The 286,670-nt window shown below is 43.7% G+C and overlaps 4 protein-coding genes across 5 annotated transcripts; all 4 read right to left on the bottom strand.

Moving 5' to 3' along the window:
• Nucleotides 1-12,844: 12,844 nt before the first annotated feature.
• On the bottom strand, nt 12,845-46,549 carry SMAD4 (SMAD family member 4). Of its 2 annotated transcripts, none has more exons than XM_034401554.3 (12): nt 46,070-46,549; nt 32,346-32,665; nt 31,954-32,128; nt 29,619-29,648; nt 27,735-27,950; nt 25,853-25,972; nt 25,620-25,733; nt 22,014-22,064; nt 21,174-21,357; nt 17,753-17,921; nt 15,944-16,082; nt 12,845-14,097 (listed from the first exon to the last, which is right to left on the bottom strand). In XM_034401554.3, the coding sequence occupies exons 2-12, from the start codon at nt 32,592-32,594 to the stop codon at nt 13,886-13,888; spliced, it is 1,659 nt and encodes a 552-aa protein (XP_034257445.1). In that variant the 5' UTR covers nt 32,595-32,665; nt 46,070-46,549; the 3' UTR covers nt 12,845-13,885. The 2 variants fall into 2 exon arrangements, with proteins under 2 accessions (XP_034257445.1, XP_060546732.1); XM_060690749.2 differs by having other exon boundaries at nt 45,722-46,134.
• Nucleotides 46,550-66,098: 19,549 nt separating this feature from the next.
• On the bottom strand, nt 66,099-75,561 carry ELAC1 (elaC ribonuclease Z 1). The gene is made up of 5 exons (XM_034401547.3): nt 75,466-75,561; nt 72,935-73,128; nt 72,249-72,428; nt 70,420-70,887; nt 66,099-66,958 (listed from the first exon to the last, which is right to left on the bottom strand). Exons 3-5 carry the CDS (start codon nt 72,403-72,405, stop codon nt 66,489-66,491), a joined length of 1,095 nt encoding a protein of 364 aa, XP_034257438.2. The 5' UTR covers nt 72,406-72,428; nt 72,935-73,128; nt 75,466-75,561; the 3' UTR covers nt 66,099-66,488.
• An 8,040-nt stretch (nt 75,562-83,601) lies between these two features.
• On the bottom strand, nt 83,602-135,451 carry ME2 (malic enzyme 2). Its single transcript, XM_060690750.2, has 16 exons — nt 135,277-135,451; nt 114,407-114,528; nt 112,466-112,599; nt 108,013-108,162; nt 105,966-106,041; nt 105,037-105,198; nt 103,306-103,409; nt 99,749-99,858; nt 99,072-99,169; nt 96,308-96,421; nt 96,073-96,187; nt 94,803-94,945; nt 92,794-92,896; nt 89,941-90,011; nt 89,327-89,425; nt 83,602-88,221 (listed from the first exon to the last, which is right to left on the bottom strand). The coding sequence occupies exons 2-16, from the start codon at nt 114,512-114,514 to the stop codon at nt 88,063-88,065; spliced, it is 1,746 nt and encodes a 581-aa protein (XP_060546733.2). The 5' UTR covers nt 114,515-114,528; nt 135,277-135,451; the 3' UTR covers nt 83,602-88,062.
• Nucleotides 135,452-148,817: 13,366 nt separating this feature from the next.
• MAPK4 (mitogen-activated protein kinase 4) lies at nt 148,818-265,877 on the bottom strand. Its single transcript, XM_060690752.2, has 9 exons — nt 265,608-265,877; nt 261,367-261,421; nt 201,611-201,652; nt 199,640-199,904; nt 197,418-197,989; nt 181,057-181,201; nt 156,953-157,114; nt 151,588-151,789; nt 148,818-149,530 (listed from the first exon to the last, which is right to left on the bottom strand). Exons 5-9 carry the CDS (start codon nt 197,961-197,963, stop codon nt 148,843-148,845), a joined length of 1,743 nt encoding a protein of 580 aa, XP_060546735.2. The 5' UTR covers nt 197,964-197,989; nt 199,640-199,904; nt 201,611-201,652; nt 261,367-261,421; nt 265,608-265,877; the 3' UTR covers nt 148,818-148,842.
• Between the last annotated feature and the right edge of the window lie 20,793 nt (nt 265,878-286,670).

Genomic DNA, 286,670 nt, shown 5'->3' with positions numbered 1-286,670 from the left:
AAATCTTAGAATGTGCTGAAATGGATAGGTTAACCAAAGAAATACAAGAAAGAGAAGAATCAGATTATTACAAAATATGGAATAATTGGTATAATTGGTTAAAAATGAGAAACAAACAAAAAATATAGGGGGAAATATTACCAATTTAAAAAAAATGTTATTAGATTAAGGAGAGGTAAAGAAATGTATTATAAGTAGAATTGAAGAATGTCACTTTGAAAAAATGCTTAAGAAAACAATCTTTTTGTGTATATGTTGTATAAATGTTTGTTGTGTATATGTTATGTCTTTTTTAATATTTATACTCAATAAAAATTTATTTTAAATTAAAATACTAAATTGTGCAATTTTAACAAACATTCCAAACCATACCACCATAGCTGTGGTGGGTTTCAATTTGTTTTACTACCAATTCTGTGGGTGTGGCTTGGTGGATGTGGCAGGGGAAGGATACTGTAAAATCTCCATTCCCACCCCAATCCAGGGGAAGGTTACTGCAAAATCCCCATTTCCTCCCAATCAGCTGGGACTTGGGAGGCAGAGAATAGATGGGGGAGAGGCCAGTCAGAAATTTTACTACCGGTTCTCTGAACTACTCAAAATTTCCGCTACCGGTTCTCCAGAACTGGTCAGAACCTGCTGAAACCCACCTCTGCACCCTGGCAGCCATCTCTCTCTCTCTCTCTCTCTCCTTGCAAATTTTCTACCTCCTCTTTGTGGGATGGGTGGCGAGATATCCTAATCCCAGCTTTGTCTTTCTTTCACCATAAATATATGTGCTCCTCTTTATCCTTATATCGAAAATCTTTAGAACAGCGGCATTTTAAGTGCCTTGCCCGTTGGGAATTTAAGCAGGGCTGGAAATGAAGCGGCCTAAGACACTGAGGAGATATTTTGCAGGGTGTGGCAACTGCTGATCCAGAAAGGTTTACGTGATGGACAAAGTCCTCCAAGCAACCCAGGGGAAATTTCAACCAATGACTCACCTGTACTGCAAATAAAAGGATCCACAAGTTAATGGTACATTGCAACATCCAAACATTTCTGTTGTTTTGATGGTTTGGTATACATGGGTGACTCCTGTTTATGAGTGGGCTGTCCATGGAAAGAGTGATCCCATAGACGCAGTTAGATACTGGAGAAAGCAAGAATCACCTCAGGAAAACTTCTAGAAACTTCTATCTCCTCTTCCTCAGCCATTAAAAGGAAAGTCCATTACAACAGGGGTCTTCAACCTTGGCAACTTTAAGACTTGTGGACTTCAACTTCCAGAATACCTCTTGGAGGTATGGAGACCCCGGCATTAAAACATTCCTCAGGAGATGGCCCTCCACCATCCGCTCGAACGTACATTTGAAGAAAGAGTGTCCAAAATACTTTGGGTAATTAATTCCAATATCAAACCTTCTTCTCCAATAGCCGCATTTTTCAGGGGGGCTGGAAATGACAGCTCAGCTTATTATCCATGGTTTAAAACATTCCTGTTTCAGCAGGCCAGCCTGGCCTAACTTTCCCTTTATATTGCTTTTTGATTTTATTTTAAACTGGGATGTCTTGAATTTTCTAGGACCAGAGTGTTTAGTATATTTTAATTGGTTTTTTATTAACGTTTGTATTACATGTATTTTTATCGTTTGCTGTTCACCGCCCTGAGTCCCTTAGGAATAGGGCGGTATATAAATTTAATAAATAAATAAATAAATAAATAAATAAAAACCTGTTTATCTGTTGACGGAATCGCCACTTGGAGCATTTCTCTTTCTGGGCTCCATGGGTCATATTCTGATAATTTTTTAGTGTGTAATCAGCTACAACTTCAAGGTCTATTCCCCCTGTGCTGTTGCCCCAGCTGCACATCAGCGATTCGATGCCTATGCATTTTTTTTTCTAACTGACCTTTGCAGTTACAGGGAGTCCTCGACCTACGTCCACAATTGAGCCCAAAATTTCTGTTGCTAAGTGAGACATGTGTTAAGTGAATTTCCCCCCTACACACACACACAATTTTTTTGAGCTTTCTTGCCACAGTTGTTAAATGAATCATTGCAGTTGTTAAGTTAGTAACATGGTGGTTAAGAGAATCTGGTTTCCTCATTGACTTTATTGATTTTTTTAAAAAAATTTGATTTATATGCCGCCCTTCTCCGGAGACTCAGGGCGGTTTACACTGCGTTAAGCAGTAGCCTTCATACTTTTGTATATTTATACAAAGTCAGCTTATTGCCCCCAAAAACTGGGTCCTCAATTTACCTACCTTAGAAAGGATGGAAGGCTGAGTCAACCTTGAGCCTGGGGAGATTCGATCTTACTTTAATTGCAGACAGCTGGTGTTAAATTACAGTGCTTCTGTCTGTTGAGCTATCCAGGCTCTTTTGATTGATTGATTGATTGATTGATTGATTGATTGAATTTATATTGCTGCCTATTCACCCATGGCGACTCAAGGCGGCTTACAGAATATAGAACCATATTTAAAACAATAAAAACTAACAAAAAGAATAAAATAAATTAATATAGCACAATATAACAAAATCACCCCCACCTCCCACCCCCACGATAGCAGATCACACGGGCCATTTAATCGGCTCCATCCCACTCTGGGTTCCCCAGGCCCACTGGCAGAACCAGGTCTTCCAGGAGAGTATTAGAGTGGGAGACATCCTAATCTCTGGTGGAATGATGTTCCAGAGAGAGGGAGCCACCACAGAGAAGGACCATCTTCTGTGTCCCACCAGGTGTATCTCCCTCGGGAATGGAACCCGCAACATTCCCTGCCTCCCCGCTCTGATTGGTCGGATAGATGTGACCAGCAAGAGACGGTCCCTCAGATAACCTGGAAAGAGCCTGTAGTAGAAAGACCCTGTAGGGAAAGAGCCTGTAGTACAGTGGACTAAAGCACTGTTATTAACATCTGCTGCTTGCAATTACTGCAAGTTCAAATCTCACCAGGCTCAAGGTTGACTCAGCCTTCCATCCTTTCTAAGGTGGGTAAAATGAGGACCCGGTTTGTGGGGGCAATAAGCTGACTTTGTATAAATATACAAAAGTATGAAGGCTATTGCTTAATTGTAAGCCGCCCTTACAGTCTCCGGAGAAGGGCGGCATATAAATTAAAGCAAAAAAAAAAAACCCTGGTCCCAAGTCATGAAGGACGTTAAAGGTCACAACCACCACCTTGAATTGCACTCGGAAGCAAATCGGCAACCAATGCAGCTCCCGCAGGAGAGGTGGATACATGTGCACAGCAGGGTCTGCACAAAACCATGCTGGCCACTGCATTTTGCACCCATTGGAGCTTCCGGATGCTCTTCAAGGGCAGCCCCATGTAGAGCCCCATGTAGAGCATGTTGCAATAGTCAAGATGAGAAGTGACTAGGGCATGAGTGACTGTTGCTCCAGGAAAGGGCGTAACTGGTGCACAACCCGCAATTGAGTATAGGACCTCCTGGCCACGACCGCCACCTGCTCTTCGAGCAGGAATTGTGGGTCCAGGAAAACCCCTTGATTGCGCACAGGGTCTGTTTGGGGCAGTGCCACCCCATCCAAGACCAAAGGTGGCAATTTGTTCTATCCCTGTCCCACATATGCACCCCCACAGACGGCCCGGAGTTAATAAGCCACACGACAAAATCTTTGAAGATAAAGCTGGCAGCAACCCAGTGGCTAGCTGCCAATTCAGACTTTACTCACACAAAACAAAGATTAGACTGCAAGCATTCTGATAAAGCAGGCAAAGTTTCCGCAATACAAGGATTAGTCCAAATGCAGTCCGACAAGGCAGGCAGAAGTCCAGTAACGCAGAGACCATGAATGATTTCTAGTTTTTGCTCGTCACAAACTGAACCGGCCACCACACCCACATTTATACCCTGTGGGGTGTGGTCCAGTGACTCAGCTAATCTCTGGCACGCCTTCCCCTCTGCTGCGTACGCTTCTCCCTGCGTCTCTGCCCAGGGTCCAGGCAGCACTTATCTCCTTCATCGCTGTCCACCTGTGGCTGCGGGGATGTGCTTGGCTCTGGGCCTATCTTTTGGCCTTCGGTGTCCTCCGGAGGCATTGCCAGAGAGAAGGATCCTGGAGAGGGAGGCCTTGCCAACTCCTCTCCCTCACTCTCAGAGTCTGCATCTGTCGATAGCCCAGGCTCAGGCAACGGAGCCACAACACAATTGTCCCTGAGCCAACGAACCTCAAACCCAGAGGCACTCAGTCTTGCAAGGGTTTAGTTTCAACCCATTGCTCCCCATCCAGCCCCTAACAGCCTTTAGGACATGGCATCACTTAACTCACCATGGGCCAAGACATACAGCTGAGTATCATCAGCATATTGGTGAAACCTCAGTCCATGGTGACGGATGATCTCACCCAGCGGCTTCATATAAATGTGGAACAGGAGCGGAGAGAGTACCAAGCCCTGCGGCACCCCACATAGCAGTGGGCAAGGGCTGGATCTCTCCCCTCCTATCAACACTGACTGAGAGTGGCTGCAGAGGAAGGAAGTGCACCAAGATAGCACAAGACCACCCGGAGAATACCATGGTCGATGGTATCGAAAGCTGCCGAGAGGTCAAGTAGAGCAAGGATGGATGCACCAAATATTGGTCACATGACCATGAGGATGCTACAATGGTCGTAGGTGTGAAAAGGGGCCATAAATGGTCACCTTTTTCAGTGACACTGTAACTTCAAATGGTCACTAAATGAACTGTTGTAAGTCGAGGGCTACCTGTATTTCTGTACATTAGTTATCTTTTCTGCCCATTTGTCCAAACTCTCCAAATCATTTTAAATCCTGCATGTTTCTAAGTATTAGGGCATTACAAAGCAGTTAAAAAACAATGTATACGAATGCACGCCAAGAATATATATATATATATATATATATATATATATATATATATATATATATATATATATATATATATATATATATATATATATATATATATATATATTTGTCGAAGCTGCCCCACTGTTTGCAAGAAGTGTGCAGCTGTTTCAGAAGCTGTTTCTGATTGCCTCCAGGTGCTTGCATACGCACAACCACACCTCTTCACAAAGGCAGCCAGGAACAGCTTTGAATCTGTTAGGAAATGATTTTACCTAACTTGTGTTGGCAATATATAAACCCTCGATATAGCTTTAAGACTGCTGTATTGCATCATACTGTGTCCTGATTGGTTAGCTCTGTAGCCAATGTCCTTAAGAGGGAGCTAGAAACCCGGTTTGTTTCTCTTTGATGCTCTTTGCTGTGTGCTATTTACTGCTTTTTGCTGTGTTTGCTACTGTTTGCAACTGTTACTGTGTATGACTACAACGACTGGTAAGAAGACTTTGTTTTTGGATTATCCCTGAACTATTGTTTAACTATCTACTGCTTTATATGTGAATGACCTGGACTGTTTATTGGACTGTGCCTTATTACTATTTCCTGAAAGTAAACACAGCTCAGTGTATCTCTGTATTGACTGTGTTATTCCTAACTACTCTCAATCGCTTTCATGTGCACACCCTTGCTACTCAAGGGTTGCTCTGCGAATTCCTTAACAGAATCAGCTCTGCAACATATGTAAATGACGTGGCTTCTTCAGTCCTCAAGTTACAAGAACTTGCATAATGACTGCCACTATAAAAGAGTGATTCGCACTTGTAGCCATCTGCAACATCCCCATTTTCATATGATTAGAATTTGGGTGCTTGACAACCAGCATCTGCTTATGACTGCAGCATCCTAGGGTCATATGATCCCCATTTGTGACCTTCCCAGCCAGCTTCCGATAAGCAAAATTATTGGGGGAAGTCAAGATTCCCTTAAACGGCTGCATGATGCCCTTGACAACTGCAGTGATTTGCTGAGCAATTGTGGCCAAAAAAAAAAGTTGTAAAATCAGGTGCGGCTCAATTAATAGCTACCTTGCTTAGCAGAGGAAATTCTGATCGCAGTTCTGGCCCTACTTGAGAACTACCCGTAAAAAGAAAGAGTTATCCTATATCAGTGATGGCTAACCTTTTTGCCATTGCGTGCCAGGACAGGGGGGGAGGCAGGGGAGGGTCACGTACAAGTGCCCACACCGATAATTCTATGCGCCCTGCCCTGCGCATGCAACACCCCCCCCCCCCGCTCCTGGCACACGATGGCCTGATAGGCCCGTTTTTTTTTCTTACCTGGCTCCAGATCCTCTCTATTTATCTGGGAAGGGCGAAAACAGCCTTCCTCACTCTCTCGGAGCCCCTCCAAAGGCCTGAAACGGCCCATTTCCCAACTCCCGGTGGGACAGGAAGTGACTTTTTTGCTGTCCCCAGCCTCCAGAAACTCCTAGAGAGGCTCCTAGAGACTCCTAGAGGGACTCCTAGAGACTCCTAGAGAGGCTCTGGAGGCTGGGGACAGCAAAAAACATCACTTCCTGTCCCACTGGGACAAATAGAGAGGATCTGGAGCCAGGTAAGAAAGAAAAACAGGCCTCCCTTCCCGCAGGCCCTCCGGAGGCAGGAAACAGCTTGTTTCCCTACTTCTGAAGGGAAAGGCCCGAAAATCAGCTGGCCGGAAAATCAGCTGGCCGGTGCGCACATGCACACCAGAGCTGAACTGGCGTGCCCACTGATATGGCTACACGTGTCACCTGTGGCACGCGTGCCATAGGTTCGCCATCACGGCCCTATATGTTGCAAAGGCTTGGTCCGTTTATGAAGTTGTTAAGTGGCTTATTAAGCTGTGACAAGTGGTTAAGTGGCTCATTATTTAAGTAAAATGCAAAAAAATACCAAGATGAGGACCCCGTCTTGTGGCACCTCCTGATGCTGCATTCCAACTTCTGAGGAAGCATCAATGAGCATTTGGTGAGTAGCATCCAAGGAGCAATGGGTCTACTAACATACAGCAGTGGCCAAAATTGTGGAAACCTTTTGGGAAAAGTGTATTTTCTAAATTTGTTTCTTCTTGGAGCAAGCAGCAAGAAGAAACAGCTCATTTCAGCTTCAGCACAGCCTAATTAGTTGATTGGATTGGCAGGCCTCTGCTGCTTGCTGCAAGGAGGTAAATTGCTGGGAGCAGATTTTTTTTTCCTTGTGCTAATCAAGCTATGCTGAAAATGAAAATGAAAGTAAAGCAGTCTGTTTGCTGCAACGAGGCAAAATTGCTGGGAGGCAGAGGCAGATTTCTTTTTCTTGTTTTTCTCACCAAAAAAGGTAGGTGTGTCTTATAGCATGTAAGCCCCATCCTCCAAATCGGGAGTAGCATGAAATGGTACCATCCAAAGAACGCTTGATGGATTACCCTGATTGCATAAATACCATCTGTGGGCTGCCACTAAGCCAGCATGTGAAACTCCAGCAAAAAAACATTCAGTCCAACTTGCAATGTTAATTTTGAAATGGCTATGCTTTTAACTTCTGGTTAGATTTTGAAATTACCTTTAATGTATAATTTTTTTAAAAAAATACAGTTGAACTTGGCGATGCAAGTTTGCCTAGCTGTGGCAGGTTGTGAGAAGCAATAATCTGGATGGACAAATGCCCAAGTTCACAGTTCATTAATGTTTTCGGACCAGGCAAATGGATTATTGTCGAATTAAAGCAGAGGATGAATCAGGCATATTTTATGAGATGTTTTCTCCCATAGATAGAACAGTGAGGACATCTAGTGGCTGCGGCCCTAAAGTTGCCTGGGTTTCCAAAGGCTAAGTGAGATTTCAAACTTGATTTTTTAAAATTTAATTTTATTTCAGTGATCTTACAGGCTGCTCCAATCACAAGCATACATCCCAACATCCATAAATTGGATTCCAAATAATACAAAAAGAAACAAAGCAATATTGTCCAACCTATAGTAGAAGGATGAGCCGTTCTCTATATCAAGAATACAAACCCCCCCCAACCCCTTCCGCTACTAGAAGGGACAAAATCACAGCATTCTAGTCCTCATGACCCAATGAAATAACTATCTTTTGTTGGACTTCTTAAAAACTAGGAGGAAGGGGGGGGTCCCTCATCTGAAAAGACTCACTTTTCTGGTTCCTGAGGCACTCCTAGACATCCAATGTGGGGACTTGATGAACAGAACTGATTTTGTTCTAGGAGAGGGGTATCAAACTCAAGGCCTGGGGGCCGGATCCAGCCTGTGGGGTGCTTAGATGTGGCCTATGGGGCTGCCCTGGAAACAGCAAAGGACTGGCCCGCAGTGCCTCTGCCAGTGAAAATGGAGCTTGGGAGGGCTGCGTGCTCCGCCATTTTCATTGGCGGAGGGTTGCAGGAGGCTGTCGCAGCCGAAAAGGAGCTCGGAAGCCTGTTTTCGCTGGTAGAGCGCCCGGGCTATCACAGGCACTCCCAACATGATTGATGTCGAGCTGGCCACACCCACCCTGGCCATACCCACCCCAGCCCCCCAAGGTCAAACACAACCTGGATGCAGCCCTCAATGAAATCAAGTTTGACACCCCTGTTCTAGGAGAACAGAAGGGTAAAGGCACTGTTCAGAAACACTAAAATTTTGTGCGCAAAAAGTTTTAGTTTAGTTTTTAGTTTTTATTGAATTTGTATACCGCCCTACTCCCGAAGGACTCAGGGCGGTGAACAGCCATAGAATAAAACATATAAATACAAAATTTAAAATAAACTAAAACGAGTTAAATAATTTGGCTGAACAAATTTAAAACCCCAATAATTTAAAACCAAATTTAAAATTTCTATTTAAAAAGGGGAAAGACTTAGGTCAGGCCAGCTTGATGAAATAAGAAAGTCTTGAGCGCGCGACGGAAGGTATGCAGATCCGGGATCCTCCGTATCTCGGGGGGGAGCTCGTTCCAGATAGTAGGTGCCCCCCCAGAGAAGGCTCTCCCCCTGGGGGCCGCCAGTCGACATTGTTTGGCCGACAGCACCCGGAGGAGCCCCTCTCTATGGGAGTGTACTGGTCGGTGGGAGGTTATTGGTGGTAGCAGGCGGTCCCGTAAATAACCAGGTTAGCTACAAGCTACAAGGATGCAGTGTGTTTGTCACAATATTTGTCAAGTTATTATTTTAAAACAATTTTCTTCTTCAAAACAGAGCCACCATCCCAAGTACACCCACCCATCCTTCCATGGAGAGAGAAAGGTCCTCAGCAAGATTTTCAAAATGCAATATGCCTTGAACACGTTATGCAAAATAGGCCAAAAATGCAGGTCCTATGTCATTTCCTTAATTTATAACCTAAGAATGGGTAACTGTTTGAACTTTACCTGTTTTGGGGACCTTCAAATTAAGGCAATGATGCAAAAAAAAAGAAAAGAAAAGAAAGGAAAGATGGAGCTAGTTTCTTCTGCATCTTCTCGGGGCTATACAACAATATTCATCTGTATTACATTACAAACTGGGAGATTTTGCAATTGTCCAATTTTCAGCAATACGGATAGTCCTTGACTTATGACCCTAATGGAGCCTGCTGTAAGTCAATGAGGCTTAAGAATCACCCGTTTGACTGACCTAATTTTACCACCTTTTTTTGCGGTGGTCATTCTCGATTGGTAAAGCCACCGCTTAGGCTGTTTGCTAAGGGCCACTTTTGCTGAAAAGCAGAAGCAAATGACAGGTTTTGGGGGAAACCGTCATAAAATGTAGTATGTGACTGCAGGACACTGTGAACTCTGTAAATGTGGGCTGGCTACTAAGTGTCTGACATGCAGTCATGTGACTATGGGGGAGAGCAGCCATCGGAACTGGGTCGTAAGTACCTCGGAGAGATCTGACACAACTTCAACCAGTCGCTAAGTGACTCATCGTAACTCAAGGACTACCTGTAGTTGTCAAAGGAGCTTCCGAAACACTGGAGACTCAGCTGTAAGTATTCTACTCTTTTTGTAGAGGATACACAAGGAGTGTCCAGCCTTTTTTTATTTTTTTTTATTATTTTTTAAAATAAAAAATAAGAAAAAAAAGAAAAAAAAGAAAAAAGAAAAAAAAGGAGTGTCCAGCCTTGGCATTTTTTAGACATGGCTGGCTGGGGAATTCTGGAAGTTGAAGTCCATAGATCTTAAAGATGCTAACTTGGGACACCTCTGGCATACACTATTTTCCAAAGCAATTAATTCTGTGTCCTTCTAAGCAGGGATTCTTGAATAAAAGAAGAAATTGTTTAAAATACAAATGCTCAAAGTTGCAAACAAAAAACGCACCCCTGGAATGCTGAGTACCTGAAAACGCTACTAGCTAGAAATAATTTAATATCCACATGTGTATTTAAATACCCTCTGCCCATACGTCCAGGTTTTGCAATGGGGGAGGAAGAAAAGGCTATTCACCCATTGCAACCTCTGTAACCTCTGATGCTGACACCCCCGTTCCACCCTCAAGAAAATCACAGCTAACACCAAGTAGGGCTTGGAACTATTATGTGAGTTCTGGAAAGGCTGCAGAGCAGATCAAATGCCATGTCCAGTGGGGTGATTCATATCTAGTGTGAATTCCGAAGGTGTTCTGCCCCAGCTACGGACCCCAAAGAACGCAGCACACACAAAATCTATACAAAGCTTATTTTACTCAAATAACTCAGTCTTTCTCAACCAAAGGCTGTTAATAAACTTCCTTAAGAGCCTACAAGCATTCTAAGATAAAGTAATCAGTGTCTTACTAGGGTTGGCAGAAAGCCCAGAAGCAATTTTGCAGAGAATCCAGACACGAAGAATGAACTAAAGTTGTTCCCTACAGCTTGCTGCAATTGGCGTTCCTCCTTAAATAGGCTAAGGGAGTGGCCAATTAGCCCCAAGCCTTACTCTCAAGGAGACCTCCTCCTGAGGAGCCACTCCTGCCTTTTGGCAGCTCTGTGTGCCCATGCATTGAGAAGAGACTCCTCCTCTTCATCCTCTTCACTTAAAGGAGCTTCTGGAGGTTCTGAAGGCCTTGGCTGAATCCCGCCTCTGGCACCACATCTTCTCCAGCCTCCTCACTGTCCGACTCGAGCGCCAGCTGCACAGGCTGCTGGCGCATACCACACCAGCCTCCTCGCTGTCAGAATCAACTACAATCTGCACAGGCCGCTGACGGGCCACAACAGGTTTATCTGGGATTGTCTAATCATTTTGCACACTCTCTTTGAAAAAAGCACCGATGTGTTAAGACAAAGGCCTCCATAAGCAAAGCCACACTTCATGCTACGTGCGGTGGGGGCTAGGGACTACAGCACTTTAGAAATTACGAATGCGGGGGGGGGGTATGCTGTATTAATTAATTTCCATTAGGGCTGCCACCTAATTACACAAACCTTTTATTGATTAATTGTATGAGTGTTGATTGACTATTCAATCACAACTGCATACATTTGCATGTGAATGACAGTTCTGAAGAAAAACACTCTTTGGTTCTTGAATAACAAATATCTTTCATGCCACAGCTGGGGCTCTCTCAATATGGAAGCTGTCAAAAATTTTCCCATTTTTTTTTTAACATGAAAAAGAATTGGCTCCGCTATGGCTCCTTACCTGATTAAATGTTGCAATTTACAACAAGGTTCCGAATTGTTCAGGTTTCACAAAAAGGTAAAGCAAGACAGAGTCAGGTGAATGAAGGAGAGCCATACAGCAGGAAGGAGAATCCATGATCAATAATCAGGTAAGGCAGGAGATTATGACTCCTCTTTCGGATCATGTCCAATTCCCCCCCCCTTTACACCTGTTGACTGTGAGGCTGGAAAAAAGCCCCCTCAGCCACTACATGATGTTCTTCTCTTGCACCGATAGTCCTCAATTTATGACCAAATTGGGATCAGAATAATCAAGGCAGTGTTGTGGCCCGCCAGCAGCCTGCAGAGCTAGCAGTGGAATCAGACAGTGAGGAGACTGTGGAGGACCATGGGCCAGTCCTGGAGTCTGGGGAAGGCCCGGATGAGGGCTCTGCGTTGGAGGCAGAGATGGGGTCAGGGCCATCTGGGAGCGATGTGTGGACTCTGGAGCCTCCAGAGTCGGACAGCCGAGAGGCAGAGGAACAGAAGGAGCCTGTTCCTAGTGCACGCATGCGAAGAGCTGCCAGAAGGCAAGAGCAGCTAAAGCAAAAGGGACGACTCGGAATAAGGCCAGGAGATGATTGGCCCCTCCCATAAGGCTTAAAAGAGCAGCAAAGGCTCTTGGCCTCTTTGTAGGAAAGCAATGTTGTTAAATCTGTTTCCAGTCGGCGTCTCTTGTTTCTGAACTTCGTGGGGCTTTGCCAGGAAAGGCCTTTGGCAGGCTGCCAAAGAAGTTAAAGGTTTGTGATAAGCTCGAAGGACTTTTTCTGAAGGACTTGTTTTGGAATTAATTTGGACTAAGCTGGGAATGAAGTAATTCTCAGCTGTTATAATAAGATAGTTTTGTTTGGGACTAATTGTGTCTTGTAATAACTAAGTGAGCCTAGGTCGCAACAGGTAGTGAGTAAGTCACACCTAAATTTTACAAACTTTTTGCCACAGTTGTTAAAGCAAATCACTGCGGTCGATATGTGAATCGTGTGGGCGTGAAGTGAATCTTGCTTCCCCTGCTGGCTTTGTCAGAGGCTGACTGGGAAAGCCTCAAATGTCAATCACATGATTCCTGGACACTGCAACTGTCATAAATAGAAGCCAGTGCCAAGTGCCCAAATTTTGACCTTATGGATGCTGCAAAATCTGAGGGCTAATTGTAAATCATTTTTTCCCAGTGCTGTTGTAACTTCAAATGGTTGCTAAATGAATGGTTGTTGAGGGCTACATAGAGAAGACAATATGGCAGAAATGTGCAACATCCATAAATCCAACATCCAAAAATAGATGCTGCAAGAAAAACTCACTATGGCTGGTTTCAATTCCCGAAGGCAAACTGATCCAGAGCTCCAGATTCAAAAGGTCCAGTACACAGGTGAAGTAGATCACTTTTTATCAGTGCAGAGAGTTTTCTAATAGTTTTATTAACTAGAGAAGCATAATGCATCTGTCATACAGCCATTACATTTGCAACTTCTACTTGAAATTCTCTATACAAAGTCAATGCAAATAGATAAGATCGTTGATGAGATAAACAGCTTAAAATAACCGAGAAGTATAAAAACAAGTTTGCCAGCTTGCCCTGAGTAGAAATTTTGAAAAATATAAAATCTGGATTTTTCAGCGGTACAACCATAAACATGATTTAAGAAGTCTGAGATGGCACGCCAAGTTCAGTAAGCAGATTCACGCTATCCCAATTAATTGCTCAAGTGTATTTAAGAAGTTCCGTGCTGGTAAAAGTTAAAATCAGTTGGGAATGTAGAATAATGCAGACGTTTCGCTACTGAATTTAGCAGACAATTTTATTGGTGTGTTTCACGTTGCCTTTAAAATGGATACCAGCTCTGAAGCCCATCCCAGTTTTAGTGCATTTTTAAAATAATAGGCATACATAAAAATTTTACATAAAAAACTCCTGATGAGACATGCCCCAGTGCCCAGTTAGAGCAGAGCATCTGAATCCTCCCTTTAGAATAATCAACATGATTTTGCTCATTTGGGCTGGACTCATGCAAGGACAAGTTGGGTGACTGCATAAGTGAGGCCCTCCCACCTCCAGGCTCCCTGAAATGCATAGGATCGTTCAGCGTGAGCTCCCCGTTTAATTCTGAGAAGAAGCTCACACGAATCAATGAGATGTCCAAGAAACAGACGCAGCAGTGATCCCGCCCGATCACCATCTAAAAAATTTTCTGGCTGGTGACAGCTTTCCACAAGTAGCCCACCGAAGGTCTGAAGGTGTGAACTATCTGGAGTTACAAGTTCAGCTTCTTTCTGCTGAGAGCAAGGTGGCAAAGACATTTTCTCTTTAAAACCTGGTTAAGAGATTAAGCAGAATGGAAGTAAAATATATCTTCCCCGTAATAAACAAAATGGTATTTTACAATCCACCCTCCTCGCTTCGTCGTGGCTCACAGCTGTGCGGTCTCAGTCTAAGGGCTGGGGATCTGCAATCGGCATGGTGTGGAGAACTTCATCGAGCAGCTGAAGGGCGCGATGTAGATGAATTTCGATCCAGCATGGAGTCTCTTTGATGCTCTGGCGTGGGTAGTCAGGCCCCCATCCTTTCACAAAGCTCATCCTCAAGATGCACAAGCGTCGAAGGTCGTCCACACCAATTCCAGCAGCTGCCGACAAACCTAAGGCAGGGACAGGGACGTTAAACATTCCTCTTAGCAATATCTTTCTTCAAAGCCACGTGCTGGCATCAACCCAATTTGAGAAGGCGGCCGTTCTCCCCTCCATCAACTTTTGCTTTGTACAGACTCGTCACTTAAGAAACAGAAAGAAAACAGAGCCGATTGGAGTTTGGCAGCTAATAAATTCAAATAAAGAAATGGATGAAGAAACAAGACCTTGACATTTTCAAGTATTTTGTTTAAAAATTGTCTGTGTGTGCACACGCGTGCGTGTATTATATATATATATATATATATATATATATATATATATATACACACACATATACATATACATATACACATACACATACACATACACATACACATACACATACACATACACATATACATATCTATCTATCTATCTATCTATCTATCTATCTATCTATCTATCTATCTATCTATCTATCTATCATCTATCCCAGCATTAGAAAGAGAAGGGAAATAAATTCCATTGGAGTTGGGCAGGTAATACATTTAGATAAATAAAACCTTGAAATTGTCAAGCATCTTGTGAGAAAGAAAAAAGTGAACTACATATCCCAGTAAAAGATGCCGCCTCTCTTAAATAAAGCTCAATTCCTTGCGATTATGAGAATATCTCTCTCGTTTCTTTTAAAACTTTATGGGATTAGATTGTCACTCTTTCCAAAATGTATCTCAATTTCTTTGTCTAGTTAACTAACCTCTATTTCACTGAGCCTATAATTTGTGAAGCATTTAAAGAATAATTCATAGCACAGCTGCAGTTCAGAAGTCAAGATTCTTCAAACAAGGAAGTTCCTTATGATGCCCCTCACACTCTCCATTTATACAGGTTATTCTTTTAATAAAAAGAAAAGTTCTGACTAAAAATTTCATCAGGACAGAAAGAGTTGCTTCTTTGTTTCAGCTGCAACCCCTGATTTCTGCTTCAAAAAATTGAATCATTTCTTAAGAGTTGCAACACCCACTTGGTGCCAATGAGGGAGGGGGAAAAATCTGCAAATGCTTTCACAAAGCCAGAAATTCCACCAACTTCTCCTGGGCATGTGTTGCTGGAGAGAGACAAGGGCTCTCCAGTGAAAAAGAGGGGGAAAATTCCTCTCCAAAAAGCACAATTAGGGCTGATTAAATATTAGCATGGGGTCTGACTTGACAAAAGAAGTTTATGATTGGACATCGAAGGCTGCTTTGCAAATCACAGTTTGACTAATCATAATTATAATTGAGTGAAGTTATACAATAATCCTATAGTTAAGACTGTAATGGAGCTTGCCCGTTACAATTGTTAAGTTGTGACTGTTGTAAAGCGGTGTTGCTCATGTGACTGAGCCAATTTTGCAACCATTTTTGTTGTGGTTAAATAAACCACTTTCCTAAAAAATGGTTACGTGACCACAGGATGCTGCAAATAGCCATAAATGTGGTGCAGCTTGTGCAGTCTTGTGACTGTGCACAAGGGGGGATGTCGTGGGGGGCACAACCGTTAGACTCTGGGTCGTAAGTAGCCTCCAAGTAGATCCCTCAGAACTCCAAACACTCACTAAGCGACTGGTTCTAACTCGAGAACTATCTGTACCTAATTTATTACACCTGAAGATGTGTGTTGAGCAGACAGGAGAAAAAAGCACAGATAAGCAGGTTTAAATCCTAATTTATACATATACCTGGAAACTAAGGATGTGGATTGGATTCTAAACTATCAGAAATGCATGATTCTTGACTTTGGGAATGTTTGATGCACTTCTTTGAATTTTCTTTTTTCCAGTGACAGCATTTGAAAATATACGAAGGGATGAAAGATTTCACTGATTTCACTTACTGATCGCTGGAGCAATTCCTCCGACAGATCCTGGCCCAGGGATGTTCCCTGCCACCGCGGCAGCTTGAGCAGCAGCTGCGGCTTGCGCTGTGGCAGCCTGCTGTTGCATTTGGCGGTGACACTGGCGTAAATCGAATACCTTAAAAAGAAGCAGCGTTTATTGTAGAGGAGAAGCCATCTCGAAAACGAACAGCCCAACCGAACTAGGGGGGGAAACAGCCCCACTACCTAAAGTGTTTATCGTGGGGCAATTGCAGAACTCAGTGCATGGGCTGGGGATCTCAGAGCTTAAATTAAAAAATACTCATAAGTATCTTTTGCTTTCGTGCTTTCTAGTCCCCTTTAAGATTTGAGGTGTCTTTGGCTGCATGAATTCTGGGTACTCTGAGAAGGAACACAATGATTAAGAATCAAGCGGGAGCCATTCCAAAGCCAACAGGGTGGGGGTATCTGCTTGGAATGGCAGCTATTTCTATGCTTCTGCTACCTGTCAAGCCAAGAGTGACTTGGAGCCTATGAGTGGACAGCTAGGAACATGTCCACCTGTTTATGCTGCTAAGAGTGAGGTGCAAACCTGAGTCAATTGGCCAAGGGGAAATGGAAGTAGAGGTAATCCTTGGCTTACGACCAATATTGAGCCCAAAATTTCTGTTGCTAAGTGAAACATTTGTTAAGTGAATTTTGACCCATTTTATGAGCTTTCTTGCCACAGTTGTTAAGTGAATCACTGCAGTTGTTACATTAGTAACATGGTTGCAAAGTGCATTTGGCTTCTCTATGGACTTTGCTTGTCAGAAGGTCCCAAAAGGCAATCACACGACCCCGGGACACTGCAACCGTCATAAGTATGAGTCAGTTGCCAAGCATCCGAATTTTGATCATGTGACCACAGGGATGCTGCAATGGTTGTGAGTGAGAAAAATGGTCATAAATAAATCCCTTTTTTTCCAGTGCCATTGTAACTTTAAATGGTCACTAAATGAACTGTTGAACGTCAAGGACTATCTGTATGAATCTTAACTTAGAGCAAACATGCATAGGATTGTGATCTATGTAAAAATAAAAAATAAAAAACATGAAGACCACTAGCTACAGATGACTTCCCTCTCCTTGGCTATTTTAGTTGAAGAATAACTGCGTGGTTTTAAGGTCACCTTCCATTCTCTGCATCCATTCTTCAAACCCCATTTGCAAGCTGCAATGTTTGGCACCTGAAGAATCTGACTTTTTGTGATTTTGAAGATGTTTAAACTAACTCCCATCCAAGATCTTCTTGATTTATCCAAATTGTAAAAGTAAAGCTCTTTACAGCACTGCACAAGGCATTTTCTATTGTTTGCGCTGAGCACAAAGCACCTACGCTTCTGGCTTCAAAACAGCCTTGATTTGAAAGCCGCAAAGACACACTGACAGCTTAGGAACCAAATTACATAAAAACATTCCTGAGAAAATGGTAATGTAAGACTCTTTATCAATATAAGCAGGATGTGAAAACTGCTTTCCGTTCTTAACCCCAGTGTCTGAGGAGTATTGTCTGGGCTGCAGAACGGGAGGCCCTCACAGAGAAAGTCTTCTACAGACTGTTGCTCTTAACATTTATCTGCAATGCATTTTTTTTTCAACCTTTGGAGTACACAGCATGGATATGCTGCAGACCTGTAACTTTGAACTGATTAAAAAAGCAACATGGAGAAGAACAGAAGTTTGTGGAGAAGAGGTCAGGGATTGGCACTGCCAGTCCAGAACCAGACAAGTAAAATTATTTCTGTTATTACAACTTTAAAATGCAGGATTATTTTGTTAACAAACCTTAATATAGGCACTAGGATAAATTTTGTGAACCGCATCGCCCGGGGCCCGTCCTGCTTCTCGGTCTAAGTAGTAACTCTGAACGAACACCGCATGATCGCTGAGGCACCGAACCCAGACATCACCTTCCCCTTTACACTCCAATTGTACACCTTTACCTATGTGCAACCTGGTAGGGAGGGGAAAAAAATGACACAAAGATGCCAAGATTCAATAAAATGGGGAGAAAACTGAACCATTGACAAATCAGCTTTAGTTGGTTTCAACATCAGTCGCTCTTAAGCAAACTCTCGGAAGATTGAGTCTTAAGAAGCAAGGCCTGCCTTGCTTCTTAAGCAAGCAAGATGGCATAGATTTATCTAGTGATACCCCATTGGAATCAAGGCTTGAATGTATAAAACAATTTCAAAATCTGTGTGCCTGTTATAGCTATCCCTTGGTTGAGACTTTTGACAGTTGCAGTCCAATGCAGGGGGTGTCAAACTTGATTTCATTGAGGGCTGCATCAGGGTTGTGTTTGACCCCTGGGGGGCGTGGCCAGGAGGGGCATGGCCAGCTCATCGTGTCGGGGGTGCCTGTGGTGGCCCGAGCGCTCTGCCAGCGAAAATGGGCTCCCAGCAGGATCCGGCCCACGGGCCACGAGTTTGACACCCCTGGTCCAATGGATCTGCCACAAGTCAGTTTGGTGTAACCATTAGAAAAGCAGTCTAACATAAACAAAAAAGAAAAAAACGTCTATTTGCACTCCCAAGGAGTTGTGACCTAAGGCCCTGCTGGCAAGGCAGCTCATACCTATGACATTCCAACCAAGGAGTAAGCAAATACTCAAAAGACCTTGGACAGCCTTGGCTCTCAAGTGATTTGTTAAGAGCACCCAGGCTGAAGATAAGAGCGAGGCCACTTCAGCAGCGAGAGAAGTGGTGGAAGTGTGTTTTTAGTCTTTTTTTTTTTTTAAAGGAATGACGAAAGACTGAGTGAACTCAAAACACATTCAACTACATGAAGCCAGTTGTTAGTTTATGTTCAGGGCAAGAGGCCAGGATTAAACAAAGACAAATCAGAAACTTATTATCAAGTGTATCTTTCCTGATGGAGTTAGATGAAACGTCCATAGGCCTAGGCCTGGCCTCCCTGTTCTGCATTTAAAGATTGACTGCTACGTACGGGCACTAATTCCTTTGAAAGGACCTACAGGTAGTCCTCGATTTACAACAGTTCACTTAGTGACCATTCAAAGTTACAACGGCATGGAAAAAAGTGACTTATGACTGTTTTTCACCACTGCAGCATCCCTACGGTCATGTGATCAAAATTCAGATGCTTGGCAACTGACTCACATTTATGACGGTTGCAGGGTCCCGGGATCATGTGATCACCTTTTGCGACCTTCTGGCATGCAAAGTCAATGGGGAAGCCAGATTCACTTAACAACCAGATTACTAACTTATCAACTACAGTGACTCCCTTAACAGCAGTAGCAAAAAAGGACTCACAATGGGACCAAACTTAACAACTATCTCGCTTAGTAACAGAAAATTTGGGCTCAATTGTGGTCGTAAATCGAGGACTAACTGCCTGATGTTTTATTGTGTCTGATTTATTTCTAAGCAATAGATCACACTTGCAATAGACAACTCATACATGCAAGAGTTCCACTTCATGGTGAAGAGACCAAGGCTAACCATGCCTGTGCCAGGTAAGTCTGAGTAGAAAAACAGGACAATAATTTATTTTATAACAAGATTCCATAATGAAAGCCTTTCCACTTATTTTGATTTTCATGAATTTTGAGGTCACAGCTGAGCGTCATAAGGACTCACTTAACAGATATATCAAATGCATCCAACAGGATTTTAAATATACAGCGAAATTATTAAATTGTTGCAGAGAAAGGAATACAATGCAAAGAATGCTGATTAAGGATGAAAACAAATACATTTCATCCATTGCTATTCTGGCCTGTCACCAGAATTCAACATTTCTGCAATTTGTTAATTAAAAGCACCGCTTCAGGCAATTAGCCACTGGAAATTTTAATTACATAAAAAGGGATCTCTCAGAGTAGATATAATTCAACATGTAACATATGATATCCAGGCACAGATTCATATCCCCATAACTTATGACATGATGGCTATAGAATACAAATTAGAAATGTCTGTGTGAAACTTACACCATTTCTTAATCTAATTACTTCCTCGGCATGTTTCCTAGCACTTGGATCTGTGATTTTGAAGCACCAGATATCAATCTCTATTCTTTAAGAAATAGGGGGAGAGGTTTTGCTCAGAAGTTCCCTTAGTTCATGAGACACAGTACATAAGTGTGTAAAGCAGACCAATGATAGCATCAACACCCTGAAATAGTTACTCCTATTCCAGCAACATCATAATCACATTGGCAGATGAAGGTATTTCCATTCTTCATTTTTTTAAAAAAAAATATGACATGAGTTTAGTGTACTTTTATGCTGTTTGGACACATCATGCGAAGATCTACTCTTGGAGAAGTCTATAATGCTGGGAAAGGCAGAAGGAATGGAGAGAGGAGAAGAAGACAACCAACAGCAAAATGGACAGACTCAATTACAGAAGCAACAAGGGCATTGTGGGAAGATCTGGTGGACGAGTTGGGGACAGATCATCTTGAAGAAAATCTGTCTATGTGGTCATTAAGAATCAACACCAACTTGATCATTTTTGGACATTATTAATGGAAATTTATGGTTGATAAAACAGACAGAGTATGATAAGTAAACTTGAGGAAGAATATTTAGAGTCAATAGTGAAGAATATCTAAAGAAGTTACATATAGGTAGTCCTCACTTAATGACCCAAATTGGAACCAGAATTTCCATTGTTAAGCGATGTGCTCATTAGGCAGAACATCATATGACCAGACAGCAGAGTCCTGGCTGAGGTTGTTTGGCCGGGACCACAACATCATTAGGCAATGACCACCAATTTCTCCTACCCTCACCTCAGGTCCCCCCACTCATCTATCTCTGCTCCGCCCTTGCCCTTCTGGCCTGCCTGCACCACCGCTGGCCTTTGCCATCTTCTTCCTCCCACTGCTGACAAGGCATTGTGAAGGACCAGGCTTGGCAGAGCTCAGCAGGAGGAGGAAAACGACATTGGGCAAGAGGGGATGGCATAATGCAGGGCAGCAGAGTGGAGGGACAGAATGGTGGGGCAGCAGAGTCCAGGGGACCAAAAGGCACTGTAACAGCTGTAACTTCCTGGCCTAGGTGTAAATATCATTCATTTGGCACTGTCGTAACTTTAATCACTGAGCTAATGGTCATTAAGCAAGGACTACCTATACAGCTAAACAGGAGGACAAACTTTCAAAGCTTAACCCACAAGCACCCCAAAACGAAGGACAAATCAGATGCTTCCTTTTCCACACCCGCAAAACCTACCTGGCTCTCTCAATGGCTTCTGTTCTATGTACATTGGAAAGCTGACCAAGGCAAAAGCGATCCCCACCTGAAGGGTCCACATATCCATCAACAGTAACAACTGGACAGCTTGAAGGGACCTTGAATGTCTCCCCCACTTGAACATCCATCTCAAAATAGGCAATTGAACACCAGTATTCTGGAGCTGAAGGGGAAGGCGAGGCGAGGGTGGAGAAGAGAGGCTTCATTAAAAAGATCAGCACTACAAGAACTAGATGAGTTAATGAGCGCAGGAAAATGCTTTCTAGACCAGATTTCTTCACAGGTCTCAAAAATCTCTCAATTGGGTTTTTTTTTTAAAAAAAATATCTTCATCGGTCACAATGGTTTTTAAAAAGCCATGCTGCTAAACACGGATGGAAGGCCCTGGGGGGAGGTTCGGGGCTGTGTGAAGGAGCGTGCAAGTGAAGAAGCGTGCAAGGGTGGAGGAGTGCAAAATGTAGGGAATGGCCTGTTTGCCCTTTTCTTGCACCCCTTGAACACCTCTCCCACAGCATTTTGGCTTTTTTAGCACTCCATTGGAACCTTTTTTAAAAAAGACCAGGTGCTGCACCCATGGGGGAAGGGGTGCAACTGAGACAAGAAACCACAGACCATGATTGGCTTGCAGACCAGGGGATCCCCACTCCTTAATATGTGAGTGTTATACAGGGGTAAGTATTATAAAATGGGTAAGAAGGGTTTAAAAGAGGGCACGAAGGGTTTAAAACCGTTTAATTCTGTAATATGAAATTTATTTATTTTATTTATTTATGCGATTTAAACATTTAACTGAATATTCATTAAAACAAATGCACCTACCAGGATGATTTGATATCGGAGGTTGGAATGCAAGCTCATTATGAACTGGCCCTTAAAAAAAAAAACAATTAAAAAGTCATACTTTTTACCCGTATTATCCCTTGCAGGTTTTTCCATCTCTAAAAAGACGATTTCCTATCCAAATCTAATAAATGTAAATAACAGAACTGGATACAAAACGGATATGTTTTGTTTTAAAAGCCAAAGCCACACACTGTTTTTCATGAGTTGCGCCCAAAAATAGATGGGGGCTCACTACAACCAAAATCTAGAACACTTGGGTTGTCCTGACTTGACATTAAACTAATCTAGAGCAAGGGTGGACTTCAACTCCCAGCAAGGCTGGCTGGGGAATTCTGGGAGTTTTATTTATTTATTTATTTATTAAATTTTTATACCGCCCCCTCTCCCGAAGGACTCAGGCCGGTGAACAGCCAAAATTAAAAAACATACAATATAAACATTAAAATACTATAAAACAAAATTAAATTTATCTTTGGCTTCCCCCAATTTAAAACCCCTTACCCATAAAATTCACCAATTAAAATTTTTTAACCCAGCCCGGCTTGCTGAAATAAAAAAGTCTTCAGAGCCCGGCGGAAGGTATGGAGGTCCGGGATCAGTCGTATCCCTGGGGGTAGCTCATTCCAGATGGCGGGTCCCCCACAGAGAAGGCTCTTCCCCGGGGTGTCGCCAGCCGATATTGCCTGACCGACGGCACCCTGAGGAGGCCCTCTCTGTGGGAGCGTATTGGCCGGTGGGAGGTTATCAGTGGCAGAAGGTGGTCTCGTAAATAACCGGGCCCTAAGCCATGGAGCGCTTTGAAGATGAGAACCAATACCTTGAAGCGCACCCGGAAGACCACTGGAAGTCAATGCAGCTCGCGCAGGAGAGGTGTTACATGAGAGCGCCATGTCGCCCCCATAAGTACGCGCGCGGCTGCATTCTGCACCAGTTGGAGCCTCCGAGTGCTCCTCAAGGGGAGCCCCATGTAGAGAGCGTTGCAGTAGTCCAGGCGGGAAGTGACGAGGGCATGAGTGACCGTGCATAAGGACTCCCGATCCAGAAAGGGGCGCAACTGGCATATCAGGCGAACCTGATAGAAAGCCCCCCTGGCCACGGCCGTCATATGCTCTTCTAAAGACAGCCGTGCATCCAGGAGGACACCCAAGTTACGCGCCCTCTCAGTGGGGGCCAATGTCTCACCCCCAATAGTCAGGGATGGCACCAGCTGACTATATCGGGATGCCGGCAACCACAGCCACTCAGTCTTGGAGGGGTTGATTCGGAGCCTGTTCCTCCCCATGCAGACCCGCACGGCCTCCAAGCACCGGGACATCACTACAAGGGCATCGTTGGGGTGGTCTGGGGTGGGGATGTACAGGTGAGTGTCATCAGCGTACAGATGGCACTGCACCCCAAAACCACGGATGATCTCGCCCAGCGGCTTCACATAAATGTTGAACAGGAGAGGCGAGAGGACCGACCCTTGTGGCATCCCACAAACCAGGTGCCTTGAGGTCGACCTCTGCCCCCCCAGCCAACACGGACTGTGACCGGTCGGAGAGATAGGAGAACCACCGTAAAACAGTGCCTCCCACTCCCAACCCTCCAGCTGGCGCAGCAAGATACCATGGTCGATGGTATCAAAAGCCGCTGAGAGGTTTAATAGGACCAGAACAGAGAAGCAACCCCTGTCCCGAGCCCTCCAGAGATCATCGATCAACGCTACCAATGCCGTTTCCGTGTTGTACCCGGGCCTGAAGCCGGACTGGAACAGATCCAGATAGACGGTTTCATCCAGGTACTGCGGGAGCTGTTGCGCCACCACACTCTCAACAACTTTCGCCAGAAAGCGAAGGTTGGAAACTGGACGATAGTTTGCCAAAACAGCTGGGTCCAGAGAGGGCTTCTTGAGGAGGGGCCTCATCACCGCCTCTTTCAAGGCGGGAGGCAAGAAACGGGAGTTGAAGTCCACAGGTCTTAAAGTTGCCATGGCTGAACAATCCTGATTTAGAGGGTCTTTTGGAGCAAGCAAGGAAACGCTGGGGCAACCTTCCCACCCACTCTTCTCCATGACTGGTGTGTTGGTTTACCTACAATCTCACCACCTTTCTTTGGTGACTTCCAGGTGCTATTTAGCTCCTGCCGAAGTCCCTGGCTTCAACTGGCTGCCTGACCTCCATCCTAACCTTCTCGGGATTCCTCTACCTATTACCTGTTAGTCACGAATATCCATCTTCGGCCCCACAATCTTCCCCGAAGCTCTTTTTTCTATTTTCTCCTAGCTATTCTCAAGATCTTTTTAAGCTCCATACATCCAATATGTCCACCAAGCCTCTTCCCACCTTTTTCAACACCTTTTTTTCCCTGTCTTTGGCTTTTCCCAGCTGTCAGCCCAAAACATTTCATCCAAAATGTTCTGATATACATTTGGACCAAACTTCCCCGATTTCTAGCCTGGATTGAGATGAAACTAACTCTTTTCTGCATAAAACATATTCATATGCATAGCAAATCAGCCACATAGCGGAAACTAGGATGAAGTCTGTGTGTTTATATCTGCAGTGCCTAATATTAAATACATACTTTAGAAATAAGCTCAAAATTTGATATGAAGGTTTCTCAACTACTGAAAGGAAAAAATTATTTACAGACCAGTACAAGTATTCTTTGATTTACAACAGTTCATTTAGTGACCGTTCAAAGTTACAATGGCACTGTAAAAAGTGACTTATGGCCATTTTTCACACTTATGACCGTTGTAGCATCCCTATGGTCACATGATTTACATTCAGATGCTTGACAACTGACTCACATTTATGACGGTTGCAGTGTCCTAGGGTCATGTGATCCCCTTTTGCGTCCTTCTGACAAGCAAAGTCAACGGGGAAACCAGTTTCACTTAATAGACATGTTACTAACATAACTGCAGTGATTCACTTAACAAATGTGGCCAAAAAGGTCGTAAAATGAGGCACAACTCGCTTTAGAAATTGCTCACTTAGCAACATAAATTTGGAGCTCAATTGTGGTCATAAGCTGAGGACTACGTATATTAATCAAAGAATTAGGCCATTTTATAAAAGTTCTATAAAAACTGTCTATATAAATTCTATTTATTCCCAAGCAGAACATGGGATTGAAGAGGTTGAATTCTGGGAGTTGAAGAATTCTAGAATGATAGGAAAGATGGTGACATTATCTTCTTCTTTTTTTAAAAAAAAAAAAAGTTCACATTTATATCCCAACTGACTTTGTCTAAAAGGTTCCAAGTGCCTTTTGCCAAGTGACTCTATTTGTACCGTTAATATAAAATGCAGTAGATGAATTCACATATGCCATGAATTAGCTATGCTTTTTTTTTTTGAGTAAGCCACAAATGGGCTAATTCAGAGTTAAGTCCTAACCCAAACCACATTGTGATTCAGCATGATACCATACATTACCCAGCCACTAACTCGCCTGAGATAAGTTACAAAGCTTCATAGATGACCAAATATTTCTTCATTTTTTCAGTTCAGCGCTACTTCTTGCTGTCTCTCGGGAAATCATGATTTCAATACACCAATTAAGCCATGCATACAATAACACGTGCATGCTTACAGTAATGTCCAGGGTGAGGCATAGGTGGATGATGTTGAAGGTGTCCATTTTGATGGTGTGGGATGGTAGGTGTGTAGGCTGCGGTACGGCTACCAGTCCAAGTTGTTGTACTATCTAAAAAAGATACAGCAAATACGTGTTTATTTCCCCATCTCTTTTCAAGGAAAAGAATGCAGACTAAACTAAACTAAACTAAACCTTGGAATGGAATGGAATGTAAACAGTTCACTTACTGTGGTGGTAAGTAGCTGGCTGAGCTGTAAAGCCGTTCTGCTGTGCCCCTGGCTGAGGCCCTGAAGGAATCTGTAAGAGTCCATCACTGTGGCTACCTGCCAACATACTGGTGGGTTGGCCTGGCAAAAATGTAAAACAGTTCACGATTGCTTTAAAAAAAATGAATGACTACTCTGTTAGAAGCCTGAGGTTTCTGCCGTTAATAGGATTACAGTAATAAAACCACCAATAAAACGCCTTTCCACATATTAATATAGCTGCTTAATTCTAAGTAATAAATGTGAATGAGATAATTTGATGCAAGGACAAAGAATACCACTCTACCAAAAAGGAAGGACAGAAGCCACCAGCACAATCCTCCTGTATTACTTAAGAGTGCTTATCTGGCATCCAAAGTAAGATCTTGATTGCTCCCTTTTTGTTTGGTCTACTTAGACCTGGGGCTAAAGGCATAAAAAGCAGTGCTTGGCACTGGGGTCCTTATTAAACTTGTAGAAGCATGGAGTTATATTCTTGATCTAAGGTAGGGGTGTCAAACTCGTGTCATCACAGTGGAATCCTGTGACGTACTGCAACTTTTTCCCCCTTCGCTTAAACCGGGCGTGGGCATGGTCAGCACATGACACATCTGGCCCGCAGGCTGCGAGTTTGACAGCCTGATCTAAGGAGTCTTTTATAATTATGCAAAGTAGGAGACACTGTAAAAATGTTTTTAAAAAAGATGGGGGGGAAAGCACTATTTATCTAACTACTATCCATCTCCCTAAACATTGCTCTATTCTCTCATTTTTCTTTCTTAACATAATGTACAGATTTCCAATTTTCCACAGTTCGCTTTCTGGCACTGAGAACCAAACATGCTTTCTAATCTGGAAGCTAAAATCTGGAGGTTAGAATTTGCACCCAATGAGTGATACAATATACATGTGTATGAATACCCATCCTCCTCTCTACCCCCATGCTATATTTTATATAATGAAGAACTATAAGCTGCCAAGACACAGAAGACTGAAATAGCACATAAATGAAATAAAGAAATTAAAAAGAAATAAAGAGAAGAAATAATGGGAAGGAAGGAAGGAAGGAAGGAAGGAAGGAAGGAAGGAAGGAAGGAAGGAAGGAAGGAAGGAAGGAAGGAAGGAAGGAAGGAATTAATTAATTAATTTGGATTACAGCTCTACCTCCATAAAAGGAATCAAGTAACAATCATTATTTTTACCATTAAGTTAATGGTAATTTATTTATTTATTTGTTAAATTTATTAGCTGCCTATCTCACTGTGGATGTTACTCTAGGCAGTTTACAATAATAGAAAGGAAGGAAAATGAAAAGGCATGTAAACAGAAGTAAAATAACAGAACAATAAAGTAAACAATGACAAAGGAACACAACGAGAATAAACACGTCAATCTAACCAAATTGCAATTATATTTAATCAATTATATATAATTATAAATTTATATGATTGTAATTATTATATACAATATAATTATCAAACAGGATTCCATGGTTTCTCGATTCATTTAGTAATCCATTTATATTAATGGCCTGAGTAATCACAGCCGGGTTTCTAAAATAGCACTTAGCAATAGCACCTAGACTTATATATCGTTTTATAGTGCTTTTACAGCCCTCTCTAAGCGGTTTACAAAGTCAGCCTATTGCCCCCAACAATCTGAGTCCTCATTTTACCCATTTCAGAAGGATGGAAGGCTGAGTCAACCTTGAGCCGGTGAGACCCAAACTGCCGGCAGCCTGTGATCAGCACAAGTAGCCTGCAGTACTGCACTCTAACCACTGCGCCACCACGGCTCCCACTAAAACAAAGTGGGACGGACAACATGCATTTTCAAATGGTGGTCGTCATCATCATCATCTTACTTGTGGAAGGAACAGGAATGTTGGGAAAGTTGGTAGTGCTGGCAGAACTAGGCTCAGAAGGCGCTAACATAGCTGGAGTACTATAAGATTCAGTGGGCGCTCTGTTACTCGGGGGATGCTGAATCGTCTGAACTGAATGGCCTTCAGCGGATGACAGTGACGGCTGCCCTTCAAATTCATGTACATACTCATCTTTTACTAACATGCTGGCAGGTGCTGTGATAAAAGACAAGTTTAAAAGATTAAGGAGAAAAATACACAAACGACTGCTGTAAAACACACAGAAGGAAGAAAAGCTATTTTCACTTTGACGCCACAGATAGAGAAGGATTACTTTAAATGACAAAGAAGCATAGGTGAAATAAATGGATTTGGGAAAGTTTTCTAATGAAAAGAATAATCATACATTTCAGATATTCAGAATAAAATGGAAGAATGCTGTCAGGATACACAATTAAGCTTAAGATACAAAAATTCCAAGTGATAATTATATCCTTTTTGAAATAAAAAAATCATTATTTCTTATTTATGAATATTAAATTCCACTATAATGAACCAAAATAATCCTTCTCTCATCCATGCTCTTGGATGGTTATGACAAGAATCTCTAGCATCTCCATGAAATTCTTGGATATTTAAATTATTCTGGACCCTACAGATTATACTTGACAAGTATTTATTTACAACTAACTTTATCTTGCCCAATTACAAAGGACTTTAGGCACAGCACTACATCAGTATAGAAAAACAATAATAATAATAATAATAATAATAATAATAATAATAATAATAATAATAATAATAATAATAATAATAATATGTAAATCAGAACAAGGTCAAAAAAATAATCACAAAAAACAAAGAACACCCATCCCCAACAAGAGAGGTGCCCATGATATCAAAATGATACAAACAAGTTACTCGGTTTCTGTAGGAAATGCAGACAATAAGCCAATCATTGGCAAGACGACAAAAGCAACCTGTGAAGGGCACAGATATATGTTGAAATTCTACACTCGAGCAGAAATGGACTCTCTCCTCTTCCTCCCCCATTCCCCCAAGGAGATTTTGAGGGTGCATGGGAGAAGCTGAAAGCTCTTATACATCAGCAAAAATCAATTCCATTAGCAGTCATATCCAACTGACTCTTATGCATATAAACTCAGAGCCAGCATCCTTCCCACACAAACCTATTATGGAAAAAAAAAAAGTCATTTAGCATACAGGGGACTTTTTTCAATGTCGTAATGGGAATGGATTTAATTCTAGTCTGAGGGCAAAATGAAACCCAGTTGGGATTTTATCCCAGTTTGGAAATATAATAAATACACAATCAATATGTGTACAAGAAACTGCACGTAGAAAGCAGCTAAGATCAATTAACTAGCCAAGTAAATCATGGTAGGATGGATCAGACTTATTCAATGGATTTATTCCAGGTTTAAGTGTATCTAATCCAATGCATTAGTGGACACCCAGAAATTAGAAATTTATGAGTTCAGATACATACAATATCTCATATTAGATTGCTAAACTACTTCTTTTAGTTCTTGGAAAAGAGTCTTTTTATTGACTAAATCCATCAGGTGGCAATGTTAATCATATAAAATGAGTAACCAGTTAAAGGTCTCAAACAATAATTGGCAATTTTTCTTTATTCCTTTAAGAACACAAACAAGAACAACAATCATAACATCATATTTTCTCTTTCTCTGCATTCATATAATGACAGAACACTTTGTTGTGACTCATGTAATTGCATAATATAAATAGAATTCGCTATTCTTTCTACTGCAGAAAAATGGAGTTTTCCCAATGTTTATGTAGCTTTAAATCTAAGATTCCATGTTGTTTATAATGCATAAAACGTTATGTATAGCTTACCAGAACTTTGCAGAGTCAATCCTGAAAGATCTTTAAAGAGAAAATACACAGTAGTTAGACCAGTTTTAAATAATAGTGAATAAATATTTTTCCATCCAAATGTTTAAACAAAAAATGAACAGAAATATGTAGATATGCATGACAGGATAGGCTGCCTGCAAAATGACCAGCACTGGGCTGTTGGTACCCTGTCCCTTTAAGATCTCTCCCTAGTCCCGTGATGGCGAACCTATGGCACACATGTCAGAGGTGGCACGCAGAGCCTTCTTTGTGGGCACGCGCGCCTTTGCCAGCTGCTCTTCTGGGTTCTGTTGTGCGCATGCGCATCCACACATGCTCCAGTTTTGGTACTCAGTAGTCAGCAACTGTAAAAGCTAAGCAGAGAGGCAGCTGGGTATGGTAATGTTGGAGTTGTGATGTTGGAGTGAGTGTGAAGGTGGTTTGTGTTTATTTGTGAAACTAAAGCAGCCTGAAGCAGCTTAAAGGCAAATAGAAGAGTTACTGTTCTCCAGAAGTATGGCTTGCAAAGAGAAGTAGTAGAGGAACAGGAGTTGTAGCAGAATCTGGGAAGAGAGGCATAGCAAATAGTGAGTCCTTTGGGTGTGTCTCCTATAGGCCAGGTTGGGAGTTTCTGTTCGCTCTCTAGGATTTTGGAGCCCACTAACCTGGATTTATGGTAAAAACAAAAAACAAAAACCCTGTGACAATATACCTTTACTGTGTATTACTACACTGTGACAATACCCTGAAGACCTGTTGTTTCATGAGGTGTTTTGGTCAGATTAGGTGAGTTCTGCTGCTAATTACGATGTGATTTTTGTGACTGAGGTTACTGCATTATCTTTGTGGGTGTTCTTTTTTTAAAAAATTTTTATTAGATTACATTATAATACAATACAAAAGGTATCGGTTTGACAGTGATAATATATATACAGGTTATATGCATTCTTTTATTATAGTGTCTCCTAATTTACCCACTTATTTTAATATTTACACTCTCTCTTATCCCTTCCTTATTCGATCTTCCATCCATTTATACCAAAGTCCCTTTGTGGGTGTTCTATGCTGTATTTCTTGTTTTGATCCCTATACATCACCTAGTCACTATTTTGAAATGGGTGGCCATTTAAATAAATATGCCTATAAAGTACTATTAAATTATGTTCTTAAATTCCCTACTTGACAACTTTTTATATCAAACTGGAAGCTGTCTTTCTATCCTATCATTTCTGGAATATAATTCCACGATAATATTTCAGAAATGCAATATTTCTGCCTTGTTCGATAACAATAATGCATTTAAAAAAAAAAAAACAGCTTTCAAAGCTGGGCAAGGGACCAATTAATTCTTCCTTTCCATCAAGGCAAACATTTGTCAGACTTTTTTCTAATCCATCTTTAAGGAATGATTAAAGATCCATCCACCACATTCAAAAAAGAGGCCATGAGACAATACAGTTTTCAAGAGTCTTCCACAAAGTACCATGAAATCTGTGAGAAAATCTGAGCTAATTGTAATTTTACCTTGAACTGAGCTCACTCCTGAAACTATATGGGCTGGTATGTGGCTTTCTTAGTATTAACACTAAACTATTTTGCCTCTGCTTTTTTCCCCAGAATAGCATTTCTTCTGGAAGAAATGTTCTCCTGGAGCTCCATAGAGACAGGCACACTTGAGTCCCTTCTGGCCTTGGATCCTCCAGTGATCTTGAATTCTTTGCTTACCCTTCCTTATCTTTGCCTTGCAGCATTCAAGAGACCTTTTGTTTCATAGTTGTGGGTTTTAATGTTGCATCCAACTTCTGTTAGTGGTCAAGGCAGGTTTTGTTACAATTGAGCCATGTTTTGCAGCCTTTAGGCTAAATAACCATGTTGATGTTGGAAAAGCTAGAAACACGGTTGGACCTGAAGAGTACTTGGATGGAAGAAATCCTTGTAGGCTACCCTGAGAAATCAAAACACATTCTCTCCAGCATATCTCCCAGGAGTTTTAAGTTTCTTTCTTTGAAAGAAAAAAAAAATAAACAAAGGCTGCTGGAATGACTAACATTGCACTTAAGCATTGCAACCTTGTTTCTGGTTGTCAGTGTTCCTGGTACATCTTCCCTACAACCAAAGAGAATGTGTGTGTGGGGGGGGGGGAAATACAGTGATGAAAGGTCCCTTGACCAACCTCAGGAATCTTTCCTAGCAGTCTGGAATCTACTGCCTTGAAAGGTAACCACAAATCAAAACAGATGACTCAGAAAATAGGGGAGTCAGGAATCTATTGTTAAAGCTAACCCAATTTCTAATTTAAATTCAACAATTCACACGGATTTATGAACAAACTTACCAATGCCAGGTGACACAACACGCTCATAATGATATGGATTCACGCAGACACTGTCACATTTCAAGTCAAATGCATACTGGCAATATTTGACATGTTTGAGTTCATTTTTGTGAAGATCAGGCCACCTCCATAACCGTGCATAAATTACATGTGGAAAGCCCTTTCGACCAGCCACCTAAAAAGATTGGAAATCATGGAAAAATTCACTGGAAAATCAGAGGAAAATATCTAAGGAATGAAGGAAATTTTTTATACTTTACTGAATGCTACAAAAACATTCATCTATAAACACCATTTCCACAGGGTTATAGGCAAGCATGGCGATTTTCCATTCTCTCTTTGTCACTACATAAAATAAAGAATGTAACGGCACCAGATATGCTTCTACTAACCTGAAGCCTTCCATCCAGTGTTCTCTGAATTGTAACACATTTGCTAGGATGAGCTCCATTTGTGGTTATGGCTGTAATCAAGGAATCCAGTTCATCTTTTTTCTCCTTGAGTTTTTTAACTAAGCTTTCAATAGCCCTCTTTGCAAATGTTTCACTCTCCCCTCCTTGTCGATGGCACATCAAACTGTGAACTATGCTCAGGCAAGCATCATTACTGGTTGGCGTGTTGGTAATAGACATACTGTCCATTGGTACAGTTCTCACTTCAAGACCAAAGATCTCTGCCAACCAGTGGGCCAGAGACTATGTCTAGGGAAAGCCTAAAAGAAAAGAAATGACCAAACATTACAAGAGCAGCCACTAAATGTTTTCTGTTGGTCCCAAGACCATATTTTTCTCTGTTACTGCTATAATATTTAAATTGAGTAAAATGAATTGGATGGAGAAGTAGTATAACTCAAACATACTTCTTTCCCAAAAGCATCAAGGTTGGAGGGTTGTTGTTGTTTTTATCAAATGTGGTCATACATTGAGGATTACCGGTACTTGTACAACAAGATTACAATAGAGGGAGGTGTGATGGCAAAACATTTAGGAAACCCTGATCTAGAAACAATTGCAATGCTTAGGAATATATGGGAGGACAAGATAGACAAGTCCAGATTTGCCCAGGTAAAACAACAGGGATTATTTATCAGTTTAAAATCCAAAGTCCGAAATGGGGAGGGGGGAGAGGAGAAAATTTGTCTGGACTTGCCCAACAGGTTCTCCTCAGTTCCACTTATTGTTAAAAAAACCCTTTTCTTAAAAGGAAGTAGATGTGAGACATCAAAGGGGAAGTGAGATCACCTGGAAAAAAGGAACATCTGGAAAAGGGAGAAAGGTTGCTAGAAAAATATAAGCAAAATGGAGATTGTAAACAGCCACCTGATGAGTTAGTTTCCAGTAGTAGTAGAGGGCTAAGCAAAACATAGGAGGAAGTGTGGTAGGAGTGAAGGTGAACTTCTCTGGGGCCAGAAGTGAGGGAGGACATGACTTGGAGTCAAAAAAATAGTCATTGAGCAAAAAAAGATGACTGGTGTGTGGAGAAGGCAGAGGCTCCAGGTGGACAGGGAATTTGGGAATAACAGAACTAATGCAAGAGAAGATGACATATTCTGAGCCCGAAATCTCCAGGAAGTCAACAGGAGCTAACAGGAAGTGCTCTTAAAAGTTTTGAACAAAAGTTGCAATTTATAGAAGCAATAATTAGTCAGGATCACCTGGCTGGAGAAGCAAAATTTATCAGACATAATGTAATAGATTATTCTATTTTCAAGTGTGTGGTTTTGCTCTATGGATTCTGGTATTTGGTAATTGTTCTCTGCTTCAAAGAATCTGTCACTGGCTTTCATTTTGGAAACCTTTTGGGGTTTTGGCCAACTGAATCCTTGCTTATTTGATACAATCTTAATCTACATGAGTCCAGACCCCAGTTACAAGATTTGGATCTACCGCTAGTCTCCCCACAATTCTATGGGAGACTGTTGGAGATGTTGCTTTTTAAAAAAAAAAAAATCAGTGCTAAAAGCTAGATTTACATTTTTCCTTCTTATCTGCATTTACATTCATTTTTAAATCATAACACGGAGGCTTCCATGTTCATCTCAAAAGGAGATAAGGCTCCTGTTCTCTGGTTTGCTACCTCAAAGCAACTACTGTAGAGCCAGAAAGTGAGGCTTCAGTTTGCTTTTCACTATTGTTACTATCATTATTATTATAATATGCAGTTTGCAACTAAGTTGCACGTGCTGTGAGAGCCCTAGCACTCTTCCAAATCAGTATTAAGGAGAAGAAGGCTTGTCAAAGTATTTCCATTCTCCAGAAAGGCGGTGACAGCAAAAGTGCACACTCAACTGTTTTTTCTTTTCTTCCTTCCTTTTTCCATTTTTCTTTCTTTCTCTTTCTTTTCTTCCAATTAATAAATCTGCCCATCTCAAAAATCATGACTCTGGCCAGCTACAACAAGTAAACACAGCATAGAAAACACAAAAAACAAAAAGGACAAGAACACACTTACAATCCACAAGCAAGGTAAAAACAATTACCCACAAGAACTCAACAGAAGCTGCATCATGCCTCAGGAAGGCAAAAAGCTGAGCCAAAGGGTGTAGTTAGAAGAGACAAGGACTCATCGTCATCATCCAGCAAAGCTGCACCTCTCTTTAGGTTATTCACTTTATGTGCCTCGCTTCTCATAAAGAATAGCCTTCCTAGAAGTATCACAAGAGATAGTTGCTACCATTCTCATCCTCATCTTTATATATTGCCTTCCAAAAATACAACAATACAGATCTCCATGACAAAATAAAGCACTCAAGGGACAGAATAAAAATGGAACTGAGATTCTGAAACAATTTAACTCAGATCCAACAACAGTTGTATAACAGAAATTCAGCAACATATTAGTTTGTTTAGTGGTCATTTGAATTACAACAGCACTGAAAAAAGTGACTTATGAAACATTTTTCACACTTATGACCATTGCAGCATCCCCATGGTCATGTGATTTACATTCGGATGCTTGACAACTGGTTCATATTTATGACGGTTGCAGTGTCCTGGGATCATGTGACCTTCTTTTGCGACCTTCTAACAAAGTCAACGGGAAAGCCAGATTCAGTTAACAATTGTGTTACCAATTTAACAACTGCAGTGATTCACTTAACAAATGTGGCAAGAAAAGTCATAAAATGGGACAAAACTCACTTAACAAATTTCATCCTTAGCGACATAAATTCTGGGCTCAGTTGTGGTCATAAGTAGAGGACTACCTGTACTAACTCTAGACAAGCCAAAATTCTGGAAAAATTGCTCAAAAAGATAAAACATATTTTACTAATTGATTTACCAGTCAACCAAGCGAAGAACATTCTATCACACATGAACATATCTTGGACCTCAGAGCACTGCTGTGCTAAAATAACAAATAAAACTGTGGAATTGAACTGCAGTATTTTATCTACTCTTCACCTGAATAATTAAGAACTGCTCTAGGAAAAATCCTATCGCTCTGAAAAGTCTCCTGTCTTTCCACAACCACTAAAGCAGTTCTCTGATGCTGCTGCTTTGCTCTCTTTAACAAGAGAGAGTACAACTTTTTTAGGTACCAAAGCTCTGGGAGGGGGTGCAAATGGACTGTTCCCTGTTCTGAATATATACAAACATACATAAAACAAATTCAAGTGCATTAAAATTTACTTCTTGATATTTAAACCTTGAAAAAACAAATCTGAGAAAAGGAGCAGGTCATATATTTTCCATCAATAATGAGTAGAAAGCAACAGTAGAAAGCAACAATTGAATGATAGATGCAACAATAGGAAAGCAGGGAAAGGCAGATATCAAACTAAGATAAAACTGGAAACACAGGGTTAAATTATTAAATATGACTTTAAATTCCAAACAAACAAACGAGGCAAAAATCTGTTTCCAAGCATGCAGTGAAAGTAGCACCTGTCTGCAACACTTGAAAATAGCCACACCTTTTTTTGGCATCATGCAGCTGTTGTGCAATCCTAAAAAAGGGAGTTATAGATAGGCACTATATTTGCAATCCCATATACTCTAAAGCCCATTCCTGCCTGCCAGTCTAAAGCACTGCATAATTTTATTTTTATTTTTTTCAAAACATATACATAAAACATGCTTATATAAAACTACGGTAGCAATTACACTAATAAAAAGGGCACAAAGGAGGAAAACCAACCTCCAGCACACCGAACCTCTTTTTGTAAACCTGTTTTACAGCGGTTTTGTTGTTATTTTTAGGCCAGGCTCTAGATGATAAAGGATGAAAGAAGCAGCTTACCCATTTCATTCAAGGCAAACTTGCACCATGAGTTGCTTAATGTTCTTTCATCTCAAAAGCATGAAAGAGAAAAGACTTATCTTGTCCAGGATCCCAATTTTCCCAGCATTCTAAAGACAGCCAGCAAACTTCCAAGAACCAAGTCAGTTAACTCTCTGGGCTTAAATGCTTACATTTACTGGCTTAGAAGAAGCCGGCAAGCCTTTTTCCATAGTCTATCTAACTATCCATGGCTCTGTTTCACCTTCCGTTAGCAGTCTCAAAGCGATCTTGTGATAGCAACTGTTATATTAATTCTTTCTTTTCAGGTAACTTGAATCTGCCTTGTTCAATTTTCTTGAATGGCACTAGATCCAAGTATTACAAAAGGGAAGCAAGCCCCTGTCATTGATTTTCTTCACACACCACTCATGTACTTCCTTCATTATTTCCATTTTCCTTCTTTGCAGTTTTAAAATGCTAATAATATGCGCCTCAGATCTTTCCACAGCTCCAGGTGACAGTCACAAATTGAACAATGGCACCTGCTGAGAGAAAATCTGCACGTCTAACACTCTAGGAGAGGAAGCTTAAAAGACAGCATTTCAGTCAAGTGTTATTAAGTGCACAGACTTTCTTCCAGCAAAAGTCCATGCTCAATGGAAAGATGATGTTGGAAATGGCTGGAGGAAGTCACACAATCTCCAAAGAATCTAAAGACTGTAATGAATCCAGTCTAATCCTTGCTTAGCCCCAAAAATAATCTCAATAATCTTTACAATAATCTTTATAATCTCGCTGGGCGAGATCATCCGTGGTTTCGGGGTGGAGTACCATCAGTACGCTGACGACACCCAGCTGTACATCTCCACCCTAGACCACCCCAACGATGCCCTTGAAGTAATGTCCCGGTGCCTGGAGGCCGTATGGATCTGGATGGGGAGAAACAGGCTCAGGCTCAACCCATCCAAGTCCGAGTGGCTGTGGTTTCTGACGTCCCGATATAGTCAGCTGGTGCCATCGCTGACTATTGGGGGCGAATCATTGGCCCCCACGGAAAGGGCTCGCAACTTGGGTGTCCTCCTGGATTCACGGCTGTCTTTAGAAGAGCACTTGACGGCCGTGACCGAGAGGATTTTTCATCAGGTTCACCTGATTCGCCAGTTGCGTCCCTTTCTAGATCGGGACTCCTTACACACGGTCACTCATGCCCTCGTCACCTCCCGTCTGGACTATTGTAACGCTCTCTACATGGGGCTCCCCTTGAGGAGCACTCGGAGGCTCCAACTGGCACAGAGTGCGGCCGCGCGGGTGGTGATGGGAGCGACGTGGCGCTCCCATGTAACACCTCTCCTGCGCGAGCTGCACTGGCTCCCGGTGGTCTTCCGAGTGCGCTTCAAGGTTTTGGTTATCACCTTTAGAGCGCTCCATGGCTTAGGACCTGGTTATTTACGGGGCTGCCTGCTACCACCAATAGCCTCCCACCGACTAGTACGCTCCCATAGAGAGGGGCTCCTCCGGGTGCCGTCGGCCAAACAATGTCTACTGGCGGCCCCCAGGGGGAGAGCCTTCTCTGTGGGGGCACCTACTATCTGGAACGAGCTCCCCCCGGAGATACGGAGGATCCCGGATCTGCGTACCTTCCGTCGCACGCTCAAGATTTTCCTATTTCATCAAGCCGGCCTGACCTAAGTCTTTCCCCTTTTAAATGCAAATTTTAAATCTGGTTTTAAATTATTGGGGTTTTAAATTTGTTCAGCAAAATTTTTTAATTCGTTTTAATCTATTTTAAATTTTGTATTTATATGTTTTATTCTATGGCTGTTCACCGCCCTGAATCCTTCGGGAGTAGGGTGGTATACAAATTCAATAAAATAAATAAATAAATAAAATAAAAATACATGTAGCTGTCTTCTCAAAAAACCTTTCAATAATAGCATTTCATGTTTAATAAATTCCTTGCTTTTAACATTGCAAACCTACTGAAGCTGACTTTTACATTCTGGAAAAGATATTGATTGGAAAAGATAAGTCAGTACTGCTAGGCAAGAGTTAAAATTAACACTCAACTTTCAAGATAACTGGGAAGCTCCAAAATCATTTCTGAGAAGGCAATACACATGTGTTGGTTGAATCACAGAGCCACCATTAGCTATGCCTTTTGCATATATGGCTTCAGTCTGCTCCATAAAATCCCAATCTATGCCATCGACCCAGTCATATTTTTAACAGAAGCAACAGAATTCAAGGAATGACAGCTTTTCCAATTAAGAGTGCTATGCTGATGCCCCCTTTCCGTTCCACAGAATATTTCAGCCCCAAAGGGATACTTGAAACAATTAAGAGACAGCATTGGGAAGCGTACTCCGCATGCTTTAAATATCATTACAGCCTTTGCATAGCTTGCCTAATGCCTCAGTAACAATCATTTACCAATGTTTAGCTCCATAAAAAGCAATAGAGGGCGGGACCTGTTAAAAACTCATAGGGAATTGTTAATGTGTGAATTAAAACTTCCTCTTTCCTTAGGTTCTTCTATTTCTACTTTGTTGCCAGCGGGACTTCTAAAGGGGGAAGGACTCAACTGCAGAGCTATTCTAGTTCATTCCTTTCTTTAGACACTGGACAATCCATTAAATTATGGAGAAGAGAATCCAATACCTAGCACTTTTTCTTCATAGAGAAGAATCTTTGTCAGTTACCATGATCAGTTCAGGGTGAAAAAAATACTTGTTTTGTCTAGAAGCATGTTTTTATACTTTTTAAAGTGTTCATGCATCAGGGAAGACAGTTGCATGATTGCTTTAGTTTCCCCTCATTAATCAGCAAGTTTGGAGAAGATCTACTTTCATTACTGCTATCTACCCCAGGTCATCAGGATTGGAGCAGCATATAAATTCTGAAAAATAAGTAAATAACTGTACATGACAGTTCGTACCTGAAGGGAAACTTTAATATAGGGAAATGATATATTTGATATGAGGAAACACAATCAGAAGCTAAAAACACTATTCTTAATAGAGACAGATAAAAGGATCTTCAGCACCTGATTCATGAGCCTTGCAACTCACAGTAATATTCTACTAATAAAGAATAACTGGAGGTTTCAAATGGCTCTTTTACACTAATCTAAATTTTCAGATGCAATTCAAGGTGCCAGTTGTCACCTTTAAGGCTTACATGACTCTAGACCAGGGCAGCACAATGGCTCAGCATTTAAAATGTTGAGGTCATCTGCTGGAAAGCCAACAACCCAAGTTCAAGACCCCAAGTGTCAAGCAAGTGGGCGAGTTCCCAGTACTTGCCCCAGCTCCTGCCAACCTAGCAATTCAAAAGCATGCAAGTAGATAAATAGGTACCACTTCGGTGGGGACTATTTCTCTCTAGCCATATGATGATAGAAGTGTCTGGATAACACATTCCTTCAACTGAGAATCAGAGATGAGCACTACTCCTCCCCAGTTGGTCATGAGTGGGCAGGGAAAACCTTTAAACCTTTTCATACTCTAGACCAGCTATCTGAAGGGCCACCTTCTTCTGTACCCCTCCAGATTCTGTAACTATGAGAATGCCATTTATTGGCCCTTCAAAACAGGTATTTTCAAAAACCACTCCTACATTTTGGAACTCCCCACAGAAATCTCATATTTACACACACACCCTTCTGAGTTTCAGGAGAGCAGTTAAGATCAGATTATTCCATCAAAGGAAAGCCAAACCTGAGATTTTCAACTCTGTAAAAGCTAACAAGATATGCTGAAAAATTAGACTGAAGACTAAATAAATATTAAGTGACAAAACAGAATCTTTAAAATCGATTTAATGGAACCAAGTGCTAATATTAATGCATTTTTCTTGCCAAGAGCACCGTACCATAACTACTAAGCAGAACATGTGGCATGTGTTCAGTAATCACCATCACTGACATTTGAAGTCTGATGGAGAATCATTTTGGAAGTATGCATGGTGACGATATGCTTAGGAAAACTGTACCACTGGACAAATGGAAGCTATTCAAATATTTCTCAATTAGAGGCTTTGAAAATAATTCCTTAGCCTTTGATAACAACATTAGCAACTTCTATTAGCTATCCTAGAAATAGAAAAAGGGGTTTAGTTCAAATTAATTCATTAAAGCCCTTTGGGAGTTAGAAAAACAGAAAAACGTGTTTATGATGTTTGGTTAAGGAAACTAATATTAAATCATCATTGAAAATGATTTTCATTACTTACAAACATTCCCTTTGAATTCATCTATAAATACCTAAATTTTCATAACAAATTAGGATTTATATGCTCCTTTCTTATAAATGTTGAGGTAACAGTAGAGTAAAAGCAGTTATGAAACATATTCAAAAATAGTAGCAAACAAAAGAAAGCAAACATAGAATACTTCCAAAGAAGAAATCATTAGAAATGCAAATAAAATAGAAATGCATTTAAATAATGCATTAGTGTATTGTCACTAGTGTCATATACATTTGAATAATAAATCAAAGTCAAATCAACCTAGGTTTGAAAATAGCTACTTGTCAGATTGTCTGTTGTCTCTAACTATCACAAGACAACACTTATAAAATCAAAATCATGTTTGTGTCTATGTTTCACTTAGTATGTTGACAGAAGAGCAATGAATCAATTCATTCAATTCTAAGAGTGCAGATTTTCAAACAGATACTACTAAATTTAATGACGTTTATTACCCAGGAGAATCATGCAAGATTATAATCATATGCATACTAGTAAAAGAAGCCAGAGAAAAGCACTTGTGTGTAGATATGGTGAACATTTCTCTAAAGGCAACATTTCCTTATGTAATGGTTGCTCACACCAATTTGTCAGACCCTATCATTTAAAAAAAAAAAAAAAAACAACCAGTGCAAAAACCATTTAATTTCTTTCCTAAAATCCATTTTTTGTCTTGTAAAGTTCTTTTTTTATTGGAAACAATAGAAAATTAACTGCTGCAGCACCTAGCCAGATTTGGCTAATCTTGGAAACTAAGCAAAATTAAGTCTATTTGGTAGTGGAATTCAGAGGCATCCAGGAATTCCAGATGTTAGCTACTAGTAGGTAGTTGGAGAAGTAAAAAAAGAAGGAAGGGAGGGAGGCAATGAAAAACTAGTTCCAGAATTCTGATGCCAAAACACTGTTTAGATGAATCGCAGGAAGTTGAGTTTTATTCAGGGATAGCTTTACCTTTTTGGTAAAGCTGGGTGGAATGATCTGCAGGAGTACATGGCAAAAAAAGGTAACAGTAAAGGTTTTCCTTGCCCAGTCTATCCAATCTAAGGGGTGGTGCTCATCTCCAGTTCTTACCTGGCTAATATATTGCAAAAGAAATGGGGAAGCCTCAACAGGCCAGATGGGTACATGGATGGGTAAGACTGACCATTTCCTACCCATATTCTATAAATTAAACTATGATAAACTTTATTTCTTCAAACATAAATTATACTTTAGTACCCTGTTTTCCCCAAAATGAGATGCTGAGCCAGTAAGCATTTCCTGCTGTAGTATGGAAGTTTTGAAGAATAATTTTACTAGTAGGAATAATGGCCCGCAAAGGCTTTATGGTTCTACAAAGAGGGAAAGGGGGATACGTTTCTTGAAATTAGTAGGGAGTGGTACGAACTCTATTTTCTGAAGTCTGATTCTATTGAAATAAATTTAAATCAGCAATCCTAATGATAATTTAAATCTTGTATATGTCTAGATGTAATGATGTGTTTTATTTCCTTTCCCTACAAAATAATCATATTTTTAACTACCGTGTTTCCCTGAAAATAAGACCGTGTCTTATACTTTTTTGAACCCTGAAATAAGCGCTTGGCTTTATTGCCATGCACTCAAAAGCCCGATTGGGCTTATTATCAGGGGATGTCTTAATCTGTCTGATTATGTCCCTTCTCTTTACAGTATAAAAATGTTCTTCTACACCAGACTTGGGCATTTTACAGTCCCTAGGCCAAATCCGGCTCTTTGGCTGTCCCTGTCCAGCCTCTGTGAGGCCAATCTGCAATTAAATATCAAATACAATTAACAGTATACCATGCACACAATAAAACTTCATTGCTTTTGTTTTGAGGCTGGCTGCTATTTTTTTTTCAATTTATGCATGTGTGCATGCCTATTCTACTTTCACAAACTTATTGCTTCAGCCCTTGAAAGAGTTCCAGTTTCTCATGTGGCCCCTTGAGAAAACTAATTGCCTACCCCTATTCTACAGTTTTTAAAAAATGAACTTTATTTAATTAGTATAGAAATTCTATCCTATTTTACACTTGGTAAGGCACCAAACAATTTACAAGAACTGTAATAAGAACGCCATTACAATAAGGAAAAACCTAGTTAACAAGCCAAAGGCCTGAAAAACATGTGCCATAACAAGGAAGAAACTAATTAAAAGATACTATATCAAAAGTCTTTATCTCTGTAGGCAGTAAAATAGTGTAAAGACTGCTCTGAACCTTGACACCCCCCCCCCATGTTGCTGAGGGACTCACAGGAATTGGGAGTCCATTAACATCCAAAAAGTCCACTAAAAAAGGGCACATGTTCTCACTAAATCATCTTAGATCAGGGGTGGTCTTAGATGTATAATATATTGTTATTTCCAATGGCAACTTCCTCTCTATCAAGGAGCAAGACTCTCAGAAAGAGAATGCATATATAGGCATGAATTAAAGGATTAAAAAGTAACATTTCAGACTATAAAACTGATCATTAGATGGAAGCCAAATCCAGCTGCAAGAAAATAAACCTGATGCATTTCTCTTTGCCTATTATGTGAATTTTTAATCAAGTATTTAATCAAAATATTGTCAAAAAGAAATTCAAGTTCAAAAGAAAAAACAAAACAAAAAATCATTTATAATAATCTGTGTGTGAAAATGCAAGAAAATTCAAGATTAGCATTAAAAAGGATAAAAAACACTGCATGTAAACAGAAAGACTAATGTTTCAAAAATGGTTTCAGAAGAATAGCATAAATATTATCAGTTATTACAGAACAACACATAAACTAGGACCTGAGAATCAGCACCATTAAATTCAATGAGACTTGCTTCTCAGTAAGGCTATTCACAAGATACATCAACCATAAAGCAGCGAGCACATGTGAACCAAATTTATTGTGCAATCTCAGCCAGTTAAGTGTGTTGTGCAAACTCAGAAAACTGGGTTAAGTTCACTATAAGCATGTACATTCTTATATGCTGACTAATCATAATGCTACAGAATTATAATATATAACATATACCTTAATGTGAGAAGCAAATGACAAATTATAAATGTTGTCAGGAAATAACTTGCAATGAGATCTCATTTTCTTAATTGTCACTTAATAGATTCTAAATAGAATGGAAACTGGATGGCTAATCTGAAGAACAGTAGGAGTGTATTTATAATGCACAACTGTTTACAAAAGAAACTGAATCTCAGAGATGTCGCTCAACTGAAGACATAAAAAGAGCCACATCTAAATATGAGGTGGTTATCGAGTTCAATAGTACTGAAATAACATGGGTGGAAGATTGATTGCAAGAAGTTTAAACAGGTTTTTTTGGGGGGAGGGGTTATTAACAGGAAGAATATTGCTGTAATTAGATAAAATCCTTACTAAATTAATTGAGATCTTACCTAAGCTTGCCCATATAGATTGTTGGAAATTCCTATCAAGCTCTACTACTCATAAACCAAGCTCTACCACTCATAAACAAATTTTGCAAATGCTCTTCTGAAATAGAGAGGAATTTAAAGTTTTCTAATTGTTGTTGGGCTTCATCTAGAAAAGCAATTTCCTCTAATAACAATGGATATTCCCCTTTTGTTTTTCCAGTTTTCCAGTACTGCAGGAACCCATCCAGAGAGTTCTCTAACCTTCTAGAGCAATACAGGAGGAAAAGGAAAAAGCCACATATATCCTATCATCAGAAGGCCAGCACTGGACAGCATGAGGGTATGCAAAACATTAAAATGATTTTAGATCAAAGAATCAATTTCAAGATTTGATTCTTTTCCCTTAAATCCAGATTAGTTTTTTTCTTGCCATAGGCACAAGGAAGTTTATGCTTGAGACACTTCTGGAGAGTCAGAATTATCTATTCTACAGTTTCTAATCTATTTTAAAGTTTCAATAATTTTAATGTCAAGGTGATCATCTACGTATTTCTCAACCCTCAAAGAAGACCAGGCATCCCCAGATACTGGGAAGATTTTTGAACTGCCTAATAGCTAATATCTAATATGCTAATTTGGTTTTCATATCCAATATCAAGTTTTCATTTCTACAGTATTTTTCAACAGAGGTTTCAGTTTGACTAATATTGAAAAACAAGTGGTATAGAAAGAACAGTGCCACAGAAACAAATCTACTACAATCAAGTTTCTTACTCTATATTATAACAATGCCAGTAACAAAGTAACCAATGCTACCAACAAAGATAAAAATCTTATATTTTCACATAATGTTTCTACCTATACAGGAAATACTATCCTCGAAAGCAGGGTTTTCCCCCCCCCTCCAAGCGGAACATGGAAACCGAGTATTTTTTACCCTTTCTATATTGGAAATATTATGCAACTATCCATCACAATCAACATTAGAATAGAATAGAATAGAATAAATAGAATAGAATAGAATAGAATAGAATAGAATAGAATAGAATAGAATAGAATTTTTATTGGCCAAGTGTGAATGGACACACAAGGAATTTGTCTTGGTGCATATGCTCTCACTGTACATAAAAGACAAGAGATATAAAAGCATATATTCAGCGACAACTTTCAATCCAGCGCCTATTAAAAGCCTTCGCCGCCACCAATTATTCCGATATTTTCCTCCCATCTGGAAAGAAACCAGATCCAAAGTTTGGCAACTCGATTCCGTGGGACTTTTGGTTTTTTTTTTTAAATTCCTCGCAGGACTTCATCTCGCGCGCATTTCCCCTTCCATCCCCCACCCTCCCCCCCAGAAACAAAAAGTCCTGCGAGGAATTTAAAAAACCAAAAAAAAAAAACCAAAGGCAGGTGGAAACCCGAATTCACCCAGGATTTCGCCTTCCCCCACCCCCACCCCTTCAAAAAAAAAAAAAAACCCTTTTTTTAAGACGGTCAGGAAAAGTGTCGTTGGCAAGAAACAAAGTAACCCAACAAGAGTAGAGAAAAAGAAAAGGAAAAAAAAACAACAATCCTCACAAAAAAGCAACGACGACAACCCAAAAGCTACCCCCGCCCGGCCCCGGCTCCATCAATCCTCATCCTTCTTTGTCGCGATACATTTATTTTTTCTTTTATTTATTTATTTATTTTATTTTTCTCCTGGTGATACCCCTCCCCCTCCCCGACTTTTGCTGCAAGCAGCAACCGAAGCGCAGCTGCAGCCCCGGGGAAAAAAAAAAACAAAAACAAAAAACGGCTCCAGCTCCATTTTAGAAAGCGGGCTCAAGGCAGGTAAGGCAGACATGGCGAGACGCCCCCCCGCCTCCCCTGGTCTCCGGGCACTTGTGGAGAGGCGAAGACGGGGCCTCCACTCCGGGCAACTTACTTCCCAAGCAAACATGCCCCGTTTGGAGAGTCTCCCCGGGGAAGGAGGAGGAGGAGGAGGAAGAAGGAGGCAAGCCAGGCTCTTTGTTCTTCTCGCTCGCCAACGCGGCTTGCCGCCTCAGCCTCCCCCTCAAGAGCTGTGGGGCCACGCTTTCCCTTCCCTCCCAGGAGGCTGGGGATGATGGGCGTTGCAGTCCCCGCCGCCCTGTGAGGAGGAGGAGGAGGCGGTCAAAATGGTCATAAGCTGCAGTTTCTCTGGCACTGAAGGCGACCGCGCTGCCCCGAGAAGCTGAAAGAGAGAGAGGGGGGGGGAACCCAAGCGGGGGCTCGAGGCGGGAAGGGGCGTTACCTGGGCCTCAGTCGGGACCCCGCCGCCGTCGCCGCGGCCGGCCTGCGAGGGGCCTCACCGCCCCCGCCTCCCCTCCTCTTCTTCCGCCGCCGCTCTTCTCCTCGCTCCGCCTTCCCCCAGAGAGAGAGAGAGAGAGAGAGAGAGAGAGAGAGGCAGAGGGGGGAGGGGCGGCGCGGCTCCCTCACGGCGCGCGCGCGCGCGCACCAACGGCCTCCAGGCGCGAGGGAAGGACGTTCCGAGCGACGGACGGCGACCGCCGCCGCCTGCGTCGTCGTCGTGTTGTTATTGCTGCCGCCGCTGCCGCAGACGCGTCCAAGTCAGGCCCCCGCTGCGCATGCGCCACATCCGGGTTTTTCCCCCCCCCCCTTTCTTCTTCCTCCCCTCTTTCCTTGGCTCCCGTGCTCTCGCTCTCTCTCTCTCTCCTCCCCAATGAGGCTCCGCAACCCGATCTCCCCAATCGGGGGCGAGCGCGCTGCGCATGCTCACAAGCCGTCCCGTGACGCGCTGGAAGATTTCCCCTGAGAACGACGCGGGAGGGCGCGGCCATGAACTTTTTTTTTTTTTTTTTGAGGGTGGTGGTGGCGGAGAGAGAGAGAGAGAGGGAGGACGGACGGACGGACGGGTGTGTTTTCTTAGTTTCGAAGTTGCCGCCCGTCCTCAAAAGAGAACGGGAAGGGTTCAGGCTAGACTTGGCTTGCTTTCTTGCGGTGGGGTTTTAACAGATTAACAGAGTTGGAAAGGACCTTCTAGTCCAACACACACACCCGCCCAAGCAAGAGACTCTACACCACTTCAGACAGATGGCTGTCCAGTCTCTTCTTGAAAGCTTCCAGTGATGAAGCTCCCACAACTTCCGAAGGCAACTTCTGTTCCATGGGTCGATTGTTCTCCCTGTCAGAAAAGTTCTCCTTATTTCTTGGTTGAATCTCTCCTTGATCAGTTTCCATCCATTATTCCTTGTCTGGCCTTCAAGTGCTTTGGAAAATAGGTTGACCCAGTGGTGAAATCCAATTCTTTTTACTAGCGGTTCTGTGGGTGTGACTTGGTGGGCCTGGCAGGAGAAGGATACTGCAAAATCCCCATTCCTTCCCCACTCTGGGGCCAGCCAGAGGTGGTATTTGCCGATTCTCTGAACTGCTCAAAATTTCCGCTACCGGTTCTCCAGAACCTGTCAGAACCTGCTGGATTTCACCCCTGGGTTGACCCCTTCCTCTCTGTGGTAGCCCCTCAGATATTGGAACACTGCTATCATGTCTTCCCTGGTCCGTCTCTTCCCTAGACCAGGGGTCAGCAACCTGCGGCTCTGCAGCTGCATGTGGCTCTTTCACCCCTCTGCTGTGGCTCCGTCACTCAAAATATGCTTCACAACCGCCAATGTGCGACACCCACTGGCACGCGATTTATTGAGCTTTTCAACCCCAGGTAGGTCAACCATGGATAAATCCAAGAAAATAAAAGTTTCAGAAGAAAACACAACATTTAATTCAAGTACATATGCTAGTTTTGTGGCCGCTCAAGAAATAGTCAGGCACAGGAAGGATTTTGTGACTCCCGGTGTTTTCTTTTCTGTGGGAAACTGGTCCAAATGGCTCTTTGAGTGTTTAAGGTTGCAGACCCCTGCACTAGACTAACCATGCCTAGTTCCTGCAACCGTTCTTCATATGTTTTAGCCTCCAGTGCCCTCATCATCCTGGTGGTTCTTTAATTCACCCACGCATGCACCTCTTCGTAGACACACTGTACACAAGCAATGCGTGTTGTATTTATCTGTCACCTCCAGCAAGTAAACGTGCTCGAAACAGCTGGGAAAAAGTGTTTCAACTCAAAACAGCCCCTTCACCCAGCTGAGAAGAATCAGAACATCTGGAACAAATTTTGGAGGGCGAATTGGTCCCCCCACCCCCCTCCCAACACCTGCCTGTGCCCCACCTCCCCTTCTGGCATCGTGTTTTTACTCCATTCCCACAAATGTTTTGCTGCCCACCAGGTCAGAAATGTGTTTCCTAGGGTCTTCTGCCTGCGCCCGCACTCGGAACCAATTGCTCGCACCCGAACCACTTCAGGCCTGGCATGTTTTTTAATCAACTTCCCAAGAACTGGAAATAAGGAGAAACTTTCTGACAACGAGAGCAATCAACCTGTTGTGGCCTCCAGTGGCCAGCAGAGTTGGCAGCAGATTCGGACAGTGAGGAGGTTGGGGAGGAACATGGGCCAGTCCTGGAGTCTGGGGAAGGCTCTGATGAGGGCTTTGCGTCAAAGGCAGAGAGGGGGCCAGGGCCGGATGCCAGTGATCAGCTGCCTTCGGAGTCAGACATCAGTGAGGCAGATGAACAGCTGGAGCCTGTTCCCAGTGTGCGCGTGTGCAGAGTTGCCAGACGAAGGGAACAGCTAAAGAACAAGGGTCGGCTTGGGAGTAAGGCAACAGGTAGACGATGAATGGCCCATCCCAGAGGGAATAAAAGAGCGAAAGGACGGTGGAGTTTGCAGGAGACAATTAGTTTGCCTAATTGGTTTGTTACTCTCGGAGACTCTGCCAAGTTTTGAAGATATCGGCCTGGCAGCTCTCCAAGCCAGACAAGGTCTGTGACTATAAATTCTCCCTTGAAAAACTTTGCTGAAGGTGAATGAGAGGAATTCACTGTTTGTTTAATAAAAGGGGTTTTGTCGGGACCAGGATTCTGCTTTGTGCTTTTTGCGGAAGCCTAGGTCAAAACACAACCAATGCCTTCAGAAGTTGTGGGTGCTTCATCACTGGAAGCTTTCAAGAAGAGACTGGACTGCCATCTGTCAGAAATGGTGTAGGGTCTCCTTCTTGGGCGGGGGGGTTGGACTAGATGACCTATAAGGTTCCTTTTCCAACTCAATCTGTTAAAATCTGTTAAACTGAGCTAAGCATTCTCACGGTCAAAATGAATGGCAGCTATGAGAAGCGTTTTCTTCCAATCCTCAAAGGAGAACCAGGTCATGTGTCAGTTGCCTCTCATTTCTGAATGAATGGTCAGCTCCTGAAAAGCAGATCTTTGATCGAATGTTACACGATAAAGAGCTTTCTATCTGTAAGTGCAAGTTGAGCATGGGGAACTCTGGGAGATATCTTTAAAAAGTTGCTAAAGATGAAAAAACACTGCTGTTGGTAAACCTTTGGGGTCTCAAGCAAAAAGCATCTTCCCATCCTTCAAGCTTTTTCGAACTGGAAGATACCCAGGAATAAGCAAAAATTATCTGTTCTCGTACAGTACAGATAGTCCTAAATTTACAATCACAATTGAGCCCAAAATTTACGTTGCTAAGAGAGAAATTCATTAAGTGAATTTTGTCCCATTTTATGACTTTTCTTGCCACATTTGTAAAGTGAATCATTGCAATTGTTAAATTAGTAACACCACTGTTAAGTGGTGCATGAGGATGCTGCAATGGTCATAAGTGTGAAAAATGGTCATAAGTCACTTTTTTTAGTGCTGTTGTAACTTTGAATGGTCACTAACTGAATTGTTGTAAGTTGAGGACTATCTGTAGTCGTTTTATTACAAGTGCACTCAGATTTCTCATCTGCTGCATTGCAGCTTTGCTATTTGTTTGTTTTTGTTTGCTCTCACTTAAGCAGAATAAGAAAATTAAAAGCAAAACATGAAAAGGACAAAAGCAATGTAATATGTATTTATTTATTAAATATTATTATTTATTTAAAATATATATTAAATATATGCTGCTTATTTTTCTTATTTATTTTTTCTTATTTTTCTCATTTTTTTCCTCATCCTTGTCAGGGTGCCTCCTGTAAGAAGACTGCAAATTCTTCAAGGGATGCAAAATCCCTCCAGCTTTTTCTCTTGCCCTGTTTCAACTGATTTCCAAGCCAGTTAAAAGGCAGATGAAAAATGCCTGTGACAATTTTTTTAAAATTTCAGAGTTCAGAATTCTAAGAGGACAATTGAAAAAGTGCTTCCCCAACATCAGTATCAAAATGGATGACTGTTTAGCTCGTACTGTTAAGGAGAAAAGATAGAACTCCTATGGTTATTACAAGAAATTTTATTTGGCTCCCAGAATGGAACAAGAGGAAAACTTTGATAAACTCAGTTCCTGCTACTTAAAAACGGGAGATGGGACATACAGGTAGCCCTCGACTTACGACAATTGAATGCAAAATTTCCATTGCTAAGCAAAACAGTTGCTAAGTGAGTTTTGCTCCATTTTACCACATTTCTCTAATTAAATGAATCACTGCAGTTCTTTAGTAAGTAAAACAGTTGTTACATGGCTTCCCCATTGATTTTGTCTGTCAGAAATTTGCAAAAGGTCATCGTGACTCCAAGACATGCAACCGTCATAAATGTGAGCCAGTTGCCAAGTGTCTGAATTTTGACCATGTGACTGTGGGGATGCTGAAATGGTTAGAAGTGTGAAAAATAGTCATGCCAGTGGTGGGATTCAGCCGGTTCGGGACAGTTCGGGTGAATCGGTTGTTACATTGTTGGCTGGCGCCACCCCTCCCCTCCCCACCCCTTCCAGGAATCCCCCCGTGGCCCGTTTTTGCTCCCAGGGGGGTGCAGGAGGCCAAGTGCTACCTGTCACACCCCTTAGCCACGCCCACCCAGCCGGTCATTAGGGCAGAGAACTGGTTGTTTAATTATTTCAATCCCACCACTGGTCATGTGTCAGTGCCATTGTTAACTTTGAATGGTCACTAAATGAGTGGTTTTAAGTCCAGGAGAATCCTCTTCCATCCAAACCACACTCTATTTATATGGGAACGATTCAACCTTTGTACCTCTTGTGTTTGCCAAATATAAAATCAGATCAAGGGTATTTGAGTGAAGGTGGGACCACAACAGTGTAGAGCCGGTTTTAACTTCTGGATGAGCTTGGATGGAAGAATTAAAAAAGGCAAGAACAGGTTATTCTAAAAGAGGATAAAGCACATTTCACAATGTGTCTCCAGATTCCTCAAAGCTCTTTTGCTGTGCCAGTAAATGAACTGCAATGCCTCAGGGAGTGAAAACATCCACCCTTAATGACTAATACTGCCCTTCTTGCCACACACACACATAAAAGGCACACCAAAACTGCTTACCAAAGCATTTCAAAACCACAACTGGTTTTCAGTAGTGTTTATTTCTGAAATTAACTAAGTTGCCACATCTGGATTGCATCAACTAACCCAAGTTAACTAATCTTTGAACAAATCCAGTCTCCTTGATGTTGGCCTCATCTATATTTGTCAAGTATTTGCAAGCCATTGGCACATGTGTCATATAGACACCAGTGGAGGCAGAGAGTGTCTCCACCCCTATGTGGAAAGGAGGGGCTTACCCTGAGTATAAAACCCCCTCCAACCTTTTCCACCATGCTCTCTCCATCTCTCTCTTTTCATGTTTGTTCCTCATGAGACTTGATCTCTGTTGTACATAGTTAATATGATTTATCATATGAATAAATACGTTTAAGATATTTATTTATGCATCTGCCTCTGAACTCTTCTATGCTCCTGGGTGTTTCTACGATCCCAATCCCACAATATTCTATATCTCTTTAAGTCCTCATTTTATCACCCGGATTTTGAGAAATTTACCCAAGTTTCAACGGAGTCTGCAGTCAGTTAGGTTCCAACTGAGCTTGCATTCAACAATCTCCCACTCAATATCTAAATCCACAGCCCTAAGATTAGCTAACTAGAATACAGTTTGATGTTTATTTATTAAAAGATAGCAGATATCAAAAACAGCAGGCAAAAAGCAAGAATTGACATTATTTCTATATTTATACAATTATATCCGAAGGTCCAATAACCCTGGAAACAAGACTGCAAATAATCAGCATAGACCAGCGTTTCTTAACCTCAGGAATTTGAAGTTATATGGGCTTCAATAAGCTCACAACAGCCAGCAGCTGCCTCATCCTGGCACACATCAGCAGCTACGAGGAAGAAGATTGTGAAGGTCACCTGGGGACCAGTAGGGGACAGCAGATAAAGTGGGCCGTGGTGGAGTGGCGAACAGCCAAAAGTGTGGAGATAGCCAGGTGCAGGGAGTTGAAGCATATAGATAGAATAGAATAGATTAACAGAGTTGGAAGGGACATAGCAGGTCATCGAGTCCAACCCCCTGCCCACATCTGCCTCTACCTAGGATCGAACTCACAAGCTCCTGATTGTGAGGCAAGAGCTCCACCTCTAGGCCACCGGGTATGTACAGGGAGGCCTGGCTGCTGAAGGTCCATACGGTCCATCTTATCTATTTATGGACTTCTCCAAGAACCAGTCAGAATCAGAATAGAGCTGGTAGGGACCTTGGAGGTCTTCTAGTCCAGCCCCCTGCTCTCAGTGTACATAAAAAGACAAGATACACTCATCAAGAATCACAAGGCACAACACCCAGTGACAGTCATGCGGTACAATAAGCAATCAAATCATACTAGGAAACAATATCAATATAAATCACAAGGATACAAACAAGCAACCAATTTACAGTCATGCAGTCACAGGTGGGAGGAGATGGGTGACAGGAATGATGAGAAGACCAATAGCAATAGTAATGCAGCCTAATGTGAATAGTTTGACAGTGTTGAGGGAATTGTGCTGCAGCTGTAAATGTGTGCAGGCTGCCAAGTGGCCAAATTTTGTTCATCTTGAACATGGGAGTGGTTCAACAGCAGTTAGCCATTAATACAATTTATTCCGCACCATTGCTCGGGTAGTTCTTGACTTACGACCACAATGGAGCCCAAAATTTCCACTGCTAAGCAAGACAGTTATTACGTGAGTTTTGCCCCATTTTACAACTTTCTCGTCAGAGTTGCTTAGTGAATGACTGCACTTGTTAATTTAGAAACATGGTTTTTAAGTGAATCTGGCTTCCCCCCTTGACTTTGCTTATAAGAAGGTCTCAAAAGGTGATTGCATGACCCTGGGACACTGCAACCGTCATAAATATGAGCCAGCTGCCAAGAGTCTGAATTTTGATCCCGTGACTATGGGAATGCTGCAATGGTTATAGGTGTGAAAATATGATAAATTGCTTTTTTCGGTGCTGTTGTAACTTCAATCACTAAATAAATGGTTGTAAGTCAAGGACTATCTGTAACTCCCAAAAGTTGCTGAACAAATGGTCATTAAGTGAGGATACCTATATTCACACTATTTATAGGGTATCCTGCCTAAGCAGGGGGTTGGACTAGAAGACCTCCAAGGTTCCTTCCAACTCCTATTCTATTCTATTCTATTCTATTCTATTCTATTCTATTCTATTCTATTCTATTCTATTCTATTCTATTCTATTCTATTCTATTCTATTCTATTCTAATTCTAATTCTAATTCTAATTCTAATTCTAATATGGACAACCTCCATATTTTGTCTTCAACCATGTGCCATTTCCATCCTCTCCTGAAAATTTTGTGAAATACACAAAACTCTGAAGCAACAAATAAGGAAACTTCAGAAGCACAAGATGGACATTTTGTTGCGTTATGACAACCCTAAGCTTCACACCTCACAAGCAGGGGTGGGTTCTACTTACCTTTACTACCGGTTTGCAACGGGACCGTGCGCGTGTTGCGTGCACGCTTCTGTGCATGCGCAGATTGTCATTTATTACGTCCGGGGAGGTGAGCGGAGCCTCTTGCCGCTTTTACTACTGGTTCTAAAAAACCAGACAGAACCAGGAGCAACCAACCACTGCTCACAAGCCATCTCAGAGCCAACATTGCTTAAAGCATTGTAAGCCGCCTGAGTCTCCGGAGAAGGGCGGCATATAAATCAAATTTAAAAAAAAAAAAAACTGAAAATATGGATCTCCTGATCTTACTCCTCTATTTGACACCATGTGACTTCCAACTTGTGCCAAAAATTGATAAGAGTAATTTTGTGGGAATTTGACTTAAACAGAGTTGAAAAGGACTGCCAGCATCTGGTTGGAAAAAAAACAAAGTATAGAGCTTTTTTGTGATTTAAGAAGTTTGTCAACTCTCTATTCTCCAATGCACTGATTGGAGAATACAAAGTGAGGGTTATTCAACAGTCTAGCAGTCAGCACTGAGTGTATATATATCTTTAAATTTCTTCAGACACACCCACTTGCTCTTCAGAGGCTCAGTTTTTATTCACTCAGTCAGCTAATCAGACTTTTTTTTCATCTCTGGTGTAGACTATTGAATAAAAAAATTCACTTTGGATTCTCTCACTTATTTTGACTTTTTGGACTGGAACTGACTTTGGATTGGATTTCATTTGATTGGAATTGGATTGGATCATGTTCAAGGGTGATATATTCTTCTTTCCCTTATTTCCATCTTAAAGGGTAAGTCCTCCTGGCTCCCCAGTGTGGCTGCCCATATTTAATATTGCCCTCTGTACCTCTGCCAAACACAGGGTATCTTCCTCTGGGTGTGATTTATTCGTGTTTCTTACTGTTGGCATAGGAGCGGCTGAGGAGTCCCTGCCCTGCTCCCAGTGGCACACTCGTGTTTTTTTTGGAAACTTAATTTGCCACTAGTGGAGTCCCTGCCCTGCTCTCAGTGGTACACTTCCTCCGAATCATTCCGTGTTGCGCTGGGGCTGCTTTTGAGTAGCTGCGTGCTTTTAATGACTGTGGGGGTTGCAGGACAGGCACGGCAGTCGTTTATTGCTTTTCGCGCCATTCGGATTGCTGGGGGAGCCGCCATTACCGCGTGGCGCAGTTTCATCGTTATCGGCCAAATTTCTGCCTGGCAACAGGCCTCTGTATGCTCAGTTGCCTGCCCAGCCCAATTAGACCTGCTGGAGAGGTCTGCCCATGCCCGGTTTTTGGCGCTAATCTGCCCGGCAACAGGCCGCGGCTGCGCAGTAAGCCCCACAGCCGATATCCCTGCCTGATAACAGCGCAGCAATGGCACGCTGAGGCTTTGCCCCTGTTAATGACCAGCTCAACAGCTAAGGCTGCAGGATCGAGTGTGTGGGCAATTGCTATCGTGGCCAGGGGAAGCAGCTTAGTAGAGAGCTGCTCTAGCGCCCTCTAGTGATGAGAAGGCTGTCAGCTGGACTGGTTGCAGGCCTTCTGTGATATCCTTTATTTCCCATCTGGTTGCAGCCCTATCTGGGGTCTGTCTGCCTGGAATTAATTACCATTGTTGCACAGGGCTTAATATATTAGCCTGTGCTCAAAAAAGGAGGGGGGGAGTGACTATTTAACAAGAACCCCTCTAATTCAAAATTAATTAATTAATTAATTTAAAAAAAAAAAACCTCCAAGGCTTGCAGTGTTGATAATTACATATATCCAATGGGGATACTTGCTTGTGATAGTTATGTTGTTGTTGCCTCTCTCCATTCTTACGTGCAAATACTTATGTGTTTCCTCGTATCTTCAGCATGACTCGAAATGTCTGACTGCGAGCTTTCTTTTCCTGACTCGATACGCCGCCAATCCTACTTCTGGGAGCTTGATTGATGATTGGGTGTACTGAGTGCCTATCAAAGTTTCTGCAGCCTTGGTACCGCCCCTTGTGACGTTAACCCTTCAGTCTTTTTCACTCAGTGGAAGGGATTACACCTGAGTGCCTTATTCTCTCCAGAGAATTTTTTTTCAGCTTTCTATTTGGATTTCTGTGTTCTAGCTACAGTCTAGTGAGGAGATTACTGGAAGCCCTCAGAAGCAGTGGTATTCGGCTCTACTGATAGATTGCCGATCCGCCATTTCATGTGCCCATTCTGACAGCCTGAGGCGCGAGCAGCGGTTTCGGTCAGAAATTAAACTGCCGAGCCAGCCCGCCTTGTCCGATCGCCAGAAACAGCAGAGAGGCGCTTTTTAAAGCAGCCCCACAGTTGGATTTCAAGTTTTGCCACTTCTGAAGTGTCTCGAAAAACAGTTTAACAAGGCTCAGGCTGCTTTACAGTCTGGAGAACCTTCTGTTCCACATAACGACGATACTCTGGCCCAGTCCTCTGGCCATCCTATGTCTGATACTTCTGAGACTATTTTGCCTGCTTGGCCACAATGCAACATTATCCTTGTGCCTCATGACCATGAACTGATTTGTGCACAGGGTGATCAGGTCCTACAACCATCCCCGGTGCAGTTGCCATCTGGGGCTCCAGATCCCGTCGCCGGGCCTTCCACATCTCAACCTAGACAGATGACTACCCCTGTGTCTGGTCAAGTTTTTGATTTTCAAGCTATGCTTTCTCAAGCATTTAGCAATTTTCTGCAAACCACGTTTCAGCATTCTTCCATGCAGCCTATAACTGTGGCTTCATCAGGACCAGTGCACTCTGCGTCTGCACCTCAACCTTCTACTTCTAAGTCCATGTCTGCTGCCCATGGCTTAGAAGGATCTGATTATGAGGAGGATTTTTTTGATGACTTTGAGATGTCTGAGGACGATGAGCCTTTATCTGACAGGCCTCCATTTCCGGGGCTCTTCAAGCCTGCTTTTTTTTCTTCATTGTTGCGTAAGGCCAAGGCGGCCACTAATATGGGCAAAGTCATTGACCCTCCTTCTTCACAGGACCAAACACCTGTGTCTGATGCCTTGTTTAAAATGCCTCAACCTGAGCACGATTTTATCCCCTTTCCGGATTTGTTTGCTCAGTTGATTCAGCGCCCTTGGGAACGTCCCGGATCCTTAGCTGGCCCGTCGGGCCATGACAAGCGGATGTATTGTGCCGCTCCAGACCTTGAGTCCTTGCTGCAGTTGCCGTCCATTGATGAACCTGTGGCTAGTCTCGTATCTTCTTCAGTTCTGGCTGGTGATGTCGGGGATGGACTGCAAATGGAGGACAGGTGGGCTGAACTATCATGTAGAAAAACGCATCAAGAGGCTGCATGGGCAATTCGAGCGGCTACTGCCGCTTCATTTTTTAATAGGGCATCTCTTATATGGCTTCGCCAATTACGAGACAGGGTGCCCCCCAGAGGAGGCCAGAATACAGCAAGATATCACCAAACTGCTGGCTGCTGCTGAATTTGCGGCAGACGCTTCCTTGGATGCAGCGAAGTTCGCTTCATGGGCCCTCACTTCATCTGTTGTTTCTCACCGCTTATTGTGGCTCAGACATTGGCGTGCTGATAATAAGTCCAAGTGGAGACTCACTACTGCTCCTTTCAAAGGCTCTTCGCTTTTTGGGTCGGCTTTGGACTCCATCCTTGTAGAGGGACGCGACAAAAGAAAGGTGCTTCCCACGTCTTTCAGGAGACTGGATCGAAGAGCTTCTCCGTACGGCCGGCAGTCCTTTCGGGCCGATTCCAGCTCTGGCAGATCCTATTACAACCGATCCTACAATCAGGGATCTTTCTCTTCGGCAGGTAGGCCTTCCTTTCATGACCGAGGAAGACGCCAGACCGCCTTCCATAGACCCTTCCGTGGTTCTGGGTCAAGAGCCTTTCGCCGAGGCAAATGACTTCCTGCCTCTCGTTCCGGTGGGGGGCCAACTTCAGGCATTTTACCATCAGTGGGAGTCCACTTCCACAGATGCCTGGATTCTCCACACTGTCACACATGGCCTCAAACTGGAGTTCCTCTCCTCCCCGCCGGATCGTTTCCTTCCATGTCCATCGTCAGAGAATCCCCTGAAACGTCAACTTATGCTACTCGAGATTCAACACTTGTTAGAAATAAAAGCCATAGAGCCGGTTCCCAACAACCAACTTCGGACCGGCTACTATTCAATTATGTTCCTAGTTCCCAAAAGTTCGGGGGGCTGGAGAGGTATTCTAAACCTGAAGGACCTGAATCTCTTCATTTTATATCGACGTTTCAAAATGCATTCGCTTCAAACAATTCTTGCATGCATTCGACGGGGAGACCTGATGCAATCTGTGGACATCAAGGAGGCGTATCTTCACATACCAATTCACCCAGACCACAGACGATACCTCAGTTTTCGCCTTCGAAGGATGCCATTTTCAATACAGGGCCATGCCGTTTGGGCTTTCGTCGGCACCCCGGACATTCACAAAAATACTGGCGGCTCTATCGGCGTCTGTCCGGGAACGCTCCATCCACATGGTCTGTTATCTGGACGATGTGTTGATCCTGTCATCATCCGAGCCTCAAGCAGACAATGACAGGCAGCTGGTCCTTCAGTCTCTACGGTGCCACGGTTTTGTTCTGAACCTTCCAAAGAGCCAGTTGATTCCAACATCTCGTATTCTTCATCTGGGATCTGTTATAGATTCCCTTCAAGGAATGGTCTTCCTATCCCCGGATCATCAAGCGAGTATCAGGGACCTAGTTCGACAAGTGATTCTCCAACCAAAAGTGACTGTTCTGCTACTTTCCCAATTGTTGGGAAAGTTCATCTCATGCATTCAGATTGTGCCGTGGGCTTGTCGTCATTTTCGTCTTCTTCAATGGTTCCTCCTGCTATTTCAAAGGATGGGACAGGCAGACTCTTTGCTCAAAGTCACAGTTCCGGGCACAGTCAAGACATCGCTACTCTGGTGGGAATCCACAGCTCTGCAATGCGGGACTGTTTTTCTGGAACCTCCTCATGTCACCGTAACGACGGATGCCAGCCTTCAGGGTTGGGGGGCCCATCTGGACTCACACATTGCACAGGGCACCTGGGGTCCGTCCGACCTACGGCACAGTATCAACTTCTTGGAGCTCTGTGCGGTTCGACTTGCTCTTCTAGCCTTCCAGCCTCATGTGTTCAACAAACACGTCCTGATTCTGACGGACAATGTGACTACGAAGGCGCATGTCAACAGACAGGGGGCACGCGCTCCAGAGTTCTAATGACGGAGACGGAACAACTGATGGCTTGGGCAGAAGCCAATGTTCTTTCTATAAAAGCAGAACACATCTCAGACACCAGCAACCTGCAGGCCGATTACCTCAGCAGGGAACACCTGGATCCCTCAGAGTGGCAACTACATCCCCGCCTGTTTCACAGCCTCACCCTCAGGTTCGGGACTCCAATTGTGGACCTCTTTGCGTCTCCTCGAAACGCCCAGCTTCCCAGATATTTCACCAGATTCCCGTCTCCATCCGCAGAAGGCCACGATGCTCTGCGCTGCCCATGGCCGAAAGGCCTAATGTATGCCTTTCCTCCAATTCCAATTCTGCCACGGCTCATCTGGAAGATACTATTGGAAAAGGCCGAGATTCTGCTGGTAGCGCCTTACTGGCCGAGGAGGCCGTGATTCGCCGATCTGAAGGGCCTGTCGATGAGTCCACCTTGGCAAATCCCCAAAGACCAGTTGATACTTCTGCAAGGCATCGTTCAACATCCAGATCCAGACTTGTTAAAGTTGACCGTCTGGCACTTGAACGTATCATCCTAAAGAAGGATGATATACCATCGAATATCATCTCAATGATTCAGGCAGCTAGACGTCCTTCAACTATTCGAATTTATAACGCCTCTTGGTCCTCTTTTGCCAGACGATGTTCTACCAAGCTTGTAGACCCTACTTCACCAACAATTTCGGAAATTTTACAGTTTCTTCAATCGGGTCTGGACAAAGGTTTGGCCCCTTCTACTCTGCGACGGCAGGTGACAGCCTTGGCCACTGTCTTACCTGGTGAAGGTCGTCAACCTCTCTCTCAAAATTCCAAGATTAAGGCCTTTTTAAGAGGAGCTGGCAATTTATCACCTCCGGTGATCCACCGTTTTCCGACTTGGAATTTGACGTTAGTTTTGCAAGCCCTCACATCCGATCCATTTGAGCCCTTGGAATCAGCCTCATTACGTTATTTGACCCTAAAAATGGCTTTTCTTCTGGCAATAACCTCGGCTAGGAGGGTTTCAGAGATTGCTGCTCTGTCTATTCGCCCAGATCTCTGTGTGTTTTTCCCTGATAGAGTAGTTCTCCGACTAGATCCGGCCTTCGTACCCAAAGTTAGACTGAAGGGTTAACGTCACAAGGGGCGGTACCAAGGCTGCAGAAACTTTGATAGGCACTCAGTACACCCAATCATCAATCAAGCTCCCAGAAGTAGGATTGGCGGCACATCGAGCATAAAAGGGATGTTCAGGTAGGGCAACGTCCATTCTGACTTGGAGAACAGTCCTGAGCGATCTGAGGCCCCTGCTTCCCCAGACCCTGCAAAGGAGACAACAAAGGAAAGGGCTAAGTGTGGATCTGCCTCCACATCTGTTCCCTCGACAAGATGTCACAAGCCCTCATCAGCTGCGTCCAAAGACGCTGACAGACACCACAGGGCGCTCAAATGCGGTTTTGATATGGCGCAGCGAAAAGCTCAGTTATCCGCCTCGCATGGGGTCGCACCAGATACTGAATCTACAGCCTTTCCTGCTTCTCATTCTGAAGGACGGCCACATAAGGGCCGGGGTTACCCCCTTGTGACCCACTCTTCTTCACCACCCAAAGCAGAGTTCTCTTCGGCTTCCACTGGTCTGCTTCCGCCGGTCTGCGGCTCGTCGTCCCCCCCCCCCCCCGGAGGCTACATACACCCCCACGGCTGAGTCTCATTTGCCGGACTGTCTCTAAAACTTTGGCTGCTAGCGCCCACAAGTCTTCATCACATAGGTCTGTGCCGATGCCGGCGGCCCCTCCTCCTCCGCCTCCACAGACTTCACGGATCTACCACTATGAGGATCGGTCGGAGCATCATTCTTCCCAGTTGGACTCAGCACATGCTGTTGATTCCTCGCTGGAAGACGAGGAGGCTCAAAGGGACGAGGAGTTCTCCAATGATGAGGACCTCCTTCCGGACAAACCTGCCTTTGCAGGCCTCTTTAGGCCGTCTCTCTTCAAGTCCTTGTTACACATGGCGAAGGCCACTACTCACTTGGCTGCCTCAGAAGGACTTTCTGAACCACCAGTGGTGCCTCAGCCTCATGATATCCTTTTCAATGTTCCTAAGACTGAACATGACTACATTCCGTGTCCTCAATTGTTTTCGGAGCTAGTCCAACGTCCTTCGGCCTTGCCGTCTTCCTTGCTGGCGCCTACTGCCCTTGAGAGGAAGTTGTATTGTTTGGCTCCGTCTCTTCAAGATGTTCTGGCGTTGCCTACTGTAGATACTCCGGTGGCGAATTTGACTTCTTCTTCATTGCTCCTCTCTCACGACATCGCTGATGGCCTCCGGACGGAGGACCGGAAGGCAGAGCTTACAGTGCGCAAGACACACAACGTGGCAGCCTGGGCGGTCAGAGCCACGACTTCAGCGTCGTTCTTCAATACAACTCTCATTTGGTTGCGCCAACTCCAGGAACGCTTGCCACCGGAGGACACTAGAGTCCACCAGGACATCAATAAGATCATTGCGGCTACGGAGTACTCGGCGGACACTTCCCTTACTGCGGCCAAGTTCGCATCCCGTGCCTTGGTCTCCTCGGTGACATCGAGACGTCTGCTCTGGCTGAGACATTGGAGAGCGGACATGAAATCGAAGTGGCGTCTTGCATCGGCCCCGTACAAAGGGACACATCTTTTCGGGGAGGCCTTGGATCCAATTCTTGTCGAAGACAAGGACAAGCGAAAGGTCATGCCCTCGTCATACCGGCGGACCGAGCATAGAGCCCCCTCCTACAGTCAGCGGCAGCCCTTTCGGACTGACTCAGGACCCAGTGGGTCCTTCTCCACAAGACAGTACTCCCAGGGTTTCGATCACCCCTACGACAGATCCTCCTTCCATGATCGTGGAAGACACTCAGCCCCACCCAAGCGTCCATACAGAGGCACGGGGACCCATGCTTTTAAGAGAGGAAAGTGACTATCTACGACATCTTCCCATTGGGGGCCGCCTCCAACACTTTGCGGCCCAGTGGGAATCAACGACGTCAGACGCCTGGGTCGTCCAGACCATTCGTCTGGGGTTAACCTTGGAGCTTCGCTCGTGTCCTCACAACAGGTTCATCCAATGCCCCGTGTCTTCCAACCCGGCAAAACGGCGACTGATGGAGATGGAGATACAACATCTCATCGACATCTGTGCCATAGAGCCGGTTCCCACAGAACACCGTGGGACCAGTTTCTATTCCATCTTTTTCCTCGTTCCAAAGAATTCCAGGGGGTGCCGGGGTATCCTGGATCTCAAAGAATTGAACAAGTACATCCTCTACCATCAATTCAAAATGCAGTCCCTGAAATCCATCTTGGGATGCGTTCGGGAAGGGGATTGGATGACATTGGTAGATCTTACTGAAGCATACTGTAATTTATTAAAATTAATAAAATAATACCTGCACATCCCGATGCGGCAGTCCCAACGTCGCTTCCTCCGTTTCGCCTACAACAACCGTCACTTCCAATATAGGGCTATGCCCTTTGGCCTCTTGTCTGCTCCCAGGACGTTCACAAAGCTTCTGTCTGCAGTAGCTGCCCGTCTCAGACAGATAACCCATCAGAGTGCTGTGTTATCTGGACGATGTTCTCATTATTTCGTCCTCAGAGGCTATGGCCAAGCGGGATCTGACCACGGCGTGTCACTGCCTTCAGCAGCATGGCTTCTCCCTAAACCTGCAGAAGAGCCATTTGCGTCCCACTACCAGCATCCTACACCTGGGTGCGGTCATAGATTCCATCAAGGGGCAAGTTTTTCTGTCTCCGGATCGCTGCATCAGCATCCGGTCACTGGTCTCTCAAGTACTTTCACTTCTGTCTGTCCCTCTAGTGCTTTTGTCTCGCCTGCTCGGGAAGATGATCTCCTGCATCTCGATTCCACGGTCGCAAGCTCCAGTGGTTCATGCTCCCGTACCAGTGCTCCCGCAGCAGCAACTCCAATGCCCAGGTGCGGCTTTCGGCGGAAGTTCGCAGGTCCCTCCGATGGTGGACTTCGTCGGCCCTGTCGAAGGGCTGCGTATTCCTGGAACCACCTCGCCTTACAGTGACAACAGATGCCAGCCTGCTGGGCTGGGGCGCTCACATGGATTCCCGGGTCGCCCAGGACAGCTGGTTGCAGACGGAAAGTCAGTACGAGATCAACTGGCTGGAACTCCGCGCGGTTGGCCTCGCTCTCCTTCACTTTCAGTCGACCGTGGAAGGCCAGCATGTACTTGTCCGGACGGACAATGTGACCACGATGGCGCATGTGAACCGCGAAGGGGGCACGCGCTCGAGACCACTGATGAACGAGGCATCTCTGCTGATGACTTGGGTGGAGTCCCACCTCCTCTCCCTCCGGGCCCAGCACATGTCCGGGATGACGAATGGGACCGCGGATTGGCTGAGCAGGACGCAGATCGACAAGTCAGAACGGCGTCTTCACCCGGACATCTTCCTCAAACTGTCTCGTCGCTTCGGGACTCCCGTCCTCAACTTGTTCGCGCGGCGGGACAATGCTCAGCTCCGATCCTTCGCTCGTTACCCGTGCTCACAGGCGGAAGGAATCGACACTCTCGCCATTCCCTGGCTGCTGGGATTACTATACGCCTTCCCTCTGACGCCGCTCCTACCGCGCCTGGTCTGCAAGATCCTGAGCGAGAAGGCGGAAGTAGTCCTCATCACCCCCCACTGGCCGAGGAGGACGTGGTACCCAGACCTCCGGAACCTTTCTGTCGCTCCTCCATGGCGCATTCCGGATGACAGGATCTCGCTCAGCCAGGGGGTCATACTGCATCCAGAGCCTCAATGGCTGCAATTGACCGCCTGGCGCTTGAGCGGATCCTCCTGAGGCGGGACGTCTCAGGGAGGGCCATCTCTACCATCCAGGTGTCCAGGCGTCCTTCCACATGCCGCATCTACAACGTCACCTGGTCCTCCTTCTGCGTTTGGTGCTCCAAGAGCAACGTGGACCCTACCTCCGCGTCGGTTTCCGAGGTGCTGGATTTTCTTCAGGACGGCCTGGACAAAGGACTTGCTCCGAACATGCTCCGCCGACAGGTGGCAGCCTTATCTACAGTTCTGTCGGCCTTCCGCTTTCCCAGGATGCCAAAATTCGGGGTTTCCTGCGAGGTGCGGTGAACCTGAGGCCGCCGGTGGTCCACCACTACCCGACCTGGGATCTGTCACTGGTCCTACAGGCGCTTACGCAACATCCCTTCGAAACATTGGGTTCCATCAGTCTGCGGTTTCTTACATTGAAGACGGTGTTCTTGGTTCGCGATCACCTCGGCACATCGCATCTCCGAGCTGGCCGCCCTCTCGGTTCGGGAGGATCTCTGTGTTTTCTTTCCCAACAGGGTGGTGCTTCGACTGGATCCGTCGTTCCTGCCCAAGGTTAACTCTCTCTACCACCGTGGACAAGAGTTGGTTCTTCCGGACTTCTGTCCGAACCCGAGGCGACTGCAGGAGGCCCAGTGGCACACTCTGGATGTCTGCAGGTCCTTACGCCGGTACATCCGTAGGACTCGACACTTCCGTAAGTCGGAGGCGCTGTTCATCTCCTTTTTGCCGGCAACAATGGATCGGAAGGTCTCTTCGTCCACCATTGGGAGATGGCTGAAAGCTTGTATTTCCAAAGCTTACATGCTGCAGCAGAAACCTGTTCCCAGCAAGATCCTTCCTCACTCTACGCAGAGTGCGGCCACCACGGAGGCCTGGGTGACTCAGGCTTCTGTTGAGGACATCTGTAAAGCGGCTACATGGTCTTCGCTGAACACCTTCATACACCATTACAAGGTCGATTCATACGCCTCTGCTGATGCTGCGTTCGGACGACGTGTTCTACAATCAGTATACACAACTTCAGACACGCGTGAGCAGCCTGCCACCCTCCCGGACTAGAACTTGTTTGGGCATATCCCTCACTTTGGATTCTCCAATCAGCGCGTTGGAGAATGGATGTTGCTTACCTGAACGTCCCTTCTCGACGCACTGATGGAGAATCCAACCCACCCGGTCAGGCTGCTCGGGCTTGGGTCTTCTTCGTCTTCATCTACTGCCTCTTCGTGAACAAAAACTGAGCCTCTGACGAGCAAGTGGGCGTGTCTGAAGAAATTTAAAGATATATACACTCAGTGCTGATTGCTAGACTGTTGAATAACCCTCACTTTGGATTCTCCATCAGCGCATCGAGAAGGGACGTTCAGGTAAGCCACGTCCATTTTATTCATTTTTTTTTTTTGTATTTCATATTTGAACAAAAATGTTCTGTATTTATCACACTTCCAGAAAATGCTGATTGTTCAAATTGTGTCATAGAGTTGATTTTTTTTTTTTTTAAATTGGATGGTCTCCAAACGCAAAACAGCATGGCTGGCTGGGGAATTCTGGGAGTTGATGTCCACAAGACTTAAAAGTTGCCAAGTTTGAAGACCCCTGTTCTAAATCAACCACATTCTTAGCACACTCTTATGCTCCTTGCATTAAGATGACAAACTCTCCCAACTCGAATAAAAGTTTGTGTTTCCTCAAAGCATGTTTTCCACCCCAACTTCAATTATTTCCATGTACAGGCAGCTCTCGGTTTACAACAGTACATTTAGTGACGTTTGAAATGACAACGGCATTGAAAAATGTGTCTTGTGACCATTTTTCACAGTTACGGCCTCTGCAGCATCCCCATAATCATATGATTAAAATTCAGATGGTTGGTTATAATGCGATAAAAATGTTAAAACCAGAAAAAAAACAACACTTATCCTTCCTCACTTCTCTTCCCCCTCTTCCTCCCCAGTTTTCCTATTTACTTTTGTATTTTGTATCTTATAATATTTTATAACTCAGTAAAAATGAGTTAAGCCAGAAAATTCAGATGGTTGGCAGTCGATTCATAGTTATGACCGTTGCTGTGTCCCGAGGGTCACGTTTGTTTGTTTTTTAAATTTGATTTATCTGCCACCCTTCTCCGGAGACTCAGGGCGGCTTACAATGCGTTAAGCAATAGCCTTCATTCTTTTGTATATTTTTATACAAAGTCAGCTTATTGCTCCCACAAACTGGGTCCTCAATTTACCTACCTTAGAAAGGATGGGAGGCTGAGTCAACCTTGAGCCTGGTGAGGTTCGAACTTACAGTAATTGTAGACAGCTGGTGTTAATCACAATGCTATCAGTCTGCTGAGCCACCAGGCCCTTTCTTATCCCCTTTTGCAACCTTCTGACAAAGTCAATGGGGAGGCCAGATTCTCTTAACAACCACGTTACTAATTTATCAACTGCAATTATTCACTTAACAACTATTGACAGGAAAGACAGTAAAATGAACAAATGTTTCACTTTAACAACAGAAATTTTAGGCTCAATTGCGGTCGTAAGTCGAGGACTACCTCTATTTCTAACTGTTTAAAAAAACCCTGCAGCCTTCATTCATGAGGTCCTCAATTCCAAGTAGCTAAAACACAAGAGAGTTTGCCTTACAAGGAAGGCAGAGAGAAGCCTAACACGCAAAGCACTTTTAATCTGTGTCAACATTACAAATGCATCAGAAATATTGGACGCAATAAAGAACAGATGTTCATACAAAGAGGCCCATCCTCCTAATTCAAACCTGACTTCCTTCGGTCCCTTCCATGATGAACACCTGAAAGACAAATCACAGCTGGAGAGTTTTTGCACACCCGCCAATTAATTTCCATTTTGTTGTCCAGGGGTCCTATTTTGGTTTTTTCACTGGGATACTAATTGTCATAAAATCTTCAGACAGCACCACTTCTTGTCCATTCAAAACTATCTCCGCTTGCTTTTTCAGCTCGGTAACGTCTGCGTCTCCTTCCCCTATCTGATTCGCGGGCTTATATCTTTGACTAAAATGAAATAGCACCAGCTTCCTCGCTTTGCACAGCTTAGCAAACTCGGCGGCCATTTTGGGCGTGCTGTGGCCACGTTCTTTGGCTTTGTCCATCTGGCTGTCATCCAGGGTGGCTTCATGTATCAAGATGTCGGCGTCAGAGCAAAGCGACGTCACCCCGTCCCCAACCACACCCGAACAATCTCCTAAAATACAAATTTTTCTTCCAGGACAAGGACTGTCTAAGACATCCGTAGGAGAAATGGTTGTCCCATTTTCCAGAGTAATCGGAACACCTTCTTTCAATTTCCCATATAAGGGGCCTGGCGGAATTCCTAGAAATTCAAGAACAGGAATAAAATTAACTTTTGTGCGGTTTATTTTTTGTTTTTTTAAAAAAGAGGCCTCTGGCACAATAACTCCACACCCCTAACTTTCAACAACCGTCCCTTTTTAAAGCGATCAAGTTTCTAGACCTTATGAATACTTGGGTTTAAAATGGTGCACATGAAATCTAAACCATTTTTTTCTCTCAGTTATTATTATCCGTCTAAGTATTGCACCGACTCTCGTGCTTTCACTTGCCATCTCACCGACAATCTTTTCCTTCTAGTATCCTTTTTGAACATTTGAGTATTTTTTGCGGTGTGGGGGGGAGGAAGAAATAATGAGTTCAAGTAGGAATTGTACATTTCATCTGCTTGGAAAGCTATTAATCACCAAGCTATGTGTCATAGTCACGCATGTGATATCACCAGAAGTGCTGCAGAATTTCAGTCTAGTTCAGCTGGTGATATAGAGACGGAACTGAAAATCTCTCTTTTCAGTTTTCCCAGAGTAGAATAATATGGGTAGTCCTCGTTTAGCGACTGCCTCATTTAGCAACTATTTGCAGTCACAACAGTGATGAAAAAGTAACTGGGACCAGTTCTCACATTTACACCTTTTGCAGGTCCGTAAAGCAAAAGAAAACTAAAATCAGATTGCAAGCACCGTCATGGTTTCACTTAGCAATGGTTTCACTTAACAACCAAATTGCCATTCCCAATCATGGTCGCTAAACGAGGACTCCTTGTATTGACCTCCTATGTGGGGTGGTTTTAATTGCAGGCATGTGGAGTACAGATAATATACTCCATGCCTCTGAAGATACAATGCACAAAAGCATATACATTGGTTAGTCTCTGTTGTTAGCACATAAAATCTTTTGTTGATCCTGCTGCAAATAACCTATATCAGGGGTGTCGAATTCTATTTCATTGAGGGCCGCATCAGGGTTGTGTTTGACCTCGGAGGACCGGAATGTGGGTGGGCGTGACATGGGACACCTGTGGTGGCCAAGTGCTAAGGCAGGACTTCCCTTAGACCTTGCTTCACTCTCATTATAATCTCCCTCCCTCCCTTCCTTTTCTTCCTCTTCTTTTTCCTTCCCTCTTCATTCTCCCCCTTCCTTCCCCTCTTTCCTTATTTTTCCTTCCTTGCTCTCTTCCCATCTTCCCTTCTTTTTCTTTTGTCTTTTCTCTTTCCCTTTCTCCTTTCCTGTCTCTTCTTGCATGCTGAAATGCAAAAGGGGAAACATTTCTCCTTTTTCATTTTTAATTAGCCTTTTGCCAGTGAAAATGTGCGGCAAAGTGTGCAGCCCCCCCGTGCCACATTTTCGGCCGCAACGGCCTCCTGCAGTCCCCTGCCAGCAAAAACGGAGTTCAGTGGGGCCATACGCGGCCCCCCGTGCCACATTTTTGGCCGTGACGGCCTCCTGCAACCCCCTGCCAGCAAAAACGGAGTTCAGTGAGGCCACACATGGCCCCCCCTTGCCCCATTTTCGGCCGCGACGGCCTCCTGCAGCCGGAGTGTGGTGGAGCCACTGGCAGAGGCACCACGGGCCAGTCCATTGCTGTTTCCAGATCTTGTGGTCATATCTAAGCATCCGTGGGCCGGATCCAGCCCGCGGGCCTTGAGTTTGACATACCTGACCTACATAGTAATTTTTCTAGTCATAGTTGTAAGAAAATAAGTGATTTAGCCACAGGGAACTGCAGGTATCTGTATCACACCAAATGCATGCTTTGTCTGATCACCAATAGTGTCTTTTTTTCTCCCTTTCCCTTCCATTACTCCTGAACTGAATTCTGATCCAGGCAACCATATTTCAGGCTGGTTGAAAATAACCTAAAAGCCAGTTTCTAAGACTACTTTTCTGGAAATATCGGCTTTTACAGGTAATCCTTAACTTATGACCTCAACTGAACCCAAACTTTCTGTTGCTAAGCGAGACCATTGTTAAGTGAGTTTGGTCTCATTTTACCACCTTTCTTGCCACAGTTGTTAAGCGAATCACTGCCGTTGTTAAGATAGTAACACAGTTGTAAAGCTCACAAAAGGTGATCACATGACCCCGGGACATCGCCACCGTCATAAATATGAAACAGTTGCCAAGGGTCCGAATTTTGTTCATGTGACCAAGGCATGCTGCAATGGTCGTTAAGTGTGAAAAACGGTCATACGTTAAGTGTGTTTCTGGAGAGAACGGTCTATCAGGGCAACCTGGTCTACCCAAGTATGGGACGGAGCATAATGCTCCCGCTTTCGCCTTTCAGCCCCAATCCAGGAACCTTCGCAGGCAGTCGCTTTCATGATAAACTATTTTTGTCTTCAATTTAAATTTACCTATATACTATGTGTGTGGGTGTGTGCATTATGTGTGTATGTATATATATATGTGTGTGTGTGTGTGTGTATGTTTGTATAGGGGACACAGTGACTCAGTGGCTAAGATGCTGAGCTTGTTGATCGAAAGGTCGGCAGTTCAGCGCTTGGAATCCCTAGTGCCGCGTAACGGGGTGAGCTTCTGTTACTTGTCCCAGCTTCTGCCAACCTAGCAGTTTGAAAGCACGTAAAAAAAAAATGCAAGTAGAAAAAGAGGGACCAACTTTGGTGGGCAGGTAACAGCGTTCCGTGTACCTTTGGCGTTGAGTCATGCCGGCCACATGACCACGGAGACGTCTTCGGACAGTGCCGGCTCTTCGGCTTTGAAACGGAGATGAATACTGCCCCCTAGGGTGGCTGTTGGTGTCATCGGGAATGACACCAACAGCCCCGCCCAGCAGGAGCCCGCTGCTGGCCTACTTCTTCTGCGGCTGCTTGCTGCCACTCGCACGCATCGCCCTGGCTTCCATTTTGTTTTTAGATGCCTGCCGGAAGACAACTGCAGCCGATAACAGAGCTCCGGATCGATCCAGAGCTCTGTTATCGGCTGCAGATAACAAATGGCGGCAGGTATCTAAAAGTGAAACAGAGGCCAGGGCAATGCGTGCGAGTGGTGGCAAGCGGCCAAAGAAGGCGAGGCAGGTGTCGGGGTGTGCGAGGCCTTTTAAGTAGGGCAGCTTCACCCCCCCATCCCCAGCCTAGCTTATTTTTTACCTGTGTGCCTCGCCCCAACCCCTGCACCCCATCTTAATTAGGGCTAATTTTGTAGGTGGGGCTTAATTTGAGCGCATGCGCTCAAAAACAGGATAGGGCTTCTTTTTAAGGTGGGTTGTCTTTTTGGAGAAACACTGTGTGTGAAATAGCTATACTAGTCTCCTTTTATTTCTTTGTCGGTAAATTTAAATTTAACACGGTCATACATTACTTTTGTCAGTGCCCCTGTAACTCTGAACAGTCACTAAACGAATAGTTGTAAGTCAAGGACTGACTGTATGTATATTATATACTATATAACATTATTATATTATATATATATAATATATATATTATTTATAGTATTAGTACTCAGCAGAGCTGGATGCCCTCCTACCTAATTCCTTCAATTTCTGAGCGTTGAGTTTGCCGGTCCGTGGCTTCTCTTCCACCAGAAACCCAAAGGAAGGTATACGGTGAAACAATCTGAACGCCTTTATCACGACCGGCCCACCATCCACCAAGAGGTACGAGTCGTCTGCAGGATTCAGACAAATAATGTCTCCTTGTGGCTCTGGACAGCTGTCCTCATTTCGCTTCCCGGAAAACTCTTCATCCCATTCTTCTTCAGGACACTGGTTGGGTGTGGGAACCAGTTCGTGGACCACGTAAGGGAAAACCAGCTGGGAACGGGAAAGCGCCATGGTTCTCTGGAGAAAATCCTTTATCCCAAGGGGTCCATAAATATCCACCGGCAGCTTGTTGCCGTCTGGACTACACTGCAGGCTGATTGTACACAACAGTCCAGGAAGGCCAAAGAAGTGGTCCCCGTGCAGATGAGTTATAAAAATCTTGGTGATCTTTCCTAACAACGTAAGATTGAAAATTGAAAACCAATAGGAGATAAAAGCAACAGAACAAAGACTGAGAAGGGAGGTCGAATGCTAATGCTAATGCTCACTCGGTTGTCTGCTTTATTTTTAGCATCGTACCTTAGCGCAAGGGTCCCCAATCCCTGGCCCATGGCTCGGTACTGGGCTGTGGCCCATTGGGAATCAGGCCATGCAAGTGGCGAGCAAGCACGCACACGAAGCTGCATTTGCACAAGTGGCACATGCACTTACAAAACCATCCCCTCTCCCACACACGTTGCTACCAGTCTGCAGAGCCCAAAAACTTGGAGACCACTGCCTTAGCACAGGGGTAGATCACCTTGTGAGATTAGGCCTAAACTGCCATATCTAAAGACGATGCACATAAGCAGGATGGATGGCCAGGAATCTTGTCTAAAACAGGGGTGTCAAACTCAAGGCCTAGGGGCTGGATCCGGCCCAAAGGGTGTTTAGATCTGGCCTGCGCGGCCACCCTGGAAACAACGAAGGACTGGCCTACAGTGGTCTCTGCCAGCAAAAATGGAGCTTGGGAGCCTGTTTTTGCTGGCAGAGCTCTTGGGCCACCACCCGTGACACGAGTGACATAGAGCTGGCCACGGCCCCCGCCAAGGTCAAACCAGGGGTGAAATCCAGCAGGTTCTGACAGGTTCTGGAGAACCGGTAGCAGAAATTTTGAATAGTTCGGAGAACCGGCAAATGCCACCTCTGGCTGGCCCGAGAGTGGGGCGGGAATGGAGATTTTATAGTATCCTTGCCCCAGGAATAGGGAGGGAATGGGGATTTTGCAGTATCCTTCCCCTGGAGTAGGGTGAAAATGAAGATTTTGCAGTATCCTTCCCCTGCCATACCCACCAAGCCACACCCACAGAACCGGTAGTAAAAAAATTTGAATTTCACCACTGGGTCAAACACAATGTAGCCCTCAATGAAATTGAGTTTGACACCCCTGGTCTAAAAGATCCCTTTAGGAGATAGATAAAAAGGAACTGAGTTATTAAGAAAACAAAAAAATGTATTACCTAAAACCAGACAAAAGAAGTTAGGCCTCAGCACATGGGAAACCCTTCCCCAAATCCCATCAAGAACTACCAGATGTGTAAATCAACAAGGCAAAAGTAGCTGTCAGTCTTATGAATCAACAAAGCAATGTCTTGGGGGGGGGGAGGGACAAAAGAGATCCCGAAACCTTGATTATAAGTCAAAAACTATCTTTCCATCATAGTGTTTCCCAGGATTTGCCTACCAAAAAAAAATCACTATCTCATTCTGCAAATGACCAGAATTGCAACTTCTCCTAGGAGCTGGGAAGTTATTTATAACCTCTGCAACTCACCTGCTTTCAGATTACTTTTCATAAACTGCGTCTGGGTTCCCTCGCCACAATCAAACAGCCAGCATTCTCCTTCAAAACGGATTACCGTAGCCGAGGCCCCTCTCATTGGAGATGGATATGCAGCCCCTGTCCCCAGAAATGTTACATCCATGGACATTTTTCTCAAAGGCACAAGGACAACTAAAAGAAAAGAAAGATACCTGGACAATCAGATCTGGATGTGGTCTCCTGGCTTGATTTTTTAAATAAAACTACTAGATGTCAAAAGTTTTAAATAAAAAATAAAGGTAAAGGTAAAGGTTCCCCTCGCACATATGTGCTAGTCGGTCCCGACTCTAGGGGACGGTGCTCATCTCCGTTTCAAAGCCAAAGAGCCAGCGCTGTCCGAAGCCGTCTCCGTGGTCATGTGGCCAGCATGACTAAACGCCAAAGGCGCACGGAACGCTGTTACCTTCCCACCAAAGTGGTTCCTATTTTTCTACTTGCATTTTTACATGCTTTCGAACTGCTAGGTTGGCATAAACTGGGACAAGTAACGGGAGCTCACCCCATTACGCGGCCCTAGGGATTTGAACTGCTGAACTGCCGACCTTTCGATCGATAAGCTCAGCGTCTAAGCCACTGAGCCACCACGTCCCTTCAAATAAAAAATACTAGATGTCAAAAGGAAAGAAAACAAGACTTACGGTACTTCCAAATGGCAATCCCAGTATTTAAGAACTGATGGTTTCCCACTTCATTCTTCTATCCTCTTCATCACTTAAAAAAAAAATCTCTGTGTTTTCTCACTGCAGCCTCCACCCGATTCCTTGGGGTTCATCTTTAGTTTTCAACCACTGTGGCTGAAGGTTGTGAATTATGAAAATTAAATCCAGAACAACTAAAAAACACAAGATTGGAAAAACCAGTTATTTAGATAGTAAGTCTGGATTACATTTCTATTTTATTATTATTCTACTTGATCTCGTGTAAGTCATTCCAGGAATATTTTCAGCTAGGAATAAAACACATACATCCAATCACCCACACATTGCATTCAGCAAAATGATATTCTTAAAAAATGTACTTTGCCATTTCAGTTGTAAGCCATTCCTTAATAAAGATTCAACGTCAACCACAATACAAGTATTCCTCACTTCACAACTGTTTGTTTAGTGACTGCTCAAAGTTACAACCGCACTAAAAAAAGTGACTTTATGACTGTTTTTCCACACTTAGGACCATTGAATCATTCCCATGATCAAAATTCAGACGCTTGGCAACTGACTCAATTGTGGTCGGAAGTCGAGGACTGCCTGCATTCCAGCTTTTATGCCCATTCTCTTTTTTTTCTCCTAAAGCAAAAACAGACTTAAATGCTAACCATTATTAACTCGTTGCAACCTGACTTGACTCTCTATGCAAGTCCAGTTTGGCTTCATACAAAATTGGTTTAGGTTTTCATGGCTTTTTACGGTAGTATCCGGGTGGATAAAAATCAATGATTTTTTTAAAAAAAATAAAAAAAAATCAGATTTTTTTAATTTAAATTGGATTTTTTTGATTTAAATCGGATTTTTTTGATTTTTATCGAATTTATTTTAATAAAAACCTTTTGGGGTAAAAATCTATCGTAAGATAGTTTTCTATTTAAGATACATAAATAATTTAGTTTATTCAGCATGAAATGGAGCTTAGTTGTGTAGCACAAAGCTGTATATTCTGCAACACTGGGACTATCGGTGAGTCAACAGTGGGTCAAAGGAGTAGCAGAGATGACAGTTGCTCTTTAAAAATTATGATTTAAATCGAGTTGATTTAAATCAAGCCTTTTTACTAGTGATTTAAATCATGATTTAAATTGTGATTTAAATCAACTCGATTTAAATCAAATCCACCCTAGGTAGTATTATTTTTCCTGTTCTAGCCCTCTTCTTCTAGTGCCATACATACATACATACATACATACATACATGCATAAATGTAAGTATGTAAGTAAGTAAATAATCCACTTGCTACAGACTAAGTAAGTAAGCAGGGGGTTGGACTAGATGACCTCCAAAGTCCCTTCCAACTCTGTTACTGTAAGTAAGTAAATAAATAAATAAATAAATAATCCACTCCCTACAGACTAAGTAAGTAAGTAAATAAATAAATAATCCACTCGCTACAGACTCTTTTCTACCCACCGGCTGCCCCCACACGCAGAGAGGTCTCCGTGGCTTGATCGCTCCACCACCCACTATGTCTAAACCAGAGGTCCCCAAACTTGGCAGCTTTAAGACTTGTGGACTTCAACTCCCAGAATTCTCCAGCCTCCCAGAATTCTCCAGCTATGCTGGCTGGAGAATTCTGGGAGTTGCAGTCCACAAGTCTTAAAGCTGCCAAGTTTGAAGACCTCTGGTCTAAACCGTATGTCGAAACGCAGCAAGAGGAAAAAATAATCCGTCGGACAAGAAACTCGGGACAGGCCGGGAAAACCGGCTCCACCGATCAATTCCGCCGCTTAATTAAAAAAAAAAAAACTGGGGGGCAACAATTCAGGTTCTGGGGCTGAAGCGTTGGCGAGATGGAAGGAAGGAAAGAGGAAGGAAGGAAAGAAGGCTTCTGTGCTTAGTTGCATGGAAGAGAAGAAACGATCGGAAGTTATTTTTTTTCCCCCTGCCCTGGCAGGATCCTGTCCCCTTAATATCAGTTAACAGTAACAAAGTTGAGACCTTGAAGGTCATCTAGTCCAACCCCCTGTTCACGCAGACGACCTACACTAGGGATTCGAACCGCCGACCTTTCTGATGGACAAGCTCAGCGTCTTAGCCACTGAGCCACCTAGCCAGGCTATATCCCACCACACCAGATCCAAAGGCAACATATAACTAACCAGCCCGCTTGGGGGAAGAAGAGGGGGTCGGGGGTCGGAATAAGAAGAGGGGGGGCGGTATATGCAGGGAGGGGGGAGATTGCCCCCTCTTATTCCTTCCAAGAAAGAAAGGGATGAAAAAGGCGCTGGGTTCCTTTAGTTCCTTTTTTCTCCCCCCCCCTCCACTCCCCAAAGTGGATGGGAATAGGGGAGCCTTGGGGTGGGGGGGTAGATGGGGGGGGCGGCGCCAGGGCAAGGAAGATCTGGATCGATAGGAGGAGGAATAAGCAATAAATCTTGCAAAATTCCCATTTTTTTGCCCCCTCCCTGGGAGAGCGCGTGGGAAAGCTGGCAGAACGTTGGCGACGGCTCCGTTCTTACCCCCGCCCTCTCCGTTCCCGGGCCGCGACTCAAAGCAGAGCTTTGCAAAGGCAGCCCCGGTGCGCCCGGATCCACGTGTTAAGAGGTGCAACACCAGCGGAAGTAGAAACGCAGCGCGCCCAGGCTCAACAGCTACGCCGCCAACTTCAGACAGGCACTGCAACACAAAATCGGATGCGCCCGCGTCTCCTTTACTCAGCCTTTGGTAAAATTCTTGTAAAATGTAAAATTATGAGCCTCTTCTGGCCGTGCCAAGTTGGAAAGAATTGCAGGAGCTCCAGCTTGTTTACGCTGGGCACGTTAGTTCAGAGGATCAAATAATAATAATAATAATAATAATAATAATAATAATAATAATAATAATAATAATAATAATAATAATAATAATAATGTCTTCTAGCAACTTTTCCATTTTTTTTAAATATATGCTTTATTGGTACATTTTTTTTCATTAAAAACATAAAAAAAATCCATGTCTATCTGAACAGAGTGTTGTCTGGGCATAATTAATTTTAAGTAAAGGTACAGCAATAACCATAATCATACTAGTAATCTTAATAAACATCAATATTAATCTTAAAATAATAAAGCAATTAGTTTGTCCAACTTGCAATATTTTCAAAACAAATTTTTATTATCTCTTTAAATCTTCATATGAAGAACAGTGGCAGGAACTGGGTATGTCTAGTTTAATGAAAAGAAGGACTAGGGGAGACATGATAGCAGGGTTCCAATATCTCAGTGGCTGCCACAAAGAAGAGGGAGTCAAGCTCTTCTCCAAAGCACCTGAAGGCAGGACAAGAAGCAATGGGTGGAAACTAATCAAGGAGAGAAGCAACTTAGAACTAAGGAGAAATTTCCTGACAGTGAGAACAATTAACCAGTGGAACAACTTGCCTCCAGAAGCTATGACTGCTCCAACACTGGAAGTTTTTAAGAAGAGACTGGATAGCCAATTGTCTGAAGTGGTGTAGGGTTTGCTGCCTAAGCAGGGGGTTGGACTAGAAGACCTCCAAGGTCCCTTCCAATTCTGTTATTCTATGCTATGCTATGCTATGCTAAATTCTTTTTAAATTCTAAACTGTTTTGTTAGTTAACCATTGGTAAAATATATCCCATGTTAAAAAGAATTCAGTTTCTTCCTTTTCTTTTAAGTGTTAATCTATCCATCTCAGCACATTTTAATATTTTTTATTACATTTTTACTGCATCTTTTCCAGTTTTACGACGAGGTGTAAGAATGAGTAAGATGCAGCTCCTTTCATCAGATGCTCAGAGTGGCCAGACTGATGTAGGATTTAAACTGGGGAGTGGGGTGGGGGGGGGAGGAAGATTGATTGGTTTGTACCATCAAGTCATTTTTGATGCCTAGTGACCACATAGACTGGTATACAGGTAATCCTCGACTTACGACCACAATGGAGCCCAACATTTCTGTTGCTAAGTGAGACAGTTGAGTTTTTTGCCCCATCCTATGACCTTTCTTTTCACAGTAGTTACGTGAATCACTGCAGGTGTTAAGATAGTAACACGGGTTGTTAAGTGAATCTGGCTTCCCCATTGACTTTGCTTGTGTAGCACCCACCCCTCTCCTAGGAAAATGAGAGATTTTAGGAAATATTAAAAGGGAAGAATATTTCCCCTAAAAGGGAGGCAGCTACTCAGCCTCTGTCAATGGGCCATTAAAGCCTGGGCCCGTCTATTCTACATAACAAAGATCTACTTCCTTCAGGCAGAGCATAGGAGGAATTGCCCAAAGCCCTTTCTTTACATCATCACCCAGCAAGAGTCAACCAAGCCTGGGACTCAAAAAACAACCTACAAAGTTACCCCTGCATGGCCCCATGGGAGTCTGACAACCAATCAGAACACGAGCTCAAATTCAAAGCCCAACAGAGCAGTGAAATCCACTTACCTTTGCTAGCAGTTCGGGAATGGGAGCACACGCCCCACTTCTGTGCCTGCGCAGAAGGTCAAAAATGGGACGTAATGACATCCCGGCGGGTGGGCGGAGGTTCCTGCTGCCGGCGCTACCTGTTCGCGCGAGCTGGATAGAACCAGCTGGATTTCACCGCTGCAAAATCGGGTATAAATCTATCTCTCTCACCCATGTGGTCCTGTCCACCATTAAAAACCATCTTTCCAATCAGTCTCCATGTTTCCAGTGTCTTGGAACTGAACCCAGATGGACATTTCTTCCAACACTTGTTTACAAAAAAATTTGTGACAGCTCCCCAAATATTGGAAGACTGCTATCATGTCACCCCTAGTCCTTTTTTTCATTAAACTAGACAAACCCAATTCCTGCAACCATTCTTTGTATGTTTTAGCCTTCAGCTCCCTAATCATCTTTTTTGCTCTTCTCTGCACATATTTTTTTTAAAAATTTATTTTTGTTAATGCCGTCCCAGCTCTTTCCTTTCACGGGGGTGGAGGAAGGGGCCATGAAAATGAAATGAGTTATGTAATCAGAAGGCTGTTTGGTTTCCAATAATAGTGGGGAATCTTAGAAAAATAAGTCCCTGTTTCCAATTTCAAAATGCAATTCGGGTGGGAATGAAAAAAAAAAAGATTTGAATTTCTGCTTTGGGCCGGGCATGAGACTTTAAATTTTTACCTGTGACTCTGAAGAAACAGCGGCTAATATTACATGCCATGTACCTTTTATTTAGGAGCTCAAATTATGAGGGAATGATTCATGTATTATTGTCTGAATCATCTTATTTACCATGGTTAGCTGTAAAGGCATAATAAAACTCTACCGCTGCTGCAATGAGGTAAATTGTTAAAATTGGTTTAAATCTCCTTGGCATTCTTGTTATTCCTGAGAGGGTTTTATAATCAGCAATATAACTTACATGTATTTCAGTTAATCCTCTTGAGCACTAGTCAGAGTGGGAAAAGGATATAAATTTAATGAAGGCACTATATTCTCACTAGTACCCATTTAGCTGTCTTTTCCTTAGGAATGGCAGCGCTTTAAGCCAGGGGTGAAATGTAAAATCTGTTACTACTGGTTCTGTGGGCGTGGCTTGGTGGGGGGGGTAATGTGACTGGATGGGCATGGCCAACTTTTAAAAAAAAAAAACTTTTCAAAGCATTTTTTCTAATGCTTTGAAAAGCCTCTCTGCCGATCAGGAACTCAGCTGGGATCGTCAGAGACTTTTCAAAGCATTTTTTTTTTACCACCTGTTTGGCCAAGAGGTTGCAGGAAAAAAATGCTTTGAAAAGCCTCTGATGATCCCAGCTGAGCCGCGCGATCATCGGAGACTTTTTTTAAAACTTTTAAAAGCATTTTTTCATCGGAAGAGGTTATAGAAAAAATGCTTTTAAAAGTAAAAAAAAAAAAGCCTCTGATGATCGTGTGGCTCAGCTGGGCATGGGCATGGGGGGGGTGCGCAGGAATTTTTGCGACCGGTTCTCTGAACCACCCACCGCCATCGTTACCGGATCGGGCAATCCGGTCTGAACTGGGCGGGTTTCACCCGTTTTAAGCTATAGTAGCATTTCCCAACCTTGGCAATTTTGAGACCTGTGGACTTCAACACCCAGAATGCTTAGCAACGGCCATGCTGGCTGGGGCATTCTGGAAGTTGAAGTCCACACTTCTTGAAAGTGGGTCAGGTTGGGAAACACAGCTACTGCTACCATATCTGGGCTGCAACAATTGGAACTACGAGTAGATGGCAGCAGAAATACGGGTATAGTACTCCTCAACTTGCAACCATTCATTTCAAAGTTATAGTGCCGTGATGGCGAACCTATGGCACACGTGCCAGAAGTAGCACACAGAGCCATCTCTCCGGGCATGCGAACTATCGCCCGTTGCTTTTCTGGGTTTCGGAGCGCCAGCCGGCTGGTCTTCACGCGTGCAGGAGCAGCAGAAACTGGAACAGCAGCTGCCTGATCCGCATGTGCACGCCAGGAAGATGATTTTCCAGTTTCCAGCACGCGCATGCGCAACTGCCAGATGTCCTTCACACACACATGCATGCCAGAAATCAGAAGACAGGATGGCCGATGCGCATGCACACGCCACAAACTGAAAGATCATCTTCCCGGCACGCGCATGCGCACCCGGTGGCTGCTCTTCCGATTTCTGGTGCGCGCCCCCATTTCGGCACTCGGGGTCAAAAAGGTTCGCCAACACTATTATAATGGCACTGAAAAAAAGTGATTTCTGCCTGGCCCTCACATGACTGTCACACAGTCCCCATGGTCATGTGGTCAAAATTTGGATGCTTGGCAACTGCCGTGTATTAAGAGGGTTGCAGCATCCCGGGGGTCATGGGATCACTATTTGAGACCTTCCCAGACGGTTTCCAACAAGCAAAGTCAATGGGGGAAGCTAAATTTAATTAATGGCTGCACAATTCATTTAATACCCGCAGTGATTAACGTAACAACTGTGACAAAAAGATCCTAAAATTGGGTGAGACACATTTAACAATCGCCTGGCTTAGCAATGGAAATTCTGGCCCCAATTCTGGCCCTAAATTTAGGACTATCTGTACAGGAAAGGCCCTTTGCCACCTTTTCATGGTCATTAGGAATTTTGCAGCCACTGAGAACACTGGGCATGTACAGATAGTTCTCGACTTACGGCCACAATTGATTCCCAAATTTCTGCTAAGTGAGACACTTGTTAAGTGAGTTTGCCTCCATTTTATGAGCTTCCTTGCCTCAGTTGTTAAGTGAATGACTGCAATTGTTAAGTGAGTAACTTGGTTGTTAAGTGAATCAGGCTTCCCCATTCACTTTGCTTATCAGAAGGTCAGGAAAAGTGATTACATGACCCCCCCGGGATGCTGCAACCGTCATAAATGTGAGTCAATTGCCAAGAGTGAATTTTGATCAGCATAAGGATACTGCAATGGCTGTGAGGATTGTGAGAGGGATTTTAACCTGCCATCCATCAGTGAGATGTCTGAGGCAGCTCAGGAGTTCATGGCTTCCATGATGGCTGTGGACCTGACCCAGTTAGTTCATGGCCCTACTCACACGGGGGGAAACATGCTGGACCTGGTTTTTGTCTCTGGTCAGTGGATGAGTGATCTTGAGATAGGGGATATAACGATTGAGCCCTTGTCATGGTCGGATCACTCCCTCCTTCGCTTTGACCTTTGAACCACCATACCCCGCCGCAGGGAGGCGGAACCGATGAGATGGTTCCGCCCCAGGTGCCTGATGGAACCTGATAGGTTCCAGACGGAGCTTGGGCCATTCCCTGAGGCTCTGGCTCACGCCTCGACTGAAGACCTAGTGGCCGCCTGGAATAGGGCGGCTGCTGGAGCTTTGGATCGGGTCATGCCTTTGCGGCCTCTGACCCGGCGCCGGTCTCACCTGGCTCCTTGGTTTACCAAGGAGCTGAGGGAGATGAAGGGCTGGAAGACGCCTGGAGAGCAGTTGGAGGGAAAGCCTTTCTGAAGCCGACCAAACACTGGTAAGGTCTCATATTAAGACTTACTTAGTGGCGATAAAAGCGGCAAAATGTAATTATTTTGCCACTCTTATTGTGTCGTCAGATAATCGCCATTTGCGATTATGCCAGTTGCATCCCTTTCTGGATCGGGACTCCTTTGCACGGTCACTCATGCCCTCGTCACTTCCCGCCTGGACTACTGTAATGCTCTCTACATGGGGCTCCCCTTGAGGAGCACCCGGAGGCTCCAGCTGGTTCAGAGTGCGGCCGCGCGGGTGGTTATGGGAGCGACATGGTGTTCCCATGTGACACCTCTCCTGTGCAAGCTGCACTGGCTCCGGGTGGTCTTCTGGGTGCACTTCAAGGTTTTGGTTACCACCTTTAGAGCGCTCCATGGCTTAGGACCAGGGTACTTACGGGACCACCTTCTGCCACCAATAGCCTCTCACCGGCCAGTACGTGCACATAGAGAGGGGCTCCTCAGGGTGCCGTCGGCCAAACAGTGTCTACTGGCGGCCCCCAGGGGGAGAGCCTCCTCTGTGGGGGCACCTGCTATCTGGAATGAGCTCCCCCCGGAGATACGGAGGACCCCGGATTTACACACATTCCGCCGTGCCCTCAAGACCTATTTATTTCAACAGGCTGGCCTGGCCTAACCTCCCTTTTAACTGTAACTTTTAAAGTTGGTTTTAAAACATTAGGGGTGTTTTAAATTCTTTTGGGCCAAATTATTTAATGGGTTTTTATATTGTCTTTTAAATTTTGTAGTTTGTGTGTTTTATCTTTCTGGCTGTTCACTGCCCTGGGTCCTTCAGGAGTAGGGCGATATATAAATCTAATAAAATGAAAATGAAATGAAATGAGGAAAACAGTCATAAGTCACTTCTTTCAGTGCCGTTTTAACTTTGAACAGTCACTAAATGAACTGTTATAAGTTGAGGACTATCTGCATATCTTTCCTGCCATATCCACTTAGGCTTCACTATCCTTTACTTTGTGCTGATCCAGGATGTGGCGATATCAGAAGCTGAACAGCTATCTAGAAATTCTACTAATGCAACTTCTTCCTAACTTTGGATTCTTCCAGAGCAGGGATGAAATGTTACTGGTTCGCACCGGTTCAGGTGAACCGGTAATAAAAAATGCTACCAGTTCGTCTGAACTGGTATTTCCAACAATCAGCTGTGCTGTGCAATTTATATTGGCTAGAAAGCAGGAAATCCTTCTTTCTAGTGAATCTGAATCGCACAGCACAGCTGTTTCCCCCCTCGCTGTTCTACTTACCTTGTTAAGCCTTTTTCTGCGCTGCATGGTAGCGCATGCGGTGCACATGTGCGCAAAGCATGAATGCGTACTATGCATGTGTGTGCACAGCATGCATTTGGCATGCACTGCATATGCACACAAAGCACGTGTTTGGTGTGCACTGTGCATGCGCGCAGTGTGTGTTTAGCGCGCACCGCACACAGCGAACTGGTGGCAAACCTCCGAGGATTTCACCACTGTTACAGAGCTGTTGGGAACTACATAACCCACCAACTCCGGCAGGAGTGTTTGCTGTAGTTGAAAAGAGGCTTGTGTGCAACTCAGCAAAAAACAACAACAACTGCACACATAACTGTAGGCAAAAAGGAAAAGCTTTTACTATGAAAATAGACAAAACCACAGCTCGTCTCTTGGTACAATTACAACATTATCAAAACATTTGCAGCTTAGAAACAAAGTGTGTGTAATTTCCAAGGCTTCCTTTGCAATAAACAATATTCTGGGGGCGGGATGGGGAATTTAAGATCCTGAGAGTTGGGAGAAATACCCCCCACCAAGGCATAATTTGCTTTAAATTCCCTTCCGAGAGGATTTAGACCAGCCTCCTGCATCCAGCAATCCTGCGTGAAGTCACATTCTCAAAATTACAGTCATCCGGTTGCAGCAGATAAAGAAGGAAAATGTTTTATGTGATAGAATAATCAATGGAATCTACACGTTACTTAATCAGCATTAACCAGGATGTCATTATTCCCTGTTCACGTTTTCAAGACTATAAGCAAGAGATCTGAAGCATTTGTCTTTATTCACCTATAACAGTGATTCTCAACCGTAGCCACTTGAAGGTATGTGGACTTCAACTCCCAGAATTCCCCAGCCAGCAGGGCTGGCTGGGGAATTCTGGGAGTTGAAGTCCATACAGGAACTTCTGGGAGTTGAAGTCCATACAGGAACTTCCGAAACATGGCCTTATTGGTTTCCAGCTTGCGTGAACAAGTTCTTCACTGAACTAGATATAATGATGCTAAAGGAGATTTTAAACCAAGTTTACTAGTCGGCTAAGTTCCTCTCCAACTCCACCCAGCTTCTTGGATTCAAAATTCCAAATTGTGACATTTACCAAAAAAAAAAAAAATTATCCCTTCCTTCGGATTGGCGTTCATTTTCCATCATACTCAGAGGTCTCAAGGGGGATCCTTCAACACAGCTGTTGAAAGTTAAAAGCAGCTCGCAGCATCAGTTGTCGTCATAAAAAAAAAATCAAAAGTGCTAAAAATAAAACCACGTTTGAGGCCCAAACAAAATAAAATCAACTGAATGGAATAGACAGGATGTCCATTTTTTTCAAATGAGAATACATTTGCAAGGGAACATGTTTTCAATTAAAAAACAACTTTTAAACAGCACAAAAGTTTTCCTAAAGTGTTTCCTAAGAAGAAGATAAAATGCAGAATTTGGCAGTTATTTATTCATCAAGTTCCCTCAAAGTGATATTATGTTATTTTCTAAATTACAGTACCTCTAAATTGGGGGTTGGAGAGAAAGATGGTATTTGTCCATAATTTTTTTTTTTATTTATCACATTTTTATACTGCCAATTTGGGTAGTTTACAATAAAAATGTATTATTACAAATTTGACTAAAAGAAGCTCATACAAGGTTAAGTGCCCCAAAAAGAATCTTGCGATTAAAAACTGAAAACTGTGATTAAAATGAAAAACTTCTAACATACATACACATGACATTTGTATGTCCTGAGCATTTAGCATTTGAAAACCCCTACTACTTAATAAATAATAATAATAATCTCCTATGGCATGTGGAACTGGAAGGAACATTTCGAAGCAGACTTCTCTTGCTGTAGGAATTCGTACGTCTTGAAACGTATCGGTCAACAAGAGATACGTCTGAACCTAATATTTAAAAATATTTAAATCATGTACTTTACTCAAATTCAGCCAACTACCTATGGTACATAATTTATACAAGCTGTCCTTCTCATCCTTGACTACTTTTTAAGACATATGGACTTCAACTCCCAGACTTCTGCATGGCTGGGGAATTCTGGGAATTGAAGTCCACATGACTTAGAAGTTGACAAGGCCGAGAAGCACCGTTTATAGACTGCTCACAGACTGTATGTTTAAAACCAATTATACCAATTAAAAACTGCAGATAGCTATCTTTTGCTAAAGTTATTTTGAGTATTGAGGCATTCAGGGCCTTTCTTAAACTTCAACCTCCTTTAGATGATTTGGGCTTTGACTCTTAAAATCCCAGGACCAACATTGTTGATGGCGCAGTCCAACCCGACTGAGAACTTTGTAGATATAGTATATGGGATAAAATATTATTTTGCTTGAATTTATACTGAATTGTACAGTCTAGCAAATACTGCCAGTGCTTTCTAGTATAAATTCCCACTCACAAGTAGAAAGTCATTATGAATTCATCTAAATCAGGGGTCTCCAAGCTTGGCAACTTTAAGACTTGTGGACTTCAACTCCCAGAGTTCCTCAGCAAAGCAAAGCTGGCTGAGGAACTCTGGGAGTTGAAGTCCACAAGTCTTAAAGTTGCCAAGGTTGGAGACCCCTGATCTAAATCATATGTACTATCTTGAGGGACATCATGAGCCCATATAGTTTACTCAGGCACTGGTCAACTACACAACCCATGTTCATTTCTTGGACCATTAGGACATCTTTTCATGAGAGCGTGCAAGTATCTTCCACAAGTACATGAGTGTAAAACCATGAAAGCAGAAAGAGAACCTCTTGAAGAAAAGACCTCTTGAAGCGGAATTCAACATTCTTTCCCAATTATTTCTGAGACAAAGCCTTTGAAGGATGTTAAAAGCTGAGTAACAAAGTACCCCATATTATTTCTTACGTTTTCTTACATTACAAATAGACACCATCCCTTTGGGCAGGTACAACTGATGTAAGGCAACTTTTGAAGCGCCCTAGATAAAAACGGTACAGTTTCGCCGGTATTTCTACATTATACAGAAAAGGAAAACGAACAAACAAACATTGCTAATAGCCCAGGACACTTTTCTGAAAAAACAAGACAGGCGTGTAACATCACTCAGTCCTTTCCCGATTAACCAAACTGGGGGAAAAAAAACCAACAACCTGCGATTCAGGTGAACGTCTATTACAAAATATTTTCGTCGGGCCCAATAAAACAAGGTTATAATGTTTCTCAATAGTTATCACACAAGAGTTGAATTGTGCAGTCTCACCTAGTCTTCCTCAAGCTGCTGGCCTAGGTGTGCCGAAACTACAATTCCAAATTTGAATCCAGACGCAATCTTAGTCAGCCGGTCTGAGAATGTTCCAGGTGCCAAAATAATATGAAAATTCATCCTGCTCTCTGAAAACTGGACCCGTTCTTAAGATCGCAGGATGAATTTACTTTAAGAGGCACAAGGTATGACTTCCAATTATGGTGAAAAGATGGCAGGAATATGTCAAGCACCCACATGGAAATCCTTTTGCTCAACCGAAGTTTCTCTCAGACAGCAAAGAGACCATTTTGAGACCATCTCCCTTCATTATCATTTCAAGTCAAAATGCTGCATTTCTCTTAGGGACGTTCACATCGGGCTTGCATTCCCCGATGAATAAAACAAAATAAAAGTCAAACCATCCACTTTTTCATGTTGTATCCAAGTAGCAGGCTTCCCTAGCAGACAAGCGCAGTCTGTAGAATTTAATTGGGAGGAAATGGAGATGCTATCACTGTCGACATTTTTTTTAAAAAAATTATTGGACAGGCAAATTGAGGATTTGACCTTATCCAAGAGGGCAGCTCTTATATCGTTAACAGATTCCCAGAAACAGGGTAAGGCAACCGGACAAATAAATAAATAAACAAATGGTAAAAAGATCCCAGATCTGACATATATAATATGTGTGTCACAAACCAAGTTACCTGGAGATCTGTAGAGATTCCCAGTCATCCAGGTCATGGTTGTCCCAAAGGTGCTTTTTCAGGAGGCAACTGGACTTTCTTATTTTTTCGCTTCTCATCCAAATTGCAGACCACAGGAACCAGGAGCACCACTCAGGTGACCCTGAAGACAAAGGTAAACCTCCAAGTTCTTCAACGACCCTCTAAAAGGATGCAGATGACCAGCTGTCTGCAAGGAATATTAATTCCTTCCGTTCCCCACTATCCTGTCAGAGCTGAAGCGGCTTCTTGGATGACAAGTGAAAAAGACAAAACAAGAAAATCTAGTTGCCACCTAAAAAAAGCACCTTTGGGTTACCTGGAGATAAAAAGAAATCATTTTTTTATTGGAGTGCCATCTGCTTTTTTTTAGGGCAATGTTTCTCAATCTTGCCTGTTTTAAGGCATGCTGGCTGGGGAATTCTGGGATAGAAATTCGCACATCTTAAAATGATTAAGATTGAGAAACTTTAGTTTAGGGCCATGATAGCGAACCTATGGCATGCATGCCAAAGTGGCACGCAGAGCCATATGTCGCCTGGGCATTCGCGGTGTCGCCCGTTCCTCTTCTGGGTTTCTGGTGTGCGTACGCGAACAATGATCAGCTGGACTTTTTGTCTGCTGCAGTACTGGAAACTGGAAGAGCTGATCTTCCGTTTTCCTGCGTGAGCGCCAGCCAGCTGATCATCACGCACTCATGCGTGCCAAAACCCCGGAACACTACCTGGCTGGCCCGCGTACATGTGGCAGAAACTGGAAGTTCATTTTTGGCCGCGTGCATGTACCCTGGGCAGCTCCTCTTCCGGGTTGCAGTCCAGACGATCGCACACGCGCACATTCCCTTTTCGACACTCAGTGCCAAAAAAGGTTCAGCATCACTGGTTTCGGGCATAGGATGGGGTGCAACAAGGCACACATTCCATCCCCCCCTAATTATTAGATCCATGGGACAGAGACCTGGGAGGAAAGCAGCCATCATTAAGTTCAGGAGTGTTACGGTTTAAGCATGAACAACAACAATAACAAAACCTTGAAAAAGACAAAGAGAAAGGGGGGGAAAATAGCCCATCTATATAACAAATGCCAGGGAAATGATATGCAGCAAGTTCCACTATCAAAGCTGAATTATTCAAGTGCAGAATGTGAGCACATAGACAGACACACACAGATCCAGGAGATGGCAGCATTGCGTGCTGACCATGATTGATTTTTCCCAGACAGGAAGAAAATGTAGAGCTAAGGAAGACAGAATTGTATGTTCGAATCCAGCCTGTAAGGAAGCAGGACAGCCTCTCCTTTCGGTAAATCTGGCTTTGTGTGATTCATGCTACAAAATTCAGCACGTAAGGGCAGTTACAGGAACCACCAAGGCTGCAGAAAGGCAGAACCAGTATAAAAATGGGATGGGAGTAATTTGGTCATCCATTTATGCTCCCAGCAGAATGAAGACTTAGGGGTGGGTTTTTTTTGTAGACTATAAAGGGAGGACAGCATTTCTGGATGCTTCTCCTGTGAAAAAGGAGAAGGAAGGGAGGGAGGGAGACTAGGCCAAATCTCTTTTCCTTGACTTACTAACATTCTCTTCTCAATTAATCTGTTTGGTGTAAATCCATGCAGTTTACAGTCATACACGAGACAGTACAGAAAAACCTTAATCACACCGCAGACCAGTAACAAAAGTTAAAAAAAAAAAAAAATAGAATTAAGGGTTTTCCCTTATTTGTTCAATTAGCTTCCCCCGGGAGAAATAGAAAATATATTAAATTTCATTTCTGTTGCAGACAACCCAACCGTCCATAGGAATGCACCTCAGAAGAGAGGAAGTCCAATCTAGGGAGTAAATCCAGTGTCGGTGAGGCGCCCAGCTCTGTAGTTTAGCACAAAAAGAAAAGTTTTAGGTCTTCGGCGGTTCTACTTCATATGTTGTTCTGGACAGGGGGGTTTCCAACAGAATTTCAAGCACGCCTTGTGTCCGATGAGACTGGCCAGTCATACAAATCTGGTAGAAAGGATTCATACTCAGAAGTCCAGATTCTCGATCGTATGTGCTGAGTTTTGTCTGCTGGCTCTGGGTAATAGAAGGCCATGTGATTGGCATATAAATATTCCATGACCTAAGGAAGAAAAAGGAAAGTTTAAATTGCAGGTAGCCCTCGGCGTACGACCACAATGGAGCCCAACGTTTCTGTTGCTAAGCGAGACAATCAGTGAGCTTGGCCCCATTTTACGACCGTTCTTGCCACATTTGTTAAGTGAATCACTGCAGTCGTTAAGTGGGTAACACAGTTGTTAAATGAACCTGGCTTCCCCATTGACCTCCTGCTTGTCAGAAGGTTGCAAGAGGGGATCATGTGACCCTGGGACACGGCAATAGGTCATCAATACGAGTCAGTTGCCGAGCGGCCGGATTTTGATCGCGTGATCATGGGGATGCTGCCACGCACTGACAAAAGTGTGAAAAACAGTCCTAAGTCACTTTTTTTCAGTGCAAGGAAAGTGAATGGGGAAGCCAGATTCACTTAACAACCGTTTTGCTAACTTAATAACTGCGGTGATTCGGTTAACAACTGTGGCAAGAAAGGTCGTAAAATGGGGCAAATCGCTTAGCAATGGTCCTGCTCAGCAACAGAAATCTAGGGCTCCATTGTGGTCGCATGTTGAGGACTATCTGTATTTCTTGGTTTGTTTGTTTGTTTTCTGAAATGGGTCCTTACCAGGGGTGAAATGCTCCCGGTTCGGACCGGATCGCCCGATCCGGTAGCGATGGAGGCGGGTAGTTTGGAGAACCGGTAGCAAAAATCCCTGTCCCCCCCCCCCCCCGCATGCCCAGCTGAGCCGCGCGATCATCAGAGGCTTTTTTTCTTTTAAATGCCTCTGACAATCCAAGCTGACTTGCCTGATCGTCAAGCTGAGTTTGACGATCCAAGCTGACGATCCAAGACGATGCCTGATGATCCAAGCTGAGTTGCCTGATCGGCAGAGGCATTTAAAAGAAAAAAAAGCCTCTGACGATCAGGCAACTCAGCTGGGATCGTCAGAGCCTTTTGAAAGCATTTTTTTTTTGCAGCCTCTTCGCTGAAGAGGTTGTAGAAAAAATGGTTTTAAAAGTTTTTTTAAAAAATTGGCCACGCTCACCCAGTCACATTACCCACCACCACCACCAAGCCACGCCCAGAGAACTGGTAGTAACCAATTTTAGATTTCACCACTGGTCCTTACCCTTATAGCTATATTAATAGACACCTCTCTGATGTTGGAAAGCGTGGGATAGAGTCTTCCCTCTGCCAGCTCTTCCTCACTCAGCTGCTGGGACAATGTCTTTTAAGACAAAAAAAGGAAGGAGGAGAAAAATAAGGCATTTTATCCAAGAGTAGACCTCCCATCCTGGCCCTGTAGCAATAGCACCAGCAATAGCACTAGTGCTTTCCAGCCCTCTCTAAGCAGTTTACAGAGTCGGCTTATTGCCCCCAACAATCTGGGTCCTCATTTTACCCACCTCGGAAGGATGGAAGGCTGAGTCAACCTTTGAGCCTGGTGAGATTCAAACTGTCAAATTGCAGGCAGCCGGCAGGCAACAGAGGTAGCCTGCAGTACTGTACTCTAACCACTGCGCCACCACAGCTCTTAACTATACAGTTGGGGCACCCAGAATTAGAGAAGAAAGCCTTCCTTTGATCAGGCAGTGAAATCAAAGGTGCTTTTATTAAGTTGAAGAAGCAACTTAACTTTTTAATACAGAGCTTTTGTTTGAATTTGGTTTCTATTGGTGATTGATTCTGCCTGATGTACGATCCACCAAAAACACTGCCATTGAAACAACCTTTTTCATTTACCTTTGCAGCTTCCAAAAAAACATTGTCACTGATGTGCCGGACGCTACTCAGAACAACAGCAAGAGCCACACCTGCGACATACAGAGAAGGATTCTAAATGATAACAATCATTTTTTTTGGTTCATGCAAAGCAATGGGTGGTATTCAGCCGGTTCTATCCGGCTTGGGAGAACCGGTAGTGGCGGCTGCAGGAGGCTCCGCCTACCCGCCTGGATATCATCACATCCCGTTTTTGACGCTCTGTGCATGCACGAAAGGCTCTGTGCATGCGCGGAGGTGGCGCCTGCTCACATTTGCAAACCAGTAGCAAAGGTAATGTCAGGTTTCGATGTCATCTCAAATAAATTGCACTCCCAAACAATTAATCTTTGCTGAAATATTCCATTTATTGAGTACGACAGATCTGGCCCCGACTTCGTCATAGCCGATACTAACCCTCTGACCCCCAAACCCTTCCCTTTCCGTTCCCCAATTCTCATCTTCTCATTGGCCATCTTCCAAGTCAGTCTCCCCAGCTTCTGACCTCACCCCACAGGAATGTTCCCCCCTCCCATCCATCTCCTAGGGGATATTATCTACAGAGAAAATAAGTAGGTGAAAAGTCAAGGTTCGTCTTTTTATGGCAGCATCAGAATGCTGACAGGTAAGTAAATACCACCCCTGATGCAAAGCATACATGGAGTAAAAACTTTTAGAAAACTGGGGCACAGCAAACAACAGGAGGAACATAACAACGATACCTAAAACTAAAGAGTTGGGCACACTGGTGTCAGGCAGAGAAGAGCTACCCTGCAGAATCATACCCAAAAGTTGCTATAATCCAGCACTATCTACCACAGGAATCAGTCTAATCCCTTGGGAGCCCACAAAGAAGGTCCCAGCACTTGCCTCCTCTGGCTTGCCAGTAAGTGGAATTTGGAGGCCTACAGACTCTGATTCTGCAGTAATCTTACCCTCACTAGATCCTTCCACCAATTGATTCAATCTGAGAACCAAATCTAGAACTTCCAGATGATCAAAAGCAGCAGTGTGCCCTCCCAATTCAAGCTCCCCCCCCCTTTTTCATGTGTCGCAACATATAGAGAAATAGGTAAGTAGCACTTGTATTGCGTGAATGTGTCAATGCATTTGTTATTTGCCCTACATGACACCGTGCTGAATTTTATTCTGAATTGAATCATACACTGTCAGATCAGCTGATCCATTGCAGATTTATTAAAACAGAAAGCAATTCGTCCTAGTACCTGCTATATGAAACATACAAACGGAATGGGATAACATTTGCAAACTACAGGTAACTAAAATTTTTATGGTGAGATTAAGCATATTTTCTACAATAAGCACGAGAGCTTTTGAACTGCATTCTTTTAAAATCTCATTTTTTTAAAAAAAGATGCCTGCAGTGCAGTTATTGTGGAATAGAATTCAATGAAAGATACAGGGATCTTTCTACTGATACAGCCATTTCTACTGAAAAGAAAGGAAGGAAGGAAGGAAGGAAGGAAGGAAGGAAGGAAGGAAGGAAGGAAGGAAGGAAGGAAGGAAGGAAGGGGAAGGAGGAAAGGAAGGAAGGAAGGAAAAAAGGAAGGAGAAGGAGGGAAAAGGGAGGGAGGGAGGAAGGAGAAGGGAGAGAGAGGGGAAAGAAGGAGGGAGGGAAGGAAGGAGGGAGGGAGAGAAGGAAGGAGAAGTAGGGAGAAGGGAGGAGAGGGGAAGAAAGGAGGGAGTGAGGGAAGGAAGGAAGGAAGGAAAGAAAGGAAGGAGAAGGAGAGAGAAGGGAAGGAGGGAAGGAAGGAAGGAGAAGTAGGGAGAAGGGAGGAGAGGGGAAGAAAGGGAGGGAGGGAAGGAAGGAAAGAAAGGAAGGAGAAGGAGAGAGAAGGGAAGGAGGGAAGGAAGGAAGGAGAAGTAGGGAGAAGGGAGGAGAGGGGAAGAAAGGGAGGGAGGGAAGGAAGGAAAGAAAGGAAGGAGAAGGAGAGAGAAGGGAAGGGAAGGAGGGAAGGAAGGAGAAGTAGGGAGAAGGGAGGAGAGGGGAAGAAAGGAGGGAGGGAGGGAGGGAAGGAAAGGAAGGAGAAGGAGAGAGAAGGGGGGAAGGAAGGAAGGAAGGAGATGGAAGGGAGGGGGGAAGGAAGGAGAAGGGGGAGAAGGGAGGAGAGGGGAAGAAAGGGAGGGAGGGAAGGAAGGAAAGAAAGGAAGGAGAAGGAGAGAGAAGGGAAGGAGGGAAGGAAGGAGAAGTAGGGAGAAGGGAGGAGAGGGGAAGAAAGGAGGGAGGGAGGGAGGGAGGGAAGGAAGGAAGGAAAGAAAGGAAGGAGAAGGAGAGAGAAGGGGGAAGGAAAGAAGGAAGGAAATGGAAGGGAGGGGGGAAGGAAGGAGAAGGGGGAGAAGGGAGAGGGAGGGAGGGAGGGAGGGAGGGAGGGAGGGAAGGAAGGAAGGAAGGAAGGAAGGAAGGAAGGAAGGAAGGAAGGAAGGAAGGAAGGAAGGAAGGAAGGAAGGATGGATGGATTTCCTAGAGCTGAACTCCCTGAACATTTCAGGCAGGCATCGCTATGGAAAGATAACATTGTGCTGTGCAAAGAGAATCTAATGGTATGTGGGAATGACCTTGGGAGACAGGCACGGTAACAGTCAGATCTGAGGCAGCTTAGCTGCCAGAAGGAACGTGGGAATGGCAAGCATCTCAGAAGGGACCCTCCCTAGCGTCTTGATCCGTAAAGCTTTGCTTTGGGACTTGCAGGTTTCCATTCGTGTAACCTTAACATCAGGTAGAGCTCGTTCTTCTGGGGGTGCTTCATATCTGCACTACTTTTAAGCAACTTGAAAAAAACCCAAATCAACGAGGCAGGAACTCCCAGGCTTTACCTGGAAAAATATAGGCGTTGTTTCCCTGGCCTGGGATGAAGGACCGGCCGTCACTCAGCTTCACAGGCCCAAATGGACTGCCGCTTGCAAATAGGCAACGGCCCTGTCAAACAGAAAGAGGAGTCAAGGTACTTCTGGAAACATGTCTTTACGGCAGTGGTGAAATCCTCCCCCGTTTGCCACCGGTTCGCTGCCCACGCAGGCGTGGTGCGCGCCAAACACACGCTGCATACGCATGTACATGCACAGGATTTCCTGCTTTCTAGCAATTTGAAATCGCGTGGCACAGCTGATCGTTGGAAATATCGGTTCACACCAACCAGCAGCTTTTTTTTTACTACCAGTTCTCCTGAACCGGTGTGAACCGGTAGCATTTCACCCCTGCTTTAGGGCAGCGGTGAAATCTAAAATTTGTTACTACCAGTTCTGTGGGGGTGGCTTGGTGGGGGGGGGGGAATGTGACTGGGTGAGTGTGGCCAATTTTTTTTTTTTTTTACTTTTAAAACCATTTTTTCCGCAACCTCTTCGGTGAAGAGGTTGTAAAAATGCTTTCAAAAGGCTCTGATGAGCCCAGCTGAGTTGCCTGATCGTCAGAGGCTTTTTTTTTCTTTTAAATACCTCCGCCGATCAGGCAACTCAGTTTGGATCGTCAGAGGCATTTAAAAGAAAAAAAGCCTGTGCCGATCAGGCAGTTCAGCTGGAATCATCAGAAGCTTTTAAAGCATTTTTTCTACAACCTCCGAAGAGGTTGTAGAAGAAATGCTTTAAAAGCCATTCCAGCTGAGCCACGCGATCATCAGAGGCTTATTTTTTTTACTTTTAAAAGCATTTTTTCGGCCAGAGGTAGAAAAAATGCTTTTAAAAGTTAAAAAAAAGCCTCTGATGATATGGGGGGGGGGCAGGGATTTTTGCTACCAGTTCTCCGAACCACCCGCCTCCATCGCTACCGGATCAGGCGATCCGGTCCAAACTGGGAGCATTTCACCCCTGCTTTAGAGTCTTATGAAAGTCTAGCAGGGTCGAGGCATCCTGCAGCCACATGACCAGATTTACGATTTATTTTTGTCAGAAACAGGAGTTTACTTCTAGTTTCCAACAAAAAAAAAAATGTCCACTGCGGGCAACAAATTCACTTAACAATTGTAAAAAAAATCATATTACCATCTCTGGTGGACATGTCCTAAGGCAAAGAAATATTGGGCTAAAATTAGAAGTTGGACAGAAGAGATAATTGGCCACAATGTGGACTTGAAACAGAAATGTTTTTACTAGGGATGTTAAACAGAACCTACAGTAAAGAAACCCAATATTTGATTTTGCATATAATTACAGCTGCAAGAAAAGTCTACGCACAGTCCTGGAAAAACGAAAATGTACCAACAGAGGAAGAAATAATTAAGAAAATTCTGGCCTGTGCGGAGATGGACAAATTAACGAAAGAAATAAAAGAAGAAAAGGAAGATACAGAATACTATCAAGTATGGAATAAGTGGTATGATTGGCTCGAGATTAGGGAAAGTAAATGTGAAGAAATGATAGAGAGGAGAATGTCACAAATGTATAAAATATTGTAAATGAATAAAATTAGATATAAAGGGACGATAATGATAATAAAGGATGGGAAAAATGGGGAATGTATAAAGTAGAAAGTAAGAGGAATGAAACTGATATGGAAAAAGAAACACATATGTGTTTGTGTTCTGAATGTTGTGTTGTAAAATCAATAAAAAACTTTTTAAAAAAATCATAAAGTCAAGCGCGGTCACATGACCCGTTTAATAGGCCACACAACTTACAAACCATAAATCTGCACTCAATTGTAGTCGTAGGTCGAGGACTATCCATATCATGAGCTCTCCCCAGATCAGCTGACCTCAGTGCATCGTAACGGGAGAGAGCAGCTCCGTCACAGAGAGGACTTCCTTGAGGCAGCTCCAACAAGTGAGCCAAGCTGCGAAACCCAGGAGAAGAAACATCACGGCCTAAAATTGTTCAGAATTTTCGCTTACGTCTGTTAGTGTATATGCCTCCTCGGCTGTACATTCTGCTTTTACGGTAGGGTTACTCAGTGCAAAGATGATGGGTCTCTGATTGATGTCGGCCATCGCTTTGATGATATCATGAGAAAACAGCCGCCCAGCCCCGGCAACTCCTGAAAGTGGAAATAAGACCATGGCTCAAAGAAAACATTCCTAATATTTCCAGGCAGGAGCTGTCCTAACAGTGCTGCAAGCTATAAATCTCCGGGGGGGGGGGGGAGAGGGGGGGGAGGGGGGGAAAGAGAGAGAGCCTGAAGTGTTGAGAAATTTGGACAGAGTGTGGCCACTGCAAGAACACACATTTCCTGAATTGTGTGCAAGCTCCTACTTGTACTACAAGTGGAAAAAGAAAGAATAAAGTGGAAAGAAGTCCATTTTTCTGCAGTCAGCAAGGCTCTAGAGCAGTGATAGTTAAACTTTTTAGTGCCGAGTGCTCAAAGCAAGCAAGCAAGCATGCGCACGAATGCACAAAATGCAACCCCCAAAATGCAATGCAAGCGCCCCCCTGCATGTGCACTGGCCCTGCGCATGTGCGCACATTTTCGGTGCATGTGCCCCCTCCCCCCCGTTTTGGCTCCCAAGTTGGTTCTCCTGCATTTCTGCTGCCTGAGCCTTCCCTGATCTCCGCAGTTTCTCCCCCCAGTGCATGCTAACATTGTCCTGCATTTCTGCCATGGAGAGGCACCTGCGGAGGATGGGACATGCGGAGATCGGGGAAGGCATGGGCGGCAAAAATGCAGGAGAAAGCTTGCGCGCTTGGGGGGGGGAGAAACTGTGAAGATCGGGGAAGGCTCCGTGCATGCACGGTAGACCCGAAGACCAGCTGGCCGGCGGGAGGTGCGCGTGCATGCACAGTGAAGCTCAGCTGGGCGACGGCTGGTGTGTCCAGAGAGACGGCTTTGCGTGCCACCTGTGACACACGTACCATAGGTTCGCCATCACAGCTCTAAAGTCTAGACCAGCGTTTTTCAAACTTGGGAAGATTACGATGGGTGGACTTCACTTCCCAGAATTCCCCAGCCAGGACTTCAATTGGACTTGTGTGGACTTCAACTCCCAGAATTCCCTAGTCAGCCATATCGGCTGGGGGATTCTGGAAGTTGAAGTCCAGATATCTTAAACTTGCCAAGTTTGAAAAACACCACTTTAGACATTTGGAAATTCCAACCTCAGAAATGTAGAAGTAGAAGCAGCAAAACTTTCAGATGAGTAAAACTTAGGAATTGCCTGAAACTCTCACCAATAATGGCAGAAGGCTGAAGAATCCTCACGGCGTCCAAGAAAGTTTTTGGTATGTTCCCTGGAGCTGGATGAGTAAAGGGCTCCTGGTTGACATCAATCTTTTCCGCTCGGCCCTAGAAGACGACAAAATAAAGAACAACTGCTTGGGAAACCTAAACCAAGATAGGCAACCAATGCCTATGTTGCAACATCCCACATTGTGTTGGGTCTTTCCAAACTCACAGGCACCGTACCTTTATCAATAAGCCGTCTTTATCAAACATCCAAATTTTCTTGTAAGCGTCTTCTGTAGAAAGACCATTTTCCACCATAGCCATGACGATGAGATTTGCAATACCAAGGGCAGCCTGATGGGGGAGACAAAGAGTAGGAAAAAAATATAGTTTGGCAGAGCTGTGTTGGCATCCATAAAGGAATTTGGAAATCAGTTTCCAAAGGACGCTGAAACAACCATTAAAGAAAACAAAAACAACATTTGGCATATCTCTCTAATGGTTTTTAGATGCTGACTGAATGGCTATTCAGTCTTGGTGGCACAGCAGACTAAAATGCTGTTAAGTAGCACTTAGCTGCCAGCTGCCTGAAATTACTGCGAGTTCAAATCTCACCAGGCTCAAGGTTGACTCAGCCTTCCATCCTTCCGAGGTAGGTAAAATGAGGACCTGGATTGTGGGGGCAATAAGCTGACTTTGTATAAAAAAGAACACCGCTTGAGGGGGCGAAAGCCCTACTAAGCAGGTATATACAAAAGTAGGAAGGCTATTGCTTAACGCATTGTAAGCCGCCCCGAGTCTCCGGAGAAGGGCGGCATATAAATCGAACCAATAAATAAATAAATAAATATTCCACTTTTCCACCAAAGAGAAAAAAGCATTTGAGGATACAATTTTTTAAAGAGACTTGCCATACAGAATTTTTTTAAAAAATAACTAAAATAATAGCAATGAGAGCCAGCTTGGTCTAATGCTTAAGGCACCAGGCTAGTAAGTTGGAAACTGTGAGTTCTACTCTCACCTTAGGCAGGAAAGCCAGCTGGGTGAGTTTGGACCAGTCGCTCTCTCTCAGCGCAACCCACCTCAATGGATTGTTGTGAGGAAAATAGGAGGAGGAAGATGTGTTACGTATGTCTATGGAGATTCTCAGTCATCCAGGTCATGGTTGTCCCAATGGTGCTTTTATCAAGAGGCAAATGGACTTTCTGGTTTTTCTTTGGAGACATTAATCCAAGAAGCTTCTTGGGTGAGAAGTGAAACGTCTTCAAAGAAAAAAAAAGAAAGTCCAGTTGCCTCGTGAAAAAAGCACATTTGGGATGTGTTGGGTATGTTCGCCGCCTTGAGTTGTTTGTAAAAGTAATAAAGCCAGGATACAAATAAAAAAATAAAAATAAAAGTACAGGCAGCCCTTGACTTACAACTGTAACGAAATCTAAAATGACAATCATACATCACAGTCATTAAGCAGGACTTTTTTGTAGCAGTGGTGAATGAACACTGCAGTTTTTTTAAAGACCAGTGCGGTCATTAAACAAACTCATTACACCAACCTGGGATTTTTGCCAAAATCTGAGGTAAACCCTGATGTCCAGCCCCCCCAAAAAAACTCTGGAAACCGTGGGTATGTGACTGCAGGACACAGCAAAATGGTTGTAAATGCACACCAGTTGCTAAACACCAAAAATACAGTCATGTGATTATGGGGGATGGGGGCAGCCATCCGAACTTTGAACAGTTATTACGCGACCGGTCATTGAGCAAGGACTACCTCTACTGTTAAAAAAGATGGGATATAATAATATGGCGATAAGTTATTTAAAAGGCAAGAATGAAAAACGGTGCATCTTTGAAATGCTTTTTGGAAAGCAACTGGCTAAATGCTAAATACTAAGGCTAATGCCACATTTTTCACGTCGGGGGGTGGGGGAATATTAATTCAACACCCTGCTGAATTCAACAATGTAATTGGGGGCAGGGAGCTGGCACCCACAAAAAGGGGTTTAACCTGTGGCTCTAGGTTGCCCAATGCCCAACCCTGCGATGCCATCTAAGGCAGTATTTTTTGAACTTAGCATCATTCATTCATTCATTCATTCATTATTATTTATTTAATTAATTAATTAATTTTTATACCACCCTTCTCCCGAAGGACTCAGGGCGGTGAACAGTTAAACTAACATACATATAAAATGTGTATATATGATGATTAAGCCAATTTGGTTCATCGGTTAAGAATCTTCAGCATAAAGATTTAGAACAATTAGAAGAGATTTATGCCAGCCCGGCTTGGTGAAATAGAAAGGTCTTAAGTGCACAAAAAAGGTTTTAAGATGTGTGGACTTCAACTCCCAGAATTCCCCAGCCAGCATGCTTTAAATGCTCTTCAAGGCAGGGGTGAAATGCTCCCGGTTTGGACCGGATCGCCCGATCTGGTAGCAATGGTGGCGGGTGGTTCGGAGAACCGGTAGCAAAAATCCCTGCATCCTCCCATCCCCAGCTGAGCCACGCGATCATCAGAGGCTGTTTTGTTTTTATTTTAAAAGCATTTTTTCTACAACCACTTTGGCTGAAAAAATGCTTTTAAAAGTAAAAAAAAAAAAAAGCCTCTGATGATCGCGCAGCTCAGCTGGGATTGTCAGAGGCTTTTAAAGGCATTTTTTTCCGAGCTGAGTTGCCTGATCGTCAGAAGCTTTCAAAAGCATTTTTTTCTGCAACCTCTTCGGCCGAAAAGAAAAAATGCTTTTAAAAGAAAAAAAAAAAGTTGGCCATGCCCACCCAGTCACATTACATGCCCACAGAACCGGTAGTAATAAATTTTACATTTCACCACTGCTTCAAGGGTAAGCCTTGCACAGAGGGCATTGTTGCAATCTAGCCCTAACCTACCTTCAGTATAGAATGCTCTGATTGGCTCAACGACTGTTCCTATTTGACAACTAAATGCAAACCACGAGGGCCCAAATTTATTGCAGCAGTCTTAATTACAAACAAGCGCACAACTCACTTCTCCTGCTCCAAGGAAGAGGATCCGGTGCTCGGTGAGGGGTTTTGCAATGACTTTCTGGGCTGCCAATAATCCAGCCAAAGCAACTGCCGCGGTCCCTAAAGGAAGGACACACAATTTTTCAGGGGCAAAAAGGATCCAGGTAGAAGCAAAAAAAAAACAAACCTCAAAACAGAGCCCAAAGTGGGGAATATCTTTTTTTTTTAATTTAAAACAAACTTTATTAAATTATCAAACAATTATAAAAACAATTAAAACAATAATAAGATATTCATATACATAGATCATATCATATATTTGACATTTCATTTCTATTCTTTTACATATCTATATATATTCTTCTCTACACATTATATATTTCTTAACCTAGTCCCATATTCATTTTCCTGACGATGAAGTCGTTGTTGGTATTTATATGAAGTAAGCATGGAAATACCCTCTCAGTTCTCAATTTAAAATTCACCATTAAAGAAAGGTAAAATTTAGTACTCATTAAGATTATCTATATGGTTTACTACGTATATCCTTATCCACTTTCTTTTCGCTTAATCCAATCGTACCACTTGTCCCATACCTTAAAATACTTTGAGCTTTCCTTATCCTTTCCTTATCCTTTAATTTCAGTTAATTTCAAACACATGGGGAATATCCTAATAGCACTGGGGCTGATCACTCACCCTGTATGTCATCATTGAAAGTGCAATATTTTTCTCGGTATTTCCTCAAAAAGCGGAAGGCATTATGGTTGCCGAAGTCTTCGAACTGAATGAGGGTGTTTTGGCCATACCTGGAAGGCACAGGTAGAAATATAAAATGAACAGCAAAGCATTCTAGTCATCCATGAAAAGATCCTGCACACCTCTCTAATTTAACTGCCCTAAGCCAGAATGACATCAAATCCCGGTACAGGTAGTCCTCGATTTACGACCACAATTGAGCCCCAAATTTCTGTTCTTAAGTGAAGTGTTTGCTAAGTGAGTTTTGCCCCATCTTACTACCTTTCTTGCCACAGTTATTAAGTGAATCATCACCGTGGATAAGTTAGGAACATGGTTGCGAAGTGAACCTGTCCTCCCCATTGATTTTGCTCGTCAAAAGGCTGCAAAAGGGGATCACCTAATCTTGGGACACAGTAACGGTCATAAGTATGAACCAGTTGCCAAGCATCTGAACACAGGGATGCTACAAAAGTTGTACGTTTGAAAAATGGTCGTAAGTCACTTTTTTCAGTGCCACTGTAACTTTGAATAGTCACTAAATGAATTGTGGTCAGATGAGGACTACCTGTATTTGTATGCAGGTAGTCCTCAATTTACAACCATTCGTCTAGTGACCATTCGAAGTTCCAATGGCACTGAAAAAAGTGACTTGTGACCAGGGGTGAAATGTAAAATTTGTTACTACCGGTTCTGTGGGCGTGGCTTGGTGGGAGGGGTAATGTAACTGGATGGGTGTGGCCAATTTTTTTTTTAAACTTTTCAAAGCATTTTTTCTAATCCTTTGAAAAGCCTCTGGCGATCAGGCAACTCAGCTGGGATCATCAGAGACTTTTCAAAGCATTTTTTTTTACCATCTCTTCGGCCAAGAGGTTGCAGAAAAAAATGCTTTGAAAAGCCTCTGATGATCCCAGCTGAGCCACGCGATCATCAGAGGCTTTTTTTTTTTTACCTTTAAAAGCATTTTTTCGTTGGAAGAGGTTGTAGAAAAAATGCTTTTAAATTTTTTTTTAAAAAAGGCTCTGATGATCATGAGGCTCAGCTGGGCGTGGTGTTGGGGGTGGGGGGGCGCAGGGATTTTTGCTACCAGTTCTCCGAACCACCTGCCGACATCGCTACCGGATCAGGTGATCCGGTCCAAACCGGGAGCATTTTACCCCTGCTTGTGACCATGCTTCATATTTTACGATGATTGTAGCATCCCTACAGTCACCCAATTGAAATTCAAATATTTGGCAACCGGCATGTCTTTACGAGGGTTGCGGTGTCCTGGGGGTCACGTGGTAATCTTTTTGTGACCTTTTGTGACAATGGGGAAGCCGGATTCACTTAAGAGAGCTGTGTTACTAACCTAACAAGTACAGTGATTCACGTAGCAACAGTGGCAAGAAAGGTCGTAAAACAGGGCGAAACTCACTTGACAACTGCTAAGGGGCAGAAGCAACAAGAAATGTTGGGCTCAGTTCTGGTCGTAAGTCGTGGACTACCTATACCAGTGATGGCTAACCTTTTTGCCATCATGTGCCAAAAGCTGGGGGAGTGCAGGATAGTTGCGCGCGCACATGCCCACACCCATAATTCTATGTGCCCTGCCCCCCCCGCGCATGCAAGTGCGACCCCCCCATGCTCCCCCCGCTTTTGGCATGTGATAGCATGGTGGGCACGGTAGGCCTGTTTTTTGCCCTGCCCAGGCTCCAGACACTTTCTAGGAGCCTGGGGAGGGCGAAAACAGCCTTCCCCACCCCACCGGAGGCCGTCTTGAGGCCGGAAACAGCCCATTTGCCGACTTCCGGTGGGCCCAGAAGGCCCAAAAATCAGCTGGCCAGCGTGCGCATGCACACTGGAGCTGAGCTAGGGCAACGCTCGGGTGCCCACCAATATGGCTCCGCGTGCCACCTGTGGCACGCGTGCCATAGGTTCGCCATCACGGACCTATACTATATATGCTGATGTATAACCAAGGACACATAATGGGAAAAGCCAGCTCTCTGGAAAAGACTCCAGAACTGGGAAAGGTGGAAGGAAGGAGAAGATGACAACCAGCAGCAAAGTGCACAAATACACCATATCTTTATTTCTAACCCTAACCCTAACCCTCTTACCGTAACCCTTACTCTAACCCTAATCCTTACTCTAACCCTAACCCTAACCCTTACTCTAACCTAACCCTTACTCTAACTCTAACCCAGGGGTGAAATGCTACCGGTTTGCTCCGGTTCAGGCAAACTGGTAGTGGTGGCGGCGGCGTGTGGCTTGGTGAATTAGTAGTGGCGGCAGCACGAGGCTCCGCCCACCCACCTGGATGTCGTTAACCAGGAAGAAACCTGTTTTTGACCCTCTGCGCATGCGCAGAAGGCTTTGGGTCCAAAATCAGATGTGACGATGGCTTGCACTTCTGAACCGGTAGGGAAGGTAAGTAGATTTCACCCCTGCTCTAACCTTAACCCCTACTCTAACCGCAACCTCAATCCCAACCCTAACCCTAACTCTAACCCTAATCCTTACTCTAACTCTAACCCTTTCCCTAACCCTAACCGTAACTCTTACTCTAACCCTAACTCTTACCCTAATCCTAACCCTAACCCTTACCCTAACCCCGTGATGGCGAACCTATGGCACGAGTGCCACAGGTGGCACACGGAGCCATATTGGTGGGCACATGAGCTTAGCTCCGGCGCCGGCCAGCTGATTTTCGGGCCTTCTGGGCCCACTGGAAGTTGGCAAACAGGCCGTTTCCGGCCTCCGGAGGGCCTCTGGGGGTGTGTGGGGAAGGCTGTTTTCACCCTCCCCAGGCTCCTAGAAAGGCTCTGGAGCCTGGGGAGGGCAAAAAAATGGGTCTACTGGGCCCACCGGGCCATCACGTGCCAAAAGCATGGGAAGCGTGGGGGGGGGGTCGTGCACACATTCATGGGGATGGGGCACATAGAATTATGGGTGTGGGCACACGTGCATGTGACCCCCCCCCATGCTTCCCACACTTTTGGCACACGATGGCAAAAAGGTTAGCCATCACTGCCCTAACCCATTCACTTAAATGAATGGGGTTTTTTTTGCCAGAAATCAGCAGAAAAACATAATGAATTGCAGTCATATGACTGCAGAATTTTTCCCATTTCAGAAAGGCAGCATGTCTTATGGCTCATTTTTAGGGAATTCCACTGATAAAATTCAACCGCGTGTTTAAAAAAAAAAGAAACACCCTTTAGCCCACAAAAGGGGAGTTTGTGCCCATATTCATCTGTTGGGATGAATGCCAGCCGTGAATCTCATCTTTGCTAAACAGAGCCTCTTTGGACCCATCGAAGTCTTCTTGGACAGACAGGAAAGGCTGTCTGTTGAACATGCACAAATTCTTTCCCTGCTTACAGGGGAATAAATCTCAGGATTTATACCAGTGACGGGTTGCTGCCAGTTCGGCAGGAGGCTCCGCCCACCCGCTCGGACATCATCAAATACCATCTGCGTATGCGCAAGCAAACCGATAGCAAAGGTAAGTGAAACCCACCCCTGATTTATACCTGCCTACAATGGCTTCCATGAATTCATCGATGAGTTCGTCATAAACCTGCGAGCGGTCTCGTTTCTGATACAATCCCATATAAAACGGATCTTCCAAAAGTGTCTGGGAAAATAGAAAAAAACAAACAAAACCAAAGCAAAGTCACCGATCCGATCTCTGACACTGAATTATATTCTGCCACTCCTAGGAAACATGGATATTTGCAGGACATACCGAAAAGCCTTTCCTTGCACAGAAAGTCCTTGACTTATGAGCACAATGGAGACTGGAATTGTGGTTCCTAAGCGAGACAGTCATGAAGCAAGTCATCGCCTGGTCAGACCCGGTTTTACGTTATTTTTACTGGGGTTGTTAAAAGAATCATTGAGGTTGTTAAGCGAGTCATGTGGCCATTAAGTAAATCATGCAGTCGTTAAGCAAATCTGATTCCCTGTTTTGGCCCGACTCCCAAAAACAACAAACCCTCTATACTTAAATAAATGTTCCCTTTATTAGGAGAGCCAGCAGCCCCGGCAAAAAGTCTCTCTCTCGCACACAGCACAAGTCTATCTAGCAGGAAGATGAATAGTTGTCTGCCACACCTATTCATCTCCCCCCCCCCGCCTTTTATCCCCAGAGCTAGGGTACAGCTTCACTAGCAGTGGTGGCTCTTCCTTCCCAAGGACCGGCCCATAGATTTCCACTGCTCTCCTCTCCTCAGCCCTCTGCACATCCACACATCAGGCACTGGACCCAGCTGTTCCTCCTCTTCCTCATCAGCCACCTCCAGACCTGGGGGTTGTTGACTCTCCATCTGAGGGCTGATGGACGGCCCAGGCTCCGCCTCTCTTTCTCTCTCTCTGCCAGCTCCATTCCCTCTTCCCCCTCAGAGCTCTCAGGTTTCCTTGATGCTGACCCTGATTCCCATGTCACTTCCTCATCTGATTTGGCTGCTGGAGGAGCCGGTGGCCAAGAGGCCACAACACTCCCAATTGATTTTGCTTCTTGGAAACTTGTTGGGAAAGTCACAATTGTGATCTTGTGATGTTGCAAGCACTTGAATTGTGATCATGTGACCAAGTGAATGATACAACATGGTAACTTCAAGGATGGGTCGTAAATCACTTTTTTCGAGGCCATCATACCTTTGAACGTCAAGGATTACTTGTAGTGGAACTTTAAAAACTTAGTAAATCTATCAAAAATACAGGTAGTCCTCGACTTACGACCACCATTGAGCCCAACATTTCTGTTGTTAAGTGAGTTTAACATTTGTTAGGTGAGTTTTGCCCCATTTTACGACCTTTCTGGCCACAGATGTGAAGTGAATCACTGCAATTGATACGAGTCAGTAACATGGCTGTTAAGTGAATCCGGCTTCCCCACTGACTTTGCTCATCAGAAGTTCGCAAATGGTGATCACATGACCCTGGGGCTCTGCAACCTTCATAAATATGAGTCAGTTGCCAAGCATCTGAATTCTGATCATGGGGCTTTGCATGGGGATCCTGCAAAGGTTGCAACTGTGAAAACTCGTCGTAAGTCACTGTTTTCAATGCTGTTGTAAGTTTCAATGGTCACTAAATGAATTGTTGTAAGTCGAGGACTACCTGTAGTAGCAAGAGTTGGAAGGAACCTTCAAGGTCATTTAGCCAAACCAAAATCCTACTCTGTGGCATCTCACCCCACCGATGAATACCACAGACAAGCAACAGGTATCTGATGGGCGTAGAACATGTTAACAACTTACCTCATTGTCAGTTCCAACATCAATACATACAGGAAGGCACTTGTCAGGTTTTATTCCAGCACAGGCGGTGTATAAACAGAGTTTGCCAACTGGGATTCCCATTCCATATACTCCCAGATCCCCAAGGCCCAAGATACGTTCTCCATCTGTGACGACAACAGCCTTGAAGGACAAAAGTGGATATAGAACTGCATCAGATCACACGAAGAAAGAAAGACAAGGTGAAGAAGAATTCATTGTTTAGCTTGCGAGCATACCCCCTATCTATTTGCACTCAAGGAGGTCTACTGGTACTTGTTCTGACCTAGGCTTCCTTAAAAAGCATGAAGCAGAGTCTTGGTCCCGGCAAAACCCCTTTTATTTACACGACTGTGAATTCCTTTCATTCACAGTCAGCAAGGCTTGGCAAACAGTCTTTCAGAGGAATATTTATCAACACAAACCTTATCTCGCTTGGAAAGCTGCTAGATAACTAGTTTCCAAATGCAGGGCAAGGCAAAACTTGGCACAGAGTCTCTTAGAGTCACGAACAGAACTTTCCACTCTTGAAACGACCGATCGAACAAATTGTTTCCTGCAAAAGCCCCCTCCCCGTTCGCTCCTCTTTTGTTTCCTATGGGAGGGGCCAATCACCTCCAAGGTGTGGCTTTACTCCCAAGTCGACTCTGCTTTCTTAGTTGTTCTTGTCTTCTGGCAGCTCTGTGCATGCGCACACTGGGAACAGGCTCCAGCTGTTCCTCTGCCTCACTGCTGTCTAGCTCCTTCTCTGCCTCCGATGCAGAGCCCTCGTCAGAACTTTCCCCAGCCTCCGGGACTGGCCCATGTTCCTCCCCAACCTCCTCACTGTCTGACTCTGCTGCCAGCTCTGTTGGTGGGCCACAACACATACTATAGAAAGTCCACATGAAAGAATAAAACACAGTCCGTACCTTCACATCGTTCTCTGGCCAGTTGTTTACAACAGATTGGATGTGGCCCTTATCTGTTATGGCAACGTACAATCCTCTGCAAAAAAATTAAGGTAGGAATGCAAGTGTCAACCTGGTATACCTTCTCCTTCTTATTTGTTTTAAAAAGTTGAATATGACATCTTTTAAAAAACTGGGTGAAACCAAGATAGCCCTTGAGATCTATGTCACTGTTAAAGGCTTATAAAGGTAAAGGTTCCCCTCGCACATATGTGCTAGTCATTCTTGACTCTAGGGGGCGGAGCTCATCTCCGTTTCAAAGCCAAAGAGCCAGCGCTGTCCGAAGATGTCTCTATGGTCATGTGGCCGGCATGACTAAACGCCAAAGGCGCACGGGACGCTGTTACCTTCCCACCAAAGGTGGTCCCTATTATTCTACTTTCATTTTTTACGTGCTTTCTAACTGCTAGGTTGGCAGAAGCTGGGACAAGTAACGGGAGCTCACCCCGTTACGCGGCACTAGGGATTCGAACCGCTGAACTGCCAACCTTTCGATCGACAAGCTCAGCGTCTTAGCCACTGAGCCACTTAAAAGCTTATAGAATTTGTAAAAGCAACATTTATCTGATTTTAACATTCACATCCACTTAATTTTGTGAAATGAAGCAGGAAAAAAAATGTCTCTGAACAAGCAATTATAATGAATAAGTACAATTCAGGAAGGGGAGGAAGATTCAAAATACTTAGCAGAAGATGGAAAGATTCAGCTCAGCCCCCTCATGGTCAGGGAAATTCACAGAGCATGCCAAGATGGACACACTGACTCTTTTGATTAAAAAAAGGACAATACAGGTAGTCCTCAACTTACGGACACAATTGAGCCCAAAACGTCTGTTCCTAAGTGAGATATTTGTTAAGTGAATTTTTTTGCTCCATTTTATAACTTTTCCTGCCACATTTGCTGTTAACAAATTGCAGTCGTTAAATTTGGTAACACGGTTTTTTTAAGTGAATCTGGCTTTCCCCATTGCTTGTCAGAAGGGGATCACATGACCCTGGGACACTGCAACCATCATAAATGTGAGTAATTTTATTGAGAAAGGTTTATAAAGCCCTTGCCGTGTTAACAACTCCCTGGAAGGTAGAAAATGGATTCAAAGTGGAAACAAAACATGTGGAAGAAGAAAAGAAGAACAATAAGACAAGAGGAAGCGAAATTTTTAATGTCACCACCATCAATTCTTTGAGTTTCTTCGCCTGCAGTCAGTAGAAATAGTGCTTTATTAAGGAATACCACCATAAGAAAGGCTGAGCACCAAAGAATTGAGGCCTTTGAACTCTGGCGCTGGAGAAGACTCCTGTGGAGTCCCTTGGACTGCAAGGCCATCAAACCGGTCAGTCCTAGAGGAGATCAACCCTGACTGCTCTTTAGAAGGCCAGATCCTGAAGAGGAAACTCAAATACTTTGGCCACCTAATGAGAAAGAAGGAAGAGCTCACTGGAGAAGAGCCTAATGCTGGGAACGATTGAGGGCAAAAGAAGAAAGGGATGGCAGAGAATGAGGTGGCTGGATGGAGTCACTGAAGCAGTAGGTGTGAGCCTAAATGGACTCCGGAGGATGGTAGAGGACAGGAAGGCCTGGAGGAACGTTGTCCATGGGGTCACGATGGGTCAGACATGACTTCGCAATTAACAACAACAACAAAGGAATACCAGCTTATATAAATACTAGCTTAAATAATTAACATAAAATTAAAAAGAATAGTGGTCTGCTATTTAGTTTCCAGAATAAATTGACTGTCACTTTATTGACATCCTTATGATTTATATTGACTGTTTCCTAGTATGATTTGATTGCTTATTTGTTCCCTATGACTATCATTAAGTGTTGTACCTTATGATTCTTGACGAACGTATCTTTTCTTTTATGTACACTGAGAGCATATGCACCAAGACAAATTCCTTGTATGTCCAATCACACTTGGCCAATAAAAAATTCTATTCTATTCTATGAAGGAGCAGAAACATTTGTGACCATTACGTAAAGAAATTATAAGGCTGTCCTTACTTCGGCCTTCTAAAGATATGCCCGTACTGGGAACACGCAAGGCCTACTGTTGGTGTATAGACAATCGGCATTAATCGTTCGATATCATCTTGTAGGATCCTGTAGAACAGCTTCTCATTTCTTTCCTGGACTCCCATCAAGTATATGTACCTGCGAGCAGAGAAGTGGAGAAACAATATGAAATGTGTGTGCGCTTGTATATTTACCTCTTTTGGGGGAGTAATCTCAACCCTCAGAGTACTTGCTCTCTGTCTCCAATCATTTTATTTTCTAAAGAAGATGACTGGGATATGCTTTGCTTGTCAGAAGATCGCAAAAGGTGGTGACGTAACCCTGGGACACTGCAACCGTCATAAATATGAACCAGTTGCCAAACAGCGGGATTTTGATCGCGTGACCATGGGGATGCTACAACGGTCATAAATGTGGAAACGGTCATGAGTGACTTTTTCCAGTGCCGTTGTAACTTCAAACGGTCACTAAACGAATGGTTGTAAATGGAGGATTACCCATATCAATTGCTAATCTCTTTTACCATTTTATATTTCAATTTGTAATTTAACTTTTCAGCTTTCTTAAAACATTGTTGCTAGCAATCCAGGGGTGGGCTTCAACAATTTTAGCAAGGGGTTCTCTGCCCGGTTGCTGGGTGGGTGTGGCCATGGTGGGCGTGGCCTAGTCAGCCTCCTGCACCACGGGGGGGGGTGTTTTTGCCCTCCCCAGGCTCCGGAGGCTTTCCTCCAGAGCCTGGGGAGGGCAAAAACGGCCTTCCCAGGTTCCAGAGGCCCTCTGGAGACCGGAAACTTCTGGTAGGCCTGTTTTTCGCCCTCCCCAACCCTCTGCACACGCCCTACACTTACCTGCATCCAAAATGGGCCACATGGGAACTCCTGGGAGGGGCGGGGTGGATGGGAGGGGCCAGCCAGGAGTGGGATTTGGTGGTTCTCCAAACTGCACAGAATCTTAGCTAGAGGTTCTCCTGAACCCTTGCAAACCCCCAGCAACCGACCCCTGTAACAATCTGGAATATTTGGCTAGAAAGATGGGGGTAGAAGCCAAGGAAGCAATCCCAAAAGTTGCTTTTTCAGAAGGCAACTGTACTTTCTTTGTTTCTTTCCTTAAAGATGTTTTGCTTCTAATCCAAGAAGATTTTTCAGTTTTGGTTGAATGAGAAGCGAAACATCTTTAACAAAACAACAACAACAACAAAAGAAGTCCAAAGATGCTTTTTTTTTTTTTTTGAAGAGGCAACCGGACTTCCTGTTTTACTTTGAAGACACTTCACTTCTCACCCAAGAAGCTTCTTGGATGAGAAGAGAAACATCTTCAAAGAAAAACAAGAAAGTCCAGTTATCTCTTGAAAAAAAAAAAAAAGCATGGGATAACTGTGACCTGGATGACTGAATCTCCATGGACAAGGAAGCAATCCATATGAAATGAACATGCACCAGAAAAAATATTGCATGTCTATAATGTAATACAGCCTGGTGTCATTTTTGGCTTTCTGGAGAGGAGACTTTAGAACAGGGGTCCCCAAACTTGGCAGCTTTAAGATTTGTGGACTTCAAGTCCCAGAATTCTCCAGCCAGCTATGCTGAAGACTTGTGGACTTTTGGGAGCTGAAGTCCCCAAGTCTTAAAGCTGCCAAGTTTGAAGACCTCTGCTCTTGAATCTGGGAGGACAAATATGAAGAAATGTGAAGAAGTAATCTTCCTTCTGGTTACACCACGAAGGGTGAAGATTCCAATTTGCTGGACTGAAAGATGAAGAAGACGACAGGCAAATGAAAGTCACCGCGGAAAACAAAGCAGATGACAAGAGCTATTTTTAATACAGAACGCACATTCTAATGGACACCAGTTTCAAATTCCATATTCCGCATTGCAGGCACACCAGCTGCAAACATTAGTTCTTGGGCATATAGTAAGGTGGTTGTGCAAATGACCTTGGACTATAGACAGAATGCTGTGCGTAGTTATTCAGAAATAAACTTCATGAATCTCAACTTACTCCCCATAAAAACAGGGCCTGGATTAGATTGCAGAAATCTTTGTATCGGGAGAAAAAAAAAACAAATGCAAGTCTGATTAGTCAACATTTGTACAATGGGGACAGCATTCTCTAAGTATGCAGTCCAGTCGCATGTAACTTCATGGTCAATTAACCAGCTTTTGGTTACTCCATCCAGTAAGATTATACATTAACACTCAAGTCATAAAATATGTTTCCAGTCAAGAAGGAAAAACAAATGTTTAAAGTGAAGACTGCAGTGACTTAAAAAGACACTATACAACTTAAGAGTTACACTGAGGTAAGATCAGGGGTGAAATGCTCCTGGTTCGGACCGGATTGCCCGATCCGGTAGCGATGATGGCGAGTGGTTCGGAGAACCGGTAGCAAAAATCCCTGTGCCCGCCTCCCAATGCCCAGCTGAGCTGCACGATCATCAGAGGCTTTTTTTTAAAAAACTTTTCGAAGCATTTTTTCTACAACCTCTTGTGACAAAAAAATGCTTTTAAAAGTAAAAAAAAAAGCCTCTGATGATCGCGCGGCTCAGCTGGGATCATCAGAGGCTTTTCAAAGCATTTTTTTCTGCAACCTCTTGGCCGAAGAAGTGGTAAAAAAAATGTTTTGAAAAGGCTCTGCCATCAGGCAACTCAGCTGGGATTGTCAGAGAGGCTTTTTAAAAAATACCTCTCTGCCGATCAGGCAACTCAGCTGGGATCGTTAGAGAGGTATTTTTTAAAAAGCCTCTCTGACGATCCCAGCTGAGTTGCCTGATTGGCAGAGGCTTTTCAAAGCATTAGAAAAAATGCTTTGAAAAGTTAAAAAAAAAAAAGTTGGCCACACCCACCCAGTCACATTACCCCCACCACCAAGCCACGCCCACAGAACTGGTAGTAACACATTTTACATTTCACCCCTGGGTAAAATGGGCAGACTATCAATTTTATAAACAAACACAGATGCATAATACACACACACACACACGATATATGTAAAAGTGTTACACCTTCCCTAGAGGTATGGGACCTAAATTTTCAGCCATATTGGGGGATAACTCTGGAAAAATAATTAGATTTTTTTTCCCAACTATTTTTAAAAATAACTCAAAATGACGAACATATTTAATATTCCTCCTCCTATCTTCCTCACAGCAATAACACCATGAGGTTGGTTGGGCTGAGAAAGAGTGACCCAAAGATACCGAGTTCGCTTATGTGCCTAAAATGGGACTAGAACTCATCATCTTCTGGTGATTGGTCCAAAATCACTCAGCTGTCAGCGTTCCAGAAAAAAACCCAACTCCAAGTAAAAACTCTGAAGCATGCATTTTCCAAAGTTCTATTTACTAGAATAGGTAAACTGGCACATCTGGGAAAACCCGAATCTGAGAGGTCCGGGTTTTCCCTCAGTAAATCAAAACCCCCCAAACCGTCCCCTCACTCCTCAGTCGATCACATGCTCCAATCAACATCCGTCCCATCTCGAGACATCACTCCGACCACTCCTTCTCCAGATGCAGGATCGGCCTGACCAACAGGAAGAATGCTATTATGTCTAAAGACAACCCCTCCACTAAATCCCCCCTCCTACTTTCCCACACATGAGAAGGTGGCAGCATGGAAGCTTCCGGCCTAATATGGCTTCCAAAGCTGACATCAGCTGGCTTTTGTGCCTGGAAGGATTAGAACCCATTGTCTCTCTATGATTGGCCCAAAATTACCTATTGGGTTTTCAATCCTACTGGGATTAGAACTCTCAGTCTTCTGATGACTGGCCCAAGGTCACTCACCCGGCTTTCATTTCTAAGGCAGGACTGGAATTCACAGTCTCCTAGTGATTAGCCCAAGATCACCCTGCTGATTTTCATGCCCAAGGCAGGACAATAACTGACAGTTTTCCTGTGATTGGCCCAAAAGCACCCAGCCAGCTTTCATGCCTAAAGCGGGACTAGAACTTCCAGCCCCCTAGTTTCTATCCTGGTACTTTAAAGACTCACCAAAATTTCAAGACCTCACTCAGAACTAAACCTACCCCAAGGTAAGCACACGGGGCTGAATTTATTTTAAAAATGATATTAAAATGAAATTGCCTTTGAATTTTGGTAAGGTGATCGTGGAAGACTCTGGAAAAGTTGCAAATACAGGATTGGGAGTGCTGAAGGTAACCCGTCAACCCAGTCCCCCTATTTATATTAAAATCAGGAACAAAATCCAAATCCTGTGAATATTTTGATAATGACAAAGAATAGAAGAGATGGCTTGCAAAAAAAAAAAGATATAGAGATAAGGGGTTTGAATGCATTTGGTCCCGCAACCAACATTCCCCCATCTCCAGTACGTCTGGGATATTTGCAACTGTGATTCTCCAAATCGTAATCGGAAACCAATGCCAACAAGGCATGGAGAATCAGCGCCCCAAAAGTAACTCTCCTCCAATGGGCTCTTACTTCTCTAAGGAATCCGTCATTTTGGCTACATTCTTGTGGAAACGTAAAGCTTGGATGTCCTGCGTCTCAATCTTCGGCGGTAAGAGTCCTTGAAGCCCCAACATCTGCCGTTCTTTTAAGGTAAAAGCCATACCCTAAATAGAGACAGCAAGAGGAAAAGATAAAATTAGCCTCAATTCCAGGTTTGGGGAAATCCTTTGGCCAAACGATTTTAGTGGGACCCTCCCAGCTGTTGATCAGGAATATGATTCCTTCCTTTGTCCTTAATCAAGACCAGAAGTGGGGAACCATAGTCCCTTTATGACTGGCAGGCTCAGGAATTCTGGGAGTTGAAGTCCACAAGTCACAAAAGGGTCATCGTTCCCCACCCCTGATCAAGACCAACACCCTCTCTTTGTTTTGTTCCTTTCATATTATTTAATGTAGCCCATTTTCTTCCTATTCCAAAGTTTAACTCAAGGACTACCTGCAAATCCCTTGCTATCCTTCTAACTATGGTTGCCATTCTTAGCCGTGATATTTACTCAGCATTTTTCATCCTCTAATGCAGGGGTGGGAACTACGGTCTTTCATTTCCTTTTTTGCTGGTATGCTGGCTCAGGAATTCTGGGAGTTGAAGTCCACAAATCATGAAGGGGTCATAATTCCCTCATGCTGGCTCAGGAATTCTGGGAGTTGAAGTCTACAAGTCATGAAGGGGTCATAATTCCCTCATGCTGGCGTGGGAATTCTGGGAGTTGAAGTCATGAAGCAGCCATAATGGGTCAGTTTCGGTAAAATAAATGCCCAATTGAGCCATCAAGCCAAGCGTGGATTTTAGGTACAAAGACATTTATTTTTCTCACCAAAAGAATCTCAGGGAATCAGTTGACCAAACAACTGTTCTGTCTTACCTTTGCCTAAAGAAACTCCAATTTCTCCCCATTTTATTCCCTTTCTCTTGCCACCAAAATGACCAAAACCCTGACTAGAATAGGCTGTGCTATTCTGTTGCACGATATTGCGTGAAACCAGCCAAACCGTAACTTATTCAGCAATCCATGGTTAAACAAACTTTCTATAACACGATATGACACAAGCTTGGTCAACTGCAGACTTGCTTACCTTCCACATCATACAGTAGGACCACAAAAAGTGACCCAATAATACAGCACAAAAGGGGATTACAATTGTCCACATTACAACTCTAGTTACTAACCGTCAACAGACTGTGGCCATTCTGGATCTGCTCAATGTTTTTATTTTTTTATTTTTATTTGATTTATATGCCGCCTTTCTCCGGAGACTCAGGGCGGCTTACAATGCATTAAGCAATAGCCTTCATACTTTTGTATATTTATACAAAGTCAGCTTATTGCCCCCACAACCGGGTCCTCAATTTACCTACCTTAGAACGGATGGAAGGCTGAGTCAACCTTGAGCCTGGCAAGATTCAAACTTACTAATTGCAGACAGCTGAATGTTAATAACAAGCTTTTAGTCTGTTGAGCTATCCAGGCTCAGCTTCTCCCTCTGTCACTCTTTTAATATCTGGCGCTGCCCAATGTCTACCGTGTTTTCCCTGAAAATAAGACATCCCCTGATAATAAGCCAAATCGGGCTTTTGAACGCATACTCAAAATAGCTCTCCCTGGAAATAAGCCCTCCCCAAAAATATTTAAGCGCATGCACAGCCTGACCCCGCTATTTCCTCTGATTAGGGTTAGGGAGACAGAGCTGGAAATCAGGTAAAACAGCAAGTGCACAGCAAGTCTTGCTCCATGCGCCCCAAAATAATAAGACCTCCCTGAAAATAAGGCCAAGCGCTTATTTTGGGGTTCAAAAAAATATAAGACAGGGTCTTATTTTTGGGAAAACACAGTAAACTCAAAAGCCCTTGCAACAGTCTTCCGCCTTACTTTAAGCTTCACAGCCCTAGTACAATACATCCATGATATTTACCTTGTTTGTCCTGGGGTTAAGCATCAAAGGCTTCCCTTTTTCCCTCCTATGCATGCTACGATGTGCCAACGTGCAGGGGGAAACGGCTATTCTTAACCGGGAAAACATTATGTATAGTTTGCCTAGGAGAGGGGAAAAAGAGAAAATGGAATAGTACTGTTTGTTTCAAAATGTAGATATACAAGCAGACGTATAAAAATAGCAGGATTTTTCAATTTTAGTTAAACAGGAAACGGCTGTTTGGAAAAAAAAAAGATTGTTTATAAATAAGACAAAAGATTTTTTTTTTAAAGGGATATAAATGATTCAAAGGAAGAAATCAATGTTAGAGTATTCTTTCCAGTAGAAGCCTTTCAGGTGGGTTTTATGGTATATTGTTACGCTATGAAAAAAACTCTTCGGCTCTTTTGTTCTGTGTTCTTTACAGCAGTGTTTCTCAGCCATGGAAAATTTAAGATACATGGACTTCAACTCCCAGAATTCCCCAGCCAGCATGGGGAATTCTGGGAGTTGACGTCCACAAGTCTTAAAGTTGCCAAGTTTAGAGACTCTTGCTCCAAGCCAATGTTTCATTCTGCAATTTGGCGTTTCTCAATCTAGGACGCCCTGCATGAGTTGTATTTGCAACATCTAGATTTCCCAAAAGTGTGTTGGGTGGGAATGCTGAGCTTTGCAAGGGCTGCAAACTTAAGAGGTTGCTTAGCAGCAATAGCAATAGCACTTAAGACTTACATACCGCTTCATAGTGCTTTTACAGCCCTCTCCAAGCAGTTTACAGAGTCAGCCTATTGCTCCCCAACAATCTGGGTCCTCATTTTACCCACCTCGGAAGGATGGAAGGCTGAGTCAACCTTGAGCAGGTGAGATTTGAACTGCCGAACTGCAGCTAAGCAGTCAGCTGAAGTAGCTATTTATACCATATTGCTGTGGTATAAATCTAATGGATAAATACTGTATAATGTGCTATGTTTGATGTTGCGTGAACGGCACTATATAAGGGCGTTCAGAGGTTGCTTTCTCCCTCTGTATCAATGGTCGTTAGGAGGCTCATGAGTCACTTTTCAGCATACTTTGGACCTTTCCAAGAATGTAGCCTTGGAGAGTGTTTGTACTGTACTTCCCAGGTAGAAATGGTGCCACCACTGACTGGGGCACAGAGACGTTGACAACTGTGGCCCAATTTATCTCAAAGGTGATCAGTTTGGGAAGGTTACTTTGTAAGCCAAGAAAAGGGAACTGTTCCTTTATCCCTTTGACAGAGGCAAATTCCAGTTTCAGTTCCTCGGAACATTTACTTCGCTAGGCACTGTTTTACAGTAATGGCTATAATTTACTTGAAATACTCTGCGTTGTTTTACTGCAAAGTGAAAGCAAAAGAAACAGCTGGAGAACACGAGATTGGTAGCCAACCCTGGATACACAGTTCACAGCTAGCAAGCTTTTTTAGTTCAATGGCTGAAGACGTAAAGAGGAGATCCCAAAACAGGATTCTCATACTTGGAATTAAACCAGGGGTGAAATGCTCCCGGTTCAAACCGGATCGTCTGATCCGGTAGCAATGGCGGCAGGTGGTTTGAAGAACCGGTAGCAAAAATCCCTGCGCCCCCACCCCCTCCACCATGCCCAGCTGAGCCGCAGGATCATCAGAGGCTTTTTTTTTTTACTTTTAAAAACATTTTTCTACAACCTCTTCCGACAAAAAAATGCTTTTAAAAGTAAAAAAAAAAAGCCTCTGATGATCGCGCGGCTCAGCTGGGATAGTCAGAGGCTTTTCAAAGCATTTTTTTCTGCAACCTCTTGGCCAAAGAGGTGGTTTAAAAAATGCTTTGAAAAGTCTCTGACGATCCCAGCTGAGTTGCCTGATCGTCAGAGAGGCTTTTCAAAGCATTAGAAAAAATGCTTTGAAAAGTTAAAAAAAAAAAGTTGGCCACGCCCACCCAGTCACATTACCCACCCCCACCAAGCCACGCCCACAGAACCGGTAGTAACAAATTTTACATTTCACCCCTGAATTAAACCCACACAAGAGATCCTTAAAGAAGGATCCACAGATGCAAGCAACATCAAGACTCAACCTCTGCTCATTGATGGCTAAACTGTGTTATTTAAACCATTGGCTGCCCTCTAACACCACTGGATGACATCCCCAGGTCTCGCTGCTTTAGCAAACTAAGAAAGATACTCAGAGATGATTCACACCCTGGTCAGTGTCTCTTCGCACTTCTACCATCGGACAGAAGACATCGAAGCATAGCCAGCTAAACAAATAGGTTTAAAAACAGTTTCTATCCTTGGGCTGTCAGACTCTTAAACACAACCACAATCACTCCACGGACACGTGGAAATGTATGACTAGTTTTTCTTTTTCTTTCTTTTTCTCTCCCCCCCCCCCCAATTACTTGCATAGGGATTATTCTTTATACTATTTATGTTGTTTGTATTTTTTGTCATGGATTGCACCAGTGAGACTAAAACCATTTTCATTGTATAGATGATGTACAATGACAATAAATGCTATACTGTACTGTACTGTACTATACTATACTGTATAACTATAACTATAACTAAACTATAACTATAACTATAACTATAACTATAACTATACTATACTATACTATACTATACTATACTATACTATAGATGGATGGCAAATATATTTGGGAGGGAGGGAGGGAGGGAGAAGGTGGGGTAAGGGAGGAAAGGAGGGAGGGAGGGGAAAGAAAGAAAGAAAGAAAGAAAGAAAGAAAGAAAGAAAGAAAGAAAGAAAGAAAGAAAGAAAGAAAGAAAGAAAGAAAGAAAGAGCCTAAATCTTTTGCAACCAGGCATCTCCTCCCACCCATGTTGCCCAATTGTGCTGCCAACAAAGTTCAGATCCTTCCAGTTGTTAAATTCAGGTGCTAATTGTGTCTTCACTCAAGTGGCTCTCTTGGGCTAGAATGAGGAACAGATCCCAACAAACCATCATCTTCAAAAAACGGCCGTCTTCAAATTCCTTCCTGACATCTAGCTGGGATATGACCTTCTCCTGCAACTCCCAGTCTTCAAGAGCTGTTGTATCCTCCTTGGCAGAGGCCAAGAGCGTCTCTACTGCCTTAGAACATCAATCATGTCTAGCCCAAAGTCATTGTCTGCAAAGGCCTTGGTGTTTTGTTAGACAATACCTATAAATAGCAGCTGGGCGCCAACAGCAGGCAACAATTGTCCTAGCCTAAGGTCACTGCTTGGAAAGAAGAGTTTTTTCCCGAACGCCATCACTCTGCTAAACAAATAATTCCCTCAACACTCTCAAACTCTTTACTAAGTTTGCACTACTATTAATCTTCCATCACCACCCATCTCCTTCCGCTTATGACTGTATGACTGTAACTTTGTTGCTTGTATCCTTACGATTTATATTGATGTTGTTTCCTGATTGCTTATTTGTACCCTACGACTATCATTAAGTGTTGTACCTTATGATTTTTGATGAACGTGTCTTTTCTTTGATGTACACCGAGAGCATATGCACCAAGACAAATTCCTTGTGGGTCCAATCACACTTGGCCAATAAAAATTCTATTCTAATCTTGTTTGGTGAGCTTGTCACCTGTTCTGAAACACCCACTTTCCAATGTCATCAGCAGATGTTCCCATTGCTTAATCCATGATATCTTACCATCCAGGTCCACCTTCCCACTGGGGCGAGTGCCCCATAGCTAACAGTATTAAAAAAAAAAAGTTATTTCTCTGCAATATCAATGGTTTATCCTTCCTTCCCAAATATTGTCCAGTTCCAGCACCATTGGTTAGTCCTAACGTTGTCTTGAACGAAGCCAAAGTGGAACTCAATGGAGGAACAGATCATTTCTGCAACCCTTCCACTGTTTCTTCCATGCGCAGAAGTGGTATTCAGCCAGTTCGCATCGATTCAGGTAAACTAGTATCGGCGATCACAGATGGGCCTGCCCGCCTGCCCAGGCTCCAAGTCATGCTATTTAAGGCACGTTTTCGAGGCTGGGCGCATGTGCGGAAGGTGTGCAAGCAAGCAAAGTGCATATGTGGAAGGCCAGGCGCATGCGTAGACAGTGTGCGCACGTGGCGAACCGGTGGTAAAGATAAGTGAAACTCACCCCTGCTCCTGCAGCAGGGAAACGTACCACCTTCCTTCATGAAAACACCCCAGACAGGAGGTAGTAAGTGAATGAATATAAAATAAGAGGTAGTTCTTGATTTAGGACCACAACTGAGCCCAACATTTCTGTTGCTAAGTGAGACAGTTAAGTGAGCTTTGCCCCATTTTACAACCTTTCTTGTCACAGTTGTTAAGTGAATCACTGCAGTCGTTATGTGAGCAACATGGTTGTTAAGTGAATCTGGCTTCCCTATTGACTTTGCTTGTCAGAAGGTCGTCAAAAGGTGATCACATGACCCCGGGACACTGCAACCGTCGTAAATATGAGTCAGTTGCCAAGCATCTGAATTTTGATTGCCGATTGTCAAGTGCCTGAATTTTGATTGTGCAACCAGAGAGATGCTGCAATGCTCATGACTGTGAAAAACAGTCACTTTTTGGGGTGGTGTTATAACTTTGGACAATCACTAAACAAATTGCTATTAAGTCGAGGACCACTGTAGTTGAATTTGTCAGCAAATATCAAAGGGGAATGGAATCTCCTTACATTTTAAGTAGCCTTTGCGGACAACGGCTTGTAGAGTGTACAATAAGGAAGGAGGCCTTAATTGTTCTATGCATTATTTAACACCTAGGAAGCAAGATAATACAGGTAGTCCTCAACTTACGAACACAATGGAGCTCAAATTTCTGCTGCTAAGTGAGACATTTGTTAAGTGAGTTTTGCCCCATTTTACAACTTTTCCTGCCACAGTTGTTAAGCGAATCACTGCAGCTGTTAAGTTAGTAACCCGGTGGTTAAGTGAATTTTGCATCCCCATTGACTTTGATTTTTCAGAAGGTTGCAGAGGCTGATTACGTGACCTCCGGGGCAGTCTGCAACCGTCATATATGTGCAACCGTCATATATGTCAAGCATCTGAATGCAAATGATGTGACCGTGGGGATGCTGAAACATTCCTAACTGTGAAAAACGGTTGTACGTTACTTTTTTCAGCGCTGTTGTAACTTCGAATGTTCACTAAGTGAACTTTTGTAAGTTGAGGACTACTTGGAAGTGTCCTCCTGGTTCACTAGGGTTAAAAGATGGAGGGGAAGCAAAACAACTTCCAAGTTTGTAAGGTTCTGTTATTATAGCCAGGGTCCAGGTCAGGGATGGGTTCTACTTACCTTTACTACCGGTTCACATCGTGCATACACAGATCGCCTATGACGACGTCCGGGTCAGTGGGCGGAGCCTCCTGCCGATTTTACTACCGGTTCTTGCGAACCAGTCCGAACCGGGGGCAACCCACCACTGGTCCAGGTTATCTGAGGCACTATCTCACCCCGACGGGAATGGCAATCCTGCTGATGACATTACCTAGTCTGGTAACGAAACGTTCAGAAACTAAATTGAAACAAATCTGGCTTTGTTTACTAGCCACAATGGACGCAGCCCATTCTGCAGGGATCAGGAGAAAATTCTCCTTCCACCCGGTTTACATACTGGTCTTTTTATCCGTTTTAATATTAATTTGAAATGAATGGTTTAACGTTTGATGTCCGAGGTTTAAATGTTTCCATTCTATAAATGCTTCGGGCTGCTATTTATGGTATTGTAAGCAGCCCAGAGTCACTTGATAGAGAGATGAGTGGCATATAGGTTTAGTAAATTAGGAGCCTGGATAGCTCAACAGACAGAGCACTGTAATTTAACACCAGCTGTCTGCAATTAAAGTAAGATCGAATCTCGCCAGGCTCAAGGTTGACTCAGCCTTCCATCCTTTCTAAGGTAGGTTAAATGAGGACCCAGTTTGTGGGGGCAATAAGCTGACTTTGTATAAATGTACAAAAGTATGAAGGCTATTGCTTAACGCATTGTAAGCCGCCCTGAGTCTCCGGAGAAGGGCGGCATATAAATAAATAAATAAATAAAAATTAATGAAATAAATAAATGACTTTTAATAAACTGTCGCTCTAGCCTTGTGGTGGAGTTGATTTTCTGCTCTGGTTGACTTGGTGAAGCTGACAAAGACGTTGGTATCCTATAATCAGGGATAGGGAACCATTGCCCTTATGACCTGTGGATTTCAACTCCCAGAATCCCTAAGCCAGCATGGTCATACGTTGAGGACTATCTGTACAGGGTCTCTCACCAATAGTTCCAATAGGAGTGGAAATTCAGCAACATCTGGAAAGCCATAAATTTCTTACTCAGATAGATTCAGATTAAGCTTAATTTTTTTTTTTTAATTTGATTTATATGCCGCCCTTCTCCGGAGACTCAGGGCGGCTTACAACGCGTTAAGCAATAGCCTTCATATTTTTGTATATTTATATAAAGTCAGCTTATTGCCCCCACAAACTGGGTCCTCAATTTACCTACCTTAGAAAGGATGGAAGGCTGAGTCAACCTTGAGCCTGGGGAGATTCGAACTAGCAGTAATTGCAGGCAGCTGGATGATAATAACAGGCTATTAGTCTGCTGCGCCACCAGGCTCTTGATATAATATAGTTTAAACTTTAAAACATAACGAGAAAACTCTTACCTATGCCAAACCAAACCTATAGGAACAACTTCAGCTGTTTAGCATCAGTGCCCTAAACCCCTGGAATCTCTCGTTCTCCCAAAACGTTAACTGTGGCCCCTTGATCATCAAAGGTAGTGTAGTATTTTGCTTCCAACAAAAATAATGTGATTTATCTTTTTTTCAACAAAATAATCAGAAAGTCACTCTGTATAAATGCAGTGGTGCATTTATTTCTAAGTTAAACTATTAAATTCTTACAAGTTGCTCCATGATATCACATTCCTCCAGGTTTCAGGTTACTAATTAACTTTACAAAGGCTAACATTCTAGATGCAATATCATGTTACTCAATTATGAATTGGTATGCTGGGCTAAAATTATGCACTCTGCCCTTGAAATCAGATTCTGTTCCACATTATATAAAGCAACGATATGCTCATAAATTATCTCATTTGTTGCCAGTAACTTAAAGGTCCTTTGGATATTTTTGACAAGAACAAAGGAAGCTAACATGCCTGGGTTTTTTTGTGTTTTTTTTAAAAATAATATTTTTGTAACCACAGTGCGTAGTTGCCCGCTTAAACTTGTGCGTGGGTGCAAAATCAATTTTGCCTCCTAAATTACAAATCGTATCTTTGAATTGTTGCCTAACTTGTTACTTTCGGTAGGAACCAGACTAGTTCAGAAGGCTAAGTTTATTTACTCACTGCTTAGCAACCAACCAGTTGGAAACTGGGTATTAGAAACAAAAGCAGCTTTGCGTAGAATGATAAGGCATCACGATGAACTAGGTGGATGCAGACCAAATCTTAGTGGCCTGCAGGAATTAATTGTTTTAGAGCAAATTAACAAGCAACACAGAGTAGACAGAAGGCCTGTAGAAGGAAACAGTAATAAATCCACTTTGCAAATTGAGATGTTGTAGGTCAGGGGTGTCAAACTCATGGCCCGCGGGCCAGATGCGTCATGTGCTGGCTCCGCCCCTGCCCAGTTTAGTGAAGCGGAAAAAAGTCCAGATACGTCACGTGATGATGCCATGACAATGCATGTTTGACATCCCTGCTGTAGGTGAATAAAGAGAATCATACGGGGTTTAAATTTTGTTCAAAACTTGTCAACACATTAGAGTTAGATTGTTGCAGTGCACTGAACCATGATCCATTTATCCATGGTTCCTTGAATGTGTTCTGGTTTATTTATAATTTGCTGAACAAACTTAACACTGGTTGATTCACAAACTACATTGCAATTTAAAGGGATGCATCAACCAGGCCTGAAATATATAAGGCAAATTCAATACAGCTAGTCCTTAATTTATGACCCCAATTCAAACCAGAATTTCCATGGGTAAGGAAAATAATTATTAAGTGGATCATTCCTGATTTTATGACCTTTTTTCCCCCATGGTTATTAAATGAACCACTGCAGTTAAATTAATCACACAGTCGTTAAGCAAATCCAGCTTCCCCACTGACTTCATCTGTTGGAATCCAGCTGGGAAGGTCACAAATGGTGATCACATGACCCCAGGATCCTGCAAATGTTGCAAATATATGCCATGCACTCAAAGTTTGATCACGTGACAATGGGGATGCTGTAATGATCATTACGTGCGAGGACCAGTCACAAGTCATTTTCTCCAGTGCCGTCGTAACTTTGAAGAGCTGCTAAACGAATGGTTGTAAGTCAAGGACTACTCTAGAACCCCTTTGCTCTAGAGCAGGAGTCTCCAACCTTGGCAACTTTAAGACTTGTGGACTTCAACTCCCAGAATTCCTCAGCAAAGCTGGCTGAGGAATTCTGGGAGTTGAAGTCCACAACTCTTAAAAGTTGCCAAGGTTGGAGACCCCTGCATTATAGTAGTAGCTTTCAAGGAAAGAGAAGGAGAGACACAAGGAAACAATCCAATCAGGGGCAGGAGTCCACAGTTGCTTAACACGCACAGAAGGAAACTGAGAAAGGACCTGCCCTAATAGATCAGGCAGTTAAAAGTGGCAGGCAGGAAGTGTGTATTTTCCAACTTGCAAAATTCTGTTAATGTAGTCTTGCAATAAAGTAGAATTTAGTTCATCCACTCTTTCACCTGGGAGGGCTGACATCTATCTAAATAGGTAGGTAGGCAGTACAGGTAAGTAAGCAGGCAGATAGGCAGGGAGGGAGGCAGACAAGTAGGCAGGCAGGCAGGCAGACAGGTAGATAGGCAGGTAGGGAAGTAGGTAGGCAGTCAGGCAGATAGACAAGTAGGTAGGCAGGTGTTCTGGCTCCGTTATCTGAGCCTGTGTCATTGGCAGGAGAGGACTCCGAGAGTGAAGGAGAGGAGTTGGCAAGGCCTCCCACTCCAGGACCCTCCTCTCTGGCAATGCCTTCGGTGTCCGCTGAAGGGCAAGAGATAGGGCCGGAGCCAAGCACGTCCACACAGCCACAGATGGACAGTGATGAGGGTAATGAGTCTTGGCTAGATCCACGCCAGCATTACAAAGATAAGCGCGCGCAACAGAAGAAAAGGCGTGCCCGAGATTAGGCTGAGTCACTGGACCACACCCCACAGGATATAAAAGGGAGCGTGGTGGCCAGTCAAACCTTGTGACGAACAAAGCTGAAAGCTTCCACGCCATTCTGCATTGCCGGACTTTTGGCTATAGACTTTGCTGGATTATCTCTGGACTTGATTGACTCCATAATTATTGAACTGTTTCTTTTAATGTATCAGAAGTGGGGAGAAGTTATCTCTCCTCTTTGTAAATAATAAACTCTTGGCAGGCAGCCACTAGGTTGTTGCCAAGTTCCGTTATCATAAGGAAAAGGATTTTGCTGGCTGGTTTGGTCTTTAACTCTTGAACGTCTGTTGGTGTGTGTGCGTGTGGTTGGGGACAGAACAGCAGGGAGACAGGCAGGCAGGCAGATAGGTAAGTAAGTAGATAGGCAGGCAGATAGGTAAGCAAGCAGGCAGGCAGGCAGATCGGTAAGTAGGTAGGTAGGAAGGCAGAAAAGCAGATAGGTTGGTAGGCAGGCAGACAGGTAAGCAGGCAGGCAGATAGATAGGTAGATAGGTAAGTAGGTAGGTAGGCAGGCAGGCAGGCAGATAGACAGGTAGTTACGATAGATAAGTAGGTAGGCAGGCAGATAGGTAAGCAAGCAGGTAGGTAGGTAGATAAAGAAGTAGGAAGGGAGGCAAGCAGGCAGATAGGAAAGCAGGCAGGCAGGCAGGCAGATAGGTAGCTAAGTAGATATGTAGGTAGGCAGGCAAGGTTGGCAGACAGAGAGACAGAATCGTCCACATTTAGGCTGGTGCAAGAAACAATAGTCCCAATTCTGCTTCAAAATAAGGGTTCCCCTTTCGAGAGAGAAGACATTGGCTGAGAGTGCAGGCTAAGGGAAGTGGTGTTGATGAGGAAGAAAAACTGTGAGGAAAAGAAGAAACAGCAGAGTTGGGGCCCAACCCAAAATGTTCAAAAGTGGGCGCAGGAAAGCCTAGCCTAAGTGAGCCTTTCTCCAACCTCCCAGCCAGTTGTAGTCCCAGCACAGCTGAGGAACATTGGGTTAAGGAAAGTTAGTCATTGAAAGCAGTCAGGCTCCATCCATTGCATAACAAATCAATATGTAGGGCAGTGGTGAAATCTAAAATTTGTTACTACCGGTTCTGTGGGCGTGGCTTGGTGGTGGAGGGTAATGTGACTGGGTGGACGTGGCCAATTTTTTTTTTTTTTTACTTTTAAAACCATTTTTTCTGCAACCTCTTCGGCGAAGAGGTTGTAGAAAAAATGCTTTCAAAAGGCTCCGACGATCCCAGCTGAGTTGCCTGATCGGCAGAAGCTTTTTTTTCTTTTAAAAGCCTCTGCTGATCAGGCAACTCAGCTTGGATCGTCAGAGGCATTTAAAAGAAAAAAAGCCTCTTTTTTTACTTTTAAAAGCATTTTTTCGGCCGAAGAGGTTGTAGAAAAAATGCTTTTAAAAATTAAAAGAAAAAGCCTCTGATGATTGTGCGGCTCAGCTGGGCATGGGGGGGTGGGGCAGGGATTTTTGCTACCGGTTCTCCGAACCACCCGCCTCCATCACTACCAGATCTGGCGATTCGGTCCGAACCGGGAGCATTTCACCCCTGATGTAGGGCTCTAATCTTATTTACGGTGGGAAGAAAAGAAGCAGGATGCTAGCTATAAGCACCAAGGACAGTGTCTCCTAACTGCTCAGGAGCGTGCCTCATGCAGAAATGTTTAGGATGGGTAGGATCTACAATGAGAACCAGGTTAGAGTTAATCGTAGGTGGCCAGGAATGAAGCAGAAAAATGACCTTCTTCCTGAGAATCAAAATACCACAGAGTTGGAAGTGTCTATGGAGACTCTCAATCATCCAGGTGCTTCTGTCCCAAAGGTGCTTCTTCAAAAGGCAATTGGACGGTCTTTGCTTTTGCTTGAAAATGTTTCGCTTCTCATCCAAGAAGCTGGAGAGGTTTCTTGGATGAGAGTGAAACGAAAAGAAGGACTGGGGGGTGGGGGGTGACATGATAGCAGCCTTCCAATATCTCAGGGGCTGCCACAAAGTAAGAGGGGGTAAATCTATTCTCCAAAGCCCCTGAGGACAAGACAAGAAGCAACGGATGGAAACTAATCAAGGAGAGAAGCATCCTAGAACTAAGGAGAAATTTTCCTGACAGTGAGAACAATTAATCAGTGGAATGACTTGTTTCCAGAAGTTGTGAATGCTCCAACACTGGAAGTTTTTAAGAAAAGATTGGACAACCACTTGTCTGAAAAGGTATAGTGTTTCCTGCCTAAGCAGGGGGTTGGACTTGAAGACTTCCAAGATCCCTTCCAACTCTATTATTCTATATTCTATAAAGTCTTCAAGCAAAAACAAAAAAAGCACCTTTGGGACGTAGGGTTGGAAGACGTAGGGTTCCTTCATGACTATCAACCAAATTAGAACATCCTCTTGCTAACCTTTACTTGTGAGGAGCTCCTACTTCTCAGAGCATATGTCAGGCCCAAGCAACCAAGAACAAGTTACTTCTGAGTAGTTTTTCTATTGTTGTTCACCTACAGACAGAATCTTGCCAGACTAAAACAACTATCTGCAATAATTACAGACATACTCTTGTGAACTGCTAAGGAAGGCCTGTCCTTGTTCTCTTCCAAACTCTGCTGCCTCTTTGCCCCCTGGGAAAAAGTACCTCTGTCCGGCAACTCTAGACCAAATTCCACCACACCATCTAGCTCCACAGTTTGAGCTGTTCCTTCTACAATGTGGGGTGATCAGGAAGAAACTTACGGCTCAATTTTGGAGGCTCGTTTTCGTTTTTAATAAATTCAGAGAAGACAACCTCAAATCATCTTGCACAATGATTTTTTTTTTTCTATTTGAACCATTCTGGAAGGTTTTAAAGATAAGAGGAGGAGTGTGAGATTTTGAAGAGACAGCTTGTTCTCGCTTTTAACCTAGCTCAAATCCCTCAAAATGACTTGAAAGCAATGTTTTGGGAGATACGTCTGTCTGTCTATCAGAATGGGGCAATATCTACAATGAAGGAATGGTTGGTGAATATGACAGGACTTGCTGAGAAGGCCAAACTGATCTGTTTGATTAGAGAAAAGATAGTAGCTATGTTTATTGCCGACTGAAAACCCTTATGGATTTTTCCATAAAACAGGAAAAACTGGAAAATAATTATAGATTAAATCTATAATTGTACTTATAACTGCTTAAAGAAAGTTGGAAGTTATTTCTTTATACCTTTTTGTCTTTTTTTCTATTACACCTTTTTCTTTTTTCTTTCATGTTTCCCCCATTTTTTTCTCTTCTTTTCTTTTATGCTCTGTTTTAGTTTGTATTCGTTTCTATTCTTGTTCTTAAAACTTTCAATAATTTTTTTTTTTAAAGAATGGGAATGGTTTGTCAGCTGAAGTCCTCTTGTTTCTATCTCTGTCTTGAAACCCTCTTAAGACAAAATCAAACATAAACTGTCTGGCGTGCACTTGTGGGTAAACTCAAATCCTCTCCCTATTTGGAGATGTTTTGAAGAGCCTTGCAGCCACTTCATTCTGCCATGTTCAGCTCCATCCTTTGTGGAGTTATCTTCAGTCCAGCATTTCTTCCTCCAAAAGTGTGAAGAAGAATATTAAAGAATTTACAGGTCAAAGTATGCAGAGGTAACACAAACTGAAGCCAAGCACAAATACCTGAAAATGAAATACAAGTTGTGGACTATAAAACAGAGATGAGAAATAAAGTGGGAATATAAATGACAAGCCAAGAGATAAAAATTGATCTAGGTAATGATTAGGGTAATGGGTTGTTGGATTTATGAAAGTGACCTATTAAAGCTATGAAGAAACTCCAAAAATGGGAGAAAGAAAAATTGGATGGAGATCAAATCTAAATGAAGCAAAGAGGAAGAATATTAGGAGCAAAGAATCAGGATTAAAACGAAAACCCTTCGTTTTAAAACCCTTTCATGAACCCTTTTTGCTGATAATGGACAGAAATGTTAGATGTTTTTTTTGAATTTGTGAACAAGACCATTGTTGTTATAAGAAGTGATTTCTGTAATTTAATATCAAAGATAGAGAATTAGTAAACTTGCTTGTTCAGGTAGTCCTTGACTTACAACAGTTCGTTTAGTGATAGTTCAAAGTTACAACGGCACTGAAAAAAGTGATTTATGACTGTTTTTTGGATGCTTGGCAACTAACTCATATTTACGACGGTTGCAGCATTCCAGGGTCATGTGATTCCCCTTCTTGTGACTTTCTGACGAGCAAAGTCAATGGAGAAGCCAGATTCACTTAACAGCCGTGTGACTAACTTAACAACTGCAAGGATTCACTTAACAATTGTGGCAAGAAAGGTCATAAAATGGGACCAAATTCACTTAACAAATGTCTCACTTAACATCATAAATTTTAGACTCTCTTGTGGTCGTAAGTCGAGGACAACCTGCGTTTCTTGTAAAGAAGGTCGGAAGTCATTTCTTTAAATATTCCTTTCCTCTTATTTCGTTTTTTTTCCCCTTTCTGAACTTTTTTTTTTTATTCTTTTCTTTCTCTTCGGTTTGTGTTATGTTTTAGTATTGTTAAATTCTTTAATAAAAAAAGTTATTTTAAAATAGGAACTGAATACTCTTGTAGGCTTTCTCACAGCTTCTGTTCTGCAGTGTTCTACATCAGACTTTCGTGATCATGGTCTAGATACCCTGTTTTCCCAAAAATAAGACATCCCCTGATAATAAGCCCAATCGGGCTTTTGAGTGCATGTGCTAAAATAAGCCTCCCCTTGAAAATAAGCCCTCCCCAAAAATATTTAAACGCACGCGCAGCTGGTCCCCGCCATTTCCTCTGGTTTCCTCCACGTGCCCCAAAATAATAAGACCTCCCCGAAAATAAGCACTTATTTTGGGGTTCTTATTTTCAGGGAAACACGGTAACAGATTTCCAAATATTGCACCAACAACTGCGGCTGACCTCTTCAAGTGCTGAGGGTCATTTGAAGAGCCCTGAAGCCCAAAACTGCCCAACAAAATTCCATATTGTTGTCTTCGTTGTCTTTTGAACTTTTCCCTTTGTTTTTTTAGTTTACAAACCAGGTTACGGTCCTGGGATGATGGTTTAACGAAATGCAACCCAGATTGGCTTTCCAAAATCAGCTGAAACTGGCTAGATCTGGCCATATAGCAAGCCCACAAAAAACTATTACGCTATGGGTAGTCCACAATTTACGGCCCCAATCAGGATTAAATTTCCATTTGTGAGCCATTACGTTGTAAATGGTGACACCCACATAAACAGATCGAATTTTATAACTTTTTTGGGGGGGGCAGCTGTTAAGCAAATCACTGTGGTTGTTAAGCATTGTGATCTTCATTGTGGATCCATTCTTTGGAATGAGAATATTTGCCCAGAAACCAACCAAAAAAAGTTGCAAATTGCGATCGTGTGATTGCAAGGATGTTGCAGAACTGGTCATAAGTCAAGATTCATGTCTTGATTTCGCACAGCCTATAACCGTGATGGCGAACCTATGGCATGCGTGCCACAGGTGGCACACAGAGCCATATCTGTGGGCACATGAGTGTTGCCCTAGCTCAGGTTCAGTGCGCATGCGTGCGCCGGCCAACTGATTTTCAGGCCTTCTGGTCCCACCAGAAATCGGAAAACAAGCTGTTCCCAGCCTCCGGAGGGCCTCCAGGGGGGTGGGAAAGGCCATTTTTGCTCTCCCCAGGCTCCTAGAAAGCCTCTAGAGCCTGGGTAAGGCGAAAAACAGGCCTTCTGGGCCCACCGGAAGTCAGGAAATGGGCCATTTCTGGCCTCCAGAGGGCCTCCGGGGGGGGAGGCCATTTTTGCCCTCCCCAGGCTCCTAGAAAGCCTCTGGAGCCTGGGGAGGGCGAAAAACAGTCCTACCGGGCCCACCGGGCCATCACATGCCAAAAGGGGGTTCGCGCACACATGCGTGTAGGGGCGGGGCGCATTGAATTATGGGTGTGGGCACATGTGTGCGTGACCCCCCCCCGCGCTTCCCCCCCTTTTAGCATGCAACGGCAAAAAAGTTAGCTATCACTGGCCTATACTTTTTGGTATGTAGAAGACATCTCTTTAAAACTGGCAGCAAGAATGATAGCTAGTTTCTGTGAGGGAAAAAAAAAATCCCTTATCAAGGAGGCAGCCAGCCAATTCAAACTCATCAGGAGCACTATAAAAGGACATTTATCTAGAAGCAAATATTTCCCTACAGTGGGATCCTTCCCACCTATAAGTTGCATCATGTAGCCGCATTTGAAATCACTAAAACTGTCAAAGCTTCTAAATCCATTCTTGTTCTTGCCTGCATAGAATTCAACATACAATTCTTGCAGCTCGTCAAATATGATGCCTTCCTCATTGATTTGTTGGTATTCTGCCTTTACAGGTAGGTAGTCCTCGACTTCCAACAGTTCATTGAGTGACCATTCAAAATTAACAACAGAACTGAAAAAAAAGTTAAGTTAAAAGGCTTATGTTCATTTTTCATACTTATGACTGTTGCAACGCCCCATAATCAAAATTCAGATGCTTGGCAATCGGTTCATACTTAAGACGGTTGCAGTGTCCTGGAATCATGCGATCAGCTTTTGCAATCTTCTCACAAGCAAAGTCAATGGGGAAGCCAGATTCACTTAACTGCTAAGTGAACTATTATTTAACAGCTGCAATGATTCACTTAACAACTCTGGCGAGAAAGGTCCTCAAATGGGACAAAATTTGCTTAACAACCATCTTGCTTAGTAATAGAAATTTTCTGCTCAATGTTGGTCATAAGTCGAAGACTACCTGTAAAACAAAACCCTTCACCTTTGAGAAGAGAATCCAACTGTCTCACTCTGAGCTTTGGTCTCCACCCACACAATCAAATGTTCCCTCTAGAAATAATTCCTCACAGAGAATCGTGAAAAATTTGACTCTTTCTCTGAGGAAACAGACCCATCAACCCTCCCTGCATGCAGAAAACTAGCCCCTCAGGGAAAAGGTAGATGGTTTTTCCAGACAGATTTCATTTCTATCCAAAGGGCTTTTTAGTTTTGGGGATATGGTCGTCGCACATGAGATAACACCACAGTTTAAAGCCTAAACTGAGGCAGAATTTTGTCTAATCGACAAGAGACCAGAAGCACTCAGGAGGAATGACTTCACATTTTTGGGAAGCAGCCTGAGGTGCAGAAAAAAGTGCCCTCTCTTTTTTATTATTAAAGTAACTGGACTTTCATAAACTGGAGAAAAAACAGACACCAGCTACTGTGGCTCACCACTCATGCAGAGAAAAAAAACAGGCTGTACTTTATTAAATGGGCAATTTCCAAGCAGGTATCTGTCAGCACTTTATGGCTCATTTCAAAAGATACCCAGATACACATAAATTATTTCTGGCTATTTAGATATGAACCAAACAGCAACTCCTTCCATAATTTACTTCTAAAAGAAAGCAGATGAGAGTGTTTAACGCAGGTACAGGAATCCACGACTAAGAATCCCTTCAGAAACATGTAATATATTGCAAACACGCAGCCAGAGTGGATTTGATTTAAATTGAGTTGATTTAAATCACAATTTAAATCATGATTTAAATCACTAGTAAAAAGGCTTGATTTAAATCAACTCGATTTAAATCATAATTTTTAAAGAGCAACTGTCATCTCTGCTACTCCTTTGACCCACTGTTGACTCACCGATAGTCCCAGTGTTGCAGAATATACAGCCTCATGCTACATAACTAAGCTCCATTTCATGCTGAATAAACTAAATTATTTATGTATCTTAAATAGAAAACTATCTTACGATAGATTTTTACCCCAAAAGTTTTTTATTAAAATAAATTTGATAAAAATCAAAAAAATCCGATTTAAATCAAAAAAATCTGATTTTTTTGATTTTTTTAAAAAAATCATTGATTTTTATCCACTCTGCACGCAGCTCCGTTTCAGGAGGCCTTCCTCTCCTACCTGTCATTTTCGATGGAACAGATGAACCAATCTGCAGACTGGTAATTTGCCTTTTTCAATTGCTATATTTCAAATTTAGTGGTTGTACACCTGCTTGTATTTGGATTAAGAAGGATCACGAAGCTACTAAAAGTAAATCCAACGTTTGCCCTTAGTTCTGGGCTTTTCAATAGCCTGAACTCCTGTAATGAGCAAAAGACATTATGGGTAACAAGGAAAAAAGAACTAGCATTGTTCCTTTTAAGGAGAAAAAAATACCTTTGCCTACTTTAAACCAAAATGTGTTATTAAATCATGAATCTTGGCTTGCTTTGACAACGTAATTCATAATTCCAGCTGGATAGCAATAGCACTTACTTAGCTACCACTTCTCAGTGCTTTACAGCCCTCTCTCTAAGCGGTTTACAGAGTGAGCCTATGGCCCCCAACAATCTGAGTCCTCATTTTACCAACCTTAGAAGGATGGAAGGCTGAGTCCACCTTGAGCCAGTCAGGATCGAACTCCTGGCAGTGGACAGAGTCAGCAAGCAATACTGCATTCTCTGCAAATTGTAGATGTGACTATACAACGAAGAGCAAGGTTTTCCTTTCAACCCCTTTCCTGCCACAATTGCTTTTCTACCAGTAAGAGAATCCTTTTCAAATGAGGGTTAAAAAAAAAACCACCCAAATATATTGAAAATAAAAATAGGAGACTGAATAACTCACACAATGCAGTCCTAATAACTACCTATGTTATATCGTATTTCTTTCCAATGACTACTGCACTGAGAGATGGATGATGAATCAATATAGCAGCTATGCAATAAGCTTGATTGTTTTCACCGCATGGAATTCTCCGTGCCAAAAATAAGCCAACCCACTTCCGTTGCTTTAAAGGATCTCCGTCCCTACCGGATTGCAAGAGGACCAGTCTGCAGATAGCTCAGGCAAACAAGCCAAGCAACAAAGTCGAAAGAAGAACCTGGACACCCTCAACCAAACTACAGAAATAGCAGCCTACCATTCTCGTATGGGAAGACGTTCCTTTGAGCTATAGAAAATAACTGCAATATAGAGAGCGAAAGCAAAAGCTTTATCTGCAGAAGATCAGGTTGAAAACAACATATCTCTACTAAAAAGATAAGACCACAGATGACCTGACAGATGTTGAACCAAAGATTCAGCGCCGCTCAGAATTGATAATACTGGGCTAAAGGAACCAATATGGAGCTACCCACAAAAGTCAGGAGTACGACCATACCAAGGCAGTATAGATAGTCCTCATCTTACAACTATCCATTTAGTGACTGTTCAAAGTTGCCACAATATTGGGAAAAAAGTGAGTTTCTTACAACTGTTACAAGCATCCCCATGGTCACCTGAACAAAATTCAGACACTTGATAACTGGAATGTATTTATGACATGTTAGTTTTTGCAATCCTCTGACAAGCAAAGTCAATGGGGAAGCCAGATTCATTTAACAACCATGTTATTAATTTAACAATTCCAATGATTCACTCAACAACTGTGGCAAGAAAGATCGTAAAATGGGGCAAATCTCACTTAACAACTGTCTTGCTTAGCGATGGAAATTTGGGGCACAATTGTGGTTGCAGTGAAGGACTACCTATATACTGTTTTAATGTTCAATAAACATTTAATTTATCCCAATGGTTCTCAACCTTGGGTGAGTTGAGTGGACTTCAATTCTCATGCTGGCTGGAGAATTCCAGGAGTTGAAGTCCACCCACGTTAAAATTGCCAAGGTGAAGAAACACTAATAATATTCTGTGGAGTATAATGGAGAATTGTATCCTAAAATGCTGCAAGCATTAAAAAAAATATTACCGTAAATGTTTTTAAAAGTTATTCTTATGCAGACGTCACACTTTTGTGGCATATTAAACAAATGTCATTCCCTATCATTTTCTTAAAAACTAAATTCCCTTTTCTTTCTTCTTTTACAAACATTCTTAAAATTACTGTAATCAGAAAGAAAATCTATGACAGTCTCTAGCACAGCATAATCACAGAAAGTGTTTCCGAGTTTGAAATCTGCATTTCCTGGCACTTAAAACGGAAATAAGGGTTCGTTTCGGGACAAAAGCTGGAACACAAAACTGCCAAACAGCCTGTGCTATCCAGCAAAAACAAGCAAAACCCTTCCTAGCAACAGCGTTTTTGTTTCAAGAATAACTGCCATCAACTTTAAATGGCATTTCAGATTATTTCTTAAACTAAATAAACTCCAAATAAAACTTATTTATAGGCAGGGAGACTTTCTCAAATGCACTCTCACTTGTCTGAATCAAATAGTGTTGTCTCTTTTTCCTAAACAAATATTTAATAGGGCTTGCCAAGAAGAGAAAGTGTATTGAATTATCAGTAAGTGCTCTGCAAGAATGCAATTTATCCGCCTAATGGAATTTTTCCTTGGTTTTTAAAGTAGAGTGCAAAATGCCATGCTGAACAAGTCTTCCCCAACAGAAAATGAGTTGGCATCTAATCTAATCTTAGCGGTACTTATAATTAGCACCAATTATTCTGTAGAAACTCTTATTTGAACTCAATTTGGCATTTCATGAACATCCATGTACTTTTTCTTGGCAACAATATACCAGTGGTTTTCTAGTCTGGATTTCCTGGTGGTCTCCTCTCCAGGATCTAAACAGGTCCAGCACAGCCAGTTTGATCTATTGTTTAAGGCTCCAGGCTAGAAACCAGGAGACGGTGAATTCTAGTCCCATTTTAGGCATAAAAGCCAGCTGGGTGGCTTTGGGCCAGTCATTTTCTCTCAGCCCAACTCACCTCACAGGATTGTTGTTGTGATTGTGGGGGAAAAACAGGAGGAGGAAGGAGCGTTATGTATCTTCACCACCTTGAGTTATTTATAAAGTAATAAAGGTGGGATAAAACCATGGGTGAAATCCAGCAGGCTCTGGAGAACCGGTAGCAGAAATTTTGAGTAGTTCGGAGAACCGGTAGCAGACATTTTGAGTAGTTCGGAGAATCGGCAAATGCCACCTCTGGCTGGCCCAGAGTGGGGTGGGAATGGAGATTTTGCAATATCCTTCCCCCAGGAGTGAGGAGAGAATGGGGATTTTGCAGTATCCTTCCCCTGCCACGCCCACCAAGCCACACCCACAGAACCGGTAGTAAAAAAAAAATTTGGATTTCACCACTGGATAAAACAATCAAATAAGCATAGATTTTTTTTTGAATGAGCTTCCTACAAACAGAATCCTAGGGAATATAAGCATTTTTGAGCACTGATGGTTATAGCCAATCTTAACACCTGCCAACTGTGTAGGACCACAACTCCCATCACTAGAGTCACCACAACCAAAGGCAGGCTTGGCTGAAATGATAGGAGTTGTAGTCCCATAAAAACAGACTTGGGGGACCCAACCTGCTTTTTTTTTTTTTTCTGAGCCAGGATTTAGAAAGAGAAACCAAGCTGCCACCAATCCAAAATGCCATTTTAAGCCTCCTGAAAGCCACCAAGGGACTGTTAGGAAAAAGTCTTTGCTAATTCCAGCCTGGGCGGGGGGGGGGGGTGTTGGATTTAATAAGGGCCTGCCCTCCAGCAGCCTAAAAATCAGAACGACCTTTTTAACGGACACCCTTTTCCCCCCCCCAAAACTGATGCTTAAAAGACGATAAACGACGGGGCCCTCCGGGGAAAAAAAGAAGTTCTGAAAGGGAAGTTAAATCAGGATGAAAATACGTGCCTAAACCCATTTCAAAGAAGCCATGGCAAGGTAAGAACGTTGATTTGTCACCCTACAAATAATTACCACGCAGTGGGTTAGCAGCCACCTCCTCATCCAGCTCTTTGTTCTAGCGATGGGCTTCTGCGAGGCTGTTTCCAATCTACAACCTGCTGACACCCTTCGGCCTCCACGCCCCAGCGCCAAATGAACCGCCCGAGGTCGGGGCAGGGAGGGACACCTCGAGAGGTGGGCCTCTCCTACCTGAGTGACAAGGAGGTTCAGCCAACGGGCGGCGTCAAGCGAGTCGTCGCTTTCCTCCAATCCCCACCGCTTCTTCGCCTCTCCCCCTCAATCCCAGAGATCTGAGAGGCAAGGGAGGCGAAAGGATTTGAATATGCTAATCGGGGTTGCCGAAATAGCCAATCCACGGGCTGTTACTCCTGGATTGGACCAGGCAAGGAAGCGGGCGGAAAGGAAAGGCGTCTGATTGGGGGATATATAGAGATGCCGTGCGCGCCGGGATGTAAAAATGAGAGCATGATGAATGGGGGGGTCCTCGAGATTGAAAGTGAAAGCAGTCTGGCACGTGCTCTACACCGTAGACTCCAGTTGCGTTCCAATCCATTTGCAGGGAGACTTTATTAAACCGTAAATGTCGCTTTATGGGTCGCAACGTGTCGCTTAAGAGTTCATGCAACACATGATGTTTTCGGCCGGGATGTTGCATCACTGCAATCACTTTACACTTGATCTGTGTGGGGCAAAGATAGTGCATTTTACCCCCAGGCAGGATATTTGGAATAGAATAGAATAGAATAGAATAGAATAGAATAGAATAGAATAGAATAGAATAGAATAGAATAGAATAGAATAGAATAGAAAAAGAGAAAAGAAAAGAAAAGAAAAGAAGAAAAGAAATAGAATAGAATTAGAATTATTAGAATAGAAAAGAAAAGAAATAGAATAGAAATAGAATAGAAAAGAAATAAATAGAATAAAAAAGAAATAGAAAAGAAATAGAAATAGAAAAGAAAAGAAATAGAATAGAATTAGAATTAGAATTATTAAAATAGAAAAGAAATAGTATAGAAATACTGTAGAATAGAAAAGAAATAGAATAGAATTAGAATTATTGGAACAGAATAGAAAAGAAATAGAAAAGAAATAAAATAGAATAGAAATAGAATAGAATTAGAATTATTGGAATAGAAAAGAAAGAAATAGAATAGAAATAGAAAAGAAATAGGAATAGAATAGAATTAGAATTATTAGAATAGAATAGAAATAGAAAAGAAATAGAAATAGAATAGAAAAGAAATAGAATAGACTAGAATTAGAATTATTGGAATAGAATAGAAAAGAAATAGAAATAGAATAGAATAGAATAGAATAGAATAGAATAGAATAGAATAGAATAGAATAGAATGAGTTGGAAGGGACCTTGGAGGTGTTCTAGTCTCTCCCCCTGTTCAAGCAGGAAAACCGATACCATTTCAGACTGGTGACTGTTCAGTCTCTTCTTAAAAACCTCCAGTGATGAAGCGCCCATGACTTCTGAAGGCAAAGCTGTTCCACTGGTTAATTGTCCTCACTGTTAGGAAGTTTCTCCTTAGTTCCAGGTTGCTTCTCTCCTTGATTAGTTTCCATCCACTGTTTCTTGTCCTGCCCTCTGGTGCTAGGCTCAGATGGACCATGAAAAACAAGTTACCTGGTTCACTGTACTCTTATTTAATGGTGCTCTTTTTAATCTAGTTTTAGTTGTGATCGGCAAGATAGCAAACAGGGTTGCCTTGCAACCTGTTTTGAGCATGAGTGTCAACATAGATAAAAGTGGTCCGTGCACCATCTTGCAAACCATTGGCTGCTAGAAAAATTGAAAAGAACAACCCCAGTTACTCACTTAACAACTGTGACAGAAAAGGTAGTAAAATGGAGCAAAACTCACTTAACAACATTTTTTTTTTTTGCTCAGTTGTGGTCGTAAGTATTCACTTCATCGGCACGGCTGGGTTCGGTATGTGTTCCCCCTGGTAAAGATCAACTTTGCTCCAGCCAAAGAAATACCTGCTTATGCAATCAATTTGAATAATGTAAAATCAGAAAGTAACGAGCTTTTAAAGTTTCTTCCCCTTTCCCCAATGAGGTATCTTGCTATATGAATTATGTTGCATGTTGACCAGCAGGAGGCGGTATGTAACCAGTTTTGTTCTGTAGGGAACTTAAACATAGATCATGAGGTGAGGTGGCACAGTGGTTACAGTGCAGTACTGCAGGCTACTTCTGCTGACTGGCAGTTCGAATCTCACCAGGCTCAAGGTTGACTCAGCCTTCCATCCTTCCAAGATGGGTAAAAGAGGACCCAAATTGTTGGGGGCAATAGGATGACTCTGTAAACCACTTAGAGAGGGCTGTAAAAGCACTGTGAAACGGTATAGAAGTCTATTGCTATACTATGAATTTCAAATGGAAATTCATCTCATAAAGCATGTACAATGCATTAGCTTTAGGAGCTAACTAGGTCCTAATTATAATACCGATAAATAAAACTGTTTTGGTTTGTAGATTTTGTGATTAGAACGATTTGGTCTCACTCCCTGATGATTTAATATTTTTATCTGTTTTAATATGTTTAGTTTTGTGCGTCACCCAGAATGCACTGGAGTTTCATGGCCAATAAATCTAAATGAATCAATAATGTTATCAAATGTGCTGTGCTGTAATATGAACTAAGTTATAAAACGACTAGCAAAAGGCAGTTCACAATCAGTTTTGTTCTATATGGAACTCCTTGCATGTACATCGCAGATGGTTATGTGTACAGAATTCAAACCTTCTACTGGAAATTAAACTCACAGACCCATCCATGTTAGATGACTGTATACAATGCATTATCTTTAACTCAGTGGTGAAATGTAAAATTTGTTACTACCAGTTCTGTGTGTGTGGGGGGGGGGTAATGTGACTGAGTAGGCGTGGTCAACTTTTTTTTTACTTTTAAAACCATTTTTTCTACAACCTGTTCAGCTGAAGAAGTTGTAAAAAAAAATGCTTTTAAAAGCCTCTGACGATCCTAGCTGAGCCATGCGATCACCAGAGGCTTTTTTTTTACTTTTAAAAGCATTTTTTTTGGCCAAAGAAGTTGTAGAAAAAATGCTTTTAAAAAAAAAAAGCTTTTGATGATCGCGCGGCTCAGTTGGGCATGGGGGGTGTGGAAGGGATTTTTGCTATGGTTCTCCGAACCACCCACCGCCATCGCTACCGGATCAGGTGATCTGGTCTGAACCGGGAGCATTTCACCCCTGCTTTAACTACTGCAAAATGCAATGTGTTGCAATCTATAATCTAACCACTAATGTGTTGCAATCTATAATCTAACCACTAAAACTCTGTTTATAACCTTCAATTGGGCAAAACAGTGCATTGTAGAGCAATCACTTTTGATTCAATATACCTCAAATGGCCTAACGTACATAATGCGTCCAAAATCTGGGAATGAAATTTGGCAAACGTGTGGTTGCTTCAGTGCTATCTCGTCATATCTAATGCTCCCTGCCAGCTTCCTGCAAGGAAAATCAATGGTTAAGCCAGCAGGAAGTCGGAAGTTGCTCATAGCTCCCACTATGAGCAACTTTATTTGCCTTCCTGTGGTCATTGTGTTTCTCTGCTCAGGTGAGGAAATAGCTCTGAAAAGATGACTCAGTGGATCACAGACTATCTGGTACAGGGGTGTCAAACTCAAGGCCCGGGGGCCAAATCTGGCCCGCAGGGTGCTTAGATCTGGCCTGCAGTGCCGCCCTGGAAACAGTAAAGGACTAGCCTGCAGTGCTTCTGCCAGTGAAAACAGCGGCCCACCCGAGCTCCGTTTTCACTGGCAGAGGGTTGCAGGAGCCGTTGCACAGAAAACGGAGCTCGGGAGCCTGTTTTCACTGGCAGAGCGCTCGTGCCACCACAGGCGCCCTGACACGTGTGTTCTTGAGCTGGCCACACCCATCCTGGCCCCCTGATGCGGCCCTTCATGAAATCGAGTTTGACACCCCTGATCTAGTATGAACTATACTGTAAGCAGGCAGAAACTTCTCTAAAGTGCTAACATATAACTGATTTCTCGTCTCAAGGATATTGTATTTTATGTTTTCTATGAAGAAGATTTAAATTGAACATGGAAAAGTTTCAAAGTCTTCCCAGAAAATACTACTTTCCATAATTTGGTTAGAAAGCAATATAAAACATTTAAGGTAGTGATGATGCTGATATGTATTTACAATAATATTTTAATTTAAGAACATATATATTTTGATTTGTACAAAGAACTTTCACTTATTCATTTTAAATGCCCACAACTTTATGCTAGCTTTATGTCTGATTTATTGTGGGAGTATTTTTCCAGGATTCAACTATGATTACAAAATGAAATAGAGAGGTACATAATACATCCAGGGGATTCAAGTGTTCACCATAAATACAAGTATCATCTGAATTGATCTTAGAAAAAAAAAAAATCCTGGACAAATTTTGTCTTTGGAGATGCTTTTGTCTCAAGTCTGTATTTTTCAGTACATAAACCAGAGAAGAGATGCATAGAGCAGTCTATGCATCTCAGCCATCTTCAAATTAGGCGACTAGTATATCAAGCTATTCATCATAACAAAATAAACTGAGAACACCTTTCTACAAACCCCTCCCTGAATTTTGTTTTTATTTCATTTTTTTTTTTACAAGAAACAGGGTACAGGTAGTCCTCGGCTTACGACCCCAATTGAGCCCAAAATTTCAGTTGTTAAGTGAATTTTGCCCCATTTTAAGTCGTTAAGTGAATCACCGCAGTTGTTAAGTTAGTAACACGGTTGTTAAGCGAGACTGGCTTCCCCCATTGACTTTGCTTGTCAGAAGGTCCCAAAAGTTGATCACATGACCCAGGCACAATGCAACTGTCATAAATATGAGTCAGTTGCCAAGCATCTGAATTTTGATAATGTGACCACGGGGATGGTGCAATGGACATAAGCGTGAAATATGGCCATAAGTCACTTTTCTCAGTGCCGTTTTAACATTGAATGGTCACTAAACAAACTGTTGTAAGTCGAGGACTACCTAAAGTTTGGTATAGTAATTACAATGATTAAAGTTAGCCCAAATAGATTTGGTTCAATTCTGGAATCTTATAGAAAACTTTAGACTTGCCAGAGAGTCTACAATTAAGGACCTTCTAGACGGGTTGGAATTACCACAATATAAGCAAAGTTAGATGTCACAGTAGTAACATATTAGAAGGTTGTCCAATGGAAGGGAGCCTCAAGATGCTTGTAAGATGACCAAGAGTCACCTCCTCCAGATTTGAGGTCCTTCACAACAATCCACGCATACAGGAAATTTGGTTAATTTGGTTAATATATTATTCAAGCTTAAACAAATTGTCGAACCAAAGGATATTATAAACTGATGGATACTGCGACTGTTTTATCAAACTTTGGAGTAGGTTCATGACAGGGTTTTTTTTTTTTTGTTTACATTTTTCTGTGATGATTGAGGTATATTAATACTTTCGAACGTTTATTCCAGATTTTTTTTTTTTCATTTTGCTCTTTTTAAAGATAAAGGTTCCCCTCGCACATATGTGCTAGTCATTCCTGACTCTAGGGGCCGGTGTTCATCTCCGGTTCAAAGCCGAAGAGCCAGCGCTTTCCAAAGATGCCTCTGTGGTCATGTGGCCGGCGTGACTAAACATCAAAGTCGCATGGAACGCTGTTACCTTCCCACCAAAGGTGATTCCTATTTTTCTACTTGCATTTTTTTAATGTGCTTTCGAACTGCTAGGTTGGCAGAAGCTGGGACAAGTAACGGGAGCTCACCCCATTACGCAGCACTAGGGATTCAAACTACTGAACTGCCGACCTTTCGATCGACAAACTCAGCGTCTTAGCCACTGAGCCACAGCACCCCTGCTCTTTTTAGACCATGTCTAAACACCTGAAAACGTTTTACATATTTTCCTCAACAGTTCCTCTGGGTCATCTCTACTTAAAGCTAGCAATGCAGATCAGAGGGAATGTCCTGACATCTGTAAATCTGTATCTTTTTCCAGCAATTTCATTATATATATTTATTTTTAATTTATATATATATATATGTATATATTCTGAACATGCAGTTCAGCTGCAAAGAATAATTGACCCGAAGGTCAAAAATCGAACTTAGAGGCAACTGAACTTTCTCTGTTTTTGCTTAAACACGTTTCGCTTCTCATCCAAGAAGCTTCTTCAGTGCTGACTGAATGGTGAAGGATGGAAGGATTTATATTCCTTGCAGTCATCTGGTTGTTAGCACTCTTCCTGAGAGTTGCTGAGGCCATTTGGAGGTTCATCTGTGCCTCAGGGTCACCTGAAGAGTGCAAATGGGTGTGGAACCTTCTGGAAACTGTAGAAAGGACTGTATTGTAGATTGGAGATAGATGATGCCATATCCCTCTCCCTCTGTTGACAGAGGGCTGTTCAATATTTATTTATTTATTTATTTATTTATTTATTTATTTATTTATTTATTTATTTATTTATTTATTTATTTTTATTTTATTTGTATACTGCCCTTCTCCAGCCCCACTCAGGGCGGTGAACAGCCACGGTAAAACACAACATATAAAATTTAAAAGCAGTTTAAAAGACATTAAATAATTTTGGCCATCAATTTAAAACAACCCAGTTAAAACCAATTACAAATTAAAACCGCAAGGATGGGATCAAGCCAGCCTGGCTAGATGAAATAGAAGTGTTTTCAGGGCCCGACGAAAAGTCCAGAGGTCTGGTATCGTGCGTATCTCTGGGGGTAGGTCGTTCCAGAGGGCAGCTGCCACCACAGAGAAGGCTCTCTCCCTGGGGCTCGCCAGCCGACATTGTCTGGCTGACGGTACCCTGAGGAGGCCCTCTCTGTGTGAGCGAACTGGCCGGTGGGAGGCAGAAGGCGGTCTCATAGATACCCCGGCCCTAAGCCATGGAGCGCTTTAAAGGTGGTCACCAACACCTTGAAGCGCACCCGGAAGACCACAGGAAGCCAGTGCAGCTCACGCAGGAGAGGTGTCACATGGGAGCGCCCCGTCGCTCCCATAATCCCCCGCGTGGCCGCATTCTGGACCAACTGGAGCCTCCGGGTGCACCCCAAGGGGAGCCCCATGTAGAGAGATTGACATAGATGGCATCTTTCACCCCTCTTTCAAACTAGTGGTCCTCTCTGTCCAGAATGAGGACTTTGCTATCTTCAAGCTTGCCTTCAGAAGTTGTGGGAGCTTCATCACTGGAAGCTTTGAACTGTCATCTGTCAGAAATTGTGTAGGGTCCCCAATTGGGCAGGAGGGGATTGGACTAGATGACTTACAAGTCTGTTAATCTGTTAAAAAAGAGTGACCTTGTCTAAGCAATGGCATTTACACTTATATACCGCTTCACGGTGCTTTACAACCCACTCTAAGCAGAGTCGGCCTATTGCCTCCAACAATCTGGGTCTTCATTTTACCGATCTTTGAAGAATGGAAGGCTGAGTCAACCTTGAGCAGGTCAGAATTGAACTCCCGGCTGTGAACAGTGAGTTAGCCTGCAATACTGCATTCTAACCAGTAGTGGGTTTCAAAACCCGTCGCTACCGGTTTACTCATGGATGCGTGCATACTCGTGAGTGCGCGCAACGCTTCTGAGCATGCACAGAAGCGTCCGGGCAGTGGGCGGAGTCTCCTGCCACCGCTGCCGGGTTCGCGCAATGCGGGGCGAACCAGTAGCAACCCACCATTGATTCTAACCATTGTGCCACCACCACTCTTCTGCTGCTGGACTGCTGAGTCCTTCCATTCTCCACCATTCAGTCAGAACCGAAGAAGCTTCTTGGATAAGAAGCGAAACTTTTTCAAGGAAAAAACCAAAATCCAGTTTCTTTTTTTGAAAAACCACCTTTGGGACAACCATGACCTGCATGACTGAGAATCTCCATAGACATGCAAAGAACAATGTTTTCATCCTGATCCAATAAATACTACATGCTTTTATAATCCAGGCCACAAAGCTAAAACTGTAACTATATTAGAGAAACATTAGAAACATTGGTTATTAATAGAAGACATTGTACCATTCTTTATTTTTAATTTTCCTTCATTTATACACATTCCTCCTTTCTCATCACAAAAAAAAAAAAAGATTTTTTTCCCCTCACTTTCTTTTAAAAAGAAATAATATTCTGGATAGCCATGTCTGTTCCACAATATAAAAAAATTCACAGTACAAGCAAAATATATTATTCTTTTCTGCTACTGCTCCAATGATGTTTGAAATCGTACCATATTTTGAACATTCCTGCTAAAAGATATTTCCTCAACTATGCATCCAGCAGAAGTAAATATCTGTGTGCTTTAAAAGCTAAATAATCAGCAAGCTACATTTTTTTTCCCATTTGAACAGGAGATATTAAATCAATTTTCAAAAAGATGCCAATAAACTTTTTTAAAAAAGCAAAGTACATACTATTTACAGGTTTTCAATATTTTCTAAAAAAAATTATCAAGTGGTTAATTCGAAGTAAATAACTTCTTCAATAGATGCATTAAACTCAACCAATTAATAAGGTGCGCAGAAATGTGAATGAAACAGATTCATTGTATGCTTATTTAAGTATGCAAGTTTCTTTGAAAATTTAATTGTACCTTGTAGTAACACCTCAGTGTAAAACAATTGTGGCAAAAGGACATAAGTTTGGTTTTGAATAATTCTGGGAAACTGTTATGAATGTACTTCTTAAAATGTGTGCCAGATAGATAGCTACCAGCCTCGGTGCCAAACATATTTCTATTTCAGAACTTTGATTTTCCAACCTGACCACTGTTTTTCAATCTTGGCGATTTTAAGATGGATGGACTTCAATTCCTAGAATCCCCCAGCTGGATGGGGAATTCTGGAAGTTGAAGTCCACCCATCTCAAAGTTGCCAAGGTTGATAAACAGTAGACCTAACTATCACTAATATTCAAACTCTTAGCCTAATTCTCATTTTATCAAAACACTTTTTGGGTGTATCAAAGCCAACTTCTAGACAAATTCAACATGCCATAACAACGGAGCATTTAAATTTAAAATTTTAATTTTAATTGCTATCTGTCTGCACTGATTCTCCAAAAAAGTTCGATGAACCTTTAGCCAGGATAATAATTACCGGTATTAACTTGCAATGTCCATTAGTTATCAAGTTGCCGGATGGCATTTTATACAAACGGGAAAACCGCAGCCTTCTATAGATGGCGGTTGCGTCTGGAATTTTGAGGAGACACCAGGGAGACTCAAAAACTTCACAAAATGGTTGGTGAATGGCAAAGAATGGCAAAGAAAATAAGCTAGAAAAGGAGGTTATAACATAGGAAAGGCAGGGGTGGGCTTCAAAAATTTTAGCAAGGCGTTCTCTGCCTGGTTGCTGAATGGGCATGGTCGGTGTGGCCTAGTCAGCCTCCTGTACCACGCGGGGGGGGGGGCTTTTTGCCCTTCCCGGGCTCCGGAGGCTTTCCTCGAGCCTCTGGGAGGACAAAAATAGCCTCCCCATGCTCTGGAGGCCAGAAACGGGCCCGTTTCCGGCCTTCCCGAACTTCCGATAGGCCCGTTTTTCGTCCTCCCCGAGCCTCTGCGCAAACACTGCACTTACCTGCATCCAAAATGGGACACGTGGGGACTCCTGGCAAGGGAGGGGTGGGCACGGCCAGCCAGGAGTGGGATTTGGAGGTTCTCTGAACTGCACAGAATCTTAGCTAGAGGTTCTCCCTAATTCCTACAAATCCCCCCTGAAGAAAAGATAGGTGGGCTTTTTCTTTTTCTTTTTTACAAAATATACCTCCAACAAAAAAAAAAAAAAAGCTGAGTCAATGAAAGATGGATGTGCACTCACCAAACCTGCAATTTCTCTCTCTCATACACATTCACCCTTCTCTCCCATATATATGCAGAGTCATTCTCTGTCTTCCCTCCTTATTGTTTCACCCATTATAGACTGGGGGAAACCTGGCTTAATAGCAGTGACTGTGAGAGGGATCTTGGAGTCTTAGTGGACAACCAGTTAAATATGAGCCAGGAGTGTGCAGCGGCAACCAAAAAAGCCAACACAGTCCTAAACTGCATTAACAGAGGGATACAATCAAGATCAAGTGAGGTACTAATACCACTCTATAAAGCCTTAGTAAGACCACACTTAGAGTACTGCATCCAGTTTTGGTCACCACACTATAAAAAAGATGTTGGGACTCTAGAAAAAGTGCAGAGAAGAGCAACAAAGATGATGAGGGGACTGGAGGTTAAACCATATGAAGAACGGTTACAGGAACTGGGCATGGCTAGTCTAGTGAAGAGAGGGACCCGGGGAGACATGATAGCAGTGTTCCAGTATTTGAGGGGCTGCCACAGAGAGGAAGGGATCAAGCTATTTTCCAAAGCACCTGAAGGCCAGACAAGGAATAATGGATGGAAACTGAACAAGGAGAGATTGAACCTGGAAATCAGAAGAAATTTTCTGACAGAACAATCAACCCATGGAACAGAAGTTGCCTTCGGAAGTTGCGGGAGCTTCATCACTGGCAGCTTTCAAGAAGAGATTGGACTGCCATCTATCAGAAATGGTGTAGGGTCTCCTGCTTGGGCGGGGGGTTGGACTAGATGACCTACATGGTCCCTTCCAAATCTGTTAATCTGATCTGTTTACTTATACAGGTACATATGTGGGATTTTGGGATTTTTTACTAGCAGGTCACAGCAGCACTAGTTGTTCTGGTACAGGTAGTCCTTGACTTACAACAGTTCATTTACTGACTATTCGAGGTTACAACGACACTAAAAAAAGTGACTTATGACCGTTTTTCAGATTTATGACCATTGCAGGATCCCCACGGTCACCTGATTTACACTTGGATGCTTGAGAACTGATTCATATTTATGACCCTTGCAGAGTCCTGGAGTCACGTGACTAACTTTTGCGACTAAAATAAACCTCTGGGTCATAGCCACACATCTTTATTTCTTATGGAGGTTTGCTAACCATAGATAATGCTAAAAGTTGGTGTTCTGCTTTGCAGCGTGCTAGCTTTCATTTAAACAGTTAAAAAAATATTTACTGGTCTAACCCACCTACCTTAATTAAGACAGGACAAGATTAACTATGTGGACACTGATATTTCTAGCAAATGAAGGTAGCAGATAACCCCCTGCATATAGCTCCTCGTTTAGGGGTGTTACAGACCGGGGGGGGGAGGGGAAGGTTGTGTGCAAGCCATAGGTGTGTGCGCAGATCCATTTACACAAGCGGTGGTTGCGTGCACACCTTTTTGCACGAGCACCTGTCACTTGAGCAAATGGAACTGCGTGTGCCCGTGTGCTTACTCGCTGCTTGCATGGCCCACTTCCAAATCAGCCGCGGCTCAGTACTGGGCTGTGGCCAATGGTGAAATCCAATTTTTTTTACTACTGGTCCTGTGGGCGTGGCTTGGTGGGCGTGGCAGGGAAAGGATACTACAAAATCTCCATTCCCACCCCACTCCAGGAGAAGGATATTGCAAAATCTCCATTCACACCTCACTCTGGGGCCAGCCAGAGGTGGTATTTGCTGGTTCTCTGAACTACTCAAAATTTCCGCTACCGGTTCTCCGAACTACTCAAAATTTCCGCTACCAGTTCTCCAGAATCTGTCAGAACCTGCTGGATTTCACCCCTGGTTGTGGCCCACACAGGTGGGTTCTACTTACCTTTACTACCGATTCGCAATGGGATCGCGCATGTGTGATCGCGTCACTTGCTCGCGCGCCTTCTGCACATGTGCAGATCGCTGATGACGACATCCGGGGTGGTGGGCGGGGCCTCCCACCGGTTTTACTACCAGTTTTGAGAACCGGGCCAAACCAGGGGCAACCCACCACTGGGCCCACAGGATGAGGATCCCTGTCCTAATCAATTAAGAGTCCCTCACTAACAAACTGGTATTGTGCCACAGCTATGAGCAGGAGCTATAGAGGTAGTTCTTGGCTTACAACCACAATTCAGCCCTAAATTTCTGCTCCTAAGTGAAATAGTTGTTAAAAGCAATAGCATTTACTTATATACCACCCCACAGTCCTTTATAGCATTATCTGGGTGCTTTACAATATCAGAGTTTCCCCCCCTCCAACAATCTGGGTCAGGGGTGAAATCTACTTACCTTCCTTACCAGTTTGGAAGCGCCCGCGCCGCGCCCGCACTAACTTCGTTCGAGCACATGCGGCACGTGCATGCACAGACCTTCTACGCATGTGCAAACCTTCTGTGCATGCACAGAAGGTAAAAAACACATTACTTCCTGGTTAAAAGGAACCAGAAAGTAATGACACCCGGGCGGGTGGGCGGAGCTTTGCTCCGTCATCGCTACCAGATCGCCGAACCACTGACCAAGATCGCTACTGGACCAGGCGATCCGGTCCAATCCGGGAGCATTTCATCCCTGATCTGGGTCCTCATTTTACTAACCTTTGAAGGATGGAAGGCTGAGTCCACCTGGAGCTCGTCAAGGATTGAACTGCAGGCAGTGGGCAGAGTTTGCCTGCAATACTACACTTTTTAACCACTGTGCCACTAGGGCTCAGTTAAGTTAATTCTGGCTTATTTTACAACCTTTCTTTCCAGTTGTTGTTAAACAAATCATTGGCTTTGCTAATCAGAAGGTTGCAAAAGGTGATCACATGATCCCGGGACACTGCAACGGTCATAAATATGAGCCAGTTGCCACGCATCCGAATACGTGACCATGGGGATGCTGCAAAGGTCCAATGTGAAAAACGGTCATAAGTCATATTTTTCAGTGCCCCTGTAACTTCATACTGTCACTAAATGAACTGTTGTAAGTCGAGGACTACCTATATGGCAAAATGTCTCATTGCGGCTCTCAGCTGAGCCGTCAACTAATTAATCAGTAAGGTCATGCCTCTAAGCCAATGTTTCATTCTGTAATTTGGCATTTCTCAATATAGGGCTGCATGAGTTATGGTTGCAATATCTAGATTTCCCAAAGATGCGTTCAGGTGGGAATTCTGAATTTTGCAAGGGGGTGAACTTGGAGGTTGCTTGGTTATGGATGGCTAATGGGTGGTATGGCTAATGGGTGGTAATTCTGTCCAGCCTTCTGTCCAGGATGACAGAAGCAAGAAATAATCTTTGGGCTTTCAGGAAAGGTGCCAGGCCAGTATGGATCATATACTTCCAAAACCAAAGTGCCTGGTTTTCGATAGGAAGGTCTCTAACACAACCTCATAACAGGAAAAAAAAAACGTACAATGAACAGAATAGCATCCTTTGGATTTCAGGATTTTTCTGCACTGAAAACTGACGTCCACAGGTAAAGGCAAGACTGTTAAGGCAGTATATTAAAAAAAAAATATCAGTATTTCATTCACACCCCCAGATTACTTTTTAGGTTGGCTTCCAAGGCATAGAAACACAAGACCTTGGATTTGTGCTTGCCTTTAAGTTGAAGGCCTTCCGACAATGATCAGATAAGGAGTTGTTCCATGGGCATTCAAATCTGGGTTACAATCCAATCACTATGTGGGTACCATGTTAAATCTGAATTTTAGAGGAGAATAACCATGGATACTGGTATAAGCCAACTTCTGTTCCTTTATTTACCACCTCTCTTTATGAAACCCTTCTGTCTGAACAATTTCCTTTGGGTGTTCTGCTAAACAAGCTCCGTTGATGTCTTTGAGTTTGTTATCGGGCAGATCCTCCGGCTTTGTGCAAAGTTTTAAGGCTCTGGAAATGAAGACATCCAAGTCAAACTGAGAGTCAGTTTTCTTGTCGACTTCCTTGGGTTCTTTGTGGAGACGCGGAGGAGAAGACGGCAAACTCCGCTCCTGAATCTCCGGAAGAGCGTTGGGACAGTCGAGCCCAGTCTGGGTGCTTGTGACCCACTGCGCGATCTCTAGGAAAAGGTTGGACGGTTCCTCCTCTAGAGTTATCTCTGGCTCGGGGGCGATAGACGCTCTTTTCCAATGGGACAAATCTAGGATGAGCTTGGGTTCGGAATAATGGTGGAGCTTGTTGTCTCTCCACAACAACTTGTCTAAGTAAGAAGGCGAGCCGACCTTATAATCACAGGAGTGCCCGGAGTCTCCTTCAAACGTTCGGTCCATGGAGGAATGCGATTGCTCCAAAAATCTCTCCGAGCTACTCTGCGAATATTTGCGGGGATCCACTTGGGCTTCCTCGACGGTAGATTCAGATCCCGCGCGGGGATCTCGTTGCACCTCGTCCAAATCGTGGCATTTTTCGTGTCGCCATTCCAAATCCGAGGATAAGCTTACTTGGTACCTGTTCATTTGAAATAACTACAGCGTTAGACACAAATGAAACATGGCACATATATTAGTTAAATAGTCCCATCACCGGCTGGAGGGCTTTTTCTTCCATTTTATTTTATTTTTTTCTGAAAAGATTTCAAAGCTTGGCACCTCTTTGGCTGATGTTCCTGTCCTAGACAATGACAGAAACTTGGAATAGTACCAATTTATGAGTCATCTTATTTAATGTGTATTTTCAAGGCTTATTTGCATTCTGTACTAAAATCAGTCAGAAATACAATTCCACAAGAAAGAAGTCGAAGTACAAAACAAAATAAGAGGTCCTTACTGTTCTCCGAACTTGGTTGTTTTCTTGTAGACCAGGGGTGTGAAACTCAATTTCATTGAGGGTTGTGTTTGACCTTGGGGGGCTGGAGTGGGCACGGCTGGAGTGGGCATGGCCAATTTGACATCACTCATGTTGGGTAGCCTGAGCACTCTGCCAGAGAAAACAGGCTCCCAAACAGAGGTGGGTTTCAGCAGGTTCTGACCAGTTCTGGAGAACCGGTAGCGGAAATTTTGAGTAGTTCGGAGTACCGGTAGTAAAAATTCTGACTGGCCCTGCCCCCATCTATTCTCTGCCTCCCGAGTCCCAGCTGATTGAGAGGAAATGGGGATTTTGCAGTATCCTTCCACTGCCATGCCCACCAAGCCACGCCCACCAAGCCACACCCACAGAACCGGTAGTAAAAAAAATTGAAACCCACCACTGCTCCCAAGGTCTGTTTTCGGCTGTGACAGCCTCCTGCAACCCTCTGCCAGCGAAAATGGAGTTCAGGAGGGCCACGTGCGGCCCTCCCGAGCTCCGTTTTCGCTGACAGAGGCACAGCAGCCCAGTCCTTCGCTGTTTCCAGGGCGACCCTGAAGGCCAGGTCTAAGCACCCCACAGGCTGGATACGGCCCCCAGGTCTTAAGTTTGACACCCCTGTTGTAGACGTTGGGTAATGAAATGTCTGCAAGAAAACAACCAAGCTTTGAGAGCACCAAGGGGCTCTCATTTCACCCCTGAGCTGCAAGTATTTTCCTTTATTGACAAAACAAAATTGTACAATGCTACAGGTTATCTTTGTTTTGCATCATTTACACTTTTTGCTGGCATTTTGATGGCTCATGGTAGGGGGAGAAGTAACCCAATTTTCAACCTCTTGAAATCTTATTTATTATCTAACTTTGCCATAGATTTGCAAAGGGTCCAATAACATGATTATCTTAATATATTTATTATCATATTGTATTATATATTATATATTGTCTGTATCTTATGATTTATGTTGATTGCTTTTATTTAGTGTCCTGTGACTATCGCTGAGTGTTGTATCTTATGATTTATGATGATTGTATCATAATTTATCACTTCTTGCTTTTATGTACACTGTGAGCTTATGCACCGAAGACAAATTCCTTGTGTGTCCAATCACACTTGGCCAATAAAGAATTCTATATTCTATGCTATTTTATGCTATGCTATGCTATGCCATGCCATTCCCACCTGTTCTACAACATCCTACCTACCTATTACCTACTTACCTGTTAATGACTACTTCAGCTTCAGCCGCAACAATACATGAGCACGCAATAGATACAAACATATGGTAAACCACTCCAAACTTGATTGCAGAAAATACGACTTCAGCAACAAGAGTGGTCAATGCCTGGAATGCACTACCTGACTCTGTAGTTATATCCCCTAACCCCCATAACTTTAACCTTAGACTGTCTACTGTTGACCTCACCCCATTCCTTAGAGGTCTGGGGCGTGCATAAGAGCACCAACGAGCCTACCGTCCCTGTCCTACTGTCCCCATTTATCCGTATCCTTATCCTGTATTCATAATAGTGTTTATTCCCTCCCATCCCATCCCCATCTATTCCATTCCTATTCCCATTCCCATTTTCATCTATTCCATTCCATTCCCATTCCAAAACTTTAAAAGCAAAAAAGAAAGCAAACTAAGTTTGGAATAGAATTATTTTCTCAGACATTCTGTGTTTCTGCATAATTTTCTTCAACCTAGGGAAGAAACGTACCTGTCCCAGTTGGACATCTGGCTGTGATTAGCTTCCATCAACAAAATGTCATCAATCTCATCCTCAATCCGGAAAGGGTGCTGAGAAACAGGTTCATCCTCAGGACAATAGTACGGCCTCATAAAAGGATGCTGAAGGCCCATCTCTGCTGTCAACCGGTCCATTGGATTGAATGTCAATATCTTTTCCAAAAAGTCAATAGCTGCAAGAGGCAGATATATAATCAAACCCAGAGTACATACCCAGGGGTGGGTTCTACTTACCTTTACTACCGGTTCGCAATGGGGCCCCGCGCACGCGCTCCCTTTGCTCGCTTGCACTTCTGCTTTCTGATGCCTTCTGATGATGTCGGGGTCGGTGGGTGGAGCCTCCCACAAGTTTTACTACCGCTTCTATAGAACCGGTCCGAACTGGGGGGCAACTCACCACTTTACATACCCCTGGCCCAGTTTTGTAAATTACAAGTCATCCTCAACTTAACAACCACTGTAGCACCCCTATGGTCACATGATCAAAATCCGGGCCCTTGGCAATTGGCACGTTATTTAGATGGTCGCAGTGGCCTGAGGTCATGTGATTGCCATTTGCAAAGTCATGTGATTGCCATTTGCAAAGTCAATGGGGAAGCCAAATTCACTTACCAACCATGTAATTTAATAACTGTGGTGATTCACTCACAACTGTGTTGTGGCCGTCAGTGGCCTGTGCAGCTGGTAGCTGATTCCGACAGCGAGGAGGCTGGTGTGGTGCTGCGCCAACAGCCTGTGCAGCTGGCACTCGAGTCAGACAATGAGGAGGCTGGAGAAGATGTGGTGCCAGAGGCGGGGATTCAGCCAGGGCCTTCAGAACCTCCAGAAGTTTCCATGGGTGAAAAGGAAGATGTACGGGTGCGCAGAATTGCCAAAAGGCAGGAATGGCTCCTCAGGAGGAAGTCTCCACAAGAGTAAGGCTTGGGGCTAATTGGCCACTCCCTTAGCCTATTTAAGAAAGGACGACGACTGAGGCAATTTGCAGGGAACAACTTAGTTCACTCTCCTTCGCATCCTGATCTTAGTTCTCTTATCAGTTTCCTGAAAATTGCTTCTGGGCTTTCTGCCAACCATAGTAAGATTACGATTATTTATTCTTTGGATTCTTGTAGGCTGTTAAGAAAGTTAATTAACAGCTTTTGTTTGAAAACGACTGATTTAATTTAGTAAACGAAGGTTTGTACAGACTTTGTGTGTGCTGCATACTTTGGGGTCCGTAGCTGGGACAGAACAAACTGGCAAGAAAGGTCACTGAATGGGATAAAACTCACTTATCTGTCTTGCTTAGCAACAGAAACTTTGGGCTCAATTAAGTCTATACATTATCTGCACAATAAACTGAATCCCTCCTGCAATCAGAGAACAGATTAAATTCGAAGCTCAATTGCTAGCACCACTAGGTGGACCAGACCAGGAAATCAACACCACTGGAAAGCTAAAACTACTTTTCTTGAGCTTGGTTATAATAATAAGTTTGAGGGAGCTCCTCCTCCTCCTGTATCTGTCTAGGGCAGGGCTGTCAAACACAAGGCCCGCGGGCTGAATCCAGCCTGAGATGTGGTCAGATCCAGCCCACGGGCCATCCTGGAAAACATAAGGGGTCGGCCCGCGCCGCTTCAGCCTGGTCTACCCAATGAGAAAAGGAAACATCGGGCCAGCGTGGCTTCGGCCTGGTCTACCTAGTGCAAAGAGGAAACATGCCAGCAGTTTGGGGAGTGGCGTCAAGCTGGCCACGCCCACCCTGTCGGCCATGCCCAGTAAGTAGCATCAAGCTATTTCAGCCGTGATGGCCTCCTGCAGCTCTATGCCAGCAAAAACAGAGCTCAGGGAGGCCGCGCACTGCCCGCCTGGGCTCCATTTTCAGCCATGACGGCCTTCTGCAGCCCTCTGCCATCAAAAACAGAGCTCAGGAGGGTTAGGCTGAGCTAAACTAACCCTCCTGAGCTTCCTTTTCGCTGGCGGAGGCTCTGTGGGCTGGTCCTTCACTGTTTCCAGGTCAGGCTCGTGGGCCAGATCTAAGCACCCCGTGGGCCAGATCTGGCCCCCAGTCCTTGAGTTTGGCACCCCTGGTCTATGCTGCTTCCAAATGTTATCTGGATGTTGTTGTGATCTAGGCTTCCTGAGTCATTAAAACACACGAGTAGTCCCAAAAACCTCTTTTATTGCAACAGCTGTGAATTACGTTCCTTTTCATAGCTGAGTCCCAATTCGTTGCAAAAAGTCCTTCGGGAGAAGTCCTTTGGGATAATCACCAACCTTTATCTCCCTTGACACGCTGCCAAAGACCTACTTGGCAAAGCCACACGGAGTCCAGAATCAAACAGAGATGCCGACTGGGAACAGAATTAACAACGTTGCTTTCCTGCAAAGGGCCTATGTGCCTTTGCTCTTTTAAGCCTTATGGGAGGGGCCAATCAACTCCAGGCCTTACTCCCGAGTCGTCCCTTTTGTTTTAACTGTTCTTGCCTTCTGGCAGCTCTGCACATGCGCGCACTAGGAACAGACTCCTCCTGTTCCTCTGCCTCTCTGACGTCCGACTCTGGAGGCTCTGGAGTCTGTGCATAACTCCCAGATGGCCCTGGCCCCATCTCTGCCTCCGACACAGAGCCCTCGTCCGAGCCTTCCCCAGACTCCAGGACTGGCCCATGTTCCTCCCCAGCCTCCTCACTGTCCAACTCCACTGCCAGCTCCGCAGGGTGGACCACAACAGATGTCCTCAACTTCAGCAAACGTATAACTCCTTGTTGCCTTGGCAATGGAATCTGAACATCTCCATCGAGATCCTTTTCCTTACTCTCTGAATCCATTAACTATGGAGTGTCCTTGTTCTTCATTCAAAAGCCAATCTCTAAGTTTAATAGAAAATTGACTTTTGGACAAGTGACGAATCCTATGTCCTTTTAAAATTTAGAGCTAAGGAAACAAGCATTTGGACACTATGACAGTGAGCTCTGTCCAAAACTTAATTTCCCCAAAAGTAAGTTTTATTGTGTTCAGTGAGGCTTTCTCTCCCATAAGTGTCTTTGGGTTGTTACTAATAGTGCAATTGGGGAGTAAATGGCTCTGAAATTGGAGCTTCATGGTCTCAAGAGAATCTCAGAAGTCCTTAGGCTTCTATTAATTGGCCTTTACTTTTGCATCAGCAGAACACAATTAAGTTAGCATAAATACTTTCAAAACATTAACTTGGAAATGCAGACAGGAGTAGAGTATAAAAGTTCAGATATTTACTGTGGACCTCTTTGTTATTGTTAAAGAACTGATCAAATATCAAAAATATTTTTGATATTTTTCTAATTATTACCATTTTTTAAGATCGCAGACAAAAATATGTATATTCCAGGTAGTTGTTGTTTTTTTTAAATGCTTTTTATAGAATATTGGCTTTCATTTTTTGCAAAATGGAAAAGTTGGCACATATTTAGAACAACTGAAGAATGTTTCATACATTATTTTTAAAATCTTGGTTGACATTCATTTCACAATGTTTGAGATAAAATCTTCTCAAGGTGGTTTATAAAATAACCTTCAAAGCAATTTTTTAAAAAAACCCTCCGAAACAAGAGTTTAAGCATCATTGATTAAGCTCAACTTGAAGAATGAAGTATGTGTTTGTGTGCATATACATACATTCAGGGGTGAAATCCAGCAGGTTCTGACAGGTTCTGGAGAACCGGTAGCGGAAATTTTGAGTAGTTCGGAGAACCGGCAAATACCACTTCTGGCTGGCCCCAGAGTTGGGCGGGAATGGAGATTTTGCAATATCCTTCCCCCAGGAGTCGGGAGGGAATGTGGATTTTGCAGTATCCTTCCCGTGGAGTGGGGTAGGAATGGAGATTTTGCAGTATCCTATCCCCTGGAGTAGGGTGGGAATGGAAATTTTGCAGTATCCTTCCCCTGCCACGCCCACCAAGCCACATCACGCCCACCAAGCCACGCCCACAGAACTGGTAGTAAACTAATTTGGATTTCACCACTGCATACATTCATAGGTAAATGTCTATGGAGATTCTCAGTCATTTATTGGTTCGATTTATATGCCACCCTTTTTCGGAGACTCAGGGCGGCTTATAATGCGTTAAGCAATAGCCTTCATACTTTTGTATATACCTGCTCAGTAGGGCTTTCGGGCCCCCCCTAAGCGGTGTTCTTTTTTTATACAAAGTCAGCTTATTGCCCCCACAAACCAGGTCCTCATTTTACCTACCTTCGAAAGGATGGAAGGCTGAGTCAACCTTGAGCCTGGTGAGATTTGAATTTGCAATAATTGCAGGCAGATGGTGTTACTTTAACAGTGCTTTAGTCTGCTGTGCCACCAAGGCTCCTTAAGAGAATCTCCATAGACATTTAGCGATGCAGACCTGAAGAAGCTTCTTGGATGAGAAGCGAAATGTCTTCAAAGAAAAACCAGAACGTCTAGTTGCCTCTTGAAAAAGGACCTTTGGAACATACATTCATAGGATTTTCCTTTAAAAGGTGGGTCATATACACTGCTCAAAAAAATAAAGGGAACACAAGCAGAAGACATCCGAGATCTGAATGAATGAAACAGCCTTATTAATTTTTTGTTCATTACATACAGTAGTTTTGTGTTCCCTTTAGTTGTTTGAGCAGTGTATAAACTACTGTATGTAAAGAACAAAGTATTTAATAAGGCTATTTCATTCATTCAGATCTCGGATGTCTTCTGCTTGTATTCCCTTTATTTTTTTGAGCAGTATATTTATGACAGTTGTAATGTCCCAAGGTCATATGATCACCATTTGCGACCTTTGGAGAAGCCAGATTCACTTAACAACCGTGGCAAAAAAAAGTCATAAATGGAGGAAAAACTCACTTAACAACTGCCTCCTTAGCAACAGAAATTTGAGGCTCAATTATGGTGGTAAATTGAGGACTACATGTACTAGCTCTCTATACCACATATATGGTCTGTTGTGTGGATGTTTGGGTGGTTTAGGAGTGGGGAATTTGTGGTGTGTGTGTGTGTGTTTGGGGATTGTTATGTGTGTTGGACCTGGTCTTTGGGTGTTAAGTGAATTTCGTTGTATGAGAATACTGTATATACACATACAATGACAATAAAGTTATTATTATATGTCTTCTTTTACGTCAATGTTTCCAATGATCTTTCTATCAGAGTTACAGTACGATCAAGTCTACAGCAGCAGTTTCATTTCACAGAATAGTTTTCAAAAAACGCTTTGGCCGATTGGTGAAATGAACGTAGATTGATGAAGTCTCACTCAGGGTCACATGATGTTTATGGACCCCCAAAAAAGGCTGTTTAATCACCCCATCCCAGTGACTCCCACCACATCCCAAGGCCACCTTACCTTTGCTGTTGACTTCAGGAAGAAGCTTCCGTAAGGGACGTTTCACTTCCCAGGTGCTATTGATGAAAGTTGGCATCACTTTGAGAAGTTCTTCCTTGTCCTCTTCATGGAAAACAGGGATTGTTTCTAAAATGAGCTGCATCTGCTCCAACTCATGGCTTCCTAAACAAGCAAGACCAAGAGGTAGTTGTCAACTTGCAAAGCTTTCAAGTTGCCATGAGCAGGAGGGAGGGAGAACTGAAGTGAATGCCATACATTCTTCCTGACCGCAATCAGAAGGAGGGTGTTAGGTTTCACAGCCAGCCAAAGTGGTTAATTGGAGAATGTGATTTATGACATGGCCAGAGAGGAGGGGAGAGACAGGGTCATAGGGGAACGTAAATCTACGTAGGATCAGTCCTAACTGCATCCGAGTATTGCCGGAATGTTGCTCCTAATAAATGACTGTATTTCCTTTGAAGTTTGGATCATGGCTCATAAATTAATTAGGGCATCTTTCGGAAACTTGACAGAAGTCCTTGGGATATTGCAAGTCTTGAGAACTCGCTCACCTAAACAACTCAACATTTGTTTTGTTATTATACCAAACTTATTTCATATTTGTTTTTGTCCTGGCTCAAATCACTTTTCTGTTCTAGCTCCCCCTTTTGGGGGGGCACCCAATGCAACCCATCCCCCTCCCAAAAGAGAGATGCCTCTCTGGTCTTCTTACAATAAAGGGTCCTTCCAGTGGTGGGTTGCCCCCGGTTCGCACCGGTTCTATAGAACCGGTAGTAAAACCGGTGGAAGGCTCCGCCCATTGACCCCGATGTCATCAGAACGCTTCTGCGCATACGCAGAAGAGCATGTGCGTGCACTCGCTTTACTCACGCATGCGCGCGGCCCCGTTGCAAACCGATAGTAAAGGTAAGTAGAACCCACTCCTGGGTCCTTCCCACATTATATTCTCCAAATGGAAGTGCATGGAATGGAAAATACATAGCCTTGCATGGGGTAATAATGCTGCAATCACATGTTGACAGAACAAAATAACAGAGTTGGAAGGGACCTTTAGGTCATCTAGTCCAACCCCCTGCTCAAGCAGGAGGCCCTATATCATTTTTGACAGATGGCAGTCCAGTCTCTTCTTGAAAGCTTCCAGGGATGAAGCTCCCACAACTTCCAAAGGCAACTTCTCTTCCACGGGTTGATTGTTCTCCCTGTCAGAAAATTTCTCCTTATTTCTAGGTTGAATCTCTCCTTGTTCAGTTTCCATCCATTATTCCTTGTCTGGTCTTCAGGTGCTTTGGAAAATAGGTTGATACCCCCCCCCTCTGTGGCAGCCCCTCAAATATTGGAGCACTGCTATCATGTAGCCGTTCTTCATAGGTTTTAGCCTCCAGTCCCCTAATCATCTTTGTTGCCCTTCTCTACATGTGTTTAGTCTGAAAGGTTTGAAAAACCACCTTTGGGACAAGTGATATTTCTGACTTAGTGCAGGGGTCTCCAAACTTGGCAATTTTAAGCAGGGGTGCTATTCAGCAGGTTCTTCAGAGAACTGGCAAGAATAGAATAGAATAGAATAGAATAGAATAGAATAGAATAGAATAGAATAGAATAGAATAGAATAGAATAGAATAGAATAGAATAGAATAGAATAGAATAGAATAGAACAGAACAGAATCGGGTGAAATGCTCCCGGTACGGACCAGATCACCCAATCCGGTAGCGATGGTGGCGGGTGGTTCAGAGAACCGGTAGCATAAATCCCTGCACCCCCCCTGCCCCCACCATGGTCAGTTGAGTCGCACAATCATCAGAGGCTTTTTTTTTTACTTTTAAAAGCATTCTTTCTACAACCTCTTCTGATGAAAAAATGCTTTTAAAAGTAAAAAAAAAAAGCCTCTGATGATCACGCGGCTCAGCTGGGATCATCACAGGCTTTTCAAAGCATTTTTTTCTGCAACCTCTTGGCCAAAGAGGTAGTTTTAAAAATGCTTTGAAAAGTCTCTGACGATCCCAGCTGAGTTGCCTGATCAGCAGAGGCTTTTCTTTTCTTTTCTTTTTTTTTTTTAATAATTTTTATTAATATATTCTATACACTAATACACAAATAAAATATACAATCCTGCCACCATGGTATAATATGATTACATTGTCCATAAGTATAAAATCATTCCTTTATACATACATATTTGCCACCTGATCGGCAGAGGCTTTTCAAAGCATTAGAAAAAATGCTTTGAAAAATTTAAAAAAAAAAAAAAGTTGGCCACGCCCACCAAGTCACATTACCCACCACCACCAAGCCACGCTCACAGAACCGGTAGTAACAAATTTTATATTTCACCCCTGCCCCAAAGATGCTTTTTCAAAAGGCAACTGGACTTTGTTTTTTGTTGAAGACGTTTTGCTCCTCATCCAAGAAGCTTCTTTGGTTCTGGAGGTTTGAAAAAGCTCTTTTGGGACAAGTGATATTTCTGACTTAGTGCAGGGGGTCTCCAAACTTGGCAACTTTAAGGCTTGCTTATACAGACATGCTGGCTGAGGAATTCTGGGAGTTGAAGTCTACGAGTCTTAAAATCAGTGGTGGAATTCAAACTTTTTTACTATCGTTCTGTGATCGTGGCTTGGTAGGCGTGGCAGGGGAAGGATACTGCAAAATCTCCATTCCCACCCCACAATCAAATAATATGATTTGATTGTTTATTTGTTCCCTATGACTATCTATGCGCCAACTCAGAAAGCTTAAACTGCCCAAGGAGCTGCTGATCCAGTTCTACAGAGGAATTATTGAGTCTGTCATCTGCACCTCTATAACTGTCTGGTTTGGCTCTGCAACCCAACAAGACAGACACAGACTTCAGAGGATCATTAGAACTGCAGAAAAAACAATGGCTACCAACCAGCCTCTGATGATTGTGCGGCTCAGCTGGGCATGGGGGGGGCCCGCAGGAATTTTTGCTACCGGTTTTCTGAACCACCCGCCGCCAAGGCTACCGGATCAGGTGATCCGGTCCGAACCAGGAGCATTTCACCCCTTCTTTGGGGCAAACCATGATTGTGAGTGATGACTGAGAATCTCCATTGACAAACCTCACTTGCCTATCTTCACCACTAGAGGGAGAAAGGTAACCACAGATTCTTATGTGCATGCTAAATAATCCCCTCCAAAAGGACAGAATTCTTTGAGTCAAACCGGATTCCAGGTAACCAGGGACATATCGGTGCAAAATTTTGGGGCAAAAGTACGAAAAGGATTTGCTATTGTCTTCTGAATTGTTTTTTTAAAAAAAACATGTATATGTATGATTAATTATGTATAAGAAAACGTACATTTTATGTTACGTGTATAAGAAATAAAACAAAAAACTTTTCAAAAACAAACAATGAATTGTTTTTAAAAATATCTTTGTTATATCATTTACAACCCCCAATGGGTCTTTGCAATTTCTGGGATTCTTTCAAACCTAGTTAGCAGCAGTGGTTTTCACATTAAGTTACTACCGGTTCGACGCACGAGCTCATACTTGCTTTTTGCACACGCGTGCCCAGTTTGCGCACATGCCTGCCTTCCATTCTTGTCCAGCCTTCTGCGCATGTGCTTTGCTTGCATATCCGCCTTCTGCACATTCGCCCGGCAGGCTCGCTTCGCATGTGCACGCAGACCTGCGCAAGCGCAGAAGGTAAAAAGCACATTACTTCCTGGTTAAAACCAGGAAATAATGACACCCGGGTGGGTGGCCTGAGCTTCGCTCCACCATCACTACCGAATCACTGAACCAATGGCCAAGATCGCTACTGGACCGGGCAATCCGGTCCGGTCCGATCCGGGAGCATTTCAGCCCTGGTGCCCGGCGTCAAAAACATGCCTAAATAGGACGGCATAGAGTCGGGACAGGCCCACCCGCAATTTCCACTACCGGTTCAGGCGAACTGGTCTGAACCAGATGAATACCGCCTCTGCTAGTTAGCCAGTTCACCTTCTAAGACAATAGATCTGCTCAATTCTTTTCTTGGTGTCCTCACTGACTAGGAATTTTGATAGATGAATCGCACTGAGATGATACAGTAAATAATTTACTTTTGGGGAAATTCCTGTAACAAACAACGAGAAGCACAATGGGCACGGCAATATTGAAACAACACAGCTTTGCCCAGCTGTGCAGCAAATCCTTGCCTTCACCCAACACTCTCCGTTCAGTTATTGTGTTAACTTCATTTCCTAAATTCAAACTATATACAGGCAGTTCTCCACTTGCAACAGTTCATTTAATGAGCATTCGAAGTTACGCCACTGAAAAAAGTGACTTATGACCATTTTTCACACATATGACCGTTGCAGCATCCCCACGGTCACGTGATTTTCATTTGGATGCTTGACAACTGGTTCATATTTATGACGGTGGCAGTGTCCCAGGGTTATGTGATCATCTTTTGCGACCTTCTGACGAGCAAATTCAACAGGGAAGCCAGAATCACTTAACAACCGTGTTACTAATTTAACAACTGCAGTGATTCGCTTAACAAATGTGGCAAGAGAAGTTGTAAAATGGGGCAAAACTCACTTAACAAATTTCTCACTTAGCAACATAAATTCTAGGCTCAATTTTGGTCGTAAATCAAGGACAACCTGTATCACAGCAACAATGAAATGAAAGGGATAGAGTATATGCATTTAGGGTGTCGTGCCCCAGCATATAACTCGATATACTGTAGTTGCTCTCTACCCCCATCTAGTGGCCTGAGGGACAAATATGCCCAAACATACGATCTTTATATACTGTTGTTGCTCTCTAGCCCCATCTAGTGGCCGGAGAGACAAATACCAAGTATATTGGTTGAAGCTGACCCAACCCATTTTATCCATCAACCCACATTCTCAAATCAAGTGCACGCTGAGAAGCCAGACTCCATTTCCTTTAGCATTTGGAGAAGGCAGAAGCACAAAGAAACAGCCTTAGTGGCGCAGCAGACTAAAGTGCTGTTAAGTAGCACCAGCTGCCTGCAATTACTGCAAGTTCAAATCTCACCAGGCTCAAGGTTGACTTAGCCTTCCATCCTTTCGAGGTAGGTAAAATGAGGACCCGGATTGTGGGGGGAATAAGATGACTTTGTATTAAAAAAAGAACACCGCTTAAGGGGGGCCGAAAGCCCTACTAAGCAGGTATATACAAAAGTATGAAGGCTATTGCTTAATGCATTGTAAGCTGCCCTGAGTCTCTGGAGAAGGGCGGCATATAAATCGAACCAATAAATAAAAGAAGAATCCATCTTAATCTGTGGCACATGGTCATCCAAGGACAAACCCACATGCCACACAGAACATCGCTGGTGAGATTTAAATTGCTTCTATTTATTAATTGTTATGTTCAGCAGTAACTCAATTCTGCCTGTCTTGTATTTGGTTCTTATTATATGTATTCCTATTTTCCCCAGTTTCACCATATCCTGTTCTTTCAATAAAGCATCCAGATCTACGCTTACGGTCTGTTTTATTGGCGGATAGGTGGGTTTAGCTGCATGTCAAGTTGCACACAGACAAAACATGCAGTGAGGACAGAACATAGGGCAAAGCAATCTAAAACAAAAAAAAGGGGGTTAAAATAAATTTTAACAAGCTATTTTTAACCTGGTTAAGCATGAAGTACGGACATATCCTGAAAGAAAGCATGGACTGAATCAGTTTCAACAACAAGTGAGATAGCAGGAGAGAAATGAAGAAATATACAAGAGGAAAGATTTACCTAAACAAATCTCTTGCATTTTTCTCTACTTCCAGAGCTTCAAGTTTTAAATAGGCTGTACACCGCCCTGAGTCCTTCGGGAGAAGGGCGGTATAGAAATAAAATTATTATTATTATTATTATTATTATTATTATTATTATTATTATTGTTGTTGTTGTTGTTGTTGTTGTTGTTGTTGTTGTTGTTGTTATTATTCAGAGGAGAAGGTTGTTAGCAACAGATTTCAGAGAAATCAACCATGTAAAGCAAGGGTGTCAAACTCGCAGCCCGTGCCCAGAGGCGTCACGCGCTGGCCACACCCATCCCTAGTTTAGCGAAGGGACGATAAGTTGCGATACGTCACAAAACGCCGTGACAATGCAAGTTTGACACCCCTGATATAAAGGAAGATTTTGCAGTTACAAACTTATACTTTTTTTTCTCTTGGCCAGGGTTTCCTGTTCTTGGCTGCTTTTAAGACATGTGGACTTCAACTCCCAGAATTCCCCATCCAGCTGCTGATTAGGGAATTCTGGGAGTCGAAGTCCACACATCTTAAAGTGCCCACGAATGAGAAAGCCTGATCTTGGCCATTCCCCACTTCTCTCTTTTTACACAGCTGGCACAGTAAAAAAAAACAAAAAACTGTGTTTCTCCGAAATTAAGACCCATTTTTTTTGAAACCTGAAATAAGCGCTTGGCCTTATTGCCATGCCCTCAAAAGCCCGATTGGGCTTATTATGAGGGGATGTCTTTATTTTAGGGAAAACAGGGTAGTAGCTGCAACCATGTGGATAAAATACCTCAGGGTTTTTTTATCGGGTAAAATAACTTGCAAACAAGGTTTCACAGTGAAATCTTGAAGGCAAAATTGCTGGGGTGGAAATAGTATGTGGCAGATAGAAAGTAATATTCTAATATTTGATGCTGGAGTTGGGAAATGAATATTTCTCCTAACAGAATTTGATACAAAAAATAGCTTTTCTTTCCAAACTTAGCTATTGGTGCTCAAGGACAAAATGAAGGCAGGAGAGTACCATAACTGCACGTATCAATTAAGGAGCATTTTCTAAAATAAGTAAATTGCCACAAGGGCTATTTGCGCTTCAAAAAGGATCGAAGGAATATTTTTAGCTACCACCAAGATGAGGGTACCATGGATAAGAGAGTTACATAAATATCTTCCCTTGCACAATTTCTGTGCAAACCACTTACAAAAAGGAGGGGAAAAAACCTAGTTGCTATTAGCTCTGGAAAGCAAGATTATATTCTGCTGTAAAGGGCTAAAAAAACGGGGGATTTATTAACAGAAAATAATTACAAGTCATGAGTAAGGACAAAACTATGTCCAGGAAGAAATTTAATTTCATTCCGCATTTCTTATTTCTGAAACCATTAGCTGAAGACATCCAAATTAAACTGGGAGCAAAGCACCCTTAAGAAGATTGTGTATTTGTTTTGTTGCTGTTGAAATCTCATTAGTGTAGTTTAAATTATTAACAATCGCAAATCAGCACAGACTTTCAGCAGCTGAATGAAGGATGCAGCCAGCGTGATCTTAAAATTAGTGTAGCTTCTCACTCCTAAAGGCTGAGTCAGACATTAATAAAAAGTTTTAATTGTGTCAGAGGTGATGATGGGTAGTCTAGTTCAACAAATCTCTCTTATTTCAGTGAAAATGATTTTCTCTGTCATCAAGAATCCGTTTTGTTTTGGTATTATTATGACTGGTCACATAGCCAGTTATTTAAACTAGATTTGGCATATTTTTATCCACCTATTGAGTTCTTCCTAAGGACCTCGGATAGGCAGATGGTTGATGGTGTGTTAAAAGGTATCGTCGCAGGATGTAAACTGCTCCAAATAGGTCTTTTGCAATTGACTGATGGGGATTTTGTCAATGCCACTAGTGTTCAAGTAGTGCTTCAGAAGCTTTAGAATTGCACTCAGGGCCTCTATTACTATTGGTACTATTGTTGCTTTCTTTTGCCATGGTCATTCTAAGACTATTTGCAGATCCTTATATTTTCTGATTTTCTGCAGGTTTTTTTCTCTTACCTTTTGCTGTCACTACGTCTTCTTCCTCTTCCTCTTCTTCTCCTCCTCTTCTCCTCCTCCTCCTGATTTTCTGCAGTTTTTTCTCTTACGCTTTGCTGTCTCTTGTTCTCCTCCTCCTCCTCCTCCTCCTCCTCCACCTCCTCCTGATTTTCTGCATTTTTTCTCTTAGGTTTCACTGTCTCTTCTTCTTCTCATCCTCCTCCTCCTGATTTTCTGCAGTTTTTTCTCTTACGTTTTGCTGTCTCTTCTTCTTCTTCTTCTCCTCCTCCTCCTCCCCCTCCTCCTCCTCCTCCTCCTCCTCCTCCTCCTGATTTTCTGCAGTTTTTTCTCTTACATTTTGCTGTCTCTTCTCCTCCTCCTCCTTCTCCCCCTGCTCCTCCTCCTCCCAATGTAAAAACACTGCTGTAGTTTTTTAGCTGGTGTTGGCCTTCACGCACATCAAGCTCTTCCTAAGAACCTAGGATGTGCTGAGCACAGACTGAGATAAGCAGATGGCTGTTGTTTCATGGTGTTAAATATTATTATGCTTTGTCACACAAAGCAATAACATGGCTTTGTCAGCCAGGTATTTAGACTGGATTTGGCATTGTTATCCAACCATTATTCTTATTAATTATTATTTAAACTTGCATACCACGCAACTCTTTGACATCTATGGGCCGCTCTCAACATTCAAACAAAGAAATTACAATACAATCAATATAACATAAAACGTAAAGATGATAAAGCATTGCAGGCATGATATACCGAATGAATCAATACTTAGTCTTGTTATTTTCTCATTCATTCCTCCCTGTTCACTCTGGGGGACTCGTGCTGTATCTGACTCAGTAACAATGCAAAGCTGTAGCTTTCTTTGGTGGAGAAACATTTATTTTAAACCAACACCCTCCCAGGACGGAAGGAGATGGTGGGAAAGATAGCGAAGAATGCTTGGATGCAATAGGCATGGTAGCCTTGGCCAAAATCCAAAAACTGAAATTGATTGAATAACTATTGTCTGTTTATCTCAAAACAAACCTCCACTAAAGCATCAGCCCAACTGTGAAGCAGCATTTTGATGTACCTGCACAGAGAGATCTCTACCTCTCCATCACCCCAGTTCATTTCCAAAGCAGCAGAAGGCAAGACAAGGAATAACGGATGGAAGCCAATTAAGGAGAGAAGCAACCTAGAACTAAGGAGAAATGTCCTAACGGTGAAACAATTAATCAGTTGGAACCAGTGGTGAAATCCAATTTTTTTTACTACCGGTTCTGTGGGCGTGGCTTGGTGGGCGTGGCAGGGGAAGGATATTGCAAAATCTCCATTCCCACCCCACTCCAGGGGAAGGATATTGCAAAATCTCCAGTCGCACCCCACTCTGGGGCCAGTCAGAGGTGGTACTCAAAATTTCTAGTACTGGTTCTCCGAACTTCTCAAAATTTCCACTACCGGTTCTCCAGAACCTGTTAGAACCTGCTGGATTTCACCCCTGGTTGGAACCGCTTGTCTCCAGAAGTTGTGAGTGCTCCAACACTGGAGGCTTTCAAGAAGAGATTGAGCAGGCATTTGTCTAAAATGGTATAGGGTAGGGGTCAGCAATCTGCAGCTCTGGAGCCGCATGTGGCTCTTTCACCCCTCTGCTGCGGCTCTCTGTCACTCAAAATATGCGTCACAATCGCCAATGTGCGACACCCGCCGGTACACAATTTATTGAGCTTTTCAAACCCCGGTAGGCCTACCATGGATAAATCCAAGAAAAGAAAAGTTTCAGAAGAAAACAGAATGTTTAATTCAACTACATAGGTATGCTAGTTTTGTGGCTGCTCAAGAAATAATCAGGCACGGGAAAGGTTTTGTGGCTCCCGGTGTTTTCTTTTCTGTGGGAAACGGGTCCAAATGGCTCTTCCACTGTTTAAGGTTGTAGACCCCTGGTATAGGATCTCCTGCTTGAACAGAGAGTTGGACTAGATGACTCCCAAGATCCCTTCCAACTCTGTTATTCTATGTATGTATCTGTGTATGGATACACCAGTCTACCCAGGGTATGTCTTAACTGTGCCCTATATGCAGTGGTGAAATGTAAAATTTGTTGCTACCAGTTCTGTGGGTGTGGCTTGGTGGGCGTGGCTTGGTTGAGGGGGGGTCATGTGATTGGGTGGGTGTGGCCAACTTTTTTTTTTACTTTTTTTAAAGCATTTTTACTACCTATTCGCCCGAACCACTAGTAAAAAAATGCTTTAAAAAAGTAAAAAAATAAAAAAAAAATTATTGGGTATAGTTAAGGGTTTTACATTGGGTGAAACAAAGCTGATATTATATATGGTGACAGCAGCGAGATTACTGATAGGCCAATATTGGAAAAATGAAGCCATGCCTACTATTGAAGAATGGACTTTGAAGATGGCCAATTTTGCAGAGATGGCGAAGATTTCAGCATATTTAAAAGACCGAACTCAAGAGACTTATGTATGGGAGAGGAAAAAGTGGATAGATTATGTGCAGAATAAATACCAAACTAGGAAATATCAGATAGCTTTTAACTGAATGTATTATATAGCGATAGAATAATTGAGTTTTATGAAGGTATAAACAGTATATAAGGGGTGGAGGGGTTCAAGTCTTATAAAATGTGATTTTGATTTGGATTATATTTTGTGGAAGTCATGGGGGGAGGGGAGGGTTAGGGAGGGGTAGGGGGGTTAGGGAGGGGTAGGGGGGGAAACTGGGGAGAAAATGTATTTGTAAAACTTTTTCAATAAAAAAAAAAAGTAAAAAAAAAAGGTTCCAATGATCACAGCTGTGCCGCATAATCATTTGAACCTTTTTTAAAAAACCTTTTTAAAGCATTCTTTACTACAGGTTCTGGCAAATAGGTAGTAAAAAAATGCTTTAAAAAAGTAAAAAAAAAAAAAGGTTCCAACGATCGTACGGCACAGCTGTGATCGTCGAACCTTTTTTTTACTTTTTAAAGCATTTTTTCACTACCGGTTCACTGAACTGGTAGTTTTTATCACTACCAGTTCTCCCGAACCGGTAGCATTTCACCCCTGCCTGTATGGGCTCTTCAAGTTCTTGTGGATTTGATTGGATGGGGTCCTTGGTCCTCTCTGAGCTTGGTGGTTTTCTTGCTGGCATTTCATAATCAAACTAAGTAACATCATCAATTGATGATGTTACCTACTTTGGTAATGAAATGTCTGAGCTACAAAAATTCTCATCTATAGGATTTGATTGTCTTCTTGCTTGTTTAATGGGTTATTGTTGCCTTGCCCAATCTGAGCCACCCTTACTGGCTATGAACTCCATCCTAAACACATCAAAAGGTTAGATTCAGAAAATATAGTATGCTTTATATGGTTTTTAATTCCAATACAGGTAATCCTCGATTTATTTAATTTAATTTAATTTAATTTCCAATTTATATACCGCCCTTCTCCCTGAGGACTCAGGGCGGTGTACAGCCAAGATAAAAAACATAGAATACAAATATTAAAACATTTAAAAATATATATAAATTTTGGCCCGAAAGTTAAGAATCACAGATTAATTAAAAGAATTTAAAAATTTTAAAAATTTCTTCTTAAGCCAACCCGGCTTGTTGAAAAAGATAGGTTTTCAGGGAACGACGGAAGGCATTGAGGTCCTGGATTCTTCTTATCTCCGGGGGCAACTGATTCCAGAGGGTGGGAGCCCCCACAGAGAAGGCCCTCCCCCTGGGGGCCACCAGCCTACATTGTTTGGCTGATGGCACCCTGAGGAGGCCCTCTCTGTGGGAGCGCACAGTTATGGCCACACCTGAGCCCAAGATTCCTGTTGTTAAACAAGGCAGTTGTGAAATGTGTTTTGCCCCATTTTACGACCTTTTTGCCACTGTTGTCAAGCTAATCACGGCAGTCGTTAAATGAATCATGTGGTCATTAAGCAAATCTGGCTTCCCGCATTGACTTTGCTTGTTAGAAGCCGGCTGAGATAGTTATAAATTATATTATATATATATATATAAATTATATATATATATAAATGGCTATTATATAAATATAAATTTATATATATATATAAATTATATATATATATAAATGGCTGTGTGTGTGTATGTGTGTGTATGTTTCAGCATAACTCTGGAATGCCTTGAGCAATTTCAACCAAACTTGATACGCAGATGATTTACTCTCTGGAAAGAAATATTGTGGGGGTAAGACCCTTTGGGGAGGGTGTTCTGTTAAGATACAGCCTGTTGTGCCTTAAAATGGCTTCTACTGGACTGCCTTAAAATGGCTTTTACTGTACAGCACAATGGAGTTGCCATGGTAACCACTTCACATCAGGGGAGAAATCTATTTACCTTCCTTACTGGTTCGGAAGTGCACACACCGCGCACGCATGAGCAAAGCGAGCGAGCTAGCGTGCACATCATGTGCGTATACAGACCTTCTGCATATGCGCAAAACAAAAGTAATGTAAAAAACACATTACTTCCTAGTTAAAACCAGGAAGTAATGACACCCGGGCAGGTGGGCAGAGCTTTGCTCTGGCATTGCTACCGAATCGCTGAATCAACAGCCGAAGATCGCTACCGGACCAGTCGATCCGGTCAGATTTGGGAGCATTTCAACCCTGCTTCACATTACTCCACAAGGGGGCTCCCTCTGATAAGGGGGAAAATCCAACATTAGAAATTACGTTAGGACCGGACATTTTCAACATTTGATTACAACAATTTGATTATTCTTGAGGACAAATGTATGGCCATGATCAATAAAACATTACTGCAACTCGGCCTGCCTGCACCACTACGAGATCAACATGACGTACTTCATGCAGATTACATACGAGAAAAGAACTACTACATCAAGCAGCTTAGTACATATATCACGGACAAGAAGCCACTTTTAAATCAAAATCAGAAAAAAGCATATCAAATGATCGTGGATCAGCTAGCAAAACAACAAGGTGGTATCATTTTATTTGACACTTCTGGGGCCACAGGGAAAACATTTTTAACTAATTTAATTCTCCCCGAAATCAGGGCTCAAGGTGAAGTTACTCTTCCTGTCTAATACAGGATTTGTTCTGTCCCCATCCCACACACGCACCCCCACAGACGGCCCGGAGTTAATAAGCCACACAACAAAGTCTTTGAAGATAAAGCTGGCAGCAACCCAGTGGCTAGCTGCCAATTCAGACTTTACTCACACAAAACAAAGATTAGACTGCAAGCATTCCGATAAAGCAGGCAAAGTTTCAGCAATACAAGGATTAGTTCAAATGCAGTCCGACAAGGCAGGCAGAAGTCCAGTAACGCAGAGATCATGGATTATTTCTAGTTTTTGCTCGTCACAAACTGAACCGGCCACCACACCCACATTTATACCCTGTGGGGTGTGGTTCAATGACTCAGCTAATCTCTGGCAAGCCTTCCCCTCTGCTGCACATGCTTCTCCCTGCGCCGCTGTCGAGGATCCAGCCAGCACTTATCTCCTTCATCGCTGTCCACCTGTGGCTGCGGGGACGTGCTTGGCTCTGGGTCTATCTCTTGGCCTTCGGTGTCCTCCGGAGGCATTGCCAGAGAGGAGGGTCCTGGAGAGGGAGGCCTTGCCAACTCCTCTCTCTCACTCTCAGAGTCTGCATCTGTCGATAGCCCAGGCTCAGGCAACGGAGCCACAACAGGATTGGGATAAATAAATACCCGGGCAACACTGGTTATCAGCTAGTCCATAATAAAGGACCCCTTAAACTGGACTATCTAACCTCCTTTGGAACATATCTTACAACACAAAGCCCATCAATTCTCTAGATTGGAGTTCCTCAACCTTTCCGGTTTGCAGACCAGTGGGAGGTGGGGGAAAGGAGATGGTTTCACCCAAGTGGCTGATATACGCACACTCAGGTCTATTTGTGTGAGCGGCAGGCACGCGCCCTGCCCCTCACACAAATGGAACACACTTCCCCACACTCACCTACTGCTTGCGGAAGCACGCACACTTTCACCCACCGCTTCCATGGCCTAGTTCCAAATCACTGATGGCTCAGTAGTGGGCCGCGCTGTGGCTTGGGGATCCCTTCCCTAAAACACTGGTTCTCAACCTTTTCTTCACCATGAACCCCTTTTGTGCAGAGGTGAAATGTAAAATTTGTTATTACCGGTTCTGTGGGCATGGCTTGGTGGGACGATAATGTGACTGGATGGGCGTGGCCAACTTTTTTTTTTTTAAACTTTTCAAAGCATTTTTTCTAATGCCTTGAAAAGCCTCTGCCAATCAGGCAACTCAGCTGGGATGGTCAGAGACTTTTCAGAGCATTTTTTACCACCTCTTCAGCCAAGAGGTTGCAGAAAAAAATGCTCTGAAAAGCCTCTGACGATCCCAGCTGAGCCGCGCAATCATCAGAGGCTTTTTTTTTTACTTTTAAAAGCATTTTTTCATTGGAAGAGGTTGTAGAGAAAATGCTTTTAAAAGTAAAAAAAAAAAAGCCTCTGATGATTGTGCGGCTCAGCTGGGCATGGTGGAGGGGAGGCGCAGGGATTTAGGTCCCAGTTCTCTGAACCACCCACCACCATCGCTACCGGATTGGGTGATCCAGTCCGAACCGGGAGCATTTCACCTCTGCTTTTGTGACCATGGAGATGGCCACGGACCCCCAAGACTTAACTGAAGATTTAAATCATAACATTTCTTCAAGTCTTTGTGGACCCCTGTGACGACATCGTGGGCCCTCCAGGCGTCCAGGTTGAGAACCACCGATCTAGATAATTGATAGGATTTTTTTTAAAAAACATTCCGTTGAAATAAACTCTATTTTAAATCCATTTTTGTCTATGCTGTGCTCCAGAATAGATAAACAATAAGTCTTGATCTTCTCCATAACATCCCTTTAAGTGTTTGAAGACTGTTATGAGGTCCCTGCTGTTTTCATTCTTAAAGCTATATATCTCCATCCTTCAAGCCCTTTCGCAGGATTTATTTTCTAGTCCCCTGATCATCTTTGCTGCCCTTCTCTGAATTAATTATCTGAAGACGCAATAAGACCAAGTAGCTTAGATGATTCATGGAAAAATAAGCCTACTGAAAATTAATTCCAACGACAAGTAGGCAGAACCCCTTATGCAGAGAACCAGAATAAATCTCTTTCCAAACTTTGAGTGTGGTTTCACTGTTTTTATATATAAATAGGGGTGGGCTGCTGGGGATTCATGGGGGTTTGGGAGAACCTCTAGCTAAGATTCTGTGCAGTATGGAAAACCCCCAAATCCCACTCATGGCTGGCTCCTCCCACCCCACCCTTCCCCTCCCCTCCCAGGAGTCCCCACATGGCGCGTTTTGGATGCGAGTGCAAGAGGCTCAGGGAAAGTAAAAAATGGGCCTACCGGAAGTTTGGAGTTCAGAGGGCCTCCAGAGCCTGGGGAGGCTGTTTTTCCCCTCCCGGAGGCTTGTGTTCTGTCCCCAACCACACGCGCACACACCAACAGACGTTGAAGAGTTAAAGACCAAACCAGCCGGCAAAATCCTTTTCCTTATGATAACGGAACTTGGCAACAACCTAGTGGCTGCCTGCCAAGAGTTTATTATTTACGAAGAGGAGAGATAACTTCTCCCCACTTCTGGTACATCAAAAGAAACAGCTCAATAATTACAGAGTCAATCAAGTCCAGAGATAATCCAGCAAAGTCTTATAGCAAAAGTCCGGCAATGCAGAATGGCGTGGAAGCTTTCAGCTTTGTTCGTCACAAGATTTGACTGGCCACCACACTCCCTTTTATATCCTGTGGGGTGTGGTCCAGTGACTCAGCCTAATCTCAGGCACGCCTTTTCTTCTGTTGCGCGCACTTATCATTACCCTCATCACTGTCCATCTGTGGCTGCGTGGACGTGCTTGGCCCCGGCCCTATCTCTTGCCCTTCGGCGGACACCGAAGGCATTGCCAGAGAGGAGGGTCCTGGAGAGGGAGGCCTTGCCAATTCCCCTTCTTCACTCTCGGAGTCCTCTCCTGCCGATGACACAGGCTCAGGTAACGGAGCCACAACAGCTTGAGGAAAGCCTCTGGCACCCAGGGAGGGCAAAAACGCCCTCACCGCCATGGTGCAGGAGGCTGACGAGGCCACGCCCACCATGACCACGCCCATCCAGCAACCGGGCAGAGAAGCCCTTGCTAAAATTTTTGAAGCCCATCCTGTATATAACCCTTACACAAACAAGCATTATCTATAAACTAAAGGCAACCGAAGATCCTAACAAGTGCCAAAAGTAAATAAGTAAGCAAACAAACAAAAACAAATACACAAATAAATAAATAACAGAACAAGATAGGGAAAAGAATGCAGAGCATGCTTTCTGGAATTCTTTCCAATGCTTTATAGCTGTGTTTCCGAACCTTAGCATCTTTAAGCTGCGTGGACTTCAACTCCCAGAATTCTGCTGTGCTGGCTGGGCAATTCTGGGAGTTGAAGTTCATGCAGCTTAAAGATGCTAAGGTTCAGAAACACCGCTTTATAGTACCGGCAGTGGCACTATAGGAAGCATTTGTAATTCAAGTAGTCCTCAACATATGAACACAATTGACCCCCAAATTTTTGTTGCTAAGTGAGACAGTTGTTAAGTGAATTTTGCCCCATTTTACGACCTTTTTGGGCACAGTTGTTAAGTGCAGTTAAGTGTGTTAATTGAATCAGTGCAGTTATTACACTGACCTTTGCACAGGTTCACCTGGTGCACCAATTGCGACCCTACTTGGATCAGGAGGCTCTCGTCACAGACACTCATGCCCTTGTCACCTCACAGTTAGATTATTGCAACACGCTCTACATGGGGCTACCCTTGAAGAGTGTTCAGAGACTACAGTTGGTCCAGAATGCAGCTGTGCGAGCTATCGTGGGTGTACCTAGATACACCCACATTACACCAATTCTCCGCGAGGTGCAGTGGCTCCCTATTGGTCTCCGGGCACAATTCAAGGTGTTGGCTATTACCTTTAAAGCCCTATATGGCTCAGGGCCAGGCTATCTTCGAGACTGCCTTCTACCGCATAGCTCCCAGCGACCGGTAAGATCCCATAGAGTTGGTCTCCTCCGGGTCCTGTCAGCTAAACAGTGCCGGCTGGCGGGCCCGTGGGGGAGGGCCTTCTCTGTGGCTGCCCCACCTCTCTGGAACCAGTTACCTCCTGAGGTCCAGACCATCCCCACCCTATTGGCCTTCCGGAAAGCGGTGAAGACCTGGCTTTTCCGGCAGGCCTGGGGCCGTTGATCTCGCTGGTCAATCTTGCGAAATCCGGCCATGAATGGTGTGGATGGGTTTTTAATGTTTTTAAAGTGCTTTTATAATGTTTTTTTTTTTAAAAATTATGTTCACTGTTTGTATTATTTCTGTTGTAAGCCGCCCAGAGTCCCTTGGGAGTTGGGCGGCATAGAAATATGATAAATTAAATTAAATTAAATTAAATTAAATAAATTAAATTAAATTAAATTAAATTAAATTAAATTAAATTAAATTAAATTAAATTAAATTAAATTAAATTAAATTAAATTATTAAATTAAATTAAATAATTAAATTAAATTAAATTAAATTAAATTAAATTAAATTAAATTAAATTAAATTAAATTAAATTAAATTAAATTAAATTAATTAAATTAAATTAAATTAGCAACATGGTGGTTAAGTGAATCTGGCTTCCCCACTGACTTTGCTTATCAGAAGGTCACAACCTTCTGATAAGCAACCGTCATAAATATGAGCCACTTGCCAAACGTCTGAATTTTAATCACGCGACTGCGAGGAATGCTGCAAAGATGCTGTAAGTGTGAAAAAAAGTCATAAGTCACTTTTTTCAGTGCCGTTGTAACTTTGAACAGTCACTAAACGGAAGGTTGTAAATCGAGGACTACCTGTATTCTTTCAGTTACTCCTCAAATAGATGCTAATTAAGAACTGCAGCCTGAATTTGTTACAGGCTGAAAAAAACTCTGCATCTCCCTATTCTGACCATGATTTGAGGATCATCAGACTCACCTCTCAATTATAGAAAGCGAACTATCCAACACTACCAGCTCTTCCTGGGTGAGATTATTTTAGAAGAACAGGACGTGAAATCCATTATTAATTAACCTTATTATTTATTTAAGGAAGCTGCGTGCAGCTGCTTCCAAAGGTGTTGAAATTTTGCAGGATTGCAAAATAAGCAACAGAGATTTTAGAATAATAATAAACACAGCAAAGAAGAACAAAAGTCACAGTTGGGCCAACCGCAAAATGAAGGTTTTTTATTATTATTATTTGTTAACTAACAGCAGGCAATGCACTCAAGTCCTGAATAAATATCTAGAGCTCCTTTCTCCAGCTGCTACCCAATATTTCTAGCAAGGGAGTAAACTTCTTTGTTTGAAAGTTTATAAAATAGCAATAGCACTTAGAGACTTATATAACACTCCATCACGCTTTACAGAGCTCTCTGGGCGGTTTACAGAGTGAGCATATTGGTCCCAACAATCTGGGTCCTCATTTTACTGACCTCAGAGGGATGGAAGCAGGGGTGAAATCCAGCAGGTTCTGACAGGTTCTGGAGAACCGGTAGTGGAAATTTTGAGCAGTTCGGAGAACCGGTAGCGGAAATTTTGAGTACCACCTCTGGCTGGCCACAGATTGGGGTGGGAATGGAGATTTTGCAGTATGCTTCCCCTGGAGTGGGGTGGGAATGGAGATTTTGCAGTATCCTTCCCCTGCCACGCCCACCAAGCCACACCCACCAAGCCCACCAAGCCACGCCCACAGAACCGATAGTAAAAAAAAATGGATTTCACCACTGGGTGGAAGGCTGAGTCAACCTTGAGTCGCTCAGAATCGAACTCCTGGCTGTGGGCAGAGTAAGCCTGCAATATTGCATTCTAACCACTGTACCACCATGGCTCTTAGAACGATCACTTTAGATTGAGAATAGAATAAAGTTGGAAGGGAACCTGGAGGACTTCTAGTTCAGGCCGCTGTGCTCAAGCAGGAGACCCTACACCCATGATGGCGAACCTATAGCACGCGTGCAGGAAGTGTCATGCAGAGCCATCTCTCCGGGCACAACAACTGTCGCTCATTGCTCTTCCGGGTTCCGGAGTTCACATGCGCGCCAGCCACCTGGTCTTCACGCGCACATGTGCACCAGAAACCGGAAGACCAGGTGACCAGTGTAAATGTGCATGCTGGAAACCAGAAGCTCATACGCGCGCCAGTTCTGGTTTCTGGTTTCCAGTGCTCCCATGTGTGCATGCAGTTTCTGGTGCTCCCCCATGCGCGCGTGCTCTGTTTCGGCACTCGGTGCCAAAAAGGTTCACTAATACTGCCCTATACCATTCCAGACAAGTGGCTGTCCAGTCTCTTCTTTAAAACCTCCAGTGATGAAGCCCCTACAACAGTGATGGCTAACCTTTTTGCGTGCCAAAAGCAGGGGGAGTGCGGGAGGTTTGCACACGTGTGTGCCCACACCCATAATTCAATGTGCCCCACACATGCACACGTGACCCTCCCCCCCGTGCTCCCCCTGCTTTTGGCACGTGATGGACTGGTGGGCCCGTTAGGCCCGCCTATCCCCCTTTCTGGCTTCCCCACCCCACCCCGAGGCCCTACGGAGGCCAGAAATGGCCCGTTTCCTGACTTCCGGTGGGCCCGGAAGGCCCGTTTTTTGCCCTCCCCAGGCTCCAGAGGCTTTCTAGGAGCCTGGGGAGGGTGAAAACTATCTTCCCCATCCCCTCTCCAGAGGCCTTCCGGAGGCCGGAAACAGCCCGTTTCCTGACTTCCGATGAGCCCGGAAGGGCCGAATATCAGGTGGCCAGCACATGTATGTGTGCTGGAGCTGAGCTAGGGCAACGCTCAGGTGCCCACTGATATGGCTCTGTGTGCCACCTGTGGCACGCGTACCATAGGTTCGCCATCACGGCCTGAAGGCAAGCTGTTCCACTGGTTAATTGTCCTCGCTGTTAGGAAGGTTCTCCTTAGTTCCAGGTTGCTTCTCTCCTTGATTAGTTTCCATTGTTTCTTGTCCTGCCCTCCAGTACTTTGGAAAATAGATTCACCCCTTCTTCTTTGGGGCAGCTCTTCAAATATTGGAATACTGCTATCATGCCACCCCCTAGATTATTTTGATCTATTTAGTTACAGTATTTAAGAACATTTTCACAGCCGCCCACTTTACATACGGATTCTGGGTGGCTAAAGCAGTGGTGGGATTCAACCAGTTCTGTCCCGATCGTGCGAACTGGTAGCGGCGACTGCGGGAGGCTCCGCCCACCCGCCAGGACGTAATATGCGACTACTACGCATGCGCAGAGGTGGGTGCTCACATTTGTGAACTGGTAGGAAAGGTAAGTGAATCCCACCTCTGGGCTAAAGACAATCAATAGAACAAAATATGTGAAACCGCCATAAACCAAGCATAATGCAAACTTGAACACACCATAATGAACACACCATAATGGAACAATCAAAGCCCTAACAATACACAACACAGGCCCTTCCTCTATTGCTCTCAACCAGTGGTGAAATCCAAATTTTTTTACTACCAGTTCTGTGGGTGTGGCTTGGTGGGCATGGTGGGCGTGGTGTGGCTTGGTGGGCTCAGGGGAAGGATACTGCAAAATCTCCATTCCTACCCCACTCCAGGGGAAGGATACTGCAAAATCCCTATTCCCTCCCCACTCTGGGGCCAGCCAGAGATGGTATTTGCTGGTTCTCCAAACTGCTCAAAATTTCCGCTACCGGTTCTCCAAAACTTATCAGAACATGCTGGATTTCACCCCTGGTCTCAACACCCTAACAAACTGTACCACGTTGCAGTCCAAGGGCGACTAAGTCAGGCCTGATGAGCCAATGCATCCTCCCCGTCCCGCTTGTCTTTAATCCCAGAGCTGGGAGAATGTGTTATTTAGAACTGCTATTCAAACAGCTGTTTGGAGAAGCTATCAGGGCAACAGTCCAAGGGTATGACACCAATTTGGAACGCTCCTCTTGGCTACCCAGCAGGAATAATGAGGCTTCCCAAAGTGGTGCTGAGCAGATGGAAAATGAAGGCATCATGATTAACAGAGTGGAAAACCAGGGAGGATGATGTCTTATTACCAGGACGTGTCCTTGACTTTCTGTGTTTTGGGTCTGGCTGACAGAGACACAGATATGAGTCTCTTGAAAAGCTCACGGAACGGAACGGAAAGGAACGGAACGGAACGGAACGGAACGGAACGGAACGGAACAGAACAGAACAGAACAGAACTGAACTGAACAGAACAGAACAGAACAGAACAGAGAAGTGGAGTGGAGTGGAGTGGAGTGGAGTGGAGTGGAGTGGAGTGGAGTGGAATGGAGTGGAACCGAACCGAACCGAACCGAACAGAACAGAACAAAGAATTGGAGTGGAGTGGAATGGAATGGAGTGGAGTGGAACCGAACTGAACCGAACCGAACCAAACCGAACAGAACAGAACAGAACAGAACAGAACAGAACAGAACAGAACAGAACAGAACAGAACAGAACAGAACAGAACAGAACAGAACAGAACAGAACAGAACAAAGAATTGGAGTGGAGTGGAGTGGAGTGGAGTGGAGTGGAGTGGAGTGGAGTGGAGTGGAGTGGAATGGAATGGAATGGAGTGGAACCGAACCGAACCGAACCGAACCGAACAGAACAGAACAGAACAGAACAGAACAGAACAGAACAGAATAAAGAATTGGAGTGGAGTGGAGTGGAGTGGAATGGAATGGAACCAAACCGAACAGAACCGAACAGAACAGAACAAAAACAGCTTTATTGGCCAGGTGTGACTGGACATAAAAGGAATTAATCCCCAGTGCATAAGCTCTCAGCATATATACAAACAAGAAAGTAACATAAAAATAAGATACCAACAGGAGAAGATAGTAGAAAAGACGATAAGGATAATACCCATACTACATGGGTAAACATCCTTGGACATAAGACAATATGGAAGAAATTAGGTGTTCAGCAGAGAGAAGGCATAAGGGAAAACCCACAGAGGGATCCAACCCAGGGACTATTTCAGAGGTGGGTTTCAGCAGGTTCTGACCAGTTCTGGAGAACCAGTAGCGGAAATTTTGAGTAGTTCGGAGAACCCGTAGTAAAAATTCTGACTGGCCCCGCCCCCATCTATTCTCTGCCTCCCAAGTCCCAGCTGATTAGGAGGAAATGAGGAAATGGAGTGGGGTGGGAATGGAGATTTTACAGTATCCTTCCCCTGCCACGCCCACTAAGCCACGCCCACCACACCATGCCACCCCCACCAAGCCACCCCCACAGAACCGGTAGTAAAAATATTTGAAACCCACCACTGGACTATTTCCTTCTAGATGTTGGATGATGTCAGATCAGAGTTGAGGGGGAAGAAATACAGTCCTCAACTTAACAAACTTTCATTTAGCAACCGTTCAAAGTTACAATGGCGCTGAGAACACCGTTTCAGCCCCGTTCCTCACTTACAACTTCCCCACAGTCACGCAATTGAAATTTGTGCGCTTGGCAATCGGCATGTATTTAGAATGGTTGCATTGTTTCGGGGTCACATGATCAACAATTGCAAGCTTGCCAGCTGGCTTCCAACCAGCAAAATCAATCACGGAACCTGGATTTGCATAAAGACCACACAATTAATTTAATACTTCTCTTTAGTATGGAGGTAAGATGGGTAGCCTATAGATTTTATAAATAAATAACTGCCGTAATTTGCTTGACGCTGGCAGAAAAGGTTGTAAAATTGAGTGTGACTCACATAAGAAAAGGGGTGCTATTCAGCAGGTTCTGACAGGTTCGGGAGAACCGGTAGCGGAAATTTTGAGTAGTTCGGACAACCGGCAAATATCACCTCTGGCTGGCCTCAGAGTAGGGTGGGAATGGAGATTTTGCAGTATCCTTCCCCCAGGAGTGGGGAGGGAATGGGGATTTTGCAGTATCCTTCCTCTGGAGTGGGGTGGGAATAGAGATTTTGCAGTACCCAGCCACGCCCACAGAACTGGTAGTAAAAAAAAATTGAATTCCACCACTGCATAAGAACCACCCTGCTTAGCAATGGAAATTCTGGTCCCAATTGTGGGTTATAAGTCGAAGACTATCTGTACAGGTAGCCCTATCTTACAACAGTTCAAAGTTACAATGGCACTGAAAAATATGACTTTTAACTGTTTTTCAGTTATGACCTTTGCAACATCCCCATGATCATGTGATCAAAATTCAGATACTTGGCAACTCATATTTATGATGGTTGCAGTCAGGGGTGGGTTCTAAAATTTTTTACTACCGGTTCTGGGGGCGTGGCTTATTTTGTGGGCGTGGTTTGATGGTCATGTGACAAGCAATTCTTTAGGATTTAGCAGAGGTACTTAGTCTACCAGGCTTTTAACTGCTTGCACAGCCGTACCGGTCTACCCATTTGTTTTTGGAGCGCACTGGTCTACCACCACACTGCCTTTTACGGCTGATCAGCTATAGGGCGGCCCTTTGAAGTGCCGCGGCAAGAGTTTAAACAGTTTTTTGCCGCTCTGCCACCACCGAAAGCATCGGAAACTGCTTTCAGGCAGCTTGGCCTCAATTGCCAATCTACCACCACCGAGCGGTTTACAAGGAGCGGATCGGTTCTAGCCGATCAGTTGGGAGGCTTCTTGGATTCTCAATTTAAAGCTAAGGTGTCTTGGGTTTTTTTCCTCTTCTTTGTCAAATGAACCCTGATTTTTTCCTTCTAGCCGATCAGCTGGGACTCGAGAGGCAGCGAATAGATTGGGAGCAGGGCCAGGCAGAGGTGGTATTTACCAGTTCTCCAAACTACTCAAAATTTCCACTACCGGTTCGCAAGAACCGGGGAGAACCGGTAGCAACCCACCACTGCTTGCAGTGTCCTGGGGTCATGTAAAACCTTTTGCAACTTTCTGGCAAGCAAAGTTGATGGGGAAGCCAGATTCACTTAACAACCGGTTTACTAACTTAACCGCTGCAGTGATTCACTTAACAACTGTGGCAAGAAAGGTCGTAAAATGGGGCAAAACTCCCTTATCAAATGTCTCAGTTAACAACAGAAATTTCAGGCTGAGTCGCGGTCGTAAGTTGAGGGCTACCTGAATTTCCCAGATAATGACCAGAAACTTATTTTTCCCCATAACACAAATTGGATGTCCAGATGTTTATTAGAATCTACAGTCCGCAGCCATTTTATAGATGTAAAGGAGGGGAGGGGAGAAGCAATCCATGCATTTGTTCCCTAGACGCGCCATTTTAAAAAAAAGCAACACAAAAAGAAAGCTGCGAGAGTTTTTAAAGGGGGAATTAAGCATATTGATAAAAAAAAGAATTACTTTTTTTTTAAAAAAAAAATTGGACACTTACCAGCAAAAAGCATCTTTCCCGTAAGCATCTCTGCCAGGATGCAGCCAGCTGCCCACATGTCAATAGCTTTGGTGTAGTTGTTGGGCGAAAGGAGCAAGCGGGGAGATCGATACCATTTGGTCACCAGGCCTTCGGACAGGTAACCCTGAAAGAGGGAAGAAAATCCCCGCATCAAGATAATGCACAGATATTGAGCTGTTCTGTGAGGATGCGGAGGATATAATTGGCTAATTATACAAGTAAGAGAGAGGGAGGCAATGGACATGATGAAGAGAGAGAGAGAACCTATCCATCTATAAATCTGTAGACATTCTCAGCAGAGGTGAAATCCAGCAGGTTCTGGAGAACCGGTAGCGGAAATTTTGAGTAGTTCAGAGAACCGGTAAATACCACCTCTGGCTGGCCCCAGAGTGGGGTGGGAATGGAGATTTTGCAATATCCTTCCCCTAGAGTGGGGTGTGAATGGAGATAAAGATAAAGTCACTTTTTTCAGTGCCGTTGTAACCTCGAACGGTCAAATGACCTGTTGTAAATCGAGGACTGCCTGAATTGACCTATGTGGCAGATTTGCTGAAGGATTTACAGAGATAAAGGCATTAAACCTCAAATGCACCATGTATTTTAATTAGCATTTAGCCAACTGTAGCAATATTGGATTTACAAGTCCAGTTAGGCCTCGTACAAGATTCTCTCCTGTTATTCCATAAAGTTGTAGGCGGGCATTGGCCAAGATAATACATCTGGTTTTTCCTCTGTCTTGCAGCTTTATACCAATAATTTCAATACACCCCATAGTTTATCATTATTAATTGATAAACAGCAGAGCAATCTGTTGCCTTCTACTGAAAAACTAATTTTGCTTAACAGCTGGCTGGAGACATTCTCTTTCACGCATCGGTGCTTTTAGAAAAGACCCAGGTTAAAAAAAAAAACACAGTTCAAATGAAGGGCATTTCTGTGCTGCCGTCCTACAAAACCAGTTTGAAAATGATCCACAATGATCTTCAGATTCACCAACCTTGCAACACTCGCTCAATAGAAAAGTCCACTTGATTCCATGCAAAGGACAAAAGATTCCCTGAATTGCATGCTATATGAACCCATATACAAACATGCTTACTTGAAGTTTCATGTGTTTATCTGATTATGTAGGGGGGGGGGCGGGGGAATCCCAACGAATGCTATGAGGAGTACAAAAATTTAGCAAGCCACCTTCTCTTTGAAAGCCCTAAAGCCCTAAAGTCCTGCAAATAAATGTAGAAATAAATCTAAAGCTGCATGGAAAGGAAGGAAGGAAGGAGGGAGGGAGGGAGGGAGGGAGGAAAGGAAGAAAGGAAGGAAGGAAGGAGGGAGGGAGGGAGGGAAGGAAAGAAGGAAACGAAAGAAAGAAAGAAAGAAAGAAAGAAAGAAAGAAAGAAAGAAAGAAAGAAAGAAAGGAGGGAGGGAGGGAAGGAGGGAGGGAGGGAAGGAAAGAAGAAAAGGAAAAGAAAGAAAGAAGAGAGGGAGGGAGGGAGGGAAGGAAAGAAAGAAAAAAGAAGGGAAAGAAAGAAAGAAGGGAGGGAGGGAGGGAGGAAAGAGGGAAGAAAGGAAGGAGGGAGGGAAGGCAAGAAGAAAAGAAGGGAAGGAAAGAAAGAAAGAAAGAAAGGAGGGAGGGAGGAAGAAAGAAAAAGGAAGGAAGAAAGAGGGAGGGAGGGAAGGAAGAAGGAGGGGAAGGAGGGGGAAGAAAGAAGGGAGGGAGAGAGGGTTTCCTGCAGTTTCAAATGCATTACACCCGAACATCAAAATAAAATCAGTTCAGCTCTTGAACACAGTTGATGTCAAGATATCACAAGCATCAGGGACTGGTTTCGAATTTTGGAAAAGCTTTTCTGCGGAAGCGATGTAGGATCAAACCCTTAAAACAAATGTTAATGAATCTGTTAAATGCAGAGACACCAAGTTTGGGAGAGCATGTCCTATAAAATGCTAAGCATCAGATTCATAATAGCCACTTGGCCAATTAAACAAAGCAGAAATTAGTTCTATGGTTAGTTACGCAATCAGCTTGTTGGCGCCATGGGAAAGATTTTCAAAAGTCTGAAAGCAACTCTTCCAAGACCACCATATGGCAACACAAGAGAGAAGTGAGAAAACTGGGAGTGATGTCTTTGTTTATAATAAAGTGAAGCTTTCAAAGATAACGTCTGTCTTGGTTTCTGGGCTTCATGGATTTATTCCTATAAATTTCTTGGCTTTCAGAAGAATCAAAGATTAAGGAGCTGGAAGCTAAAGCATATAATAAATGGTTGTAGGAACTTGGTATGTCTGGTCTAACAAAGAGAAGGACTAGGGGGTGACATGATAGGAGTCTTCCAATATTTGAAGGGTTCTCACGGACAGGAGGAAGTCAACCTATTCTCCAAAGCACCTGAAGGCAGGACAAGAAGCAACGGATGGAATCTAATCAAGCAAAGGAGCAACCTAGAACTAAGAAGAAATTTCTTGACAGCGAAAACAATGAAATTGTGAAATGGCTTGCCTTCAGAAGTTGTGGGTGCTCCATCCCTGGAGGTTTTAAAGAAGTGATTGGACAACCATTTGTCTGAAATGGTAGAGGGTCTCCACCTTGAGCAAGAAGACCTCCAAGGTCCCTTCCAACGTTGATATTTTGTTATTTTTTTTCCTGATCTGCAGAAAACTCATCACAAACATCCTTGAAGTGATGGGGCAGTTTCCAAGCTCCTTGCTTTATTTTATCTAACCTGCAGCTTACCCTTGATTTTAACAGTCTTGGGTTATATATCGCAAATATTTATTTGCTAGCTGCATTTTCCCCCCCTCCCCCCGATCTTCTCTCTTTCAAAACAAAAAACAGCACGATGGTCAAAAGCGAGTTTAGTCCAAGATCTTGAGGCACCGAAAACACTCACACAGCTTGCAAGCCCTGTCCACAGGTGGGTTTGTGCGAAGGTCGACCCGTGTTTGTGCGAGTTAAAGCGAGATCAAAAGCCCAGCTGCACCAAAGAAAGAATATATTGGAGAAAAGGACTTGGCGGGGGCCCCATAAACGGGACAGCAGGAACCAAACGTGACTCACAACAGCCAAGAGCGGGTGCCAAATTTGTTTCCCTTGCCAAAAATCACAACCACCCAAAAGCTGAGATTCACGATCGCCCCTTATGCTCTCCTAAAAGTGAATTAAAAAAAAAAGTCTTGCTTTATTGGCGTACGCTCAACTTTGGAAAAATCAAAATACCCCATCGGAGGAGGCAATTATAAAGAAGATTTTGGAATGTGCGGAAGCAGATAAATTGACTAAAAAACTAAAAGACAGAGACCAAACACAAACATGTTTATCTTGGGAAAAATTTTATATGTGGTTAGAGAAGAGGAAATTATAACCCAAACTAGATGAGGAATTGTATCTATTGAGAAACTTATACTATACAAGTAAAGTGAGGTCGGATAGACCTAATTGATGTGTAAAGGTATACAAGTTGTTCTGTCTTCTCCGGAATATAATATAGATATACAGTACCGAATATTAGGTTATTAAAGTACTACTTATAGGTATGCTTGGTTTTTGTTGTTGTTGTTGTGTTGTCTTGTTTGTTATTTATATGATGTGTTGTCTTTATTTTTTAATGGAAAATGTAAATAAAGATTATTAAAAAAAAAAAAAGTCTTGCTTTTAACTTGTGTGTCCCAACTATTATTATTTTTTTCTTGCGGTTCAACAGAGGGCAAGTGCAATCTCGGTGAGAGAAAAAAAAAAACAGAATCCCAACCATCCTTAATCATCCGTACAATTAAGGTAATTCGCACCACAACGTATTAAAAACAACAACCAAGGAATAAAGCACGACTTCTATTTTCCCTTTGTGTCTTTGCTCTCCTTTATGACCAATCACTGAGCCTTGCTTTTGAAAAAGCCACTTAATTTGATTTTTTTTCTCTCGCCGAGTCTGGCAAGTAATTGAGACTGCTTAGCCAAAGCTCTTTACAGGCAGCTTTGCAATGATTCCTCTCCCCCCACTTCCCGGTTCTAATTGCTAATGTTCCCTAAAACAAGAAGAATTCTAAAAAGCACCACCATATATGGGCCGATAATGCGTTTCCAGACACCATTCAGCGTCAAAAGAGTTTCAATGGATCCCTTCTTCTTTGCCAGGAACTCATTCATAAAACGAAACAAAGTCTTCTTTTGAGAGAAAGGCTGGGAATGCGCCCATGGATCGCACACACCCTTGGCACCTGCCAGGTTTGTTGTTTTTAAGGAAAGTTTCTTTTAATGAAATGAATGGGATGGTGGCATTGGTCACAAACAATCTCAGTTTGGATTCCATTCCAGGGGCGTTGCTCCAAATGGAGACCACAAGCATTCTTAGAAAAGAAAGGAGGTTTAACAGAGTGTATACAACTATCACGCCTGAATACCTAACCAGCAGCAAACTGGGTGGATTTAATTTCAGAGGTGATTGGAGCACAGTTAAGAAGCTCAAAGGACAATCTGAATTGTATGTCAACTCGCAAAGCATCCCTGGGCCTGCTCTCGAGTTGCCATAGGCAAGGGGGATGGGAAACCGATGAAGCAGCAAGGCAGCCAAAAATAGAAGAACATTCCAGATATATATCTCTCAAGGCTGTCTCCCAGGGTTACCCACAGCGGCCGGAGGGGAGTGATCTCTACAACCCGCAAAATTGCTCCATTGGCGAATGTGATTGATGACACACCCTGGGGGGAGGGGGAAAACAGGGTCATGATTGGGGCGTAAATTACGTGGGGTCAGAGTTGGCTTCACTTGGAACCTGCCGGCATGAAGCTCCTAATAAATAACTGGATTTGAAGCTTGGCTCGAGGCTCATGATTTAATTCGGGCATCCATTGGAACCCTGATATTTCCTCTCATTATTACCACATTTCAGACAGTTTGTCAGTGAAGATCTAAATATAATTACAGATAGTCCTTCATTTATAACCACAATTGATCCCAAAGTTTCTGTTGCTAAGTGAGAGAGTTGTTAAGTGAATTGTGCCCCATTTTACAACCTTTCTTGTCACGGTCGTTAAGTGAATGAGTGCACAGTATTAAGTTGGTAACACTGTTGTTAAGTGGCTCTGGCTTCCCCACTGGCTTTGTCAGAAGGTTGCAAAAGGGGATCACATGACCCCCAAGACACTGCAACGGTCATAAATATGAGTCAGTTGCCAAGCACCTAAATTTTGATCACGTAACCATGGGAATACTGCAACGGTCATAAGTGTGAAAAACGGTCGTAAGTAACTTTTTCACTGCCATTATCACTTCAGACAGTCACTAAATGAACTGTTGTAAATCAAGGACTACTGTTGTGGTTCGCTAGAAACCTCTGGAGCTGGCAGCGGAGATGGACAGCGATGAGGCTGAGGAAGAACATGGGCCAGTCCTGGAGGCTGGGGAAGGCCCGGATGAGACTCTGCGTTGGAGGCAGAGATGGGGCCAGGGCCATCAGGGAGTGATGTGTGGACTCCAGAGCCTCCAGAGGCTGACAGCAGAGAGGCAGAGGAACAGGAGGAGCCTGTTCCTAGTGCATGTATGAAAAGAGCTGCCAGAAGGCAAGAGCAGCTAAAGCAAAGAGGACGACTCAGGAGTAGGGCCAAGAGATGATTGGCCCCTCCCGTAAGGCTTAAAAGACCAGCAAAGGCTCTTGGCCTCTTTGTCGGAAAACAACGTTGATAGTATTGCTGCACTTATCTCTTGTCGGAGTCTTCTGCTTTTGAACTTTCGCCAAGAGAAGCCTTTGGCAGTTTGCCTAATTATACCAAGGTTGGTGATTAGACTGAAGAATTTGTGCTATGAAGAGTTTGTTTTAATTTAGTTTGGACTACGCTGAGAATGAGTTAATTCTCAGCTGTTCTAATAAGGCCTGTTTGTTTTGGAACCGTTTGCATCGATTACTACCTACTTGGGCCTGGGTCACAACAACTACCTGTACTGGCTGTGCAATCATCCTTGTGTGGTTTAATTAAGGCAACCTTGTTAATTAATCTGGGGGTGGCGGCTGATTGAAAAACGAAAGCTCACATTCACTTGCACCCAGGGGTGGGTTCTAAATTTTTTTACTACCGGTCCTGTGGGCATGGCTTATTTTGTGGGTGTGGCTTGGAGGTCATGTGACTAGGTGGGCATGGCTAGCTGGTCAGAGTCATTTCTGGAAGGTCCCCGCACTTACGACCAGTCCTCGCACTTACGACCAGTCCTCGCACTTACGTCCCGACTCATTTGTTTGCTTTTAACACTGATCAGCTATAGGACGGCTCTTTGAAGCCCCGCCGCAAGAGTTTAAACAGTTTTTTTCCCTCTAGTCATCAGCTGGGACTCAGGAGGCAGCAGTAGATTGGGGTGGGACCAAATAAAAGGTAAGAATAATGTGGGGGGGGGGAGAACCGGTTCAGTGATGTCATATCGTCACCGCTACCGGCTCGGCCGAACCAGGCCAAACCGGCAGGAACCCACCACTGCTTGCACCCTACAAAATTGGTCTATTCCTTGAAGTTGCATGGCTCCACGTTTTCCACAATGGCCTTTCAGATATTTGACAGATGGCAATCATTTTTCCCTCGGCTTCTTCTTCGAACTAAGCACAAGCATTCATTCCATTTCGGCTGTTTTTCCGGAGACATCCAATTGCCCCCATACTGAATGCTTGACTGGGTTTTGTCAAAATGTTTTTCTTGTGCCAAAGGTGAAATGATACCACATGGACCGAGGATCTGTCGGCTCAATTATTAAATGTCAGCAGAGACCGAACTCCTAAGCATCTTCTAAATGGCTCCCAATTTCAGCCAGACAGCTGAATCTAAGAGAAAAATCCACTTGAAACTAATATTTCCAATGAACAACTTTCTGCTGCCCTGGGTTGCAACTACAGTAGCGACCAAAATTGTGGAAATCTTTTGGGAAAAGTGTATTTTTGAGGTTTGATGGCTAATAACACCACTATTTTTTGGGAGTTTCAAGATAATCCTATTCCACTGCTGGAATGGCCTGGGAATAGTCCAGAACTTAACCCAGAGGTCTTCAAACTTGGCAGCTTTAAGACTTGTGGACTTCAACTCCCAGAGTTGAAGTCCACAAGTCTTAAAGCTGCCAAGTTTGAAGACCTCTGCTGTAACCCAATTGAAAATCTATGGAGCTGACTAAAGAAACTTGTTAATCAGAAGCAACCCAGCAATAAAATCCAGTTAATAGAAGCAATCTTGGTCTTACATTATAAAAGCTGCAGAACTAAAAGACTTGGTTCACTCCATGGGAAGACGTTGTAAGGCTGTAATTCCTGCTAAAGGTTACCCAACTATTAACTGACATGGTGATGATTTTTGTATATCTCGTTTTTTCTATGGTGATAATTTTGCATATCTCATTTTTTCTATGTGCTTCATTTTTCTTCTTTATACTGTAACTGCTATTCTAATAGCAAATCCTTCATAAAAGTTATTGCATTACATTCTTGATTAAATTATCCTTCTAAACTGATATGTAATTTTATGGTACTACTCCAAAAAAAAAAAAAAAGTGGTGGTATTAGTTAGTTTTAGAAAATACACTTTTCCCAAAAGGTTTCCACAATTTTAGCCACTACTGTATGATTCTTTACAGTATTATGTAGGTAGTCTGTGACTTACGGCCACAACTGAACCCAAAATTCATGTTGTTAAGCAAGACTTTTTTTTTAAGTGAGTCTTGCCCGATTTTAAACCTATCAATAAAACTATTGTCACAGTTTTAAGTTAATCAGAGCAGTTAAGTTAGTAACATAGTTCAGTGAATCTGGTTTTCCCATTGTCTTTGCTTGCCCGTAGGTCACATCACCCCAACACCAGAGGTGGGTTTCAGCAGGTTCTGACCAGTTCTGGAGAACCGGTAGCAGAAATTTTGAGTAGTTCGGAGAACCCATAGTAAAAATTCTGACTGGCCCCGCCCCCATCTATTCTCTGCCTCCCAAGTCCCAGCTGATCGGGAGGAAATGGGGATTTTATTTTATTTATTTATTTATTTATTTTATTTTATTAAATTTCTATACCGCTCTATTCCCGAAGGACTCAGGGCGGTGAACAGCCACAAAATAAAACACATAAATACAAAAATTTAAAATAAATAAAAATGAACTAAATAATTTGGCTGAATTTAAAATACCCCATAATTTAAAAACAAATTAAAATTTACATTTAAAAAGGGGAGAAGATTTAGGCCAGGCCAGCTTGATGAAATAAAAAAGTCTTAAGCGCGCGACGGAAGGTGCGCAGATCCGGGATCCTCCGTATCTCCGGCGGGAGCTCATTCCAGATCGTAGGTGTCCCCACAGAGAGGGCTCTCCCCCTAGGGGCCGCCAGTCGACATTGTTTGGCCGACAGCACCCGGAGGAGCCCCTCTCTATGGGAGCGTACTGGCCGGTGGGAGGCTATTTGGATTTTGCAGTAAACTTCCTCTGGGGTGGGGTGGGAATGGAGATTTTACAGTATCCTTCCCCTGCCACACCCACCAAGCCGCGCCCACCAAGCCATTCCACACCCACCAAGCCACACCCACAGAACCCGTAGTAAAAAATTTTGAAACCCACCACTGCCCAAGACACTGCAACCGTCATAAATATGAACCATTTCTCAAGAGTCCAAATTTTTGACCGCGTAACCGTGGGGCTGCTGCCACAGTGTGAAAAGTATGAAAAGTGTGAAGAAGGGCCATAAGTCACTTTTTTCAGTGCCATTGTAATTTCGAACGATCGCTAAATGAATAGCTGTAAATCAAAAACTACCCGTGTTCAAAAATTTTAGCAAGGGGTTAACTGCCCAGTTGCTGGGTGGGCGTGGTCATGGCGGGAGTGGCCTAGTTGGCCTCCTGCACCATAGGGGAGGGGCATTTTTGCCCTCCCCAGGCTCCGGAGCAGGGGTGAAATTCAAAATTTTTCCCTACCAGTTCTGTGGACGTGGCTTGGTGGGCGTGGCAGGGGAAGGATACTGCAAAATCTCCATTCCCTCCCCACTCCAGAGGAAGGATACTGCAAAATCTCCATTCCCACCCCACTCCAGGGGAAGGATATTAAAAAATCTCCATTCCCTCCCCACTCCAGAGGAAGGATACTGCAAAATCTCCATTCCCTCCCCACTCCTGGGGGAAGGATATTGCAAAATCTCCATTCCCTCCCCACTCTGGGCCCAGCCAGAGGTTGTATTTGCCGGTTCTCCAAACTAATCAAAATTTCCACTACTGGTTCTCCGGAACCTGTCAGAACCTGCTGAATTTCACCCCTGCTCCAATCAAGTGAAGATTAGAAATGGAATCTTCCATTTCTAACCTTCACTTGTCTTCCTTGTCTCTGTTGGTTTCTTCTCCTACTCATTCTCCTCTTTTTCCTTTGGCTCTTTTTCATAGCTATCACAATACCCTAATACCCATCCCCCCCCGCCCCAATCTCTGAGTGAGCAGTGGCATCTGAGTTTAGATGGTGCTGGTAGTCCTTGATTTATGACCGATCACTTAGTGACCATTCAAAGTTCTGCAAAAGTTGATGGAGTTAGCAGAGATGGCTAAATTGACTGCTTTGATAAAAGAAAAAGAAAAATCAGTACTTTTGTTTCTCCTTGGAAACCGCTTCTAGACTTTGTGCTTGAGGTGGGGAAAAAAATGAAGCTTTGATTTGGGGTTTTTACCGATTAGATAGATTGTGCTTTTGTGCATCTAGACAAAAGCACAATATCCATTAAGCAAGGCCAGCTGACCACAAAGTTAAGACATGAGTTGTGAGAGGGGGTGACTGTATCTGATGCATTCAAAAAGCCCCCAATTCTCTTCTTTGAACTCCCACCCGTAGGGGGTGAGGGGACCCAAGCAGGGGTGGGCTGCTGGGGGTTCGCAGGGGTTTGGGAGAACCTCTAGCTAAGATTATGTGCAATTCGGAGAACCCCCAAATCCCACTCCTGGCTGGCCCTGCCCAACCCTCCCCACCCAGGAGTCCCCAAGCGGCCCGTTTTGGATGCAGGTAAGTTCAGGGCATGCGCAGAGGCTCAGGGAGGGCAAAAAACGGGCCTACAGGAAGTTCGGGAAGGATGGAAACGGGCCCATTTCTGGCCTCCAGAACCTGGGGAGGCAGTTTTCGCCCCCCCAGAGGCTCGAGGAAAGCCTCGGGAACCTGGGGAGGGCAAAAATGTCCCCCCCACCATGGTGCAGGAGGCCAACTAGGCCACGCCCATCATGGCCACGCCCACCTAGCAACTGGGCAGAGAACCCCTTGCTAAAATTTTTGAAGCCCAGCCCTGGACCAGTGATGGGTTGCTCCTGGTTTGGTCTGGTTCTACAGAACCAGTGGTGGGTTCCTCCCAGTTCGGTCCGGTTCGGTCGAGCCGGTAGCGGTGACGATATGACGTCACCGAACCGGTTCTCCCCTCCCGCCCTCCCACCCCACCACCCACGTTATTCTTACCTTTTATTTGGTCCCACCCCCAATCTATTGCTGCCTCCTGAGTCCCAGCTGATGACTAGAGGGAAAAAAAACTGTTTAAACTCTTGCCGCGGGGCTTCAAAGGGCCGTCCTACAGCTGATCAGTGTTAAAAGCAAACAAATGAGTCGGGTCGTAAGTGCGAGGACTGGTCGTAAGTGCGAGGACCTTCCAGAAATGACTCTGACCAGCTAGCCACGCCCACCTAGTCACATGACCTCCAAGCCACACCCACAAAATAAGCCACGCCCACAGAACCGGTAGTAAAAAAATTTAGAACCCACCCCTGTACAGAACCGATAGTAAATCCGGCGGGAGGCTCCGCCCACCTGTCAGGATGTCATCATGGGTGATCTGCGCATGCGCGATCCCGCTGTGAACCAGTAATAAAGGTAAGTGGAACCGACCCCTGCCCTGGACCCAAGGTCTTTGCAAAACGCTTAAGTGTTTTGTTCCCGTTTTGTTTGGGGTTTCTGAAAACCGAAGCAAACTGAGTCAGAAGCGCACAGAACGCAAGGAAGCGTTCCCACTGGCAGTGACATGTTTTCTTAAATTAGGGAAGACAAAATGTAAATATGTAAAACTGGAACACCCTCCCGCTAGCTTGGTGCATCTGGTGGTGGGAGGAAGCAGCCGTGCTAAAAAACTGGAAATTCCCCTGCCATCTGGAAAAATTGAATTCTCCCTGCTCAAAGGTAGCTCATGGTTAAACTCCAGGCAGTAAATCTCCCCTTTTCAAGCCCTTTGCAAGGTCCCCTCATTCTCGATGACAGCAAAAAAATAATAATATGAATTTCACCTTTATTTAGACTCCCCCCCCCCTTTCTCCTCCCATACATACGGCGTGCTGGGGAAAAAAATAAAAACAATTTTCAAAACTGCCTGACAAAAGAAGGTAGGGCATTCTCATCACGTTGGCTGCGACTTCTCACAGGTGTGAGCTGACATCTCCATCACGGCCCTGTTATTAATCCCAAGGATGAGCTCCGAAAAAGGTAGTAATTTACTCACAGGAGCATGTAGCCGGTTTCCTATCATTATCTTTTATTCCCTGATGAGAAGATGCTACCCTGTTTAAAGGCATTACTTTCTTTAGCCACACACGGAAAGATGAGGTCCTTCTATGGCTGCTATTTTAAAAATCCCTAATGTGTTCTCTCTCTCTCTCTCTCTCTCCACTCTCTCTCTTCTCTCTTGCTCTCTCTCTCCTCTCTCTCTCCTCTCTCTGTCTCTCCTCTCTCTCCTCTCTCTCTGTCTTTCCTCTCTCTCTCCTCTTTCTCTCTGTCTTGCCTCTCTCTCCTCTCTCTCTCTCTCTGTCTTTCTCTCTCTCTCTCTCTCTCCTCTCTTGCTCTCTCTTTCTTGTCTCTCTCTCTGTCTCCCTCTGTCTTTCTCTCTCCTGTCTCTCCTCTTGCTCTCTCTCTCTCCTGTCTCTCCTCTCTGTCTCTCCTCTCTCTCCTTTCTCTCTGTCTTGCCTCTCTCTCTCCTCTCTTGCTCTCTCTCTCTCTTGTCTCTCTCCTCTCTCTTCCCCCTCTCTCTCCTCTCTATCTCTCTCTGTCTCTGTCTCTCTGTCTCCCTGTCTTTCTCTCTCTCTCTGTCTCTCCTGTGTGTGTGTGTCTCTCTCTCTCTGTGTCTCTTTCTGTCTCTCCTCTGTGTGTGTGTGTGTCTCTCTCTCTCTTTCTGTCTCTCTGTCTCCCTGTCTCTCTCTCTCCTCTCTCTCTCTCTCTCTCCTCTCTCTCTCTGTCTCCCTCTGTCTTTCTCCCTCCTCTGTCTCTCTCTCTCCTCTCTCTCTCTCTCCTCTCTCTGTGTGTGTTGTCTATTTCTCCTCTCTCTCTCCTCTCTCTCTCTCTCTGTGTCTCTCTCTCCTCTCTCTCTCTCAAAATAAAGGAAGCCTGCACAACTTGTGTTGTTTTGGTTTTTTTTGAAACCAGGAGACAGCATCGTTTCATAAGTGAACTCATTCTTCAACCTCAGCTGCAAAAGTCAGATGTTTGCAAGGGAGACATGGCAGCAGTTTGGGGACGCTTTTAAAAGAACAGATAGAGGTTTGACTTATTCTCTAAGGCAGGGGTGTCAAACTCAAGTGCCGGGGGCCAGATTAGGCCCGCGGGGTGTTTAGATCTGGCCCACGGGGCCACCCTAGAAACAGCAAAGGACTGGCCCACAGTCCTGCCAGTGAAAACAGAGCTCGGGAGAGCTGCATGTGGCCTTCCCAAGCTCCCTTTTCACTGATAAGAGGATTGCAGGAAGCTGTCGCAGCCAAAAACGGAGCTCGGGAGCCCAAAAACGGGCTCCCAACAAAAGTGACATTGAGCTGGCCACACCTACCTTGGCCACGGCCACCCCAGCCCCCGAGGTCAAATACAACCCTGATGCAGCCCTCAATGAAATTGAGTTTGACACCCCTGCTCTAAGGCATCAGAGGGCAGGACAAGAAGTACAGGTAGTCCACAACTTACAACGGTTCATTTAGTGACCATTCAAAGTTATAAAGGAACTGAAAAAAAGCGATTTATGACTGCTTTTTGGCACTTATGAAAGTTGCCGCATCCTCATGACCAACAGTCAGATGCTTGGCAACAGGTTCACACACTTATGACCGTTGCTGTGTCCAAAGTCACGTGATCCTCTTTGACGACCTTCTGACAAGCAAAGTCAACGGGGAAGCCAGATTCACTTAATAATTGTTGTTAGGAAATGATAACTACCTAACTAGTTGGTTTGGCAATATATAAATCCTCAATATAGCTTTAAGACTGTATTGCTGTATTGCATCATATTGTGTCCTGATTGGTTTGCTCTGTAGTCAATGTCCTTAAGAGGAAGCTTGAAACATGGTTTGTTTCTCTTTGCTGATCATTATTGCTCTTTGCTGAGCGTTACTGCTCTTTACTGCTCTTTGCTGTGTTTGCTACTGTTTGCAACTGTTTATTGTGTATGACTACGACGACTGGTAAGAAGACTTTGTTATTGGATTATCCCTGGACTATTGTTTTACTATCTACTGCTTTATCTGTGTATGACCTGGACTGTTTATTGGACTGTGCCTTATTACTATTTCCTAAAAGTAAACACAACTCAGTGTATCTGTGTGTTGGCTGTGTTTATTCGCAACTGCTCTCAATCGTTTTCATGTGCACACCCTTGGGTTGCTCTGCGAATTCCTTAACAATTGTGTTAGCTAACTTAACAACTGCAGTGATTCACTTAACCACTGTGGCAAGAAAGGTCGTAAATCAGGGCAAAACTCCCCTTAACACATGTCTCCCTTAGCCACAGGGCTCAGTTGTGATCATAAATTGTGGACTACCTAAAAGATAATAAAAAGATTTGAAAAGGAAAAAAGAAATAGAAATTGGAGATTCAAGGGCTATAAAATATTGAAGGGGGGAGGGGTAAAGAAAGGGAATGGAAGAGAAAAAGAGAAAGTGAAACCAGGAATGGCGGGTCCAGGATAAGGGATTGTTGGCATCTTTAATATGTTGCAACATTTTCTTGCAGAATCCCACTTTGCTAGCAAAAAATGAGATATAATTTTATGACGGAGAAGGAAAACCTGAGTTCTAGTCTTATGATCCCCTTTTGCAACCTTCTTACAAGCGAAGTCAGGGGGAAGCCAGATTCACTTAACCACCATGTTACTAACTGAACAACTGCAGTGGTTCATTTAACAACTGTGGCAAGAAAGGTCATAAAATGAGGCAAATCTCATTTAACAACTGTCTCGCCTAACAACAGAAACGTTGGGCTCAATTGTGATCGTCAGTCAAGGACCACCTATGGTCCTTTGGACATCAAGACAGAAGTCTCTGGAGATTCTTAGTCACCCAGGTCATGGTTGTCCCAAAGATGCTTTGGAGATGGGAAACTGACGAAGCAGCACAGCAGCCAAAAACAAGAGCACATTCCAGACATATCTCCCTCAAGGCTGTCTCCCAGGGTTACCCACAGTGGGCCGGAGGGGAGTGATCTCTACAACCTGTGAAATTGCTGTTGGCAAATGTGATTGATGACACACCCTGGGGGGGAGAGGGGAAACAGGGTCATGATTGGGGCCATAAATAACATGGGATTAGAGTTGGCTTCACCTGGAACATGAAGCACCTAATAAATAACTGGATTTTAATTAGGGCATCCATCGGAATCCTGACACTATGATCTTTTGATATGAATGCCCCAGCGGAAGAAATCTTGACACATACTACTTCAGCAACAAAGCTCTGATAGCTCAGCAGGATATATATGTCAGAGCAGGAATTTACTTAAACATTACTGGAGAAACAAGAAATTTCTAAGAGAGATGAGAAAGAAGAAAAGAAAATATTGGAAAGGACCCAGCTCCCACTGCAATTAATTAGCACAGTATGGCACCCCATCTTCGTTTAATCCCTGCAGCAAATGCCTCTTGTTTCTTTTGAGTCTGCAAAAGGTAAGAACATTTGCTAGGAAAGAGACAATAAGCATCTTTTCATGAGCCAAATGACAGATGTACGGAATGGTACACGGAGGCCCTTTTTTGTTTTAACAGCATGAGGTGTGATAATAGTTACAATACCAAATATTTACTAAAATGTCTGCCTTGTTTAAACTGGCACCTTTCTTTTAACAGTAGGAGGTGGAAGACGTTCATATCTTTCTCAAGTTTACACCCAATTGCAAGATGTATGTTTTTAAGCTCTCTTTTATCTGCCGTAATAATGCTGTACCATTTAACACAGTGTTCTGTAGAGTTAACACTATTATTTGAAGGAGACAGTTTAATTCCTGAGGTGTATCTGCTGAGGGACAAGGATTTGGGATTAAAGCAAGTCCAGCAGAACTTGTTTACCTGTTGAATTGTGATTTTATGCCAATACATATGAAAGCATCTTACTTGTAAAGACATTAAGGCGTGGACAAGGGAGCATGAGAGAGGAGAGGACTACCATCAGTGATCACGAATTGTGTATGTCTAGTTTAATGAAAAGAAGGAGTGATATGATACCCTGTTTCCCCGAAAATAAGACCCAACCAGAAAATAACCCCTAGCATGATTTTTCAGGATGCTCAGAATATAAATCCTACCCCAAAAATAAGCCCCAGTCAAGATCGTCAACCAGACGGAGGCATTTAGTACTGTATTTTCCCCAAAAATAACCGGAAAATAAGCCATAATGCGTCTTTTGGAGCAAAAATTAATACAAGACCCAGTCTTATTTTGGGGGAAAACACGGTAGCAGTCTAGCAATATCTAAGGGGTTCCACAAAAAAGAGGGAGTCAAGCTATTCTCCAAAGCACCTGAAGACCGCACAAGAAGCAATGGATGGAAACTAATCAAGAAGAGAACCAACCTGGAAATAAGGAGAAATTTCCTAACAGTGAGGACAATTAATCAGTGGAATGATTTGCCTGCAAAAGTTGTGGGTTTTTAAAAAGAGATTGGACAATTTATTTGAAATGTTAAGTTTTCCCGCTTGAGTAGGATGTTGGACTACAAGACCCCCAAGGTCCCTTCCAACGCTGTTAATTCATTACTCTGTTATTAGTCCGCCATGGTGGCACAGTGGTTAGAATGTAATTTTGCAGGCTAATTCTGTTGCCTGCCGACTGCCAGCAGTTCGGCAGTTCAAATCTGACCACCTCAAGGTTGACTCAGCCTTCCATCCTTCCGAGGTGGGTAAAATGAGGACCCAGATTGTTGGGGGCAATAGGCTGACTCTGTAAACCACTTAGAGGGGGCTGTAAAGCACTGTGAAGTGGTATATAAGTCTAAGAGCTATTGCTATTGTACAACACAGGAACGTCTAAATGTGTCACTTTTGTGAAACAAATCTCACAAGCCCGAGATTAATCTGGGATTGTAAATCTGATATCATTGTTTGCGAACAGCAATTGAACCATGTTAGGAAAACAAATGCAAGATCATACCTTGTGTGAGTAATGTTGGTCCACAACTCGGGCCAGTCCAAAGTCACCAATCTTCAACACCAGGTCATTTGTATTGATGAAAATGTTGGCTGGTTTTAAATCCCTATGTAAGACATTGGCGGAATGGATGTATTTCAGGCCCCTGAGCAGCTGGTACATGAAAAGTTTGGCGTGTTCTTCTGAAAGTGGTCCTTGCTCCAACAGACGGGCCAGATCCGTCTCCATGTATTCCTGGATGATGTACACCATGTTGAATTTGAACAGGTCTCCTTGGAGGTCCGCCCCTTTGGGCCCTAAGACATCGTAGACCTTCACAATGTTGTCGTGATCCAATCGGCGGATTATCTTGATCTCCCGGAAAGCATGCTTCAAGCTCTGCGCATCGTTGATGGCGATCTTCTTCACGGCGACTTTGCAGCAGCTCTTGCTGTCGACTGCAGACAGAACCAGCCCGTTCACACCAAAGCCCAACGGCCTGAAGTTGATGAATCGGCAACCCAGATCATAACCGTAGACGCTTGCAATGTAATCACACTTCTCTGCCATGGTGCAGGGTCTACTCCTGCTTTGCCCTGTAATAAAATTCCAGGAGGTGAAACAGTCTCCAGTTACCCAGGTGGTATGAACTAAAACAAATCTTCCATTCTTAACTATTACAATTTCCAATTTGTCATGCTAGAAGCCCATCGGATCAAAGAACCTTCGAGACCGACTTCTGCCATCAGTAGCCTCCCACCGGCCAGTCCGCTCCCACAGAGAGGGGCTCCTCAGCATACCATCGGCCAAGGTATGTCGGCTGGCGACACCCAGCGGGAGGGCCTTCTCTGTGGGAGCTCCTGCCCTGTGGAATGAATTGCCCCCGGAATTGCGCAAGATCTCCGACCTCCGTGTATTTCGCTGTGCCCTCAAGACCCTGCTGTTCCGCCAGGCCGGGCTATCAATGTAAATGATTTTAAATTGGGTGTTTTAAATTTTTGGGTTTTAATTTGGGCCGAAATTATTTAATAATTTTAATTATTTTTTAATTGATGTCTGTATATTTTTGTGTTTTTAATAGGCTGTACACCACCCTGAGTCCTTCGGGAGAAGGGCGGTATAGAAATAAAATTATTATTAGTATTAGTATTAGTATTAAAGAAGCAGCCACCAAATCAAAGGAGAAGACATTCATTTCAAAAGTATCGATTTTTAGATTGCATCTCCAAGTGTTTTTCCCAACTTTTGGGCACCAATTATAGAGAAGATGAGAGAAGGCCGGCTCCGCTGGTATGGACATGTCCAGAGAGCAGCACCTTCCACCATTGCCAAGACTGCCTACCAACTAGATGTCAATGGCCGGCGACCTCGCGGGCACCCAAAACAGAGATGGCAAGACACCATCAACAAAGATATGGTTTTGGTCACCACCTTTAGAGTGCTCCATGGCTTAGGACCTGGTTATTTACGGGACCGCCTACTACCACAAACAGCCTCCCCCCGGCCGGTACACTCTCATAGAGAGGGGCTCCTCTGGGTGCCATCAGCCAAACAATGTCGACTGGCAGCCCCCAGGGGGAGGGCCTCCCTGTGGGGGCACCCACTATCTGGAACGAGCTCCCCCCAGAGATACGGAGGATCCCGGATCTGCGCACTTTCCGCCATGCTCTTAAGACCCGCCTATTCTAGCAAGACGGCCTGGCCTAATTTTCTCCCCTGTTTTAAAATTCTTTAAATTTTAATCTGTTTTAAATTATTGGGATTTTTAATTGTTTCGGGCTAAATTATTTAATCTGGTTTTAATTATGTTTCTAACTTTTGTATCTATGTATTTTATTTTGTGCCTGTTCACCGAGTGCCTGAGTCCTTCGGGAGTAGGGCGGTATATAAATTTAATAAAAACAAAAACAAAAACAAAGATATGCAACCGCGGGCACTCTGCAGACACAACTGACTGTGCAAAGTGGTGTTCAATGATCTGAAAAGCGGACCCTGCACTTGTGGGAATATGCTAGGAAAAAGATAATCTCAAAGTGTTTATCTAAAGTAAACTTGCTAACTTAAAAGCATCAATTTATAGATGAGGGATTGGGTGGAAAAAAAACTAGTTTTAAATGACTCTCCTCATCTTTCAATTCCTGAAAATGCAACGTAATGAACTTTATATTCTAGAATATATTTAATATCCCACTGGTTTTGACAGATATTGACTTTCTGCTGCATATTTTGGAAAGCAACATTTATACCTGAAACTTCTTTTTTTCATGGGCTCCGTCAGCAGTTTTCTTGAGCGAGACCAGAATGAAGGTTGATATTCATTCCTTAATACAAGATTCATTTCCAGTCCCATCCTCACAAGAAGATAAATTTTGTTCTCTGTCAATTGAATGCAGGACCACAGATCTCTATCCTAGGCTTTTCCCCATTTTTCTGAATTGTTTTCTTGATGATGGATTCCTAATTTATTTTTCATTATGTCTCTCTCTTCCTCGCTCGTGGTCATTTTTCTTCCTGTAAGGGGAGGAAAAACCCCCCATAAAATTAACTTATTAATATAATTATTTTTTATTTAAATGCTATCTTCCTGAAATTCAACTTGCCTAAGGAAAACACAAATGAGATAGGCAAACGCTTTACATCATGTTGTAAATCTTCCAACTCCTTTGAAAGTTCATGAAATATCAATTTATATTAAAATATGTCCCTCTCGGTTGATCACACTGTTGAATAAGTAAGGGGGGGAAAAAAATCAAGCTCAGTGAACTGGTCATAACATTAAGCAGAATCAAGCAGCTTCCTTAGGCAGCTCATTTCGGATATCATGAAAAAGAAACAAGTTGTTAGGCCTTTTATTATATTACTTTTATTCTTTCAATTTTGGGAACAGATGCTTGGATTCTTGTTTTTTGTTTTGCCCCAAGTGCCAGAATAATTTGATTCACTTTCAGTAGCGATAACGAGAAGGTGTCCACTGGTCCAACCAGCAAAATGCCTCCAGGGCATATAAAATAAAGAGTCCAACCATCTGAGCCACGATGCCATTAAGGGCTTCAGCAAAGGTGAGATGCAGCCTTTTCTAGTCTCAGGTTGAAAACTTGTCCAATCTCATACAAGACTCTCAAAGCCATATACCCGTGATGGCGAACCTATGCCACAGGTGGCACGCGGAACCATATTGGTGGGCACATGAGCATTGCCCTAGCTCAGCTCCAGTGAGCATGCGCGCACTGGCCAGCTGATTTTCGGGCCTTCCGGGCCCACCGAAAGTCGGCAAACAGGCTGTTTCTGGCTTCCGGAGGGCCTCCGGGAGGGGGGAGGCCATTTTCACCCTCCCCAGGCTCCTAGAAAGCCTCTGGAGCCTGAGGAGGGCGAAAAACGGGCCTACTGAGCCCACTGTGCCATCGCGTGCCAAAAGCGTGGGGAGCATGGGGGGGTCATGCGTGCATGCACAGGGGAACTGGGGCACATTGAATTATGGATGTGGGCACACGTGTGCGCGTTCCCCCCAACACTCCCCCTGCTTTTGGCACGCAACGGCAAAAAGGTTAGCCATCACTGCCCTATACGATTTCTGCCTTCTCATTAAGAATACAATCTCACACGGTTCATAATTTCCATTTCCTTTCCCCTAAATCAGGGGTGTCAAACTCAAGGCCTGGGGGCCGGATCTGGCCCCCGGAGTGCATAGATCTGGCCCACAGGACTACCCTGGAAACAGTGAAGGACTGGCCCGCAGTGCCTCCGCTAGCAAAAATGGAGCTTGGGAGGGTTAGGTGCGGCCCTCCCGAGCTCCGTTTTCGCTGGCAGAGGGTTGCAGGAGGCCATCGCAGCCGAAAACAGAGCTCGCGAGGCCCACAGGCGGTACTTCCAACCTCCATTTTCACTGGCAGAGGGTTACAGGAGGCCATCACAGCCAAAACAGAGCTCGGGAGCTTGTTTTCGCTGGAAGAGCGCTCAGGCCACAGGCGCCCCTGACACGACTGACATTGAGCTGGCCACACCACCTGGCCACGCCCCCTGCCTCCCCAAGGTCAAACACAACCCTGATGCGTCCCTCAAAGAAATCGAGTTTGACACCCCTGCAAATCCTAATATAGAAGTGATGCTGTGCCAAGCTATAAGAGTAGGCGGAGGGGAGCAAATTCCACTTTAATGCCTTAAAATTATAAAGAGCAGTTGCAACCTATACCCCACCCCAAAATAATTTTGCTGCTTACCTACAAAGGCTCCTTGCCTCATGTAATGTATGTATGAATGACCTGGGGAGAAAAGAGGAAAAATCACAGATTAGCTAAAGGTAGGATTAGCCTGCAGCAGGAATATGGGCGGGGCCGGAAGAGACCCTCCCTAGTTTCCTGGTCTGTAAAGGTAAGGGTCGAGAGGTATACTCTCAGACTGCAAAATTCTGTTGATATAATCTTATAATAAAGTTACAGCTAGTAGCAATAGCAATAGTACTTAGACTTATATACCACTTCACTATGCTTTACAGCCCTCTCTAAGCTGTTTACAGACTCAGCCTATTGCCCCCAACAATCTGGGTCCATGATGGCGAACCTATGGCACGCGTGCCCAAAGTGGCACACGAAGCCATGTTGCCCGGCATGCGTGGCCTTGCTTGTTTCTCTTCTGGGTTTCTGACGCACATACACACGTGATGATCAGCTGTTCTTTGTGCATGCGGCAGTGCCGAAAACCGGACTGTGCATGCGTACCAGTCAGCTGATTGTCAGGTGGCGCATGCGTGCCAGAACCCGGAAGTTCAGCTTTTTCAGAGCGCAATCCCTTGGTGCATGCAGCAGTGCTGAAAACTGGCCTGCGCATGAGCGCCACCAGCTGATCGTCGGGCACGCATGCATGCTAGAACCTGGAAGTTCGGCTTTTCCAGAAAGTGGCACCAACGCGCACGCGCACACGTGCACAATGTTTCCGTGTGACTTTTTCAGCACTCGGTGCAGAAAAAGTTCGCCATCACTGATCTGGGTCCTCATTTTACCCACCTCGGAAGGATGGAAGGCTGAGTCAACCTTGAGCCCTGTCAGGATCGAACTCTAGGCTGTGGGCTGAGTTTGCCTGCAATACTACATTCCAACCACTGCACCACCCCGGCTCTTCTTGGTGTGCTTTTTGTCTGGACTACAAGATAGTCCTTGATTTACAACAGTTCATTTAGTGACTGCTCAGTTACAACGGCACTGAATAAAGTGGCTTATGACCATTTTTCACAGTTATGACTTTTGCAGCATCCCCGTGATCATGGAATCCAAATTCAGACGTTCAGCAACTGGTTCATACTTCTGACCGTCGTGTCCCAAGTTCATGCGATCATCTTTTGTGACCTTCTGACAAGCAAAATCAATGAGGGGAAACCGGATTCACTAAACAACCAGTTTGCTAACTTATCAACTTGCAGTGATTCACTTAGCGACTGAGACAAGGAAGGTGGTAAAATGGGGCAAAGCTCACTTCGCAAATGTCTCACTTAACAACAGAAATCTTGGTCGTAAGTCAAGGACTGCCTGGACTTTGCGGAGCTGACCCCTTTTCAGCCTATTTTAGATTGCAGGCATGGGAAATGACCCCTTTACATAATTAAAAGTGCGCGAAAGAAATTCAATTGGCTGTCATAAGAAGAAAAACTGTCTCTTCTTTCTTTCTTTCTTTTTTAGATCTCTGTTGCCCTTCCTATCTTTCTCTAATGCTGCTGCTTCTCACGGCAACAGCAGTTGTTCTCAGGGGTGGGTTCTAAATTTTTTTACTACTGGTTCTGTGGGCGTGGCTTATTTTGTGGGTGTGGTTTGGAGGTCATGTGATTAGGTAGGGGTGGCTAGCTGGTCAGAGTCATTTCTGGAAGGTCCTCGCACTTACGACCAGTCCTCGCACTTACAACCCAACTCATTTGTTTGCTTTTAACACTGATCAGCTGTAGGACGGCCCTTTGAAGCCCTGTGGCAAGAGTTTAAACAGTTTTTTTTCCCTCTAGTCATCAGCTGGGACTCAGGAGGCAGCAATAGATTGTGGGTGGGACCAAATAAAAGGTAAGAATAATGTGGGGGGGTGGGGGGGTGGGAGGGCAGGGGGGAAAACCGGTTCGGTGACGTCATATCGTCACCGCTACCGGCTCGACCGAACCAGACCAAACCGGGAGGAACCCACCACTGGTTGTTCTCCATCAAAAGTTCTTCTGCCCCACAAGATCACTGATTTCATACTGGGCTAGAATGCCACTCCCCATTTAATTTAATGAAGGAGAACTTATTTTAGCATTCCTTTCAAAACAGGAGAGAGACTCTCAACTAAATTCTCCTGGTACATCATGTTCTTGTATTCATGCAGTGATAAGTCGGCCAAGGGTGTGTGTGTGTGTGTGTGTGTGTGTGAACATCCTGTTTTTCATTGTACCAACATGCCTCTAAGGACAACAAGCTTGTTTATTTGTTAAAGCTGAATTTAGGAGGTGCAGGGCTTGGTACTACGGCTTTGTCCTATAATTGAAAGGAATGTCTCGAAAACAAGAAAAATACACAGAATCTACTACTGTACTGCCCCACTTTACGCACACAGCCACACAGATACACACACACATAGCAAGAGTCTATAGGTGTTTATTCAAACTCCCCAAAGAGGTCCTCGGAAAGCACCCCCGTTGCATAGGTCCAGATTCCGAGCTCAGCACAACAACAGTCACTGCACAACTGAGTCCAACACACAAAGTCCAGGAAGGCAGTCCAGCAATCCAAAGGGTCAGGATATTTATTTATTTTATTAGTCATATTTCTATGCCGCCCACTCTCCAAGGACTCTGGGCAGCTTACACCAAAGACAGTGTACTAAATAGCATATTGCCCCCAACAATCTGGGTCCTCATTTTACCCACCTCGGGAGGATGGAAGGCTGAGTCAACCTTGAACTGGTGAGATTTGATCCGCTGATCTACTGAACTAGCAGTCAGCTGAAGTAGTTGCAGTACTGCACTCTAACCACTGCGCCACCTCGGCTCATACACCGGCACAAGCACACAAAGCACAGAAGTGAACACGTTGCTTCAGCAACACTCAGATTCTCAGACCGGGATTAAGTAGGCAACACGATGCAGCCCTTCCTGAGAGGCGAGGTTGCCTCCTCATGAGTAGTTTAGCTGACCAACATTGTGCCTGTCTTCTCTATGTGTCTTTGGATGAGGAGGAGGTGTGGACTCCACCTTCCTCCTCATTGCTAACAGTCCTGGTCATTGCCTGGAGCCTCCTGACCAGTGGTGGGTTCCTCCCGGTTCGGTCCGATTCGGCCGAGCCGGTAGCGGTGACGATATGATATCACTGAACCGGTTCTCCCCCCCCGCCCCCCCACTCCCCCACGTTATTCTTACCTTTTATTTGGTCCCACCCCCAATCTATTGCTGCTTCCTGAGTCCCAGCTGATGACTAGAGGGAAAAAAAACCTGTTTAAACTCTTGCCGCAGGGCTTCAAAGGGCCGTCCTACAGCTGATCAGTGTTAAAAGCAAACAAATGAGTCGGGTCGTAAGTGCGAGGACTGGTTGTAAGTGCGAGGACCTTCCAGAAATGACTCTGACCAGCTAGCCACACCCACCTAGTCACATGACCTCCAAGCCACACCCACAAAATAAACCACGCCCACAGAACTGGTAGTAAAAAAATTTAGAACCCACCCCTGCTCCTGACCAACTTGCTACAGCTCAACTGGCTCAGTCTCAACCTGTTGCTGGTCCAATTGACCCAGCTGAGGTTGCTCCATCAAGCTAGCATTCTCCGAGCCCTGATCCTGACCAACACTCGACTCCATGCTTTCTTCTGTAGACTCAAATTCACCCTCTTCCTCTGAACTCACGTCCAGAGTGGGGTCCGGAGGTGGATCCATGACAACTAAACAATGCAGTATTTCTGGTCACAAATTCCTAGGATGTATCCATCTTTAAAAAAGCAGTTGGATACACTTAGGAAGAAGTATTAGGGACTATAAGCAGAGGTGGTATTTATTTTATTTATTTTATTTAAATTTGTATACCGCCCTTCCCCTAGTGGACTCAGGGCGGTGCACAGCCAAATAAAAAACATCCAATACAAAATTTAAAAATTTAAAAGAATTATACCCTTTGGCCAAAAATTTAAGAACCTTACGACTAAAACCCATTAAACAATTAAAAATCTAATATCTCAAAAACGGGGGGGAGGGGTTCACGCCAGCCCTGCTTGATGGAAAAGTTTTTAGGGCACGGCGAAAAGCCCGGAGATCTGATATCCTCCGTATCTCCGGGGGCAAATCGTTCCAGAGGGCAGGTGCTGCCACAGAGAAGGCCCTCCCCCTGGGGGTCGCCAGCCGACACTGCCTAGCTGATGGCACCCTGAGGAGTCCCTCTCTGTGGGAGCGTACTGGCCGGTGGGAGGCTATTGGCGGCAGAAGGCGGTCCCGCAAATACCCAGGTCCGATGCCATGGAGTGCTTTAAAGGTGGTAACCAGTACCTTGAAGCGCACCCGGAAGTCCACCGGGAGCCAATGCAGCTCACGCAGGAGAGGTGTCACATGGGAGTGCCCTCTCGCTCCCATAATCCCCCACGCAGCCGCATTCTGCACCAGTTGGAGCCTCCGGGTGCACCTCAAGGGGAGCCCCATGTAGAGAGTATTCAGCCAGTTTGGACTGATTTGGGTGAATTGGTAGCGGAAATCGCAGGTGGGCAGGCCCACCTGCCCCGGCTCTATGCCATTCTATTTAGGCATGTTTTTGAGGTCGGGTGCATGCACGAAAGGTGCACGAGCAAGCAAAGCGCATGCACAGAAGATTGGGCGCATGCACTGCACGCGCGGGGCAAAACAGTGGTAACAAAATGTGAAACCCACCGCTGGCTACAAGCACTAGCGGAAGAACATCTACCAATCAGTGGTGAAATCTAAAATTTGTTACTACCGGTTCTGTGGGCATGGCTTGGCGGGGGGGGGGGTAATGTGACTGGGTAGGCATGGCCAATTTTTTTTTTTTTTTAACTTTTAAAAGCATTTTTTCTACAACCTCTTCGGTGAAGAGGTTGTAAAAAAAATGCTTTCAAAAGGCTCTGACGATCCCAGCAGAGACTTTTTTTTCTTTTAAATGCCTCTGACGATCAGGCAACTCAGCTTAGATCGTCAGAGACATTTAAAAGGGTTTTTTTCTTTTAAAAGCCTTTGACGATCCCAGCTGAGCCACGCGATGATCAGAGGCTTTTTTTTTTTTAACTTTTAAAAGCATTTTTTCGGCCAAAGAAATAGAAAAAATGCTTTTAAAAGTAAAAAAGAAAAGGCCTCTGATGATTGTGCGGCTCAGCTGGGCACGGGGGGTGGGGAAGGGATTTTTGCTACCGGTTCTCAGAACCACCTGCCGCCATTGATACTGGATCGGGCGATCCAGTCCAAACCGGGAGCATTTCATCCCTGCTACCAATCCAGTAGCTAGAGAACATTAGACGGATGGTCCCTGCTTGCATTTTAATCAGCTTGGAGCCTTCTAAGGAGGCTTTTAAGAAGAATCTGTAACTATGACGAAGAAAGTAGATTTTGCTTGCTTCCATGCGGCTCCTCTGATGTCCTCCTTTTCCGGCTCCCAAGAGGAATGATCCAAGTTTTGAAATTATGAGGGTTGAGGAAAAAGACGAGAAATTGTCCCTGGCACCGATTATAAAAGGAAGCTGGTTTACTATCTCAGCAGATTCTGTTCGCGATGAGCAGCAAGTTAATAAAAAAAAAATGTACTTTGCAATTCTCCGAGCCCAATCTAGTTTCATTAACAGCTTTCATGAAGAAGGGGAAGCTCTGAGAGGGCAGCTCGGAAGATGCTGGACTGAACAGCTGCCAACGATTGCATACCCTAAATAATGGAAGATTAAGCAAATGGTTCTGCTCCCGAGGTGCTTTTCAAGAGCACTGCCACCAGATTGTTCCAGTGGGGATGTGAACAAGGTAACCGAGAATCAGCCTCTAATAATGACCTCACATTTTTGCAATGCTGGCTGATTACAGGTTATATTTAGCAACAATCCCTGTGCCAAATGAACAGAGGCCAGCAGAGAGATAACACACACAAAATGTAGCAACAGCTAGCAGGGCTTCGGTAATAGACATATGGGCACAATCTCCCGTGTTTAGATGGCATAGCAGCCATCCCACTAACACACACCACGTGTTCCATCATGTGAGAGAACTGGAGAGGATCTTAAAGAAGACAAAACACCTTAAACACCTTAAAGTTTGTCAATAATGCACACTCCTAAGAAATCAAAACTTCTATGCCTTTTTAAATGGTCCCTCTCCCTTTCTCCCTCTTTCTCTCTCTCCCTCTCTTTCTCTCTTCCTCTCCCTCTTTCTCTCTCTCTCTCCCTCTTTCTTTCTCTCTCCCTCTTTCTTTCTCTCTCCCTCTCTTTCTCTCTCTCTTTCTTTCTTTCTCTCCCTCCCTCTCCTTTCTCTTTCCCTCTCTCTCTATTTCTTTCTCTCCCTCTTTCTCTCTCCTGCTCCCTTTCTCCCTCCCTTTCTCTCTCTCTCCCTCTTTTTCTCTCTCCCTCTCCCTCTTTTGCTTTCCCTCCCTCTCCCTCCCTTTCTCTCCCTCTTTCTCTCTCCCTCTCCCTTTCTCTCCCTCCCTTTCTCTCTCTCTCCCTCCCTCTTTCTCTTTCCCCCCTCTCCCTCTTTCTCCTCTCTCTCTTTCTCTCTCTCTCCCTCTTCCTTTCCCCCTCTCTCCCTCTCCTTCTCTTTCTTCCTCTCCCTCTTTCTCTCCCCCTCTCCCGCTTTCTCTCTCCCTCTCCCTCTCCTTCTTTCTTTCCCTCTCTCTCCCCCCTCTCCCTCTCTTTCTCTCTCCCTCTCTCTCCCTCCCTCTCTCTTTCTCTTTCCCCCTCTCCCTCTTTCTCTCCCCCTCTCTCTCACTCTCTTTCTCTCTCTCTCTCTCTCTCTCACACACACACACAACTTTTAAGAAGATGGATATGCACCCATAAGTTAGCCACAGGAAATATGACCTTCATGTAATGACGATTCTGCAAACCTCTACAACAGCGTTTCTCAACTATGGTCATTTGAACTTCAACTCCCAGAACTCACCAGCCAGCAGTTGCTAAGGCTGAGAATCACTGCCCTATAAACAGAAGTCATGCAACTATGGTCATAAGTCGAGGACTACCTGTATTGAAACTCCAAAAAGTCCCAGGTGGGAGGAGGCAGCTTTAATCACTGCTTTCAGAAGCCCAGGCATGTTTTGCTTAATAAGTGCATTCTGGGTATTCCCATTCCACTCACCCACCGCTGTTTAAAAGGGTGTCTGAAGCCTGATAGATTGCAAGCATAATTGAGCAGAATTTCCAGGGAATTCAAGGTTCAGCAGTTCATCATCCGAAACGAGACACGGTTTCATTCTTGGCTGAGAGGCTGCCACTTCTGGCAGGGACGCCAAACATTACATCATGTAGATAAGCCATTTAAAGGACAGGTCGGATCTGCAGCAATGCTTACCCTGGAGATTAAAGGAAAATCCAAATGTGATTGCTAATGAGATCATAATTGATCACTTTGCAAGGCTGGGTTCTAAGAATGGAGTAGCTTTCGCTAAGCCAAAATCCCCAAAGCCTCTGCGCGATAATCTGTGACCTAGGTGAATTAAACAACTGCCCCCTAACCTACATAGATTTTTGCATTATTTACTAAGAAAGGTGAAATGCAAGAATTCTAAAGCTTGTTGCTGCATCCATTGTCATCAGTGTGGTTTTTGTATAGTTAGAATCAGGGGTGAAATGCTCCCGGTTCGGACTAAATTGCCCGATCCGGTAGCGATGGCGGCGGGTGGTTCAGAGAATCGGTAGCAAAAATCCCTGCGCGCCCCCCATGCTCAGCTGAGTCGCACGATCATCAGAGGCTTCTTTTTTTTTTTTTTACTTTTAAAAGCTTTTTTCTACAACCTCTTCCGACGAAAAAATGCTTTTAAAAGTTAAAAAAAAAAGCCTCTGATGATCGCACGGCTCAGCTGGGATCATCAGAGGCTTTTCAAAGCATTTTTTTCTGCAACCTCTTGGCCGAAGAGGTGGTTAAAAAAATGCTTTGAAAAGTCTCTGACGATCCCAGCTGAGTTGCCTGATTGCCAGAGGCTTTTCAAAGCATTAGAAAAAATGCTTTGAAAAGTTTTTTTTAAAAGTTGGCCACGCCCACCCAGTCATATTACCCCCCAAGCCACGCCCACAGAACGGTAGTAACACATTTTACATTTCACCCCTGGTTAGAATAGAATAGAATTTTTTTTATTGGCCAAGTGCGATTGGACACACAAGGAATTTGTCTTCGGTGTATAAGCTCTCGGTGTACATAAAAGTGATAAATCATGATCATAGTCATAAAAATACATTCATCGTAAATCATACGACACAACACTTAGTGATAGTCATAGGATACTAGTTAATTCCAGTTAATCTGGAGAGCCAGTTTGGTTTAGTAGTTAAAGATACGGGTAGTTCTCAACTTACAACAGTTACAATAAGCGCTGAAAAATGTGACTTATGACCATTTTTCACAGTTATGACCTCTGCAGCATCTCCATGGCCATATGATCAAAATTCAGACTCCTGGCAACTGGTTCATAGTTATGACTGTTGCTATGTCCTGGGGTCATGGGATCCTCCTTTGCAATCTTCTGACAAGCAAAGGCAAGTGGGGAAACCAGATTCACTTAACAACCGGCTTACTAATTTATCAACTGCAGTGATTCACTTAGCAACTGTGGCAAGAAAGGCTGTAAAATGGGGCAAAACGACTTAACTAATGTCTTGCTTAACAACTTAAATATTGGGCTTGATTGTGGTTGTAAGTGGAGGACTACCTGTACTGGGATAGAAATCAGGGAGGCTGTGAGTTCCAGTTCTGCCTTAGGCATAAAGCCAGTTGATGATTTTCAGCCAGTCATTCTCTCTCAGCCCTAGGAAGGAGGCAATGGCAAACCACTTCTGAAATCTTGTCAAGAAAACTGCAGGGACCATGTTCCAGGCAGTTGCCAGGAGACAAAAGTGACTTGAAGCCCCCCCCACTCTCTCTCCCTCCTCCCTCCCACCTTACCTCCCCCTCAACCCTCCTTCTCTCTCCCTCCTCCCTCCTCCTCCTCCTTCCCTCTCTCCCCCCTCTCTCCCTCCTTCCCTCCTCCTCCCTCTCTCCCCCCTCTCTCCTTCCCTCCCCCTCCTTCCTCCCTCTCTCTCCCCTCTCTCCCTCCTTCCCTCCCCCTCCTTCTCTCCCCTCTCCCTCCTCCCTCCCTCTCCCTCAACCCACCTTCTCTCTCCCTCCTCCTTCCCCTCCCCCCTCCCTTTCTCCCCCCTCCCCCTCCCTCCTTCCCTCCCTCTCCCTCTCTCTCACTCATTCCCTCCTCCTCCCTCCCTCTCTCCTTCCCTCCTCCTCCCTCCCTCTCCCTCCTTCCTGCCCCTCCTCCCTCCCTCTCTCCCTCCTTCCCTCCACTCCTTCCTCCCTCTCTCCCTCTCTCCTTCCCTCCCCCCTCCTCCCTCTCTCCTCTCTCCCTTTCCTCCCCTCCTCCCCTCTCTCCCCCCTCCCTCTCTCTCTCCCTCCTTCCCTTCCCCTCCTCCCTCCCCCTCCTCTCCTCCCTCCCTCTTTCTCTCTCTCTCTCTCTCACACACACACACACACACACACACTTTGCAGGAGATAATGCAGCTTACATTGATGTTCCTTTTAATTTAATTTTAAAATCACGACCATTTTCCAATTCACCATTCCTTGATACAGGTAGTCCCCCGACTCACAAATGGTTGCTTAGCAACCATTCAAAGTTATGACTGACTTCCTGGAGCTACTTCTGACCCGTTTTCGAAGTCCTGATGTCTGTCCCCCTCCCTCCCTCCCACCATGGTCACAAGACAATATTTTGGGTGCTAGGCAACCAGCTTGCATTTACGGCCATTTGCAACGTCCTGAAGTCACATGATGCAATTTTCATCATTTCGGATTTCATTTACTTTTGGTTTTGCTTTTAATGACCGCCACGTTCACTTCATGACCATTGTAAAGAGGTCGTAAAATCAGACACAATCACATGATTGCATCGCCATGATCAAAATTCAGATGCTTGGCAACTGACTCATATTTATGACGGTTGCAGTGTCCCGGGTCATGTGATCCCCTTTTGTGAACTTCTGACAAGCAAAGCCAACGAGGAAGTCAGGTTCACTTAACAACCTGAACAACTGCAGTGATTCACTTAACAACTGTGGCAAGAAAGGTCAGGGCAAAGCTCTTTTAAGAAATGTCTCACTTAGCAACATAAATGTTGGGCTCTATTGTGGTCGTAAATTGAGGACTATCTGTAAACTGGCCTGAATATCCATTTTTCCTAAGGACATTTCACAGCTCTGCATGATCAACACAATCAAAGGCCTTTCTGTAATCCATGAACTACACTTTGACTTTTTTCTGTCAATCTTTTGGTATCTCGATTATCCTGCATATATCAGTATTAGTGCCTCATGTTCCTCAGCTTTCTCTAAAACTATCCTAGACATCTGGCATTTCCCTTTCCATGTAAGGCTCTAATCTGCCTTGGATGATCCTAAGCATTACGTTGCTAGCGTCTGGAATGAAGGATAATGTACGATATCTGCACTCTCTATAAAATCTTCTTTCTATGACTTTTGTATATATAGCCACTGTATCAATCTCTAGAATTTGCTAATATGGTGTGGTTAGTGATTCTCTTTTGATTTTATTTATTTATTATTTATTAGTTCAATTTATATGCCGCCCTTCTCCGGAGACTCAGGGTGGCTTACAATGCATTTATAGCAAGAGCTTTCATTCTTTTGTATATACCTGCTTAGTAGGGCTTTTGGTCCCCCATAAGCGGTGTTTCTACAAAGTCAGCTTATTGCCCCCACAATCCGGATCCTCAATTTACCTACCTCGAAAGGATGGAAGGCTGAGTCAACCTTGTGCCTGGTGAGGTTGAACTCACACTAATTGCAGGCAGCTGGCAGCTAAGTGCTACTTAACAGCACTTAGTCCGCTGCACCACCAAGGCAAATACTCCCATCGGTTCCTGTAGTCCAGGGATCTACAATCTTGGCAACTTTAAGAATTGTGGACTTGAGTTCCCAAAATTCCCCAGCCAGCTAGAATATCGTCTAAGATATAATCTTTCCGTTTTTATTGGATCATCTTTGAATCCGTCACTATTTGTCCTGTCTTATTTTGCTTTTGTTTTTGACAAGTTTTATTGGTTTTCCTCACCCCAATACATACCCACATATTTTTTGAAATAGAGTGTTGACCATATCATATTATATATAATTCATCATATCCAAATATATTTTACTTAGTTACAGTTTCCGCCAAAGTGTTCTTTTCCCATATTTGTTAATAAAATCTTAATTTTTCTATTCTTATTATTCTAAACAGTATCTTCTTTCACCCTCAAATTCTATTTTTTCTATCCTTAATCATATACATTCTCCTTAATTTTATTTTTTTAATTAATTCAATCTTTATCTTAATATATTTAAATGTGTTCGGGAATGCCTTACTTCCATTTCATCTTTTTTGTTTTACAGCAATCTTTCTTCTCTTTCTCTTCCTCTCCCTCCCTTCTTTTGTCCTTCCAACTATTTGTCCTGTCTTGTCTTGGCATCCTTCAGCACAGAGATTTCCAACCATGGGAACTTTTAAGAATTGTGGACTTCAACTTCCGTAGCTGGCTGGGAAATTCTGGGAGCTGAAATCCACATTTCTTAAAGTGGCCATGGTTTTGGCTATCCCTGCTTTGGCGTATGAATTTGAGATTGAAAATTCTGAGTTCAGAGATCGTTTAGAAGACTTTGCTTGTTTTTCTGGCTCTGTTTCTATCTTTGATGCCTTTACAGATGTCATTGTAATACTGCTTCTTGTGTCTTCTGCATGGCAGATGGCCTCCTGCAGCCCTCTGCCAGCGACCCATCTGAACTCTGTTTTTTCTGGCAGAGCCACCAAGGCCTGGTCCTTCACTGTTTCCAGGGCGGCCCTGTGGGCCAGATCTAAGCACCCCGCAGGCCGGATCTGGCCGCAGGGCCTTGAGTTTAACACCGCTGGTGTAAGGTCTCCTGCCTTGAGCAGAGGGTTGGATTAAAGACCTTTGAAGTCCCTTTCAGTCCTATGATTCTATGTTCTAATTGTGTTTTAGTCAATAAAGGTAAGGTAAAGGTTCCCCTCGCACATATGTGCTAGTCGTTCCTGACTCTAGGGGGCGGTGCTCATCTCCGTTTCAAACCTGAAGAGCCAGCGCTGTCTGAAGACATCTCCGTGGACATGTGGCCGGCATGACTAAACGCCAAAGGCGTATGGAATGCTGTTACCTTCCCACCAAAGGTGGTCCCTATTTTTCTACTTGCATTTTTTACGTGCTTTCGAACTGCTAGGCTGGCAGAAACTGGGACAAGTAACGGGAGCTCACCCCGTTACGCGGCACTAGGGATTCGAACCGCTGAACTGCTGACCTTTCGATCGACAAGCTCAGCATCTTAGCCACTGAGCCACCGCATCAATAAATCATGGTTACGTGACCTATGGCTGAATCCAAGTAAATAACTAAAAGAAAAAAAAATCAATTAAAGCAGATTTTTACCAGCTTGGAAACATGGGTAAATGTAAGTAATCTTTTCTTAACTTAGCAAATTTATGGGTGAAAACTATTTAAATTAAAATGAATGTCTCAGGGGTAGACATAGCATCAGGCTGGAAATTAATGCTAGAAATAAGAAGATATTTGCCGACAGTGAGAACAATTAATCAGTGGAACGGCTTTCCTACAGAAATTGTGAGTGCTCCATCACTGGAAGTTTTTAAGAAGAGATTGGACAGATACTTGTCTGAAATGATATAGAGTCTCCTGCTTGAGCAAGGGGTTGGACTAGAAGACCTCCAAGGCAGGAGTGGATTCTAAAATTTTTCACTACCTGTTCTGTGGGCGTGGCTTATTTTGTGGGCATGGCTTGATGGTCATGTGACAATTATTTAGGATTTAGCAGAGGTACTGGTCTACCAGGCTTTTAACTGCTTGCAGAGCTGTACCAGTCTACCCATTTATTTTTTGCAGGCACTATTCTACTCATGTATTTTTGCAGGGACTAATGTACTCATGTATTTTTGCAGGCATTGATCTACTCATGTATTTTTACAGGCACTGGTCTACCCATTTATTTTTGCAGGCACTGATCTACTCATGCATTTTTGCAGGGACCGATCTACTCATGTATTTTTGCAGGCACTGATCTACCCATTTATTTTTGTAGGCACTGGTCTACTCATGTATTTTTGCAGGCACTGGTCTACCCATTTATTTTTGCAGGCACTGATCTACTCATGCATTTTTGCAGGGACTAATGTACTCATGTATTTTTGCAGGCATTGATCTACTCATGTATTTTTACAGGCACTGGTCTACCCATTTATTTTTGCAGGCACTGATCTACTCATGCATTTTTGCAGGGACCGATCTACTCATGTATTTTTGCAGGCACTGATCTACCCATTTATTTTTGTAGGCACTGGTCTACTCATGTATTTTTGCAGGCACTAGTCTACCCATTTATTTTTGCCAGCACTGATCTACTCATTTGTTTTATTTTAACACTGATCAGCTGTAGGACGGCCCTTTGAAGCCCCGCGGCAAGAGTTTAAACAGTTTTTTCCCCTCTAGCCATCAGCTGGGACTCAGGAGGCAGCAATAGATTGGGGGTGGGGCCAAATAAAAGCTAAGAATAACGCAGGGGGTGGGTGGGGCACGGGGGGGTGGGGGTGGGGCAGAACCAGTTCAGTGACATCATATCGTCACCGCTACAGCTCGGGAGAACCGGGCCACTGCTCCAAGGTCCCTTCCAACTCTGTTAGTGGGATTATCCTCCAAAATATCTGAAGGGGCAACAAGCTTGGGGGGGAAAACCCTTCTCTGAGATAAACTTTTTCTTGAAATAAATCTGCTAGACTACACTTGCTTTAGCACTGTGGATTTGGCTCTGTTACCGATTTGTGTTCATCACACCCACCCACCCAGAGAATGTGGCATATAAATTTATTTGGTAAAGAATGGCACTCAAGCAAAAACAGCAGAGGCTTTGCCGCAGAAATGTTCCTTATCAGTCTTACAAGAATTGCGGTGGAATATTTTCAAACTGCATTAGTTTAAGTCACCATAATGTAAATTAGGGTTTATCTAGTTCAGAGGTTATTCAACCTTGGCCACTTTAAGACCTATGGGACTTCAACTCCCAGAATTCTCCAGTTAGCTATGCTCACCGAGGGAATTCTGGGAGTTGAAGTCCACAGGTCTTAAAGTGGCCAAGGTTGGAGACCCCTGAACTAGATGGCTCATTAATTTAATCTATTGGTTGCTTATTATTATTATTATTATTATTATTATTATTATTATTATTATTATTATTATTATTATTATTATTATTATTATTATATTTATTTATTTATTTATTTATTTATTTATTTATTTATTTATTTATTTATTTATTTATTTATTGGTTCGATTTATATGCCGCCCTTCTCCAGAGGCCCCCCCAAGCAGTGTTCTTTTTTATACAAAGTCAGTTTATTGCCCTCACAATCCAGGTCCTTTATGACATAGCTTTTGATATAAATATATAAATTCCTTCCTTCCCCGCCCTTACTTTATTTTATAAAAGAAAAAAGGGTCTATAAATATATTTAGATTTCAGTTGAAATCCCAATAGTGACTGACATACAAACGGCAGTGATGAGTTTCAAAAATTTTTACAACTGGTTCTGTGGGTGTGGCTTGGTGGGCGTGGCATGGATTGGTGGGTGTGGCTTGGTGGGCGTGGCATGGATTGGTGGGCGTGGCTTGGTGGGCGTGGCAGGGGAAGGAGCCTGTAAAATCTCCATTCCCTCCCCAATCCAGGGGAAGGATCCTGCAAAATCCCCATTTCCTCCCAATCAGCTGGGGCTTGGGAGGCAGAGAACAGATGTGGGCAGGGTCAGTCAGAATTTTTACTACCGGTTCTCCGAATTACTCAAAATTTCCACTACCGGTTCTCCAGAACTGGTCAGAACCTTCTGAAACCCATCTCTGACAAACGGGAATAGAAACGTCCCTCTTCCTTTTGAGGAATTGATATAAAAGATAGATTTACATATCACACCAAACCCTGGTTTGTTTTAAGTACAGTTTGCTGATTATGTCACAATGGCTTGGTTTTCATATTTGCTAAAACAGAAATTTTCCTGGACAAGCCACTGTGGTTGGATTAAGGCATTATCTAAATCAAAAGCAAGCAAACGATGTTATGGATTTTAGGTAGTCCTCGGTTTAAAACCATTCATTGAGTGACTGTTTGAAGTTACAATGGGTCTGAAAAAAAGCGACTTATGACCAGTTTCCACACTTATGACCATTTCAGCAGCTCCCTGGTCACATGATCAAAAAAAAAATTTGAATTTTTTTTTTATTTTTAAACAAAACAAAACATAAAACAACCATCATCCATTACAATTACAGAAAGTGTGTTGATCGGTTATAATTCTTTTGTGCTTAATCCCATATCCAAAATTTACAGGTTATTTAATTTCTCTTATTTGACAATTTTATTATATCCCTTTATACTATTATTCTCATTTAACAATTATTTAACAATGGCTTGTCTCCCGTAAAAAACTGCTTCATATATTTTATTATTACATTTATTTCATATTTCATATTTCATTTCCATGCTTTATTATCTAGCCATTGATAAAATAAATCCCATATCATATAATATTGTTTATCTTCCTGTTCTCTAATTTCAAATGTCAAAAAAAAAACATGATCAAAATTTGAGTGCTTGGCAACGGGCATGTATTTCTGATAATTGCAATGTCGCAGGTTCATATAATCACCATTTATAACCTTCACAGCTGCCTTCTGACAAGCCAAATCAATCAAATCAGATTTGCTTAATGACTGCATGATACATTTAATAACTGCAGTGATTGACTTAACAACTGACAAAAACTGTGATCACCTTTTGCAACCTTCTGACAAGCAAAGTCGATGGGAAAGCCAGATTCACTTAACAGCTGTGTTACTGGATTAAAAACGGCAAGGAAGTTTGTAAAATTGGGCAAAACTAAATTAACAAATGTCTCACTTAGCAACACAAATTTTGGGCTCAGCCTCAGCTGTGGTCATAAACTGAGAACTACCTATAATGCAATTCATGAACCTTGCCACCAACTTCTTCTTTACAGAATCCTAGAATATTAAGAATAAGTTCAATTTTCCTATTTAGCGCAGGAATTCCAAATTAAAGCATTAAATGCAAATGAAAAGGAAGAAATAGTTTACCGTCTTAAATTATTAAAAAAGCTTTTTCTAACACCCATTCAGAATCTCCTTTCTATAATTTATATTGATTATTCCACATCCTCTACCCATATCCTGTAGCAATTTTATGCTATGATGCAGGTTTTTATATGTATCAACCTAAACAGTGTATCTTCACAAAAACAATTCCAAAAATTGTGGTTTCGTGAGCATCTCCACTGAAAAGCAGAATGGAATTACTGACACTGATACTCTAAAGAGGATGAAAAACTAACTTCTTTTCCATTAACACTCTTGAGTGAGTCCACATATTGAACCAAGCTATAAAAAAAGAATCACAAGTGCTTTTAAATAAATCACAGCCACTTAATTCACACACTAGAGTAAGCCATAATATATTTGTCTAGTTTAAGCTTAGCCTGACGCAGTGGAGATGTGCTGGAAGTGGTTAGAGAAGATCCAGAATTGTTACACAAAAGAAAAGAACCTACAATGGGCTTTTGTTTCTTTTCAGATTTTATTAGAGTTTATTGTAATATAAAATACAAATGGGAATGTTGGAAGAAATATCCATCTGGTTCAGTTCCAAGCGGGAGAAAAGCACTGGAAACATGGAGGCTGATTGGAAAGATGGTTTAATGGTGAAGCAGAACCATCAAGCATATGGTCCTGATGCAGCTGACCACCTGGAGTTGAGAGAGGGGGGCATTTGTACCCTCTTTTGGGCTTTGCACTTGAACTTCCTGTTCCTGTGCAAGAACATGCATTCTTATTGGCTGTTGTAAGAGGTCACAGCTAACTTTGTAGGTTGTCTGAGTACCAAGTTTGGTTGAAGTGTTCTGGGTGATGCAATGTCCCCAGTGATTGTGCCATGTGTTGAGCTCTGCTGCTAGATGGGTTAATCCTATTATGTCCTGGAGGGTCATGTCTTAATCCCATCACTCTGCAACTGGAGGTCTTTTGTCTTGTAGATAGGCTGGCCCAGTCTTTCTTAATGGACACTAAATATCTGCTGGGGGCAGGGAGCTGCTCTCTGTCTTTAAAACATATTCTTTTATCATCCAGGGAAATGTAATATTCTGCCTTTTTAATATTTCTCAAAATATTTCATTCTTCTAGGAGAGAGGTAGGTGCTAACTTTCTACAGGAACAAAGGAAAAGGGAAACATGGAGATAGGAAAACGAGTGCAAAGTTTAAAAAAGGAAGGGGAAATTATGACATCTGACTTTTTTCGATGCAGTAGAACACAAAATACAATTGCAAACTTTTCTGCTTTACGTATCTAGTAAATATATATTAGCCATTTCCACACATGTAGTTCTTGACTTATGCGCAACTACTGAAGCATCCCCACGATCACATGATCAAAATTTGGGCACTTGGCAACCAGGAAGTAGTTATGATAGTTGCAGTACCGTGTGATCATCATTTGCAACCTTCCCAGCTTCTGACAAGCAAAGTCAAGGACAAAAGCTGGATTCATTTAATGATTGCACAATTCATGTAACAACTCCCTTAACAAGCAAGGCAAAAAAGATAATAATATAGGACGTGACTCGCTTAACCAACAGCCTTGCTTAGCAACAGATACATTGGTCCCAGTTGTGATGATAAGTCGAGGACTATTTGTAACAACAAAGTTAATACTCAACTTACCATTCCAGTGGTGGGTTTCAAAAATGTTTACTACTGGTTCTGTGGGTGTGGCTTGGTGGGCGTGACATGACTTGGTGGGCGTGGCAGGGGAAAGATACTGTAAAATCTCCATTCCCACTCCACTCCAGGGAAAGGATACTGTAAAATCTCTATTCCCTCCCCAATCCAGGGGAAGGTTACTGCAAAATCCCCATTTCCTCCCAATTAGCTGGGACTTGGGAGGCAGAGAATAGATGGGGGTGGGGCCAGTCAGAATTTTTACTACCGGTTCTCAGAATTACTCAAAATTTCTGCTACCAGTTCTCCAGAACTGGTCAAAACCTGTTGAAACCCACCTCTGAACTATTCGTTTAGTGACCGTTCAAAGTCAAAAAAACACTGAAAACAGTGACTTATGACCATTTTTCACACTTAAGACCTTTGCAGCAACCCCATGCTCCTGTGATCTAACTTCAGATGCTTGGCAACTGGTTCATACTTATGACCATTGCTGTGTCCCAACGTCACATGATCCACTTTTGTGGCCTTCTGAAAAGCAAGTCAATGGGGAAAGCCAGATTCACTTAACAACCGTGTTACTAACTTAACAACTGCAGTGAATCACTTAACAACTGAGGCAAAAATCACCGTAAAAGGGGACAAAACTCACTTAACAAATGTCTCATTCAACAACAGAAATGTTGGGCTCCATTGTGGTTGTAAGTTGAGGACTACCTATATAATCATCAAAACCTAAAACCAACATTTAATTTTTCTTTTTTTTGACATTAAATTCCAAAAGGGATTTCCAGTTGGAAACAAAACTGGTTAAATCCTCTTGGACTAAGACAGTTAGCTTTCACATCTCTGCCAACTCCACCATTTTTTCCATCCATTCTTCCATTGTGGGAATTCAAACATTTTTCCATTTTTATATTGGATTCTGACCACAGTCAAGATACATCATCAAAATTTCCCAGGTTTCTTCCAAGTTCATTACAGGTAGTCCTCGACTTAAGACCACAATTGAGCCCCAAATTTATGTTGCCAAGTGAGACATTGTTAAGTGAGATTTGCCCCATATCACGAACTTTCTTGCCGCAGTTGTTAAGTAAATCAATGCAGTTTTTAAGTGAGTAACACCATTGTTAAGTGAATCTGGCTTTCCCCATTGACTTTGCTTGTCAGAAGGTCGCAAAAGGGGATCACATGATCCTGGGACACTGCAACCGTCATAAATATGAATCAGTTGCCAAGCATCCAAATTTTGATCACGTGACCATGGGGACGTGCAACGGTTGTGTGAAAAACATAATCAGTCACATTTTCCAGGGCTGTTGTAACTTTGAACGGTCACAAACAGTTGTAAGTCAAGGACTACCTTGTGATGCAGGGGTGGGTTCTACTTACCTTTACTACCGGTTCGCAATATATATATATATTTCTTTTAGCCAGGTTTCTCCTACGTAACCAAGATTTTTCTACAGCCCTAGCTCAGTAGAGTCACATCCACTCGATTCTGGGTTTTCTTCTGGCAGCCAGCAGGCCCTATGCTGCCCTATGCTGCCTAGTGAGAGACTTATATAGATCTATTTCTGGCTCGTTAGCCATCATCAGTAAGCCACACCCACATCTCATGTATCCTCCCTATAAGGATATATGTATATATCCCTGTACACGATCTATTTTCTTACTTTTCATAGTAAGTATATATGACTGATATATATATATATTCACTCAATCAGCCACACACACACACACACACATACATATATACATATATACATATATATATATATGTTTTCTGAGGTTTTCGCGGGTGTTTGTATGTAGGTCTTTGGTTATTCGGGTTTTCTCCCGCGTAAAATTGGAGGTTTCTTGGCGACGTTTCGACGAAGTCTCATTCGTCATCTTCAGGCTGGTGTTCTCGGCTTCGTGCTTCCAGGAGCAATGTGAGATCGCAGCTGTCTCTTCCTTTTAACTGCTAGTGGGGGTGTGAGCTGATTGGGTGGGATGTCACCACCACACATCCACGCAGAAAGCAGACTCAAACCCACACTGATAATGAGCCACGACCAAGGACCAGAAGCCAGACCGCAGCTGCATCATTAGCCACTTTAAACCCCTCCAATCCATACATGAAGCAGACTGACACCCACCATGAAGAGCTCGCACGGCCACAAACACGAAGCCAAACAACAACAACGCAGCTCACCAGCTCAAATCCCCCTGCAACTCAGACTAAGCTGAGCACAACCAAGCCCCCACCCAAACAGAACACACCCCCAGCCAATCAGAGCACAACCAACCCCCCAGCCAATCAGAGCACAGCCAAGCCCCTAACCAATCAGAACACACCTCCACCCAATCAGAACATAGCCAAGTTCCCACCCAATCAGCTCACACCCCCACTAGCAGTTAAAAGGAAGAGACAGCTGCGATCTCACATTGCTCCTGGAAGCACGAAGCCGAGAACACCAGCCTGAAGATGACGAATGAGACTTCGTCGAAACGTCGCCAAGAAACCTCCAATTTTACGCGGGAGAAAACCCGAATAACCAAAGACCTACATATATATATATATATATATATATATATATATATATATATATATATATATATATATATATATATATATATATATATATATATATATATATATATATATATATATATATATATTTATATATTTATATATTTATATATTTATATATTTATATATTTATATTTATATTGCTCCATACCGAAAGCCAAGCAAGCTATACCGAATGCAACCTTATTAGGCCGGGAAGAGAATATTGCAAATTTAGTATATCTGTGATGGGGTGTTCTTTAATAACAGTGCGGTACGGTTGCCATAGAAACATATTTCCGAACATTTGCCAGAGGGAAAAGTTGTGAGAATAAGTAAGCATGCTGCAGAGGAGGAGAGGGGAAATCTGCCAAAAACATAACGCTGAAGATGGATTTAGCACTTGAACCAGCTTGAAACTATAACTGATTGATTGAAAGGGCCATGGAGCCACAGATCTCTAATAAACAGGCAACCCCCTCATCTGGGTAATACGGCCACAATTAGATTTTACTAATTTGCTGTGAAAAAGTGCCTTAGTTACGTCCTTCCCTGGATACAGTACGCTTATTTACATTAAAAGAAGGTTCCTCCACATACAGGTAAAGGTAAAGGTTCCCCTCGCACATATGCGATAGTCGTTCCTGACTCTAGAGGGCCAGATCTAAGCACCCTGCAGGCCAGATCTGGCCCCAGGGCCTTGAGTTTGACATCCCTGGTATAAGGTCTCCTGCCTTGAGCAGGGGGTTGGACTTAAGAGCTCTGAAGTCCCTTTCAGTCCTATGATTCTATGTTCTAATTGTGTTTTAGTCAATAAAGGTAAAGGTTCCTCTCTCACATATGTGAGGGTGATTATGGGAGCGACGTGGCGCTCCGATGTAACACCTCTCCTGCACGAGCTGCATTGGCTCCCGGTGGTCTTCCGGGTGCGCTTTAAGGTATTGGTTCTCATCTTTAAAGCGCTCCATGGCTTAGGGCCAGGATATTTGCGAGACCGCCTGCTGCTACCGATAACCTCCCACCGGCCAATACGCTCTCACAGAGAGGGCCTCCTCAGGGTGCCGTCGGTCAGGCAATGTCAGCTGGCGGCCCCCAGGGGGAGAGCCTTCTCTGTGGGGGCACCCGCCCTGTGGAACGAGCTGCCTCCTGGAATACGTCTGATCCTGGACCTCCATACCTTCCGTAAGGCCCTGAAGACTTATTTATTCCACCAAGCCGGCCTAGCCTAAATGGTTCTTAATTGGGATTTTAAATTTTATAGACTTGGGGGTTTTAAATTGGGAAGCCAATGATTTAATTCTTTTTAATTATCTTAACTTTTGTATTGTATGTATTTTTAATTTTGGCTGTTCACCGCCCTGAGTCCCTTCTGGGAGAAGGGCGGTATACAAATTAAATTAATTAAAAAAATAAATAAATAAATAAATATGTGCTAGTCATTCCCAACTCTAGGGGGCAGTGCTCATCTCCATTTCAAAGCCGAAGAGCCAGCGCTGTCCGAAGACATCTCCGTGGTCATGTGGCCGGCATGACTCAAAGCCAAAGGCACACGGAACACTGTTACCTTCCCACCAAAGGTGGTCCCTATTTTTCTACTTGCATTTTTTATGTCCTTTTGAACTGCTAGGTCGGCAGAAGCTGGGACAAGTAACGGGAGCTCACCCCGTTATGCAGCACTAGGGATTCGAACCACTGAACTGCCGACCTTTCGATCGACAAGGTCAGTGTTTTAGCCACTGAGCCACCGAGTCCCCTCAGTAAACTTATTTACATTAACAGAAGGTTCCTCCACAAATAGAAACCAGCATATCAGGAGTAAAATGCAAGCTTGGCCGAAGCTCCTTCACATGCTGATTGTCTCTGGTTTTCCTCATGAAGTCACTCTGTCACGCAACGCCATACCACAAGACAGCCACACCAAGTAGTTTTATCTGCCCTAAGATCTCTCCTTATATACAAAAAAAATAAACAAAATTGTGTGGAATTCATGATCAAGATAGGAACAACCATGGAACAGACCCTTATCTGAGTTGGAGTTAAGTCAAGGGCTTGGCCTGCCTCCAGCTGCAGAACGAAAGGCCTGGTGGAGGTAATCTTAATTAACTTAAAAGCCTCCTTATCAATCAATAGAAGTCAGACATGAGCTGTTCACTTGCAGACAGAAACAGAGACCTAATCTCATGAGCTATTTGTGACCGGGTGTTCCTGCCCGTAAAAATAGATTACTGCGGGCAGAGTGGAGAGGTTTAAAAAAACAGAGTCTGGGGAATAGACTCTCCTGAGAAACCCAGCCCCAAAATCGATCCAATCAATGACAGCAGGTGCTTCCAAATTGCCCTTTGCAAAACTTTGGAAAGGGTAACTAAATGCTGACCTTTGAGTAAGAACTGGACCTGGATTTCTCAGTGGTTATAAGGTGGTTATAAAGGCCATATTTTTGGGAATAGCAAGTGGAGTGAGTTAATAAGAGTTAGTCAATGCTTCGTCCTCCCGTTTGGTGCCAATAAGAGAACATAGAATCATAGGGCTAAAAAGGACCTTGGAGGTTTTCTAGTCCAACCCTTTACTCAAGGAAGAGACCCTATACCCGTGATGGCGAACCTATAGCACGCCTGTCACAGGTGGCACGCATAGCCATATCAATGGGCACACCAGCTCAGCTCTGGCACACATGTGCGTGCTGGCCACCTGATTTTCAGGCCTTTTGGGACCACCAGAAGTAGGGAAACATGCTGTCTTCTGCCTCCGGAGGGCCTGGGGGTAGGTGGGAAAGGCTATTTTCGCCCTCCCCAGATGCATAGAGAGGATCTGGAGCCAGGTGACAAAGAAAAACGGGCCAGGAGCAAGGAGGGAGGGGAGGTTGGGCGCACATGCGCAGGGTGGGGTGCATAAAATTATGGGTGTGGGCACGTGCGTACGCAAACCTCCCCCGCCCGCCTCCTTCCTGGCACGCAATGGCAAAAAGGTTAAGCATCACTGCCCTATACCATTTCAGACAAATGCCTGTCCAATCTTTTCTTGAAAACCTCCAGAGATGAAGCCAGGGGTGGGCTGCTGGGAGTTCGCAAGTGTTCGGGAGAACCTCTGCCTAAGATTCTGTTGTTCAGTTCAGAGAACCCCCAAATCCTACTCCTGTCTGGCCCCGCCCTGCCCAACCCACCCCTCCCAGGAGTCCCCACATGGCCCGTTTTGGATGCAGGTAAATGCAGGGCTCAGGGAGTGTTAGGAAATGGCTATTGCCTAACTAGTTGGTCAGGCAATATATAAACTATCAATACATGTTTGTCAAAAGGTATTATATTGCTTTAAGACTGTATTGCATTATCCTGTATCCTGATTGGCTAAGCTCTGTAGCCAATGTACTTAAGGGGAAGCCTGAATCATGGCTTGTAAACACTACACCATTTTATCTGCTTATTTGCTGTTACTCTCTAACTGTTCTCTCTGTATGATCACTGTTTGATCATTGCTACTTGTTGCTATCTACTATTTATTGAATGTTTTAATACTGAACTTGTTCCTGTTTGAAACTCAAGAACAACTGTTTTATTGTGTAATGACAATAACTGGTAAGAAGACTTTGTACTTGGAATATCCCTGAATTGATATTTTAACTATCGCCTTATCTGTGTATGACTTGGATTGTTATTGGACTTTGCTTTACTTTTTTCTAAAAAGTAAAAGACTACCACAACTCAGTGTGTCAGTATATTAACTGTGGTTATTCACTCTCAGCCACTTTCATGTGCATACTCAAAGGGTACTCTGCTCAATAACCCATAACATCGGTTATGAGCCAAGAATATCCTTAACAGGGAGGGTGAAAAACGGGCCTACTGGAAGTTCAGGAAGGCCTCCGGAGCCTGGAGAGACCGTTTTTGCCCTCCCAGAGGCTCAAGAAAATCCTCTGGAGCCCGGGGAGGACAAATTCCTCCCCCCACTGTCGTGCAGGAGGCTGACTAGGCCACGCTCACCATGGCCACGCCCACCCAGCAACCGGGCAGAGAACCCCTTGCTAAAATTTTTGAAGCCCACTCCTGGATGAAGCACATTTCCAGGAGGGAAGCTATTCCATCAATTGTTCTGTCAGAAAGTTTCTCCTTACTATAGTATTTTTTAAAAAAAATACTATGTTACATAAAAGATTTTACCAATGTGAAAATCTGTTGTCCATCTATAAGTTGACCCATCATCTATTCAGTTAAAAAAAAACAGTTGAACCGGCTGTTGGGCATAATGGTTGTGTCTGGAATTACATTTTTAAATGTGTTTTTTAATTCTACGTACCATGTGCCTCCTTGGAATTGGGTGTCTTAACCAATTCAATAAATAAAATTAATTTTATGCAACTATTTTGACAGTTTCAGCATATCATTTAGAAAAGTGTTACATTATAATAAATAAAATACACCAGGACATACTTCCTATATAATTTAATCTGGCAGTTTCTATTTTTGCACAGGTAAGCAGAAAGAAGAAAATTGCCTTTGGCAATTTTAAAATCTTGAAATCTTCTCTTAATCGTAATAGATGATTTTTCTTGAAAATGTTCCTATTACAATCAAATTGTCATCTCTGTCATCCGTAAGCAGTTTCACTGAGGCACTGCAATGTGAATGTAAATTGATTAATTTTTTAAAAACAGCTATAGAATGAAAAAAAATTAAAATACTATTCAGGTAATCCTCAAACTGCCTCCCCCAAGCTCCGGAGGCCCATTTTCCCCCCTCTCTGAGTCTCCGTGAGGGCCCTGTACTTACCTCGCATCCAAAACGGGCCTTGTGGAGACTCCGGGGAGGGGAAGGATGGGGTGGGTGGAGCCAGCCAGGGGTGGGATTTGGAAGTTCTCTGAACCGGCCATAACATTAGCTACGGGTTCTCCCAAATCCTGACAAACCCGTAGCAGCCCATCCCTGCTCTTGGCCAATCCTAAATTTAACCAAGGATCTCTTCCCAAGTAATGATTGTTTTCTATATTATCAGTCTGACATCCAAAAAGTCTTTAAAATGATTTTTTCGGACCTATTCCACGGATGGTGCCAAAGAAAGATCCGTATCTTTAGAAGAAACCTCGTGCTGGGCTATCCAAAAATCTGGTAAATTGAAGTACAAAATATCGGGTTGTTCTGTTCATCAAATTGCATGGATTCCAAGTTTAGGTTGTTCAGCCACCAGCCTGAAGAGAGAACAAAATGTGTAATGCAGCACATAATTTGAACTTCCAGTAAAAAGGAAAGCCACTCTTGGCTATGATTCACATTGTCTGCATTACGTAATTTGCTCTATCCCTTGGCGTCTCTCACTTCCATACATTCTGCAGTGGAAACTCAGTGAGTGGCTTCTGTGTAGAAAAGCTAGGATATAAATCAAATAAACAAGGGGCTCCGGGCCAGTAAAGGCCGTAGTGATGGGAGATACAGGTAATCCTGTACGCCACGGAAAAAAGGAACTTATGGCCATTTTTCACACTTATGACCGTTGCAGCATCCCCATGGTCGCATGATTTATATTCGGATGCTTGGCAACTGATTCATATTTATGACGTTTGCAGTGTCCCGGTGTCATGTGATCCTCTTTTGCGACCTTCTGACAAATAAAGTCAATAGGGAAGCTAGATTTACTTAACAACCGTGTTACTAATTGAACAACTGCAGTGATTCACTGAACAAATGTGGCGAGAAAGGTCGTAAAATGTGGCAAGGCTCACTTAACAAATTTCTCAGGTAGCAACATAAATTCTGGGCTCAGTTGTGGTCATAAGTCGAAGACTACCTGAACTAATTTGAGAGCCACTTTGGCCTAGTTAAGGCACCAGGCAAAAAGCCAGGAATCTGTGAGTTCTAGTCCCAGCTTAGACATGAAAGACAGCCGGGTAGCTTTGGCCCAATCACCAAGTGATTGTGAGTTCTAGACCTGCCTTAGGCATGAGAGATGGCTGGATTCTTGAGCCAACCACCAGGGGATGGGCACCAGGCAAGAAGCCAGGAATCTGTGAGTTCTAGTTCCACCTTATGCATGAAAGATGGCTGGGTGTCTTTGGGCCAATCACCAGGAGACTGGGAGTTGCAGTCCTGCCTTAGGCATGAAAGCCATCTGGGTATCTTTGGGCCAGTCACTCTCTCTCAGCCCAATGCACCTCACTGAGTTGTTGTGGGGAAAATAGGAGGAGGAAGTTGCATTGTGTGTGTTTGCCACTTTAAGTTACTTACTAAAAAAAATAAATAAAGAGGAGGGAGGGAGGGAGGGAGGGAGGGAGGGAGGGAGGAAGGAAGGAAGGAAGGAAGGAAGGAAGGAAGGAAGGAAGGAAGGAAGGAAGGGAAGGGAAAGGAAAGGAAAGGAAAGGAAAGGAAAGGAAAGGAAAGGAAAGGAAAGGAAAGGAAAGGAAAGGAAGGGAGACTGTACAACCCTCCCTATTTTCAAAAGAGAACAAATTTCCTAGCTCAAACAATGAAGCCTCCCCATATGTAATATCTTCCTGGGGCTTCTGTAACTATATATAGAAGTGCACCAGTGGTGGGTTGCCCCCAGTTCAGACCAGTTTGCAAGAACCAGTAGTAAAACTGGCAGGAAGCTCCACCCACTGACCCGGACGTCATCAGGAAGCTTCTGCGCATGCCCCGTTGCAAACCGGTAGTAAAGGTAAGTAGAAACACACACACACACCCCATGAACTGCACATAACGAAACATAGAGATCCTAGCATAGGAATGGACTAAGCGTAGAAAACTGGTCTAAATCCACTTCAAACGAACAACAAGCCAGAAACACGAAAGAGCCTTGGTGATGCAGTGGACTAAGTGCTGTTAAATAGCACTTAGCTGCCAGCTGCCTGCAATTACTGCGAGTTCAAATCTCACCAGGCTCAAGGTTGACTCAGCCTTCCATCCTTCCGAGGTAGGTAAAATGAGGACCCGGATTGTGGGGGCAATAAGCTGACTTTATATAAAAAAGAACACCGCTTAGGGGGGGGCCAAAAGCCCTACTAAGCAGGTATATACAAAAGTCTGAAGGCTATTGCTTAACACATTGTAAGCCGCCCTGAGTCTCCGGAGAAGGGCGGCATATAAATCGAACCAATAAATAAATAAATCGAACCAATAAACACATGATACTAATATAATATAAACCCTAGCACTTCTTTTCAGAGCCAAAATCTAGCAGCTTTCATATCCATGAAAAAAAAAATAGTATCTCCAACAACATCAGGATCTCTTCCCATCCACTTTGAGTAGCCAATCAATATTCATTTCCTGGGATTAGAATATAAATTTTCAAATGAACCTTCCAAATAAGCTTCATAGATTAAGCCCAAAGGGAGGAACGGTGTCCATGAACGTGATCCCTGAGAACCTTAAATCCATTGGAAATAAAAACAATATAGTGTAAAAATAATTTTCCAACTTTGTTCTCTTTTGTCAGACAGGTAGATAGCATGCATTGTAGGAAATACTCCTTGATTGGAGATTAACATTTTAAAAGGGGAAAAAAAGACCCCTGAAATTGCATTCTAAATCAAACATTTAAAACAGCAAGCAGGAGAGCACAGACTGATTTCCTACAGTTCTCACTGAACCAAAAATTCAAAGATAATTAGTCTGAAATTTCTGGTGCAAACACCTACTGCACTATAATCATTAGTGGAGTAAAGCTCCTGGGATTAATAAATAAAATGAAACATTGCTAGAGGCAGTTGCATATCTCCACTGCATTTTTAAAAATTTGACACAGAGCAAGGGAAACTAATTATTATTCCTAGTGATAGAAATGCCCATTTTAATATATGGCTCTAGGTTGCTCATAAACAATTAAAAATAATGTAAATCCACCGCCTGTAGTTATGAAAGAAATAATTTTATCTATAATTTGCCCAAATAAACAGTAGCTGACACTCAAAGCTGGCTTTATTAGGGGTTTTTATCAGGGGCTGCCACAAAGAAGAGGGAGTCAAGCTATTCTCCAAAATACCTGAAGGCAGGACAAGAAGCGATGGATGGAAACTCATCAAGGAGAGAAGCAACCTAGAACTAAGGAGGAATTTCCTGACAGTGAGAACAATTAATCAGTGGAACAACTTGCCTCCAGAAGTTGTAAGTGCTCCAACACTGGAAGTTTTTAAGAAGAGATTGGACAACCATTTGTCTTAAGTGGTGTAGGGTTTCCTGCCTAAGCAGAGGGTTGGACTAGAAGATCTCCAAGGTCCCTTCCACCTCTGTTATTCTATTCTATTAAGTTTAGTTGGGACTTTTAATATATCATGTCTTGTTTCTACTTTGAAAGCAATAATCCATGATACCTCTACCTGCTCACGGCCTCAGGAAAGGCAACATTGGCTCACTTTTCTTGTAATCCACAAAAAAATAGTGTGTGGGGTTTTTTTGGCTTGTCCTGGCTCAAACAATGATATTTGATGTCCTGGCTCTGATTTAATTCCATCCCCCATGGCTAGGATAGACAGAATATTTCCCCGAGAAGGCACTGGACTGGTTTTTTTCTTTCCCTTGAGAAGGAATTTCATTTTTCATCCAAGAAACTTTATCAGTTGTAGTTTGGGGGGGTGGGGTGGAGGATAGGTACTGACCAATGATGGGTTTCAAAATTTTTTACTACTGGTTCTGTGGGTGTGGCTTGGTGGGTGTGGCTTAGTGGGCATGGCAGGGGAAGGATACTGTAAAATCTCCATTCCCACCCCAATCCAGGGGAAGGTTACTGCAAAATCCCCATTTCTTCCCTTATCAGCTGGGACTCGGGAGGCAGAGAATAGATGGGGGTGGGGCCAATCAGAATTTTTACTACCGGTTCTCCGAACTACTCAAAATGTCCGCTACCGGTTCTCCAGAACTGGTCAGAACCTGCTGAAACCCACCTCTGGTACTGACACTGGAAACTGGGTGCTTGGGGATGAAAATATAGGTTCTGACCGGATTGGGATAGGTGGGTGGAATAATAGTATTTATTTGTAGTCATCTGTGAGAGCTCTTGGGGCCATTTCATGGTTTATCTTTGCCCTTAAGGGCAAAGAAACAACAAAAAGATGAAACCATGGAGAAAACACCGAGATGTCGCATGGAAGGAATGACTGAGGTATTAAAAGTTTGTTTGTGTATAAAATAAAATAAAAATTATATAAAAAAAGGTGCAATTGTTTCTGGAATCTTCTTGGTACCACTGCAAGAGCTGTGTTGCATTTTTTTTTATTTATTTAGAAAATTTATATTGCCGACTAGCCCTTGGCGACTCAAGGCAGCTTACAGGACATAAAAACACAATATACTGTAAAAGAAATAAAAATAATAAATAATAACCTCACCACCCTCAACACACATTCATACCAGCCATTTAATGGGCTCCATCCCACTCTGGGTTCCTCAGGCCCGCTGGCAGAACCACGTCTTCAGGGACTTCCAAATGGGAGAGTGCGGGGGGGCAGTCTAATTTCAGAGGGAGGGAGCCACCATGGAGAAGGCCCTTCTTCTGGGCCCTACCAGATATATCTCCTTAGTAGACTGGAGTTAAGGGACCAAAAAGATTCCACAAAAAATTGTACCCTGAGGGCAGGGTAAAATGCTCTCAGTTCGGGCTGGATCACCTGATCCGGTAGCGATGGTGGCAGGTGGTTCGGAGAACTGGTAGCAAAAATACCTGCTTCCCCCCCATGCCAAGCTGAACCGCGTAATCATCAGAGGCTTTTTTTTTTATTTTTAAAAGCATTTTTTCTTCGGCCGAAAAAATGTTTTTAAAAGAAAAAAAAACCCTCTGCCGATCAGGCAACTCAGCTGGGATCATCAGAGGCTTTTAAAAGAAAAAAAGTCTCTGACGATCCCAGCTGAGTTGCCTGATCGGCAGATCCTTTTAAAAGCATTTTTTTACAACCTCTTCGGCCGAAGAGGTTGTAAAAAAATGGGAAGAGGTTGTAGAAAAAATGGTTTTAAAAGTTAAAAAAAAAGTTTGCCACGCCCACCCAGTCACATTACCCCCCCACCAAACCATGCCCACAGAACCAGTAGTAACAAATTTTACATTTCACCACTGCCTGAGGGCAGAGATTAACCACCAAGTGGCCTCAAGAGCTCTCATGGAGAGTGCTAATGGACCAGATGACTGCAAACGAATATAATCCTTCCACCCACTCACTCCCCAGTCGGGTCAGAACCTATCCTTCCATCCTCAAGCACCCAGTCTCCAGTGTCAGTACCTATCCTCCATCCCTCCTCGCCTTCCATCACAACTGATGAAGTTTCTTGGATGAGAAACGAAACGTTTTGTTCTTCTTCCTCAAGGGAAAAAAAACAGTCCAGTTGCCTTTTGAAGAAGCACCTCTGAGGCGGCTATGACCTGGATGACTGAGAATCTCCACAGACATTTCTCTGAGAAGCTATATACAGTACTTACTCCTAGAATGCCCTCATGAATAGCAGTGGTATTCAGCCGGTTCGGACAAAACTGGTAGTGGCAACCTGCGGATGGCCACCCACCCATCCCGGCGCTACGCCGTCCTATTTAGCCACATTTTTTAAGCCGCGCACATGCATGCAAGCCACATCCGTGAGCACAGTGCATGCGTGGAAGGTGTGCACGCTCTCACATTTTCAGTGTGCGGCGAACTGGTGGTAAAATTATGTGAAACCCACCTCTGCTCCTGAACAATATCTCACCTAGATATTTCTCTTTTAGATAGATACCAGTAAAAATCCTTTTTATTCCCTCAAATATCCTTGCATGTGTGTATTTTAATTTAGAGGTGGTCCTCACTTTACAACTCCTCTGTTTAGCGACCATGTGAAGTTTTGACGCCACAGGGCCTTGCAGTTATGGATATTTCAGAATCCTCAAAGTCACGTAATCGATATTCGGGCCCTTTGCAACAGGTGGGTGTTTACAACTGTTGCCGCGTCCCCGCAGTCACACGATTGCCGTTTGTACCCTTCACAACCAGCTCACAACAAGTCAATGGAGACACCAGCAGTAAAATTGCAAGTCAAGAACACATGACGTACAGGTAATCCTTGACTTATAATAGTTCATTTAGTGACCTTGTTACAAAGTTACAGCACTGGAAAAAGTGACGTATGACTGTTTCCACACCTAAAACCGTTGCAGCACCCCCATGGCCATGTGATCAAAATCAGACGCTTGGGAACTGACTCGCATTTATGACCGTTGTAATGTCCCGGGTCATGCAATCCCCTTTTGTGACCTTCTGTCAAGCAAAATCAAGGGGAAAACCAGATTCACTTAACAACCGTGTTACTAATTTATCAACAGCAGTGATTCGCTTAACAACTGTGGCAAGAAAGGCCGTAAAATGGAGGAAAATTCGTTTAACAAATGTCTCTCTTAGCAACAAAATTGTGGGCTCAATCGTGGACATAAGTCGAGGACTGCCTGTATTAACAGAATAACAGAGCTGGAAACGACCTTGGAGGGCTTCTAGTCCAACCCCCTGCTCAAGCAGGAAACCCAAACTCGCTTAATAACCTCTGGCGATTTGCTTAACTGACATCATAAGCTCGATGGAGCCATGTGAAGTCTCACTTAATGACTGTATCACTTAGCAACGTTGCTGGTTCCAATTGTGGTCATAAAGGGAGTACTGTCTGTATACATTTCCCTGTACCCTGATATTGTATCAATTCACATAGAGATACCCTTTAATTTTTTTTCCTTCCTTTATTATCGACTCCCTTGGAACCCATTTTAATAAGGGAGTTATGTCCAAAGGAAAAACAACATAAAAGCATTTCGGTCCAATTATGCTTGACTACACAAAGCTGTTTTGCAGATAAAGGCATCGGCAGCAATCCATACCCTTACCCGAAACTCATTGGAGGAAAAGCTGAATAAAAAAGGAAGCCAATTTCTCTAGGAGAATGAAAGGAATCTCACAAAGCCGATGTGGACTTAGCTACCATCTATAGAATATTGATATTTATCACTGCAGGTTCAATATTTAAGGCACACTTTTAAGTTGCTCCTGACACTCTTTGAAGTCATTAGTATAAAAAGAATGTTTTTTTCCTTTTCAAGGAAACAAAGAGATTCTCAGACAACCCGCCTTTTCCTCCCCCCACCCCACTTTTTTTTTTTCTTATGCTAATTCCCCAGCACAGGCTAAAATGTGCTACATTCGTGGCATTTAAAGATCAGCGAAAGGCTTTTGAATGTCTTGCAGGAGACATCTTGACTCCATTCACTTTCCTTTGAAGGACAGAAGGTTAATTAGCTTTCCTCCGACAGCTCTTTACCATTGAATTTCTTCTCCACCAACCTCCTTTGACTGTGATTTTCCTAATGAGTCTCAGAGACAGAGAAAGCCCAGGCATCTCTTGCCTTAAAATGCCATCCTTCAAAGGACTTTAAAAGAAAAACACCCAACCTGAGATATCTCTTGAAGTGGTGGGCTTGAACGCATCCTGATTGCAGATAAAAACCAACACTCTCTTTTTTGAAGTGTGTGTGTGTGGTGGGTGGGTGGAAGGAACATCTGTAAGTTTTTTGCCATCATTTTGTAGGAAGTTAGCACCTGCCCCTCTCCTAGAAAAATTAAATATTTTAGGAAATATTAAAAAGGCAGAATATTATATTTCCCTGGATGAGAAATGGAGAAACATTTTTTTTTAAAAGCAGGAAGCAGACTCACTCTTAATAGCCCCCACCATCCTCAATAGCCCACAGCAATGTCCACACGAGGGGTAGGTTCTAAATTTTTTTACTACCGGTTTTGTGGGCGTGGCTTATTTCGTGGGCATGGTTTGATGGTCATGTGACAATTCTTTAGGATTTAGCAGAGGTACTGGTCTACCAGGCTTTTAACTGAGCTGTACCGGTCTACTCATTTGTTTTTGGAGGCACTGGTCTACCTATTTATTTTTGCAGGCACCGGTCTACTCATTTGTTTTTCGAGGCACTGGTCTACCCATTTATTTTTGCAGGCATCAGTCTATTCATTTATTTTTGCAGGCACTGGTCTACTCATTTGTTTTCTTTTAACACTGATCAGCTGTAGGACGGCCCTTTGAAGGCCCGCCGGCAAGAGTTTAAACAGTTTTTTTTCCCCTCTAGCCGATCAGCTGGGACTCAGGAGGCAGCAATAGATTGGGGGTGGGGCCAAATAAAAGGTAAGAATAATGCAGGGGGGGCGGGGGGGCAGAACCAGTTCGGTGATGTCATATCGTCACTGCTACTAGCTCGGCGGAACCGGGCCGAACTGGAAGGAACCCATCACTGGTCCACACCAGTAGTGGGTTTCAAATCCCGGAGCTACCAGTTCACTATTACAGAGCGTTTTTGATGACATCTGGGTGGGTGGGTGGAGCCTCCCACCGCCACCGCTACCGGTTTGTCTGAACCAGGGCGAACCGGGAGCAACCCACCACTGGTCCACACTTAAGAGATAAAGAGGTAGCTAGGTCTATTCATAGGCAAATGCCCTCACCTAAGATCCAATAAAGGTAGGATTAGCCATCTAGCAACAGATCTCACCACATGGAACTTGGGAAGATTACATCACCCAGGAAGGCTCAACCGAACTTGGACTCAAAACACAGCCTACAGAGTTGCCCCTGCTTGGCCCCATGGGAGTCTGACAACCAATCAGAATACAAGCTCAAATTCAAAAGCCCAGAGAGGGTATAAAACACAGGCACTCTCAGCATCTCTTCCCTTTTTTTCTTCACCCAACATCATCAAGGCATGTGATCCGGTCCACCATTAAAACCATCTTTCCAAACAGCCATCATGTTTCCAGTGTCTTTTTCCCCACTTGGAACTGAAGGACATTTCTTCCAACAATTTCATTCACAAATATAATTGGCTACAGAGGGCACATTGGTTCATTGGCTAATTCCTGGACTATCATTTACCAAAATGCCTTCAACTCCAGTCTCCAGAAGATTTATCCAACTATGTTGCAGGTTTATGTCTAGTTTAATGAAAAGAAGGACATGATAGCAGTCTTCCAATATTTGAAGGGCTGCCACAAAGAAGAGGGAGTCAAGCTATTCTCCAAAGCACCTGAAGGCAGGACAAGAAACAATGGATGGAAATTAATCAAGGAGAGAAGCAACCTAGGACTAAGGAGAACTTTCGTGACAGAACAATTAATCAATAGAATGACTTGTTCTCAGGAGTTGTGGGTGCTCCATCACAGGAGGCTTTTGATCTGTCCCCGTCCACACACACACACACAAACACAGCCAGCCGAGGGTTAAGGAAGCACTTGGCACACACCCAGGTCTTTATCTCCAACTTGGCAGCGATATACACACCGTCTGCCAAGTGCTTTTATTTCCACAGAAACAGAAAGATAATATACTCAGCGTACAAGAGTCCAACAGAAATAATATTTCTCTCAGCAGTTTCGGACGATGCTTTAGTGACTATCCAAGGTTTATTTTTGTTCGTCACAGGGATCACTGGCCACCACCCTCTATTATATAGTCTCTGGGGTGTGGTCCAGTGACTCAGTTCTAATCCCTAGCATGCCTCCTGAGCTGCTGCAATCGTTTATCACGCCTTCGGAGGCGTGCATCCAGGAATGACGTCTCTCCTTCACTCTCATCCGAGACACCTGTCTCCCGGCTAATCTCCTCTCCCTCGGCCGGCTCCTGAGACAGTGCCAGAGGGGAGGGGCCTGGAGAAGGAGGCCTGGCTGACTCCTCTTCCTCATGCTCGGAGCTTTCTTCCTCCGATGGGATAGGCTCAGAGGGCGGGGCCACAACAGCTTTTAAGAAGAGAATGGACAGCCATTTGTCTGAAATGGTATAGGATCTCCTGCTCGAGCAGGGGGTTGGATTAGAAAACCTCCAAGGTCCCTTCGAACTCTATTATTCTATTATTCACTGAATTTAAATGCTATACGGTGGCGCAGTGGTTAGAGTGCAGTACTGCAGGCTATTTCTGCTGCCTGCCGGCTGCCTGCAATTTAGCAGTTCGATTTTCACCAGGCTCAAGGTTGACTCAGCCTTCCATCCTTCTGAGGTCAATAAAACGAGGAGCCAGATTGTTGGAGGCAATATGAATCCAAGACCTCAGTGAATATGAATTGTTGGAGGCAAAATGAATCCAAGACCTCAGTGCCTTCCGTCGCGCCCTTAAAACCCATTTATTTAAACAAGCCGGGCTGGCTTAAGATGAAATTTTTAACTGTTTTTAAATGTTTTAAACGTTTTTAATTGGTAAATGAGTTTTAATTGGGCCAAATTTATATATCTTTTAATTGTTTTTAATATTTGTTCTGCATGTTTTTTTAATCTGGCTGTACACCGCCCTGAGTCCTCAGGGAGAAGGGCGGTATAGAAATCCAATATAAAATAAAATAAAATAAAATAAATAGGCTAAGTCTGTAAACCGCTTAGAGAGGGCTGTAAAGCACTGTGAAGCAGTATAGAAGTCTAAGCGTTGTTGCTATTGCTACACAGGACTGGATAGGACTGGAATATGGATAGAGTCACAGAATAGCAGAGCTGAGACTAGACTGGAAGTCAAAAAATCCCGGGAAAATGCAGCGACCACTTCCCTATCTTTGCTATGACAGCCAGATGGTTGGGTCTGTATAGTCAAAAAAAAAAGGGGGGGAGCATGAATCATGAGTACCTTTACTCAGGGGTGGGCTGCTGGATGTTCACACGGGTTCGGGCGATCGTCTAGCTAGGATTCTACCCAGTTCGGCGAACCCCCAAATCCCATGCCTGGTTGGCCCCGTCAACCCCTCCCTGCCGTACCCAGGAGTCTCCATGCAGCACGTTTTGGATCCCAAGTAAGTACAGGGCTCGCGCAGAGGTTCTGGGAGGGTGAAAAACAGGCCTCCCGGAAGTTCCGGAGAGCTGGGGTCAGCCATTTTTGCCCTCCCGGAGGCTCCAGGAAAGCCTCCGGAGCCTGGGAAGGGTGAAAAACTGCCCCCCACACCATGGTGCAGGAGGCCAACTAGGCCACACCCACCCAGCAATGGGGCAGCGAACCCATTGCTGAGATTTTTGAAGCCCACCCCTGTCTTTACTTAAATAAGGTAGCAAACTGGGATAACTTTGGCTGGGCTTCAAAAGCTAAGCAAAGTTGGGCCCATTTGGCGCAAGGATATCCCCGGGGGAAGTTAATAAAGCATCCCAAAAGACAGCAGTTATGAAACATTTGCAATCTGCTGCTGGTAAAACTGTATAAAAACACCCATGAAATCCTCAGAATCACTCTAGGGAAGTCTTCTCTTTTTTAAAAAATGAAACCATGGTTGATATTATTTTTAAAAATGATTGCTGGTAAGTGACAATAAAGACATAGCTCTTTCAAAACTGCTCAAATTGCTGCAGTTGTTAAATGAATCATGGGGTCGTTAAGTGAATCTGGCTTCCCCCATTGATTTTGCTTGTCGAAGACAGCTGGGAAGGTTACAAATAGGGACCACATGACCCTGGGACATTGCAATTGTCATAAATGCAGTTGCCAAGTGCTCAAGTTTTGATGATGTGACCATGGGAACACTGCAACAGACATTATGAGTGCGACTTCTTGTCGTTTTCTTTATGAAAGGATGATTCTGTTTCTAAGTTCCTGTTTTTCTGCCAGGCGCCAGGTGGCCTGCAGCAGTGTTTATTAAAAAACAGTACCCAAAAGTCTTTGGAAAAGTGTTGGACTAGAAAAAGATATGTTGAAAAGAGACTGCAAAAATTACTTGGCTTTTCTTGCTAAGGAAAGCAGTTCAACATATTTGACGTGAATCTTTTGCTCTTTTATGCTTTGAGAAAGATAGACTGTTCTGGATTTTCATGTTCTTCCCCAAAAGAAGGATGCCCTTTAATGAGTCTGCAAAGCAAGTACCATGGTACCTCGGTATTTGTCGTTAATTAGTTCCGGGAAGTGCAGCGAGTATTAAAAATTACACATGCCAAACAATCCAAACATGACCCTTTGCTTCCACTGGGAAGGACTTCCTATCTGTCCAGTGGCGAAATCTAAAATTTCTTACTACCAGTTCTGTGGGCGTGGCTTGGGGGGGGTAATGTGACTGGGTGGGCGTGATCAATTTTTATTTTTTTTACTTTTAAAACTATTTTTTCTACAACCTCTTCGGCGAAGAGGTTGTAAAAAAATGCTTTCAAAAGGCTCTGACGAGCCCAGCTGAGTTGCCTGATCGGCAGAGGCTTTTTTTCTTTTAAATACCTCTGCCGATCAGGCAACTCAGCTTGGATCGTCAGAGGCATTTAAAAGAAAACCCCCTCTTTTTTTTAAATTTGATTTATATGCCGCCTTTCTCCGGAGACTCAGGGCGGCTTACGGTGCGTTAAGCAATAGCCTTCATACTTTTGTATATTTATACAAAGTCAGCTTATTGCCCCCACAAACTGGGTCCTCAATTTACCTACCTTAGAAAGGATGGAAGGCTGAGTCAACCTTGAGCCTGGCGAGATTCGATCTTACTTTAATTGCAGACAGCTGGTGTTAAATTACAGAGCTCTGTCTGTTGAGCTATCCAGGCTTCTGGATGCCTCTCCTTTTAAATGCCTCTCATGATCCAAGTGAGTTGCCTGATCGGCAGAGGCTTTTTTCCTTTTAAAAGCCTTTGATGATCCCAGCTGAGCTGCACGATCATCAGAGGCTTTTTTTTTTTTTACTTTTAAAAACATTTTTTCGGTGGAAGAGGTTGTAGAAAAAATGCTTTTAAAAGTAAAAAAAAAAAAAAAGCCTCTGATGATTTTGCGGCTCAGCTGGGCATGGTGGGGGAGGGCGGCGGCAGGGATTTTTGCTCCCAGTTCTCCAAACCACCCACCTCCATTGCTACCGGATCAGGAGATCCGGTCCGAACCAGGAGCATTTCACACGTGTATCTGTCCCTTTTCCTATGTCAATGACCTTCCCAACATGGCCAACTTCCTGTCCATCCTCTGTGGCTATTTCCCGCTTCCATTGCAGCGATCTTCCCAGCTTTGTCCATTCTCCGCAGCCATTCCCCTCTTTTATCATAGCGCATCGAGTACCAAACAAATAGCGAGTCCCAGGATAAAATTATCACAACAAAATGCTTCATGTACCAAATTTGACGACTTTCGAAGCTGTTTAGTACCGAGGTACCACTGTATAATAGCACTGGCATTACCACGTAGACTTATATACTGCTTCATAGTGCTTTACAGCCCTCTCTAAATGGTTTACAAAGTCAGCATATTGACCCCAGCAATCTGGGTTGTCATTTTACCAACCTCAGAAGGATGGAAGGCTGAGTCAATCTTGAGCCAGTCAGAATTGAACTACTGGCAGTCAGCAGAGTCAGCCTGCAATACTGCATTCTAACCACTGCACCACCAGGGATCTTCTGTAATACATTTCACTACCTTTGGAAGAATACTTCCTACATTGTTCCCCTGTAACTATCTTGGTATTTTGTTTCCCCCATAAAAAAACACATCAGACAGATGGCATTTCTGAGCAAAGTATTTGCAATCCCAGAGCAGGTGATTAGTTATTGGTCTAATAAGCACAAAGGAATATTGTTTTCCAAGAACTGGATGATTCTCAAAGACCAACTCTGTGATCAACCAACTGCCACAGAAAGAATTTAAGAAGCCATTAATCTTCCTGACTGATCAGCCCACTAATCATCACATTTCTGCTTTATACTGCACAATTGAAACCACTCTTAGAATATTGTCCAATTCTAGTCAACAATTCTGGTCAGCCCCTGAAAGAGTGCAGAGACGGAGAGTAAAGATGGGGCTTTACTGGAGGCTAAACCAGGGGTGGGTTCTAAATTTTTTTACTACCAGTTCTGTGGGCGTGGCTTATTTTGTGGGTGTGGCTTGGAGGTCATGTGACTAGGTGGGCGTGGCTAGCTGGTCAGAGTATTTCTGGAAGGTCCTCGCACTTACGACCAGTCCTTGCACTTACGACCAGTCCTCACACTTACGACCCGACTCATTTGTTTGCTTTTAACACTGATCAGCTGTAGGGCGGCCCTTTGAAGCCCCGCGGCAAGAGTTTAAACAGTTTTTTTCCCTCTAGTCATCAGCTGGGACTCAGGAGGCAGCAATAGATTGGGGGTGGGACCAAATAAAAGGTAAGAATAATGTGGGGGGGTGGGGGGGTGGGAGAACTGGTTCGGTGACGTCGTATCGTCACCGCTACCAGCTCGGCCGAACCGAACCAAACCGGGAGGAACCCACCACTGAGCTAAACTATATTGAAGGGACCAGGTATGTCTGTCTAACAAAAAGGACTAGGAGTGATACGATAGCTGTCTTCCAGTATCAGAGGGGCTGTTACAGGGAAGAGAGGGTTGACATATTTTCCAAAGCACCTGTGGGCAGGACAAAAAGCAATGGATGGAAACTAATCACTGAGAGGACCAACCTAGAACTAAGAAGAAATGTCCTGACAGTGAGAAAAATTAACCAGTGAAACAGCTTGCCTCCAGAAGTTTTTTTATTTTTATTTTTTATTAGTCATATTTCTATGCCACCCACTCTCGGAGGACTCTGGGAGGCTTACACCAAAGACAGTATACTAAATAGCATATTGCCCCCAACAATCTGGGTCCTCATTTTACCCACCTTGGAAGGATGGAAGGCTGAGTCAACCTTGAGCCGGTGAGATTTGATCCACTGATCTGCTGAACTAGCAGTCAGCTGAAGTAGCTGCAGTACTGCACCCTAACCACTGCACCATCTCGGCTCCTCCAGTTGTGGGTGCTCCATCACTGGAGGTTTCAAGAACAGACCAGACAGCTATTTGTCTGAAATGGTATAGGGCACGGGTCTGCAACCTTAAACACTCAAAGAGCCATTTGGACCTGTTTCCCACAGAAAAGAAAACATCGGGAGCCACAAAACCTTTCCCGTGCCTGATTATTTCTTGAGCAGCCACAAAACTAGCATATGTAGTTGAATTAAACATTCTGTTTTCTTCTGAAACTTTTCTTTTCTTGGATTTATCCATGGTTGGCCTACTGGGGGTTGAAAAGCTCAATAAATCGCGTGCCGGCAGGTGTCACACATTGGCGGTTGGGACGCATATTTTGAGTGACAGGGACCCGCAGCAGAGGGGTGAAAGAGCCATTTGTGGCTCCAGAGCCACAGGTTGCTGACCCCTGGTATACTGTCTCCTGCTCAAGCAGGGGTTGGAGTAGAAGATCTCCAAGGTCCCTTCCAACTCTATTATTCTATGTTCTACATTTTTTTAAAAATTTGATTTATATGCTGCCCTTCTCCGGAGATTCAGGGTGGCTTACAATGCATTAAGCAATAGCCTTCACACTTTTGTATATTTTTACAAAGTCAGCTTATTGCCCCCACAATCCGGGTCCTCAATTTACCTACCTTAGAAAGGATGGAAGGCTGAGTCAACCTTGAACCTGACAAGATTCGAATTTAATAATTGCAGACAGCTGGAGTTAAATTTGTCATATAAGATAAGAGTCACCATGGGTGTAATCACAGCTGGGCAATTCATTTACTCCTTTATAATCTGTGCAATTAGCCGCTGCATAGTTTTCTAAACTGAGGTCCTTCAAATGTGGTGGGACCTTCGTCATCCCCAACCAGCAGGCTGACAAGAGTGAAAATAGTAGTCCAACATATTTGGCTGACCAAAGATCAAAGGTACCCTGTGTGGCTCTTGAAGATTAAAGTGAAGGCAATTCAAAGGCTGATGTTGATCAAGGAATAATTGTGAGCCACCTACTTTTCCCAGAAGAAGGTGGGAAGCTTGGCCATTGTATAACAGCAACCAGATACATTTCCTGATTCCCCAGTTCAATTCAAGGGGGAACCTCAGTGTTAGCTTTTAACATGCAGGAATCTGTAAGATGCTAGTTAATCAATAAAATTATTCGTGGAGAATGAAAGAAGTTAATGGTAAATCTAGTGTAAAATAGTCTACAGATCAAAGGAGATGCAAGCACACCCTTAGGGCACAGCTTGCTTTGAAACTTAAGAAAACAACACAAAACATTGCAAATGCAATGGAAAATATCTGCTTTTTAGGCGCAGCCATCAAAATAGACATGAATATGCACTAAGACGTCTCTTCTGTGTTTCACGTGATCTGTCTGGGAGCTGAAATTAAATGCTAGGCTCAAGATTAGCTCCTTAAATTTAGTTTCTGGCTAATTTCTGGACAAAAGTATTGTGTTGAATCATGGTTCTTGTATTACGATTCCACTGCTTTGTTTTTTTGTCTAATATAATGTAACGTATCAGTCAGTTAAGGAAAACGTTAAAATTAAGGAGGACATTCCCAAGTAGTATAAAAGAATTAAAATAACAAAACCCTACTTCTACATCTGAGGTGAAGGAACTCGAGAAATGTTAGTAAACAGTTGCAGGAAGCATAACCAGTAATGAGAATTTCACGGCGGTTGTAAAGTATAGCAACACAAACTCCCAACAGGATTATTATTATAGTGAAAATTTCATGCATTTAGTTAGCAGAGCGAAAATTTCAAGCAAGTGATAAGTCTTGGTGCTTTGAGCTTGATGGTTTGTTTGTAGACATTTCATGACCCAGCTATGAAACATCTTCAGTGCAAGTGGGTGTGGAGTTCACAAACAAGCAAACAGCCAAGCAAACAAGAAAGCTTGGAGACCGTCAAGAATTCCACAGTCAACTCTGAGCTCCAGATATTCCCTTCCACTGGAATTTCAAGCATCTCAGTTTGCAGCTAAATCAGCTTTCCCTAATTTAATTAGAACTCTCATAATCCACAACTGAGACAGGCATATTTAATGCAATTGTCCAAAAAAGTACCAATTCGAAATATTTAAATATCCTCGCCGAATAATCAATAGGTGGCATCTTAACTTCATCCATTAAAACAATGGTGAGTCAGGTGTAGTAACCCTGGCTTTTATTGCCTTGATAAATCATGGTTTGCTTTCATTACGGTTTGTTAAAATGCCCTGCCTGACTCAAGTTATACAGGTAGTCCTTGATTTACAGCAATTCATTTAGTGACTGTTCAAAGGTACAACGGCATTGAAAGAAGTGACATTACTATTTTTCACATTTAACAACTGTTGCAGCAACATGTGATCAAAAGTCAGATGGCTGGCAACTGGTATGTATTTATGACGGGGTACCGGGATCATGTGATCCCCAATTGCGACCTTCTGACAAGCAACGTCATTGGGGAATCCAGATTCACTTAACAACCATGCTACTAACTTAACTTCGGTGATTCACTCAACAAGATGATTCTTGTTAAGAATTAACTTCGGTGATTCACTGGCGAGAAAGGTTGTAAAATGGGGCAAAATTCACTGAACAAATGTCTCGCTTAGCAACAGGAAGTTCGTCCTTGTGGTTGTAAGCACGGGTGAATTTCACTTCCTTCCCTACCGGTTCGCCAATGTGTGTGCGCCAGTGGTGGGTTGCCCCTGGTTCGCGCTGGTTCTATAGAACCGGTAGTAAAACTGGCGGGAGGCTCCGCCCACCGACCCCAATGTCATCAGAATGCTTCTGCGGCGTGGCCCCGTCGTGAACCGGTAGTAAAAGTAAGTAGAACTCACCCCTGGTGTACGCCGTCATCTGCGCATGCGCAGAGGCTTAAAATGTCACAAAAAAGCAACGTCATGATGTCCACGCGAGTGGGAGGACCCTCCCACAGCCGCCGCTACCAGTTCGCCCGAGCCGGATAGAACCAGCTGGATTTCACCCCTGGTCATAAGTCGAGGACTACCTGTAGTACATCATGTTTCAGAGATGGTACTGAGGCAAAACTAAACCAACCACATGAAGGTAGCACCTCAGGTGAGAACAGTTTCTATGTTGGGTCAAAGAACCTTAGCAACGTTGATTAAGGCTTCCCTTGGAGATCTTTTCAAAAGCTTCAAAAAGCTTCATGCCCTGGGAGGGATTTAATTTGGATGCTTTGCACTTGCAGTTCCAGAAGCTCATTTATTTTAATATCTGGCCCGTGGAGTTTATCATTGTTGTGATGAAAGTTCAGTGCAATTCACTTATTCATTGGGAAGAGAGGGACAATTGAAGCAATTGAAGGATAAGAACAAAAGGAGGGCAATGGCTGACTGGGAAACCTGCTTTCAGCCTCCACCTGCACACCTAGAACTACAAGCCAGCATTGCAAGAAAATGTGGTGGAGGCTCCTACTCAGAGCTGTAGTCAGGTAGAAGTGCTGCTTCCTTCTGGATATTTCATTTTCCCATCTTCCAATTCACTGCAGCCATCATTTCCTCATGAGGTAAAGCAAAAAAAAAAAAAAAAACTAACCTAATGACTTTGCCTCCAATTTTTTTTCTGGGCATTTCTAGGTTTAAGGCTACCTCCAATTTCTTTGGGTCACCGATGAAACCCCTCTCTGAAAAATCATTTTTGTGCCTCTTGGCACAAAAAAATCAGATCTTACCTATCAATCTAATGAGATCAGAACTTGCCTCGGTAAATCAGGAAAGGGATCTTGGGATAGGTTGCTCAGCCCAGGGGTGGGATGCTGAGGGTTCGCAGGGGTTCGGGAGAATCTCTACCTAAGATTCTGTGCAGTTCGGAGAACCCCCAAATCCCACTCCTGGCTGGCCCCGCCCACCTTGCCCCTCCCCTCCCCAGAGTCCCCACCCAGCCCGTTTTGGATGAGGTAAGTGCAGGGCATGCACGGAGGCTCGGGGAGAGCGAAAAACGGGCCTACCGGAAGTTTGGAAAGGCCAGAACAGGTTTCTGGCCTCCAGTGGGCCTCTAGAACCTGGGGAGGCCATTTTCGCCCTCCCAGAGGCTCGAGGAAAGCCCCTGGAGCCCAGGGAGGGCAAAAAGCCCCCCCCCTGCCATGGTGCAGGAGGCCGACTAGGCCATCCCCACCATGGCCACGCCCACCCAGCAACTAGGCAGAGAACCCCTTGCTAACATTTTTGAAATCCACCCCTGGTTCAGCCCGATGAATTTGCTAACCCAGTGTGCAGGAGACGAGAGCAGAAGAGGGGAGAGGGGAGAGGAGAGAAGATAAAAGAATGAGGAGAGAAGTGGAGAGAGGAAGGGAAGGGAAATAAAAGAAGGAGAGAGGGGAGGGGAGGGGAGGGGAGGGGAGGGGAGGGGAGGACAGGAGGAAGGGGAGAAGGGAAGGAAGATAAAAGAAGGGGAGAGAGGAGGGGAGGAAAGAGAGAGGAAGATAGAGGAGGAAGAGGAGGAAAGGAAGTAAATAGATGGGAGTGAAGAAGATAAACAGATTTCATACTTAGTATCATTAGAACTGAAAAATATCAATGTATTTATTCCCTGATCCAATCATACCATACATGCTAGACTCGTGATGGCGAACCTATGGCACGTGTGCCTGAAGTGGCACACGGAGCCATGTCGCCTGGCACACTTGGTGTTGCCTGTTCCTCTTCTGGTTTTCTGGCGCGCATGCAAGAGCAACAATCAGCTGCCCTTTTTGCGTGCATCAGTGCCAGAAACTGGAAGAGCTGGTCTTCCATTTTCCTGTGAGAGCATGTGCGCCAGCCAGCCAATCGTCGCGAGCGCACGTGAACCAGAAACCCAGAAGACTAGCTGGCTGGGGCGCATGTGCACACCTGAATCCAAAAGTTCATTTTCAGGCGCCATTGGCAGCTCCTCTTCCAGGTTGCGGCCCAGAGCGCGCACTCGGTGCCGAAAAGGTTTACCATCACTGTGCTAGACTGTTCTAGTCACCAACCCTTTATCATAAAAAGAGGTAGAAAAGATATGAGAAACTACAGCTAAAACCATTAGGAGGCTGCAAGGTTTCTCCAAGGAAGAAAGAGTATAGATAGCCACTGGGACTCTTTTAGACAATAACAGAGGTCTATCAAAACATCCCATTGCACATATCACATCTCCCCCACTGCTGGAACGCCAGCCCAAAGTTGTCAGGACCAACTAAAGGAGACGCTTTTTTCATAAAAAGCACGTGGTCAGAGAGTAGGATTTGCTGCCCATCATTATGGTGCAGCCCACAGAGATGATTTTAAAAGGAGACCAGCTGGGTTCATGGAGAATCAAGCTCTCCATGGCTGCTAAGATTGATGGCCGCTTGCAAAATCTGAGGCAGCTGGCCGTAAATACAAGGAAGCAGCAGTGGACAGAAGATAGCTCTCCGATCCAGGCTTGCGAGCTTCTGAAATCCATCCTTTTATGCTGTTTTAGCCTCAGATGATAACAAATCCATCTTTAAAAGAAGGCTCTAGACAAGCTGATATCCATAAGCCTCAGACAGAAGAAGAAGCCCAAGGTTGCCAGCATCACCCATTTTTGCTGGACGGAAAAATTATGTCTACATTGTGCAATCACATTTCTCATCTCTGGCTGCCAGTGGAACCTTGCTTTGTCCTGTCATCTTATATCACACTTTTCAAAAAGGCTTATCACCCACTTCAAAGGTAGAACAACAGCTTTTCCCTCAGCAACAGAGTTCCTGAAGCCAAACGAAAATAAACCAGTGGGGGTTGAAGGGGGGGATGAAAAGCTCCCACAGGGAGTACCAAAAACAGGATGCTAAAAACTAACAAAGCAGCCCTTCCTAAGGATTAACTCCCAGCAAGTAGAAAAGAGGGATAGAAATGGCAAATAAAGGATTGAAACTGGTTAAAAAAAAAAATGATGTTGAGACTGCAAGGAAGAGCAACTAACATCATTATAAGACCTGGAGACTAAAATATATGAAGAATGGTTGAAGGATTTGGGTTTAGCTCAGGGGTGGGTTCTACTTACCTTTACTACCAGTTCACATCGCGCAATTGTATGCGTAGAAGCTTCTGTGCCTGCGCAGATCACCTTTGATGACGTCTGGGTCAGTGGGCGGAGCCTCCCGCCGGTTTTATTACTGGTTCTTGCGAACCGGTCTGAACCGGGGGCAACCCGCCCCTGGTTTAGATAGTTTAGAGAAAAGAAGGACTAGGGGGGACATGACAGCAGTATTCCATGGGATGGATGGATGGATGGATGGATGGATGGATGGATGGATGGACGGAAACTAAGCAAAGACAGAAACAACCTGGAATTAAGGAGAAACTTCCTAACAGTGAGGACCAGGGTGGATTTGATTTAAATCGAGTTGATTTAAATCACAATTTAAATCATGATTTAAATCACTAGTAAAAAGCCTTGATTTAAATCAACTCGATTTAAATCATAATTTTTAAAGAGCAACTGTCATCTCTGCTACTCCTTTGACCCACTGTTGACTCACCGATAGTCCCAGTGTTGCAGAATATACAGCCTCATGCTACATAACTAAGCTCCATTTCATGCTGAATAAACTAAATTATTTATGTATCTTAAATAGAAAACTATCTTACGATAGATTTTTACCCAAAAAGTTTTTTATTAAAATAAATTCGATAAAAATCAAAAAAGTCCAATTTAAATCAAAAAAATCTGATTTTTTTATTTTTTTAAAAAAAATCATTGATTTTTATCCACCCTGGTGAGGACAATTAATCAGTGGAACAGCTTGCCTTCAGAAATCACAGGTTACTACTGGTTCTGTGGGCGTGGCTTGGTGGGAGTGGCATGGCTTGGTGGGCGTGGCTTGGTGGGCGTGGCTTGGTGGGTGTGGCAGGGAAAGGATACTGTAAAATCTCCATTCCCACCCAATTCCAGGGGAAGGTTACTGTAAAATCCCCATTTCCTCCTGATCAGCTGGGACTTGGGAGGCAGAATATAGATGGGGGTGGGGCCAGTCAGAATTTTTTTTACCAGTTCTCCAAACTACTCAAAATTTCCGCTACCGGTTCTCCAGAACTGGTCAGAACCTGCTGAAACCCACCTCTGTTCTATACATGTCATATAAGCTAAGAGCCCCATGGGTGTAATCACAGCTGGGCAATTCATTTGCTCCTTTATAATCTGTGCAATTAACCTCTGCAAAGTTTTCTAGACCGAGTCCTTCAAATGTGGTGGGATCTTCGTCATCCCCAACCAGCAGACTGACAAGAGTATAAATAGTAGTCCAACATATTTGGCTCCAAGGTCCCTTCCAGCTCTATTCGGATTGATTGACTGACTGATTGATTGATTGATTGATTGGATTGATTAGAGATTTCAAAGCAGTTGATGCGACGTTTGGAAGCATCAGGTTGCAATCATCAATTTCCCACCTCTAAAATGGACAACACAACACAAAATGATAATAATAACTTGACGTGGTTGTGGGGCTTGACATAGTCTGAGGAGAATGAGAATTATTCCAGAGGGAGGAACAGTACAGGTAGTCCTCCACAGTTCATTTTGTGATCATTCAAAATTACAATGGCACCAAAAAAATCCCCCATTCCCCACTCCATTCCATTCCCCACTATGCTCTCAGAGCTGAAGAAGCTTCTTGGATGAGAAGCAAAACGTCTTCAAAAGAAAAAACAAGAAAGTCCAGTTGCCTCCTGAAAAAAGCACCTTTGGGACAACTATGACCTGGATGACTGAGAATCTCTACAGGCACAAAAAATAATGACTTATGACCGATTATTATTCTATCTTTTAAACTGGCGTCCTGATATAGTCAGCAGGTGCCATCGCTGACTATTGGGGGTGAATCTTTGCCCCCCACAGAGAGGGCTCGCAATCTGGGTGTCCTCCTGGACGCATGGCTGTCTTTAGAAGAGCATATGACGGCCATGGCCAGGGGGGCCTTTTATCAGGTTCGCCTGATTCGCCAGTTGCAGCCCTTTCTGGACCGGGACGCCCTGCGCACAGTCACTCACGCCCTTGTTACCTCCCGGTTGGACTATTGTAATGCTCTCTACATGGGGCTCCCCTTGAAGAGCACTCGGAGGCTCCAACTAGTCCAGAATGCAGCCGCGCGGGTGGTTATGGGTGCAACCCGTTGCGCCCACGTGACACCCCTCCTGCACGACCTGCACTGGCTCCCAGTGGTCTTCCGGGTGCGATTCAAGGTGTTGGTCACCACCTTTAAAGCGCTCCTTCGAGACCGTCTTCTGCCACCAATAGCCTCCCACCAACCAGTCCGCTCCCACAGAGAGGGTCTCCTCAGGGTGCCATCGTCCAAGTCATGTCGGCTGGCGACACCCAGGGGGAGGGCCTTCTCTGTGGGAGCCCCAGCCCTGTGGAATGAACTGCCCCCGGAAATTCGTAAGATTTCTGACCTCCGGGTATTTCGCTGCACACTCAAGACCCTGTTGTTCCGCCAGGCTGGGTTAGCAACATAATTTTAAATTGGATGTTTTAAATTTTTGGGGTTTTAAATTAAGCCAAATTTATTTAATATTTTTAAATTATTTTAAATTGATGTTGATTCTGTTTTTAAATAGGCTGTACACCGCCCTGAGTCCTTCGGGAGAAGGGCGGTATAGAAATAAAATTATTATTATTATTATTATTATTATTATTATTATTATTATTATTATTATTATTATTATTATTATTATTATTATTATTATTATTATTCAAGGGTTTTTTTGTGTGTCTCCAGGACAAATGTGGCATTATAACTGAATTTGAGTAATCCAAGGTAGTACTTTACATATATAAACAAGAACATTATCAGTGTGTGCTACCTGTTTTAACATATGCCAACAAAACATGGACACTAATCTCACAATTGACACAATAGCTATGAGTGGCACAAAGAGCCATGTTAAGATATATGCTTGGCATCCAGTGGTGGGTTTCAAAATTTTTTACTACCAGTTCTGTGGGTGTGGCTTGATGGGCGTGGCATAGCTTGGTAGGCGTGGCTTGGTGGGCGTGGCAGGGGAAGGAGCCTGTAAAATCTCCATTCCCTCTCCAATCCAGGGGAAGGTTACTGCAAAATCCTCATTTCCTCCCAATCAGCTGGGACTCAGGAGGCAGAGAACAGATGGGGGAAGGGCCAGTTCGAATTTTTACTACTGGTTCTCCAAACTATTCAAGATTTCCGCTACCGGTTCTCCAGAACTGGTCAGAACCTGCTGAAACCCACCTCTGTTGGCATCACAAGACAAGGATTAGAGATCAAACAAAAAAATATGATGCCATCAAAAGAGTAAAAGAATTGTAATGGAAACGAACTGGTCACATAGCAAGAACAACTGATGGCAGACGGACCAAGGCAGTCATAGAAGGGATCCCACTTGATAAAAAGAGTCCATGAAAACTCTTAAGTTTTCATGGACTTAAAACAAGATGGATCGACAACATCAGCAAGTATTGGGGGCCCAATTGGCAAAGGAAAGCTCAGGACTGTATTGGTTGGAAACATGCGGAAGAGGCCCTCGTCCTGCAGCGGATAGACAATGGCTATGATGATGGTGATGATGATGATGAAACAAGGACATTATGGGTTGTCCTCGACTTACGACCTGAACTGAGCCCAACATTTCTGCTGTTAAGTGAGACATTTGTTAAAGTGAGTTTTGCCTCATTTTATGACTTTTCTTGCCCCAGTCGTTAAGTGAATCATTGCAGTTGATCAGTTAGTAACCCAGTTGTTAAGAGAATCTGGGCTTCCCCATTGACTTCACTTGTCAGAAGGTCGCAAAATGGGGATCACAGGACCCTGGGACACAGCAACCGTCATAAATATGAACCAAGCATCTGAATTTTGATCACGTGATCATGGGGAATGCTGCAAAGATCATAACTATGAAAAACCGCCGTTATATTTTTCAGTGCCGTTGTAACCTTGAATGGTCACTAAATGAACTGTTGTAAGTTGAGGACTATCTGTATGCAAGGAAAATCATTTTCTATATTATAATAATAATAATAATAATAATAATAATAATAATAATAATAATAATAATAATAATAATAATAATAATAATAATAATAATAATAATAATTTTATTTCTATACTGCCCTTCTCCCGAAGGACTCAGGGCGGTGTACAGCCTGATTAAAAGCACAAAGACAGACAAAATTTAAAAATAATTAAAATTATTAAATAATTGGCTCAATTATAAAACCCCCAAATTTAAAATCCCACATTTAAAACCAATTAAAATCTTTACATTGATAGCCCGGCCTGGCGGAACAACAAGGTTTTGAGGGCACAGCGAAATACACAGAGGTCGGAGATCTTACGCATTTCTGGGGGCAGTTCATTCCAAAGGGCAGGGGCTCCCACAGAGAAGACCCTCCCCCTGGGTGTCACCAGCCGACATAATTTGGCCGATGGCACCCTGAGGAGATCCTCTCTGTGACAGTGGACTGGCCAGTGGGAGGTTACTGGTGGCAGAAGATGGTCTCAAAGGTAAGGTAATAAGGTAATAAGAATCCCTACCTAAATTCACTAAACTCTTAAATCAATTTACTAATATGGTTATTTGGGGGGGGGGGCGGGAAATTTCTGATGACTGGAATAAAGGAAATTTCAGAAACATGAGCTAGCGTTCCAGCCAGTGGTGAAATCTGAATTTTTTTACTACCAGTTCTGTGGGCATGGCTTAGTGGGCGTGGCAGGGGAAGGATACTGCAAAATCCCCATTCTCTCCCCACTCCTGGGGGGAAGGATATTGCAAAATCTCCATTCCCACCCTACTCTAAGGCCAGCCAGAGGTGATATTTGCCGGTTCTCCGAACTACTCAAAATTTCCGCTGCTGGTTCTCCAGAACCTGTCAGAACCTGCTGGATTTCACCCCTGGTTCCAGCTACCTAAAAAAAAAAAATCACCATCAGAGCAGCAAAAACCCTCCATGGCATATAAATAAAACAAAAGAAGATTCTAGGTACAAGAATTCCACCCTTGAACTAAAGGCAAAGGGGTATGTTTTTCCAATAATAATTAACCTGAGCATTAGATCCATTAGTCTCAGGGCAAGCTATTTCTATCCCCCTCTCTCATTTTTTGTTGCCCTTGCTCATTTTCAATCTGCTTGGCATATGTGCATTTACATAATTAAAGAACTTTTGCCACAGGGCCATCGGGCATGCAAATAAATAAATAAATAAATAAAAATAAAAATAGGAGCATTTATCACTGCAGTTAGAAGCCATTCCACAGACTGCCATCTGCCCCCGTGTTCTCAAGATGTCATCGGTTTCTTGGGAGAAGAAGGCATGAGGATGCTTTGTGCATTGTGACAACTTTGCACAAATAATGCACCTGGCGCCCTCGTGTCGTTAAGTTGCCAGTAAATAATTTGTGTCCTCCGGGCAATGGGTGTCGTGAGAAACACAGAGTTTCAAAATTCCTGTTGCAACTAAAAACAGCCCTAATCAAGGAACTACCAAGAACAACACTCCCACCAACACTGATAGGACAAGCCACTTGTATATAAACAGAGAGCAAACCCTGCTCCCTTCTAGCACTGATGATATTAGCTAGTTGGGTAATGAAACGTCTGCAAGAAAAAAAAACCCAAGCTCACAGAGCACCAAGGACTCGGCTGTTTATCCCTGAGCTACAAATACTCTCTTTTATTGGTTACAGCTCCTGTCTCATCAATGGTGCAGGAAGGATCGTAAATCTATCTGAGACCCTGGAATTCTGACTTGCTAGAAGGTTTCCAATGGGTGAGTGTTATGACCTAAGCTTCCCCATAAGCATGAAGCAGAATCCTGGTCCTGACAAAAACCCCTTTTAGTAAACAAACAGTGAATTCCTCTCAGTCACCTTCAGCAAGTCTTTCAGGGGAGAGTTTACAGTCACAGACCTTATCTGGCTTGGAGAGCTGCCAGGCCGATATCTTCAAAACTTGGCAAAGAGTCTCCGAGAGTCACAAACCAATTAGACAAACTAATTGTCTCCTGCAAACTCCACTCCCCTTTCGCTCCTCTTTTATTCCCTCTCGGAGGGGCCATTCATCGTCCACCTGTTGCCGTACTCCCAAGTCTACCCTTGTTCTTTAGCTGTTCCCTTTGCCTGGCAACTCTGCCAGTGCACACACTGGGAACAGGCTCCAGCTGTTCGTCTGCCTCACTGATGTCTGACTCTGAAGGCAGCTGATAACTGGCATCTGGCTCTGGCCCTCTCTCTGCCTCTGACGCAGAGCCCTCATCAGAGCCTTCCCCAGACTCCAGGACTGGCCCATGTTCCTCCCCAAGCTCCTCGCTGTCCGAATCTGCTGCCAGTTCCGCTGGCCACTGATGGGCCACAACAATGAGTGGCCCTTCTTTATTTAATTTTAATTTAATTTTTAATTTTTATTTATTTTTATATGCCGCCCTTCTCCGGGGACTCAGGGCGGCTTACAATGCGTTAAGCAATAGCCTTCATACTTTTGTATATTTTATACAAAGTCAGATTATTGCCCCCACAAACCGGGTCCTCATTTTACCTACCTTAGAAAGGATGGAAGGCTGAGTCGACCTGGAGCCTGGTGAGAATTGAATTCGCAGTAATTGCAGGCAGCTGGATGTTAAATGCTGCCTTAGTAGGAGGCATTAGCCTCCTATGCCACTCAGTCTCCTCCTTTATACCATCTACCTCCTCCCAGCTGAGAAACAAAGGGGCGATTTGTTTCTAAATTCAAAGTGAGAAAAGGGAGAGTTTTGGTGTCATTATTTTGCCTATCTCTGCCACATCCAGGCCATTTCTCTATTCATGTTGTACCTTCAAATCATTTTGGACTCCTAGCAAGATATAAACAGGGCCTGATGTTTTTTTGGCAAGATTTTTCAGAAGTGGTTTGCCCTTCAGGTCTTCTTCCTAGGGCTGAGAGAAATGGTTGAACTCCTAGCTGGTTGAACTCCCGGTCTCCACGTTCCTAGCGCTTTAACCCCTACACCAGACTGCCTTTCCACGATATCTTTAATCCTTGTGGCAGGAGGTCAGCGCAGAGAGAAAGCAAGAGGCTTTCAGCAGAGGTGGTATTCAGCAGGTTCTGGCCAGTTCTGGAGAACCGGTAGCGGAAATTTTGAGTAGTTCAGCGAACCGGTAAATACCATTGCTGGCTGGCCCCACCCCCATCTATCCTCTGCCTCCCGGTTGAGTCCCAATTGATTGGGAGGAAATGGGGATTTCCTCATGCCCTTCCCCTGGAGGGGGGAGGGAATGGAGATTTTACAGTATCCTTCCCCTGCCACGCCCACCAAGCCACGCCCACAGAACCAGTAGTAAAAAAATTTGAATCCCAACACTGGCTTTCAGATTGTTTTTTGGTTCTTAGTTCCAAAACTGGCAAGACTGTTCACATACAAATATGAGTTGTTTACCTTCATATTCATTTAAAAGATTCATGGTGTACGTATTTCCCAACTCAGCAAAGCTCCCTATTAAAAACATGTTAGCCAATTCATCAAACACCTTTTAAAAGACAAGTTCCATGTGGATTCCAATCTCACATCAGCCATCTAGAGATACGATAACAGTGCTCCAATATTTGAAGGGCTGCCACAGATGCTATTCTCCAAAGCATCTGAAGAAAGATTAATCAAGGAGAGAAGCAACCTAGAACTAAGAAGAAATTTCTTGATAGCGAAAACAATGAATTGGCAGCATGGCATGGCTTGCCTTCGGAAGTTGTGGGTGCTCCATCATTGAAATGTCCTAAGTTTCTCCTTAGAGAAGCAGAACAATTAATCAATGGAACTGTTCATCTCCAGAAGTTGTGGATGCTCCAGCACTGGAGACTTTTAAGAAGAGACGGGACAGCCACTTGCCTGGAATGGTATAGGACAGGGGTGTCAAACTCGATTTCATTGAGGGCTGCATCAGGGTTGTGTTTGACCTCCGGGGGCCGGTGGGCGTGGCCAGGGTGGGCGTAGCTGGCTTGACGTCACTTGTTTCGGGGCATCTGTGGTGGCCCAAGTGCTCTGCCAGCAAAAACGGGCTCCCGAGCTCCATTTTCGGCTATCACGGCCTCCTGCAACCCTCTGCCAGCGAAAACAAAGGGAGAGCTCCATTTTTGCTGGCAAAAGCACCACGGGCCAGTTCTTTGTGGTTTCCAGGGCAGCCCCGCGGGACAGATCTAACTATTCCGTGGACCAGATCTGGCCCCCAGGCCTTGAGTTTGATACCCCTGATATAGGGTCTCTTGCTTGAGCAGGGGGTTAGACTAGAAGACCTCCGAAGTCCCTTCCAACTCTGTTACTCTGTTACCTGGGAGGAAGCACTAGCGAATTTTCTGGGCCTTCCTTAGGAAAGATTCTAATCTCAGGATTGTCTCTTCCGAGAAAGCAAGTCTATTGTTCTTAAATATATTAATATTTTTAAAATGTGTTACTGTATAAAAGTGATTATTTTCTGTTTAACGAGGTATGCTATTGTGTTGATTTCAAAAATTCTTAACCAAGGAATCAATTAAAGTTCACAATTCTAGTTGTACTATTAGGAAATACCAACCGACCAATACCAATCCAACTTCCTTTTTTTGGACATAGAACAGCAATCAGATGATGGAACTGTAACAAACTACAATTTACCTGTAATCTAGCCTGCCATTGATGCTTAGCATATTGAATGATCAGTCTGTTGAGGTCTATTCAATAAACCATAATTCAACAGTTTAGCATGTTTTGGAAATGCGGCCCCTAATTAACATAACATTTGAGACTTTTCAGTTAAGTGCAATGATCATATATCAATTATTAGTGCTTTCAAGTTTAATACGAGCTTTTGAGAAAGCAAAGTACTCTCTGGTGTTCATTTTCTTGGTCCTCACCAATGACCTTGTCAATGAGAAAAACATTCATTATTATTGCAGGAGCCTTGGTGGTGCAGTGGATTAAAGTGCTGTTAAATAGCACTTAGCTGCCAGCTGCCTGCAATTACTGCAAGTACAAATCTCACCAGGCTCAAGGCTGACTCAGCCTTCCATCCTTCCGAGGTAGGTGAAGACCCAGATTGTAGGGGCAATAAGCTGACTTTGTACAAAAAAGAATACCGCTTAGGAGGGGCCAAAAGCCCTACTAAGCAGGTATATAAAAAAATATGAAGGCTATTGCTTAACGCATTGTAAGCCGCCCTGAGTCTCCGGAGAAGGGCGGCATATAAATCGAACCAATAAATAAACAATAAATAAATAAATTATTAATGACCATTTTAAAGCAAGTACAGTACCATCAGTGACATGGAAATAAACTGATTTATTTTTCTTTCCTCAGACAGGACAGCCTATCAATCTATTCTCTGTTATCCCAGAACCAGACAGTTAAAACTACAAAGGAGGTTGAGAGGCTAAAGATGTAGAGGAATTTTCTAACAGTATGAACTGTCAGCCAATGGAACAGGCTGCCACATGAAAGGGAGAATTCTCCTTCATTGCTGGTCTTTAATCACAAGCCGGACAGTACTACTGCTGTCACCATGTTACTGAATACAACTCCCAATAGCCCTAGGAAACACAGCCAATGGTGAGGCATGTTGGGAGAAGTAGTTCAGCAGGATCTAAAAATCCACAGGTCACTGTTCTTGTTTAAAAGACACTTGCTTTAAATTATGCACGTGTCATTTCAAATGTGAAGACACTTAACATCAATAACCAGCTTTCAAATGAGATCTGCTCATAATCTGACATCCAGATCGGGTTCATAGATTGTACCAAGTCAGATTTCTTTAAATAGCATCTCTAAATAACATGACTGTTATGAGCAGAATAATGGCATTGAAATCTTCTGCTCAAGCCAGAGACTCCATTCCATTTCAGAAAATGGTTGTCCTATCTTAAGAACCTCCAACTTCTGGAGACAAGCCATTCCACTGATTAATGTCAGTAAATGTTTATTTAATTCTAGGTTGGATCTCTCCTTGAGTAATTTCCATCCGTTGCATTTTGTTCTGCCTTCAAGTGCTTTGGAGAATAAGTTGCCCCTCTCCTCTTTGTGGCAGCCTCTCAAATATTGGAACACTGCAATCAGGTCACACGAAGTCCTTCTTTTCATTTTACAACGCCTGTTCTTCCAACCGTTCTTCATCTGTTTTAGTCTCCAGTCTGCTAATCATCTTTGTTGCTTTTCTCTTTACTCTTTTCTAAAGTCTCAACATTTAGAGAAGGCCGGATAATTCTAATCTTCACAGATGTCGTAGAATTGTGAGCTTCTAGGTTTTCCCAGTTGCAATGTATGTCTGTGAAAGTTGGACCATAAGAAAAGATGAGCGCCAAAGAATGGAGGCCTTTGAATTCTGGTGCTGGAGAAGACTCCTGCGTGTCCCTTGGACTGCAAGGTGATCCAACCGGTCAGTCCTAGAGGAGATCAACCCTGACTGCTCTTTAAAAGGCCAGGTCCTGAATATGAAACTCAAATACTTTGGCCACCTAATGAGAAGGAAGGACTCACTGGAGAAGAGCCTAATGCTGGGAACGATGGAGGGCAGAAGAAGAAGGGGACGACAGAGAACGAGGTGGCCGGATGGAGTCACTGAAGCAGTCGGCGTGAGCTTAAATGGACTCCAGAGGATGGTAGAGGACAGGAAGGCCTGGAGGAACGTTGTCCATGGGATTGGACACAACTTCACAACTAACAACAATAACAGGTACAGATTCTCATTGAAGCTATTCTTTTAGGGCTTATCACCAATTTTTATCTCAGAGCAATTTAGTTTTGTTACCGTATTACTTTATTACTTTAAATCAGTTGCATGCAGTGAAAAGCGCTGCAACTTAACAATACAGTTGGTTCTTGCTTAACAGTTGCCCTCTTTAAACTAAAACCAACTTTGAACTAAATTGCCCTCTTTTAAACTAAATTTGTGTATCGGTAGTTGCATGGCCTCTGTAGATGCTATATGCTAAATAATAAATAAATAATAAATCAACAAAACAGCCCTCTTTAGGACTTTAGGACTGAAATGATAACGGCAGTGAAAAAGTAATCTTACAACTTGGTCCTCGCACTTAGAACCATTGCAATGTCTCCATGGTCATGTGATAGAAATTCAGGCGCTTTGCAACTGAGAGGCTTTTACTGGCAATCCTCAACTTACAACCATTTGCTTAGCAGCACTGGAAGCTACAATTGCACTGAAAACAAGTGGCTTTGGCCATTCTTCAAATTTACGACCATCATCCGCCACAGACCTGTGAACAAAATTGAGGTGCTGGCAACTGGCATGTATTTATGACGGTTGCAGCATCCTGGGGTCATGCAAATATCATTTGCGACCTTCCCAGGAAGTTTCTCACAAGCAAAATGAAAAGGGGAAGCTGAATTCACTTAACAACCACCTGGCTGTCAATCAAAGACTACCCGTATGATGTTTCGTCATTGATCACCATTTGTGGTCTTTGCAACTGCCTTCCCCAAGCAGAGTCTTGGAGAAGCCCCCAGTAAACTTTTGCACCTGTGACATCTCACTTAATATCTGAGTCGCTCAGTGACGGAGTTACCACAACAACCAATTGTGGTAGTTAAGCAAAGATTACCTCTTGCCATTGCAAAGGCAGCTTACAGCTGGGGTTCCAGCGAAGGCATTTCAATTTTTATAGCATCCTCTCCAGTGGTGAAATCCAAACCGGTTTGCTACTGGTTCGGTGGCCACACATTCGTAGTGCGCACCAACACGCACTCTGCATGTGTGCGTTCATGCGCAATACACACACCAAAAGGAGGTTTGGGAAGGTAAGTAGAAGCAAGGGGGGAGATCAGCTGTTGTGCGGGATTCAGGGTGGATAAAAATCAATGATTTTTTTTAAAAAATCAAAAAAATCAGATTTTTTTGATTTAAATCGGATTTTTTTGATTTTTATCAAATTTATTTTAATAAAAAACTTTTGGGGTAAAAATCTATCATAAGATAGTTTTCTATTTAAGATACATAAATAATTTAGTTTATTCAGCATGAAATGGAGCTTAGTTATGTAGCATGAGGCTGTATATTCTGCAACACTGGGACTATCTGTGAGTCAACAGTGGGTCAAAGGAGTAGCAGAGATGACCGTTGCTCTTTAAAAATTATGATTTAAATCGAGTTGATTTAAATCAAGGCTTTTTACTAGTGATTTAAATCATGATTTAAATTGTGATTTAAATCAACTCGATTTAAATCAAATCCACCCTGGCGGGATTTAACTTTGCTAAAAAGCAGGATTTCCTGCTTTCTAGCAAAGCTAAACCCCGCTGCACAGCTGATCATCGGAAATACCAGTTCAGAGGAACCGGTAGCTTTTTTTAACTACTGGTTCAACCGAATGGGTAGTTTTTATCACTACCGGTTTGCCCAAATTGGAGCGAACTGGTAGCATTTCACCCCTGATCCTCTCTTCAACCCACACAGCCCAGCATCCATTACGCAGGGGCTCACAGAGTAAACAAAGCACCGATATTCTTGCAACCAATTGGAGAGGGATGACGTTCTTTTGCATCACCGCAAAAAACTCATTCATACTAAACCTCTTTGGCAACAGACATTAATGGAACAGAAATATCTCTTCCTACAAGAGAAAGTGGGTGTACAAAGAACAGAGGGCTTTGAAGTTTAACTTCACTGTTGGATTACTTGTTAACTACCTTTTTTTAAAATACAGCAGATAGATGACTGATCAGTTGGTTGCAAATAGATTTGTAGAAATTTATAAATTGTGGCCCTCTTTTGCGAGAGAGGGGAAATCTATTATTACCATAATACATCTATCAGTATTCAAATAGGGGAGGACAATATAGGAATATGTGTTTCTGTCTTTTGCTTTTTTCTTAATGCACATTTTTAAATGCTCTGTCTAGTTTTATCTTCGTGTTTTTTTTCTTTTCTTTCGATTTTTGCCTTTTTATTTTTCCGAATAAAATACAGGTAGTCCTTGATTTACAGCAGTGGTTTAAGTGACCATTCAAAGTTACAACAGCACTGAAAAAAGGGACTTATGACCGTTTTTCACACTTACGACCATTGCAGCATCCCCATCGTCACATGATCAAAATTCAGACTCTTGGAAACTGACTCATATTTATGACGGTCGCAGATCCCTTTTTGCGACCATCTAACAAGCAAAGTCAACAGGAAAGCCGGATTCACGTAAAAACCATCTTACTTAACATCTGCAGTGATTCACTTAACCAACTGGGGCAAGAAAGGTCATAAAACGGGGCAAAAGTCAAATGAACCAATGTCTCGCTTAGCGACAGAAATTGTGGGCTCAATTTTGGTCGTAAGTCAAGGACTACCTGTGAAACCGTACCGCAAATAGACATCGATGCAACAGAAGTATTTCTTCCTACAAAAAACATTTGGTAAATGCTGGCTCCAAACTTTTAAACGTTTAGAGCAGGGGTCAGCAACCCGTGGCTCTGGAGCCACATGTGGCTCTTTCATCCCTCTGCTGCGGCTCCCTGTCGCCAGTCAGCTCCACAATTGATAGGGCTTTCAGTTAGGACAGGTAGAGGAAAAAATGACACCTCGCTAGGAAGAGACTCTGTGGTGGGGGAACAGGACTTCCAGTCAGTTCCAGAATTGAATGGGGGGCTTCCAGTTAGGACCGTTGAGTGTTCAAGGTTGCCGACCCCCCAGTTTAGAGGGATAGCAAATGAAAAGCAAATTAAAAACAAGTCCATTGCAAGGGAAATATGACCAGGTCATATTTATGTGGGAGGCAGTTTGGAAAGAAATGCAAGAGATAATTCCTTGAAAAAATTGGAAGGGGGGGGTGGCGGGGGGAGAACAATGGAAGATCCCTTTATGAAAAGCAAAAACTCACCTGCTCCTCTGTCCTGATTCTGACAGCTGCCAGAAAGGTGAGCTCTGGAGGAGGCCTGCAAGGAAGACAGGAGGACAATGGCTGTCTCTGAATGTGAAGGTTGCACAGACGCCTCATGATCTAAGATGCCCTCAGCTGACTTTTCCCCGGTGAATCTGTACACTCTTCCTTCAGAGCTATCAAAAGCAGCGATTCCCACCTTCTGGCAGGACGTGCCAAAAACTCACAAAAACATTACACGAGGGAAAGAAAGCCTTCATTCACATCCTGAATGCGCAATCCATCGATATCGTGACAGAATATCGTAATCCCATCGTTCAGTATTCTTTATGTGCAAATGCAGCATTTCCCTTTCCTTTTTTCCTCTCATTCAGTGCTGTTATCCTAATGTCAAACTCGATTTCATGGAGGGCCGCATCAGTTGTGTTTGACCTCAGAGGGCCAGAGGGGGGATGTGGGGCGTGGCCGGGGGCGTGGGCATGGTGGGCATGGACTCGTGTCGGGGGCACCTGTGGTGGCCAAGTGCTAAAACAGGACTTCCCTCAGACTCTCCCTCACTCTCATTATAATCTCCTTCCTTCCTGCCTTCCTTCCTTCCTCCCTCCCTCCCTTCCTTTTTTCTTTTTCCTTCCCTCTTCATTCTCCTTTCTTCTTCCTTCCCCTCTTTCCTTATTTTTCCTTCCTTGCTCTCTTCCCATCTTCCCTTCTTTTTCTTTGTCTTTCCCTTTCTCCTTTCCTGTCCCGTCTTGCATGCTCAAATGCAAAAGGGGAAACATTTCTCCTTTTGTTTTGATTTGTTTTTAGTTTGTTTGGATAGCTTTCTGCCAGCAAGAACGGAGTCTGGGGGGCCCCCGCAAACTCCATTTTCGCTAGCAGAAGCACCGTGGGCCGGTTCTTTGCTGTTTCCAGGCCAGATCTAAGCTCCAGCCTGCGGGACTTGAGTTTGACACCTCTATTCCAAAGCTACTGAGAAGATATACCTAGTTAGAGCGCTGTTCCTATGGTGCTCAAAGTAATTTCCTTCCGTGGTTGCATTCACACGACACCAATACAGGTCGTGCTCAACATAGAACCATTTATTTAGTGACCATTCAAAGTTATAACAGCACTGGAAAAAAAACCAGTCCTCGCCAGGGGTGGGTTCTAAATTTTTTTACTACCGGTTGTGTGGGCGTGGCTTATTTTGTGGGCGTGGCTTGATTGTCATGTGACAATTATTTAGGATTTAGCAGAGGTACTGGTCTACCAGGATTTTAACTGCTTGCAGAACTATACCGGTCTACCCATTTATTTTTGCAGGCACCAGTCTACTCATGTATTTTTGCAGGCACCGGTCTACCTATTTATTTTTGCAGGCACCGGTCTACTCATTTGTTTTCTTTTAACACTGATCAGCTGTAGGGTGGCCCTTTGAAGCCCGGTGGCAAGAGTTTAAACAGTTTTTTCCCCTCTAGCCATCAGCTGGGACTCAGGAGGCAGCAATAGATTGGGGGTGGGGCCAAATAAAAGGTAAGAATAACGCAGGGGGTAGGTGAGTGGGGCGGGGGGGCCCCAGAACCGGTTCGGTGACATCATATCATCACCGCTACTGGCTCGGCGGAACCGGGCCAAACCGGGAGGAACCCACCACTGGTCCTCGCACTTACAACCGTGGCAGCATCCCCCGCACACACACACACAGTCACATGATCAAAATTTGGGCACTTGGCAACTTGTATTTACAAAGTTGCGTTATGTCTTTGGGGGTCATGTGATTGCCATTGGCGACCTCTTCCCACAAGCAAAGTAAATGGGGAAAGCCAGATTGGCTTAACAAAACAGTCTGATTCGCTTAATAACTGCAAGTGATTTGCTTAATAATCTTAGCAACAAAGGTCATAAAATGGGGCATGACTTACTTAACAACCGCCTTGCTTAACAACAGAAATTCTAACCCAATTGTGGTTGTACATCAGGGGCCACCTGTAATATGTAGGCTTGCTTCTTTGCCTGTCAGCCTGAGATGTCAATGCAGCATGGAAAGTCACTCCATACTGACTCAAGTGCCTTGTTTGCTTCAGAGAATTAAAAATCTTGCTGTAAAAGATATGGATGAACCAAAACTTCTGAGACCTTCTGTTAACACTTTCAGGACCGAGATTGCATTGTTTTATGCTAATGCCAAACATAAGTTGCATGCTCAGGTAATTGACCATTTCTTTGCATTTGATTTATTATCCCAAAGGTGCTTTTTCAAGAGGCAATTGGATTTTGTTTTTTCTTTGAAGACGTTTCACTTTTCATCCAAAAAGCTTCTTTGGCTCTGAAGAAGCTTCTTCGATGAGAAGCGAAACATCTTCAAAGGAAAACCAGGAAGTCCAATTGCCTCTTGAAAAAGCTCCTTTGGGACAACCATGACCTGGATGACTGAGAATCTCCATAGACATTTGATTTATTCATTACATGCTCTCAGGTGAGTGTTGATTCTTTACATATTGATAGAATTTCTCATTCTTTGCATTCACTGTCCTTAAGATAAAACTTCCAAGCTGAGGCCAGTTCCAGAAATGTACATAAGTAGCTCCTTGCAATTTTATTGCAATAGAACAGAACTCAATTGCTAATACCTGATCTAGTAATTAAGGCTCCGGAGTAGAAAAGTGGAGATCGGGAATTCTAGGCTTGTATTAGATACAAAAATCAGTTGGGTGATTTGGGGCCAGTCACTCTCTCAGCCCAATCCTCCTCACAGGATTGTTGCTGTGGGGCAAATAGGAGGACGAAGGTATATTCACTGCCTTGAATTTTTTTATAAAAATAATACAGGCAAGATACAAATAAAGAATAAATATAGCATAGTGTTTCTGTTACCTTGTTCAATGCTTCTCTGTGAATGGAAGATAATCTGAGTTGGCTTAAATAGTAATAAAACTTGATAACTTGAACAGTGTTAATACAAGGAGTTGCTGCAGTTCTATCATCAAGTAAATGTTTGGATTTCATTCCTAGGTTCTGTAATTTCCAATGTTAAAATTTGTTTTCTCCGCATTTTAATACACGCAGGTTGAATAGAGGATTTCGCTCAGATGTGGAATCAAAATACTTCCGTTAGACACAAGAATAAAAATATATGTATATGAAGAATGTAAAAAAAAAAAGAAAAGAAAAAAGAAATACTTGAAGAAAGTATTTATTCTTTATTTATATCTTGCCTGTATTATTTTTCATAATTTTTATTTTTTAAAAAATCTTAATTTAAGCCGATGCTTCCCTAACCCTTGCCAACCCGGCTCATCACTCTATATTCTAGGAGAGTATTTATTGAGATTAGAAGCAGCATTTTTTATTATTCATATTAAAAAAGAATTAGGAGAGGGGAATGCAATCAGACAGAAGTAGCATTCCGTTTTAGAGATCTAACACTGGATCCACTCCCAGCATCTCGGGCTCTTTCCCACTAGCTGATCCCAGTGCTCAGCTCAGCACCACAAACGGCTGATGCCCTCCTCTGTGTCGGTGCTCACCCATCAGCCACACTGCCAAATTCCCAAACCAGGGCAAAATTACAACTCCCGGAAAGATGCTGCAGCGCTAATGTCAACACAATGCAACACAATACCGTAGAATGTCAAAGGGGGAAAAGGGTCTCTCTCTTTTGCTTCAGCAAGGTTGGTCTGCTGTAAATAAGCCACCATCGACCATCAGGTTTCCCATCTCGGCTTCATTCACAAACCAACAGCTTCAAAGCCCAGCTTAGTGGGGGCTTCTTGAGTTTTGGGGTGACTTAATTTTTTTTTTAAAAAAATCTGGGTTTATATCCTGCCCTGGTTTAGCAAAATGGGGCTGGGGGGGCAGGTTAGATAAGGAGGCTCTGGTGACCAGGGTCATTCATTCTGGGCACGTCTGAACGGGTCTCTTTCGGAACAAACCAGCATCGGATCGGGACTGGGTTGCTCCCAGGTCCTTTTCTTCTCCGGCCATGCCCGTTGGGGATGCCGCCGGCTCAGCTCCGCTTCTGGGCTTTCCAGCTCGGATCTTGGCTCGAAAGACTTGCGGGGACGCCTCGTGTGGAAGCGAGAGGCGAGAGAGCCCGGGAGGCAGGCGAGGCTGGCTGGCTCCCTCGCATCCTCCCGCGTCCTGCGTGGGCGCCTTTATTTATTTATTTCGATGCCCGGGACGCCTCCCTCCCTCCCCTCCCCCCGGGCTCTTCTTGGCTTGCAACTCCTCCAGGGAGAAGCGGGAGAAAAGCAAAGGTTACTCACCGCCCAGGACCCAGCCCTGCCCGCCGGGGCGCCCGGAGAGCTCGTCGGCTCCTCTCTCTTGACCTGCCCCGCTGGCTCTTCAGGGCTGAAGATGCTGAGGAAACCTCAAGCGGGCGTCTGACCGCTCAGGCGCGCCGTCCTGCTGCCTCCTCGCCCCTCACGGGCTGCCGAGGGGAGCCAGCAGCCCCTCCCCGTGTCGGGACCCGCCGCTGCCTCTTTTCCAGTACAAAACCCGCAGCAACAGAACGCCTCCCGGTGCCCGGCCCACCTGCATGACGTCATGGGAGGCCTGTCAATCATTGGGCAGCCACCTGCTGTTAGCTCGGGTTGGTTGCAACCGGGGTGGAGGGCGGGGTGCGATCAAGGAGGGAGGGGGGGCAGAAGAGAAGGGCCAGGGGTGAATAACAGCGTTTGGGAAGGGACCTTGTAGGCCGTCTGGTCCAGGGGTGGCCCTTTTACAACCTGTGGACTTCAACTCCCAGAATTCCTGAGACAGCCAAGCTGGCCCAGGAATTCTGGGAGTTGAATTCCACAGGTCATAAAGGGGCCATATTTGCCCACCCCTGATCTAGTCCAACAACCCGCCCAAGGAGGAGACCCTATAATACCATATGGCAACCCAGTCTCTCTCTCTTTTTTTAATTTGATTTATATGCCACCCTTCTCCGGAGACTCAGGGCGGCTTACAGCGCGTTAAGCAATAGCCTTCATACTTTTGTATATTTTTATACAAAATCAGCTTATTGCCCCCCCCCCCCAAACTGGGTCCTCATTTTACCTACCTTAGAAAGGATGGAAGGCTGAGTCAACCTTGAGCCTGGGGAGATTCGATCTGACTTTAATTGCAGACAGCTGGTGTTAAATTACAGTGCTTAGTATGTTGAGCTATCCAGGCTCCTTCTTCTTCTTGAAAGCTTCCAGGAATGAAGCTTCCACAACTTCTGAAGGCAACTTCTGTTCCATTGATCGATGGCTCTCACTGTCAGAAAATTTCTCCTTATTTCCAGGTTGAATCTCTCCTTGGTCAGTTTCCATCCATTATTCCTTGTCTGGCCTTCAGGTGCTTTGGAAAATAGCTTGACCCCCTTCTCTCTGTGGCAGCCCCTCAAATATTGGAACAGTGTTATCATGTCTCCCCTGGTCCTTCTCTTCATTAGACTAGCCATGCCCAGTTCCTGCAACCGTTCTTCATACGTTTTAGCCTCCAGTCCCCTCATCATCTTGGTTGCTCTTCTCTGCACTCTTTCTAGAGTCTCAACATCTTTTTATAGTGTGGTGACCAAAACTGGATGCAGTACTCTGGGTGTGGTCTTACTAAGGCATTATAGAATGGTATTAGTACGTCACTTGATCTTGATTGTATCCCTCTGTTAATGCAATGTAGGATTGCATTGGCTTTTTTGGCTGCCACCACACACTGCTGACTCATATTTAATGGATTGTCTACTAAGGCTCCAAGGTCACAGTTACTGCTATGTACACTGAGAGCGTAAGCACCAAGACAAATTCCTTGTGTGTCCAATCACACTTGGCCAATAAAAAATTCTATTCTATTCTATTCTATTCTATTTTACTCTACTCTACTCTACTCTACTCTACTCTACTCTACTCTACTCTACTCTACTCTACTCTACTCTACTCTACTCTACTCTACTCTATTCTATTCTATTCTATTCAGCCAGGCTTTACCCAATCTGCATATGTACTTTTGCCTAAGTGTAGGACTTTACTTTTCTCTAGATTGAATTTACATTGAACAGCTGGACAGGCTCCCGTGGAAGGCCAGCTGTGGATGAAGCAGCCTTTCCTCCAGCCGAGTGGATGAGCGAAGCTGAGCAGCAAAATGAGGGTTATTATAACTCTCTTTTCCAAAGGGAAGAGCAAAGGGGGGCGTGGGCCATTATGTGGTTTGCGATAGGTTATGATGGAAAGGCAATGTGAGACACTTGAATAAAGTACAGGTCAACAAACTCTGCTTTATTGCTGTGGAAGAAAGAAATGGTGGTTTAGAATAGAATAGAATAGAATTCTTTATTGGCCAAGGGTGATTGGACACACAAGGAATTTGTCTTAGTGCATATGCTCTCAGCGTACATAAAAGAAAAGATACATTCATCAAGAATCATAAGGTACAACACTTAATGATAGTCATAGGGAACAAATAAGTAAGCAATCAAATCATACGTTTGGAGAAATGCTAAGTGGGAGCCCCAGATGACTTTGCAAAGAGAAATCTGAGGAGGGAACATTATAAAGGCACTGCCACAAACTTATGCTGAAAAAGTATCTCACTTATTTTGGCCATGGCATGCCGGGGAATTCACTAGAGAAAGCAATTGTGTTGAGAAGAATTAGTGGTAAAAGAAAACCAGGTTGCCAAGGAACATGATGGCTGGACACTATCAAAGCTAACACCAGCCACCAACTCAAAGAAGTAGTGCAAGATTGGAATCGCCAAGATAACAAGTGAATGGATAACATCATCATCATAGGAGCACGGTGGCTAACGTGGTTAAGATGCTGGGTTGGAGGTTAGCAAGCCCACATTCGAGACCCGAGCGCTGTCTCAGGGCAGGTGAGCTCATGTCCTTCGCTCCAGCTCCTGCCGGGGATATGTAAGGAGCCCCCAACTGGACATCTCCTGGGCAATGGTGATGTCACCAGCTAATCTTTCCAACCTGTAACCTTGGTGCTTCTAACACAAATGCCGCCATCATCATCATCATCATCATAAATCATCATCATATACGAGCGTAGTGGCGCAGTGGTTAGGGTGCAGTATGGCAGGCTACTTCTGCTGACTGCTGGCTGCCTGCAGCTGGCAGTTCAAATCTCACCAGGCTCAAGGTTGACTCAGCCTTCCATCCTTCCAAGGTGGGTAAAATGAGGACCCAAATTGTTGGGGGCAATATGCTGGCTCTGTAAACCACTTAAAGAGGGCCGTAAAGCGATGTATAAGTCTAAGTGCTATTGTTATCATCATCATCTTGAAAAGATGGGATATAAAGAAGATGGAATAAATAAATTGTTGCCTCAAAGGGTAACAACACAATTAGATAGCTATTTCAAATTCCTTTAACTCAACTCAACACTAACTTCTGAAGGAGAGAGGTTTGCAGCTCAGGAAAGCATTGAAATTGGCATAAACTCCAATGAAAGTTGGAGAAGTCTTCTAAAATACAATTTTCTCCAGTCTGTTACCGCCTGTCTTTTGGACGTTAGTTCCATGAGATTGGAGACTTGACTACCATTTGGTCGACACCAGTGGTGGGGTTCAATTTTTTTTACTACCAGTTCTGTGGGCGTGGCTTGGTGGGCGTGGCTTGGCTTGGGCATGGCTTGGTGAGCATGGCAGGGGAAGGATACTGTAAAATCCCCATTTCCTCCCGATCAGCTGGGACTCGGGAGGCAGAGAATAGATGGGGGCGGGGCCAGTCAGAGGTGGTATTTGCCGGTTCTCCGAACTACTCAAAATTTCCACTACCGGTTCTCCGGAACTGGTCAGAACCTGCTGAATACCACTTCTGATCGGCACCCAACAAGGGGCAATATGAAACAGGCAGACCCTTTTATCCAACTATGCAAACATCATGGCCTTCGTTTCAGTTTGGCATCACCTTCATGATAACTTAATCATTGTGGCTCACAAGCTGTGGTTTATGGCTTAGTGTGTTGTGAGAATCCTGCCAATTGGAGTATCACTACACTAGCTAAAACAAGCAACAAATTACCAAAATGTATGCAATCTTTGGATGCAAAATATGGCAGTCAGGCTGCTTACTGATGCTCAAAACGGAGAATATATTATACCTGTGATGAAGGATTTGCACCAGCTGCTGAAATTGTTGTTAAAACACCAACTCGCCTCACAGGGTGATTGTTGGGGTGGGGGGGAAGATGATGAGGAAGGAGTATTAGGTAGATGATAAGGAAGGAGTATTAGGTATGTTCACCACCTTTAGTTACTTACAAAGTATTAAAGGCAGAATAAATATCGAATAAATACATACATACATATAACATACTTTTAAAAGGGGGCAGCTTTCAATTATATGGTGGTGGTGCCATCTTACCTTTTTTTTAAACACACACACTCTTACAGACATCCCTAGGTTAGTTTAATTTTTAAATTATCAAACAGCTTAGAGACCTGAGCAGGGGTGGGCTGCTGGGGGTTCGCGGGGTTTCGAGAGAACCTCTAGCTAAGATTCTGTGCAGTTCAGAGAACCCCCAAATCCCGCTCCTGGCTGGCCCTGCCCACCCCTCACCTCCCATCCCAGGAGTCCCCATGCGTCCTGTTTTGGATGCAGGTAAGTGCAGGCCGCACGCAGAGGCTCAGGAAGGTGAAAAACGGGCCTACTGGAAGTTTGGGAAGGCCTGAAACGGGGCCATTTCCGGCCTCCAGAGGGCCTCCAGAGGGCCTCCAGAGCCTGGGGAGGCCATTTTCACCCTCCCAGAGGCTCAAGGAAAGCTTCCGGAACCCAGGGAGGGCAAAAACACCCCCCCACACCATGGTGCAGGAGGCCAACTAGGCCACGCCTACCATGGCCACTCCCACCCAGCAACTGGGCAGAGAACCCCTTGCTAAAATTTTTGAAGCCCACCTCTGGACCTGAGGGCCACCTCTCTCAACATGAAACTTTGGGAACAATGAGATAAGATAGCCTCACTTTTTGAGTTTGCTGGGACTTTTGTGCTGGTTCTAAATTAGGGAAAACAGCATCAAAAACTGCACAATTGCCTTGCTGTGTCTGGTTTTGAAGGGGTCCCAAGATCTTCATTTTTAAATAAGCTTTTAAAGATTATATTAATTAAAAGCCATTCTAAACACCTTTAACAACCATCAACTCTTTATGCTTTATTTTTTTTATGGCTAGTTACTTGGAGTACTCTTTCCTCTGTACAGTAAGGCACGAAGTACATCAAATGGATAACTGAATAAATTATAAACAGCGCCATTACCTTCTTTTTTTCTTTCTTGTCATTTCCGTGCAAGTGATGCACCCATCCTTTGAGCAATCTTTTCCATGAAGGTATCTAGAAAGATGTCAGAAATAATAATTGTTTATAATGATGCTGCAAGCAATTTTGTAAGCTGCATTTTCCTTACCATCGATCCATTCTGAATAACAGAATAGAATAACAGAATAGCAGTGGAAAAGGATTTTGGACGTCTTCTAGTCCAAGCCCCTGCTCAAGCAGGAAACCCTATACAATTTCAGACAAATCATTATCCAATCTCTTCTTAAAAACTTCCAGTGTTGGAGCAGACACAGTTTCTGGAGGCAAGCTGTTCCACTAGTTAATTGTTCTAACTGTCAGGAAATTTCTCCTTAGTTCTAAGTTGCTTCTCTCCTTGATTAGTTTCCATTAGTGCTTCTTGTCCTGCCTTCGGGTGCTTTGGAGAATTGGTAGATCCCCCTCTTCTTTGTGGCATCCCCTCAAATATTGGAACACTGCTATCATGTCACTTCTAGTCCTTCTTTTCATTGAACCCAATTCCTGCAACCGTTCTTCATATGTATTAGCCTCCAGCGACCAGCCCCCTAATCATCATTGTTTCTCTTCTCTGCACTCTGCACTCTTTCAAGAGTCTTTCAATATCTTTTTTTTTATGTCATGAATGCAGTATTTCAAGTGTGGTCTTACCAAGGCATTTTAAAGCAGTACCATATTAATACTTCACATGATCTTGATTCGATCCCTCTGTTAATGCAACTTAGGAGCGTGTTGGCTTTTTTTGGCAATTGCAGCACACTGTTGGATCATATTTAAGTGATCGGTCCACCTCTTGTACCTGCTCACTTTTGTGTTTTAGAAATGACTGGATCAGGGGTGGGTTCTACTTACCTTTACTACCGGTTCGCAACGGGGCTGCGCCGAAGCATTCTAATGACGTTGGGGTCAGTGGGTGGAGCCTCCCACCGGTTTTACTACCAGTTCTACAGAACTGGTGCGAACCGGGGGCAACCCACCACTGGACTAGATGGAAACTCAGTTCTACCGTGGCACCTTTAGCTTTTGGGTTCTCATCATTCTCTTATGTAATCTGCTTTACATTGGCAAATAGGTCTTCCCATAAAGCAGGGGAGTCAAACTTGGTTTCAATGAGGGCCACATCAGGGTTGTATTTGACCTCGGGGGGGCATGGCCAGGGTGTGCGTGGTCAGCTTGACATCACTCATGTCAGGGGCACCTGCGGTGGCCTGAATGCTCTGCCAGCTCCGTTTTTGGCTGTGATGGCCTCCTGCAAGCCTCTGCTGGCAAAAACGGAACTCCGGAAGGTCACCTGTGGTCCTTGAGTCAGGGGTGAAATCCAGCAGGTTCTGGAGAACTGGTAGTGGAAATTTTGAGTAGTTCGGAGAACCAGCAAATACCACCTCTGGCTGTGGGGTGGGAATGGAAATTTTGCTATATCCTTCCCCAAGGTGTGGGCAGGGAATGGAGATTTTGAAGTATCCTTCCCCTGGAGTGGGGTGGGAATGGAGATTTTGAAGTATTCTTCCCCTGCCACGTCCACCAAGCCACGCTTAGCAAGCCACACCATGCCCACCAAGCCACGCCCACAGAACCAGTAGTAAAAAATATTGGATTTCACCACTGCCTTGAATGCTCCGTTTTCAGCTGCAATGGCCTCCTGCAACCCTCTGCCAGCAAAAACAAAGCTCTGTTTTCACTGGCAGAGGCAACGCGGGCCAGTCCTTTGCTGTTTCCAGGGCAGCCGCATGGGCCAGATCTAAGCACCCAACAGGCCTGATCCGATCCCTGGGCCTTGAATTTAACACTCCTGCCATAAAGCATTGCAGCAACATTTCCTAGCAAGACCTATCTGTTTGCAAAGGTACAAAAGCAAGGTCAGTATTAAAATGTGGCAAATCTGAGATGGAAGGAAAGCAACCCTTTGTGGCAAGATCAAAGCTATAAAAATAATATTGATTTCCACCTGTTTCCTACTTGATATTCTTCAGCCTGCATTGGTCCGCAGTGAGAAAACTATAAAAATGAAACTAGGTTCATCAACTTCTTATCCAAACGCCCTATCTATGACTTTAATGGTATTTTGATATACTGCTAATAAGGGCAGTAGAGTGATATAGAGATGTTATTATTTCCTATTCGTGAAAACGTTCGGCTTTCTTCTTTCTGCTCCTGCAGTTTAAGACGTAAGAGCAAAGAAAAGCAGCTCTGGAGGAAAACAATGTGAAATACAAATGGCTGAGTTTTCCCTCTCTTTAACATCAACAGCTTTATTCACTCACTGAAAGCAAAGTACACCCTGACTTGCTCCAGAATGGCCGTAGTTTCCCCCAAGGTCCCAATTAAACAGGGTAGCGTTACAGGAGCCTTAATGAATATTTGAGAGGTTTGTAGGCGAGACCGAACAAGAGAAGGGAAAGATAATGAGATGGTCTATTTCTGTGCTGGTTTCCCGTCATGTTAGGGTGAATGAGAACTGCGCAGGTGACAAAAAGAAAATGGCAACAAGAAGCTTGCAATAGGATGGGTCAGCCTTTTGGATATGAGGGATATTTGTCCCGAGTACATACATAACCAATCTGCTAGGCCGGGGTGGGCAAATGTGGCTCTTTTACAACCTGTGGACTTCAACTCCCAGAATTCCTGAGCCAGCTTGCCTTCTCCCCTCCACATGGCTGAAATGTGGAGCCCCATTGTCTATATGCAACCAGGTAGTTAGCTAGGTTTTGATGAACCACCCAAATTGATGATGTTACCTAGTTGGGTAATGAAACGTCTTCAAGCATCTTCAAGATCCCAGATCTGCGGACCTTCCGCCACGGTTTGAAGACCTTTTTATTCCACCAGGCGGGCCTGGCCTAATCTTTTCCCTCTTTTCTTTTTAATATGCAAATTTTAATCTGTTTTTTAAATTATTGGGGTGTTTTAATTTGTCTGGGCCAAATTGTTTAATTCAATTTTATCCTGTTTTTAAATTTTGTATTTATGTATTTTACTGTTTAGCTGTTCACCGCCCTGAGTCCTTCGGGAGTAGGGCGGTATACAAATCAAATAAAGATAAAGATAAAGATAAAGATAAAGATAAAGATAAAGATAAAGATAAAGATAAAGATAAAGATAAAGATAAAGATAAAGATAAAGATAAAGATAAAGATAAAGATAAAGATAAAGATAAAGATAAAGAAAGCAGGCAACCCAACTCAGAGTGCATTAAGGATGTCACAGTTGAACTCTGAGCCACAGTTATTCTCTTCTGTTGACCCACAAATAGCTAGATTCACACAACATACTAAGAGAGGAAAGCCAGCTGGGTGATCTTGGGCCCCTTATTTTCTCTCGGCCCAACTCACCTCACAGAGTTGTGGCTGTGGATACAATAAGAGGAGGAAGGAGGTATTGTTGTGTCCTGTCGGCCGCCGGCCCCTCCAGCAGCCAAATCAGAGGAGGAGGAGGCGTGGGAATCAAGATCAGCATCAAGGCAACCGGAAAGCTCCGAGGGGGGAAAGGTAATGGAGCTGTCAGAGATAAGAGACAGAGGCGGAGCCTGGGCCATCCGTCAGCCCTCAGATGAAGAGTCAGCAGCAAATACCATCTCTGGCTAGTCCCAGAGTGGGGTGGGAATGGATATTTTGCAGTATCCTTCTCCTGCCATGCCCACCAAGCCATGCCCACAGAACCAGTAGTAAAAAAAATTTGGATTTCACCACTGGGTTGAGGGCAGGGGTGGGCTGCTGGGGGCTCGTAGTGGTTCGGGAGAACCTCTAACTAAGATTTTGTGCAGTTCAGAGAACCCCCCAAATCCCACTCCTGGCTGGCCCCGTACACCCTGCCCTGCCCCTCCCAGTAGTCCCCACACGGTCCATTTTGGATGCAGGTAAGTGCAGGGCGTGCGCGGAGCTCAGGGAGGGCAAAAAAAGAGGCCTACCGGAAGTTCTGGAAGGCCAGAAACGGGCCCATTTCCAGCCTCCAGAGGGCCTCCAGAGCCTGGGGAGGCCATTTTCACCCTCTCGGAGGCTCGAGGAAAGCCTCCAGAGCCTGGAGAGGGGAAAAAAACCCCACTACCGGTTCTCCAGAACTGATCAGAACCTGCTAAAACCCACCTCTGGAATAGACCATCTCAGAGGATGGCCCCCAAAAGCCTTAATTTCAGAATGTCTACAGGGTATCGTCCAAAGATGGCAGCCACAAAGCTCCACCCATGTTTTTAAGTGAGCCATGATGTGGCTGAGTATGGATTTGACTCCAGGTGCTTTTGATCAATTCCAGCTCAACTCATTTCAAGAAGAGCTGTTTGTAATCCTCATCACGTGTGTATATATGATAATTAAGGCAGTTGGTGAAGCAATAGAAAAACATAATTATAACATGTACCTATGTCTCGGTTTAATGATATGCAAAAATGCAGAGTGGACCATTAAATTGCAAACAGCCTCCCCATTTCATTACCTGGTTTTTCATGTACCAGGCTCCTAATCTCAAATAGAAGACTATTTTCTATTACAGTACATAACTATTAGCAACTTCTGGAACATGAGGAAAATAAACAGGGGACTTTTGTCATTATGTGTATGTGTATACCAGGGGTCAGCAACCTGCGGCTCTGGAGCCACATGTGGCTCTTTCATCCCTCTGCTGCGGCTCCTTGTCACCGGTCAGCTCCACAATTGATAGGGCTTTCACTTAGGACAGGTAGAGGAAAAAGGACGCCATGCTAGGAGGAGACTCTTGGGGGGGGGAACCAGACTTCCGGTCAGCATAGGAAAAAGGATGCCATGCTAGGAGGAGACTCTATGGTGGGGGAACCAGACCTCCAGTCAGCAGAGGAAAAAGGACACCGCGCTAGGAGAAGACTCTATGGTGATGGGGGAGGGGGGGGAGAGACTTCCGGTCAGCTCCAGAATTGAACAGGGGGTTTTCGGTTAGGACCTTTGTGGCTCTTTGAGTGTTTAAGTTTGCCGACCCCTGGTGTACACACACACACACACACACACACACACACACACACACACATTAAACTATTTGATACTTGTGAAAAATATCTATTTGTAAAATAGAACAAGCCCCTTTAAAAGTTGAAAAATACTTATGTAAAATTTCCGGAGAAATATGGCTAGTTTTATCTAAAACACTTTGGTTTTCTTCAATGTTCATTACATGCACGTCAGAATTCAGAATAGGTACACTTTTTATCAGGATGGACCAAAATTGAAAGATATACAGGCAGTCCTTAATTTACAACCATTTGTTTAGTGACTGTTTAAAATTAGAATACAAAAAAGTGATTTACAACTGGTCCTTGAACTTATGACCATTGCAGTATCCCCACAGTCACATGATCAAATTTTGGATGCTTGGCAGCTGGCATATTGGTTGGGGTTATCCAGCTGCCATTTGTGACTTTCCTAACCAGCTTTTGACAAGCAAAATCATTGGGGAAGTCAATTTCACTTAAACCAGGGTCTGCAACCTTAAACACTCAAAGAGCCATTTGGACCCATTTCCCACAGAAAAGAAAACACCGGGAGCCACAAAACCTTTCCCGTGCCTGACTATTTCTAGAAAGGCCACAAAACTAGCATATGAAGTTGAATTAAACATTCTGTTTTCTTCTGAAACTTTTCTTTTCTTGGATTTATCCATGGTAGGCCTACTGGGGGTTGAAAAGCTCAATAAATCACGTGCCGGCGGATGTTGCACATGGACGGTTGTGACGCATATTTTGAGTGACAGGGAGCCGCAGCAGAAGGGTGAAAGAGCCACATGCGGCTCCAGAGCTGAGGTTGCTGACCCCTGACTTAAACCACGGGGTTTACCTAGTGACGTCAGCAAAAAATGATCATAACATTGGGTGTGACTTACTTAATAACCACCTCACATAGCAACAGAAGTTCCAATCACAATTGTGATTGTAAATTGAGGGCTATCTGTGCAAACTTTTGGGGTCCACAGAACTTTTCATTGGACTAAGTAGTATTAAAATAAATAGTATAGTACATGATGAAGTTCTCCTTGTAGATTTTAGATTTAAGTTGTAAGACTGATCCCCAATATGGATTTAGAATCTTCTTTCCTCCCCTTTTTTTCTTCTTCTCAATCAGCAGTTGAAGACAAAATGCACAGGAGAAAATGTTTCTTTCAAATGTCACTCAGCAGTGGTGGGTTCCTCCCGGTTCGGCCCGGTTCGGCCGAGCCAGTAGCGGTGACATTATGACGTCACCGAACTGGTTCTCTTTGTCCGGGAGTTGGGCCCTCCCGCCCGCCCCTGTGTTATTCCTACCTTATATTTCCTTATTTGTAGCCCAGCTGATAGGCGCGGCAAAGTGAATTGCCGCATCTCAGCTGGGCATATTCCTAATGTGTTTGCGCGGAGCAGCGATCACGCACAAAGCGCATGCACGAAAAGAACCGGTAGTAAAGCCGGTTAGAACCCACCACTGTCACTCAGGCAAAATTTCATTGGCAGTTCCCTCTTGCCTATTTATCTGCCCATCTATTTCATTCAGGCAGCTGAGAAGCATTAGTTTCCCTTCATTTGTTAATGAGGCAAATCTTAGTTTCAGCCTAGCCTGGAAACCAATTATTAAGTTTAAAAAGGGGAGACTGTTACATCAAAGAAAGACAAGTTAGAAAAGAAGAAGCCGGTTGTCAGTGGAGACAACTGTTTTTTTATCTGAAGGGTCCTTGGTGCTCTCTGAGCTTGCAGACATTTCATTACCAAACTAAGTAACATCATCAGTGCTAATAAGGAGTGGGGTTGGCTTTCAGTTTATATTCTAGTGCAGTGATGCCATAGGTTCGCCATCACGGTTCTAGTGGCTTACCCTGTCAGTATTGGTGGGAGTGGTCTTGGGAACAAAAAGACCAAAACACCGCCGCATGAGCAGTCAACACTCAGATGAGCATAAATTAATTCCAAGATTAACATCAGACCAACCATCAAATAGTAAACAAGCTAACAGTAAGCCGCACAACCAAAGAACCTTCAAGATAAAAAAGCCCATCTATACTGACAGGACAAGCCACCAGAATATAAACTGAGAGCAAACCCCACTCCCTACTAGCACTGATGATGTTGCCTAGTTTGGTTAATGAAACATCTGTAAGCTCATTCTCCTTGTTGCAAGGGGACTTCAATAGAATGTTCATGTTCTTTGCGTCAATGACGCTATCTAACCATCTCGTCTTCTGACGTCCCCTTCTCCTTTTGCCTTCCATCTTTCCCAACACCAGGGTCTTTTCCAATGACTCGTCTCTTCTCATTTGATGGCCAAAGTACTTGAGTTTCAGTGAAGAGAAGGACCAGGGGAGACGTGGTAGCGGTGTTGCAATATTTGAGGGGCTGCCACAGAGAGGAAAGGGTCAAGCTATTTTCCAAAGCACCTGAAGGCCAGACAAGGAATAATGGATGGAAACGGAACAAGGAGAGATTCAACCTGGAAATAAGGAGAAATTTTATGACAGTGAGAACAATCAACCAATGGAAGAGAAGTTGCCTTTGGAAGTTGTGGGAGCTTCATCCCTTTCAAGAAGAGACTGGACTGCCATCTGTCAGAAATGGTATAGGGCAGTGATGGCTAACCTTTTTGCCATCGCGTGCCAAAAGCGGCGGTAGTGGCGGGGGATTGCGTGTGCGCGTGCCCACATCCATAATTCAATGCGCCCCATCCCCCCACACATGCATGCATGACCCCCCCGCTCTCCCCCCGCTTTTGGCACGTGATGGCACGGTGGGCCCGGTAGGTCCATTTTTTTGCCCTCCCCAGGCTCCAGAGCCTTTCTAGGAGCCTGGGGAAGTCGAAAACAGCCTTCCCCACCCCCCTCCCAGGAGGCCCTCCGGAGGCCCGGAAACAGCCCGTTTCCCGACTTCCAGTGGGCCCAGAAGGCCCAAAAATCAGCTGGCCAGCGCGCACATGCGTGCTGGACTGAGGTAGGGCAACGCTCGCGTGCCCACAGATATGGCTCCGTGTGCCACCTGTGACGTTCGCCATCATGGGTATAGGGCCTCCTGCTTGGGCAGGGGGTTGGACTAGATGACCTACAAGCAGTGGTGGATTGCTCCCAGTTCAGCCCGGTTTGGGCAAAGTGCGTGCACGAAGAGAACCGGTGGTAACACCAGTTGGAACCCACCACTGCCTACAAGGTTCCTTCCAACTCGGTTTATCTATTTAGCTTCAGTATCTCATTTCATTACGGCTGAATTAATTTGTGAATTAACTCAATGGCATGAATTCGTACCACACTCTGGCCAAATTTTACCTGAATTTTAAATCTAGCTTGCATATTAACCCCGTCCTATTTCATTGTGGCTGGGTTAATATTGCAAGCTAAATTCAAACCAAGCTAATAGAGAGTTTGTGGCCAGCGCATGGTACGAAGAATTCATGCTATTGAGTTAATTCAATAATTGAAGCTCCAGTTAATTTTGGATTAGCAGGTGGTATGAACAAAATCACCAAAAGCTCTACAACTCTTTTCAGAAGTGGAGAAAAAGGATGTGGGGGGGAGGTTGCACAACACCGCATCTGTCTGCAAGCTCCTTAAATCAAAATCATCTTCTCCTATCCTTGTGTAGCATTAGAAAGAGAGCCGCGGTGTGCTCCCAGGAAAAGATCCAAGCGGCTTTAAGGGGCTTGCTGACAGGTGCAAAGCCCCTTTTCTTTTCCTTTGAATTGGAAGGATCACAGAATTGCCGAGATGGATAGGCCTTGGAGGTCATCTGCTACAACTCCCTGCTCAGCGGTGGGTCCTCCTCTGTTTGAAAAGCTCAAGTAGAGAAGTCAGTGCACAGCCTTCCAGCTTGCATGTGTAAATCGGTAGCTATTCAGTGTGAACAAAAATGAGCGTGTAATACATTACCACTGCTTTGTTAACGGTTACAATCTAGAGGCCGTTTATTTTCCTCCTTAAAAGTTGAAGAAAGTTAGATCTGGGGGCAAAGCCAGAATAATACCTATTATTTTTCTTAAATGACTAATGTTTTGTCTTTACTACATATTGTTCTCTTTTGGGGATTTTTTTTCTGTTTGACTCTCTCTGTCTCTCTCTTTGTCTCTCTCTGTCTCTCTGTCTCTCTGTCTCTCTCCCCCCTTTCTTTCTTTCTTTCTTTCTCTCCTTCCTTCCTTCCTTCCTTCTTCCTTCCTTCCTTTCTCTCTCTCTCCCTCCTTCCTTCCTTCCTTTTTCTTTCTTTCTCTCTCCCTCCTTCCCTCCTTCCTTCCTTCTTCCTTCCTTTCTTTCTCTCTCTCTCCTTCCTTCCCTCCTTCCTTCCTTTCTTTCTCTTTCTCTCTCTCTCCCTCCTTCCTTCCTTCCTTTTTCTTTCTTTCTCTCTCCCTCCTTCCTTCCTTCCTTCTTCCTTCCTTCCTTTCTTTCTCTCTCTCCCTCCTTCTCTCCTTCCTTTTTCTTTCTTTCTCTCTCCCTCCTTCCCTCCTTCCTTCCTTCCTTCTTCCTTTCTTTCTTTCTCTCTCTCTCCCTCCTTCCTTCCTTCCTTTTTCTTTCTTTCTCTCTCCCTCCTTCCCTCCTTCCTTCCTTTTTCCTTACTTCCTTTCTTTCTCTCTCTCTCCCTCCTTCCTTCCTTCTTCCTTCCTTCCTTTCTCTCTCTCTCTCTCCTTCCTTCCTTCCTTCTTTCTTTCTTTCTCTCTCCCTCCTCCCTCCCTTCCTCCTTCCTTCCTTCCTCCTTCCTTCCTCCCTCCCTCCCTCCCTCCCTCCCTCCCTCCCTCCCTCCCTCCTTTCTTTCTTTCTTTCTTTCTTTCTTTCTTTCTTTCTTTCTTTCTTTCTTTCTTTCTTTCTTTCTTTTTTTCTCCAGCCTGCACAAAGGGAGAGCTGGCTCTTACCAGAAACATAATTGAACTTGAAGGGCTTTTGAAATGAGTCTGAAGGCTGCATGAGATTAAAGTGCAACAGCTGGGCTTTTTCCATGCAAATACTTCAAGAGACGACCTTATTTGGATTCAGAGCCCGCTTTCTACTTGGCTAAGAGACCATCAGGAGATCCCAAGGGCCGTATGTTGGACTGGGAAGTAAAGAAAATTCCCAAGAAGAAAGCAATGACTAAACTGCAGCCAGGAAACCCCCAAGAGGTGGGAGCTTCATTCCAAAGAGACCTTAATTGACAACTGATTGGGATTTATTAAATAACAAGCAAATTTATCTCCCACTTGCAACTGAAGTGTCTTAATTTTAGTTTTATTAATTATCTTTGTGTGCCATTGAAGGATTTATAGAAGCCATAATTAACCTTATTTATATGTTGCCCAACTTATAGAAATTTATTTTATTTATTTTATTTTATTTCGAATTTATATACCGCACCTTCTCCCGAGGGACTCAGGGTGGTCTACAGCCAGATAAAAACATACAATACAAACATTAAAAAACAATTAAAATGATATATATTAATTTGGCCCCAATTTAAGATAACAAATCAATTAAAAATTAAAAATATGTTAAAAAATATGTTAAGCCAGCCCGGCTTGCTGAAAAAAGAAAGTTTTAAGGGCACGGCGGAAGGCACCGAGGTCTTGGATTCTCCTTATCTCTGGGGGCAGCTGATTCCAGAGGGTAGGAAATGTGACAGCATACTATAAAATCATAAAAAGTAATTACAAAAGTACTCTAACATTAAAACAAATATTCAAGAGAAACTAAAAAGGGTAGGGAGAGCATAGATGTTTATGTGTTTATTTATGTGTATCCCACCTTTACTATTTTTACAAAGGCATATCCAACACATCTCCTATTTTCCCCACAACAACAACCTTGTGAGGTAGGTTGGGCTGAGAGAGTTGGCCAAAGTCACCCAGTCAGCTTTCATGGCTAAGAAGGGACTAGAACTCTAGGTCTCCTGCTTTCTCGCCTGATGCCTTAACCACTTGACCAAACTGGGTCTCACAATTTAATTTAATTTAATTTAATGAGGTGGTTGCACACAATGTAACCACCTCATTAAATCCCTGTTTCCGTGAGACCCCAAACCTGTTGGGATAACTGAGTTTTAAAGAAGAGTTCCCCAATGTTTCCGTCTTTGCAGACTGGCGGGGGTGAGGGGGAGAGGAAGTTTCCGTGCGAGTGGCTAGAAAGTGTGCACATGGCTCCATTTGTGTCACCGGTGTGCACACGTGACTGCTGCTCACACAAATGGAGTGTGCATACATGTGCTTGCCCACTGCTCATGCAAGTGAGGATGCACATTTATTTATTTATTTATTTATTTTGTCGCATTTCTATGCCGTCCTACTCCCAAGGGACTCTGCATGTATACTCATGCATGTATACTCGCTATGATGACCCGGGGCGCAGCCCAGAGATAACATAGGCAGCTGGCAATTCAAACCACCCCTTTATTGCTCCAAATTTCCCCAAATTTCCCCAAACGCTCCCACGTTTCTGGCAAGTCCCAGAACAAAGTGATGACAAACCCCCCACACACACCTCAAGAAGCCGCTGGCTGCAAATAGTCTAGCCCAGTGCTGTGTACACCAAGGCTGCACAGCAATAAATCCAGCAGGGCAAATCAAGGAGTTCAGGAAGCAAAGGATTCAGTTTAGGTTTAGGTTTATTTAGATTTATATACCGCCCTTCTCCCGAAGGACTCAGGGCAGTGAACAGCCAAAGATAAAACACATACAATATAAAATTTAAAAACAATTTAAAACATATTAAACAAATTTGGCCCATACACCCCTTAATTAGTCCAGAAAGCCAGAAAGAATACAAGGACTATTGGAAAGTTCAAACATCAGCACTCCACACTTCAGAAACTCAGTGTTTGTTCCTGACAAATGCCCCTCCCCACAGTGGCTCCTTAAGTCTCATTCCCCAGGTGTGCCTTGTGAAGACGGGTACTCTTATCCCGAGTAGCCTGCTCAGTCGGCGCTGTTCTCGCCTTCTCTCCACTCTCCGTGCTCTTGGATCAGGAGGGGGTGGTCATTGACTGAGCTCTGTCTCTCATGTTCATCCTGCCCCTGTTCCTCCCTGTCTACAAGCTGTTCTAATCCTGAAAGGCTCTGGCCTGACTGGGCCTGCTCCTCCCCATTTTCCTCCGAAGCCAATGAAGCCGCCCCCTCAATTTCTGTCGGCTATGTTCCAGCTCATCTTCCCCTACAGATTCAGGCTCTGAGGGGACATGACACTCACTGGCCATTTCTGGAGCCCAGTTACAATCTCCTCATGGCCCACTAGTGCGCCGCTGCCCACAAGTTCGGGACCCTTGTTTTAAAGGGCTTCTGAAACACCTGAGAACAAAAAAAGATAGAGTTAGTAGCACTCTAGTGGACAATCATTTAGCCAGCAGTGTGAGGCAGCCAGCAATGTGAGGCAGCAGCCAAAAAAGCTAACATAATCCTTGGTTGTATAAACAGAGGCATAGAATCAAAATCACCTGAAATATTAATATTGCTTTGTAAAGCCTTAGTAAGGCCACACCTGGAATACTGTATACAGTTTTGGTAAAAACCAATGTTGAGACTTTGGAAAAAGTACAAAGAAGAGCAACTAAAATGAGATTAAAGGCCTGGAGACTAAAACATATGAAGAACAAGTTGCAGGATTTGGATTTGACTACTCTAGAGAAAAGAAGGACCAGGGGTGACATGATAGCAATATTCCATTATTTGAGAGGTTGCCACAAAGAAGAGAGAGTCAATTTATTTACAAAAGCACCTGCAGGCAGGACAAAAAACAATGGATGGAAACTAATCCAAGGAGAGAAGCAACCTGGAACTAAGGAGAGACTTCCTAACAGTGAGAAAAATTAACCAGTGGAACAACTTGCCTTCATAAGTTGTAGGTGCTTCATCACTGGGGGTTTTTAAGAAGAGATTGGACAGCCATTTGTCTGAAATGGTATAGGGTCTCCTGCTTGAGCAGGGGGTTGGACTAGAAGACCTCAAAGGTACCTTCCAACTCTATTCTGATTCATTGATCTTTGGTAATCATTACAATATAGTGATGTTATATGTACTATAGTGTCCCCATAACTAGCTGTGCTTATATACGCTGGATCCATGGCAGTTTCTTAATAGTCTTCAAGGTCAACCTCATGTAGAGTATAGTGCAATATTTCAAACAAAAAGTGACCAAAGCATGACTGATCATGATGAAGACCTCTTGATATAGGAAAGGGCACAATTGGCATACAAGATTAATTTGGGCAAAGGGCTTCTTGGTCGTGGCTGCCACCCACTTCAGCAGGAGCCAAGAGTCCAAGAGGACACACAAATTGTCCTCTCATTCTTTCTGGTGGGGTACAGCTACATCCAGGACTAACAATAGCATATCTCAAAAATCAGGAGCCCCCAAAACCTACAGCCATTTTTCTTACTAAAGCTGAAACATTCTTCATACTAAGCCTATTCATCTCCATCTAGAACTCATCTAGACCTCCACACACTAAAAAAGAACCTTGATGTCATCTCTTGATCAGTCGGGCTGCAGATTTATAACCAGGGGATCATCGATAGATGAACATCTACTGGCAGATGACTTTACTCAGCGGCTTCCTAGAGGAAGGTTTAAATAGAAGAAGAAAGAGTATAGAATTCTGAGAATCCCCATAAAGCAGGCTTCTGCAGGTAGATCTAAAATATAGTTAGATTAATACCAGGTCAACAATCAAGCAATAAAAAAATAGCCTAATCATGGCATTACTAAGAAGAAAACAACACTCCCACCAACATTGACAGGGCAAGCCACTGTATATAAACCAAGGCCCGCAGGCCGGATCTGGCCCATGGACTGCTTAAATATGGCCCACGGGGCTGCCCTGGAAAGGACCGGCCCATAGTGCCTTGAGCTTGACACCCCTGGTTTATATACAGTGACTTACCCTGTCAACATTGGTCTTGGTAACTCAGCCCTCCCAAACTCCATTTTCCACCAGTAGTGGTTTTCACTTACCTTCGCTACCAGTTCAGAACTGTGAGAGTGTGTGCACATGCTCACTTCGCTCGTGTGCAGCGCTTCTGCGCATGCGCAGAGCATCCGTGATGATGTCCGGGTGGGTGAGCGGAGTCTCCCGCTGCCGCTGCTACTGGTTCGCCCGAACTGGAGCGAACCAGTAGAAACCCACCACTGGTGACGGCCTCCTGCAGCCTTTTGCCAGCGAAAACAGAGCTTGAGGAGGAGGAGGGCACAGCCTCCCGAGTTCCATTTTTGCTGGCAGAGGGCTGCAGGAAGCCGTCACGGCCGAAAATGGATATTGAGCTGGCCCCCGTGGCCACGGCCCCCCAGTCCGCCGAGGTCAAACACAACCCTGATGCTGCCCTCAATGAAATCGAGTTTGACACCCCTCATATAAACAGAGAGCAAACCCCACTCTCTTCTAGCACCGAAGACGTAACCAAGTTGGATAATGAAATGCCTGCAAGAAAACAACTGAACTCAGCGCCAAGGCCTCCACAGTTCAACTCTGAGTTACAAACATTCTCTTCTGTTGATCGATCTCCTTCCTCCAGTCATAGGAACCAACCGGTCCTGGAAGAAGGACAACCACTGCAACACCATGCCTCTCATATGGTAGCTGGGGAATTCTGGGAGTTGAAGTCCACCCATCTTAAAGTCGTCACAGTTAAGAAACACTTCTTGAGACTAAAGCTACAAGCCAGTATCTCCTGTAATTAGCAAGCGAAGCTTTCAGGGTAAAGTATTAATTATAATCTGCTGCTAATTGCCTGGTGAAACAGAACCCTTAGGGAAGTGAAAAAACACCGGCAATTTAAGAATCCAATCCCCAGAGTTTCTTTGCTAACAATGTCTTTGCCTTCTTTGCTGTTTCCTGGCCACTGGAGAACATCTGCTCCAGGGAAGTTCAAGATTTGCATGTCAGGGGCCTCCATTCAAGAACCCCAAATAAATTGCATTCTTCCATCTAAGAAATCACCTTGTGAAAACGAATCCCTTCCCAGGGAGGCTGTCTTCCTACGAATTCCTCTCCGCCACAGCTCCTGTCTGGAAGTTTAATTATTCCCTCCCTGCACTAGGCTACATCCTGCTAATTGATGTAAACATTCAAGAACTAAATTGGTTTTATCCCTGTTTATTCAGGAATAAAGTAATTGGGATATTCCTGGTGAGTTTACTGCTGTAACAAACAGAGAAGGCAAGGGATGGGAAGATAACCATTTTAATAAGCAATAGATCCTTTATTATAGGGCTGGAAGGTTGAATAAATTATGTCAATTGTGGGAAGCTACCCTCCTCCTAGAAGAATGAAATATTTTGAACAATATTTTTAAAAAGGCAGGATAAAATATTTCCCCTAAAAGAGAAATAAAAATCTTTTTTTATATATATAATAAGTTTTTATTTTATTTTATAACTTACAAAAATTCCAATTTCAATCAAACAGTGTGTTGTCTGGGTACAAATCGTTTTAGGAAATAATAATCAGCGTATTTACAACAATATTCATTACATTAGTATCAATTATAATAATAATAACAATAACCATAGTCTTTGTCTAACCAATTTAACATACCTTCCTTATACCTAATCCTTTCATATGTTTCTCTGTTTCTAGCTCCTGTTTTTGTCAACTAACCATTGATAAAATAAGTCCCAAGTCAAAAAATATTCAGTTTCTTTCTTTTCCTTAATTATAAGTGTTAGTTTATCCATTTCTGCACATTCTAATATTTTTTTAATTACATTTTCATCTGTGGGATTTCTTCAATCCCAATGACTTTTCCATTGTTGTGCAAATACTATTCTAGCTGCAGTCAATACATGTAGAATCAAATATACATTCCCTTTATTGTACTTGTCTGGTAAAATGCCCAACAAAAATCAACATCATGTTTTCCAGTCATGTATGTATTTTTGTCCAATATATTTTTGACATGTCCACCACATATGTCCAGACACGAACCAGGTGTCTGGTGGCATTTCCAACATTTCCAACATTTTGTCGATTTATCCTTGAACAAGAAAAATAAAAATCTTAAGGGAGACAGAAACTCAGAGCCCCAAATCCCTCCCCCCAGCAGATATTTTGTGCCCATTGAGAAAGATTGGGCCAGCCTATCTACAAAACAAAAGACCTTCAGCTCCAGGATGATGGGATTAAGACATGACCCTTCAGGACATAATAGCAGG

This window comes from Pantherophis guttatus, chromosome 2 (genome assembly GCF_059756535.1).
Source record: "Pantherophis guttatus breed Tessera chromosome 2, ASM5975653v1, whole genome shotgun sequence".
Classification (NCBI taxonomy): Eukaryota; Metazoa; Chordata; class Lepidosauria; order Squamata; family Colubridae; genus Pantherophis; species Pantherophis guttatus.
The sequence above is the reverse complement of the archived record's forward strand: the minus strand, read 5'-3'. Positions and strand labels throughout refer to the sequence as shown.

Excerpts from the sequence above, each read along its gene's own strand:
- SMAD4 (XM_034401554.3), bottom strand. The coding sequence starts at position 32,594 with ATGGACAGTATGTCTATTACCAACACGCCAACCAGTAATGATGCTTGC. Across the intron at positions 22,065-25,619 it reads GCCTCACCCTGGACATTACT|GGCCAGTTCATAATGAGCTT; the intron begins GTAAGCATGCAC and ends TTTTTTTTTAAG. Across the intron at positions 14,098-15,943 it reads AGGAATTGCTCCAGCGATCA|GTTTGTCGGCAGCTGCTGGA; the intron begins GTAAGTGAAATC and ends TCCCTGCCTTAG.
- ME2 (XM_060690750.2), bottom strand. The coding sequence starts at position 114,514 with ATGTTTTCCCGGTTAAGAATAGCCGTTTCCCCCTGCACGTTGGCACAT. Across the intron at positions 112,600-114,406 it reads TTAACCCCAGGACAAACAAG|GGTATGGCTTTTACCTTAAA; the intron begins GTAAATATCATG and ends GTCTCTATTTAG. Across the intron at positions 96,188-96,307 it reads AAGACGGCTTATTGATAAAG|GGCCGAGCGGAAAAGATTGA; the intron begins GTACGGTGCCTG and ends GTCGTCTTCTAG.
- MAPK4 (XM_060690752.2), bottom strand. The coding sequence starts at position 197,963 with ATGGCAGAGAAGTGTGATTACATTGCAAGCGTCTACGGTTATGATCTG. Across the intron at positions 181,202-197,417 it reads ACCAACATTACTCACACAAG|GGTTACCTGTCCGAAGGCCT; the intron begins GTATGATCTTGC and ends TCCCTCTTTCAG. Across the intron at positions 157,115-181,056 it reads GGGAAAGATGCTTTTTGCTG|GAAGCCATGAGTTGGAGCAG; the intron begins GTAAGTGTCCAA and ends TTGCTTGTTTAG.
- ELAC1 (XM_034401547.3), bottom strand. The coding sequence starts at position 72,405 with ATGTCCATGGATGTAACATTTCTGGGGACAGGGGCTGCATATCCATCT. Across the intron at positions 70,888-72,248 it reads GAAAAGTAATCTGAAAGCAG|GAAAGATCACCAAGATTTTT; the intron begins GTGAGTTGCAGA and ends TTACGTTGTTAG. Across the intron at positions 66,959-70,419 it reads TCAGAAATTGAAGGAATTAG|GAATTCCGCCAGGCCCCTTA; the intron begins GTAGGAGGGCAT and ends TTGAATTTCTAG.